Source organism: Myodes glareolus, chromosome 11 (assembly GCF_982192425.1).
Source record: "Myodes glareolus chromosome 11, mMyoGla1.1, whole genome shotgun sequence".
NCBI lineage: Eukaryota > Metazoa > Chordata > Mammalia > Rodentia > Cricetidae > Myodes > Myodes glareolus.
In genome coordinates, this window is record NC_142036.1 from 19,059,932 (window position 1) to 19,329,305 (window position 269,374).

Sequence of the window (269,374 nt, forward strand, 5' to 3'; positions counted from 1 at the left end):
ATCATGATCCACTGTTGCTATTTCAAACTGGAGGGGCCGGGAGGGCTGGGCCTAGAGCCAGCACAAGTCACATTAACAATTAAGGTCTTTGCCACTCTCATTCCACCCTCACTGCATGAAATATTCAGACACCGGAGGAGCTGGGTCTCCGATCTCTGCCGTGTGTGTGCGCATGTGTGAGGTCGCTAGTTGTAGAGCTGGGGCTTGAGGTAGCACCCGAGGCTTGGCATGCAGAGCATCTGGAAGCTGCAGGACTAGGTGTTAGGAGCAGCTGCCAGCTGTCACAGACATACATAGCAGGACTCAAAGGCTGCATCTGGAGCCTAGAACTTAACACCCAAGCAAACCCTGCAGTGGGACATTGCCCTCTGAGCCTGACAGTCACTGCTACAATACTTAAGGCTGGGCCAGTTGACGTTCCCTCAGAGGAGGAGGGGTAGGGAGGGTAATTAGATACCCCACCCCACCTGAGATTCCAGCCACTCCCTCCTGTACCTCCTTCCCATTGGTAACTGTCCAAGTTACTCCTGGCTTGGTTGGTTAGTACTAGAGTACCTACGGCGTTGGCTTCCTGAAGGGGCCGGTAATCTATGTAGCTATTCCTGCTGATTATTATTGCTGTTATGGTTGCTTCTCAGAGCCCCCAGGAAAGCATGGTGCTAACAAACTCACCATCTCCTCCACTCAGGTCCACTGCCTGTGCCTCCTTCCACCGCTCCACACCCAGGCATGTGCCTCTACCTTTAAACTGCTCTTCCGTGACCCACCCTGACCCTTGCTTCTGCTGCTTCATCCACTCGATGTGTCCCTCCCATCTTGGCCAATCACCCCTCAGCTTTCAGGGTTCAGCTTCCCCAGGAAAGCTTTTCTCAGGGCCCAGGAAGCTATGAGTGGTGTTTTTGCTTCGCTCGTTGGTGGTACTTATGTATTAGAGCACATGCATGTGTCTGGTAAACCACTGAATGAAAATGACCCTGGACAAAGTGTTTCCTTTCTGGGACTCAATTTTCTCCTTTTAAAACAAGGGCCTCAAACTCAATGGGACATGCACTGAGGAGTCAATCATTTGCTTAGAAAAGAGCTAGGGCTATCAGAGCTGGAGTCTGAGCTTAGAGCTGTAGGCCTGGTGAGGAATAAGAGCCCCTTACACTAGCAGTGTGCGTGGGACTGACAGCATCTCATTGTGTAGCCCTGGCTGATCTCAAACTTGCTATGTGGCTATACTGGATTCTGAGTGTTCTAGGGGACACAGCACATTTGTCCTGGAGATCTCCTCTTGCTTTGGGATGCTAATTCAGTCCTGGGATCCTCTTCCCACCAAGCATGTGGAGCAAAGGAGAGCAGCAAGTCTCTTTGAAACCACCCAGCAACACCAACACTAGCACCATCCCCAAGCTTTCCAGGGAGGTTGTCAAGGTCCTGGAGGAAGGCTTCCCAGCCAGTAGGGTAGAGATGCTCTGAACCACTGCTTGGATAAAGGTTTCGTTTTTCTCAGCTGAAACTGTCATCCTGGAGAAACAGAAGACAGAGGAACATAGGAACACCACAAGGAGACAAATGGCTTCCACAAAGCCCAGGACAAATTGAAATGTCTCAGCAAGTTCCCTGGTGAGCTGAAGCGTCCCCCTGGGTGTGTGCTCTGCTCATTCCCCCACTCTCTCCCTGGAGCAACTTCCCAACCTAGTCTTTGCTCTGTGGGGAGCCTCCAGGGAGCCTACTAAATCTTGCTACAGATCTGCAGCTTCCCCAGGCACAAGCTGTTTTAAGTCCCTTCCTTTCTAAAGTCAAACTGTACTGGGCTGGACCTGCAGAACACTCAGCTGACTCACCCACACTGAGTGTGTGAGTGCGGCTGGCCTCAGCACCCCTGGGGCTCATTGTCTCCCCATACTTTCTTCAGCTCATCTCCAAGTGCCATGGTGTGTGTGTGTGTGTGTGTGTGTGTGTGTGTGTGTGTATGCGTGCATGTGTGCATGTGTGCAAGAAGACGGGATCTAGCTCAACCTGTGTGGTTCCCAACGCTGACACAAGAGCCACTGTCTCTTAAGGTGATCCAAGACAGTCAAGACAGCTCTCCTGCTTCAGGTCACACCTGGGTTTGCCCTTTGACCTCAGACCTCATGTTTCACCCTTCTTTTTCTTCGATTGAGACAGAATCTCATTCTGTAGCCCAGACTTGCCTGGAATTCCCAGAGATTACCCCAGCCTCTGCCTTCAAATTCTAGGATTGGTGACCTGCACCACCCATGGCTCTTTCTCTCTTCCTTCCTTCCTTCCTTTCTCTCTCCCTCTCTCTCTCTCTTTCTTTCTTTCTTCCTTTTCCTCTCTCTCTCCTTTCTTCCTTTCTCTCTCTCTCTCTCTTTCTTCCTTTCTTTCTCTCTCTCTCTTCCTTCCTTCCTTCCTTCCTTCCTTTCTCTCTCTCTCTTCCTTCCTTCCTTCCTTTCTCTCTCTCCTTTCTTCCTTCCTTCCTTCTTTCCTTCCTTCCTTCCTTTTCCTCTCTCTTTCTTCAAATACTATTACATTTATTTATTTGTGTGTGAGGGTTTATGCATGCTATGGCCCACGTATGGGGGTCAGAGGACAACTTGAGGGAGTAAGGTCTTCCCTGCCGTCACGTGGGTCCTGGGAGTCAATTCAGGTTGTCAGACTGGGTATCAGGTTCTTTTACCTACTGAGTCACCTCGCGGATCCCTCCTCTCTTTTGAACCGTCCGCTAACAGGCCAAGCCCTAAGGCCACTCCACTAGCTGTTCCTTCCACCTGAACAGCCTACGCCCCTTACCTTTGTCCTCGTTGCTCAGGCTCAGATCCAAGCTCCCACATCCTAGTCCCTCCCAGAGACTACGGGAACTGATTTCCCTGCATTGCGCTGCAGACAGCCTCACAGTATCTTCTCATGTTCTACTGTCCCTTCTCCCAAGAACGCTAAGTACCCTCAGAGGGCAGTGGTCTCTGTAGTCTTGTCCGGGTAGAATTCCCCCACGCTGGGGAAGGTGTGAGAGGATACACGCAGTGGTTCAGTAAACGGCTGAGTAACTGTAAAATGGGACGTCAGCTGCTGCGCGGGCACGCGCTCCAGGCCCTGGGTAGCTTACCCCGGTGTGCGGACGCCCGGGGTGGGTTATCTCCTGGCAGGTCCACGGAAAACGCACCCTTCCCTCGGTCTGCCGACTGCAGAAGCGCCGTAAATGCGCTTTGGGGACTGGACTTACAGGCTGTAGGAAGATCTGAATTCCCTGCAATGATGCGGGCGGGGGAAGGTCCTCCAGTTGCTGTGCGCCTCTGGACCCCAGCTTTATGGCCGGGGTGGAAGACCTTCCCCTCGGCTTTCACAAGGGTTTCCACCTAGCGAACCAAAGACGTTCCTCCAATCCCAGGGATTTAGTGGTTGAGTGTGCGAAGGGGCAGGGTTCTGAGAGCCGCTCCAGGAAATGGGCAGGTCCCCTGCCCCCTTGCCTTATCAGACCTGGGGAAGAGGGGAGAGCTCTGGCCCTGAGAAAAGACTGGCAAGACCCTACAGTCCTTAGCTAGGAGCGGAAAGACAGTTCCGCTGAGAGTTTAGGCAGGGGAACCCAGGTAGAGATTGGAGCGGAGGAGGTCGGTGGCCCTGAAAGGGACAAAGAGCAGCTCTGTCCGACCCCCTACATCAGGGTCCTATTGTTCCTCCTCTCTTGGACTATACCGAAGTCTGGTGCTCCCGAGAAAAATTAAAGAAGCTGCGCCCACCCGGTGGACATTTGTTTATTAAGAATGAGAAAAGGAGGGTAGGGGTTGCGGGTCTGATGGGGGGGGACCTCTCATTTTCGCGCGTCTCCTTTAAGGGAAGCCCTGCCCTACCTTTCCCACCGGTCCCCGCCACCCCCCAGCCCTACCTGCATTTTAAAACCGCCTTGTAGTCCTGGGATTGGCCCAGGCCGCGTCCTCCGGGCGCAGAAACTTGAACCGGGGGTGGGGTGGGGGGGGGAGGAGGGGGCTTGGCCTCACGGTTGGACGAAACCATCTTTGCGGCATCCCCCGCGCGCGCCCCGCCCCTCCCGCACACCCCCGGACCGGTCCAATCAAACCGGTGGGAGGGCGGGACCACGGCTCGAACGCGCCTCTGGCAGGGCGCCCGGCGGGCCGTCGCACCGCGTAGGGGAACCTCGGGGGCCGGCCGTGCCACTGCTCACCTCCCTCTCGGAGGCGGGGTCCGATTGCGGCGCCCCGCCCCCTCTCCGCCCGAGGTGGGCGGGGCGGCTGGGGCTCCGGGAGCGGGGCCGGGGGCGGGCCTCCGCCTGCTGCGCCCGAGCCCGGAGAGCCCGGGCACCGCGGCCGCCGACGCAGCCACCCTCCCCGTTCCCGAGCCCTGAGGCACGCGCAGGCTCCCGGGTGACCCGAGCGGGGGTTGCGGGAGGGAACGCGAGGCGGCGCGGGGCGGGCCGCACGCGTCCCCGGCCGCCCCCCGCGCGCGCGTGGCCGGGCCCAGAGAAGCCCCGGCGCGGGGAGCGCCGGCCCGGCGCGGGCGAGGGCGATGTCGCGGTGACGGCCCCGCCATGGCGAAGCCCCCGGCGGTGGCGGCGGCGGCGGCTGCAGCGGCGGCGTCGGAGGAGCTGAGCCAGGTGCCGGACGAAGAACTGCTGCGCTGGAGCAAGGAGGAGCTGGCGCGGCGGCTGCGGCGCGCCGAGGGCGAGAAGGTGGGCCTCATGCTGGAGCACGGCGGCCTGATGCGGGATGTGAACCGGCGGCTGCAGCAGCACCTGCTGGAGATCCGCGGCCTCAAGGACGTGAACCAGCGGCTGCAGGACGACAATCAGGAGCTGCGCGAGCTCTGCTGTTTCCTGGACGACGACCGGCAGAAGGGGCGCAAGCTGGCGCGCGAGTGGCAGCGCTTTGGGCGCCACGCGGCCGGCGCTGTGTGGCACGAGGTGGCCCGCTCGCAGCAGAAGCTGCGGGAGCTCGAGGCGCGCCAGGAGGCCCTGCTTCGCGAGAACCTGGAGCTGAAGGAGCTGGTGCTGTTGCTGGACGAGGAGCGCGCGGCTCTGGCGGCGGGGGGCGCTGGCGGCGGCGGCGGCGGCGGCGGCGCGGGCTCCCGCAGCTCCATAGATAGCCAGGCTAGCCTGAGCGGGCCGCTGGCGGGCAGCGCGGCGGGCTCAGGGGCCCGCGACGTTGGCGATGGCAGCAGTACGTCCAGTGCGGGCAGCGGCGGCAGTCCGGACCACCACCACCACGTCCCACCCGCACTGCTGCCCCCCGGGCCGCACAAGGGTCCAGACGGCAAGGCCGGAGCCACGCGCCGGTCTCTGGATGACCTGTCGGCCCCGCCGCACCACCGAAGCATCCCTAACGGCCTGCACGGTAAGCACAGCGCCCGGATCGGAAGCGTAGGGGTATTGTGAAACGATAGTTCCTGAACACCTCACAGGTTCGGGATTGTGGGGACCCGCCTCCAGACCCCTCCGCAACGGGCATAGCAAATGGAGCATCCGGCGTGGTGGTGCCCCTGTCTAGCTGATACCGCAGGAAAGTTTCTTATCTACAGCTTTTTGTATTAGTGTCTGGCACTCCTGTTCTGTCTAAGGGTGTCTCTCATCCCACCCTGAAAACGCTTGTGGGCAGAGGGAAGTTTTTCTTGGAAGGCTATGAAAGACTCCTGAGCTGAAGCAAGTAAAATTTCCCTTCTGCTTGCAACCACAGATGTTACTCAAACCCAGTCAGCTCCCACAACTGCCTGTAGGTTTGTGTGCTTTCTTCCAGCCCAGTTTCCTCCCCTGCTTCCGTGTAGTCCTATCTCATCCTGGACTGGGCTGGGCCGGCCCACTGGCACTGGTGTTAAGACCTTGAGGCAGCTGGGCCAGAGCGCCCTGGGCTTAGAGAGGCTTCCTGGCTTCCCATAAATCCTGCACTACTGGTTGGGACACCCTTTTCAACTTGGTCTCTACAATGTTCCCCAGAGGATATAGTTGGAGTGGATTGACTTCTTCGTGTGCCTCAGTTTCCTTGCTTCCTTTCTTCTAAGCCAGAGAGGCTGATTCCTGCCTCTCCCGGGTGGGTGTGAGGTGGAGATAGATAATGCCCCTGAAGAGATTTATAAGCTTGATCGTCTTACAGGAAGTGCCCGGGTCATATGTGGCTGGAGTGTGGGGGGAGCTCAGCTCTGCCGGTGCCGAGGGTGTGTCCACCATAGGCCACTGTGTCCTAGCCTACCCTGAAGCTTCCCTCCTCTCCCGACTGCCAGATACTGCCCTTCCCTGGTTCCCCACAGTGTTTGAAAGCTTAGTTCCCAGTGTTGGTGGCACCTGCTTCTGCCTGAACTGTTTGTCTGGTGGCAGAGATAACCCGCCCTTTCTGTTCTCCTTAAAACCTTTCTCTCTCCAGGCTCTATCAAAGCTTCGAAGAATTCTTCCCCCAAACTGACAGCTAGAGCTGAGGACCAGGCCTTTTCTTAGTTTCCTGGCCAAGCCCTCTGCAGGCATATTGGGGTGGGAACAGGTCGCAGTTGCATTCCGGATGCAGGACGGGGGAGGTTTCCTCCTTATTTACTATCTAGAACATTTCGAGTTCAGGAAAGGATTGGGTCTAGATGGATACTTTGTTACTGATTAGCAATCTACCCCTGCAACTCTGTTTCTTTTTGTAACTCTGCATCCACAGGTCCTCACCTACAGCTGCTCTGTCTACTCCACCTGCAGAGTTCCAGCTTAATTTGTTGGTACCTCTCTTTACAGTGCTTGTATCTCTTTCGTTTCCCCCTTTCTAGGACTCTGGGAGGGCCAGTGTTCTGGGTCTTGATTTTCCCAAGTGCATCATAAAGGAGGGGAGTCTTTGCAGTAGCACTTGACCAGAGCGATTCTCTGCAGGACACTGCCTTGCTTGTGTCTCCACCTCTTTGCAGATGATCTAGGAGATGTGGGGCTGGCCCAGAGTTCCAGTTGCAGTAGTGAATAATGCAGCCACACCGAAGGACCTGGCCAGCCTGCAGGTTTTCCACCCCTCTAGGGATGGGTAGGGGCTGAAGTGTCCAGTTTCCTCCAGACCTCATCCTCCCTGCCCCCCAGTCTCCTTGCAACAAAACTGCTGCAGGTTTTTGTAGTAGCCAAGGTTTGCTTTGACACGGAAATGAAAACTCAGCATTGTTGTTACAAATTTCAGTCACACAGCGGATTGTTCTTTTTCGTTTTGTCTCTTGAAGTCAGTGGGTGGCCATGAGCTATCCTCCCTCTAATGTGTGCAGAATTCCAGGAAACAAGGAAAGCTGGGCTTCTCTGTGCTGGGACCTGAAGCCTTGCGTTGGCTTTGAAGAACAGGACTGAGCTGAGAGAGAGAGAGAGAGAGAGAGAGAGAGAGAGAGAGAGAGAGAGTTAGTTCAGGTGGTGGCCAGAGTAGAGTCACACTGGGCTTAGTGCCTGATCTTGACATGCAGTCACAGGAATCCGGGGCAGCTTGCATCAGCCCTATTTTACAGATATGTGGGGTGACACACAGAGAGGACCCCAGTCCTGTCTTGCTGGGATCTCTACCAGGGCCATCGAAGTTTCTGCCAAGAATGACTTGAGGCCCTTGTGGTTGTCATTTTTGCTTTCCTGTTAGTTAGGTAACAGGGCTGCCTCCCTGTTTGGGATTCCTGACCTTGCTGTGCCTCTTCTCTCCCATCCTGGGAAGTGTTACTTCCTTATCAATGACCACAGAGTGGCTCATTGATAACTCAGTTATCCACAAGGTCTAGACATCTTGACTCCCTCGTGTATCTTGGCAGCTTGGTTAATTTTGTCTCTCTGTCCTTCTAGAAGGTTAGAGAAGCCCACAGAACCCTTGACTCTATGAAAGCCAGTGAGGTTGACACCTGCCCACAGTGGTCCCAGCATTGGTTGGAGGACTCCGCCGTGGAAGTCTTGCCAGCACAGTTTGGCGTCTCTTCCAAACTCTGCTTGCCTTTGAAACTGCTTATGGGCTTATTCGCCTCCGAGCTCCGTGTGTGGTGTGTAAACTGCACCTGCTGCTGAGCAGGAGAACCGAGGCCCTGCAGTCTTCTCTGGGAGACCAGTATTGCTGTACCCACAGCCCTGTAGGGTGTCCTGGAAGGCTTCGAGTGGCAGTGGTGGAGGTGATCATCTGTATTCACGGCAGTTCTGGCTGAGGTGGGCTTGGCCAGTCTCTGAATGCATATGCAAATAGGTCTCTCAGACAGGCAGTGGCTGACGCTGGGCGCTGGGTGGACACTGGGCAGGCAGGCGCTAGGCTGCTTTAGGGAGGCTGGTTCTTGTCTGGCTGAAGTCAGGTGTAGGGTGCCTTGCTGGCATTCTAAGTCCTGTAGGTGAGACGGTTTAAACGTCAGAAACTCAGCCCCCTTTTCTTTCCCCAAGTGAGGTGGTTTCAGACAAAACCATTTTCCCTCTGGGAGTACAGCTCAGGGGTAGAGCATTTGCTCAACATGAGGAAGACAACAACAACAACAACAACAACAACACACACACACATGCACACACACACACAGCAGAAAAGAGCCTTTTCAGTCAGTTTCCCCCTCTTATTCCCCTCACATCCTTCTAGCCTAACTGCCCATTCCCTGCCTTTGGGTGTGTCCCCCCCCAAGCCCTGCTCCCCTGCAGCTAACTCAGAACCCCCAGCACACCGGTGAGCGAGTGAGTGCCATTTATCTTTTCATGTTTGGGTTGAAATTTTGAATCCCTCAAAATGAGCAGGGTTTGTTCTTCCATTTGTGCTTTTGTTGGTTTTGGGAGGGTGGAGTAGGGGGTGGTCTGGGTCTTTAAAAAAAGACAGAGCAAGCTGGTGGTGAATAGGTCTTTTTTTCAGGGAGGCCTCTGAGCGCTACTAATAAGGCTGCCTTTCCTGAGCCTGCCAGCCGGGAGCAAAGGTCAGAGGAGATAATGGGCGGGTTATGCAAGCTTTCCCTTTTCTCCCAGCCTGACTCTGGTGGAGGGGTTTGTGAGACTGATTGTCCGTGGACTTGGGTGCTATACCCTCCTGGCCCCAGGCGTTCACAGGCAGGTGACCCACTCAGCAGGGCACAGGACCACAAAGAAGAACTCACTAGTTATTGAGGGCTACCATGTGCTTCCAGGAGGCTTTTTTTTTTTGGGCAAACTGAGGCCTGAAGAGGTGTTGGGCATTGCTTTGGGTCCCTCAGGGTGGCTAGAGTGAGTCCCAGGTCTTCTGTGTTAGCTGGTGCAGCCCATGTGTGAGCTCCATGTTGAGGGAGGCACAAGCAGTAAAAGATCAGCTCTCCAGGGTGCTTTCTGCCCTCCCTTTTGGAGAGAAGGCTCCTCTGCATGGTTTTCCTCCATCTGTCTTCCTCTTTCATTCCCACTCCCTACATCAGTCCGGCTCCCATCGCAGAGGTTAGCCTACCGCAGCGATGGCCCATGTTAGGTCTCTGAGCTCCTGGGATATGAACTTTGTGGAATATTGCTCCATGACCAGAGTATTTTTTGAGGAAGCCAGCTCCTGCACATACCTGCTTTCTTTTCTTTTTTCCAAGACAGGGTTTCTCTGTGTAGCTCTGGCTGTCCTGGAACTCACTCTGTAGCCTCTACCTCCCAAATGCTAGGATTAAAGGCACGTGCCTCTTCCCAGGCTCATATACCTGTTTTCTGCTCTGCATACACCTTACTTGTGGTGGCAGTCATTTCTACAGTTGCTTGAAACCCTTAGGCAAGTCCCTGAACCATTCATCTGCAAAATGGGAAACATGACTGACCTTTGAGAGGAGGGAAAGTGTCTTTGTGTGGCAGCCGGAAAGCACGTTTCTGAGCTGGAACACCCAGGGCTGACCTTAAGGCATCGCTGTGCAACCTGCTGCCTAGGGCTCCAGCTCCAGGGTCAAGAGAGCGCCAATGAGCTCTATCCTACCTGATCGGAGACCTTGGTGACTTACTGACCCTCTCGGTCTCAGTCTCCTCATTTGTGATATCCTGCTCCTATAACTGGGCCTCTAAAGGAGGAGTCTCTGGCTTCTGTTTTTATTTGGATCCCAGTCTCATGCTAGGAAGTGCTACTTGGGGTGTGTGTAGGGAACCCCTTAATCCACGCTTGTGAGTGGAGCCTCTGTGGCCAGTCCTGTTGGCCAGTCCTGTCTCAGAGGCAGGAAGCTCTTGTCCAGTCGAGCAGAAGAAAAATGGCTTATAGTCAAGAAGGAGCAGAACGGCTAAGTTCTGAAGGTGGCAACTAGAGCATCATGGGAAAATCACCTCAGAGGGACTGGGACTGGTGCTGTATGCAGCCCTGCAGGTGAAGCCCTAAAGTTCCGGTGATTCCAAGGTCAATCAGGAAAATGAATACATCCTGTGGCCTCTAGAGCTAGGAGCCCTCTGTTATCGGAGGTGTGTGATCACCTGCCTGGACACTGGTGACGAGCTTTCCTGTTGGTGGCAGTTGTAGATGCCCACGCCTTGGGTTGTCCCACAGAAGGGCTGTGAGGGGTGGGAGGGCAACCGAGAGTGGGAGCTGACCTCATAGCTGGCCCTTTAAGCAGGAAGGGAGACATTAGCATACGTTTAATGAGCATCTATACTCTGAAGTTCTCGGTGCCCCCACAGTGATTCATGTCATCTGGCCTGGGACTAGTAGTTAAGTAGCGTCTCTCTGGTGATGTCCTGTCGGCTAGGCTAAGGGCAGGAGCAAGAAGCTAGGGATCCCCAGGATGGCCATGACTCTAGCAGTGGCCATAGGAAAGAACCTCTGCTTTAGGCTGTCTGCTCCAAGACCCGCCCCCTGCCTCCTTGGACCTCTGACATATAGTGTCAGGTGGTCCTAGGCTCTAGGGACATTGGGTCAGACACTTGTGGGAGATGCTATATCTGTATCTCAACCGGAACTCTCCCCATTACAGAATAATTAAGATGCATGACCGAACTTATGCTAGGATCAAGGTCTGTGACCTATGCAGGGACTGTCCTGGGGGGTGGGGAAGACGTTTCAGAAATATAGGTAGCTCGTTCTCATTTTCCTGAAGCTTGGGGACAAGGTGACCTTAATGGAAGTCACAAGGCTTGGAGAGAGGAATAAAATTCTCTCCTAAAGGGATGGGATTTTTTTTATTAAAGCTTTTCAACGGATGTAGTGACAAAGGCTGCCATCTTGGTAGTCTGGAGGCTGATACAGGCAGATCTCTGGGGGCTCAGGCTGGCCAGGGCTACATAGTGTCTAAGTGTACCACGTGTGTGCTCTGTGTTAGTGCAAGTCAAAAAAGTGTGTTGGACCCCCGGGAACTGAAGTTAGAGTTGGTCCTAAGCCACCATGCGGGTGCTGAGAACTAAACCAGAGCCCCCTGCAAGAGCAACAGATGCTCTTAAACACTAAGCCATCTCTCCAGCCCCTGTTCTAGTGATCTTAAAGTCAGGGATAGCCCCATTACTTCCTCTAAACTGTCCCCCAAACTGGTCCCTATTACATTCTCGCTCCCTGTAGGCATATAGTTCTGGACAGGCAGGGAGCTGGGCCACCCAGGGGCAGGTACCCAGTCTTAGCGTCCCCACTGGTCTCCAGCTCTCTGGGCAGGAAGACCTGGCGTGGTGCCCATTCATCAGCTGATTCTCTGGAAATGCTGCGTAGCCCTGTTTCTCTAACTTACAGGCCCCACCCTGGAGGCCGGCACCCTACCTCCTGGTCCTTCATTCTGGGTCTCAGATGGCCAGTCAGGCTGGCATTACTGTCTTCTCAGCTCCTTCCCTTCTCCCTAGCACTGTGGGTGCAGGTTGGGTGCCCTCTGTGCCTTGCTGCTGGGTCCTTCCTCCCTTGCCCCTCCCTGTCCATCAGTGCTGCCCTAGAGCAGATATCACTCAGCGTGCTGGTGTCTCGGAGTGGAGGAAATGCCTCAGCAGCAAGAGCCGGAAACCCTGAGCAAGCTGTGTGGAATCCTCTGGCTCTAAGGAGGAAGCTGGGAGGGAAGGGGACCCACCCTTGGGCCTGTCATTCCTGTCTTTCTATTTGGGAGCCTGGGGTCCTGGTCATCTTGACTCAGACTTAGCACTGAGGATATGGGGCTGGCTCTCAAGCTGTCTTTTGGCTACAAATTAGTGCCCGTGTGATGCGAAGAGCGGATGCTTTACTTGCCCCTACAGCAGCTGGGCCCTAGGGGTCCTCAGTTTGGGGGAGGACTCTGGGTCACCACTCCTCCTGAGGGCCTGATGGAATTTCTGACCTCAGCTCTCTGACACACTCTGCTTAAAGGCTTTAAGGTGCCGAGTTTAGGGCAACACTGAACTTCCATCCTGGTGCAGGTGTGTTTGCTGGGGCCGAGATGCCTGCTTCTGCTCTTGCACCCCCTCCCCACAGTCTGCAGCCCTCCTGAGAGTCGAGTGCAGCCGTGGGCACTGTCTAGTCCTTGGGAGTACAAACAGGTGAACACTCAGTTCTGAAGCCAGGGATCAGGGGCCAGGTAGAAAGGCTGGCGAGCACCCTCTCATATTCTAAATTGGATAGAGGCCAAGCCACTTTGGTCACCTACCTTTTTTCCCCTTGCATTTACTGTTCTTGGCACCAAATGGTCTTTATCTACTTCCAAAAAATGAAACCTGCCAAGGTGGTTGTGTGTGTCCAAGCACACCTTCGCGGTCTTTGTAATGTTGCACTCTTTGCTTTCGTCTGTGGTTCCTCACCCACCTCTCTCTCTCTTTATTTTTTTTGAAGACAGGGTCGCACTATGTATCTCTGGCTGGCCTGGAGCTCACTGTGTAGACCAGGCTACCTTGAATTTGCAGGGATCTGCTTGCCTCTGCTGGGATTAAAGGCATGCACCAGCCACCTTACCTGTCTGAATAGCAAACAAACAAACAGACAAACAGAACCTTTTATTTGGGTCTGGTCTCAGAGCAGGTACCACTGCTTTGGTAGTTGCTGCAGCTTCTGAGTCCTGTGGGCAGTGAGGGCCAGTCCTTATGGGAGACTCTGGAGAGTCCTGCAGGACCCACAGGGGCCACTGAGCTGGGTTCTGTCTGTTGGTCAGTCAGTGGAGGGTACTGGCCCATGGTGAGGCATCCCAGGCTGGGACATGGTGGGTGGGGGTGGGTGGGGCAGAGGCCAGTGTTAGTTCAAGGTGGAGGCAAGCTGGTTTGTGTTGCCCCCTCACTGACCTGTGCTGTGTGGGTCCCCAAGGACACAGCTCTGGTCGCCTAACTGAGGGCTTGAAAGCAGCTGCAGAAAGCCAGGGCCATTTCTCACTCTATACATAGGTCAGCTTGTAACCCTCCCCCCACAAACATCTCTAAGTTATAGCTGGGCACAGATGCTTCTGCCTCTTGAATGCTCGGGACAGGCCTGCCCTGAAGGGAGTGGTAATGGCTTCTAGGCTATATTCAAGGGGACAGATGCAGGCAGGGCCGGTGGCACAGAGATGGCAGCTATTGAGAAGAGTCGACCCATTTCCAGAAATAGAACATTCACTGTCAGGGGATTCATCTCTTTCTTTGTCTCCCCAAATCTGTCTTCCCGTCAGCTTCCACGTTGTAAGGCAAGAAGGAGGCTTGCTCTTGTCTAAGAACCAGAGGCTCCAGCAAGCACCCTGCTCCCCTCCCCATCACAAGGGCTCAATTGTGTCCGGGCCCTGAATGCACCCGCCTGTCACCATGTGCGGCACCGGCTGGCCTCCCTAATGAGCCCTCTCTGGGAGTGGCCCTTTGTGGCAGGTTCCGGCCACACTGCCTGGGCCAAGGCTCCATTTTCCAGCCGCTTGGCTGCTTTAATGCCGCTCTGTAGCTGGTGGGACAATGGGAAGCTCCCCGTATGCCTACCCGCTTCTGTGTCCCGTATTTCCAGCAATGTGCCTGCTGCCTCAGCTTTGTGCACATTCAGGAGTAAGGAGGTCTTACTTTTCCAGCCCCTTCTGTCTTAGCTGGCACAGCAAGCCTCCCTTCCTCTGCCCTTAGGTCAGCTCCTCCTGTGGGGACACCCCTTCCACCCCCAATGTCTCCTTTCTTTTGTTCCTTTTGGGTCTCTCCCAGATCCATTTCTGCAAACAGGCTAGTGTTTCCTTGTCCAAAGCAATAAAACAAAACCCGTCCTTCTACTGCCCTGCTCTCCTCTCTAGGGTGGGGGGAAAGCTCAGTTCACCATGGACTGGAATTTCTGCTGCTCCCTGTAGCCGACCCTAGGAAAGGTGGCTCGAGTCAGTAGCCTCCATCCTGTAGCGTTTGATGCCCGTCTGGCCGTTATCCCCAGGGTGTGCCAGTTACCCCTTCCCCGACTTCCTGGCAGCATTAGCGGTGCTCTCTGTCCAGTCTGAGTTTTTACCTCTGGTTGTCCATTCTGGGGTGGCTGGCCACCATCCTGGCCACCTGTATCCTGTGGATTTGGGCCCCTGCCTCTGACCTGTGTCCCCAAACTCCCTGCCGGAACCTTGGCCAGCTTCACTTCAAGGTCTCTCTCAGCTGTGGCCCTGAGCTGTTCATTGCCCCAGGTGGCAGCTTCAATCTAGTGAGCAGCGCACCTGTGTGCTCAGAGCCCTGTTTACATGGAGATAAGGAACAGCCTGCCCTGGACAGCTCTGCAGGACTGTGCTGGTGTAGATCGCTCTTCCTGGGTTCTGTGACTCCCACTTGCCACACAAATTGGGACATCTGAGCTTGGACTTGGGGACTTCAGTGACTTATCCTCCTGGGTCCTGGAGTTCTGGTCTTAAGCTTGCTCACGGTTCAGGTACACCTTAGACCCTTCTATGATGTCTCTTCTACTCTTGCACGTGTTTCATAGGGGCTTAGGTTGGTCCTTGAGGTGGCCGGGCACAGGATGTGTGACATGTGGCCCTCCTCTATTCTGTGCTCATGGGAAACCTTTGTGTCCTGAGCCAGGGTCAGAGCAGGCACCATGTGGTAGTGGGTGCCAGGTTTGCCCATGTGTAGGACGTGGCTGGGGGCCATATGTCTGCAGGAAGCTCAAACACTGAGAGGGTCCCCTGGCTCCCGGGGTCCCCTCCAGAACTCAGCCAACTGATTCCCAGCTGCCAACTTTTTATTTTTCAAAGGAGGCCAAGAAGGGTGTAGTATCAGAAAATAAAGAAAATGGTTTGTAAACCGACGAGGTAAGGGGTGGACACAGGCCAGTGGCATGCCGCCTGCCCAGTTTTCCCTTTTAGAAGAGAGTCCGAAGACACACTGTCGCTGGCTTTCACTGCCGTTGATTGATTACCTGTGGTGGCCAAGGCTGTGACTGGCAAGTGGGCATACCCCTCTTGGGGTTAAATGAGCTTCCAGGGTCCAGCTGTGGGCCATTTCTCTATCTGTCTCTGGTGATGAGTCCATTAGACACCACACCTGGGGCTCTGCTGAGCCTGCTCTGTGTGTGTGTGCGCGCGCGTGCACACACTGTGTTTCAGGGTGACATTGATCTGATCTCAGTGATGTAGCCTAGAGAGAGACTGGACACAGTGTCCTACAGACCATAGGGGTGAGCGGGACACTGGGGTGCCCCCAACCCTGTGGGAGGTCGCGGGAAAGTTCCTTCCTAACTTTGGTCTTATTTGTGTAGATAGTTGCACTGTGGAAGTGGAGGGAACCTGATGGGAGCAGGGGGATGGCTCCTTGGTGTTGGTGGCCCTGGAGGCCTCTCGTACTTTCTGCTGCACACCCTCCCTCATGATTCTCCTTCTCCCTGAGGGCATTGTCCTGCTCAGCTGGTCCCCTCTGCAGAGTTTCCTGAGAATGACCAGTGCTGCTGGCTTTAAGTGTGGGGATTTCTCATGGACAGTCCGGGGGAGCCTCCCCAGGAATGTGGTCAGATGCCCCATCCGTCCACCAGTATTTTCACCTTGGGAGGTAGTCTCCAAAGCTGATGACCTCTGGTCCGCAGACCCCCTTACCCCTTCCCACCGCGTTAGGAACTTGTCTCTTGGGTGCTGGCCTGGCTGTGGGCATTGTGAGAGAAGCTGAGTGCTGTCAGACTCCTGTATGAAAAAGAGCCCCTCAGTTTTTGTGAACAGGAAGAGGCAGAGGTGGGATTGGGAGTGGGGAAGGGGAAGGCTGACCTCCTGTTGGTTGCCAGTGGTCCTTGGATTCCTGGCACTCCTTTGGTAGTCAGGGATACTGGAATCTTCCTTAACTTTTGGAGTTACCCTGCTGCTCCTTGTCTTCCTTGTCTAAATCTGTGTGCATTGACCAAATGCTCAGTGGCCCCTGTAGCTTGTCAGCTGGGGCAACCTCAGCGACCTTTTGTTGGGGGAATGGCAGGCTTCAGGGACACCTGCCCCCCACACACCTCAAGCTCCTGAAAAGACTGTGCACTCCTTCCTTATCCCAGGGATGCAACCAACAGCTTTCATCATGGCCTGTGGCTCAGAACAGATGAAGACCCAGGTGTGGGTTAGTGAGCCCAAGGCCTGGGAGAAACAGAAATCAGCTCACACTCAGGAAACCCCACAGAACACAGGGTGGGAAGAGGGCGGTAGAGTGGAGCCTCCAGGTGTCCTGAGCTGGCTGAGCATCCTGGACATCCCAGCAGGCCTCATGTATGCCTGTTACTGACAAGCTCTGCATGCCGCTCACCACTTCTGTCTTTGGAGGCTACCCTGGTGACATCGTGTGCCTCTTTCTTGGTGTGTGTGTGTGTGTGTGTGTGTGTGTGTATGTAGTGGTATGTGAATGTGTGTGAGTGAATGTGTGTGTAGTGGTGTGTGAGTGAGTGTGTAGTGGTTTGTGCGTGTTTAGTGGTATGTGGGTGTATTTGAGTGAGTGTGTGTGTATGGGTGTGTATAGTGGTGTGTGAATGACTGTGTGTGCATGTAGGGGTGTGTCACTGAGTGTGTGTATAGGAGGGCTTTAGCATTAGGCTGTTTTCACCCCAGTTTCCCCATGAGTTTCTTTTTCATGATGGGTTTATTTTTCCCTTGGTCTCCCCAATTTCCCTGGTCTTGCTTTACTAATCTGTGGGCTGAGGTAGCTGCATCAGGTCTCTGGTGCCCAGAAACCATTGAGGAACTAGAGAACGATCTAGAATTCCAAGCCTTTCTTGGTTTGAGCCTCACTTAGGTGGCAGCTCCCAGATTAGCCACATTCCCTGTCCAGACAAACCAGTAGTACTGTAGGATCTCCCCACTCCCCCCCTCCCCCCCACTGTCCCAATCCTGATGTTTTGGGGCTTTCCAGGCCTACAGTAGCTATGGCTGACTTTCTGGCCTCAGGCTGTCACTTTCCAAGTGCTTAGCCAGGTGGGAACCTGGCCTGACCCAGAATCAGAAGTTGCAACCACAGGATCATTTGCTCGTGCACCCACACCCATGGAGGATTTGATTTCCTCTGCCCTCCCCGCCACAGCATCATCTGCCAATACCCCGTCACTGCCCCCAAGCAGCCATGGATGGCAAGGGGAGAATAAAAACAGGGGAAACTCACTGCTTCTTTTTAAGAAACATTTATTTTTTGTGCACATCATTTGTGTGTGTGTATGTCATATTTGTACCATGGCACACCTGTGGCTGCTGAGGACAACTTTCAGGAGTTTCCTTCTGCCACTGTGGGATTTCAGGATTGAACTCAGGTCGTCAGGCTTTCCGGGGCCAGGACCTCCACCTGCTGAGACATCTTATTGGCCCTTTCTTTTGGATGTTGACCTTGCTCCTGTGCTCCTGGCCTCTGGTAACTTTTTATAGTTTATAGGCTCTCTTTCTCTGGTTATATGACCCTGCCCTGGCTGTTGTTTAACTCAGTGAAAAAGACAAGTTCAGGAGCATCAGTGCTGGCCACTGGGCAGAAAGAAAATGATTTGTGCATCCCATAGACACTTTTGACTCCAAATGGTGAGATGTACACCGATCTCCTCTGGGGCTTGCAGGACCCCTAGCAGGTTCCTAAAGCCTCAGCTAGTACTGAACTAAGCGTATCATACTGAAGAGGGAGACAAGATGGTGGGTAATATATCCAACGTGGATTCTTAGGTGTGATTCGAATCCCAGGAGAGAACATGGCGGCGTGAGAGTTTATCACACTGCTCAGAACCAAGTACAGTTTAAAACTTGCTAATTATTTTGGGGATTTTCCATGTCATGTCCTTAGGCCCCGGTCAACTGTGAATGACTAAAACTGGGGAAAGTGCTACCGTGAATAAGTGGGACAATCATACCCAGGGGCCATATGCATTTTTGGCCTCCTCTTGCAGGAGGAAGGCTGTCTTGGCCTGCCTGCCTCGCTCTCCCCTCCTCTGCTCCTGTGTTCAGCATAGTCACTCTTGCCCCTGTTTGCCCTTTAGGGACTGCCGATTGACAACCAGAGCCATACAGTGACAAGGTCTTGCCTTGGGAAGGTGGGTGCGGCCTGTAGCCTTGCAGGCAGAGGCAGCTGGGAGGGCCTCTTAGGGAGGCTGATGCATTGTTACTCAAGTAGCTGCCATCTCTGAGACTGCCGAGTGTAAGGGACTCTAGGCTAGAGTGGCCGCCTGCCTGCTACACTGTCCTGCTTCTGTGTGTTTGGAGGAGCCCATGGGAGAGCTTGAAGCAGACCCTCTGTCATTCTGGGGAAGCTGGAACAGACATACAGATCCTCAGACCCTGCGGGCCTCTGTTTGCCTCTGACCTTGTTCTGAGAAGCGGGGCTGCCTGGAGGTGTCTGTCCAGGTCTCCGGAGTCTGTGGTCTTCTTCACCCCAAGCCTGTCCTCTGGAACCTCCAATGTAACATGTGGGCCGGCTTGTTGGGGTTTCTGTCCCGCCCAGTACCCCACAACCGGCATACCCCAAAGAAAAATCACACACAGGACTCCATAAGGTTATAAACTGATTGGCCCATTAGGTCAGGCTTCTTGTTAATTCTTATAACTTATGTTACCCCATTATCCTTATCTACATTAGCCACATAGCTCCGTACCTTTCTCAGCTGGGCAAGTTACATGCTGCCTCTTCGGTGGTCTGCGCAGGAGTGTGTAGGGAGCTTCCTGCTTCCCAGAATTCTCCCAGTCTCTTTGCTCCACCCCTACTTCCTGTCTGGCTTTCCCGCCTATACTGCCTGCCTGGCCAATCAGCGTTTTATTAAAATATGATTGACAGAATACAGACAATTCTCCCACACCACTCCAAGGCAGTATTTCACAAGGAAACTGGGAATCTGTAAGGCGGCGTGGCAGTGTTGAGCTGGGAGCTCTCTTCCTGTCCCTGGCTCATTTCTGTCGCCCTTGGTGGACTCATTTTTTTCCCTTAAGATTTGTTTTTATTATTTTTGTATATATGTATGTGTCTGTGTGAGTAGGAGCCTGTGGAGGTCAGAAAAGGTCGTAGGATCCCTTGAAGCTGGAGTTACAGGGAGTTGTGAGCCACTTGACAGCTCAATGTGGGTGCTGGGACCCGAACACAGGTCCTCTGGAAGAGCAGTCATTGCTCTTAAAACTTTTAAGTCCTCGTTCCATCTCTGATGTGTACTGTTTTTTTTCTGTTGTTTGTTTATTTGTTCTTTTTTGAGACAGGGTCTCCTTATTGTCCTGGAACTCACTATGTAGACCAGGCTGGTCTTGAACTCATAGATCCTCCTGACTAAAGGCGAACGAGCACCACCACTCCTGGGTTGAAGTGAACTCTTAAGAGATTTCCTTTCTTTTTCTTCTTTCTATCTATCTATTTATCTATCTATCTATCTATCTATCTATCTATCTATCTATCTATCTGTTGGTTTTTCGAGACAGGGTTTCTTGAGACAGGGTTTCTCTGTATAACAGCCTTGGCTGTCCTGGAACTAGCTCTTGTAGATCAGGCTGGCCTTGAACTCACAGAGATCTGTCTGCCTCTGCCTTCTGTGTGCTGGGATTAAAGGCGTGCGCCACCACTGCCTGGTTGAGATTTCTGAGGGTCTGGGTCATGGAGTACAGTATGCAGTTTCTTGATCCCCCCCCTTTAAAAACTAATAAAGGAATTGACAAGCAAGAGCTCCATCTGAGGCACTGGAGGAGACTTCATTCTGACCATTAGCCTTGGGTGTAGAAGCGGGTTCTGTGGACTGTTGCAGATGCTTTCTTGATTTCCAGAGGGTGGGGGGCTGGGGCCCTTGACAGGGAGACTTGTGGAGAATTTGGGTGTCACCCAGGGAGTCCTGCCTGGAACCCGGCTGTCCTGACGCAGGGCTGTGTAAGGTACCCATCCCAGTACCCATTGCTTCTCCATGTTGGTTTAACCCATTTAGAGCCCTAGGAGTCAAACAGCCCGTAGCAGGCCTGGTGGCGAATTTGTGGGGCAGTGGGAGTGGATATTGGTTCTTGCTCTGCCTATTTCTCCACTGTTGGCATCACCCCACCCTACCTTTGTCTATGGGAACAGGCAGAACCCCTGGTTTAAAAGGGTAGGGACCCTCTGCAGGCCCAAGGCTACCGCTGCACTTAGTCACAGGGTCTTGATGGCTGCCGCATGGGTGATGGAAGGAGCAGCTGGTGGCAGCCTTGCCAATCTGTCCTCCTCAGTGCTAGTTGTGCCTCGGTGGCACAGGCGGCAGGGACCATGTGTGCGAGGGCATGTGCCTCAGTGTCCCCACTATGAGCAAGAGCTTTAGAGGCTCAATACCCTGACTTTCCAGATTCTGGGTCAAGCTTGCTCCAGTGGCCATGCCACCTGCTATGAAGGCCATTAGTGGCAGATGGGACCTGTGTGCCCCGGGCGTTTGCTGTGGTCTGGTTCTCTAGTCCCTAAGCTGCATCTCACTTGGCTGTGTGTGGGAGACAGATGGAAGGCTGTCTCCACTGCAGGAAGAGCAGGGCACAGTTCTCTGTTGGAGCCCTGGAGGAGTTGGGGACCTGGTCTAATCAAGTAGGCTGTGGACTCACCACGAGTCTGTTGTCTTTGAGGTTTATTTTGTAGGCTCCTGACATTGCCTGCAGACCAGTGTGTTCCCTTCCTGGGTTTCAAAACCGCGGGAGTCAGCGTTGACACATGGTGTGGGTATCATTCAAGGCGTGGAAGAGTGAGCTGGAAACACGATCCCTGAGAACCCTGTGTCCTGAGCGTCTCTACCTCCCACTTGAGTCTGTGGTCCAGGGAAGAAGGGACCCCAGGTCTGTGACTCTGCTGCCTTCTCTTGGCTTTGTTTTGTCATGCTGAGTTGCTGGGCAGGTCCCAGGGAGAAGTGGTGACGTGGTTGACAGTCTGAGGCTGCCCACCCGTAGAGAGAACCCTTGCACCCAAGCTCTGGCTGTGGGTCCACTGGTGTGACCCCAGGCAAGCCACAAAGCTGCGTGCCTCAGTTTCCATCTCTGCACATTGTTCTGTTGGGCTGATGAGGGCCATGAATAAGATGTGTGTGTGGTGCCATCAACCTTTCAAAGCTGAGAAACTTTGATTGTCCCTTCCCTAGCCCCACCCATTCCGCTTCCGTGCATGGCTAAGCTCCTTTTTCACAACCCCGACTTAGCTTATTCTTAAACCATAACTGTCTTTGGAGAAAACTTAATCAGTAGCTGTTTTCTGCATCAGCACCCGGCAGCCCCTGTGCTCCTGTGGTGTGGTTGTGGTAACCCTGTGATGGTCAGTTAGCCTGGATCTCTATTTAGCCCAGGAAGACCCGAGAAAACTCAGAAGTTTCTTGACTCTAAAACCCATATGGCCAATTTCTCCTGGTACATCATATACCTCAGCTGTTGGCTTTGCTTTCGTTTGGCTCTGTGAAGGGCAGTGCCCTTCTCTTCACAAAAAGGAGCACATGTCTTGCTTATCCAGTAGGTACTTCAGGGTTGCTAGAACCTCTGCTGGCGTGGTGGGCCACAGTCTGGGCTATGGGGTGACAAGCGTCGTGCCTCCATGGCTGAGCTCTGTGTGAAGTGGTGCGCACAGGATGGTTGGTCTGATGATCAGGTGCTCAGGGCATTATGCTGGACAAACCTCCCAGGTGGGATGGACTCGCCAGCTCCCCCTTTACCTGGTCTTATCAGGCCTCAGACTCTCGCCTACCCCCCACATCTGTGTTTTATCACCTGTGGGGTCATCTTCCCCTCCGTAGCTCATTGCTCACAGTAGAAAAGCTTGGAAGATGTGAAAATGTTTGTAAATGGAAATTAGAAGTCATTGATAATCCTTCCTGTCCTTAAAAGTGACCACCTTGTGATCCCCTCCATCCCCCCAGCCCTATCCAACCAATGGCAACATCTCATGCTAGCATAGTGTTTGTTTGTTTTTTGGTTTGTTTTTTTTCAAGATAAGGTTTCTCTGTAGCCTCGCAACATGTCCTAGAACTAGCTCTTGTAGACTGGGCTGGTCTCAAACTCACAGAGATCCATCTACCTCTGCCTCCCAAGTGCTGGGATTAAAGGCGTGGGCCACCATCACTGGGGACATAGTATATCATCAAAGTCAGAATTATGGATTCTTAGCACAGTGCAGAGAACCTGACCTTGTACCGCCCTCCATGTTGTATGAGATTTTATCATATGTAATAGATTTGTTATACATATTATTTTACTTTAATTTTGAATCTGTGTGTTTGCATGGGCACAGAGGTCATTCTCCGCCTTATTCCCTTGAGATAGGGTTTTCTACTGAACCTGGAGCAAGTTGGATGGTCAGCAAGTCCACCCAGCCGTCTTCCCATCCTCCCCTGGTGCTGGAGTGACAGGCATGCTCAGCCGCACCCATCTTTTTATGTGGGCTCTGGAGATTTGAACTCAGCCCTCATGCTTGTCCAGCAAGCACTCTTAGCCACTGAGCCATCTCTCCAGCTTTCATTATATGTATTTCTTAAAAATAAACTTTATTTCTCAGAGCGGTTTTTAGACCTGTAGAACTGAGAGGGTAGTGTACCAAGTGTCCCTAGTGTCTCTCCTCCCAGATTCTATTATTAGCTTTCACATCAGAGTGGTCCGTTTGCTTCGGGGAACAAGCCCACACTGATGAGGTATCAGCTGGGGTACCTGCTCTGGTTAGATTTCCTTAGTTTTTACTTCATGCTCTTTTTTAAAGGTACAGATTTTGCCACATGGGCTGGTTATGGTTTTCACCCCGTTAGTTTTCACATGAGCATGTCAGGGGAATTGTTTTTGTTTGTTTGATTTTTCTGAGACAGTTTCTCTGTGTAACTTTGGCTGTCCTGGAACTCACTCTGTAGACTAGGTTGGCCTTGAACTCATAGAGATCTGCCTAACCCTGTCTCTCAAGTGCTGGGATTAATCACCTGGCTAGGATGACTGCTTTTTCACACCATGCTGAGTGACCTTCTTGTCCTGTTCAGTGAATGGACCACGTCCTGAACACCTTGGGGCAATCAGAAGGGAAGCTGCACCTAGGATGTAGTGAGAAGTACCTGGGCTTGCTAAGTCGCAGCTAGGCAGCTTGATACAGCGGGTTTCCGGCAGGCCTGGTGCCTGTTGTTATGTATGGTCACTACCTTGTGGTGCACCAGCCTCCTGGGCATTCTCTAGGCACTGGCTGTGCTTACCTGACTGAGCTGCCTAAACTGGAGCGCACATGAGGTTCTGTGTCTGAAGCAGCCTGACCCAGTGGACAGAGCCCGACCTCCGGTAGAGCAGCAGGCCATCTGTGTGTGTGTGTGTATGTGTGCACGCGTGCACGCGCGCGTGTGCCCATGTGCCCGCGTGCATGCGTGCACATACGCGCTGGCCCTGTAATCTGAATCTAGGTCCACCATTTCTGTGAGCCTCAGTTTCTCTCTGGAGAAGTTGGGTACCCTCATATCCTCGAACTTGTTGGGAGAAGCCAGCAAGAATTTTCAGGATATCAATGATTTGTGACCATTTTTGAATCTTCACTGATTGATAATGATGAAGAAAGCCAGGTGAGGATTGAACAACCTTTGGGATGAATTTTTGGTGCCAGCGTTGAGCTCCAGGGCCTGGTGCCTGCTAAGTGTGCCCTTTACCACTTACCTGCAACCCAGGCTCCACGTGTCACTCAGGTCAAAGATTGCTGTGTTTAAAATAGCTGCTCCTATCTGGGGCCATTTCCAGAGGGTCCTGGCTCCCCTCACCCCTCTCCCCTCGTGGCCTTTCTAGGGAAGGCCACGAGCAGGAGGCCCTAATGACAGGATGTTTCTCTGTGTGTCCATTGAGAAATCCTGCCTGGAAATCCTCCTTTGGCCCTGGCGCAGGCGGGTGAGAGAATTGGAGACAATGGGAAACATGGAACAAAAGGCACCATTGTTCCGGCTGCCTAGGCTGGGGTCAGTGGGTGCCTACCCAGGACAGTCAGACCCACGCCTAGGCCATGGATTTCTGCTTCCCAGGGCTTGGCCACGAGCCCTATGGGGGAGGGGAAGAGCTGACCTAGATCCAAGGCTCCACTCTGTCCCCCTGTGTCCCCCTTCCCCCATCTTCTCAGGAAGATTCAGCATTTATATTGAGGAGCTGCATCCACGTGGGAAGGTACAGACATCAAAGACATTGCCAGTGTGTAGTTGGAGGTCTGCCCCTGGGCTGCAGGGTGACTGGGCTCTACTACCCTGCCTCCCCTCCCCTCTCTTCAAGCCAGGTAGCTCATGGATAACCCATGCCAGTTTTGTCCTCTGTGAACTTGTGTGACTGCATCCCTCTTTCTAGACTGGCAGTGGGTTTTCACCCTTCACGCCTACCCTCTACGTGGGTCACTGTTTTTCTGGGATGGCTGACTACCCGTAGCCCTCATTTCACGCTTCCAGAGTATTCTTTCTGAAACAGAGGCCCACACTGCACCTGACCCTTCCAGGATCCCTCAGCATCAGTTCAGAGACCCAGGAACAAAGTTGGAGGCCATCTTCCATCTGCCTCAAACTCTACTCTCCCTCAGAGGCTTCTCTGACCCCATGCCAGTACAACTAAGAACTGTCTAGCCCTGTTCTCCTTTCCCCTCTGTCTGGTCTGGCCTTTCCCATCTCTTCTACCTCTAGGTCTCTCCCCTTGCTAGAGAGTATCACTTTTTTCTTTTTTGAAAGACTGGATCTTGGGGCTGGAGAGATGGCTCAGCGGTTAAGAGGACTGGCTGTTCATGCAGAGGACCTGGGTTCAATTCCCAGCACCCACATGGCAGCTCATTCCTGCCTGTAATTCCAGTTTCAGAGTATCCCACATTCTCACACAGATATACATGCAAGCAAAACTCTAATGTACATGAAATAATAAAAATATTAAAGAAAAAAGACTGGATCTTGCTATGTATCCCTGGCCGTCCTGGCCCTCACTGTGTAGACCAGGCTGGCCTCACTCACAGAGCTCTGCCTGCGTCTGCCTCCCATGTGTCGAGCACCACCGTGTTCAAATTCTCATTTGGTTTTAAGCTTTGACCAACACGGTCACCTCTTGTCACTTTTCCAGCCACCCTCTTCTACCAGTGTCTCCAAAGTCCTCATTTTCCCTCAATGCCTGCCACAGACTTCTTTGAGACAAGTGTCTGTTGTGCTGCGTTTTTATAAGCCCCTGTCCTGAACTCCCAGGGTGGCAATGTAGCTTGTAATTGGTCTGTCACCCTGTCCTCAGGGGTGACCCTGAGAATGGCTGGGCTGCTGAGCTTTGGTGCTGAATCCAAGCTGTCCCTGCCCTCCTCCCTTCTGGGTCCCTAGGACAGGCTAGGTACTTCCTGTTCCAGGGCTGTGGCCACTTTGCTGACTGAGTTCCTGGAAGTTCTCTGCTCTCCAGCAGGAATGTGCAATTGAGACTAAAGGACCAAGCCCTGCCTAAATGGCTCACTCTTGTGTGTGTGTGTGTGTGTGTGTGTGTGTGTGTGTGTGTGTGTATGTGTGTGTATCTGTCTGTCTGTCTGCCTGCCTGCCTGTCTTGGCATAGGGGCTCCAGGCTAGGGTGAGTCCAAGGCTAGGGTCAGTAAATGATCTTCCCTTCTGAGTCTCCAGTGTAGAGCGACTGAGTCAGATGGACCATGGGTGTGGGCAGGGCAAGTGGTGTGTTGGTTGTGGTGTCTAGCATCAGACCAGCCCAAGTCAGTAGCCAAACTGGTCTGTGTACCTCCGTTTCCTCCTTTGTCAGAGAAACAAGGTATGGGGTTGGCAGGAGCCAGTATGTGGGGTCTCTCTCCAGTCACTCTGGACTCAGCTGTGGGAGTCTCCAGACCTGTGAAGACCCACAAGCATGCTGGACAACTGGCTGGACCATCCCATGCCTTCCTAGGCAGCCTGTTCTCGCTTGCCTACAAGAGTCCTCAAATCAGCCTTCCCTTTCCACCCAGCCTTTCTTTCTGCGTCCCTTGTCTACGTGCATTGAGGCTGGGTTCTGAGGGCAAAGGGGTGGGCTCTGGGCTGAGGTAGGGCTGAGTTGAGGCTTGGGATTCCCTTTGCCCTGTCCCCACCCAGTTTCTCCTAACTGTGGGGTCAGGATTGGTGTGCTCGCTGAAGATGTAGACATGGCAAGTATGCGCATTGCCTTAGCCGGTCCTTTTGGCTAGGGACCTGGGACTTCGCTTGGCTCAGTCCGAGGCAAAAACAGGAATGAAGAGTATGGCTGCGGACTGCCAGGATGCTGTGGGGCTTGATTTTAGGGAGCTGTGGGACAGTAAAGGAGAGGCAGGTTGTGTGTGTGTGTTGCAGTTCTGACACCTACACAGCACAGCTATGCCTGGCTGCTGTGTGGATTGGAGTCTTGATATCCACGTAGTTTACACCTCCGCCCACCTTGATATCTGTGTGAGTGTGCACAGGAATCCCCTGATCTACATGTCTGTAGCTCCACCTGCCTCTGTTGCTGCATGAGTGTCTATGAAGTCTACTCACATTTGTGCCTTCACCCACCCTGTTCATAGTGTATGTGTGCATGTGTGCCCCACGGCCTATGCACACATACACACGCACACCTCTTTGTCATGTGCAGTGGCTAAAATCATCCCTCCCCATTGCTTCTATTTTTTTGTTGACCTTTTGATAAATGCTTGTGACTGCTGGGCTATTGGCACGGCTGGGAGTTTACCTCGTGTAATTGGGAGAGAAGACAACTATATTTCCTTGAGGATGAATGACTTCTCCAAGCGTTTCTCAGGATGAGCATTTACTAATAGGCTAGGAGGTGTGTCTGGGCCACGGGTTTGAGGTAGCAGGTGCTGCAGTGTGACCCTGTGGGTACTTATTAGCTCCCTAAGTGAGCTCTCCCATCAGCCCATAGCTCCTGAGTATGTGGAGGAGGTGCTTTCTGACCATGTGCTCTAACAGTGCATCCCATAAGGGTCCGTGCTTAGAACCCACAGCCCTTCTCCATTACTTATGAATCTCTTATTGCAGATGAAGATGAGGCATAGCCTCCCCCTCCGAGGGAATGGCCCTGTGTCAGCCCAGAGGTGCCTCCCTGTGGTAGACAGTCCCCTAAGCCTCCAGAGCATGCATTTGTGAAGGCATCTGTAAGTACTGAAGTTCTTCCCTGTCCTTGGTACCCAGCCATGTAGAGTGTTGGAGAGGCTGTCACCTTCCTCATGGTAGTAGTATCCACGACATGGTATGTCTGTTGAATCTGCTGAGCCGGTACAGGAGGAAGTGTAGTTTTGGAGAAGTCCCAGGGAGACTCAGTTTGCCCCTGGGCCTCAGCTTCTTCCCCTCACCCTCCCTCAGAGCTGTGCGCTGTGCACCAAGGGCTGCAGTCAGCGCTTTAGTCTTGGTGGTGAGTTGTGTCAGGGGAGAGGCACAGACTCAAGACCAAAGGACAGCAGAACCGGACAGGCCTCTCTCACTCTGGCCTTCAAGTCCTCTCGCCTGCTGCAGGGCCGGGCAGGAAGGGGAGAATGTGTGTTGGGGGGCCAGTCTCTGTCCATGGGTGCTCACTGGTGTCTACCGTAAACTCAGTAGTGAGGCTCATGAGAAGCTCATGGATGACAGGTCAGTGTGTCACTGCTTATGTGGTTCTGAACGTCACAGCAGGAAGCCTTGAGCTGGGTGGCCGGCTTCCTTTTGTAGTTCCCGTTGTGGTCCTGAGGTTATTCTGTGAGGACAGAGGGAGATCCGAAGTCAATGTGGAGCACTCTATTGCAGATGTGGGATCAGGGTGGGCTGATCAGGGTGCAGCTGAGCTCTGGCAAGGAGAGAGGAGTCACTTCCTGCAGGCACCTGCTGTGGTCTGGGAGGTGATTCAGAGTTCTGCTGTCCCCTTCCTAGCCAGCATTCCTGAAAGAGACTATGTCGTTATTCTGTCAGCGCCTCTTCCATGAAAGGAGATGTAAACAAATGCTTACCCTCCCTCTATAGTGCTCCAACTACAAACCAAAGTACATTCTACCAAAGTCCAGCTTGGGGAACCTGTGAGTTTATTGGGCCAATTTGCAGAATGCGAATGAGGTCTACGCTGTGAGTTCCAGGCCAGCCAGAGTTACATGGTAAGACCCTATCTTGAACAAAAAGTAATAATAAAAGTTTTTTTGGCTAAAACAAATCAAAGACAGATGGCACCTGAGGAATCACACACACACTCATTTGCATATGTGCATGGTGTAGTGCCAACTCTAGAGGAAATGGTTCAGACTTTTGTAGACAGAACTTTACACATCACCAAACCAACCACAGTGAGACAGGCCCCCTTCTCCACACCTGCTGCAGGGCCTTTGACGTCCTTCCCCTTCATGGCAAGCCTTTGTACATTGGGCCCTGCCACTGACTACTAGGGACCCTGGGTCTTGTGGTCGCACAATTCCAGGGTTCTCCACCTTGCTCTGAGTCCCTGGGCAGTCACCGATTGTCAGAGGCCGAATAAGACAAATGGGAGCCTGTTGCAGAATGCTGTCCTCTGAGCCTAACAGATGTCATCTTCACTGGAACAGCCATGGCAGACAGTTTGCAGGAGCCCCTCAGGATGATCTGACTGGCTGTTGGTGCTCCCTCACAGAAGGAGGGGATGAGAGGTATCACTGGACCCTCCTCTGAGATTCCGGCTGCTCCCTCCTACACTTCCCAGCTATGTATATATAATTCTGCCCTAACTGCACATGGCTGCATGGTTTCAGGAGCTGCTAGAGCCTCTAGACTGTGGAAGAGCCGTGGAGGGGGAGACTTCATCTGCGCAGCTATAGACAAGTCATGATCCGTGATGCTGGGGTGAGACTTCCCAGTGCTCCAGTGCACAGGGGTCACCTGTGCGCGGGTGTGTAGCTGTCCTCGAGGCCAAAGGTGTTGGGTCTTCTTAAAGCTGGACTGACAGGCAGTTGTTGGCTGCCCAGTGTAGTTTTTGGGAATTGAACTCAGGTCCTCTGCAATAGCAGCAGGGGTTCTCAGCCACTGAGCTGTACATCTCTCCAGTCTCCCTTCTTGGTTTTGGGGGGAGAGTATCTCTCGTAGGCCTGGAGCTTGGTGGGTAAGCGAGGCTGTCTCCCCATGCTGGTGTGCCACCAGGCTAACTTTTTATGTGGGTCCTGGGGAATCAAACTTAGGTCCTGAAGCTTGCAAGGCAAGCTTTACTGACTGAGACATCCCACCAGCCCTGGAAGCTTATGTCCATTCTATAGAGCTTTGAGCTCGAAGTCTCTGTGTCACCCTTGGAAGCATGTGACCGGAGAGGATAAGGCTCACTAGATAGTCTGGGTGTGGGTGACAGCTGAGCCCTGACTGTCACGCGAAGGCTGCTGGCCCTTCAGGGAGAGTTTGTGCTGTAGATGACTGAGGGACACAGGGCCTGGTGCTTCTTCAAGTCTCTGGTGGCCTCCACATGCCCCTGTGGCATTCCCCGCTGCTGGAGGACAACCGCTATGGCTGTGGGTGGGAAGTGGTCAGTGGAAAGGACCCCGGAGTGGAACTGGTTAAACAGGAGGGGACAGCACTGGCGTCCACAGAAGAGGCTGGCAAGGCCACCTTCTGGCGGCAGTGTTGCCTTTCCACGATGGCACCCGTGCAATGGCCTCTGTGAGTCACTTCTCAGAATCCCTGCTTGTGAACATGAGGATGACCACGAGAATGGCCAGCGCCCCTCCCGATGCTTTTCCAGGCCCATCCCTGGGATGAGAACTTCAGGTAGTCCCATTTTGCAGATGTGGAAATTTCAGTTGACCCTGGGCTGGGTCTTTCACAGGGCAGATGGCAGCTCAGTCTCATGATTACAGAGGCGAGGAAGCAGGAGGACAGGGTACAGACCCTCAGGTCTTAACATTGCCCTCCTGCATGTACCTGGTGCCCTTCTGTCACCAAGGATGTCTGGCTAAGAGTTCCACATTGCTTCCAGCTGTCCTACCCCAGGATGGCATAGAGGAGAGTTCTATGAAGGGGACCTGGACACTGTCCTCAGCACTTCCCCTTGTTGAAGCTGGGCTGTTGAACTTGGAGAGACTCTGGGTCACACTGCAGGGTTGCAGTCAGCTTTCACGTTTCCAGAATCTAAGCGCTTGACAGGGCCGCCCAGCAGTGTACTGTCCAAGAGCTTTCCAAGGTTTCCTGCAAATGACGACTGTGCTGGGGGTGCTCTGGACAGCGCCGGGCTGCCTGGGGATTCCATGACCGCAGGAGAAGTCAGTGGTGTGAACTGTGGTGTCTTTCCTGGGTCCTCAGATGCTTCCAGGTGTGCTGACCGCTTTACTTACCGCTCCCCGTGCTGGGCACCAAGCTCTGTCCTGGGCCTTGACTTGTGGTGTCTCTCATGGTCATCAGGATGCCCCTGCCATCGCTGTCATCTCATCGTGTGTTTGTTGAGTGCCTGTTGCATTCCAGGCCCTGCTTCTGGGCTCCAGGGATCTGGTAAGCAGGACAGAGAGAGGCGTCCTTGAGAAGACTAGGGAGTAAATCAACCAGCCACCCAACCAACTCTGGATAAGATTCCTGATGTTCAGAAGAACAAAACAGGCGACAGTGGGTGTGGTCTTGGAAGAGGAGCCAGGCGGACGGGGCTGAGGAGACTTGAAGCTGCCCTTGGAGTATTCTAGTGGAGTGTGGGATGTCCCGCGCTACCGTCTCGCCAGCAAGAACCACGCGGGACACATAGGATACTTCTGCAGTAAAGCTTTAATGCCCCTTGGGAGAGCGGGCATCAGCCAACATGGCGGAGACCCAGATAAGATGGAACCCATCCCTTATATAGGAAACAGACCCTGCTTTGGACGTGTCACTCTTGGATAGGTCCATTGTTCCCAGTCCCAGGTGATGCCTCGGGAGTAGGCAGGGACGCAGCGGTAGAGTTACCAAGCACGTGCGCTGGGATTAAAGGCGTGTGCTACATCACCTTGAACTCACAGAGATCTGCTTGTCTCTGCCTCCCAGGCATCAGGGCTAAAGGCGTGTGCCGCCACACCTTGGGGTCACAGAGGTCAATCTCTACCTTTGTTCCTAGAAGCAATGGAGAATGTGGTCCGGCCCTCCACATATCCCCCTTTTTTTACTTCTTTGCAGAAAGGCAACTCCCTAGGAAGGTAAAGATAGAGGTCGCACTTCCCAAAATGAAAACATAAAAATGGGCTTACACGGAATCTGTCCCTAGGCTCATGACACCTGGAACCTATCCGGCCTGCCCTCTGCCATTTTTCTGGGAAAGGGAATATATGGCAGGAAACCCTTAAGCAGAGCGACTTATCTCTCAGAGAGGGTCATTCTCTGTGCGATGCTTTTAAGCTCGACAACCTTCAGGGCTAGCTAAGCCAAGCACTCCACCCTGTGCAATGGACCACAGTCCTAGGGGTGCAGGAGCTGGTTGGCTTAAACCTTACTGCTTTAACATAGATAACCACACATCAGTAGAGGCCCCCTGTTCTAGGGCAGCCAGCGCTGAGCAAAAACCACTTTATCCCTATGGCTTTGGGATTAGAGTCAGCAGACCATCCAGAGGAGAAACACTAATCCATAGCATAGGACTGTTCCAAAACATTTCCACCCCCACCCACTCTTTGAAGTAGGGGATGAAGGACACGATCCAGGACTGGAATTCTTCGGCCAAGCTTATGTCCACTCGCGTGGAGTTGATTGTCACGATGGACCATCTCAAGGAGGACAGCAAATCATCAAAATTCTCCTGCAAGATACAAAGACAATTCTCGGGACAAGTTAGCCACTTTTATAAAGTTCTCATATGGTACACTGGTCACACATAAGGCTGGAGTTTTCCATTTACAGCCCAACTGGGCAAGCTGCCATAAGATATCCACCTGTTCTTTATTCTACCTCTAATAGATGTATCTATGGTAGCCTGTTGATCCAGGGCTGTAGCCACTGTGGTAGATAACTGATTGAGGGTCTTTGCTTTCCATGGTATAGGCTGTGCTGCCCCAGTGGCGCCTAGGAAAAACCCAGGCCCTGTTTGTTGATATAAGGTTTAAGATCTATTGGCTCCTGTATTTCTTGCTGGTACAGTGGCCTCGGGTTCCAGAGCCCGCCCGCCATCCAAGGGCTGTGTGCGGCTGCACGGCTCCGCGTGTCCCAGGCCAGGAAGTGGCGGCTCCACCCCCAGGCGCCCCTGCCTTCCTTGCGAGGCTAGCCTAGTTCTCTGAGGCTGTGTTGGTGGCGGAGTGTGGCGGGAGCCGACACTCAGACCGAGGCAGCACAGGCGGCAACATCTCAAGGTCCGCGCCAGAGCCGCTGCGGCTCAAGGGGCCAATGGGAGAGGCGGCGAACAGGGCCGCTTTCCTACTAGCCAACTCTCAACACCTGTGCCACAGCAAAAGCAGCTGTAAACAAACTCTCACAGACCCAGCCAACGACCCAATCACTTTAAAAATCTAAGGGCTTTTTGCATCTACCTCCCTGTGGATCCTGAAACATTAGATTTAAAACCAAATAGTTGTAAACTGCCATGTGGTCACTGGGGAATTGAACTCACAACCCTTGGAAGACCAGGCAGCATTCTTAACCCCTATGCTATCTCTTCAGTTCCTTATTCAGATGGAAAATCTCTCGGGCTAGTAGCCAGCATTGTTCGCCCCGCCCGTTGCCCCAGGCTATGCCTTTGTTACCTAGGATCAGCACAGCTTAGCTCAGCCAAGCTGAACAGAAGCCACTCCAGCCTCAGAGCCCCTCACAGTTTCAGGCACATTGCAAGCCTTCTGACCTGGCAGCTTGTGGCACCGTTCTCATTCTCGGTACTGCTGTGATACCCTCCAGGCCAGGCACCAACTGAGCCTGCGCAATATGCCTCCCACCATAGCCACAGAGCAAAGCTCCGCTCCAGCCGCCCTCCAGCCCCAGCTGCACCCACTCCGAGCCCAAACCGGTGTACAGAGCAAAGCGGAACTCAGAGAAGCAGGCTTGCTGCTCTGCAAGGACCTCATTTAATCTTTTAGGGAATTTGGGCGTCGTTAGTCTCTGGCTGCTTCCTGCTGTTATTGGGCCATTGCATTCTTAGGGGTATACACTACAACATTTCAGGAGGTCTCGGTGATTCAAACCACATAAATCCCAAGTACACCCTTAGGCTCTCCTTTTCTGTGGAGACGAAAACAGAACCTCTTTCCCAAAACATCATATCCTTAGCAGTTTCTAAGTTTAAATATCTTTCTCCTATCCAGTACACAAAAGACAACACATATAACATAACATAAAGCTTTTGACCTTGTAAATCAGCCTTCTCCCCCATTTTTACTTTTTTTAAAATCACGGGGGGTCCTTTTTAACTTATTTTCTTTTCTGTCTCCCCCATTCTTTACCGGAGGGTCCTTTTTAAATTATCTGGGTGCGCGCACAACCTCCCACTGCTGCTCAGTTTCTGATATGCTCTCTGGACTTTAGAGCGTACCTCTCTAAGCTTGCATGCCTGCAGTTCTGAATCCTCCTTGTGTCCAAGGGGTCTCCGGCGGTGCAAAGTTCTTCTTTTTCTTCTTCTTCCCGGGTTTCGGCACCAGATGTCCCGCGCTACCGTCTCGCCAGCAAGAACCACGCGGGACACATAGGATACTTCTGCAGTAAAGCTTTAATGCCCCTTGGGAGAGCGGGCATCAGCCAACATGGCGGAGACCCAGATAAGATGGAACCCATCCCTTATATAGGAAACAGACCCTGCTTTGGACGTGTCACTCTTGGATAGGTCCATTGTTCCCAGTCCCAGGTGATGCCTCGGGAGTAGGCAGGGACGCAGCGGTAGAGTTACCAAGCACGTGCGCTGGGATTAAAGGCATGTGCTACATCACCTTGAACTCACAGAGATCTGCTTGTCTCTGCCTCCCAGGCATCAGGGCTAAAGGCGTGTGCCGCCACACCTTGGGGTCACAGAGGTCAATCTCTACCTTTGTTCCTAGAAGCAATGGAGAATGTGGTCCGGCCCTCCACAGTGGGAGGGTGAGGTTGAGGAATGGGACACAGGTCCTCCTAGCCCGTGGGCAAGAGCGTCCCCAAAGCTGCTCGGAGTGGAATTATCCCACTGTGTGTCTCATATTAAGCCCTCTGGTTTCTTGTGGAGGATGTGGTTAGCACGTGACTACTGCTGGCCTGCGGGCTGAGTCAGGAGCCTTGTGCCCTGGTGCCTGGGATACTGTGAGCAGGACAGAAAAGTGTCCTTGGGAAGACTAGGGCTAGTCTCCTTCCAGTCAAGAGGAGATGACTATGATGGACAGGCATCACCTCACTTCCTGGCCCTAGGACTCATGTGCTATTGGGAAAAACAGGCCATTGAATCTTACTTTCTGCTTACTCTTTGTCATTTGCGCATGTGCAGACTGGGGGACAATTCCTTCTACCCTGTCGGTCGCAGGAGTTGAGCTCTGGTTTGTCAGCCTAGGCAGCACATGTCTTTTACCCTTGAAGCCATCTTACTAGCCCTTAACAGTTCATTTTTGAAGGTGCTTCAGCTGTCTGCTGGGCATAAAGGAGTTTATAAGAGGACCACAGCTTGGTCAGTCACAAACCTCAGAGGTGCTCCCGCTCCATGAATGTGAGACCTTGTGGTTACGAGGGTATGGGGGGACTCTGAGCTCTGCCAGTGACCTCTCAGTGCTGTCCTGGAGTGAGGGTTAGGGTTGGTTACAGCAGCCAGGGCACTTGCGTCGTATGCTCTGGAGGTGATCGTATGACTTTAAATTGCATCTGCTTGCTTGAAATACTCATATCATCAGTCACCAGACCCAGTTAGCTTGTGTGTGATTCAATTTCCATCCAGTTTTTCCTCCGGGGACTTTCCGGCACCGTAAATCATCGTTCAAGGGGTTGGAAGGCCAGAACCGGAGGTGCCTCAGAGCTCACTTAATCCCCATGGCCACAGGTGATCTTCTTGCCAGTGGAGGCCTGGCATGCACCCCTACCTGCTGGTGGCATCTCAGCGTCCTGGTCACAGCACCTTTGTCACTGCTGTCTCTGCCCGAGAGCCTTTCCGGTGGAGCCCATGGGACACCTCTGCAGTTTTGGCACTCAGCCATCATAGCAGTTGGAGCGGGGCGTTTACTGGCATTGTTGCTGTTGTTATCATATGACTGTCCTTCTGGCAGGCCTGGGTGAGGTGGCCCAGGAAGAGATCTACCAGCTCTTAGCTCTGATCAGGAAGTCTAGAGGTCACTGGTGGGCTTCTTTTGTCTTCCCTCTGTCTTTGGTCGTTCCTGCTTCCTGGTTGGCTGTTTGGATTGTCTAGAGGTAGAGGCCTGGCAGGTGGGCCCCATGGGCACAAGTGGGGGTTGGCAAGTCCCTGTACACAGTGGGTGGGGCCTAGCTTTGCGCTGGCCCCAGTTGAAGCAACACCTAGTGGGACTGGGAGTGGAGAGGTAGCTGACTCACTCCCGGGAAGGTAAGGAACCTTTAGTGTCCTCTGGGCCTGCCCATCTGGGGCTCAGCTGCCCTGGTGTTTGTAGTAGGCTCTGGGGCTTTCTGCCCGTTCCCCCAAATCTCAGGACTGAGTGTTCTATTTTGGCTAGCAATCGAAAAATTTAGCATCTCGATAGGGTGACCTTGGCAACTGGAGGATGCTGCTACTGGAAGTCCATTGGCAGTCTCCTGGGTTCTGTGATATTGTCACTTCTTCTGTCTGGTTTGGTCGATTACAGCCTTGGTCACATGACTGACTCTGTCCTGTTGGCTGTTACCTCCCCAGAAACCTCAGTCTTACAAAGCATTTTCGGGGACTTAACAACAAGGAGCTCCTAGGCCTGACTGTGCTCTCTGCTTCTCATGACTTCTGCTGTAGTTCTGCATCTCGACTGCTGTCCCGAGGGAGTGATTTGGTCTCAGGAAGATCCTGTTATGAGTCCTAAATCAAAAACGCCCACTTCGGGGCTGTTGAGATGATTCAGCAGGTAAAGGCAGCTTCTGCCAAGTCCGATGACCAGAGTTTGCTTCTGGGACCTGCATGGTGGAAGGAGAGAATTGACTCTTGTAGGTTGCCCTCTCACCGCCACATGTACATTGCATGCACACATGCACGTACACACATGCGCATGCACAACACATACCCAGGTCCCATGTTGTAGCTGGCCTGAGTGCAGGTGCTCTCTGAGCTGACTCCTGGGGGCCCAGCCATACTCCCCGCACCCACCCGCATCCACCCTCACCACATCACAGCACACTCTGCCCGCCTCACCTCAGGCTTATCAAAGTGAGGTGGAGAGTGAACACATACCCCACACTCTGTGACAGGGTTTCCACCTTGAGCTGGGTCACTTCTTAGCTTTGGAGTGTCCCAGCTGTGTGTCTGTCTCAGGGCTGTTGAATCACTGTCTCATATCTTCCTGGAGCCTCCCTGGGTGGGTAGGGGTTGATTTTCATGGCTGTGGGTTTTGACCCAGTGCCAGGGTCAGACTGTAACTGCTTAGACCCTCTGGCAGTATGACAGGGCTATCCTTATGGCATTTGGGGACGCAGGCCCAGGTGTTCTGGGAACCATTTCCAGTGCAGCTGAGCAAACACCTGCTGGCTCCTTGGCTAATGTCAGGGACATCAGGGCTTTTAGGTTCTGGGTTTCCTGATCCCCAATTTTCACCATCCTGTGAGTAGCGCCATCTCCAGAAATGACTTATAGTTGGTGCCTCCCAGGAACAAAAACTTGGATCTTTAGGAATAAAGATGAAGAACTGATAGGAGCCTCATTCCTTGATTCTTTCCTAAAGGGTGTTGCTGGGGGTCCTGGTGCACATCTGGAGTGAGTTCCAGCTGCTGGACGTCCTGGTGCACATCTGGAATGAGTTCCAGCTGCTTGGCGTCCTGGTGCACATCTGGAGTTCCAGCTGCTGGGCATCCTGGTGCACATCTGGAGTGAGTTCCAGCTACTTGGAATGGCAGAGGTTGGGAAGGCTCCGGTGTAAAGACTGGACAGACAGTGAGGACAGAATCAGGGTGAAGTTGGAATCTAACCTCTCCTCTTTGGTACCTGACTGATTGTAGTACCTTCTTTCTGTACAGACAACCCCAACCCTGTCCAGCCCTAGGGACCTTCTGTTAGCCCCCTTGCATTTCTGAGGTCCGTGAATCTAGGGTTATGCAGGGTGGTGGTAGCAGGTTCTGGGAAAGAGGCCTTCCCTGCCTCTAGGACCCGTGTTCCAGGTGAGGTGAGGATGTAGATCCTGCAGAGAGGGCTGTTGTGGTCCCTGCCCCCACCGTTTGAGTTCTGCTGAGATCAGAGGGCTGGCTGGCAGCCTGTCGGGAGTCACATTTTATCTGCCCTTTTCTCCCAGTCTGTGTCTGGCTTCCGGCCAAACCACTAATAATAACGCAACACAGAGTAATGCTTACATTGTGGGATATGTGGCCTGGTCTGCCCTATGCTTCTGCCTTGAGGAAGGGCCCCACTGCAGTGTTCCCAGAGGGATCCCCCTCCCCACCCCCGTGTCCTTTGTAAGCTCCTCTGCAAACCTTAGCATTGGCACAAGGTACAGTGAGCATTTCCTTCCAATCACGCTCCTTAGGTCTTACCCAGGTTCTTCTGTCAGGAGCACTCAAGGGGTTCATAGACAAGGGACCCAAGGCTTGCCCCAGTCTTCTAAGGCCGAGCCCAGCTTCTCTGGGCTTTCAGAAACATGCCACCCTGTCTGTCACCTGCCACACTTAAGGGTAGGGATCCAAATCCGAAGGCTGACACAGCCCCGCAAAGAAGCTAGAGCCCCTTTTCTGTGGTGTGTTGAGCACAGGGGGTTGCCTCCAAGTTTATAAACCTCGCCTCTAGTGGAAGATAGTGGATTCTAGTCTCAGGCAGAGTCCCAGTCTGAGGCAGCAAAGGGGAGGGGATGAGACTGGCTCAGTTGTCCAAGTTTGAACTGGCCTAGTCCCGTGGTCCTTGTTCAGCAAAGACCCAGATGTTGGGGAGCACGGGAGCCCTCCCTTACCTGCCATACACACTCCCATCTTTCCTTCCAGTCTCCTCACCCTCTGCACTTCTGGAGATCCATCTGCACGTGACTGTCTTAGAAATTACCTCATGGACTTGTCACCACGAACAGGGTGTGTCCCAGTGCTGGGCAGGACAGGCTGTGAGGGGCCCTGTAGGTACATTCACCTGATCCACCTCACTTCTAGACCCAGATGGGAAAAGCAGGGTGGGCTGAGCTAGAGAGAAACCAGCTTGGGGAACGCAGGGCAGCTCTCAGGCTGGCCCCCCGAAGGACTGAAAGGCTCAAGGTCTCTGGGTGCCCTTCGTATCCTCGGTGTGTTGATCTTGTGACCACTGACCTTTGAGGCTGCCGATCTTGAAAGTGCTTGGTGTCGCAGATCGTCCTGGGGTTGTCTCTGCCCGTCTGCTTCTCTGTCAGCTCACGGGTCGGAGCTGTCTGGGTGTGCGCTTCGTGTTCTGGTGGAGGCCGAGGGAAGGGAACAGGGTTTGATCTCCCTGAGAAACTACTACTGTATTCAGGAGCCACCTCCCATCTGCGAGTGGGGGAGCGAGGCAGTGCTGGGCTAGGTGCCTGTCCCGTTGGCCGGGTTTGAACCAGCACCTTTAGGAACAGGAGGTACCCGGCAGGCCGTAAGCCTCAGGTCACACCCTGAGTTTGTTTGGTTCCTCAGCTTGTCTGCAGCTGACCCAGAACCAGGTGGAGAGAAGGGACATTGAAGCACCAAGACCGGGTCATTTGTCCCCTCTCCATGCCAAGCAGAACAAGAAGGCCTGTCTCCCAGCAGCGGGTGGGGACAGGAGGTGGGTGTAAACTGCTGTGTCTTGGATCAGCCTTGTTTTAAAAAAAATCTTAGGCTGCCAGGGACCATTCTGTCCAGAGCCTTGGCTTCCCCATCTATAAAATGGGTCCATAATGGCATTTATTCCTTAGGTTTAAGATGATGCAGGTGGCATGCTTTGCACATCTCCTGGCACAAGGTAAATTCTAAGTAGATCCCAGCGGGAGGCGTCTGTGGAGTCAGCACTCAGAAGGACCTGTTTCCCTTTAAAGTGGCTTTCAGGATGAGAGCAAGTATGGAACCCCTTTAGCTCCTTTGGGACACTTGCCTGTCCAGCCTCACAGTCATCAACACTCAGGACACTGCATTTCCACAGTGCATCGTTCTTCTGGGTAGAGGCCCAAGAGGCCAGCACAGTAGCCATATGATCTGATTGTAGACCCCTTTGCTGACAGAAGTAAGTGCCAGGCAAGGTTAGTTGCCCGGGGCCTGTCCTGTGGGCACATCTCAGGGAACAGTGTGCTGCTCTGGGGCCGATGCGCTTCGTGGTGTCACCAGCCCCATCTGGAGTCCTCCTTTTATTCTAGAATTCACTTTTGTCTCATGCCGGCCACTCAGGTAGGTGAAATTGAAACCCCTTCTCCAGGCTCCTCTTTCTGGGTATAGTGCTGGGGCATCCACCACCAGGCCTGATGTCCTTCCACTCCACCCCAGTGCCACATCTCTGTGACCTGGGCAGCCGCGCTTTTGAGTGAAGAAAACGATCCACTGGGAATGGTGAGAAGATAGTGTGCCCAGTGGACTGTGGTGTGTGCGTGCGTGTGTGCGTGCGTGTGTGCGTGTATTAGCTGGAGTTAGTGTAGGGATATGAGGACCAGGGAACCCCAAGGACAGGATTAGACCCCATTGTTCCAGATGCCTGTGCTTTACTTCTAACTGGCTGTCGTTGGCAGAATCGGTTGTGAACAGTGTGCTCGGTGGCCTGTGACTAAATCCTAAACGCAACCGGTTGACTGGTGATGTGAGGCTAGAGGCCACCCAGAGAGGGGCAGTCTCCCCAGCTCCCTGGAAGTCAAGGTGCCTCTTCACCACTCCGTGGTCCTTCCTACTGTGCCCTACGCCTTTCCCCAGGCCTGTCCAGTGTCTTAAGTTCAAATCAGTCTGTGTTCTGTAAGGAAAATCTAATTTGCATGGGCACCAAGGGGGCTTCATAGATCAGACTTTGTTCTTAGGGTTCAAAGATGGACCCTGGAATATCTGCTACACCTCACTTGTTCCTCCCGTCTAACTTGACCCTTTCTGCCACCAAGACCCTGTGCTAGACCCTTAAAGATGCGCACAGGCCACATGGTCTCTGGGAGTACATAGGTTTCGAGGTGAGATAGTTGAAGCATGCTGGGGTGGAGGGAAGTCTTGCTGTGCCATGCAGCACGCAGGGCTCTGCAGAACAGATTCCTGCAGAAAAGTGCAGTGCAAGCCATGCACATGTGTGCCCAGCTGTCAAAATCCTGGAGAGTCATCTGTAGGGAGTCCTGGCTCTTCTGTGTCTCGCTGGCTTCTCTGGTTTTCCACAGAAGTATCCTATGGGAAGACAGATGCTGTCTTCCATGGCCAATAGAAACAGTGTCTGCCAAGGGCGTTTTGGTAATTTCTAGAACAAATGCATAGGTGTGGACCCTCTAGTATAGCATGATCACTGCCGGGGACTTTATCCTGCAAGCAAACTGGAAACGCTGCAGGATGGTTGCCCATATAGGCTGCACCTGTGAAGCAGGGCTTGGATGGACCAAACTTGGAGGCAGCCCTGAAGGCCACCGCCAGATGACTGGTGTCTACCCTGCCTGGGTTTGGGAGCCCAGGACGAGCTCAGTGCACCTGCTTGGAGTGTGCCATTTCACAGTCTCCCTTGTTCGTGGAGAAGCCTCCTGGTGTTGCTGGCACATAGAGACGAGCGCGGCCCACGGGTGGGGGTGATGTTTGTCTGCCGGCTGGTGAGTTCTGTACTGCTGCCTTCTGCCAGCTTTGTGGGAAGTGCGGTGCCTGGCGTCTTCCTACCCACTCTCTCACCCTCCCCCTTCCTCCTGGAGTCTCACAGATGCATTGATCATGCAGTCACCCCGTAGTTCCACCTGCTCCCCTTTCGGGGCTGTAGCTGCCCCAGGTATTCCATTTGGCCAACCATGCCTAAAGCTGCCTGTGCTCATGAGTTCGAGGAAGCAGAGGCCACAGGGCAGGGGCAGGATGTGTGTGTGGTTTGGGCCAGTTCCCAGGCCTCCTGCCCAAAGCCCTGCAGGGGCCGACAGCATGAGCGATTGGTTTGAAGGGGTTGCCCACCACGCCACGCCATCTGGCAGGGCTATTGTTGACCACACAAAGGACGGGTCTCAGCAGGGCAGGGGCAGGGGCCCAGGCCAAAGGAGTGGACAGAGGAGTGGGCGGAGGGATGCTTGGTGCTCCAGTGCACTCTCTGCCTCCAGAGCCACACATTGTCCCTGTCACAGTTGAGGCTTGGCGTGTGTTCATGGGTAAGGGGTGACTCCATCCCCAGAGTGTCCAGCTAGAATTCCTGATTCATTACTCTGCTAAGATTCAAGGGCAGTTTTATGTACTAGGTAATTAAGTGGCATTATAGAAGGCTCAGAGAGTAAGTGGCTGCTATTTTAATAATTGAAATAAATGACCCCTTGACAGCTTCCCAACTCGATACTGTTTTCCCTCAGTGCTAAGACCCTGATGAAGCAGTGTCTACATACCTGCGTGTGCATATGTGTATATACATGATCGTGCATACCTGAATGTTCAGGCACACATGTGCATATGCCTTGTATGTGTACATATGTGTGTATATGCATATGGATGTATATATGGATGCATGTATGTGCATAGAGATGTCTGTGGGAACATGTCTGCCCATATAGATATATACACATATGTATTAGTGTGTACATTTATATGCACATGTGTGTGTAAGGGGGAAAGAGACTGAGCTGGCTCTGCTGTGACTTCTTGCTTGTAGTAGAACTCCAGGACACATGTCTCTCAAGTGGAGGGGCTTGCTCTGCACGAACTTACCTTCCATTTGTGAGGCCAGGTTGATTTCCAGGAGGTTAAGGATATTGATTGTTTGTCCCTGGGGCAGTCCTGATTCAAACCACTCTGGTCCTGTGGACTGTGCATGGTACCTGGAGGTAGCCATTCAGTTTGAGTGGCTGCTGCCTGGGCTAGCTCAGGGTTGCAGTGTTGGGTGTACAGCCTGTGTGACCAGCCAAGCACCTACCCCATCCTGGGCCATGGTGATTTCTTCAGAAAATTGGGGAGGTCTGAGGCAATCTTGTCAGCCTTTGCTGTGCCTAGCCACATTGTTCTGTGAGTTGGAGAGCATGGCCAAGCAAGTGGCGAGGCTGAGTGTCTTGTCCAGGCTGGCACAGCAGTTTCCCAGAAGGTGTGTCACCCCTTGTGGGGCCTTGGTGCCTCCTGGCTGCTGGACCACCGAGGCAGCTCTTTGTCCTGGTGTCTGTGACTATGAGGCCAAGCCCAGAGGCTCCTAAGGATGTGGGTACCTGGGCCCACTTGTGTAGGATGGGTGTGGGTCTCTGGGCTCTATGATTTGAAGTCCCTCTTTGCTGTCTCTGCCAGCACGGCATGTCTGCGTATTTTTAAGCCGCCTAAATGGAGTACTGCCAGAGTTATTTGGTTGCCAGGGTAACTTGCCCAAGCTTGCACTATTCCAGCTCTTAGATCCAGACATACTTAATTCTGCCCATCACAACAACAATGACCGTGGGAAGATTACCCTTGGGCAATCTTGTTTTTTGAATGATTTCAGCATTTGGAGTTGGTCACTGGGCAGGTCTGGGACACAGCCTGCATCTTGATCCATGTGCACTCCTTGTCTGTCTAGCACTACACCTCAACTGCCCCGTGGCAGTCCGGGAGAGAGGAGGGCCCAAGGCTGACCTAGCTAGGATCTGCCCCATCCTGTGGGATCCCATGGCTATCCTGAGGTGGGGGTGGCAGTAGGGGCTTGGTGTAGCACATCTTTCTGAAGATACAGGCCAGTGCCTGACCCTGGCAGGGAGTCATGAGGTTTGTCTTCCTTTCAAGCTGCCTTTGGACTGGTCCTGCCTTGGCTGCTCTCTTGTTCTAATGGGGGAGAAGGGCACAGATTGGGATGGAATTGAGAGTCTCCTAGAGCCTCTGACTGGGTCTGGTATGGTGAGGGTGGGCTCTCAGGAGCCTGTGGATTATAGGACAGGGGAGACTGGGCTGCCCATAGGGCTATAGGTCGTGGTTTTGTGCCCTTTCTCCAGTCGCTTTCTCTGTGAGCTTTCCTGGCTCCAGAGTTCAGTCATGTGCCACTCAGTATCAAAGAGGAGCTACAGGAACCAAGCCATTGCGTATAGTGCCCGCTGGCTTCTGTGCAGCGTGAGATAGACCGAGTCTTACAGTGACCAATTGAGAAAGACATAATGGGGTCAGACTTTGTAGTCTTCAGGAGGGGCTGAGTAAGCCCCAGAGGCCCCCCTGTAGCTGAGAAGATAGGCCCTGAGGTCGGGTTATGCTTATGTGCTGTTGACCAGGGTGGCCGGCTGAGCCCAAGGGATTTGGGGCTGTGTCTGACTCCTGGGCTTCTGGGGGCCGTGCCCATAGCTGCAAACTGGGAAGCCGGGGATGTTTATGAGGAGCTTCAGGAATGTCACATGGGAGCTGCCTATGGTGTCCTGCCTCACTGCCCTACACCCTGATTTCCCCAGCAGAGCAAGGGGCTGCCCAGCCAGTGTACTGTGAAGGGGAATGAGGTGTGGGCCGAGTACCCTGTGCCCACTGCAGATGGTTGGGTGGTGGCACAGTCCTGTCTGCTGCCCTAACATACGAGAAGCACCAGACTGTCATGGGTCTACCTACTCGTAATAACAACAGGACCAGTCTTGCAGGCAGGAGGGATGAAGTGGCAGCTGGTCCCCTTGGAGATTGTGTCTGCCCATCCAACTTAGGGTCTTTACACTGCTCTTCCCGAGACTCTTCAGCCTCAGGTGTCTACTGGGGGTCCCAGAGGAGTTTCCTGACGACTGCTTGTCTCTAGCCCCTTGTATCAGGGGTCTGGACTGAGGTTCGCATTGTCATTTGGTACATCGGGTAGAGATCTTGGCCTCCTGTGACTTTTGGGCCATTGGAAACAGGAGTAGAGCCAGGCGGTGGTGACTAATGCCTTTGATCTCAGTAAACGCAGAGGCAGGCAGATCTGAATTTGAGGCCAGTCTGATCTATAGAGTGAGTTCCAGGACAGCCAGGGCTATGCAGAGAAACCCTGTCTCAGACACCCACCTCCTACCAAAAAAAAAAAAAAAAAAAAGAGGCTACCCACCCACCTTTGTAAATGCTCCCCCTCCTCCAGAGTCACAGGGGAGGGGCAGAAATACTGTCCCATGTTCTGGCCTAGGCTTCTGGCCCATAGTCAGCCCCACTCTGGTAAGGCTTTGTTCCAGTCTCAATGTGGGAGGAAGTCCTTGCAACCAAGATGGGAAGTTGTTGATTCCACTCACTGTATAGGTTGAAGTCTCACAGCCAGGGCCAGTGGACCAGAATCACCTGGTCTAGTGTAGAAGGTCTGCACATGCCTGGTGTGCCAGCTGATGTGAAGAGCTGTCCTTGGCAGGATAGGCTCTGGTCAAGTAGAGAGAGGGACTAGTGCCGGACACGTTCCCTCTGCCCGTAAGTGCATTGGCCCCAGGCCCAGGAGAGCTGTTGGCCTGCGCAGCACAGCTGGCTTCCCAGTGCACTGTATTAGGCTGTAGGTGTCCCTGGAAGAAGGCCTGGCTTCTCCCCTTGGTCAGGGGTTTCCTGTGTCACCCTGTGTCTCCAGACTTAGGTTTCTGTCCCAGGATTCCATGCGTTTGGTGTCCCATCAGAGCTGCTTTGAGGTTGCTTACTCAGGAGGGTTTTGTGGTTGGCATCCGGAAACTTTCTCAGCTCAGTTCCCTGTCCTTGAGACCTTTCTTCAGGACACAGGGGCCATTTTGAGTGTACTGAGTTCCACGGGTGCCCCCTGAGAGTACAACTCCCCTCTTGGTCCTCACTGATGGCATTGAAATCCCGCATGGAAGGTGCCTGGAGTCACCTGCCAAGCTTCTCTGAAACTCAACTCCCTGGGGGTTGGAGGGTGTGGCATTCCCGTCATCCAGATGTGCAGTGCAGAGCCATGCCTGTCTCCTGGCACTGAGGAGTCATGTGAGGTGGCGGCTGATCATCCTTCCCACCCTGTGGCTTTGTTCTAGTTGGTCTTGCCTCTACTTTTCATCTTTTTTTGTTTTATTCTGTTTTGTTTGATCAGGTTGGCATGGAACTTGAGGCAATCCTCCTGCCTCAGCCTCCTTAAACCTGACATCCTCCTGGCTGTCTTGCCATGAGACTAGTTATGACTCTTACAGATAGGGAAACTGAAACCAGAAACTTCCCAGGCTTGGGGACTAGAGAGAATGGCTCAGTGGGTAAAGTGCTCGCTGTGTCAGTGTGAGGACCAGAGTTCAAATCCCCAGCACCCACAGAAATGCCATGTGGCTGTGGTGGCCCAGTGCTCCAGAGGGAGAGACAGATTCCCTGGAGACCAAATCCCTGGGGCAAGCTGGCTGACTGGCTAGACTAGCCGAATCTACAAACTCTGGATTCAGATGAGAGACTCTGTTTCATCTGGAGAGTGAGCAGGGAAGACGTCTAACATGAACCTGTGGCCTCCATGTGCCCATGTGCATGTACACTTGCCTGGACAAAACAAGTTACTACCTCCCCTATGTGTGGCTCTTCAGATGAGTCTCTTGACCACAAGGCAAGAGGGCAGACCTTGGTGCGTCCCTTTTTAGTACCTGCTTTAGGCTGAGAAGCCTTGGGCGCGTGTGCCTAGAGTTTGGCGCTCATGAGCCCAGGCAGCAGCTGGCTAAGTGAGTGAAGTACCTGGCAGGTGGAGGGGTGCCAGGCAGAGAGTTTCTCAGTGGGTGGTTTGTTCACAAGAGAAACTTGGGAAAAGTTAAAAAAAAAAAAAAGGAAGGAAGGAAGGAAGGAAGGAAGGAAGGAAGGAAAGAAAGAAAGCAAGCACAACTTACACAGCCCGGGCTTTTTGGAAAGAGTTCTCAGGATTGTTGTTTGCTTCTAGTGCAAGGGTGTGTCTGCTGCTAGGGACTGGTGTGTGGTCAGCATGGACATGAACGCCTGGCTGGGCCAGCACCTCCTAGCTCGGCCCTACTTGTCTGCTGAGCCCCAGAGGGACATGGTGGTGAGCTTGGCACAGCCACTTTTTGGGAGGGGGGGATACTGATTTTATTTTGCTTCCTTCAGAGCAGATGCCAGCAAGCACCCTGCCTCGGAGCCCCAGCTGACCTCTGTACATTATCTCAGCCTCCACCAGACACTCATGCACGCTTTGATGTCTACTGACGGATGGGTGCTGCTGGCGGCGGTGATGATTTTCTAATCTCACACTTAATTGTTGGCATTCTCTTAGGAGACAGCGGCCTGTTCCCAGATTAGTAAGCCTGCCATTGCTGTGGCAGAGTAGCTGACAGGTTCAGGGAGCAAGGGGTGGTTTTGGCCATGTAGGTCTGAAGCAGGAGGTGCATCATGGCGGGAGGATTGTGTGGTAGGGGAGGCTGCGTATAGCATGGCATCGGGGAACAGAGAGAGTCAGAGGGGAAGAGGTTCAGGACAGGACATATCTCCAGTGATGTGCCTCCACCTAGACGCTTTCTGTCCAAAAGATTCTCCACTCTCCCAAGAGTGTCAACAAGTCCGTTAATGGATTCATCTATTGATTATGACAGAACCTCACAGTCCAGTTACATTTTAGTGACTGGAGATTCCAGTGGGAAGCCAGGCCTTCAACATGTGATCCTTTAGAGGGGGACGCCTACATGCACACTGTAAATGGAGTCGTCCCCCCCCTGTCTCCTCCCCTCCCCTCCTTTCGTTTCTCCCTCCCTCCCTTCCTCCCTCCTTCCTCAGTGTAGACTCTTATGAAATAAGGATTTTATTTTTCTCGGTGAGATTGTAATTTTTGTCCCTCGTTATCAATATCATTGTCCCTTTGGTGGGGACAAATGACTGGTCTTGTGCCAGGGAGAAAAAGGAACTTAAGGCCTAGGTGTGTGTTCTCATAGGCTGCTGTGGGGTCTGGGTGCTGGGGTGCTTGCTCTTGTCCTGGCCATACTGTTCCCTTCCCCCGTGACCTTGGACAAGTTGGTGACTGCCTTTGGCAGGGGCCAGCTGCCAATCAGGCCCTTTGTTCTGTGCTCCCAGGCTCTGAGGGTTCCCTTTCAGGGCCTTGTGCCATTCTCCCTCTGGGACTAGGAGGTGGTTGTCACTTGTCACTTGAGTGGTGACACAGAGGGTGGATCCCTCGTACCCTGCCCCTCCTGCTAGGTCCTCCTCGAGGACCAAGGCCTATTTACTCTCCATAGTAACCAAATATTGACCTCACCCTGCACTGGCTCTTGTCTAACCTTTGGGTCTGTTCTGGTTCATATCTCCCTTAAAGAAGCACAGCACTGTTGGCAGGTGCTGTGGCATACTGCCAGGCTGAGCCATACCCACCTGTACCCACCCACAGATAGCCACCTGTGCTGGAGGGTTTTCAGAAGCTGTCAGCTCCCTTGCTGACAGAGGGCTGTCCCGGGGCGCAGAGAAGGGTCCAGAAGCACATAGTAAGGTGGTGGCAGGGCCTGACCTTGAACACAGCCCTCAGCACAGGGACTGTGACTGCAGGCACTTGGGCGCTCCCTTAGAGTGGACCTTAGGGACACCCCTCACCTTGCTGAGAGACTGAGGTGGAGGATGTCTGATCCCGGGAAAGGCTGAAATCCTCTGAGACCAGGAGCTCTGAGTCTGGGGGTGGTGCCTTCTGTTGGTGGGGGTCCTCACTGAGTAGCCGGGTACTTACTCCTTGCTCCCGCTCTGTTCCTGTGTGGGCCTCATGGGGTGAGAGAAGCTTGCAGCACAGAAAAATGAGGGTGGCCAGCTGTCCCCACTGCCACAGATGCCAGGATTTGGTCGTGGACACAGCCTGGGGAGCCTGACACGAGGCATGTTCATTCCCTGGTCAGAACTGGTCCATGCTAGCCCAGGCCAGCAGCAGAAGGTTGTCAGCCTCAGGGCAGGCAGGGGATAGTGGAAGGGCTCCTCGGAAGCTGCTGCGGTGGCTCCGGGTGGGCGGCTCTGCTGGAGCCCATGTGCTGAGATGAGCAGTCCTCTCTGGTAACAGAAGCGGTGGCTGAGGGGCAAGTGCCTCTGGGAGTGAAGGTCTGGCATCTGGGGCCCGAGCTGCTGGGGAAGCGGTGAGCAGATAACCGTCCTACAGGAGCCGAGGATAGGGGTGCCATCTGCAGCAGACCTGGTGCATTCGTGCCATAGCTCTGAAGTACCTGCCCCGACCCTTATCCAGAGTGCCAAACTGTGGTCGAAGAGGCCAGAACTATGGTCCCCCTGTCCCACAAGCCTGGCCAGCCTCTAGGATGATGGACTGAAGGACACCATCCAGGGAAACTGCTCCGGCCTGGGTAAACCCTGACCCCTTATACTACGACCTTGCCCTGTTGGCAGGGACCCAGCCCGGCCTGCCCCTTCCTGCCCATACCCATAGGGCTGGTATACCCATAGGCCTGGGCAGAAGTGAAGGTTCAGATTTACTTTGCTCATCTCCTCTGCAAAGGGCCCCCTCTCTGTGGAGACCATGCTGAGGTCAGCGCCACGTGGGGATTCAAACCCATAGCTTGTGCTGGTGGAGACTTGGAAGAGCTGGGAAGAGATTATAAGGAGGTGGGAGGAGATTATAACCCCTCCCTTCCCACAGGGCTCTTGCCCCCACATTCAAGTCTGTCCAGCACCCCTCCAGCAGCTGCAGGTGGGGACACCGCCTTCTTGCTTACAGATGATGACCCTGAGGGATTCAGAAATGACTAGTCACTGGTACAGGGCCATTTACCCATAAAGTAGGACAAGCTTTTCTGTGACTAGAGAGTACCAGAAGCCACTCAGGAAGTTGAGGGTTTCCAGGTCCTGCTCAAAGCCAGAAGGTGACCTTTGAGGCCTGGGAACTTATGACTCTCCCTCCATGTTGTGGGGAGAACTTTGGGTACAAAGGTTTTGACGACATTTCTGGATGAAGGAGGCCTCTGGCCAAAGGGTCGCTGAGTGAGTTGGTTGGCAGCCCTATGCTGTGCCAACACATGCTGTGGCTAGTACCCTTCCCCGAAAGGCCCTTATGCAGGTGTTCCCCCATGTCTCGGGGAGGCTGCGGAGCCTGCTGCAGGTCCCCACTGTGCTGAGAGGCCCTGGAGACATGTCCCCGCCTCGCACACGTAATGCATGCAGACTCACCTTCAGACTGGCGGGTGCCACCCTTTTTCTGGGGTCTAGCTCCTCGCTTCCCCGCGTCTGTAGCACCGTTCAGCAGGCACTCACAGTGCCCTGGTGGAGGGAGGCAGATGTTCAGCTGAGTTCAGGTTAGCCCTGCACAGCCTTCCCACAGCGGAACATTGTGCTAGGGAATTCAGAGACTTCTCAGTCCCCACAGCATCTTTCAGTTGTAAGTGAAATGGAGGGTGTGTGTGTGGGACTCAGAGGCTGCGTGAGAGTAACTCAAAGACACACAGCCTTGGCTCTGAGTTTCTGTGTCGGTTTCCCATGGCTTCCTCCACTAACTACAAATTTGGAGGCCCAAACAGTCGTTGACTCTCTTGAGGTCAGAAATGTTGAGCAAGTCAGCTGGATGATTTGAAGGAGCCCCTTTTCCCACCTTCCCTGGCTTTCAGAAGTTTCGGTTGTGTGACACTCATGCCAGAGTGTTGGATTCCTTGACTCTGACAGGCTCATCTCCCATTGTCACCTTAATCTCAGCTGGAGTCCCCTTGCCATGCAAGGGCATTCACGTATTCTCAGACTGGGATGTGAGCCCCTTTGGGGGTAATGCTGTTCTGCTGACGTCTGTTCGCCATGCAAGCCGAGGTCCTTATTCAGAACAAGACCCTCCTGTTGTCACCAGGGAAACTGAAGTACGAGGGCACCTGAGGGCTAGTGCTGGGATTCTTGGCCTCTTCCTTTTCGGTGTACCTGTATTGTATGTGTGGCCATATGTGCTTGTGTGTACACATGTGTGCACTTGATCACTCTCTTTAGTTTGTTTAGTTTTTGAGGCAGGGACTCTCCCGAACTTGAGGCTTATGGATTCAGCTTTCCTGGCTGGCTGGGGAGTTTTCCTGTGGGCCTCTGCACCCATGCCAGGTTACGAGGCACGCACCACTGTGAATGACTTTTCTCATGGGTTCTGGGATCCGAGTTCAGGTTCTCCTGCTTGCCTTTACCAATTGAGTCTTCTCCTCAGCCCCCCCCCCCCCGCACCCCGCACTGCTCCTTCTGCCACGACTCCCTACTGTTACCCACCCCAGTAGCAGGAGAATGCCTCCCCAACAGGAACCTTGGCCAGGGCGGCTCCATCAGGCTGGGCTTGTCCCTAATCTTTTCCACCACCCTCCTGTTGTTTAGACGCTACTTATAGCGCTTGCCTCTGTCCTCCCTGGGCAGATCTTCGCTGTCTTGCTTAATTAATTATAGGGATGCTGTCTCCAGGGAGACCGAGTCATAGCCCAATCATGCCCTCTGGATTGTCTTGGCCTTCTGCCCTCATTTCTTGCAGGGAGGTAGAGAATTGGGACTAGGAAGGGGCTTGTTCAAGTTCTCAAAGCAGGTGGAACCACCTGGTGGCAGATGGTTTCCTACTGTCAGGAAGACTTCCTGCCCCCCAGGCCCATTCTCACCTGCAGACTTGCTTCCCTGCTTCTGCAAGCTCCCTGCAGGACCAGAGGCACCTACAGGAGGCCTTTGTTAGGGACTTCCTCAGGGCTGCCTGGGGGCAGGCTAGGAATGTGCCCTGAGAACATGATCAAGTGCACCAGGGCTTCCCTGTGTCGGGTGCCAAGACTCTTTCCCTTTGCATAGACTGTCAACACATGTATGAAACAGTGAGCTTGGAGAACAAGATGGGCATTTACCCCATGGCACCCCCAGCCCGTTTTGTTGTCAGCCGCAAGACATGCTGGCCTCAGGCCTTTTCTTCTTAAGAAGCAGGCTGTGCAGGCAGAGCGGAGGATGGCCCGTATGTTCTGCCCCATCCTCTGCCTCTTCCACCTTCTCTTCCCCCAAAGAACCACCGTCTGGCACTCTTCCTTCTTGTGTATGGTTTTTCATTCTTCCTGTCTGGCAGCTTGTCTGTAAACAGTATGTGGCTGTGCTCACAGGGTTCCAGGGCCTGACGTAAATGGTGTTCTTCAGGGACCTGCTCCCCACCATCTTGTTTCTGAAATGTGTCCCTTGTTAGATGTGTGACTCAAATGCATTTATTTTTATCATTGTTTGACCACTGTTTGTTTGGCCCTCCTGGGGAGGCCATGCTGGTAGATGTTCTTTACCTGCGATTTTGTCCGCCTGTGCCTCAGTTTCTGGAAGGGCTGAGCCTTTCAGCCACAGAAAGCCAGCCAGGTACTCTGCCCTGCTGGGCAGTCAGTAGCCCTTCTGCCGCCCCCTGTGGCTCATGGCTGGCATCGTCCTTTCCACCTCTGTCCGTGACTGACAGGCCACCTCTCTCTAGCGTGGGCTGTCTCCGGATGGGTAGCTGGGTGCCTTCTCAGTTTCCTCTGAGAGGTGACCCTCTGTTCTGTTTTTGTGGAGTTGAGGGAATCTGTATATTGGTCATTCTGAAGTGAGGTTATACCTAGCGTTACCATGAGGCCACTTGGCTCTGACTTTGGTGAAGTATGTTTCTTTTTCTTCTTTTTTTAAATTGTTTTTATTGAGCTATATATTTTTCTCCACTTCCCTCCCTTCCTCCCCCCCCATCCTTCTACCCTCTTCCATGGTCCCCATGCTCCCAATTTACTCAGGAGATCTTATCTTTTTCTACTTCCCATGTAGATTAGATTCCTATATGTCTCTCTTAGGGTCCTCTTTGTTGTCTAGGTTCTCTGGGATTGTGAATTATAGACTGGTTTTTCTTTGCTTTATGTCTAAAAGCCTTTTATGAGTGAGTAGATATTATATTTGTCTTTCTGGGTCTGGGTTACCTCACTCAATATGATGTTTTCTAGATCCACCTATTTGCCCGCAAATTTCAATGTCGTTATGTTTTTCTGCTGTGTAGTACTCTATTGTGTAAATGTACCACATTTTCCTTATCCGTTCTTCGGTCGAGGGGCATTTAGGTTGTTTCTAGGTTCTGGCTATATCAAACAATTCTGCTATGAACATCTTGTGGTATGATTGAACATCCTTTGGGTGTATACCCAAAGTTGTATTACTGGGTCCTGAGGTAGGTTGTTTTCCTAATTTTCTGAGAACTGGCCATACTGATATCCAAAGCACCTATACCAGTTTGCACTCCCACCAGCAATGGAGGAGTTTTCTCTTTACCTCACATCCCCTCCAGCATAAGCTGTCATCAGTGTTTTGATCTTGACCATTCTCACAGGTATAAGATAGAATCTCAGAGTTGTTTTGATTTGCATTTCTCTGATGGCTAAGGATGTTGAGCATTTCCTTAAGTGTCTTTCAGCCATTGTAGATTTCATCTGTTGAGAGTTCTCTGTTTAGGTCTATACCCCATTTTAAAATTAGATTATTTGTTCTTTTGATGACCAATTTCTTGAGTTCTTTGTATATTTTGGAGATTAGCCCTCTGTACAATATGGGGTTGGTGAAGATCTTTTCCCATTCTGTAGACTGCTGTTTTGTCTTGTTGACCATGTCCTTTGCTTTGCAGAAGCTTCTCCATTTCAGGAGGTCCCATTTATTAATTATTTCTCTCAGTGTCTGTGTTACTGGGGTTATATTTAGGAAGTGGTCTCCTGTGCCAATGTGTTCAAGTGTAATGAAATGTGTTTTTAATTTTCATACAGTTTGTTGGGCAATCTGTGACTTTTTGTTGTTTTCTTAGTTAAGAAATACTTTTCCCTCTGAAACTGTAAAAAGGCTCAGAAAAGAAAACCCGAGGTTTGCTGGCTGAACAGCACGGGGGAGGCGAGGGGCAGCTGGAACCTCATACCTTGAGACAACAGAAGTGGTGGGGATCAGAAGCCCTGAAACAAGATCAAGAGGGGACTCCAGGCAGATCCTGATGGACAGGGCTTCACTGAGGCAGCAAAAACCAGAACATGCCCAGTTGGGCGGTAAGACGGGGCAGTGAGACTCTGGGGTCTGCTGAGGGTCTCTGTGTGGGCCACGCTGCAGGAGGAAGTCACAGAGCTGTGGGGGACAGGCTGGACCCACTAAAAGCTTGCACCCCTCAGAGCATGTTCCCTGGTGTTCTGTGCAGGTGGAGGGAGGAACCAAGGCTAATCCAGAATAGGGCCCCCAGAGCCCGGGGTTCCATAAGAGTTGAAAGTCTCCTTGTATTGTGAAGATAATGTTGCTGTGAGACAGTGGGGAGGAGAGGCCAGGAAAGAGGAGTGGCTTCTGAAACCCCCTGTCACGCCCTAGGTGGCTCAGAAGAACCTCAAGCTTGGGACACAGTGGGCACACTGAAACTTGTGGGTGTGAGTAGGGAAAAATGATTCTCTTCTCAGCACCCTTCTGGACACCAGAACTTTGTAGCAGCCATGGTGGCCTGTACCATCCCACACACTCAGTGGCAGACTGAGGACAGTGAGGTGAGGGTGCCCAGGACTCCTGACTGCCTGGCGGGTGCTTCCTGATACACCTCTCCCAGACTTGCTTTACCCGTAAATGATGCCTGAACCTCTTAGGACTGCAGTGGCAGCCAGAAAGCAATAGGGACTGACAGAGCTTCGATGCTCATGGGCACTGGCGCAGGTGCTCCCGCAGGTGCTCCCAGACCTGTCAGGTGCTCCCCGATCTGTCAGGCCGCACCTCCCTGCATTTGCTCAAGCTGTGGTGTCAGTACCAGCCTCCTGTACCCTCCACTTTTGGCTGGCTGTCAGGGTCCTGTTTAGCTCAGGGCTCGCCTTCTTCAGGAAGGAGTCTCTGGTTTCAAGTAGGTACACTCTGTTTTGCCTCCTCCCAATGCTGTGTCTTCCTGGTCCTGTGGGTATCTGGCTCTGCACTTTTCAACAGTCAGTCTGCTCTGCCACCTTCCTGGCATGTCGCTGCGGAACAGAGGGGCCAAAAAGAACCCATCTAGCATTAAGGAAGGGAGGCTCCTTCCTGTGCCATCTGAATGGCTGTACCCTCACCACAGGCTTGCTAGGAATCTTTTGTGTTCCAGAGCCTTCTACCCTGCAGAGACTCTTCAGCATTTGGTTGCTCTCCCCTAGTGATGGGGAGTGGGGAACTCATGCCCTCTCTGGTAGCCTGAGTTGTTGTGAGACTTGGTAGTTCTTCTCAGTGGTCTTGTATAAGCAGAGCACCCTGGGGCTTGCCAGGGAGATGTACAGGGGCTCTGGCAGCGAAAGAGCAGGACACTCAAGATCCTGTAGCTTCCCAGACTTCTCTGACCTGGCATGTGGGCATCAGCTACCCGGAAGGCCAGCCCAGGACCATCTGCTGTTGAACAGGGCGGGCACTGCAGGAAGCGTGGTCAGGGTGGCCTTTGCTGCCATATGGAGCCCAGGATGAGGAAGGTTGCCCAGGGAAAAGGAGGCCACAGCTGTGCCCTGGTGTCTGTAGGAAGATCCCTGCTGCTCCCAGGGCCTGTAGTTACCTTTCTACCTCCCTGAGCCTCAGTTCCTTTATCTGTAGGTTGGGGGATGTATACCAATGAGAAGTGGAGACAGGTGTCTGGGAGATACGCAGCTGGCACTCCATAAGTAGATGTGGTCATTGTTGGTGCTTGCTTGAAAGGTCATGTCTGATGGTGACCCTGGTGCTTGGAACTTCTGGAGCTGGGCTTTCAGGAGCTGGAAGGAGAGTCTGTGCCTGTCCTCACGGGCCCTGTCCTGCCTTGGTGACCCTGGCTATCTCGGCTTTGTTTCTGTACTCTGTGAAGGGGACGACACCACCCTATGCAGTGTAAGATCTGGGGGAACCTGTGAGAAGAGTGGACTTGCACACGCTGGGAAGGGTGCATCCAGGAGAGGAAGTGGACAACACGGGCAGAGGCTGTGGTTGCTCTGTGGTAATGGGATAGGGATGTTCACCCCCTAGACCTGCCCTGGTTACCCACCATGGCTGTGTGTTGGGCTTTGTCCCAGCACCAGATATGTCAGGCTGCTGCAGGCTCTTCATTTGCACACTTGTTGTATGCCAGATATGTGTGGAGACTGTGTCTTCTCCTACACAGGCAAGTCCAGGGCTGGGAGGAAGGAAGGAAGGAAGGAAGGAAGGATGAGCGAGCTGCTTTGGAGCAGCCTTCATCCTGCCAGGCCAGGGAGGAGCGGAACCTGTGAATGAATGACATAGGCCTTTTTTTTTTTTTTTTTTTTTTTTGGTTTTAAGTTTTCAAGACAGGGTTTGTCTGTGTAGCCCTGACTGTCCTGGAACTCACTCTGTAGACCAGGATGGTCTCGAGCTCACAGAGATTTTTCTGCTTCTGCCTCCCAAGTGCTGGGATTAAAGGCGTGTGCCACCACCACCAGGCATGACATAGGTCCTTCTTTAAAGTCACCCTTTCTACCTATGCAACTGCCAGCCCCAGGCTGCCGCTGACACTTGCTGACTCCTCCTAGTGGAAGGAGACAGTTAAGTCAACTGAACTGGTGGCTTAGCGGCACCGTGAACCGACTTCTGCAGTCCCCTATAGCTGCTGGACACAAGTCCCCACGGAGGGGGCTAGGGGCCAGCGGCACCGTGAGGCCTGGTTGTCAGGGAGGCAGTGAAGTTGGGGGACCTTTGCTTAGGAGGAAGGATTGGAAGAAAGGCAACACCTGTGGGGAACCCAGGGAGGAGGCAGCCACTGAACATCCACCTCCTTCCCACTTTCTCCTTCAGCTGCAGCAGACCCTGGTGGCTTCCTGCCCATCTCCTCAGACCCTCACAGCTTCTAAGCATCCTCCCCACTTCCCCTGACCCTCCTGAGGCTTTCTGCCACCCCCCCCACTCCCCATCCACACTCTAAGTGGACAGTACTTGGTGCTCCTTCCCTGCCCATCAGAGCCCTTGGTGCATGGCTAGCTGATGTGGCTGCCCTTTAACTGACTTCTTCTATCTCCGGAGTCTCTACTCCCTCCCCAAGCTTCTGGGATGAGATAACTTAGATAACCCTCTGGACTCCATTCCTTGACTTGAATACTTTGGAGACTCAGCTGGGTAAGCAGACACAGGAAATGCCTTCTGAAACCCAAGGGCAGTGCCTGCGGTGGGTCCTCCTTCCTTAGGATGCTGGCTGCTGGGTCCTATGAGAGCCACTGCTTCAGAAAAGTTCACTATAGCCGCCACTGCTGCAGATGCCAGCGGGAGTTCATGGCCCCAGAGCCAGGAGGAGAAGGCAGTAGAGGAAGAGAAAACCATAAGGGCCACGTGATCTAGCCTCTCCTGTGGCCTAAAGGTCATCAGCAGGACAAACTCAGGGCTCTTCAGACAGAGCCAGAACAGAGGTCTATCCGCAGGCTCCCTAGGGATCAGAAGATGCCTGAGGAGGGAGAAGCAGGGGCTGGAGTCTGCTTCCAGGAAGTGAGCTGTACAGGAGCTGGACCAGGACCCTCCCAGGAGTGGACAGATGGGTGCCAAGAGGATTAGGTGGGTCCCAGAGCACACCTCAGCCAGCTCATCACAAGCCTCTCCCGTGATCACTTCCTTCGTTTTGCCTACAAGCGGCTTAGCTGGGAAGTGGTGTATCTCTCCCTTGTGGCCTAGCCCTCATTACTGCAGGCCTTGGGATTAATTTAATTACCTGCTCATCTCCTGGAGCCTGGGAGGCACCTGATGAGCTCATGAGTGACTTTTAGGGCCAATGAGAAAGGGGAGCCTCTTCTCAGGGACCTAGTGTCCAGCCCTCCGGCCCCAGCCTGGACGGACCCCTTTTCTCTCTTCCTTCCTTTCTGCCCTGACCCATGGTGGGAGTCTAGTTTGGGGAACAGGGTGGGGACAGGGTCACACATGGAGAACTCAAAGTTGAGTGACTGGTATGTGTGTGTGTGGGGGAAGGCACTATAATTTAACCCACTCTTCTAATTTAAAAGAAAGATCTCTTCTTGCTCTAGAATTACTTGGAAATTGACTAGAAATAGCATAAGTAAAAAAAAAAAAATCACATGTTCCTCATGTGAGCCACACCACTGACTGAAAGGGTAGATGCTAAATGCTGGAGGCTTCTTGCCCACCCACCAGCAATCCACAGAGGGAGATGGATGGGTGACATGCTCACTTTCTGAACGATTCTGTGGCTGTAAAGGACGGTGCCAGTTACCCCCACCACTTGGTACTATTTGCTGGATCTTCGTCTGAATTCGGAACCATGCCTAGGAATCCCGTGTGTGTGTGTGTGTGTGTGTGTGTGTGTGTGTGTGTGTGTGTGTGTGTGTGAGAGAGAGAGAGAGAGAGAGAGAGAGAGAGAGAGAGAGAGAGAGAGAGAGAGAGCCGCCAGGGTATTTTATGTAGCAGGGAATCCAGGAGAGAGATAGGTAGGAATTCTTGTGCCTCTACCTGAGTAAGCTGCTCCTCTCCAAAGCTCTGCCCAGGGTGGTCCCAAAAGCTAGTCTTTTTGAGTTACATCTCCTGTGTGTGAGGACCTATCCCTCAAATTCTTGGAAATTCAGAGCTCTAGTTTTTGTGTGGGGCTGTGTAATGCGGCTGGGCCCCAAGGCAGCATCCCTCCAGTGGAGCCACCCTGTGCCCGGTACTGTTGCCATTCCTGAGGGTGGGCTGGGCAGGCCTTACCAGGGAGCTGCCCTCCTCCCCTCCTCTGTAAAAGGCTCCACATTCCTAAGAGGTGACTATTGGGGATGAGGAGGAGTGCGTGTGTTCTCTAGCTCCAAGTGGGCTGGGCCTTGCTCCCTGCACCCTGTTCCCATCTCTCTTCCTAGGCTAGACTGTACCAGATGCTCTGCTGGGCCCTGTGGACCCAGGCTGAGTGGGTGGGGACTCCTGAGGGTTCTTTAGGCCCTGCTGGGGAAGAAAAAGTGTCCCTTAGCAGGCAGGCCAGGGTCCACCTGTGTTGGCCTATGGGGACCTAAGTTCCTGAATGGCAGCAGTGGCCACCACATCTGTTCCTTATTAGAGCCTGTGGGTGGAGGAGAGGGGCAAGATACCAGTGTGAGACATGAGGACATCAGGGGTGGGCTCCCCTGAGGTCATGCTAGCCTTGTGCTAGAGTGGACTGATGCCTCGTTGATCCCATGGTTGACTTGGTATGCCTGTCCTGTCCACAGCAGCTCCTAAGCCCTTTCTGTCCACCTTGGAATTATAGAAGCCCATGGAGCTTATGCCCCAGCCCCAAGTCCCCTGAGGTGGATTCAGTAGCTGGCTTTGGTTAGAGAGCCTGCTACCCTGTGCCTTCTGAGGTTAAGGGTTAAAGTATGACGTACCTGGGGATCCCCCATCTTTTGGGAGTAGGGATACAGGTGGTGACTCACTAAGCAGATGGACAGAGCCCCAGCTGGTCACTTAGCCTTGTGACCTCTACCAAGAGGTACAAAGTCTGTGCTGTGAGTGGCTATGTGGCAGTGAGGGGTCATATCCTGTCAGCCCCACAGGGTGCTTGGGACAGGCCCTGCAGCCCCCCCATTTTCTGCTTGACTCTTTCCTAATTCTGTTCCCTGACTCCACCAAGCCAGCTGCCCTCCACTGCAGACTAGGCTGCATGATGAGGGTTTGCCACTGCCAGGGGAGCAGATCCGGGGCTGTGGGGTAGTCAGAGACAGGCACAGCAGAACGGGGGCCGTGTGTCGTGAGATTTTTTTTTTTTTTCGGCCTGTTTTTTTCTGGGATGAAAAAGCAGGGGCAGTGTGGGTAGACTTCATTTCTTGGGATGTGTTGGAAGTGGACTCAATGACGGATGGTTGAGGAGGTCCTCACAAGTGGACAAGTCCTCCTTGTCTAACGTTATGCCTGCTGCTTTGGAGCCTGAAACTTCCTGGAAACAGAAGGAATTACCCCCGGGACATGTAGACCGGGGGACGCACCATCATCTTTCTGGAAAGCAGATTTGAGGGACTACCTGGAGGGAGTCCCAGGTTAGGGTGGGGTCTGCCCATGGGATAGTCCACTGGTGGCTAACACACCCTCTTTTTCCTCTCTGCCTTTCAGATCCCTCCTCCACCTACATCAGGCCGCTGGAGACCAAGGTGAAGCTGTTGGAGGGTGACAAGCTCCCCCCACAGGTAAGTGGACTACAGGGTTACTGGTTACTGTACCCCAATGGCCACTGCTTTGGAGGCCAGCTTCTCTGGAGCTCCCATAGCTTCCTCCCTACCCCTGTGGTCTTTCCAGCTGTCTCTGGAAAGCCTGGTCACAGGCCTAATCCTCACTCTAATCCAGGCTCAAGGTGGCCAAGGCTTGCCAGCCATGTTGACTGCTTACTTCCCCAGTGTGGGCAGGCATCACATGGTCGGCACTGGGCCCAGCCAGAGAGGCTGGTCACATAATTGGTGAAGAGAATGGTCCACTTTATCCCTCTGACAGACCCGTGTAAAACCCCCATCCCCTGCTAGCCCATTCCTCCTTAGGTCTACTGTCCTGCCTACCAGACCTAACCCTGCTCACACAGACAGTTGGGGTTGTGGGCCTGTGAGAAAGAGCAGCATTAGGATGGCGGGTGAGGGACTTGGCAATCATGACTGCTGGTGGAGAGGTGTCTGAGGAAAGGGTGTCGCGCTTCTGTGGATTGCGACTAACATTCCTGCTGGTGGTGAGGATGGCAGGCGATTTGAGGTTATGCTCTGATTAGGTAGAGTTCCTGGGCCCAGCCAGCTTGACCAGTCCCTCCAGCCCCCACCCCAGCTTAATCTTAGCCTCTCCCTCCTCTGTTGTACCTGCTGGTCTCTAAGTGACCATGTAGCATGAATAATAAGAACACAGAAACAGATATTTGGGTTCAAGCTGAAGATCAGAAAAGAAAAGCAACCAATCGCTAGAGAGACCTTTTACCAAATCTTCAGACCAAAGGGGCAAGATCCTGTCTCCATGAATCCTCAGACTCGACATACTACTGAGTTCCTGTCTCTTCCCCTTTATATTCCTCTTTCCAGCCAGCCATATCTGTAGCCATGCTATAGAGAAAGTAAACTTCATGTGGAATTTCTTAATGCCCATTATCTTCTCTGAAGTAGATTGATGCTGCCAGGAGCAGACATGTCTCATTGTCATAAAAAAACAAAACAAAACAAAAAAAAGATGTTTTTAAAACATCTTAAACTACCATATTCTGTAGATCTCTGAAGTGTTTAAAGATGACCTGTCTATCTAAAATATATCTTTGTTTGACCTAATGTGACTATAAGTTCAATTGTAGTAGGTGATTAACTACCAACCTTCATTTCCTTATTATCCTAAATAGTAATAATAATTTTCAAGGACTAGAAATTTGCATTACATTGTTAAATGAGTTATGCTGGGCGGTGTTGGTGAATGCCTTTAATCCCAGCACTTGGAAGGCAGAGGCAGGCAGATCTCTGTGAGTTCGAGACCAGCCTGGTCTACAAGAGCTAGTTCCAGGACAGACTCCAAAGCTACAGAGAAACACTGTCTCGAAACCGCCCCCCCCCACCAAAAAAAAGAATTGTATAGGTACAATACCTTGAATAAGAGTAGAAATGTATATACACTATGAGATTAACACAATTAATCTCATGTATCAATATATAAAATTTGTATACAATATATAAATCCAATGTAAAACATTTAAAACTAGTAATTGCTTTTTAAAAGTGGATTCAATAATCCACCTTTTTCTCTCATCAGTGACTATCCTTGAATGAAACAGCCTTAGAAATAGCTCAGATGCCTGGCCCTGCTGCCATGTGACCTGCTGGGCTTGATGTTCATTGCCCTGCGTAGGAAAACCGTAGCCTCCTCTGTCCACTGGTGTCTATTGGGAGACTGATATCCTAACAGTGAATTTAGTCCCACTGTGTAATCGCTATAGGCTGCCCTGCTGGGACTAGTCTCGGGGCAGATCTCCCTGAACCCCAGTGCTCCCCAGGAACTCAGACTGCAGGGAGCAGGGGTGCCAGCAGTATTAGGACCTCTGAAGGGTCCACATCCAGCCTGGAGGGAAGGGAGTTGCTCTCCTGTGCTCTCTCCCGTGGGCTGGGCCCCTGCTTTGCTGAGGGAAGACTGACATCGTGTTCCAGGGCCCCAACTCAGGGCCTGTGGTTTCTGCGCCGTGTGAGCCTCAGTCTGGCTTTTGTCCCTGTGGAGAGACAGGCTAGGAGCCCTTTTTCTTCTTTCTTTCTTTCCTTTTCTTTTTAACGTGGAGGGGGTTTTTATTAGGGAAAAGGGAACATAAAAAGGGGGAAGGGGAGGGAGAAGGAGCCCCAGAAAAGAAGAGAGAGGCAGAGAGGAGGGGAGAGACAGAGAGACAGCAGAGAAGCAGAGAGGGGTGGGGAGAGAGAGAGAGAGAGGAGCCCTTTTCAAGTTGAGGATGCTGCTCCCACCGTCATTTCCACAGGAAGTGTGCTCCACTGTCTAACAGGGAACAGCTCATGCTCCTGTTTCTGCAGGGATTAGGGTTGTTCTTGAACTTTTGTCTCTGCTATTAGGGCCACTTTGTCCCCGGGAACCTGTATCCCAGTTTCAAGTGTTGAACCAGGCCATGGAGTTGTACTACAGATGAATGTGAAAGCCATGGAATAGCAGCCCACCCCTCTCTTCCTCCTTCCCTCCTTCCCTCCCTCCCTTCTTTCCTTCCTTCCTAGGGCAGCCATAGTCCCACAAGGAGGCTGTGTCTACTTCCCTTAGGTCCCCTGTGCAGGAGGCTGAGCCTCGAGGCCTGCGCAGTGTCCAGCACTGTCCAGGTCCCATCTCTCCACAGGGATGTGTTCTACGTTCTGACACTACCGTCTAAACACTTTTTGGTGTGTCTGCACTTGCTCCGAGTATTCTTGGCCCTGGGCTGTCATCTGTCTTTGGCAAATGCTGTCCCGTCATGTTCTTTGCTGTGAATTCCCATCCCCACCCTCACACGACTGCCAACTGCTTGAGGAACGGGTTGCTGAGCCTCCAGTGGCCCCAACCTCGTCTCTAACACCTGGCATGGTTGAGCTGGGTGCCTGAACCAGGGACACCCCAGCTGCTCTCCGCCCAGTCTCCTAGGCCCTGAAGGGAGCTGACTCTCATCCAGGCGCAGGAAGGTCTCCTTAATAAGGATGGTTGCTCTGTCAGGTAGCAAGAAGCCATGCTGTGGCTTTGGACCGTGTTTGGGCATCTTGAGGAAGGAGGCAAGGAGCCGGTGAGGACAGGAGAGTATCCGCCATCCTCACTCCTCGGCCTCTGGTGTGTGAATTTCATTTTCATGTTTCTGGCATGAAATCATATCCAACGGAAACCCCCAGCTCCTCGCAAAGCAGAGCAATTGCCCACTGTTGAGAAGCAGGAGTGAGGAATATTCTCAACGATTATTGTAAGGTGATGTGTCCTTGGGGTTGGAGTGGGAGGCCAGAGAGTCTCGTGACTCCTACCCCCACTTCTCTCACCCCTCCCCCACAGCCTCTGTTTAACTCCGAAATAGCTTTAATTAAAAATGTGCCAGGGTGTTCACGGGCTAAATTACCGTAGTGCAGTTCATATTTTCTTTCTCGTGTCGGCTTCAAAATTTCATCAACACAGCTGCTTCCTCTGAGATGATTCATCCCAGGACACCACGCACATTATTCCTGCTGCAGATCCTCTGTACCCAGCCGGGACCTGGGGTGGGGGCAGCTGTAATTGAAGCCGGGGCCTCCGGTTAGCCCCCTGCTGGGCTGATAAATGAAGCCTCCAGACCCGCCAAGAAGCCAGGCTCACAAAAGAGCAAGCGACCCTGGTGTTCTCTCACTGAGGCCAGAGGGCCCACTGTGGCTGCAGCTGCCACTGGGGCGGTGGAGGGAGGCTGTGGTTCAGCCATATGGCTGGGAAGCACCCTTGCCCTCCTCTATTCCAAAAGCTCCACACTCTCCCACACGGTGCCAGGTACCGCAGGGCTGCTAAATGCAGCCCGTGATTTATACCAGACACAGGTGAAGTGAAGCCTGGATGAGGGAGTGTTCCTGGCATGGAGGCCCTACGAAGTGTCTCGGACTGCTGAGTTCCACGTACAAGGGCTGGAGTTGGGGGAACGCACAGGCTACCAAACCGTTGAAGATCAGGGTGCTCACAGGGCTGGTTCTCCTGAGCCCTCCCCTGGCTTGTTGCTGTCACTTCTTCCTATGTTCCTCATACTTTTCTGTCTTTGACTTAATTGTTCTTTCACAAGGACACCACTCAACGTTGGACGAAGGCTCACCCTAATGACCTTACTTTAACCTGTTCCCCCCTATGAAGACCTCCACCTCAAAAGGGGTGTCATCCTAAGGTTAGGGCAGGGGGTTAGGACTTAACCACGTGAGTGGAGGGGCAGTCTGACACATTGTGTGGCCTTTGCCTCGTGTGAACCATCAGGAAGTAGGTTTGAGCACTGGGTGGATCTGAGCTCAAGCCATTTCTGTCCCGTTGTTAACCTGTGGCTTCTGGCAAAACTCTTTGTCTTTTGTGCCTTAGTTTCCTCCCTGTGAGTCAGGAATGATGGTGACATCAAGCAGTGCCTGGGGTGGCCCTGGAAGCACTCCTGGGTGGGCAGTCCTTATCTGTCCTTTTCGTCATCCCAAGTGTCCCCAGCTGTGCTGTCTTGACTGATAACTTCTGCCTGTCCCTGCATGACATGTGACGTGTTGCCCTTTTCTGGGTTTGGAAGAGGTGGTTAGGAACCATCTACCACCATCCGAAACCCTTGTTGAAGCCTCACGATTTTTGTTTCTCACATTCCTGAGGAGAGTCGGGGGTTGCCCCATCCACATGTCCCTCTAAAGTCATTGTTTTTTTTTTTTTTTTTTTTTTGTTTTGGTTTTTCAAGACAGGGTTTCTATGTGTAACAATCCTAGATGTCCTGGAAATCTCTCTGTAGACCAGGCTGGCCTTGAACTCACAGAGATTTGTCTGCCTCTGCCTCCCAAGTGCTGGGCTAAAAGCATGCAGTTTAGTTGGCTGGTGTCTGCTGTGGTGCACTAACTTCTCACGTAATTTGGGGTACTTCTGGTGTGCCCCCGTGATGTCTGGGCTGGCATTTTGCCTCCTGCCTGAGCAGTGCAGTGCCATGACCCTGGAGGACTTGAGAGGCTATTTAGCAAGGACCCAAGTCTTTCTTGCTGCTCCTTGTCAGGGACCCTGTTGTCCAGCCTCAGCAGAAGGGCAGGGCATCCTGGTGGCCCCGTGAGGGTCCAAGCATTTTGCTCTGTGCTTTAGCAGTGAAGACTTAGGGAGCATCTACCTGGAGTCATGCTGATTAGAACCTAAAGATGGCTAACTAGTGCTACCTATCTGCCAGAGGGCACTGGGCCGCTGGTGTAACCTCTCTGCCTCAGTTTCCTTATCTGTAAAACAAGACCACGAATTTACCTGCCATCTGTGTCACTCAGAGAGTTAAAAGGCAGTTGTGGAAAACACAGATGTGGGCCAGCTGGTAGTGAGAGCCATGTTGGGAGCCACTCTACAGCCTTGTGAGCCCCTGTCTGACTGCAGGGTATGTATAGCAAGCAGTGGCCAGGGAGTTGGTTTACCAACTATGGTGGGCTTTTTGCACTCAAAGTCTGCATTCTTCCAGATGGCTCCCCTTCAGCCCATCTCTTTCTCATCTCAGTGAACCAACAGAGGACCTGGAAGGGTGTGATATTCCCTGTAGGTGGGGGAGTGGTCTGGCTGTCCCGTGGGTGAGCCACTGTGTCATAGGCCCCATGGTTTGGCTGGTCCCTCTGCCAGGTCTGACAGTGGGATATGGAGTATGAAATTGACTGGGGGGTAGGGGAGGTGGAGCCAGCTGGGTGAAGGGACTTTTCTACCTGATCTAGTGCTGATGAAAAGAAGCCTCAGGGCCCCCAGCCAAAGCCACTGCTCAAAGAAAGCTGGTCCAGTTGGCATTTCTGGGTGTCTCCCACTGGCCTCTCAGAACTGGCTGGGGCTTTGGGGGTGCCCTTAGGCCCTTCAAGAGGTTGCTTTCCCTCGTTAGGATATTTGAGCTTTAGGCTGGGACTGCGCTCAGTTGACCCTTGTCTCAAACATGGAGTGGCTTTTTAGCATCCTCTATTTTGGCCCTGCGTGTGGTAAGACTACCTGGCACAGCTAAGAGCTCACGGCTTTAGCCAGTCCCTGTCCCAGGAAAGGGACTGGGCAGATGGCATAGACTGGCAGGGTGATGCTGTTTTCTTTCCTTCCAGCTGCCCCGCCCCTACGGCCGCCAGAGAAGCCGGCTCCAGGTAGAGCTGCTGGGGGAGTGGGGTTTGCAGTGGCTCTGAGGGGCAGGAGGGCTGCTAAGTGCTGTGTGGTGTGTCTGCTGTGTCTCCTCTCCACATTCATCCTTTTCCTGGACGCCGACCGCCTCCAGGATGTCCTAGTCCTCCCTTGAGATTCTTTTTACACCTGCCCCTTCTGAGCTGGCGTCAGCTCCTGCTTTGCCGTGTAACAGTGAGTCCTGCGGTGGTTCCCTTGGCCAGCCTTTCTCACTGGCCTATCATTGACTGTCCCGAGGCAGGAGCCTGTGTGCTGGTGGGAATATCATATCCTTCTCCTGACCTCACCCCGCCCCCCACCTCTGTCTTCTGACACCGCCCCATCACCATATCACCATCCCAGTTCTGCAGCAGGACAGGACGCTTGAAGTGCAGGGCTGGAGGAAGCTATGCCAGTGAATGGTGGAGCAAAGGTCTGGTCAGCACAGTGGTGGCTCCCCCAGAGGTAAAGGTTACGGGTCAAATCTTAGCCCATCGACACTGGGCTGGGACTGTACATGTTTGGTCCTTTGAGCCTTTGTGAGCAGCTTTGTGGGAGACTCCCTGGAAGACATCTTTCCCAAGCTTTTAGGCCTTCAGTGACTTTGCTCCTGTCTCCTTCCCTCAGTTCTGAGCTGCCTGCCCCCACAGTTCCTGTCCTGTAGGCCTTGTACTATTCTGGTCCAAGTTCCGGTTCTGTGGACACACGGGCCTGGTGGCTCTTTGTTATAGAGATGGTCCTGCTCATTGTTGGAGGTTTGGAAGCCGCCCTGGCTTGTACTCGCCACAATAGTTGTGGCAACCAAAGATATCTTAGACTTCTCCAGATGTCCCCAGGGGCAGTCATACCAGTTGAGAACCACTGATCAGTAGCAACATGACTGCACGCCAGGCCCTGGGCCTGGGGCTGCCTGGCCGTGCCAGCCAGGCCATTACAAAGTGTCCAGGTTCTACATCAACTGACATGTGCAATGGAGTGCCGTTTGTATCGGCCCCCCAAATACTCCTGCTCTCCTCTGTGGGGTTTGAGTGACCGAACTGGTACAATGCATGCCCTGAAGTGCCCGTAGGCTCTGGCAGAGGCCAGTTGTCCTTGGAGACTGCTCTTATTTCCTTCCTCTGCCTGTGAGCTCCCACATTGGGAATTCTACCCAACACAAGTGACAACCTGGATTCGGTAGGCTTTGCTGTGGATTAGGCCACTGAGCCCAGATCAGTCTGTGGCCCTGGCTGCCCTGGTAGGATAACAGCTTCCTCGAGGCCCATGTTCTGCCTGCCCTGCAATCCTCCCTCTGCCGCTTGTGGTCCTCCCTCTGCCACCTGCAGTTAGTCCTCCCTCTGCCTGCCCTGCAGTCCTCCCTCTGCCGCCTGCAGTTAGTCCTCCCTCTGTTTCCAGCCAGGCCAGTGAGATGGTAAGCTGTTTGTTTCTCTGGGTGGAGTGACACTTGCAGGCTGCTGAGGCTCCAAGTGTGTTATTCAGATTACCCAGGTCACTAATTACGCTTTGGTGGCCAATCCCATAACCTTCCTCCTTACGCCAAAGACAATAGAGGAAGGTCATCAGACCTGGGAGGCAGGCCCACGGGTGGGACTAGGAGAGGCACAGAAGTGGTGCCTGAGCTCCGTGGAAGCCCCACCCATAGCCTGGAGGACCTGGGTAGGTCTCCTGTCCAGTCCTGCACACATCCCTGGCAGGGAGAGTGATAATGTCTGGAGCAGTGGCCTTCTCCCACCTCCAAGATAGAAGCAGGGTCTTTCTCAGCTGCAGTGAAAAGTGGCCCCTTGAAGGGAGCCACCCTGGCCTCTGGCTGTGTTTCACTGTGTGCTCAGTTCTCCAGGACGTGTTCAGTGTCCTGGGGGCTGCTAGGGAATGAGGCGTCTGCAGGGGACCCCATGTCCTATGAAAAGCCCTCCTCGCTCCTAGTTCAGAATTCTCATGCTGCCCCTCAGAAGTCCTAGGAGTAGGGCAAAAGGGGGCATGCTGGCCTTGTATGCTCAGAAAAGAGGGAGGGGCACCGAGTTAGCTGCTCCAACTGCAGGGGACTTGTGAGTCTTCCTGCAGTCCTGAGAAGGCTCAGGGAGATTCAGCCTCCCCTCTACCCTCTAGGATGTCAGGGGAGGCGACTTTCTAGAAGGCCTTTAGCTCAACCATGGCAAATGCTGTGCACCTCAAGGCATCTGCAGCCCCTGCCTCCCCTCTGAGATGAAAACAGGAATTTCGTTCTGCCCAGGGATCTAGGCGGCAACTAGCAGTGTTTTTAATTTGGAGTTAAGTGCGGCCGTGGTTACTCATTTGATGCGTCATTAGTCACATTGCCCCTTAATGAGAGATTGTGTGTGAGTTTTCCTGCCTGGCTCTGTGGCTTGCTAATAAAGTCTTGCGCACATGCAAATATTTATAGATGCTCACCCAAAGTAGGGGTGGGGAGTTGTGTGCTGCTAATTGGAAACCCCCACCCCACCCAAGGAAATTACCCAGGAAGCTGTGGGGAATGGGGGGTCGGAGGGGAGGAAACCTTAGTACTTTCCAGTGTTTGACTGCCAGTGATAGCGCTTGACTGCCTAGGAGCCTCTGATTGAGGGCCAGAGAAGCTGTGGGCAGGAAGACCCAGCCGAAACATAACCCTGTGTGTGGGTCAGAACAGGACAGGACAGGTCCTGCCATCCTGATCCTGGGCTGGCGGGAAAGAACCCAGGCTACAATCGGTTGCCGTTCCTGGGTCTGTGGCCAAGTGGGATGTCATTGTGTGTTCTCTACTGGGCTGGCAACCTGCCTTTGTCTTTATTTTGTCCAGCAGTCATGGCAAGGTGGCAGGGCTGTTTTCATGTCTCCACAGAACAGCCTCAGCAGGCAGATCCCACGAGGACCCATGGGTGTTTTTTATGTGCGGGCATTTAGAGCTCATAAGAACTTCGAAGGTATTCTCTGCTGGAGAGTGTTTTGTGGTCATAGAGAGCTGGCTGTGGTTTAGTTTATGGTTTTGACTGGAGCTGGGGTAACCCCACAGGAAGGCATGATGACTGTGGAAGGGGATCACTCGTGGTGGGGTTAAGGAGTGGTGGGGTTAAGGAGTTAAGTACTTTGGGTTCAGCCTCTTTTCTTGAGACCTAGTCTCAGGGCACTGCACTAGATCTGGCCCTTGTGTCAGGGATTGACTTTCTGTGGTCTCTAATGCCTTGGGGTGGTCTCCGCAAGTCTACGGCCAGGGTACCACAATTCTGCTTGACCTTTTACAAGGTCTTTTGGGAGACCTCTTTGCAGATGCTGCTGCTGGGGCCACGCCTATGTTACCAGAGGAGCCATGTGTTAGCTCAGGAGGCTTTCTGGGTACCCTCATGAGTTTGGGTCATACCCAAGGCTGAGGAAACAGCCCCAACCCTCTGCCCCTGCTCCCTGGCCCAACAGATCCCCGTATACCCTCTGTTGCCCGGTTGACAGACTTCTTTTGACCGGACTCTTGGCTCTCCAGGTTGGGAGTAATACAGTGGGGGAGTGATTATCCCAAGGTTTTGTCTGGTGGTCAGGACACTTCTGTCTTTTGTCTGAGCGTTCCTTGTCTCCACCTGCAGGTGGCAAAGGCTAGCAGCTCTGGCAGGCGGGTGGTGGGAGGTCTGAGAAATGGGGGCTAGGCCCTGTGACTGGCAGGAGGCCAGCAGTGGAATGTGGGGATCCCTCCCAGGCTGGATGAGCAGGCTGCTGGGTGGGAGGAGGGACCCTCTTTATAGGGCTGCTGCCCCTTCTGTCAGCCAGCCTGGCTTCCTCCCTTTCTGGTTTGTTTGGGGAACTCAGCAGCCTGCTGATTTATGGACATTCCTCTGCAGTTTTTAATCTGCTCCCTCCTCTCCTTTGAAGTCTTGGTGGTTTAGGAAGGAAGGAAGGAAGGCTGTCTTCTGTGGGGCTGGACCTAGAAGGTGGACAGTCTGGACCAAACCTTGTCAGCTATGAGGTTTCCCTGACCCTTGGGGACTCTGGCTCCTGGTCTTGGGTCACTAGCCTGACTTGTGGGGAGCTACCTTAGGGCAGCACACGTGTGTGCCCATCCTCCCTCCTTGCCATCACCCTTTCAGGCACTGGCTTGCATTGGTTCCTGTGGATTCAGAGGACCAATACCCAGGCCTACTTTGGGATGAGTGGGGAGGGGGGTTGTCTAAGTGATGGCAGAGGCAGCCTGTGAGCTGTGTTAAGGTATCCAGGAGGGGGTGCTTGAGCGGACAGGTCACTGTACAGAGGACAGCATGCTTACTAAGAGCAGGGCCTGGGTCAGGACAAGGTTTGGCATGAAGAGCCTTGACCCCTCCACCATCCCTGGATCTGACTCTGCCTCCCCTTCCTTTGCAGCAGGCAGGCTCTGGAGAGTTCCGGACTCTGCGGAAAGGCTTCTCTCCATACCACTCAGAATCCCAGCTTTCATCCCTGCCGCCCTCCTACCAGGAAGTCCTGCAGAATGTAAGTGTCCCTGATCCAGAGCTGAGTTGCTCTGAGCTCCAGAAGAGACAGAGCCGACACAGGTGGTCTTTGTGTGGCTAAGCCCCTGTCATGTCTAGGACTGCCAGCCCCCGAGTGAACTTTCTTACTCTCCACCCTCCTGGGGCAGGGACTCTGGGCTCCTGCATCCTTAGAACCTTATGGGGACCCAGTGAGGGGGTGAGAAGTGAAGCCTGGGGTAGGTGATATCGCTAGATTTTAAGGGCAGTATCTGCTGGCCATGATAGGCGCTGTCTGGCTGAACACTGTGTGAATCTGTAGCAGAGAGAGGAGCCTGCTGGCCTGAGATTTAGGGTTGGGATCCATACCTTGGCTTTGTAGCTGAGAGATGAAGCCTCTTAAGTTGAGGGGCTCTGCCCTGAGACCACCACAGGCCTACAGGATTATCTGCTGCATGCTTACCTGGGCTCTGCCCTGCCTTGGATGCCAGCACTCAGTGACCAACCATTTCTGGGTCACACTGTGGGCAGGCATGTCTGTCGCCCCTGTGTGACTACAGAGAGGGTTATGGGATGCTTTGTGGTTGCCATTCTCACCTGCTCCATGGGACAGTGAGGGCCCCCACCTTGCTGAGCCACTGTGGCTGGTCACACACTGCATGCCTGCGTGCTAGGCTCTTCCAGTATGGGCATCTAGAGGGACTCCGGGGCAGTGTGTGGATCCCGTCCCTGCCCTGTCGTCCCCCATGATGACCAGCAAGGTTGGCCTTGGCTTCTCTGTGGCCTTGGTGGGTCACAGCGCTGGCACAGGAGGGCTCATGCTACCACCGGCAACCATCCTCTGTAGTTTCTCTGTCGAAGCCTGGCTGCCTTCTCCACCAGTTGACACTGTGCGGGCTGCCAAGCCCACTGACAGCAGATAATCCAAATATTTGTCCAGGAGCCCATGACCAAACGATGCTCTAATTGCTTCACGATGAGGGACTCAGCGCACTAAGTGATGCTGAACCGTCTTCAAATCGCCTGCACCTGTGAAGTGCAGCGCTGGCTCTGGTGACGGGCCAGCCTCCCAGGTGCCAGCCTACTTCTCACAGCCTCTAGAGGACACAGACGCCCCAAACTTCAGCAGCGCTGACCGAAGTCTAGTGGAGTGAGGGAAGGTTCTGGAAGGCTTCATGGTGGAGGCCGTGGGTGGGGGGATTCTGTATCTCACTCCACAAGAGGGGCTATCATGCAGCCCTGGGGAGGAGGGAGTGGGCCTTCTGGGGTGCTCGTGGATTACAGGACCTCACAGTCAAAGGCATACTGATGTCCAAATGGGCCTGGAGGTCAGGGGTCAGTGTGATCTTGTGGGTCAGCAGATATCTCTGTTCCATGGGCGCTATGAACGGAAGACCTTCAGATCATCTCTGTTTAGGATAGTGGTCCAAGGGGCAGAGGGCAGGGAGGGCTGAGGTGACAGGCAGGCCTTTGGGGTGGAATGCCCTGTGGATGCCAGCCATAGCAGTTATTGGAGCTACTGAAGGCAAGGGGTAAAGGCTCAGAGGTCAAGGCTGTGGGCCTGACTGGCCACCTTGACCCTCAGTGCTGGCACTGCTGGGTCGCTGCCTCCTCCGTCCTAGGGTCAGTCTCCTTAAAGTGCATAGGGCTCAACAGGGCAACAAGGGCAAACCCTGAAAGTCCCCAGGTAAGAAGACTGCCAGCCTAGGGAGGAGGTGGTTTGTAATCCCAGCTTCCTGACAGGAGCAGCCAGGCTTGGACAGGCATCTTGGGAAAAGCTGGTCTCTGCACTTTCGGTACCAACTCTGGGGTGGCAGAGAGCCATGTGCCAGGTTCACGTACACCAACTGACTCTGGCTAGCTCACGTCACTGTCCTCATCTGTGAGAGGGGTTTGTTTTATCACTCGGGATTGATCTGCCCAGTGCAGGTGCTTGGTGATGGGTAGGCCTTGGAGAGCCCGCATGATGCTAACTAACCCCAATGCATCAATCACTCTTAATCAGTCTTTAAATGCAGAGCAATGGCCATTACCCGTTTCAGAGCCCCATGTCCTGCCCTCCCCGATACCCGCTGCTTGGGTGAGTTGAGCCAGGAGGGCTGGACTGCGCAGGAGGGCTGGACTGCGCAGCAATCAGTCCCCCTGCCTCCTGCATTTCTTTTGCGGCTGTTTCCTGGAGGGACCCACAGCAGTCAGTTAGAAACAGGCACAGATGAGGATGGAGGCTGGTGGCATCAGCGTGAACTAGGATTTCCGGTCTTCCCTGGGACAGGGTGACAGTATCTACCTAGGACGAGGTGCTGGGGCCAGACCTCTTTTTATTCATTTGGCTGGCACCCTCTGCTGGCCAGTGGGGGAAGTGTGGACTCTGCTCTAGTCCAGCCTGTCTTGGGCTGCAGTCCCGTGGGTAATACATCCCCAACCCACTTACTCCCTTTCCCTGTTTGTTTTCCTATTTACCAGTCAGGCAGCCTGGACTAGAGTTCGAGACACACCTACTGGGCATTTTCCAGGGTTTTGTATGCTTCCTGGGACATAGGACCCTTTCTCTTATCCAAGGGAGGAAACTGAGGCTCAGAGCAGGCTAAGGCATGAATCAAGTGTCAGTTAAAGGGACCATGTCCAATGCTGACTTTCCTAGATCCTGAGCCCTGTTGGGGCAGAGCCCCCATGCCTGTTCTGGAACCAGTTGGTGAAACAGGAGCAGATCAGCCTGTGAGGCCCTGGGGATCATCCATGCCAGGTGGCCCGAGGGAAATGGACTCGATAGACAGGCTGTCAGTGGAAGACTCTGGGCATAAGGACAACCTCAAGGCCCCTACTGGGCTTGTATGATAGCCATGGCTGGACAGGATTCAGCCCTCTTTTCTCAGCTTCTCTGATTGTTGGGAGGAGTCTTTAGGGTCCATGTCTTACAGAATGAGTAGCTCTGTTTTCAGGCTGATCCCCAGGGCCCAGGGTACAGCCGTCTAGTGCTCTGGATCCCCAGGGGTCAGGGTACAGCCGTCTAGTGCTCTGGATCCCCAGGGGTCAGGGTACAGCCGTCTAGTGCTCTGGATCCCCAGGGGTCAGGGTACAGCCGTCTAGTGCTCTGGATCCCCAGGGCCCAGGGTACAGCCGTCTAGTGCTCTGGATCCCCAGGGGCCAGGGTACAGCCGTCTAGTGCTCTGGTTGTAGAACATTCCCTCCCCACTTGCTCCTGGGGCACCTCTTGGAGTTTTCTTATTGCCCAAGGCAAAAGCCCTCACCTTGCTCAGGACCAGCAGGAGGGAGGGAAGCTGGAGGGAGGCTGGGCGAAGTACTTTCTGAGCTTTCTGAGGTCCCTCCTGGCCCAGACTGATCTGTCTTCTATTCCTACCTTTGAACATGTGGCCAGTGACCAATTCACCACCCAAGGGGCAAGGACTGGGCCAAGGGCAAGGACTGGGAGCAGGACTTGAGGGGAATGGGTGGGCTTTGAACTTGGACAGGGAGGTTTGAGCCTGGCCTTTCCTCAACTGGCTGAGTAACGTGAATCTTTGTCTGACTCTCTTGAGATGGCCATGCCTCATCTGAAGAACAGCATGCGTGGTCTCCCCACCGCCCGCCTCTACATACAGGGTCTCCCCCCTCCCCACACACACATTCAGGGTTCCCCCACAGACAGGGCCTCCCCCCCCCACATACAGGTTCTTTTCTCCCCTATATAGAGGGTCTTCTCCTTCCACATACAGGGCCTTCCCCCCACATACAGGGTCTATCCCCACATACAGGGTCTTCTCCCATATACAGGTTCCTTTCTCCCCTATATACAGGGTCTTCTCCTTCCACATACAGGGTCTTCCTCCCACATACAGGGTCTACCCCCCACATACAGGGTCTCCCCCTCACATAGAGGGTCTTCCCCCCACATAGAGGATCTACCCCCACATAGAGGGTCTTCTCCCCACATACAGGGTCTCCCCCCCACATACAGGGTCTTCTCTCCACATCCAGGGTCTTCCCCCCAATACAGGGTCTTCTACCCATATACAGGGTCTTTTCTCCCCTATATACAGGGTCTTCTCTCCCCTATATACAGGGTCTTCTCCCTCCACATACAGGGTCTCCCCCCCACATACAGGGTCTTTTCTACCCCCACATACAGAGTTTCCCCCACACACTTTTGACTCTGTAAGCCACCATGCAATCTGCAGAAGAGGTGTGTCTAGGAAGCATGGGGAGTAGCCAGGCAAAGGTCAGCTCCAGGATGCTCAGCTCTCACCCTTGCCTCTTCTCCACCCTCATCCTTCCAGCCCCCAGACTGGCATTTACCCCAGTGACAGGCATCTGGGACCCAGCCAGGGGGCTCACATGTGTCATTCTTTCCACAGGGCCCAGCCTGCCCTGTATCTGAGCTGCCCTCGCCCCCTTCCACTGTCTACAGTTCTGCAGGACAGAAGCCCGAGGCTGTTGTGCATGCCATGAAGGTAAAATGCACTGTTTGCCCCTCCCAAGCACACAGTAGGACTGCGGGATCATGGGGGCCTTTCTCTACAAGTGCTTCATCTCCAAGCTCAGGGCACTTGAATAGTGGGGCTGGGACACCGTTGCCTGGAGTGCCATGAGACTTAGGCTGAATGTGGTCATGAGTGTGTCAGTTGTCTGCTCAGCCTGAGATGCTGCAGCTGGGGAGATTGACAAGTGTCCTCCTGAGGCCAGAGAGAGGCCTGGGGTGGGAGTGAGGCTAGAATCGGAGGTCCAGGCTAGCCTTGTGCCTCTAGGTACAAGCAGACAGGTTTCAGGAGACTCTAGTGTCTGGAGTGGACTTGCATACCTGAACACAGCAGCACTTCAGGGTTCTCCTGCCTTCCTTTGTATGTATATCATGGTTATCACCCACACATGTGCATGAGTGCTCAGTCTTAGTGGCTGCTAGCAGAAACTGCCATGTCCCGCAAGACTGGGTACAGGCTGTCACATCCTTTTGTGGCTCATGAAGCAAGAGCACCTGAAGTCCCTGTCCAGCCTCCCTGGTTTCCTTAGTGGCTCTTTGCTGGCGTCCACCTGTCTCTTGAGGCTGTGACACTTGTTTCTTCAGGTTCTAGAAGTGCACGAGAACCTCGACCGGCAGCTTCAGGACAGCTGTGAGGAGGACCTGAGCGAGAAGGAGAAGGCCATCGTTCGAGAGATGTGCAACGTGAGGCGCTTCCCGGGGCTGGGGCTGGGCACTGGGGCGTGGCCACCTGCTTCTTATTTGCTCCGCTATGGCTGGGGAAAGATGACCGGCTTTGGGAATCCTGGTTCATTACCGCTTACCATACTTCCCCTTCAGAGAGGCTCCTGACCCCTCACCAGATCTTTCCCTTCCCAGTAGTGCCGTGCCTGGGGTTCTAGACAGAGCCTGGGCTCCAGTCTTCATCCCAGTGTAGGACCATGGTTTTTTGTTTTTTTTTTCTTTCCCTCACTGGTGCCCGTTGGTGGCCTCTGGCCTTGCAGTTAGTGCTCAGACCTGGCCATGCGAGTGAACACTCTGTTCTGGGGAGAGAGCCTTGTCTTCAACTCCCAGCTACCACTTGTCGTCTTCATTGGATGATGAAGTGGCCCTCACAGAAGCCACTAGGACAGGCTCTGAGCCTGGAGTCCAGGCGGGGTGAGATACCCTGAGGTGTACCTCATATTGTTTCCCGAGTCTACGGCCCCCACTGAACATCTGAAAAGATGAGCTCACACCTAGCAGTGGCCTGCTTGGGGGGCCAGGCTTCACAGTGATGGTGGGCATCTCTACCTTCCTGCGTCCTCAGCTTTGTGGCTCTGGAGACATGGGCGATTTTGCAGGGTGGTAAGGCAGTCGGTATGTGAGACCCGAGAGTAGGATTGGGGTGAGCCCTCCAATTAACACAGTGTGCCTCCTCACAGGTGGTCTGGAGGAAACTGGGAGATGCCGCCAGCACCAAGCCCTCCATCCGGCAGCACCTGTCTGGTAACCAGTTCAAGGGGCCTTTGTAGGACCGTTTCTCCATGGATGTGGACTGGCCCTGCCTGGAGTCTGAGGCCCTAGACCTGGTAGAAACTCTGGCCCAGCCACTGTCTTTCTCTGTGGTGAATTGTACATAGGACATGGCCCACCCTGGCTACCCTGGTGTGACACTGACAGCCAGGCCTCCACCTCCTGCCTCCCTCACCAGCAAACCTTGGGAAGACGAGAAGCCACAGGCTGTTTGCTGCAGCAGAGTGGTCAGGCAGCCTGGCTCCCTGTTTAAGCTCTGTGTTCCACTCGCAAGAAGCTTCTGAGACTCCAGGCCCGGGACTGTCTGGGGCTGTCCTGCTCTTGGTGGATGCCCCTCATCAAGCCTTCCACCCTGACTGTCCCTCACACTGGACAGAAGCCACCAGAGCTTGGACTGTGACAGAGGTGGCACTTTTCTGCTACCCTGCCATAGCCAGGACCCTGGGTTGTGGAGCACTGGCTCCCATGTGTCCATGGCTGGCTGGGAGCTCAGGGTTCCATGCTACTTGGGGGTCAGTACCTCGCCACCCCCCGGTGCCAGCTGCTGCTTATTAGCATTCACCCCCTCGGCAATGTCTCCCTGCCCATGCCAAGAGTAGCCATCTCTTAGGTCTCTCCTTCAAGTTTCGTTTTCTGGTTTACAGCAACATAGGAAGTCCTGGAGAGTGTCTGGGATGAGCTCAGCGTTCTCTCTGGCTAAGAAGAATTGGGCCATGGCACTGTCGGTGGAGCCTCCCCCGGGTGCACCCTGGGTCACTATGGCTGGAGTTGCAGGAGCTGCCCCTGATGAGTTTTCCTTGGGAAGGAAGGGGCATGACCTGGTTCTGGCTTTAATTTACTGTGTGGCCTTCAGAAAGTCACTCAGCTTCTCCAGGCCCCTAGTGAAAAGATGGGCCAGAAGCCACCCTACTCCGATGAGCTTCAGTCTTTTCCTCACAGCTGATGAGCTCATGCATGACCTACTGGGAACATGTTAGGTGGGCAGAACTGTGGCTAGCTGTCTCTGCACAGGTCACCTCTCTGAGCCTCAGTCTCTCCCTACAGGGACCTGGGGGTTCAAATAAGTGCTTCAGTTACACGATCATGCCTCAAACGGCGAGGCATGACAGATAGGGATGGTTTCTACCTTGGTGTGAGGAAAATGAGGAAGTGGGTGCTTTTGTGAAATATATAGATGGTATCTCAAGACCTGCAGGAAGGCCAGGCCCTGCTGCTGGCATCACCCGTGCCGTGTATTTACTTCCTCATTCAATGGTACTTCCGAGCCCCATGCAGCAAGCACTTGAGCCCAAAGAGCTTGTCCTCGCCTCAGGCAGGTCTCCTTCAGGCCCCACCCACACCCCGTGTGCTAAGAAGGTGGTAGCATCTTGCTTCCCTCCCAACCAAGGCCTCATGACCCCTTGGGCTGTTCCCACCACCTCTGCTGCCCGCACCCTTGGGTCCCACACTCTCAGGGGAAAGGCCCATGGCCCTCAGTGTGCCCAGGGAGTGTTGTGCAAGGGCAGTAGGGAACAGGTCTACCGCTCTGGCTGTGGGGCACTGGGAAGCTCTTTCTAGAGAAATGCTGATGTCTGGTCAAGTGTTTAACTTGTTGGTACCCATCTGCTGGCCCTGGTACTGGGTGATTCCTGCTAAGTAGGTTGCTGGACAGGCCAAGACCCTTATGGGCCAAGAAATCCCAGAATAATGCAGAGGTGTATGGGTCCACACAAGGTGGGAGCCTCATCCGGGAGTCCCAGGAAATCACATTTGTATCAGGATGGTTTAGCTACCACTGACATAAGCAATAAGTAAGGACTCCTGGAATCTGAAGACTGGCCAAGAAAGAAAAGCCTAGAAGCTACCCATCCCTTCTGGAGAGGTGTGACCCCATCCCTAATGCTGCAGAGACATCATGGGAACTCAAAGAACATAAATCTTTGAGTATCTTTCCTTCCATAGGGTGGCAAGCTAGGCCCTTTCAGCAGTGGGCTAGCTCTCTAAGGACAGTCTGTGTCATCTCAAACCTAACAGCCAGGAGGGGCTAGTAGCAACCCGGTGAGCCCTGGGCTGGGGAGGGCAGGTGGTCTTCTGGAGCTTTAGCTTTTGCAATGCCGACTCTCCATCTCAAGCTCACAAGATGCTTGCACTGGCTCCACCTCCCACTGTGACAGAGGTCACCGCCTCCTTCCAGGTGGCCTCGCCTACCCTGGAGTCAGAATCTGCTGAGCACATTTTCATTTGCATTAAACAGCCACAAACCAGTGTTTTAAAGACAAAGTGACCTTTCATTTTTCTTTCTTGAAACTTGAGAGGATGTGAGATACATACTACTGATTTTTTTTTTTTTTTTTTTAGAAACAAACTAAATGCATGGCTGCAGAGTGGCAGAGGTGTATATTTTCATACTGTGGGGGAAAGTGTGCTGCTTTTGGGAGGGGCTGGGAACGCCTGGTTCCTGCCCTGGGCCAGTCTTCTATAGTTGATGGTGGTGAGACCTGCAGCTGCCCCCTCCTGCCCTGGCTGTGTACAGAGCTGGAGCCTGTGGACTTTGGCTGTTTCTACCTTCTATTGAACCACTTTGATTTGTGGAGAGAAAAAAAGAAATAGAACTTTTGATAGTGTGGTAAAAGCATTGATCTGAACTATTTTAGTAAAAGGAGTAACAAATAAGATTGTGACAGTGTCTATTTGAACTAGATAATAAAGGCCTCTTTGTGAGCCTGCAAACTGGGTGTGTGCTGCTTGTCTCTGTGTGGGCTGACCGCTGGCCTACAGCGGACATTGAAGACCACTCTTGGTTACTTCCAGGCCAGGAATGGGAGGGTTTCCAAGCCTGATCCCTCTAGAAGCTTGTATAGGCAGAACACCTGATTCTGCAGTGGACTGCATGTCCTTCAGTCAGGTCCCACATAGACAAACAGTAGTTTCAGAACTGGTTTTATTTGTGTAACTGACTCTCATTTGTAACCAAGATGGAATTCACAGTATGTTGTTACATTCACACTTAAAAAATATATCTCTATGTACAAGACTTTGCAAAGAGATGTAAACATACATTATTTTCCAAGTACACACCTCCTTTCCCCCAGAGGAAAGGAGACAGCCATCCAGCAAGGCAGCCCCCTCCAGACGATAAGTGGGGCCCACCTCATCTACTAGGGCCACAGAGAGAAGCACTGAATGGAAGGGTGACAGTAGACAGGAGGGCACAGCTGCGAAAAGTTGAGTTCCCAGGAAAAATAGGCACTGATTGCTAGAGGGGAAGTCACTCCTTACTGAAGCTATGTACTGAGCCAATGTGGCTACTTACTGTCTTCACTAGTTTAACTCCGTGCAGGACAGATGGCAGCTAAGACTGGATGTGGTCACACCACATCAGGTACTACCCAGGGTACACTGTTCTCATTCCAGGCCTGGCCCTCCCATACTGTAACTGTCTGGTATATACAAGGTACCCTGCTGCTACCCACCCAATCTACTCTTCAAGCTGGTTGGAAAACTCTTGTTTTAAAACAAACAAACAAACAAACAAACAAACAAAACACCAACAAAAAAACCCAAGGGAAAAAGGCGTCACGTTATCTCATCCAGGCTGCCCGCCCTAGCCCCCCAACAGGTGGCATGCCAGGTGGGGGGATGGGTGGGGGGACAGGCGGCTGCCCACCAGGGGGCACAGCTGGAGGTGGGTAGCTGGCTGGTGGCAAACCCAAACCTGGAGGAGGGTGAGGAGGGACTGCATGAGCAGGAGGCAGGCGTGGAGGTGGGGGTGGGAAATTGGGGTTATAGGTTGGGGGAGGTGGAGGGTAGCCTGGGGTAGGGGGAGGAATAGCGGGTGGGGGAAAGGAAGCTGGGGGTGGAGGAACAGGAGGTGGAGGTGGATTGGGGGGGTAGACATGGGGGGTGGTAGGGAAGGTGAGCAGGTGGGCCATAGGCTGGGGGGAGGGCACCATAAGAGGGACCCTCGGTCTTCATCATGGATTGCAGGCTCTGATAGCCTTCTCCTGACATGTAGGAACTGGTGGTAGACATCCCAGTCATGTAGCTGGAGGGTGGCGGGGGTGGAGGGCGATGCGGCAATGGTGGGGGCTGATGCACAGGGGCCGGGTGGGCTGGAGGAGGAATCTGGACTTTGGGGAGGTCACTTGCTTCCACTGGGCCAGTTGCTTCAGCCTCACCTAAGGCAGGAGCGAGAGGAGGCTTCCGGTCTGTAGAAGAGAGACATGTCAGTAGGAAGGCCCCGGGGACAAGAGGGTCAAGCAGATTTTAGGGACCCCTGGCAGCCTAATTATTCATGGGCATAGGTAAGGTGCTGCCATCCCCCAGGACCATGTTACAGAAGAGCGAGGGGTGGTAACATGTCTGTGGCTCAACAAGTCTAGAGGTCCTGCACCTGACCCTTACCACAGGCCTTCTACAACATCCCCAATGATGCTGGGTCCCCTCCCTGCTTATGCACACAAAGCATAAGCAGGCTCAGCCCAGTTCACCTCCCCTAGCACAGACAGGTGGGGGCTTTCTGCCTGTCTTTGTTCCCAAAGCCCGAGCTCTGTCAAATGACAGAGACACATAAAAGTCAAACAAGAACCAGCACTCCACAAAAGTGGCATTTCTGTCTCTATTTTACTGAAAGAAAAACCAATCTCATTGACGTTTCAGATGCAAAGGATGACCAGAACAGACCACACACCTGTCCACAGCTGACAGCTATAGGCTCTATTTCCCCAAAGCCTCCCAGGAGGCTCTGGCTTGACCTGTAGTCCTGAGTCATGGCTGAACCTCTGGAAAACGATACCAGAATGCCCCCCACCCCCATCACCACGGCATATGCACTCAAAAACCGTGTTCTGGGGATGCACAAATATGGTTCAGGGGTTAAAAGCACTTGCTGCTCTTGCAGAGGATCGAGGTTCAGTTCCCAGTACCTACACAGCAGCTCACAACTGTCTGTAACTCCAGTTCTAGTGAATCCAATGCCCTCTTCTAACCCCAATGGGAACCAGGCATGAACATGCTGCACAGACATACATGCAAGCAAAATACCACACACATAAAATCAAGTGTCCCTTTACAGGGCCGTTCAGAAGGACAATCACAGGAGCAAACCTACTGGCTGCGGAGACCACCTGAAGGAAAAGTGAGGGAAGAGCATTTCCAGCTCCTCAAGAAGCCGTGTGAAAGACACTGCCCCAACTGGGCAGGCAGGCGGACATGAGATAGTGAAGGTGCCTGCCCCACGCACCAGGGCACAGCCACACCATTGCTTTTCCCATGGCCCAGATCTGGGACCTGCTTTACCCTGTTCCCACCAAGGTGAAGGCAAATAGAAGTTTGGCTTGGCAACAGATATGTCAGAGGGCCTCAGCTGGGATGATCAGTAGCCACCCTCTTCCCCCAGCAGATGGCCAGATGTATCTGCTTAAAGTCTGGGGCAGACAAATGCCCTTTGGTTCCAGAAGCTAAGTGATTGTGTACATTCAAACTATACCCTCTTTAAAAAAAAAAAAAAATCCAGGTGGTGGTAGCATTTGCTCTTATTCCCAGCAAACTCAGGAGGCAGAGGCAGGCAGATCTCTGTGAGTTCAAGGCCAGCCTGGTCTATAGAGTGAGTTCTAGGACAGCCAGAGGTATTATACAGAGAAACCCTATCTCAAAAAAACCAAACCCCCACAATGAAAAAAGAAACTGACTACTGCAATCCTTAACTCTGGCTTGTATCTGCCCGCTGTGCTCTGCTGAGGTAGAGGTCTCACCTCTGTGTCACAAACTGCTTCCATATAAGCAGTCCTCTATGCCTGGCTATTGCCCTTGGCGTTTCTCAGTTCCTAGAGCTCTGCCTTTCTCTACCACTGATTCCTCCTCCGATCCTTCTTCATAGACAGCTACCACAGGATCCCAGGGACCTTCTATGAGGGAGTGACAGTAGCCTAGCTCATGCATCCATCTTTGCTGCCACATCTCCCAGCAGAAGAGCAAGGGTTGCCAGGTTCTCCAACCAGGGCCTTCTGAAGATGACCTGGTTCTAAGGTACTATCCTGGGCTGGTCTGTAGCCAACTGAGTGGGAATTCCTGTGCTCTGAAGGGAAGGAGTAGGATTTGAGGCATCTATAGTAGCTGCTTTCTTTGCCTTGAGTGCAGGCAGTAACAACCTGCTGACTACCTTGGGCCCCCTATGTGTATCACATCCCACCCAAGCTAAGCACAGCGCTACAGACCACTCATGAGATGCTATGGCTTTTAAGATGGGGACTTGGGATTGTGTTCCACACAGAACACATCACTTCCATTCTCATAGCATGTGGACACAGAGAAAGTTACTTGGCAGCTGTTTGCTGCAGGCATGAGCTCCACAGCTGGGCTAGTCATGCACACCACTGCCCCTCAGTATAGCTAATTGTCAGAAGTACAGGGCCCCGGAATACACGAGCTCTCCTGCGCCCATTTCTGAAAAGGAATACAAGTAAAGAAAGCTATCTGGGATCAGGGAACTCTATATCCTTACGTTACACTGCAGTGACTCTCAACAATTGCTCATTATTCACAACCCACCAGGAAGACATCCTGCCAACAGGAAGCAGGTGCGAGACTGCAGCCTGAGAACTCTGTTCAGCTGGGGATAAATGTTTCTCAGATGGTAGGGCTTTCTGGAGAATTCATTTACTCATGTAGTTCAGTACTTCTGGGTGTAGCTGCTCAGTGACACACCATCTATAAATACCTATTTGTGACTCTAGCAGTTTTGAAGGCTCCTAGTCACAGCTATCTTTGCAGGACCCTCCAGGTCATCCCTCCAGTGGGTGGTCCCAAAGATGCTGGGCAAGTGGTCAGCAAGCACATACCTGGAGGCGGGTGTGCTGGAGGCAATGGTGGGTGGGTGGTCTCAAGTTTAGGAATTTTAGGTGGTGGTGGTGGTTCTAGAAAGAAAAAAAGCGGATTAAAAAAGTCACTTACACCCTCTCAGGTAACTAAACCACACAAGCAGAGAGTTCTTTGGAGAAAAAAAAACAGGCGTGAGCAAAGGCATCCTAGGAGCAGGAAGAACAGCAGAGCCACAATGATCCCATCAACCCTGTTCAGAGTACAGCACAGCTCAGACACCTCCTCAACATCAGGACCGGCTGACAGCTTCCTGTCAGCACACTGGCCTCTCTGTCACAACTAGAGGGGCAGTGAGCACTCAGAATGCAACAGCCCTGCATAGCAGTATCATGTCACCAAACCCCCTGGGTGCTTACAAGAGAATCCTTCAAGTCTACTTTCTCACTCTCAAATATTGATTTCCAGTTGGCAATCTGTCAGCTGTGCATTAATAGTGGACAGCGCAGATCTGGAAGCAGATGAGTAGATGGAACAGCACCAATCCAGGTGGATGGAGGCAGCTGGAGAGCCTTAGGGCAGGTGTCGCACCACCAGTCCCCAAAGTATATGCTAGCTCACCAGAACACGCTACAGAAGCCTAAGCCGGCAGGAAGCTCATGGCTGACCCTGAGCTCTATCCTGCTTGTTTCTGTGGAGGCTTCTGTCCTGGAACTCAAGAGCAGCTTAGTTCTAGCCTCTCTACTGGTTTCTTTCCTACACTGCTGATCACTTTCTCATGGTTTCAGGTCACTGTCACTGGCTGGATTTAGGCCCAGATACCCTTTTGCCCCATCCTCTTCTTCAGGCCAGGGACTCTCTCTTTGGTAAAGGTGCATTCCCTCCCTTTACTTGGCTTTAGATGTGGTAAGCACCAAGCAGTCCCAACGTGGCCTTGAGCTCAGAGTCCTTCAGCCTACACCTCCAGAGCACTGGGATAACAGGCTCAGCACACACAACTGACCTTCCAGGTCCCGCCTCTCTAGAATCACAGCCCTGACTCCACACTGCATCCCTGACTCCCAGTAAGTGCCTGTCTTGACCTCCTCTCCCACCCGGCATCACTCCCATTGTCCTCTTCCCACAGCCAGGACAATTTCAGCTGTCTCCATGATAGTTGCCGCACAGCTGTGTGAAAGCCACACACCTTTCTAACAGCCAAGTGAAAAAGTACAGGCTGTTTTACTTCACTTAACCTAACACACCAACTCTTTATTTCAACATGTACTCAATATAAAATCCTAGACATAACTTTTATGTTCTCTCTTTTTTAAACACTTTGAAATAATAACACTGCACTTGGGAGGCAGAGGCAAGTGGATCTCTGTGAGATCTAGGCGAGCCTGGTCTATATAATGAGTTCCAGGACAGTCAAAGCTACCTAGTAAGACCCTGTCTCAAAACAAAACTAGAAGTAACAAACAAAAGCCTTGGAAGTTTGATTTTGTGCTGACAGTCCCCAGGATGTGGCCATGTGGCTGATGTGACATGCTGTACAGCATGGGCACTCCCATGTCAACAGTGCATCCCAGATCTCCCCTTCCTGGCCTCATGGCCAGTGCCAAGGTGTTTCCATTATCTTTCCACACCTAACTATTTATTCTATTCATCACCCCACTAATGCTGTCAGGAACCTGACCTTGCCATTCTGCATCAAAAACTTCAACAGCTCCCAACAACTCTACAGAGTCTGGTTCTCCATGTGGTCTCTGACCCAACCTGGGAATGAAAACCCATGCTTTCCATCCTATACACTAAGAGACTCCTTGTGTCTGGCTCTACTCTCTCAATTCTTTGCTTCCTGCATCCTTTCATCTCAGTGCTCTGGCTGCTCAGAGGCAGGTCTTCCTTCCAGGGTCATGGTGGGCCAGCTTCCCTGTCTAACAGAGCCACATTTGCTTATCTTGACTGTACACCTCATGTGTCACGGATCACAGCCCATACTCTTTCTTACCCTCAATGCCTATCATTGGAGCTAAAATTCATTCACCTATACTGAACTCATCTTTCTCCCAGAGGGGAGAAAATACAGTTTTGACTTGAAGACCTCACAACACAGACTTTCTGCAGCGCTGTGACATTGACACAGGCAAATGACTCTAATTTCCTGTTCGTGAATCCTTCAGATTCTGTTTATTCTCATATTATAGCATATTAAGTAACTTGTGAAAAAGAAAACAAAAACAGTGTCACAAAGGGCTTTGGCTTTCCTAAGCAGCTAGGGTATATCCACGGAGCACCTGTGTCCTCTGGCTGCTCACAGACTCTCTGGCCCCTCACTGTTTTCCAGGATGGCTCAACTCATCTCTCACAATAAACACCACCGCAAAAGCCTCTCATTCAGGACTACACCTTTATATGCATTTCTAAGCACATTTTTTTTTTTTTTTTAACTGCCAGTAATGTCTCCATTTTAATCAAAGTACAATCTAAAAATAGATAGTCTGGTGATGAGCACCCCTGCTGGCAGCTGGCAGACAAAGGTAGTCATGGGCGCTAAGGTTAAAGCTGCTCTACACCTGCAGACAAAGGTGAAACTGGAAGCCTGCTTACCTGCGGCTTTGTTCTCTTCCTTGGGAGAAACCACCTGTTATGAAAGGAAGCACAACTGTGAACTGAGCCTAGTTTGGGTGATGAAGAGAACACTAAGAGCAGCAAAACATGGCCTCTGGCAAGGAATTATTTGTGACCTGAAGTTGCAGGGTACATTATTGGCCCCTAGGAGGTCACCTCTACTTCTTCCCTTCCCCACAGTCTTCAGGCCCTTGGTGCATGCGAAGCCTACGGGCTTCTGGTGGAAGCTCTGGAACAAATGGCTTCCTCCCTTGGTAGACTGCTGACATGGGGAAGACAGTGCTCCGCCACCAGCAAACTTTATAAACACTGCATGCCACACCACAACCAGGTGCCAACAGGTTTCAGAGCCTACTGGAGTAAGAGAAGCAATGCAGCTGCAGCAGGACAATGTCTCCCAGCTCTTTAAGGTCATTCATTAACTTCTGGATGCACAATCTGACTAAATTTTGGTGGGTTCACTTCATGCCTTGGGTGTTGATGGGAGCCCTTAAACAAACAACTAGCGCTGGGCTGTGGTGGCACATGCCTTTAATTCCAGCACTTGGGAGGCAGAGGCAGGCAGATCTCTGTGAGTTTGAGGTCAGCCTGATCTACAGAGTGAGATTCAGGACAGCCAGAGCTGTTACACAGAGAAACCCTGTCTCAAAAAAACCAACCAACCAACCAACCAACCAACCAACCAACCAACCAAACGAAACCAAAACAAAACCCATGGACAAGCATCAAAGTGTGATGCTGCTGGCCCACTCACCACGGCCCGCTTTGCCTGTCGGGGAGGACTAGGCTGTGGGGATGGTTTCTTGGGCGGCTGTGCTTGCTGCTGCTGCTGCTGGGCCGACTGCTGGGAGTCCTTCTGCTGCGGTTGAGCTGCTTCAGAGCCTTGAGATGGCTGTGACTGTGGTACTTGTGGCACTTGTGGTGTAGGCTGAAGAGATGGGGGCTGCTGCAGCTGATGAGGGGTGTGATGAGGCATCTGTTGTTTCCCTTGTGAGTAAAGATCCAGGATTTGGTGGCAGATGTCTAAATGACAGCAACAATTACATTTACCACAAACCAACATTTTAAAACAAATTTTACCTAGAAAAAAAAAATCACCTCTAATTCTTACAAGAACTAATAAGCAGCAATCATATTTCGAACTGTCTTTGCTGTGCACAAAACTGGGTTTTAGTTTTAGTTCATTAAGCTCTGTGCACCGACAAAGGAATATATTAGACAACCTACCTAAAGATGCTACTGAAAAACCAGGATAGCTACTGATCTGGGAAAGTCCATTCTTAGGACTTGGGGCCCACAGGAAAGTATCAACATTCCTAAAAGGAAGCTAGGCATGCCCGGTACCTTCCAGAACATCAACAGGGACATCTTGAACAAACTGTTCCCACCATCTTCTGTACATGGGCTTGGAAGTCCACTCTTGTATTTCAAATTTGCACAAACGTCCCGCAAGATACATTACTGCTACAGCTATGATCTCTGGCTCCCACTGCAGTGACAGGGTGGTGCAAAGACTGGATCAACAGGGAAAGAAAGCCATGGTTTGCATTGTGATATCTAACATTGATGACCAAATCAACACATAGAAATTATATGTCATGTTTAGCAACTAGACAGTTTGCTTAATTATCTACAAGAGCCAAAAGTATTATACATTTAAGTCCCAAAATAAGCTGCTGTAAACCATGGTGACTGACTTGCTTATTAAAGGCACGAACTGCAGCACATTTCAGAGACTGCTGTGCAATGTGACAGATGAGATCGGGCTGGGTCTTCTTTCTAGCTGCTGAGAACCCAGACAGTGTACTGTCTGCAAATGAAGTCTCATGGTTGCTCAAGCAATCTGTAAGTCAGTCTCCAGATGCTTCTTTGCAGGCCAGAAGTACACTTGCCAGCAACTACAGTCATTGGCTCATTAGGGGCATTTAAAGTTCAGAAATCATCACAAGAAACGAAACGGGCCCTAAGCAGTCCAGCATTCCCTGTTATTACATATTCTTCATTTCGTCCTCCCATCACACTAATGCAACAGGGTCAAAGAAAGCTGTGTGGAGAAGTAGATGACCTGAAGTCAGCTCTGGGCAAGTCAACTTTCTTCTACTTGGAGATGAGAGGTTTGCCCATACACCTCTGCATCCTTTAAAACATGAATTCAACCAGCATCTGAACATGCATACCTGTCATTTACAAATGTCCATGCCATCTGAACCAACTTTTGAATTTTGTTTTTATCACCTAGAAATGGAAAAAAAGAAGAAAATTAATAGAAATAGTAGAAAAGATAATTCACAGGAAGTAACAAGTATTCACTTATCTACTGTGTGTCAGCACAGCAAAGAGCTGTTGTTTAGAAAATGATGACAATGACATGGGCTCACATCCTACCTCTTGATATTCTCTCCATGACCTACGCTGAACCACCATTTATGGGAAATGTGGCTCCAAGGCTAATTTTATTAGTCTATTTAAAATCCTGACTCATTTCTCTGTCTCCTATCACTTGGCAACAGGATGACAGAACCTGTTTCTGCATAAAGGAAAAGCATTAACAGCTCCATTATTGCACTGTCTGAGTGAGCCATGGCCTGGTACATTATACAGGGAACTTTCTGTTTTCTTTCCTCTTTTGAGAAACATAGTCTGAGTACTGTCAAATTAAAATGATTTGATTTCAGAATGAAAAGTTTTCAAAAGAAAAAAAAATAATTGGGGATGTGGTTTCAAGGTAGAGCACTTGTCTAACATGCAAGTCCTGAGTTCCATCTGAAGCCCTAGAAAAACCCAACAACAATCCAACAGAAACCCTCTGTCTCCTTACCTTTGAGCTGTTTTGCGTATTTGAGTAGGAACTGGTATGGATGTTCCACTTGTAAATCAAACTTTATGGTCTGCAGTAAGATCCTTTCCAGCACCATGACTTCTTCCTACACGGAGCAAATGTTGAAAGGGTTGATAACTACCACAGGTTCTACCTTAGTAGATGGTATTTGCTCCTTCCTACCTCCACTCAGCCTTTTAACATGGTGCATTGAAAAATCTAAAAACTGAGAAACAGGTGAACAAACTAGTCAGAGACAACCTAAAAAAAAAAAGCCAGAAGCTTTTAGAGGCTTTATTATGGCAAATACACAAGGCACCTCTGAAAAACAGGCCTATAAAACCTGATTTTTAAAGTTTGAGTAAATGTATGTGCATACAAGGTGTGAGTGTGTGCTCAAGATTGTGTGTATGCCATAGCGTATGCCTGGATCAGAAAACAACTATGTAGCTCTGGTTTGCTCCACCCATCTTTATGTAGGTTTTGGGGTTGAATTTAGGTCCCTAGGGTTGCACAGTTCTAACTGAGCCATCTCAGTGATTCCACTTTCGTTAGGGATTTTTGAGGCAGGGTCTCACTCCAGCTCAGGCTGTCCTGGAACTCACTCTGTAGCCCAGGTTGGGCTCACACTCACAGTAATCTCTGTCAGTTTCCCACGTGCATGAATTACAGGTGTGATCCATCCCCTCTGTCAGTTTGACCTTTTCTTCATAGATCACTAAAAAAATGTATCCCTCGGAACCTTCCACTGGATACTAACACGAGAGAGGACACTAGTGGCTTCACAATTCAGAAGCTGTGTGCACAGGGAGATCCTGTCTGCACAGGCTTTATCATCTCCGAGCTTCACTCAGTTATAAAATAGGCTGAATCAAGATCATCCTGTCTGAAATGCTGCCTCAAGTCTTAGCCACTTGACACTCATTCTTTGTTCACCACTCTTTCTCTCCTGGTATCATGATCTGAGGAAGAGGTCCAGGACTCACACCTGCTCTTTACAAACTGTATGACTCTTGGCATGCACACCTCTGCTACTGTGACTGGGAACTTACTGAGTTTGTAGACTGACTCTCTGTTCTTCATACTCTACCTACCAAGCCGCCCACCACACAGTCTGATGACACCTAGCACTTACAGACACCGTGGTATTAGAGAGGAAGCTTGTTTGCCAAAAGAAAGGGCTTTGCAGAGGGTATAAAATCTCTCATCACTAACTTGCACAAATGCATGAGTTCTGGGAAGAGGAGATAGTTAAGTGGTTCTCACCTGCAGCATTACATCATGGAATGCAGAAGATTCTTTAACATTTAGTATTCCCCATCACATGGCGAGTCTGAAGTTTTCTACCCTAGCTCCCAATGATCTCTCATGAAAGCTTTCTAAAATTTTAGCAACTTGCACATTGCAGTAAAACCTCCTTTTCTTGCCTATTATTATCATCAGTGCCGGCTTCCCAGAGGCACCAGCATTTCCTCTAAATGTAGAAACCATCTTTACTGAGTATGTCAATGACTTCCAGACTGTGCCCCTTTAGTCTAACAAAGACAGCCCCACGTCTACTCTTCCTGTGTCTCTCAGATATTCAGTTAATGGGGTAATTACAGGTCTCCATGCAAACACCATTCTCCAGGGAAGTTTTATTCAGCCTCTGCTTGTCTGTGCCTCTGGGTAGATTACTCTCACAGCATCTTCAAATGATCTTTTATAGCATGTACCATAGCTAACAATCAGGTAAATGATTATGGGATTAAAATCTATCCTGCCAGTCCACTGTAAAAGCTACTATAGCAAAGACAACACCCTGTTTTGCAAAGTGTTTTATGTCTAGTCTTAAGATAGACTTAAGAGGTTGAAAAAAGTATCCTACTAAATATGTAAAAAATTAGTATTGCTGGGAAAAACCAGTTAAAGCAAAGCTAGTACAGAAAGTCCCCCAGCTAACCACTTTATCTTTCTTGAATACTTACACTGCCAAAACAATTGTTTCATCTCTGCCTAAGGAAAATGTCTTCCCTGACTTTTTTGTCCTCTGATCTGGGTGCTTCCCTGTGCCTTTTATTTCCCATATCATGTCTGGGAGACTGCTTGACAGATAGGAAGGGGCAGCACTGATTACTTGGTTCTTTTAATATTTTTATATTAATTTTAATATTTTTGATTCTTTTAATATTTATGTTGTTGAAGGTTAAGGGGGGCGGCGGGAATGGGCCCCTCCAAAGCACCACACAATAGTGCACAGTTGCTACTATCAGGTGCCTTTGCCCCACAATTGGTCCCAGATCTGTGACATCTTACCCTAACCCATCTTAGCTACAAAGATCACTTGTCCTACAGCCAAGGCGCGCCTGAAGCACATGATTAGCATGACTAGTCAAATCAAGGATGTAAGATCTCACTGCTCTGTAGAAATCAGATACCCATGGACATAGAACACATTCTTCACAGGCACATTTTTAAAAAACTAAATTTGCATTTCTGGTTATTGTTAATGTAAGTTTCGAGAAGGTTCAAATATTTATAAACAGGGTAACACATATAATTAAATTTGGGTCAGAATGATCCACAGTGACAACCCTTACAAAGCGTTAGTCATAACCACAATATGTAGATGAGTAATCTGACTCTTGTTAGTTCTGCAAAGCTATACAGAAAATAGCTACATGTTTTATACACACATATAAATGTTGCTTTGGTAAAAGAGAAGACAGTTGTTATGAGATACTATAAGGTAGTTAAGAAAGACAAGATCTGGCAGACTTGATAGCTCATTAGGTTGCCATCAAGCTAACAACCCAAGTTCAACTGACCTTCAATCATGCACCATGGCACATGCATACCCCTTGCATCCACCCCCAATAATTAAATATAACTTGGGGGGAAAAAGACCATTAATGATGTCAAGCATCAACACTCCAGCCTCGTTTGAACTAGGATTTTGAGTTTCTTCTAAAACATTAATTTGTCCTTCAGTCAACAAGTATCTTGAATGTCTTTGATCAGACAGACACAGTCTTTGCTTGCATAGTTCACAGCTGAGACAGGAAAAAGAGTATCTGCATGGTTATTTGGTGAAAATCTATATAATGGACAGAAAATTAAACTCAAGGTGGTAAGTGAAAGAAAACAATCTAAAATGGCTACTTGTATGATTCCTACTCTGTCATTACAGAAGATGGGGAAAAACAGTAAAGTCAGTAGCTGTTAGTCATTAAAAGGGGCGGCAGGCCAAAAGGCAGAGCACAGAGGATCTGCAGGCCCCAGCAAGTATACAGTATAATATCTATCCCATTTATCCAAATCCACAGAGTGTATAAAACCAATGCCGGAACCTTGAATATTAGAGTTGGTTGGTAAGGATGTGTCACCTCTAACAAACGTTCCATACTGCTGACAAGAGGCTGTGTGTTGTGTTGAAGGAGTACATGATAACTCTTGGTTTGGCTCTGAGGCTAAAACTGATCTAAAATCCAGTAAACTGTTTGAATGGCCACTGTGGTCCATGCCTTTGGACCTGGCAGGTAGGCTGAAGCAGGAGAATGAGGAGTTTAATATCCATGGCTAGACCCTGGTTCTAATTTAAGAAAAAAAAAAAAAAGCAACAGAACAAAACAACTTTGGAAAAAACTCCAAGTTATGACAGTATTATAAAGGTGATTAGCAAGTGCTGTGAGGGTCAGATGGGGCACTAGGTGGAAGGAGAGGTAGAGGAAAACTGCTACTGGTCCCCAAAGTACCACTGCTATATAATAAAAACATATACAATTGTTTTAACACCACTTACTAATACCAGCAGGGGCTGGGAGAGAACAAGACAGAGAGTTTGAGCACTATCAGACTCTGGAAATCTAAAAGTGCTACAAATATGGCACCTTCCACATTCTTAAGAAGCAAAGACATAGGGCAGTCAGAACACTCAGCAGGTAAAGGTGCCTGCTTCCAAGGCTGACCACCTGGGTCTGATGCCCAGTACTCCAGTTTGGACGGAGAGAACCAACTCCCTCAAGTTGTCTTCTGACTTTGAGAGGCATGTGCACGTACCATGTATGTGCCAGATATTTGATTACTGTGACTGAAAGTTAAATGGTCAATAGCTAGGCAGGAGGTATAGGAGGGTCTTCAGGACAGAGAGAGCTCTGGGAAGAAGAAAGGGGGAGCCACTAGCCAGACAGAGGAAGCAGGGCATGCAGGAAGAGAGGTAAAAGTCATAAGCAATGTGGCAACACATAGATGAATAAAAATGGGCTAATTTAAGTTATAAGAGCTAGTTAGAAACAAGCCTAAGCTAAGGCTGAGCTTTCATAATTAAATCTCTGTATTGTTATTTGGGAGCTGGCTGGTAGAACAGAGAAAGACTCATTACATACATACATACACAGGCATTCACACAAAACAAGTATAATAAAGAAGCAAACACAACAGTGCCTGTCTTCCTGAGTCAGAATCAAGCCAGCTGGGAATGGGAGTCTGCTGAGTCCACTAGACATGCTGCCATTTTCAGAGCTCTCAAGTGCTGTTCTCCTGCATATCAAGAGTACTTGGGCAAATCTAGGACATATGACCTCCCTTTACAAAGCCAGGCAGGCTTTTCCATAAGGTCTTCTTAGGAACCCAAGAACTGGCAGGCACAGTAGTTAGAGCCCTTGCCAACAATCCAGGTGGTAAGATCTGAAGGCAGGAAGTTCGGATTCTTACCTTTGGGTCATCTCCAAACTGGCCAAACTGGACATCATTTAATAAACTACGAGCCGTTTTGATGATATCTTTACATTTTTTTGGCGTTTCCTCTACTTTCCCAGCCAGAAAGAGACAACAAGCTCCTGTTACCTAAAAAAGGAAGAAGAGTAAACACTCTTGACTGGTTAGCAGAGATCCCATGGGACAACATGAGAACATTCTGACTTTACAGTTAGTCAGTCCTCAATCTCCTACCCACAGCTCATTGCAAATCCCAACACTGAAAGCTGGAAGGACATGCAAGAATCCTAAAAATAAGTGGCTTGTAAACCAATTAAAATTTACAATCTCCAGATTGTGTGTGTGTGTGTGTGTGTGTGTGTGTGTATGTGTGTGTGTTTGCCTAGGATGTGTGTGTTTGCAAGGATGGCACCTTGGGTATGAGCCTCTAGCCTGCAACAAAAAGAAGAAACATGATTTTTTGACGGTAACTGTCATGATACAAAGAAAATAACCGGAGGAACAAACTTCTGGGTCATTCCTTTCCCACTTCTAGATGGAAGGCCAACAGCTCAGTGAGCAGAGTCTGCTCTGGAAACAAGTTCAGCCTGTCAAGGCACACTTGGTTTCCTCCCTGCTGTGAGCTAACGTGTGTACCTGTTCTGCTCCCCAACTTACGTGGTGAAACTAATCCCCAGAGTGCAGCTCTTAGGACTACTGCCCCCTGAAAGAGGCCTGAAGCAGTCTGCTTCTCTCTACCACTATCCAAGGACACAACAAGAAGGCAGACTTTCTGTGAAGAATGGCCTCTCAGCAAACACTCCATCTGTCAGCACCTTGGTCTTGAACTCACAACTTCAGGACTGAGAGGAATTATATGCTTGCTATAAGTCACTTAGTCTAATGTATTCTGTTACATCAACCGAGAGGACCAAGCCAGAGACCCTCCAGTTGTTTCCGGGCCTCTTCAATTCCACATAACATGCAATTCTGATTGCACTGAACGTTAGACACTCTGCCCTGGATAAAGCTGACACTGACACTACCTCCTTCAAGAACCACACAAGCCAACAAGGAAAATAGGTACTAAAGGTTTATTATGGTCTGACTCAGCTTACTTTCCCATCAAGGGTCCCTTTTTTTAATTTTTAAATGATTTTTATTTCATGTATACCAGTATTTTGCCTGCATGTCTGTATGTGCTAACAGATGCATGTCGGTGCCCTTGAAGGTCAGAAGAGGGAGTCATATCCCCTGAAGCTGGAATTACAGGTGCTCAGGATTGAAATGGGGTCTTGTCTAAGAGCAGCATGTACTCCTAGCCAGCCAAATGAAGTTCTTGACTGATGACTGGTCATCGTACTGTGTGCTTCCTTCTGCACCTTCTCAAGCCGTTTCTTTTAGACTCTGTCCTAGCCTATACCAGCCCTTGTACATTTAAAACTTGGCTTTCTCCTGGCACTCTCTCACTTTCATGGTTCACTTCTTAGGTATAATTAATATCCCCTTGAATAATACTGTTGTTTATACACCTAACCTATGGTTTTACTTAAACCCAAGTTTATCTCATAAAGGATAACAAATAAGTAAACTGTTAATATAAACTATAATTAAGACTGTAGTCCAAACTGACCAAAACAAAAAAGATTTCAACAAGGTTAATAGGAAAAAAACAAAATTAAAAATGGAATTTGTTTATGTTTATCATGTACCACATAAAAATAAACACTTTTCTGAAAATAAAATGGAAAGACCCATTAGCCAGTAAGTAGAGATAGTAGCACGTGAGAGTTACACTTACATATCGTGGGAATTGCTTGAAGGAATGAAACATATAGAATCGATGAAAATAAATGATTCCAGTTGCCAGGGTGTCATAGTGCCTGTTGTTCTGGTTAAGGATTTGTCTAGGAATGGCTACGCGTTATGTTCTTAGCTAATTCAGAGATGCAATAAAGACAGACAACACCAACAAAATCAGCCATCAAGTAAATGGTTAGGAATCACAGGGTATCAGAATTCTAGTGTCAGACTGAGTATTGACAAGATTTGTAATTTAGCAGGCCATAAGAAATATTTGAGATGTGATTTTACTGGGGTTGCTTTTCTTACTCAGTAACCATTTGCTCAACAGCTGAGTCAAACACATTTAAATGATAAGACAGAGACAGAATCTCTAATAGCCAATCAGACAACTTTGACGTCAAAGGTACTGAAGACCCATGCTAGTCTCGCCGACAAAGACGCATTTGTCTATAGTAGCTAATCTAATTGAGAGCTTATTCACAACAAATCCTACAGAGACTCAGGATACAACCCCAAACGTGTGCCCACATCAAAGATGAAGCGAGCCCCCTCTCGGCGGTACCGGGCCTCAGTGGCTGGATCAAGTCCTTCAAGTTGTGAGGGTGTATGTGCCAAGTCCTTCTTATCCCAGTACCAACATGGTTTTGTGTGGTCCAGGTTTGCTGATGTAACTAAAGGGCTTGAATTTTCTTTGTTCTCCTTCATTTATCGAAGTAGTTTTGTTCTTCCCAAAAGGGCCTCTGGAATGTTACAATCCTAAGAGAAAGAAGAAAAGATGCAAAAAGGATGTCACACTATTAATAATTCCAATCATAAATAATCCATAACCATACAACACGGCTGATGCAGGACTCTTTACCCCCAACATGCTACTGATTACTAGTTAAAGTTCAGGGTATCCTTTCCAAAGCCAATTTGACACATATCCTAATCAACTCCAGTACTGATAAATCTGAGTTAATGGTGGTTTAGGACAGCATTCCATACCTTGAATTCTAAAGGGTTAAAGTTAAACACAATTTTAGAGAAACTAAGTACACCCTGCTTCTTTCCTTCCTGCCTCTCTTTTTTTTTTTTTTCTTTTTGACACATGGCCTTTGTTGCTGGTTTAGATTCTATTCTTCAGTACAACCTGGGCCTGTCTGACATGCTATGCTCATATTCCCATTATTACCCATCTCCACATTTAGCACCTACTGGTCAGATTTCACAGTTTTTCTTGACTTCACTTATGAATGTCATAGGATTGGTTTAACTCACACCTACACACCTCTCAGGCATGCAGTTGTACAGTACTGTGGAGAATGGGCAGAAGGCTCTCCATGAGGAAGCATTTACTTTAGATCCTTCTAGGAGCTTACCCAAGGCTACCACAAGTCAATGCCTTGTAAAGTGGCTGAAAAACAACGTTTTAACCCTGGCAGCAGCAGAACTCTAAACGAGGTGGAATAAGGCAGTCAAGTGAGCAAAAATCCAGTTTCTGACTCAGACCAGAGGCCCACCATTGCATCTAGAGGCCGACCTCCAGGGCCTGTATCATTTCTGGTGGGAAAGCTGACAATGGTAGGGCAGAGCATTCTGCTTTTGGTACCTGGGCTGTTCTAAAGGGAATCTAACCTTTTCTCCAGCTGGAAGAATTAAGCAGATAGATGGAGAATGTATCTGTTTGAGCTTGTAATTCACATGCTTGTGTGGGGACTGACTGGTGACTCAGGGACACAGCTAAGAAAGCCTCAGAAACCATTATACTGAAATACCCTTCTTACCTTCCAACTGGCAAAACCCTGAAAGTTTAACAATTTACTGCTGGCAAGGCAGGGAGAAGCTGGTGGTCTCCTAAGTTGCTGGTGTGAGAATAAAATGGTACAACTATCGCAGAGAGAAAACCAACAATATCTAACAAAGACACATGTATTTGCTCTTTGACCTAGTAATCCCACTGCTAGGACACCACCCCACACCACTCCAAACATGCAAACATATGCACAAAAGGACAACTCAAACAGTCAAAAGAAAAACAGGGCCCGAAGAGATGGTTAATGCTGACTGCTCTTCCAGAATACTGGGATTCAAGTCGTCCCAGCACTCACATGATGGCTCACAACTGTCTATAATTCCAGTTTCAGGGGATCCAAAACCCTCTTCTGGCCTCTTTGGACACTGCATGCATGTGCTGCACAGATACACATACAGGCAAACACTCATATACATAAAATCTATAAATAAAATAAACCATCTGCTAGCACTGGTAATAGCTACCATTAAAAAAGTAACTGCATCTTAACATGTTCAAACTTAGCACTGCTGAGAACTTTGCCACTGTGCACTTTGTCATGGGATGCAAGACTGAATAACCACACCTGTCTACCTACCCAGTATCCTTGCCTCCACAAGTATCACCTACACCTGACCATGCCTTTAGACCCAATTTCCAGCTCAAAATAAGTGGTGCTGGTGGTGGTGGGAGCAAGTTAAGTGGCACAAGGGAGCTAGTAGTCACATCCCAAGGTGGGCTGTGAAGAAACACAATTTGGAGGCTGGGCATGCTGGTGGAGGATCTGGCCTGGTCTACACAATGAGTTCCAGGACTACATAGAGAGACACTGTCTTAAAAAATAAGTAAATAAAAAAATAAACATGATTTGGGCTCCAGGAGGGAGATATAGTAAACAAATGCAATGTGTAAGCCTAGATTAAATGCTGTTTATATTAAGCTATAAAAAATTTAAGAAATCTAAAATATGAATCATGTATAGAGAATAATAATTACTGTTATTTCTTAGGGACAAGAAATGTTTACTAGATTGTAATCGGGGACAAAAAGCTAAAGCACTTCAGGGGAAGTGCCATGCAAGGTACTTTAAGTACAAACACACAGCAAACATGGCAAAACTCCCACGTGGTCATAGATAATCAAGTAGTCACATGCTAGTCTCTGACACAATAGTGAGTTAGGGAGGGAATCATCTGAGTGCTTAGGGGGCCAGGAGGAGTCCTTATACTAGCCTGGAATCCTTCAGTATCCAAGAAACACCTGCATATGTGTGTGCAGTGGTTTACAAACCAAACCACTCAAACAGAATTACAGCATACAAAGGACAAGTGCAGTTCTGGTGACTGCCAGTCAGAAAGTGCCTAGCTCCAGCTCTTCACATTCCCCCCTAGTCATCACCCACAGGCCTGTCCTCCACCCTTTAGTTTTGCCCTCAGGACTGTACAGATGTTCAGCAACATGGTTATACTTGCTTTCTTTCACTCAATAGTACTTGTGGGCTGATCCCCATCACATGATACAACTATAATTACTGTATTACAGTGGTTCAGAGAGTTGTGGGGGGCATTACTGCATGGGGGGCACTACTGCAGCTAAGAATGCTGCTCAATGACTTACAGTGCACAGAACCACCACCAATGAGGAAGTGTTTTTTTTTTCCCACTCTCTCCCCCGAGATGGGGTTCCTCTGTGTAGGAACTTATTCTGTGTTCTGGAACTTGCTCTGTAGTCCAGATGTGCCTGTCTCTGCCTACAAAATGCTAGGATTAAAGTCAGCTACCACACCGACTTTCTTTTCTTTTTTTAAAGATTTATTAGATATACAGTATTCTGTACTGCCTGTATGCTTGCAAGCCAGAAGGGGGCACTAGATTTCATTATGGATGGTTGTGAGCCACCAAGTGATTACTGGGAATAGAACTCAGGACTTCTGGAAAAGCAACCAGTGCTTCTAACCTCTGAGCCATCTCTCCAGGAAGTGTTGTTTGACATGCCAGTGCTGACACTGAGGAAGGTGTTGCATGGTATTTTTTTCAAAAGATTTTTATTATTTTAAATTATTATTTGTCATTGTGTGTATTCATGAATAAAATACCTGTAAAGACCAGAGGCGTCAAATTCCCTGGAACTGGAGTTATGATTCACTATGTAGGTGTTAGGAACTGAATTCATGTCCTCTGCAAGAGCATAATGCTCTTTACCACTGAGTATCTTTCCAGTCCCACTGTGCAACAATTTATTCTATAGCTTTAACACACTTGCCTTCTGCTGTAGATGAACATTAGAATGTTTCTAGGTCCTGATATTGATCAATTTTCACATCCATCCTCGTAGAACAAGAGGCACCTGGCCAGCTGGCTGAGGGACTCAATGTCTTAGCACTCTTTCATTTACTCAGGCGCACTTCTTTACCTGACAGGTTTACATGCCTGTATCCATTTACACATTTGCTGAGCATTTCCTTTGAGCCAACCTCAACAACACAGCAGGAACACAGACAAGCTTTATTCTTCCACATGTTTACATTAGTGGGAGAGACAGAAACAAAACACATGAAGGGCAAGAGAGAAAGCTGGTTTTGCTGGGAGGCAAGAGAAATCTGGCTTTAATCCCAGCACTCAGGAGGCAGAGGCAGGCGGATCTCTGTGAGTTCGAGGCCAGCCTGGTCTACAGAGCTAGTTCCAGGACAGGCTCCAAAGCTACAGAGAAACCCTGTCTCGAAAAACAAAACAAACAAAAAAGATTTGAGGGAAGACTGAGCCTGGACTTGAGGGTATCCTTCATGGGGACGTTTGCTCTCAGAGCATCTGTCTAGGGTTTCTCACTTACATATGAATTAGCTGTAAAGCTGTGTTGACAGACAGAGGAGTGGGGAGAACTCTGATGGGCTTTAGGAAGAGTCACCAAAAGCAAGAAAGGGAAGGGATGGTGCAGAATTAAAATAATTTTCATCTTTAATCCCACAAGAAATGAAGGGGAAACAGACTGAAAACAGAGGTAGCAATCAAGAGTCGCAGACACTGGATGAAAATTAAAGGGTAAGAGTCAAGGTATTCAAGGGGCTAGAGAAACGGCTCAGCAGTTAAGAACACTGGTTGTTCTTTCAGAGGTCCTGAGTTCAATTCCCAGCAAATACATGGTAGGTCACAACCATATAATGGGATATGGTGCCCTCTTTTCTCTCTCTGCAGGCGTCTATGCAGACAGAGCACTCATATACATTAAAAAAATAAAAGTCAAGGTATTCAAATTGGCAGTGAGTTAAGAACACTAAAAACGGACTCTGTAGTGATGGTCACACATCTTTGAATATAGTAAGAACTACTGAATTGTATCCCTTAAATATTTAATCTGTTTGACATGAATTAGACCTCAATAAGGTAGATTCAAACACACAAAAGAACATTCTTAGAAATGGAAAGATGGAGAAAGAAACCTAAAAAGGGCACTACGGAATGAACAAACTATGAAATAGCTAGAAATTTTTGTTGTTGCTGTTTTCTCTTCCAGCATAGAGAAGAATATTTGCAGCCTGAAGAAAATCCCTACATGATGATGAAAGAGAGAGAGAGAGAGAGAGAGAGAGAGAGAGAGAGAGAGAGAAGAAGCCCTTTTCCGGAGGAGGGAAGAAAAGTTAAAAGTTAAAAGATGTGACAGGTGATACATTAGGGGGAGGAAGTAGCTCCCCAAAAGAGGACTTCAGGGCAGCAGCACAACTATGAGAAGCCACACAGAGTTGGGTGGGGGAAATAACCCCATGGGGAGATGAGGCTGGAAAGATCTCACAATACATGTGGAAAAAACATACTTGTTCAGGTCTATAGTACCTTGATGTCGTTGGTCACACTTTATACCAACAGTGCACCTAACAGCACTGAGTATTCACTACCCTTTATTCATTAATCAAACTTTAGTTTAGAAAGCAGCTTATACACCACCAAACATCAGAAACTGGTGTTCACATAATTCTTACAGTCTTCTGACTTGAAGCTAGCTAGCTATGTAGCCCAGGCTGGCCCAGAACTCACAATCTGGGGTTACGCCATACCTTGTACACTCTGTCTTTTCTTTCTCTTCTTTGAAACAGGGTCTCTGTCTACAAACCCCTGGTTGTCCTGGAACTCACAATGTGGACTAACTAGGCTGGCCTCCAACTCAGAGAGCTACTTGCCTCTGCCTAAGAACTGAGATTAAAGGGGTGTGCCTCTACTCCATTTATGCTGTTGTTTGTTTTTAATCTCTTATGTTACTTTATTGTACATTTAATTTCAAAATTTACTTGTGTGAGAGAGAGAAAGAGAGAAAGAGAGAAAGAGAGAGAGAGAGAGAGAATTTGAGTTGGTTGGTTATAAAGCTATGATCCAGAAACTTTGTAGGTCACAGCTCAAAGTTTTCAGTAACCATGTCATACAAGGCTTTCTTTTTCTTAAAAAAAAAAAAAAGATTTACTTATTTATTATGTATACAGTGTTCTGTCTGGGTGTATGCCTGCAGGCCAGAAGAGGATACCAGCTCTGATTACAGATGGTTGTGAGTCACCATGTAGTTGCTGGGAATGGAACTCAGGACTTCTGACAGAGCTCTGATTAAGAGCACTGGTTCTTAACCTCTGAGCCATCTCTCCAGCCCCACACAATGTTTTCTTAGTCTCAGAATTTATCACTGAGAATTTGAAATTAATGGAGCCAAAGACAGAGCACAGAGCATGTAGAGTTAGCAAGTAAATTAGGCAAAGGCCTGATTTGCTGATTCTATCTAAGATGCTACACTTAATCTGCACACTACTTTGTCTCTACAAATGCACCACTGCATCATCATAGAATAATTTTATCAAGACAGCTCTTCCTCTTACAACAGCTGAGATTCTGTAAATTTAACCATTTTTAGTAAGTTACACTTGCCAGTTTGGGTCTATTATTTGCTTTTACAAACTCTGTAGAGCTAAAGATTTAGCTTATTGGTGGAATGTTTTGTCTAGCATGCCAAGGACTTAGACTCAACTCTTAGCCCTGCAAAGAAAAATAAAAATAACATCTGAGTCATTTATCATGCTACTTACATTTACTACATTGTCTGCGTGCATTTGTTAACTTGAGAAGCACAATTATTTTAAAAGTTTTTAAATCATGTGCATGCATACGTGTTTGTGTGTGATTATGTGCAGGTGCCAGCACAGGCCAGAGGCTGAAGTTAACAGGAGGTTGTGAGTCATCTAACTTGGGTGCTGGGAACCAAACTTGAAACCTCTGCAAGAGCAGCATGCATTTTTTTCTTCTTTTCTTTTAAAACACCTACATTCCACAGGGAAAAGTTTTGTTTTTTAAAATTTTATGTGTGTTTTATCTGCATATTTGTTTGTGCACCAAGTGCATGCTTGGTACCTTTGGAGGTCAGAAGTGGGTGTCAGATCCCCTGGCATTAAGAGTTACAGATATTTGTGAGACACAATATGTATGCTCAAAATTTAACCTGGGTCCTCTGAAAGAGCAGTCAGTACTCTTAACCACTGAGCAATCTTCAGCTCCCAGTTGCAGTCTTTACTTCTGAGCCACTTCTCCAGAAGGGAGAATTGTGGTTCTTAGATACTTTGTTTGTGATTCAAATATTTATCTGAGTTAGAACAAGAGTAGAGTCCCATAGCTTACCTCTGAGAATCTTTCTTCAGGCCAACATCAACCTGCCAATCAACAAGTCTGGTTTAGTAATATGAACACAAATCAACCTAACTGTATCTTATTAAAGATATATGTACTTCTTGTACTTAGTAGGCTATAGACTATTTTACTTTTAGACGAAACCTAAATGCACTTATGTTCAGCAACTCACTATTTACTACAGCAGAACAAATTCCATGGATGTGTGCGTGGGGGACATGTAGAGGCCAGCTGATGACATAAGGATGTCTTCCTCAATCTAATCTCTGAGATCCGCCCGTCTCGTAACACTGGAGTTACAGGTATACCATGAAGCCTAACTTTTTATATAGGTACTAGGAGTATGAACTCTGGTTTTAGTGCATGTACAGAAAGTGCTTTACCCTAGAGTCATCTCTCCAGTCCCATTTTTTAATATGTATTTTTGAAAGATTTATATATATTTTTCATTTATGTGTATATGTATGCTTGTGTATGCCATATGTTTGTAGGTTCCAGTAGAAGGTACTGGATTCCCTGTGGCTGAGATTATAAACTGCCAGGAACTGCCAGTCATGTTTAAGAACTAAACTCAAGTGCTCTAAAAGAACAGTAAGTACTCTGAGCTGCTAAGCCATCTCTTTAGTCCTAGCTCCACCCTTTAACAAAAAAGAAATGTAATCTGCATCACTTCCCCTTTTTCTTTCTGAAGTCCGTTCATTCATCAGTTCGTACATCAAAGAGATAGCTGATCTTTATTCTAAGAAAATTTCAGAAGTGTACCAGCTTCTCCTGTAGTTCTCCATCATGAACTGTATTTGGAGATATTCTCCAAAGCTCTGAACAATGTTACAACATTGATATTACTACATAATGTAAAAGCTATTTAATTTATCTGACTTAAGTACTATGAATCAGGGTCGGTGGTGATGACAGCACTTGGGAGGCAGAGGCAGGTGAACCTCACTGAGTTCAAGGCCAGCCTGTCCAGGACAGGCTCCAGAGCTACACAGAGAACCCTGTCTTGAAAAACAAAAGAGAAAAAAACCCAAAACAAAACAAACAAACAAATAGCAAACAAATAAATGAATTAGATTTAACTCAACTGGGGTAACGTTTAAAAATTCTTCAATTTAATTCCTTATCCAAGTTTAAAGAACACAGCAGAGAACTTTCTTCTTTTTTTAAATATACTTAGTGAGCTCACTGCATTCAAGCTAAACAAAACAAACAAGCTCACTTACTTTATGTCAAAATCATGATCAACTAATAATATGCCTAAATAATGTAATAAAATACGCAAAAACCAGATAAAAGGAGAAAACCCCTAAAACCAATTCTACTCACCACAGGTGATTCCTTAGCAAACAAGGATCTTGGCAACACAAACAACTTTAAGTGTCACATAACTGTCTAGGTACTGGGGCTTGAAACCTCTACACTTTCATGGAATCATTCATTGAAATGTGTTATGCATGTCCACAATAACAAGGTGCTGCCCAGTTATTCTTTAAAAAATAATATATATCAAGATATCACCAGGATCAAGTTTGTCTTAAAAACATAAAAAGCCAGTCTTTTTAGCCCATACTCGTGGCACATGCCTTTTTAATCCCAGCACTCTGAAGGCAGATGCTGGAGGAGCTCTTTGAGCTGGAGGCCAGCCTGGTTTACAGAGAGGGCTTTACACCAGCCAGGATTACATAGGGAGACCTTGTTTAAACAAACAAACAAACAAAAACAAAAACAAAAAAATCAAAGTGAGTCTGTAGTAACTGATCTTAGAATCAGTCTGTTTCTTACATCGGATCACTTATGACAAAGTCCGTTTTATTGGCAGTCCAAAGTTAAGAACACTACCAAGTATACGTTATGCATGTAAACTGTTTAAAAATTTCAGATAACAATAAAGCTGCATCTCGCAACTTACTAAGGATCAATTCCCCTATCAACAAGCCAAACCAATCACCCAGGAGAGGATGATGCTGGATAAGAACGAGACTATCTGAGGAAGTCTCTTTATCTTCATTCTTAGTCCTCCTCTTGTTCCACGCTCCAAGGACCATGAAACGATCTCCAAAATCTCAATCCTAAATAACAAAGGGATCTTCACACCGCGAGAAAGTAGAGATGACTGGGTCAGTCACCGGCAGGGTCTGGGAGTGTAAGCCCCCTCCCCCTTTTCTCACCTGCTAAAACCCACCCCACAAATCGCAAACACCTTCTCCTCTGGGAGGTCGGCTAACAGTTCCTGGAATTCGTGGTGCACCCCAAGCCGCAGACCCTCTCCCGAAGCTCCCTCGCCTCGCCTCCACCCAGAGTCGCACGCTAATTTCAACGTGCATCAGGGATTAGAGGAAGGAGGGCGGCGGAATCCAGGAAGTGGGACGTTTCCACACAACCCAGGAAGTTGGACTTACCCTACTCGGACCACCAGGCGCGCGGAAGGTGAGCGGCGCCGCCCGCGGTCAGCTAGATACTCACCTTTCGCCTCAGGCAAACCCCTTAGCGACGTCTATCCTTCCTGATAGCAGCCATATTGGATGTAGAATGTCGTCGATCTACGTCATCACCCTGCGTCTCGTGACGCTAGAAGCGGCTGGAGGGGTGGCGAAAGTCAGGTGCCCATTAACCAATTAAAAGCAAGTAAAGATCAAGAAAAAAAAAGAGTAACAAGTCTTTCTTTACCTCCCTGCCTAGCCTGTAGCTCTGCGGACGGCCTCCTGGAGGGGGAAGGGAGCCACTCGAATTGGCCCTCCCATGTGCCCCGCCCTCATGGAGAGAGGGAGTTCGGGAGCAACCGAACCTGTTAACGGAACTTGGGCCTGAAGGCGGAGCCTGGGCGCCGGTCGCTCAATCACAGCGCCATCATGGGCGATATCTAACCAATTGCGTTCTTGAATCTGGCTCCGCCCCCGTCACTGCTGCCCAATGGCTGAGCAGTACCCGGGCAGCAGGGCGGCTTGGCAGCAGGGCGGGGCTGTGCCGAGGCGTGTGAGGTGCGGACCAATGAGGAGTGGCGGTGGCGGCCTGTGGGCGGGACCGAAGGGCGGGGCGGAGCCGGGTAGGGCCTGGGCGGCGGGGCTGTCTCTGGCCGCCGTCCCGCCCCTCCCGTCCGGCCGCCGCCGCCGCCGCCGCCGCCGCCACCGCCGCCGCCTGGGGGGTTGGTTGAGGCGGACGGTGGGGTCCCGGCCGGAGTGTGGCGCCGCTGCTGCGCGCAGGCGAAGCGGGCAGGTGAGTGCGAGCGACAGACTCCCGCGTGCGGCCCGCGGGCTGAGGGGACAGGGTTCTGCCGCTCCCGAAGCCGGGCGGGCGGGCGCCGAGGTCCGGCGGACCGCTGCGGCCGAGCTCTTTGGGCCCGGGCGGCTGCGGTCGCCGAGGCCAGACCGGCCTGTTCCCTGAGGGGACTCGTGCGCTCCCGCCGCTCCCCTCCGCTGCTGGGACGTGGGCAGGCGGCAGGTGCAGGGCGCGGCCTGGGCGCCGCCCTCGGGTGCGGCCGGGGCCCGGAACGCGCGCGGGGCGCTGGGACTGCGTGCGGCGGCTGCAGCCTTGGTTTTCCTTCCTCCGGTGGCGGCGGGCGCACGCGGCGTGGGGCCGAGGCGCCTCTCCCTGCAGCCCTCTGTTGCCCACCGGGAGCCCGGCCCCCGCGCCTTGTCCTCCACTGCCCGCTTGCAAAGGCAGGCGTAGAAAATAGGTCATGTTTCTTCCCACGCGCCCCTGGCCGAGGTCCACACGCGACGAGCGCGCTGCGAGGGAGAAGCATTCAGTGCTCTCGGAGTTTGCTATTCCGGTTTCCAACTCTTCCTTCTTGCGGCTCTAGCCTGGAGATGCGACTCTGCCTCTTCTCCCTGGTTGCCACTCTTGGAGAAGGAGCTGATTAGTGACGTGCGCCACTGGCTGCGGTGTGGGGGGGGCTCATCTCTCCCCTCCCGCCAGCCCATCGAGTCGGGAGAGGACGTTGGAGCGTTTTAGAAGTGTGCACACGTTGAGAATGATTTGGGGCATGCTGTATTACATTTCTAAACGAGCATGGTGGTGTTTCCAAAAGCAAAACCACTCGAACAGGATGTTGACAGTAATTTTGCCTTGCAGACCCTCAGAAGAGTTAGTTGACTCTTGAGTGTTGGATCCGTTGTAGCTCAACTGCAGCCGGGAAGGCTGAGGCAGGGGAACATGAGTTCCAGGCCTACCAGAGCTACATAGGGAGATCCTTTGGAAAACACAAAAACCAAAACCCAGAATTGGACACTGCAAAGTGTGGATTTCCATATGTAAAATTCCTTTCAAAAGTAATGCTGAGGATATTTTAGAGATGAGCTTTCAACAGTGACAGTCAGTTCTTAGTGAGTGAACCCTAAGAATACAGCAGTATAAAAGGACATTGCCTCTCTGAGTTAGTCTGTCCAGACTGTCTGGAGGCATTACTATAGTGTGTATCTGGGCTACCACCTGTAGAGGCCCACATTTTAGATTGGATTCTGCGGTGCTGTGATTGATATTTTGGTGCAATTCCAGACATTTGTGAATGAGTTTTTCTTTGTCGTAAGCCAGAAACAGTTTGCAAAGCCAAGTTCTGAAAAAGCTACAAAAAAGCCTTTCTGGGACTCTAAATAACCTTGGTCCTTATCCTTTATCTCTTCTCTTTGTACTCCTTTCTCTTGCTTGAGATCTTCCTACTATCTGGATCTGGAACTCTAGTCCAGTTAGAAGTGATTGCCCCCACCCCCAATCACTGTATGAACACACCTCAGTAGAGTGATTCTTGACTTGGAGATTTAGAAGTTTGTGCTGATGTGAGCGCCAGCAGTGAGAGTGTCTGTTCCTTTTCTATATTATACAGTGAGAGTCTCACTAAGAAAGAAACTGCTGTTAGTTGGGCCTTGTTGCATAGCTAACAGTAGCCCCAGCTACACAGGGGCCCGAGGCAGGAGGATCTTAGGTTCAAAGCCAGCTTGGATTCAGTGAGACCTTGTTTGGTTAGGGATATAGCTCAGTTGTAGAATGCTTACTGTGTGAGAAGACTTGGCTTTCATCTTCAGTACTACACACATTTAAAATAATGTTACTGACTATCTTTTCTATGTAATACATATTTAGACCAATTTTAAAACAATTCCTTTAGGAGCCACCTGGTAATGAGACAATGAGAAGGTTCTGCAGGCCAACCACTACAAAACTGTTTTTGTGTTTAGCTCTGTGATGAACAGTCAGCAGCCTCCTGAAATCTTGATCACGCTCAAAAGAAAATGGCAAAGATGACAGTGCTTAGCAAAATAGCAACAGAAACGGGAGGTTTGCTTGTGGGAAAACCTAGTGGGGTTCCCAGTGTCCCCAGAGGTTTGCCTTCATCCCATTTTCAACTGCTCCAACACCTTATATACAATGGGGTAGTGTTTCCTCTTAGTTTGAGTTGCTTGTGCATTACTTCCAATGACAATTACAATGTCCTTTGTATGTCAGTAGCCGCTACACTGTATCCTTCAGGGAGTAGTCACCAAACAAGGTTTGTACATGTTCAGTAAGGGTCATCTCCCCTCCCTTTGCATATTTCCATCTGTAGTTGAATTTGCGATGGAACATGAGATAAGGGAGAGTAGCTAAATGACGTATGGAATTTTGGTAAAAATGTGAGTGAAATGTACTATGGCTTCTGCAAGCTGTATGAGGCTTTTCAAGTTTCTGAACGTGTTAGTTACGAAGTCTGGTTCACTTTGACTCATGGAAGTGGCTGCTAGAAATGTAACTGTGTCTTTGTTGTGTGTAGTTTGATGGAAGGCTCTTCTTTAGAAAGTGGTTGCCTGCTCTTGGCTACAGAGCATGATGATTCTCCGGGAACAGACAGTTTTTTAGTGTGTTTCTTCCTGTTGGACCAAAGTCCTGGGAATGGAGGCAAGCTGTGTTGCTCTAAAGAAGCCGAGTAGTCGTTTATTACAATTCGATTACTCCAATGTAACAGTGACTGTATTATTCTGATGTTCTATAGAGTTGCTCTGGTCAGTTATTTGCTTTCTCTATTAGCTTATAATTTTCACTATTCTATTTGAACTCTCTGTTAATGAAGGATGTTTGGAATTGCTGTGTGTCTTTTCCTTCTACAGTGAAACCAGTTCATACTGGTTTGTATTTAGCCTCTTGAGATTATTAATTATAGTAAAGATCTCTTGCTTTTCAGGTTTTCTAGTTTGTACCTTTTTTTTGGCCATATTTGGCAAAATTTATTTCCGTACATTGGTTCCATTTTTGTTCTAAAAATTGGAGTTATTAATTATTTTGAATGAAAATGTCACTAATTCTGTAGTAGTTTCTCTCCTGGTTAAACCCTTCTAACAACTTTTTGATTCTTAAAATTTATTTTTAAGCTGGCCATGGGAGCCAGCACTTGGGAGGCAGAGGCAGGTGGATCTCTGTGAGTTTGAGGCCAGCATGGCCTACAGAGCGAGTTCCAGTACATCCAGGAGTGTTACAGAGACACCCTGTCTAAAAACCAAAACCAAAAACAAAAAAACTTACTAAAAAACTTACTGGTTTTGTGTGTGTGTGTGTGTGCGCGCGCGCACGCGCGCGCGCGCACGCATGTGCCAGAATGTGTTATGTATGTATACATGCCTGCGCCCATGAAGGTCAGAAAAGGATTGCCTAGAATTAGATTACGAGGCTTTGAGCTGCTAGATGTGGATGTTAGGGACCAAATGCAGCTCCTCTGAAAGAGCATAAAGTACTCTTAAATAAGTAGCCATCTCTCCGCCCCCCCCATTGATACATTTAATATGTTTATCTTTTAGAAAGAAGTTGAGACTTTAAAAAAATGTTAAGTATATTAATAGCTTTATGAAAAAAGAATCTTCAATTAGAAGACTATGCAATAATAAAAGTCTATTTTTAAAATATATGTGTGTGGTGTGTATGTGAAGTTTGTCTGGTAGCTTAAACCTGGGATGAACCTTGTAGACCTCATTTCCACTTGGGATGTTTTCGAAATAAGCACATCATAAGACTAGGGGCACAAACATAGTTTTCAACAAGTTTCAAGTGAAAAAAGTGGAATATAATAGTTATGCATAAAGTTCAATGTAACGACTTGGAAATTCTTTCTCTTCTCATTTAAAATACTTTCCCAGTAGTCTCCTGTCAGTGGAGACAAGATTTTTGCTGAAGTTAGGCCTTTGAAAGGAAACTGAGTGATTTCTGATTACCAGGCCAAAGTGAATGTTTAATGTTTAATGAGGCAAGTCTCACCTCAGTAATGGGGTGGGGGTGGGGGAAGAAGAGGGCAGATGAACAGAGCCAGGAGAAATGTTTTAACAGTCTTTAAGGAGGCCTAAAGGTTGTCTAGAGAACACAAATGATTGGGTGTCTACAATAATGCTTTCCTACTTTTATTGACAGGTAAAAATTTCACATACCTAATATGCAGTAATACTTGGTGTTCTAGGCTTATCACTGTGTGTGAGTCTGAGTTTCACTTCCTCTTTCAAATACTTGGGTTGAGCCCAGTGCCTCCCAGGCAAATGGTGTACATCTCTAGGCCTTAATAAAAAATTTTAAATTTTGAGGTAAGGTCTTCATAGGTTGACTAGTGTTGTCCTCGAACTTGTTATTTGTTTTTTGAAACAGTCCTGGCTGTCTTTGATTTCTCTGTAGATCAGGTAGGCTTTAAACTCAGAGATCTGCCTGCCCCTGCTTCCCAAGTCCTGGAATTAAAGGTGCGTGCCACCACTGCCTGGCTGTTCTTAAAACTTTTGATCCTTTTACTTCAGTTTTCCAAGGAGCTGGATGACAGATATATGCCAACCACATAGATTTCTCCACCACACCATATAATCTCCTTCAAACTTCTAGTCTTCTCGCCTCAGTCTCCCAATTTCACTTTCCATTTTTTAAAATTAGAATTTATTAAGACATGTTGTCATATTACAAGTCTATACAACTGTGAGACTTTAACAGTTTGAATTTTAGAAAATAGGCCTGACTTTAATGTTAGCAGTTCTTTATTAAGTAAAACTAAGAAAAAGTAAAAATTGGGCATTAAAAAGTTCTTATTAAAGTTGCTTTTACTGTGAAGTATTTGCTAGTGACTAAAGAAGTTCTTTGTTAATTAGCATTGTCATGTCATCTAATTGACTTCTGCAATTTTTTGACCTATAACAAGACTGTGAAATGCAGAGATGTAGGTAGAATTTGTCTAGTGGAGGTAGGTGTTATGGGGGGAAGTACTTTTACAAGTTTTGTTCATGTCCTGCATACTTGGACAAAGCAAGCAAAATAGCCTTATCCTTGAAAAAAGCCTGAGAGAAAACCCATATAACCGCATATTTTGCTACTGCAAGAATATGTTTTCATTTTGAACATCGGAGATAGCAGTGAACCATAGTTGGTTTTGAGCCAGATCCTCAATATATGATTGGCTATCAATAACTCCATGGTTGAGATGTACTCATGAGGCTCTGGCACCAGCTGAACTTAACATCTTGTATAAACTAACTTTTCTAAGTAGCAGTAGCTTTCTCCTCTGCTTTACAGAGGCATATGACATTTGTCTCATTACTTGTGGAAGATGCTCACCTGAGTCCATGACAGTGTATGCTCATACCATGCACTTAGGATGAGGACAGTCATGTTGGAAACTGCCACAGTACATAGCAGGAATAGTATGGTTTCAGCAGCCTGAAATGTTACCCTGAAACCACGTAACAGTAGAATTATTGCTTTCACTTGAACACTCATTGTTTAGTTATGTAGCACATCTATCTTGTAGACCAGTTTTCATAATGAATAGCTTTATTTGATCTCTCATCTTAAAGGCCATAGAGCTGTATCCCACTTATCTTTGCCTTTCAGATGAGATACAAGAATTGTACATGGGACAAGCGAATGAATTCTCTTGGCTTAAAAACAACCTGGAACAACCTTACAAAATTAATAAGATCTTGAGTTGAATCCAGGAAGGCAGGAGTCCCATTGAAGTGTGACTCCCTCAGAGTGTATCAGAAGGATTTTGCTGCCTTGCTTTCTGGAGGGCAGTGTACAAAGTTGTTCACGTCTGGAAAGTGTGTGGGGGCATGCTATGAACCTGGAAAAGAGAGTTTGAGGAAGACATGGAAACCACCGTCTTCACAGAATTTGGACAGGTTACAGAGAAGTGACTCATAAGTAGGAGACTGCTTCAGAAGTGATCAGGCAGGACTGCTGGTGGCCTGTCACTGAGCAGAGGACCCCAAGACTGAGTGGAATGCTTTCAGTCTGATCCTCAGAATTAACTTCAGGTTGTGCGTTTGTTAGCCAAGCACAACTCACCTGCCTGTTCCACGTGTTTTCAGACTAGAATCAGATGGTGGCTAGTGATGCATTGACATTCAATGGTGACACAATGTTATCCCTGAGGGTTTACATAATCATCTCAATGGTATCTTCCAATCCTGATGCTCTATAATTTTAGAATCCAGAATCCCATGTTTGGAGTGTAAGTGGCTTGAAGGTGATTTAGCAGGTTACAGCTGTCCTGTCACCATTCAACACTGCTATCTTTGTTTTAGAGAGAGACAATAGAAGCGATTGTTCATGATGCCTGACTCCTTACTTTATTATTATTATTTTTAGATAATTGTTTTACATACGGGCGTCATGGGTATTGACTAGATTTCTTTATTTGAAGGAGCGATATAGATAACAGAACGTAGGTGTTTGATGCAGTTTATAGAAAAGGTAAAGCTAATCTCAGCACACAGGTACTGTTCCTGTGGCAGGGACGCAGAGTGGAAGTCAGCTAAAGGCTTAGCTTTGATTGCTGCTTCTGAGGACATGAACGGTTATCAAAGAGATATGCTGCCAGACTGGGTTCAGGGGCTTCCACTTTACACAAATTGGTCACCCAGTTGCCTAATTTTTCATAGATGTCACCTGCTCGCTCAGATAATGGATGTCAGTGAAGTCTTACCAGTGAGGGTCGTTTTGTCAGTGACCAGTTGATACAATTTTGACAGAGACAGACTCAGTCTTTTCCCCAAGTATAACACAGTCCATTGTAATCAGCCTCCTTTCCCAGTTGTCAGGAAGTTGTGGATACCTTGCTGCTTCTTCAGGCGCCTCAGTTTCTCAGCATGCTCCTCATTGAAATTAAAGTAGTTAGACCAGGACAGGCAGTCTGGTTTGTCCCCTCCTGATGACCATTCTGACATGCCTCTGATACTTGCTTTAGGGATGCACTAATCACTGATGGTGACTGATGGTGGCCATGAGGCGTTAATTTCAGTGTGCTTAAATTTAACAACAGCTTAAAACTGTTTGTGCTGAAAAACAACCAGAATGGTTTAAAAATATCTAGAATTACTTTAGATTTATGAAAAATACTCAATATTTTTTTGGAAAGCAACTTTTTTGAGTTCCCAAGTTCACGTGCATACATATGATAGTCCAAATTATTCTGTAGAGATTAAAATTTAAATCTGTGTTTGTATTGGTACTTAAGTAGCTACTAGGTCAAAATCAGTTCTCTCAAATCTTTGCTTTGGCTTCTTGATTCCTTTGAGTCTATGGCATACAGCACCTCCATTGTTTCAAGAGTTCTGTGCCAGTTGGTGGGTACAGAACTGTACCACAGTGGTGTAAGTTATTGTGGCATGGCATGCTGGGCCAAGCCAGTGTGCTTCTGATAACTGTCAGTTCCACTTCACCTGGCAGTGGTGAAGCCAAGACCATATGCACCTTGTCAGTGCTGTGTTCAGGACAGAGCATGTTTTCCAGCCTGTTTCCCAACCCATCTTGCAGTCTGTATACTTGCATTGTGATGTTTGATTCTCATGACCTACAGAGTGTTGGAGAAGATGGGGAAAGGCTTGCTTGCTCTTCTTCCTACTCATTGGGCAGGCTTCACCCGCTCAGGTGCATTTTACAGCTGGGAGCTTGGAGCAGGAGGAAGCACATGATCAGAACCTCCCTCCTTCAGAAGGCCCAGCTGTGAAGTTGGGTCATTGCAAACTAAATTGAAAAGCAAATGATGCTGAGCTAGGTTCCTGGGAAAACTGCCAAATAAGTACCATCAAAAATGTTTATTCTAGTTGTATTTACTTCAAAGCATCATTTTCAGGAAGAACTTATTAAAGTACAAATTTATATCCTTTCCATTTCCATTATGAATGGAAACCTTAAGTTTTTGCAACTGAATGCCATCCATCACTATATATGAGCTGTACTTTGTAAAAATGAGTTAATTGTTTAGCCCCCCCCATTACCTCTTCCTTTTTAGCCATAGTCCCCAAAATGTGGTCTATTTATTTCCCTGTACAGACTAGAATGGTACATAATTCAGTGGTGAAAATGGTCTGAACTTGTTATAGTTGCCCCTGCTTGCCAGTCAGCCATTTAACAGTTATGACATTTGTTTCTGTCTGTAAGGTAGGGAGACTGCTGATGGGCTTGCAAGTAGTTTGTACTGCTTTTAAGGGCCAGGCTTGAGGATCTTGTACCTTTTAAACTTCTGGGTGGTAAGTGGACACAGCTGGGGAGCACTTGCCAAGCTTTGCTTCTGCAGGTGCCTCTGGAGAGTGATGTTCTGCCAGTTAGCCCAGCAGCATTTTCTTCCTTCCTTCTTTCCTTCCTTCCTTCATCTGAAGTATTACTTACTGTTGTGGTTGCAGTTTGGTCTTACTTCTGCTTCTCCTGAGATAGTGCATACCCAATTTCAGTCTAAACTTCAGGGCTGAGTATCTTTCACTTAGCTGTGTGCCATACAGCTAACATTTCTAGTGAGCATGAGGGGTGAGGGATAGAGAAAGCATGAGAGCATAGATATTTAATTTAGCATGTATTTACATGAACATGTAGAGTGAATATTGGCAGTAAATATTTGGTCTTTATAGGAAACTGGTGACTGAATAGTACCCCCTTCCCCATACTCAGAGTGTTAAAGATATGCATGGTACCTCTTTGACATCTTTGTTAAAAGCTTGAAATTGGCACCCAGGTCAGCCGAATCACAAAGAAAATTATACATTATGTGTAGAAAAGTTTTGAATCATAAGCATAAAGGGTGGTAGTCATTTCAAATCCACGGGGTTAGGGAAGTCACACAGCATAGATCATTTTTGTTAGTGAAAACTGGCAAGGGAGGATTGGATTTAGGAAACCACATTTCCAACTGATTTAGTCATCCTTCTTAAACTGTACACTTCCCTTCTTGCCCTTCTGTCATTAGTTACTTGGACATTTGGAGAATTATCCATGCAGCTTTCTTTGGCTGTGTCTTAGTTTCTGGCCTCAACTCGGAGACCTACAGGCCTGGCTTTTCTTAGTTTTGTTGTCCTTTACATTGGTCAGTGTCGCCTAAACAGGGAGACAGGAGAGCTTGTTTACTCAAGTGCCCTTATGTTTATAGAGTCAACCCGGACGCTGTAACTGGTCGATGGCTTCAAGCTTGAGTCTGCTGCTTGGTGGCTCTGGTCTCTTGGCCAAGTCACTGCCCTTCCTAAGCTTCCTTGCAACTGGAATCTTCAGCACTGGCTTTATTGGGCTGTACTGGCCACATGGACAGATGCATGTGGTGTTTGTAGCAAGTGCCCACTGAGCTTCCAGCTGTGTTTGGCCATAGCTCTTCCTTTGATATCAGAAGCAATTTCCTAATTTCCTGCTTTTGATGCCTTCGAAGAGACTAAACACACGTACAGAAAATGTGAATTTATTTCTAGTTGTTCTGTTATTTAATGTCCTAAAGTCTTTTTGTAGATGAAGTAATGATTTTCTGAAAAAACTCTTAAATCTGACTCTTGTACTATGGTCAAGCTCTCCTCCACCCTGAGTAAATGTATATTTTTACATGAGAGTTGTCCTCATTCTTCAGTGGAGCTCATTAAACTTGCAGTCTTTGTTTCATTTTGACTGCTTGTATGATTGGGTATGAAGTGCAAACTACACTTTGTGTTGAAGGTATGTCAAGAGGTGATGGATCCTAAGAGCTCTGGTCTCAGCAGTAGATTTGGTGTGCAGGCTGAGAACACTAAGAGCCCCATGGCTGAGAGCTCTGGAAGCTATATTTCGGGTGGAACAGATTATGAGATGGACCAACTTAGAATTCTGTGCTTTAGGGAGGTGTGCTCTGTGGCGACTCCAACAGTTACTCTCCTTCTGTAAGTGGATATTGTGTGTATACTAGGGCTGACTGCTTCCTCTCTCTTAGAGTCTATAGGACTACAGTCCAAAGAGACTTACAAGAGACCAGATTCTAAGACAAACGAAGCCTTTATCATCTGTTAATGACCTTGCCTTTGAACCTTCCTCACTGACTTTCAAAGGAGTGACAACTGCAAGGAAGAGCTTAGAATTCCTCTAACATCAGTGAGGACAATTTTTCAGGGTCTCAAAGTATGTGGGAAACTATACCAGAAGACAGAGGCCTAGGTAAGGCATTACTGTGTTCCAGAACACAAACAAACCCCTGGAGGTAAGTAGTGTAAAGGATATATAGAATGAAGCCAAGCAGGTAGAGTGGGGTGAGGCAGTTCATTCTTCCAAGACCTTACTGGGGAGGTCAGGTGTTAACTTTGAGCTGTGGATAGACATTAAGTTGAGCAAAAGAAGCCCATATGAAATAAAAGTCTGTGTATCTGAAGTTCAAAGAAGAAGAAACTGATCAAGAGTAATAGAAGTCAAGATGTTAGCTGGGCGATGGTGGCGCATGCCTTTAATCCCAGCACTGGGGGGCAGAGACAGGTGGATCTCTGTGAGTTCAAGGCCAGCCTGGTCTACAAGAGCTAGTTCCAGGACATTTGCCAAAGCTACACAGAGAAACCCTGTCTCAAGAAACAAAACGAAACAAAAACAAAAAGAAGTAAAAAGTAGTTGATTCTCAAGATATCTCTAGACTGAAAGTGCCTGGTGGGTGGTTGGGGTACATTGGATGTTCTTGTGACTTTACTGGAGGTGATGACTGTGGCGTATGGATAAGCCAGTGAAGCTGTGCACTGTGCTTCAGTTTATCCGCTGTGAATAATGGTGGAGGTGACTGGAGTCAGAGAGAGAAGGGTCGATTGAACCTGGCCTAGGAGGCTTGAAAGGCTGAACAGCCAGGGGACTTTGAAGATGACATAGGCACGCACGCACACACAGGCTCTTCCAGTGGCTAAATTACTGGTGAGACAAGTTTTGTCTTTTATACATCTGTACCTATTACTGTTTCTAAAAGCTAGTTATTTTTGAACATAACTGTTTGTATTGTTGTACTTAGCTGTACAGCAGTTACTGCCAAAGAACTCTATGGGGCTTTCACATCACTGTGACATGGTCTCACACATGGAACAGGCTTTGACATTTTCTGTATATCACCAGGGAATAGACACTTGGCCAACAGCTTTAGGAACACAGGTTTTGCCCCATTAGAACTGTAGGGAGGATTTTCCTTGAGAGCTCATTGTAGTGTTCTCTGTGGAACAACTGCTATGTGTTGAGGTCTGAGCTGTGGGCTTGGGGTTAGGAATATAAGATATAGAGTGTTTCCTCAAGGAGCCTCGTGTCTGGGGCGAGACAGAAAGGAGTGGGGGTTGCATTAGCCTTGTACCACAGTAATTGAGGGACATTCAAGAAATGGCAGGACTGTGAAGGACAGAAAACTGTGACTGGAACACTGGAAAGGCTTTCAGGGATGCCTGGATAGTAGTTTGAAAAGAGCAACTAATGAACAAGTGACTGAGGTGTTGTTGGGTGAGGACTGAAAGGAAGCAGGTGAAGAGACGTACTTGGGTACAGGTCATCCGCACTAGCACTGGGGGCCTCTGGCTGGCCTGTAAGGTACTGTGGAATGAGGTAATAATAAGGTTGGTTTTGTAGCTGTACTGGCTAGTTTCTTGTGTCAAGGAACCTCCATTGAGGAAATGCCGCTATGAAATTCAGCTGTAAAGGCATTTTCTCAATTAGTGATTGATGTGTAAAGGCCCAACCCATTGTGGGTGGTACCACTCCTGGGCAATAGTAGTCCAGGGTTCTATAAGAAAGCAGTCTGAGCAAGTCATGTGAAGCAAGCCAGTGAACACCTCCCTTCTATGACCTTTACATCAGTTCCTGCCTCCACGTTCCTGTCCTGACTTCCTTTGGTGATGAACAGCAACATGGAAATGTAAACTGTATAAACCCTTTCTTCCCTAACTTGCTTTTTGGTTATAGTATTTCTTTGCAGCAGTAGAAACTCTAATTAAGACAGTAGCAAAAGAGGAACTTGGTCAGGGAGAGAGACATAATGTTGTCAGAGCCTAAACAGGAAATTTGTAGGATCAGGTTGCTGCAGACACTCAAGTGTGAGCCATTTGGTCACTGACAGGGGATGTGGTCTGATGCATTCAGTATTTAACCCTATTAGTCTGGAAAAGACTTTTTAAGCTCTTTGACCCTGAAATACCATGTGCTTCCTGTCTGTATAAATGGAGGCAGTGTGGGAGTGGTGCTCAGTTCAGATTCTAACTTAAGCCTCTTACCTGATAGCTGATCTTGGACAGAGAAAGGATGTGAGCACCCAAGGAGCTGATCTTAATCTGGTGCCTGTTAGAGGGCAGACTGAATATAGGGAGGTTGTTGTGGCTGCTTGAAGAATCCTTTGGAGGTAGGCTAACACCAGGGACAACTGGAGAGTTTAGGGATAGAGGACCTAGTAAGTAAGGCCTCTTTATAGTCCTGACATCACCACACTACTTGGGAAGGAGCAGCATGTCTTTGTAGACATTTCCTGTTAAGAGCAGGTGAAGGGTCTAATAGCTCTTTCTCAGTGGTGCTGATCTTGAGTCACTTAGAGAGTCACAGGATAGCAAGTCTTGACAAAAGGACTGGAGGTAGAACCCAGTTGCATGTCACCAAAAGCTTGCTTCTGCAATTCTTGCCAGCCAGCAGGCCTGCTATATTTGGAAGTATGATTAAAACGTTATTATTACCAGACACTTCACTGACTTTCATTTGTTGCAGACTGAGTTCTGTGGCTCTCTGCAGAGGTACTTCCATGGACCTGGGTGGGCTTGATTCCCAGAGAAATGCTTGATGCTCTGTTCAACCTATGTCCTTTTTCTTAGTTGGTTGTCAGTGATAATGGGGAGGGAGCATCTGCCTTCATTTTGTCACTCATAGGAAGAGGTGCTTAAGCTGTTCCTCTTCCTGCACCCCATCTAGCTTTTGATGTTAAAGTAACTATTTACTTTTAGTTTCCTAACTATTTTACATGTTTGTATTGGTGTCCTTATATCCCAGGGTGACTGGCACCTAGTATTTCACACTCTTTTACAAAATTTAAGATAAGTCACATGTAATTTGATACATTACATGTGAAAGAGAAGATGGTCTTCTTTGTGAAGAATGCTTTTTTCCTATTTTAGCACCTGTCTTATTTGTATGGGTTTGGTGACAGTGATGTTAGTAGGGGAATCACATTCTAAACCTTGTCCTAACACAGTTCTCCCTATCAGGCAGTCATTTCTTTTTTTGATGTTGCATATTGAACCCAGGTTGTATCCTCCACCACTGAACTCATGCCCATTTCTATCCCAATCCATTCATTTCTTTAGTGTAATAAATGACCATAGTAGGCCTTTATCTCTCCCTTGAGATGGTATAAGTTGTCATCCAGGGGCTCCATGAATGGGGCACATCACTGGGGTGGTTCATGCTACTATAATGAGCTTCTTTCCAGAGGATTGGGTCCATACTTCCTTTAGAAGTTCCAACACTCTCAGTGGGTAGCTTTCCAGGCCTCCTCTCTTTGCTGTCTTGCTTCACCTGGCCCCATCTCTGAATGACCTGAGCCCTGCTTTCTTGAGACATAATGTCAGCTCCTTGAGGTCTTTACCCAGAATGTCATTGTTATGTCCTTTGTCGCAGTATGTAATTGGTCCATGGAATATCCTAGTCATTTCTCATGTGTCTGCTGGCACAAGGTTCATGTGGCTGAAGTGCAAGGCTAGACAGAGACAGGAAACCTGCAAATGGAGACTGCTTGTTCGTTTCCCGGCTGCCCAGACCCAAATAATCACACAGAAACTATAGTAATTACAATGATATTTGGCCAATGATTCAAGCGTATTCCTAGGTAGCTCTTACATATTAATCCATTTATATTAATCTGTGTATCACCACCAGATTGTGGCCTACCGGTAAGTTCTGGCATTCCAGCGTCTTTCTACTTTGGCAGCTACATGGCGTCTCTTTGGCTCTGCATAGTCTTTCTATATATCTCTGTTTGGATTTTCCACTTGGCTTTAATCTGCCGTGCCATAGGCAGTGAAGCAGCTTCTTTATTAACCAGTGGTAATAAAACATATTCACAGCATATAGAAGGGAATCCCACATCAGAAATCCATCCAAGGCCAGGGTCTGCATAGCCTGTGAAGCTTATCTTCAGTGCCTGCACCTGCTTTCTGAAGCATCTTGGATTTTCTGTGGAACAAAATGTGGATATTAGACTAGCTGTCTGAAATGTTTATTTTCAGTGTTTGTCTGGAAAGACTAAACTGTCACTGTGGAAAGGGGTTGTGTTAAGGGGGAAATGAACAAGAATCTAGTATTTCTCACCCTATCATACTCTGTGTGTGTATGTGTGTATGTGTATGTGGGGTGATGTGGTGTTTGCATCAACATTATCCCCTTGGTGTCCTGCAGTAATGCTCTAGTGTACAGCGTGAAGCTTTGGATAGCTAAAACTTGCAGAGTAGAAGCTGCCTCTGCTCTGGTGTCATCAGTGAGAAGGAGTGCACTTCGACTCCTGAGACTGCCTTGTATGATTCTCTTTTCTGTTTGAGAGGCTTCAGGTTACTTAGATATATTTTTACCCTTAAGAAAATTCAAGATGTGTAATTGAGGTAAGATCTTAGCATTGAAAGATGAAGATGCCCCGTGCCACATCTAATTTCTTGATTTTCTTCTTTGATGATATAACTTTCATTTCTTTGTCTTTTCTCTCTTTTTATAGTCAGAAAATGGGTAAAAAGAGTCGAGTGAAAACTCAGAAATCAGGTACTGGGGCCACAGCCACCGTGTCACCAAAGGAAATCTTGAATCTGACAAGTGAACTGTTGCAGAGTAAGTGTCCTGTTCTCCACTCCATCCTCACATTCACCAGCTGTGCTTGCCACAGGTGACAATGCCTTTCACTCATCTGCCTGTAGCAGGGTTATGGAGCTCTCTGAGACAAGGTTGTTTCATCTTGTGGTCTGCCCTTTTTAGTTTCCGGGGACCTGGGCATTGTAGAGCTTTCCTCACCTCAGTCCCCTCTGCAAAGGCTGAGATGTGGTTGCCTGTTAGGACATGGAACTGTCGGTTGTGAAGCTTCTATATCCCAGCCATGGACATGGTCCTCTCCAGAGACTCATGGGCAAGAACAGGTTCCATTGCTCTTCAGCAGAGAGATCCTGTACAAACTGCTGAGGCTCAGTGCTATGAGCAAACACAGATCACTGTATTCAGCCACCTGACAAGGAGCGCAGGAGATTTGATTTGTGAAGATGTCTCTCAGCCCTAGGCAAGCCCAGCATGCCTCCCGGGAGCCAACCTTCTATAATGGCTCACCTTTTTTTCAGTGTGTTTATGTAAGTGTATTTCTGGTTTTCACATGAAACCCAAGGCTTTGTAGTTTGAGATGAAGTGTCAGTACCTACACTTGTTTTTTATGATAAAATACTTTGATAATTCTTGAATTGTAAGTTAAAACTGGTGCTGCTGATGCTTTAGACATAACCATGATCTTTTGCCCCTCTATTTGGGTTGACCTTTGCCCCTTAATGTTTATGTTATGTGACAACTCAATCTCAAGTAAAAATGGAACTTTTCCTCAAAAATAGAAAGCAACCAGTAGCCAGGCCACTGTCAAGTCTCTCCCTGGGTGCTTTGAGCTCCACTGCCCATGCATCTTGTCATTGTTCTCCCTCTCTCCCATTAGAACACAGGTGGCTCTCAGCTTTCACTCCTGCTTTGCTGTTACACTTCAGGGCCTCAGTCAGCACTTGGTGGGGGAAGAATGAAGTCAGACTGGTTAACCTGAAAAGTTAGGCGTCAGCACATAACCAGATCATGTTAATTATTTGCCACATGTTATTTCCCTTAGTGAGATGGGGGCAGTGGGTTTGTCAGGAGCATGGGAAGGAGACTGTCTTTAAGTTGGTATAATGTTTAATAAGGCGATGCTGCCAGGAGGCTGGCTGTCAGTGTGTTCGAGGACTGGTTGGTGTTGGCACTGCAGTTCAGCTTCTTCAGAAGGCTCTTAACTTCTTTTTACATGACCGTGTAGCTCTTTTGTAGCTCCTCCAGAGTACTTGATGCAGCACATACACATGGATGTGAATGGAATGTTTGTCAACTAATTGTCCTTACATCCAATTTAGCTGGTGTCCTTAGAGAGCCATTGTTCTGAGACTCAGCCAGAAAGGCGTCTTGAGCACCTAGAAGAGATCAGGGGTAATGGTTTTACATTTTAGCTTTGCTTTCAGATTTTACAGATATATTTTGAGGAGAGTTATTAACAGAGGTGGAAATTCACATGAAGCCACTGGGCTGAAGTTAAGTGAGGGGCATCCTTGGTGATATAGCCATTTTATGCTTTGAAAAATGTACAGAGTATACTCACCCACTCTCTATGTCATGCGTATATTACCCTGACTGCAGTAGGTCTGTCCTTGAACATAAGCCAAGAACAAGATGGAAACCTTCCTTCATCTGTAGACTAGTTCGTTAAATTGGAGGAGTGTCTTACTCAGTGGCTTTCACATTACAGAATGTAGCAGTCCTGCACCAGGCCCAGGAAAAGAATGGGAAGAGTACACACAGATCCGGTCTCTGGTTGAGAAGATAAGAAAGAAGCAAAAAGGTAAAATTGTTGGAATGATGCTGTTGAGGGGAAGCTGGGCATAGGTTAGTTGCTTCTGAGTGGTAAAGCCTCAGGTCATTGCGCTTATCTATAGGAAGGTGAGACAGCCACCCAGAGAGACCCCCAGAGACTGTTGTCCACTTGAGAGTGAAAGGCACTGGTGCTGAGTTATATAGGGGGAAGCATTTGTGCCTAGGAGCTAAAATGGCACGACTTTTATTCAGTTTTATTTTATGATATGTGTATGAGCCTTGTATTAACTCTTTTTCTTTTGACATGTCAAGTGGTGTTGATTTGGTTGATATCTTACCAAGTGCTTATGATTGACTCTAGCCCATCTTTTGTTTCTTAGAGACAGGGTCTTGTTATGTGGCCCTGGCCAGCCTTGCACTAATGGCAGTCCTTTTATATCAGCCTTTCTAGTTGCTGGGATTATAGGCATGAACCACCACATCCAGCCCCAGTCCTCTTGACTAAGAGATAGTTAAATTTCTTAAGCTGTGTGAGTTTGTGTTGTTTCGGGGGGGAGGGGAGACTGTGCTGCTGAGGACTGAACCCAGGATGCATTCTAAGCACACCCTCTACCACTGAACTACACCTACTCCTCTGTTTTTTCTTTTAAGGTTTGCTTTTATTTTATGTGTGTTAATATTTTGCCTGCATGTACGTGTACTAGTGCAATGCCTGTGGAAGGCAGAAGAGGGTGTCAGATCCTCAGGAACTGGAGTTACAAAGGTTGTGCTTTACCATGTGGGTGCTGGGAATTAATTGAATCTGAGTTCTCTGGGAGAGCAGCCAGTCCTCTTAACTGCAGAGTCACTGAGTCGTCTCTCTAGCCTCTGCACCCCACCTCTTAACTATTCTTAGCTAAGTTGGCAAAGGGACTGTCAGTTTGAAAAGCTTTTTCAATATAACTGTTGTTTTTGTCCTGTAAAGCATAAGAAGATTGGTATGCACAGCTACATGGAAGAAAATAATAAGGAGTGCACATTGCAAAATATGAGAACCTTCTTTGGAGTCTGAAAATAAAATGGTTGCTTTTCATTTATCTGAAGTAACCAACCTGTTGTTCTGTCTGCACACTTGTCTCTACAGCTCAGATGACACGGCATAGAATTGTGTCAGGGCTGGGCAGTGATGGCACATGCTTTTAATCCCAGCACTCAGGAGGCAGAGACAGGCGGATTTCTGTGAGTTTGAGACCAGACTGGTATACAAGAGCTAGTTCCAGGACAGCCTCCAAAGCTACAGAGAAACCCTGTCTCAATCCCCACCCCCCAAAAAGAGAAGAAATGTGTCAGGAAACTTTACAGGGAGGTGAAGTGGGTCTGTGCCTGTCCCCATGCTAATAGCATGCCTCTTTTTCCTCACTCTACCAGAGTGTGACGGTTATTCAAGTACATGACTTCTCACCTTCCCGATTATTTTAAACTTGATGGCAAGTCCAGAAAAGAAGGGGGCTGAGATTCTCCTGCCCAGATGGAACACTTGCTGAACTTTATTGTGTCAGGTCTTCCCTTCTTTCTTCCCACTTGCTCATCTTTACCCTCCTCCTTTCTTTTAATTTTTGTGTTTGGTTTAGAAAATAAAATATTCCAGGTAGAGCTGTAGTTCCATACTGCTCTTACTTTCAAGGTATTTGTTTTTACTAGGAATGTTTCTATTCCCCATAAGCCCATATAACTATAAATACAAGCACAGTTATATATAAATTTACATAAATACTGTTGTACTTGAGTTTAACTTTTTTCTTTAGTTATGCTTTGTTATTTTGTGTGTATGAGTGTTTTGCTTTACATATATGTAAGTGCATCATGTGCATGTCTGGTGCCCATAGAGTCCAGAAGAAGGTATCAGATCCTCTGGGATTGGAGTTATGAGCCACCATGTGGGTGCTGGAAATCGAACCTGGATGCTTTTTGAGAGCAGCCAATGCTCTTAATTGCTGAGCCATCTCTGCAGCCACATGCCTGGCTTTTAAACACACAGTGTCACTCATGGTGTTTATCTGTGGATACTTTCAGATCACACTCATCTAGACTCCTCTAGTTGCTGGTGTTAGCCCTGTATCTCTATGTCCTTAGTTTCAGGCCTGCAAAGCATCCTCATTTCTCCCCAAGCACCAGTGCACAGACTAGCTACTGATTTTATTGATTGAGTTTTGTGTTAAGGACATTGTGACAAACAAGATGACATATCAGACTTAAGAGGAAAGCCGCTATGTAGCAGATCTCAGCCACAGTTGTAGTAACTAAGTCTTCTCTGCCTTTGCCATTAATACTATCTAGTAGAGGCACCTTGTGTTCAATGTTCTTGTCACATAGTGTCAGGATGTCCTTCTCTGTGACTGGCAGAGAGTTTGGGATTTTAATTCACCTTTCCTGGAGCTTGCTCAGGTATGTACCATGACTACCTGGTGATTAATTTTGATTATTTCAAGGTATGAGTGTTAAGACAGGAGCCAGTGTGAGTTGTGCTCTGCCTGTATGCTCTAGAGCTGTGTGATGATAACATGTGACCTAAAGTAGCTCTTGTTTCCAACATGGATGATATAGGTCTGTCTGTTACTTTTGATGGGAAAAGAGAAGATTACTTCCCTGATCTAATGAAATGGGCCTCTGAAAACGGGGCTTCTGTCGAGGGGTTTGAAATGGTTAACTTCAAAGAAGAGGGCTTTGGTTTGAGAGCAACAAGAGACATCAAGGTGAGTTTATTATCTGTTGGTCTAAGGGGGTTTAAGTGTGTTTGACTTAAACACATACAATCTCAATACATTGTATGGTATTGAGATTGAGCTCAACATATGGAACAGAGACACCCAAGGTTTGTCTAAAACTTTGTGGGAACATAGGCAACATTCCCTTTCCTTGTAGGCTGCAGTCCCTTTAGTGACCACATAGCCTGTGAAGAGCCTCAGTTTGACAGCATGCTAGGAGTCCTGCCAGCTCATCCTCTTGGGGAGATGTGTCATTAGCCCAGCCTTAGGGTCTCTACAAGACCATAGAACATGCCTGATAGGATTTTGAGAGTCAACTAAGAAAAAGGATTTGGACTTAACTGTGGGAGGAGAGCACATGGGATCCTGTGATGAATGGAGGTAAGGGAGGCAGTGTGGAAGTTGACCCTTGTTCTGGATAACTGAAAGTGCCACTCATGGAAATGGCAGCATCATAAACAGTAGGGAGAGGAGAGGAGAGCTAGACATGTGGAGAGATACTTTTGAGACAGTCTCTCTGCTCCTCAGTCCTGCTGTCCTGAAGAGGTGGGGCATAACTTAGTCTCTTTTTGCCAGTTGGGGATAAGGAACTGGGCTTAGTCTGTGGGTGCTGGTTGCTCAGGGTGTTCATCTGCTTTGTGCTCTCCACCCCGTGCCTTACAGGGCAAGCTCACATAAGGGGTCTGTGGGGAGCCAGTGTACCTGTGACTTGGTGTGAGCATCTGCCTGCTTCTCAAACTCAGCAGGTTATATTTTGAGTGACCTTTTATTATAGTGTTGTATCTTTCAGTTGGTGAAGTTGGGTAGAGGAAATGGGTATTATTATTTTGGTCCGCTCATGCCTCCAACAGCTTTTTGGCCAAGCTCTCTCCATTTGTCCTCACAACTCTGGCATATTAGATACCTGTTGAGTACCTACTGTGTGAGGGATATTCATTTATTATGCCAGATTTGCCGAAAAACAATGATTTTTTTTCCTGTATGATACTTACAATCTACAGCAGGGAACAAAACAGAAAAGCTTTGAAATATTAGACACTGTCAGAGGCAAGATGCCACAGGCTTTTTTTATGTAACAGGTAAGAAGCCTCATTCATGCCAGTACTGCCCAATATCTTAGCTGTGGTCTGTCTTGCGCTTTCCTTGGGAACATTTATCCTCATATTCTGGAGGCTGGAAGGTGCAGGTTTATAAGGTGCTGTGTATTGGGTTCTGTGGAGGCCCTTCTTTCTAGTTCTCACCTGACCCTGTCCTGGTCCTGTCCCCGTGACAGAGCTCTAGGCTGGGTTATGCAGTAGCGTAAGCACAGACATACACAGTCATATATCCCATATGAACAGAATAGTGAGGTCAAGGATATTTGTGGGCTGGTACTTTAGCCAGTGTTGTGATTTGAACCCCTGTGCAGCAGGGGTTCTGCTCTGGTTCATGACCTCAGCAGAAGAAGCACTTTACTTGTAAAATATGAGGGCAAGGATTATTTCATTTTTATAACTTGAAAGTATAGCAAGCAGTAAAACATACCTTGTGTTCTACTCCAGATGTTTTACTTGCTTCAGATTAACTCTGGAAGTCTTGTTTTGTTTCAGCAGCATAAGGACTATGTAGTGCCAGTTTTCCTCCCAGAAATAGGATTTTATGTTATTCTTCTACTCATTTAACTACAGTACACATGTGAATATTTAAAACATACCTAATTTCTAGAAGTGATGATATATAGCTGTGTTGTATTTCTTGTAGTTGGCTTTCTGACAGTAGATGTGGTTGAGATCATTGTAGCATGTTGTGAGAGTCTACTGTTTTCTTATTTTTTCTCTAGGCGGAAGAATTGTTTTTATGGGTTCCACGAAAGTTACTGATGACTGTTGAGTCTGCTAAGAATTCAATATTGGGTAAGAATAATTTGTTTAAGGCAATGTACAAGCTGTATAAACATAAAATTTTATTCCTAATGATAAAAGATAATGCTTGGTTGTTTTTCAGCTGATGATATAGGTCCCCAAATCCATATTAAATGTTTTCCATTTTATGTTCAGAGAAGGATGCATGTGACCTTGGAATTTTGCGCTGTGGTTTTTGCATGTTTAAGTGGTGACTTTTTAAAGGAGTCCATGACATTTACATTGCTAACTTCTGGATTGATTCAGGGCCCCTATATTCTCAAGACCGAATTCTCCAAGCCATGGGAAACATTGCACTGGCCTTTCATCTGCTGTGTGAGCGAGCCAGCCCCAACTCTTTCTGGCAGCCGTACATTCAGACTCTCCCCAGTGAATATGACACCCCTCTCTACTTTGAAGAAGAGGAAGTGCGATGTCTTCAGTCGACACAAGCCATCCATGATGTTTTCAGCCAGTATAAAAACACAGCACGCCAGTATGCCTATTTCTATAAAGTCATCCAGGTGAGCAGGGTGGGGCAGAAAGGACCTGTGCGTGTTCGCCCGTCTTCTTACAGGTCCCTAAGCATTTGGCTTTTAAGCTAACGGGTATTCAGGTACCTTTCTTTCATTGTTCCATATTTGCAGAAGTACTACCACATAGGTTTAAGTGTGTCTGGCTTCATCAGCATCCAGGATCAATACAAGCAGCACTTTGTCACTGACTAAAGTCACTGAGCTTTTTGAAAGTGAGATTATCAAGAGATTTTACAGACTGTAAACTTCATGGGATATAAAAAAGGTTCCCTGTGTGTTGCATTTCTAGGAAAATTAAAATTGATTTCTAGGGGCTGGAGAAATTTCTAGCTCAGGTTAAGAGCTGTTGTTGCTTTTGCAGAAGAGCAGGGTTCAGTTCTCAGCACTTACATGATGGGTTACAGCCATCTGTAATTCCACTTACAGGGAATCTGACATCCTTTTCTGACTTCCATGGGCAGAAGGTACTCATACAGTACACGGACACACATTTAGGCAAAACATTCGTAGATAAAATGGATAGATTTAATAAAAACTAAAAACTTAAAAAATTAGGAAATAAATTGATAAAAGTTAAAAAATTAATTTCTACTCTATTCATTAATTGAAAAAATTGACAGTTATGTAAACTGCTGGTGATTTGCTTATGTTTCTCAAAGTGTATGAGGTATTATGTTTTAGGGAGTTCTAAGTGGAAGTGTCATACACAAATCTCTGGAGGGTTTGTTTTGGCTTTCTGTGTTTGGGGTCCCATCACTGCTTCAGGAAAGGATGGAGCCAGTGCTGCAGTGCCCGCCCTGAACTGAGCAGGTGTCTCCTCTGGACTCCTTTGCAGTACTCAGGTCCATGTCTGTCCTGCTTCACCTGACTGCAGGACAGGAATGGTAGCCTGAATTGGGCTGGTGTGGCTCTTTTAGAAATCATCTGTCCATGTGTTTTGTTATGCTTTCTAGATGTGGTAATTGCATTTTATTGCGGGAATAGTTTTATGTATTACTTTATTTTACTTAATTTATTTACCTATTTTAAAGATGACTCTGTGTGTGTGTGTCTGTGTGTGTTTATGTACACACACTGTAGATGGAACCTAGGACCTTGTGCTTGCTAGGTAAGCATTCTTCCACCAACGTCCATTCATTGTTTTAGTTTTACAGTGTGCTTGCTTTATAGAAATATTCCTCTCAGAAATACATCTTCCCTCCTGCCAAATATTTCAACTATTTCAAGTCACATGATCCTTGCCTCATAGAAATATGCCTTTTTAAACCTCAAGGTTAGGACATTATGAAGAATGATAATACAGCTTTTCTTTCAGGTTTGTCTAATTTAAAAAACTGTTGATGGAGCCAGATTAAAACTTGGCCTCTTTATTTACAATGTCCTGGAGTCCTACATTTGACATTTGGTCTTGCTTTTTGTCATTTGCAAGTGTTATGCCCTTATTCTTAATTTTCATTTGAGCACCTTGGCATTGTGTATGCCTCTGAGATGGCATTGTGTATGCCCCTGAGTGTCTCTCTCTCTCTCTCTCTCTCTCTCTCTCTCTCTCTCTGTGCGTGTGTGTGTGTGTGTGTGTGTGTGTGTGTGTGTGCGCGCGCGCACATGTGTATGAACTTTAGGTTTGGAGTGTAGTCACTTATGTAGTTTAGCTGGGAGGCCTCATTAGCAAGGGTCCCAAACTGGAGGATCCTGACTGTGGTATAGGCAGAACAAAGCTGTAGAGGGTAATCTGTGTGGTAAAAGCCCAGTGGCCATGTGGGAAGAGCACAGGCTTTGACATAAGTCACGTCTCTGGTCCATCTCACTTGCGGTTGAAATGGAATTTGGAATGGGCTGCTTTACTCAGCTGGTGCCATGTAGTAACCAGGGTGCAGACTGGTGCTGATTTAGGAGGGCTTACTTACTTTGCCACTACTTACCACTGTACTGTGCCACAGTGGGCAGTGCTATGCTTTCCTTGACTGTAAGGTGGGAAGATACAGCCCCAGCTTCTAGGGGAAAGTGGACAGAAGGAGCTGACCTGTGTGAAGCTGTAATTGCTGTGATTGTCACTATCTGTATCCTTCAGCCCAGGTTACTTGGTTGTTACAGTTTTTTTTTTCTGTTTTTTGTTTTTGTTTTTTTCTGATTTTCTTCTTCCTGGTGTTGGGATACATCAGTCTTTTTAACCTTTTCTCCTGCACTCTCTCGGTGGGCAAGGATAATGAAGAGAGCCTCCTGAAAGCCTAGAGACCAGAGCTACAGGATAGGCACAAACTCAGAACTGTCCAGTCCTCACAGTTCTGTGTGTCTGGGAACTTGTGTTTTTAGTCTTGAAAGTTCATACAGGTTTTAATGTTTTCTGTAATCTAAAATAGTGTTAAATGGCTTATTTCAAAGTGAGGTTGGCATGATGGAAAAGCAACTCTCCTCTCTAGAACCCAGGGTGCCACACTGTTAACCTGTCAGTGCAGTCTGACACCATGGTTATTCCCTTCCTCCTCCTTATCCTCCTTCTCATTCTTTGTTATTTTATTTGTTTGTTTTGTTTTTTTGAGGACAGGATTTCATTTTATTGCCCTGGGTTGGCATGGAATTTGTTATGTAGCCTAGGATGGCCTTGAGTGTATGATCACCTTTCTGCCTCTTTGCTGGGATTACAAGCATGCTGTACACCATACCTAGCTAACTGCTGTAATTCTTTTTTCCATGGAAAACATAACTATCACTAAATGATGAAAAAAAGGAACAGAAGGGACCATTCAAGTTGAAAATGCCTAATGAACTTTTGTAGAAAGTTTTGTTTTCTTTTCTGTGAGTTTTCTGTGTTTGTTTGATTTTCAAGATAGGGTTTCTCTGTGTAGCCCTGACTGTCCTGTTGACCAGGCTGGCCTTGAACTCAGAACTGCTTGCCTCTGTCTCTGAAGTGCTGATTAAAGGCGTGTACCACCACCACCACTACTTCCTTCCTTTCTCCCTCCCTCCTTCCCTCCTCTCTTCTTCCCTTCCTCCCTTCTTCTCTCCTTCCTTTCCTTAAAAAATAAAAAAAAACCAACAAAACAAACATTAACAAACCAAGGTCTCATTATGTAATTCCAGCTGACTTGGAATTTGCTGTATAGACCAAGTTGGTCTCAAAGTCACAGAGATTTGATTGCCCTCACCTCCTAAATGCTAGGAGTAAGGATGTGCTCCACCATGTCGGACCTGTAGAAAGTTTCTTAACCAGGATTTCCAATTAAGTGCCTGTTGGAATAAGCACTCTAGGCAGCTTAGAATGGGGTATAACCTGAGACCCAACTCATCAGCTCAGGTGTGCATCAGGAATATGGTAGCAGATTTAAGGAGCAGCTGTTCTGTAGACACACAACTGGTAGAATGAACAGTCTGTGATCCTAGGAGTTCAACATTTGTCTCACTACAGAAAAGTAAATAATCTGGTAGTTATTTGGTCCATAAGACTGTAAGTCTCTGCAGTCGCAATCTGATGCTGAAGTTCTAAAAGTTTAGAATTTTAAAGATTTAATACTGACTGCAACAACAGGATTGTGAATTTGCCGGAAAGAGTGAAGGCAAGCAGGAAAAAAAAGTTTCCTTCTTCTATGTCTTTTCATGTGGACCACCAACCTCCAGAAGGTGCTACCCAGGTTAGGGTAGGTCTTCTAATCTAATTAAGAGAAGTTTCTTATAGGAGTGCCCAGCAGCATGGGTCCTTGTCAATTCCAGATGCAGTCAAGTTGACAACCAAGATTAGCCATATCACTCATTGAAAACCATCTTTTGAGTCTAGCTGTTTTTCTTGTTTTAGAATAGTCTCATCACTTCCGAAAGTGTTGAGTCATAAATCAGTAAATACAGATGTTACTGTTGTTTGCTGTCCTTGTCTTCCCTCTCCTGGGGTGGTGAAGGGCTCTTTCTCATGCTTTTCCAGGATCAGTGCAATGTCTGTGTCTTAGCACTCAGAAAGAGGGCGGAGAGCACCCACTGTGTTGTATTTACACCCTGATTGACATTTTCATCACAGGATCTGCCTTCTAGGTTTTGTTTGTATCTAGGTTTTGTTTGTTTGTTTTGTTTTTACATTGAGAATCTTCATCTTTACCAGGAACATGAGAACCATCCCCCAGAGAAATATCTGTGAGCTCTGTCACAGCCCTCTCCAGGCCACAGGGAACCGGTGTCTGTATTCCATTTCTAGTTTGTGATTTCCTCTTAGAGTCATCTTCCTGAGTGTCTGTATCTAGCTCTTCAGAACTGAAGACTCTTCTCTTCTGACTGCCAGCTTGAGAGTTCCTTTGTTAAGGCTCAGAGTAAGTACTCCACACCTCCGTGTGTCTGTGGTGTGACCCTGGTCCTAGACAGATCTGTGCCCATTAGTAGAGAGCATCACACTGTTCCCTAGTGTTTGGAGTTTTATTCTAAATGCATCATGACTAACTTCTAGTAGTCAGAAACTTCTTTAAGATTTAGATTTCTTTGTATTGCTTTTTATTTTAATGTTTTTTGGAAACTTAGACAAAGTTATTTCCTGTGTCCTCTTTTTCCAGAATATTTCTTTGGTCAAGGGCTTCTTGGTGTGGGCACTTTTGTTAGTTCAAGTGAACTGATTTTAGCTTGCTTTATAGTGTTTGTTTTAAAATGGAGTCTTGCCAGGCCTTTGCTCCTCTTCCCTTGTGTACTGGAGGCTTGGGTGTCTGGTCTTCCAGGCGTCCTTCCAGATCCTGCACTGTAGTCTTTTCTTCCTTTTTTTTTTTCTTCAGTGAAGAGCAGGCAAGCAAGGCTTTGTTGAGAAGTAGAATAACAGCTCCTGCAACAGGGAGAACCTGAGAATAGGTTGTCTGAGATTGCATTCTTTGGTGCTTAGCAATCATTGTATCCTTCTACAAGATTGTAAGCCTATGACAGGAGCCTCAGACAAGCACTGAAAGCCCACCTGGTGTTGATGCAGCACCTGCTGGTTGAGCCTTGTACTGCAGCTTGATTTTAACACTCCAAGTCCGAGTGCTAAGTTTAGAAACTGACTAAGCCACATGCTAGAAAAGGCTTCTAAGGGTTGAGAGCCCCCAATAGGGGTAAAATTTTCATCAGTTTGTGAACAGGGAGCCAGAGAAGAAAGAACTGGTAGGGAAAGGCAGAACCTGGCTTTTCCAACTTGCAGTTTTATAGCTAAGAAAATGCTCCTAGTAAATGAGAACATAACTGTAAGCTTCCGCACTTTTCTGTGGACACCCGAACCTCGAAACAGGCGCGCGCTTTTCCTGACTTGAGCCCACGAGAACGGATGCATGTCCTAGGGGTTTGAACACATGACACACACACAAAGAGACCGGCTCATCTGCCAAGGAGCAAGTGGCAAATGGCAGCTTTATTAAGCATCAGTCGGATATCTATACTGTGGGGCAAAAGGACACCAGCCCCCCAACAGGATCAAGGAAAGAGAAAAGTCAGAGGGCCGCACCCAAGGTCGGAGAGCAGCTGAACAGAGAAAAGAGGAAGCCAGGTGGGCGTGCTCAGGCTCAGAGAAAAGCTGACCCGGGAACCTTGCCTGCGGCGAGAACCTTGCTTGCAGGTGGAATTACCATAACAGTAAAGGGAGAGTTCTCTCTAAGCTACACCCTTGGGCCGTAGGTGAAATTAACATAACAAGAGAGGGCAGTTCTATGCTACACCCTCAAGCTGATGCAGTGGAACCAGGAAGCAGAACAGCCCTGCAAAGCACCTCGGGAAAAATGGGGACCTGTGTACCTACACATAACCACAGGTCAGCTCCATGTGAGACTTCCACATGGCAACATTGTAACCCGTTTTGTGATAGAAATCAGTGGAAAAATAGGATTTGGCTTAAACTCAGATTAGAAACTACATATTTGTGTGAAAGTGGAATCAACTCCAATTAGATTTTACTCTCCTTACTATGCTGAATGATCAAGTGAAAAAGATTCAGGTCTGAGAATAAGCTGTCTGCTTAACTGGCAATTATTGTATAACATGTCAGTTGATGACATGGGGCATCAGCTTATGTTGAGGACAAGAATTTTCACAAAGACACACATTTTCCTGTGTTGAAACTTTAAAATCAAGTATGGATTTAGCAGGGTTTAAAATTTATTCATTTCCCGGTTTAGGTGACTTGTTGCATGTTTACCTGGATTTCCTCTTGTGGAGAAAATGATTTGTGTATTAGTTGTGTATCTTGTTTCAGTGTGAGAGAATTCGTTCATAGTGAGTTTTGCTTCAGAGTGTAGTATGGCAGTCTTGAATTGGATATCTTTGCTGGGCAGGCAACCTCCAGCTGATCAGGGTTGTGGTGACAGAAGAGATGAACAACCATAGTTACAGTTACTGCTGCACCTGCTACAGCCTGTTCTGAACTTGGGACCCTGGCAAGAAACAGAAAGAGATGCCACTTTTGGTTCTCAGTGTGCTGTGACAGTTGTGGTTAAATACAGACAGTTGTTTGTCCTGGTTGCTGTGGCTTTACTTGTATCTGTCTTAGAGCAGCACAAGACATGCACCTGCTGTCATGCAAAAGTCCTGTAACAAACAAGCCTTTTAGGAATATGCACCAAATTATGTGGAAGACTCTGAGCACCAGCTTGTAGTGTTCCCTGTCATTAGATGCTTTCTAGGATGAGAAGTCAGAAACTCATGGTAGAATCCAACTCTGTGTGTGTGTGTGTGTGTGTGTGTGTGTGTGTGTGTGTGTGTGTGTTGCTAGGGATTGAATTTAGTGCCGTTGGGCCATACCCCCAACTTCACAAAGGTTTTCTGTGACCCTGGCACTCTTTTGGAGAGTACTTGTGGAAGTCACTCATTTGTACTTACCTGATTTCTCAAGTTAGGTTGAAATTATGCATTTTTGGCCATAATGCATATTCTACCTGGCTCAGTTGTTTAGCTTTTAGTTTGAAAAACTTTTGTGCTTATAGACAAGTTATAAAATAGAGCTCACACTCATGTTGCCTAGTCTGACTTAGTAATGCCTTATGCAACTGCAGTGTAAGACATGATCCAGGAGGTCAGTGGTGGCACAGAGCTCCCCCTAGCTGCTCTCCTTTTTGCTCTCAATTTCTCTATCTTCTCCGTTCCTTTCAGACCCTGGCATTGTTTTGAAGAATACTCTGGCAGCCACTTTATAGACATCTTTCATTTAATATTTATCTGAAGTTTTTCACATTAAACTGAGATCATGTTTTTGGCAAGAGTATCATAGAAGTCAAGTTGTGTCCTCCTCAGGGAACACATAAATTAATGTGCTTTATTAATGTTTGTTCCAGTAAAGTGGATGCTTTGACAGCAAGTAAATACCCTATCCTCATGTACTAGTAAATGCCCTATCCTCATGTACTAGTAAATGCCCTATCCTCATGTACTAGTAAATGCCCTATCCTCATGTACTAGTAAATACCCTATCCTCATGTACTAGTAAATGCCCTATCCTCATGTACTAGTAAATGCCCTATCCTCATGTACTAGTAAATACCCTATCCTCATGTACTAGTAAATACCCTATCCTCATGTACTAGTAAATGCCCTATCCTCATGTACTAGTAAATACCCTATCCTCATGTACTAGTAAATGCCCTATCCTCATGTACTAGTAAATACCCTATCCTCATGTACTAGTAAATACCCTATCCTCATGTACTAGTAAATGCCCTATCCTCATGTACTAGTAAATACCCTATCCTCATGTACTAGTAAATGCCCTATCCTCATGTACTAGTAAATGCCCTATCCTCATGTACTAGTAAATGCCCTATCCTCATGTACTAGTAAATACCCTATCCTCATGTACTAGTAAATGCCCTATCCTCATGTACTAGTAAATACCCTATCCTCATGTACTAGTAAATGCCCTATCCTCATGTACTAGTAAATACCCTATCCTCATGTACTAGTAAATACCCTATCCTCATGTACTAGTAAATACCCTATCCTCATGTACTAGTAAATACCCTATCCTCATGTACTAGTAAATACCCTATCCTCATGTACTAGTAAATACCCTATCCTCATGTACTAGTAAATGCCCTATCCTCATGTACTAGTAAATGCCCTATCCTCATGTACTAGTAAATGCCCTATCCTCATGTACTAGTAAATACCCTATCCTCATGTACTAGTAAATGCCCTATCCTCATGTACTAGTAAATACCCTATCCTCATGTACTAGTAAATGCCCTATCCTCATGTACTAGTAAATACCCTATCCTCATGTACTAGTAAATACCCTATCCTCATGTACTAGTAAATACCCTATCCTCATGTACTAGTAAATGCCCTATCCTCATGTACTAGTAAATACCCTATCCTCATGTACTAGTAAATGCCCTATCCTCATGTACTAGTAAATACCCTATCCTCATGTACTAGTAAATGCCCTATCCTCATGTACTAGTAAATGCCCTATCCTCATGTACTAGTAAATGCCCTATCCTCATGTACTAGTAAATACCCTATCCTCATGTACTAGTAAATACCCTATCCTCATGTACTAGTAAATACCCTATCCTCATGTACTAGTAAATACCCTATCCTCATGTACTAGTAAATACCCTATCCTCATGTACTAGTAAATACCCTATCCTCATGTACTAGTAAATGCCCTATCCTCATGTACTAGTAAATACCCTATCCTCATGTACTAGTAAATACCCTATCCTCATGTACTAGTAAATACCCTATCCTCATGTACTAGTAAATACCCTATCCTCAGGTACTAGTAAATACCCTATCCTCATGTACTAGTAAATGCCCTATCCTCATGTACTAGTAAATACCCTATCCTCATGTACTAGTAAATGCCCTATCCTCATGTACTAGTAAATACCCTATCCTCATGTACTAGTAAATGCCCTATCCTCATGTACTAGTAAATACCCTATCCTCATGTACTAGTAAATACCCTATCCTCATGTACTAGTAAATGCCCTATCCTCATGTACTAGTAAATACCCTATCCTCATGTACTAGTAAATACCCTATCCTCATGTACTAGTAAATACCCTATCCTCATGTACTAGTAAATGCCCTATCCTCATGTACTAGTAAATACCCTATCCTCATGTACTAGTAAATACCCTATCCTCATGTACTAGTGAATGCCCTATCCTCATGTACTAGTAAATGCCCTATCCTCATGTACTAGTAAATACCCTATCCTCATGTACTAGTAAATACCCTATCCTCATGTACTAGTAAATGCCCTATCCTCATGTACTAGTAAATGCCCTATCCTCATGTACTAGTAAATGCCCTATCCTCATGTACTAGTAAATACCCTATCCTCATGTACTAGTAAATACCCTATCCTCATGTACTAGTAAATGCCCTATCCTCATGTACTAGTAAATGCCCTATCCTCATGTACTAGTAAATACCCTATCCTCATGTACTAGTAAATACCCTATCCTCATGTACTAGTAAATACCCTATCCTCATGTACTAGTAAATACCCTATCCTCATGTACTAGTAAATACCCTATCCTCATGTACTAGTAAATGCCCTATCCTCATGTACTAGTAAATACCCTATCCTCATGTACTAGTAAATGCCCTATCCTCATGTACTAGTAAATGCCCTATCCTCATGTACTAGTAAATGCCCTATCCTCATGTACTAGTAAATGCCCTATCCTCATGTACTAGTAAATGCCCTATCCTCATGTACTAGTAAATACCCTATCCTCATGTACTAGTAAATACCCTATCCTCATGTACTAGTAAATACCCTATCCTCATGTACTAGTAAATGCCCTATCCTCATGTACTAGTAAATGCCCTATCCTCATGTACTAGTAAATACCCTATCCTCATGTACTAGTAAATACCCTATCCTCATGTACTAGTAAATACCCTATCCTCATGTACTAGTAAATACCCTATCCTCATGTACTAGTAAATACCCTATCCTCATGTACTAGTAAATGCCCTATCCTCATGTACTAGTAAATACCCTATCCTCATGTACTAGTAAATGCCCTATCCTCATGTACTAGTAAATGCCCTATCCTCATGTACTAGTAAATGCCCTATCCTCATGTACTAGTAAATGCCCTATCCTCATGTACTAGTAAATGCCCTATCCTCATGTACTAGTAAATACCCTATCCTCATGTACTAGTAAATACCCTATCCTCATGTACTAGTAAATGCCCTATCCTCATGTACTAGTAAATGCCCTATCCTCATGTACTAGTCTTCGTGCTGCCACTGCCCTCTGCACTGGGTGTGTGTGACTGTGATGTGTGCCAACTGGAAACTTCCTGTTCTGTTTTTCTTCTACAGGTATTAGAATTTTACTTTGAGGAATAGCTGCCCCTACTTCCCTATTTATTGATTTATTCAGTGGTTCATGTCAACAAAGATTCCTGGATCCTTGTTTGATTTGATGGGTTATATGATCCATTGCTCTCACTGTTGATTTGATACACGCTATTGTAAATGACTTTGCATGTGACAGTTGATTTCTTTTTCAATTTGAACTATTTAGAGAACATCCTATGCAGCATTTTTCATAAGATAAATTCATGGAAGTGTGTCAGGTAAAAATCTGTTACTCTTGCATCACACATCACGGACTTCCTTTGGCATCAGAGTAGAAAGTAGCTGTGGGTAGTGCTTTCTAGTGCCACTCTCTAGCCTATCCTTACTTAAGCATTTCTCTGGAGACAAAGGTTCCATTAGGAATGCTTTGTTCTTAGCTCACGTCACAGTGGTGTCACAGCTACTAAATGAGGGCTGTGAGCAACAGAAGTGAGGGTGAAGGAACAGAGTCAGAGGTAATGATGGCATGACACACCAGGTTAGTGGACCAAAGGTGCTGAGATGAGTGAGCATTGGGTTCTTGTGTTCAGTAGCTATCGGAATCACAGTGGAAATTAGGAGGTGTAGAAGGGCAATAACAATTCTGCTTTCATGGTGTCCCTGTGACTTTGCTGGGTACCTTTTCTCTTCAGGTCAGCAACATCCATTTATGGAATGCTTGTGGGGCTGTCCTGAGGAAGTACAGGGGTGAGGGTGGTGGGTAGGAAGAGCTTTTGTGGATATCACCAGGAATTCATGGCTGCAAATGGCAGTCCCTGTGGGACAGAGCTGTGACCATGCCTTTGTGACTGCCAAGAGGAAGAGAAGCTCAATAAGAGGAATCCTTGTCTATTAGTTGTTTTTTTCAGGAGTGCACTGAGGATGGAGCTTAGTGCCTCGTGCTATGGGAGAAGCACTCTACACCAACTACAGCCTTAGACCTCCTTGGCTCCCTTCCAAGTGCTTTGATCTTTCCAATGATCCAGAAGGAGGGATGTGTGCACATGTGCACATGAGGAATAGACAATTTGGGAGCTGCTTCCTGGGTTCTGTGTTTTCTGTATTTTTTGAATTGGGTTTAGAACAGTTCTGTTCAAGTTCAAGAGCAGACCTTGAACTTCTAATCACAGCTCAGTGGCCTATTCTTTGTTTTTAAACTTACTTGGCGTTTTAATTTTGGTATCAAGAAGTTATAGTTTAAGGGCACACCAGTCTGGTATAAAATCCTTTAGGGTATTATATGTACAGGAAGTTGTGTGTGCCCTATTGACTGGAAGGGTGATGTCCTTACAGAGACATTCTGTGAGCTTGCTGGACATTTCTTTTAACACCTTAATGAATGGTCCAGCCCCTTAGACCACCTTTCTGCCAGAGTTGGAAGATAATGTCCTTGGAGGGCATAAGTTCTTCACATTTATCCCCGGGTTCTGAGAAGCTGGCAGGGTGCCATTCTTTCTTCGTTGTTATCCTTACCTACCCAACTTTTCATGGTACAAAACAATGCAAATAAACCAAAAGTTAAGACAGCCTAGGCTGGTGTATCCTCTGGAGAGCTGTCAGTTCCCATTGCTGTCTTGGTTGGAGCTGCTGGCTATCTTGAAATGTCTTGAACTATGTGTGTCCTTGCGTGTCCCTGATAGGCATTCTCATCATTTCTAATGTGAGTTCAGTGTATAAGAGTGCCTTTGTTCTTTGTGGGGTTCCCACATTTGTGTATTACTCATTTAAACATTGTAGACATTTCTGTCCTGCCTTGTCCCGCAGCTGTTCTTTCCCAAAGAAACACACAGAGGCTTGTATTAATTACAAACTGTTTGGCCTATTGCTCAGGCTTATTGCTAACTACCTTTTGTAACTTAAAATAACCCATAATTCTTGTCTATGTATAGCCATGTGGTTTGGTACCTTTTATCAGTGAGTCATTCTCATCTTACATCCTCTGCATCTGACTGGTGACTTACTCTCTGCCATTCTTCTTCCCAGAATTCTTAGTCTGGTCACCCCACCTATACATTTGCCTGTCTACTGGCCATTCAGCATTTTATTAAACCAATATGAGTGACAAATCTTTACAGTATACAAGACCATTTTCCTACAGCAAAACATGTATCTGATGTTCACCTTTTTATAAATAAAAGACTGTGGAGGTGTCATTTTAAAATCTAATTTGAATTTCTCACTGTGAATGCCATTGCAATTTAGATAGAATCTTCATTAGAATCTTTGGGGAATTCAGTGCCCTTTGTTTCCTATTTTTTTCTGCCTTTACTTTCAGTGGTCTCTGGGAGACTTCTCCTGTGTCCATGGTTCTATCTGTGATAAAGCTATACCTCATATCATGTTGGTGCTGAGAGTGGGCAGGGAACAACACTTAGTGGTTGAGCCTGGAGCACTGTAGCCTGTTCTCGTGTCCTATGGAGGCTCCTCAGGTTTAACTCCCGCAGTGCAGCCTGCTTTGTTCACTGTAGCGTCCTACCCTCTGCTTTCTAATTCCTCTCCTCCTTAGGACGGTCCCAGCCTTCTTCCCTTTCCTTAGTCCTTGCCTGCCAGGTCTGTTAGAATTCAAACTTGTGACTTTTATCACTCAGTTTATGAGTAGACATTCAACAAACAAAGTAATACACATATATTGTCCCCTAGTACCAGATGTTCGCCTATTAGAGCAGCACCTGTGTGGATGCAGTACATATGCAAATCCCTGGTAATAGGACTCAGGCCTGATACCTCTCCAATAAAGAAGAGGGAAGAAAATGGTATAATGCTTATTGGTATTTCAGTTTTAGCTGCTGCCCCAGTGTCCTGGAGGTATGTCTCAATATTCCATGCCCTCTGACCTTGGTTTCTGTCCTAAAGCAGGTCAGTATCTGATAGCACATCATGTTTCCTTACTTTCTATCTCCTCAACTAGAATGCTACCCATTGAAGTCAGGGAACTACTTTCATTCTCGATTAGAAGGATAGCTAGAGATGACACAGAGCTAGTGCTTGGTAATTATTTATTGAGTAAAGTCATAGCCGAAATAGCAAACAACTGTCGTTCAAAGTAAAACATAACTCTGGTGGATACCACATTCTGCAGCCCACTGGAGCTGTAATTACATCAACATCATTGAAGAACTGAGTATTTGCATGGATCTAGGGATGCTGGACAAGCATTGTCCAGTGAGCTGCAGCCCTAGACAAACCCTGCTCTGACTGTAAGTTGAGTTTGGAAGGTCCCAGAGCTGGCATTCTAGTCATCTGCCGGCCTTCCAGTTCAGGTCAGGACTGTTCACCTTATCTGCTCTTTCACAGACTGCAAAGGGTCAGGGGCAGACTGGTGTTCCTGCCAATCCCGTGTTCTGATGAGCTACACTCTCAGCCCCCTCCTTCCTTTTCTGAGACAGGGTATTGTTATATATAGTGCAAGCTGGCCCAAACTTTCCATTATAGCCTTTACTAGCTTCAAATTTGTTATTTTCTTGCCTCGGCCACCTAACTGCTGGGATTACAGGTATGTTGTCAACATGCCTGGTTAATTCTATTCTTCTGAATGGGGATGTTTGCCTGTATCTTGTGTTTACATTTTGGAGTTTCCAGGATCTGTAGAATATCCTGAGCAATGATTCCATGATGATCTGGATTCATCTCTCAAGATTCAAGGTCAGTCTTTTTTATGTAGATTGTGAAGTGCTGTCATTTTTTTAGATTCACTTTTCCATCATCCAGAGTTGACTTTTGACCCTTCGGTGACTACACAGCTAACAGGGATCTTTCTGGAATATAAATGACATCTTTTTGTTCCTCTGCCTCTGCTTACGCTTGGAGTAAACTGGAATGTCAAGACTGCTCAGTGGTGCTTGTTGGTCCCTTCGCTCTTACCACTCCCTGTCTTCTGGCCTTTCCTCAGAGATCGTAGGACTTGATGAGCCTTTGCTATCTGCAAGAGCCCTCCCCCAATTTCCAAAGCAACTCCTTCACATTATGGTTTAAGTTTAGAGTCTTTCTGAGTGTGTATTTTCTTGACATGATTCCCTGTCATGTGTGCTGTGTGCTACTTATTTCTTTATAGTCCCACCACTATCTAGAGTTGCTTTTGTCTTTATACCTGTGTCTTCTCTCATGTGAGCACCATGGACAGGGGCCAGTCCCTCTTGAGAAGTCATTGCCCTCTGATTCTGCAGGTCTCCTTGACAAGGGCCTGTTGGATAACAAGCTTCTGCATGGTTAGAGAGTGAGTGAAGCCCAGCCCAGATAGGAGACCAGTTTGCCTGGAAAAGCTTAGAGTTTGGAAAAATAAGAGAGGGTCTTAAGGCTTCTGGAATGTACTGTTTTCAAGTTTATCTTCTTGTTGTTTCTAGACCTGGAGTGAAAATTGTTGGTATTAAATTCCCAACTTACTCTAATTTGTCAAAGCTTAAGATGTAGTAGCCACAATTAGCCTGTTGGGTTTTGCCCGTGGATTTCATTTCTATTTAGAATGCATTGTTTCAAGTAGATGACTTTTGCATGCAAAAATCAAGTCTGGAGCAAATTTTCAGTTTTAAATTGTAAGTTTGTGCAAGTGAGGGTTTAATAGAAGTGCTCACCCAGCCTTTACCATGGTGACACATGGGCGTGTCTGAAGGAAAAACTGTCAGAATGAACAGATTTCACTTTCTATATGCCAGTGATTTCAGGACCAACTTTAATGAGTTCTGAAAATTTTGTGTCAGTCTCTTGGTTTTTTCTTAAATGCTGTGAAGGAGTTTAAAATTAATATGCCATTTTTTATTTGCTAGTATTTACATCAGACATGATATTGTCAGCCTTGAAATTCTTGCTCTTATGTTGTCTTTTTTTAAGTTTCAAGTGAGTTAGAGGCCCTGACCCCTGAACCAAAAGGACACTGGCTTTATCTTAATAGCCGCGTCTCCTATGACCTGTATGATGTGATTACTGGTACCTGAAGGTGGACCCTTGATCAGTTATGGCATGTCGGTTCATTCTACAGTGACAGAGTATTGAAATATTAGTAGTGGTGCTCAAAAACTGAAAAAGATCTACAGAGAAGGACTATGTCTGTCTGCTCATGCAAGTGCCTCATTACGTAAAAGTTCTGTATGTCTAGTGACTCTGACCCCTCTGGCTTTCTTTTTATGAAGGGAAGGCAAACAAGATTTTATTGAGGAGAGTGACAGTGCTTCCTGTGGCAGAGAGGGATCTGCAGAATGGGCTGCCCTCTAGTGGCCTTTCTGATTTGGCCCTTCCCACCTAGCTACACTGCAAGTTGTCACTCATGCATGAGGAACTTTGCCAGGTGCTAGCTCTGCAGAGAGGCCGAGTGCTTCTGTCCTCAAGGAGCTGTCTGTTAAATCCAGTCTGGCGATACAAAGCAGGAGTCAGGGAGAGGAGCAGCAGATGTAGAGAATGAGATACAGAGATAGGGTTTCTCACTATAGGTCAGCCTGGTGTGTCACGAGATAGCAAGTAGGCAGAAGAGGTGGAGGAGGGATTTAGAAACAGGGAACAGCATTAGCAAGGTCATATACTTTCCTAGATGTCAAGATCCGCCTTGTGTATAGCTGCGAGAACTCATCAGACTTCCCATTTGGCAAGTGAGGAACTTGCAGCGAAAGTGTCCTCTGTTTTGAGTACTTTGATTCCTACTAATTAGTGATTTGTCTGTATTTAATGGCATTTTAAACTACCTTGTCTGTTCAAAGTGCCAAGCTCACTTTGTCTTGAATTGTGGTGTGCTGGTTTATTATTTTTTCTTTTTAATATTCCACTGTGTTCAGATAGTGCTGCCCGTTTGCACGTGGGTGTGCTATCCCAAGAGCATAGGCTACCAGTTGCTACAATCCCAAAGAAAATGACTCTTCGTCCTCTAGCTGTCGTCAGCTGTCAGTAGCTTTTCAACTGGGACGGGGCCTAAGTCATGGCCTATCCTGAGGCAGCCTTCACAGTACCCCTTCCCATCTACCAGCTTGTCCATTCTTTCTGTCCCTCTTCTGCTTGTTGTCCCAGATAGAGCTGAGTACTCACAGTCTAAAGTGTAAACTTTTTGAAGAATTGTTTACAGTTTACTCAGGCAGTGTAGGTGGCAAATAACAAAAAAAGAGGAAGGCATGATAGCTAATAAATGGCTGTCAATAGTGAGCAGACTCCATTGACTTTCAAAATAGCCAATGTTAATATAATGTAACTTAAAAAGAGGTAGGGAATAGTTAATAACCCCTATAGCAAAGGTTAACCTTTTGGGGAAATTTCCTCTTGGCTTTTAGTTTTTTTGTTTTAAATGAAATTTAAGCTACACCATGTAGAGTTGCCAAGAATTTCATACAGTACCCACGATCAAGGTTAGGATATGACAGCTCTTCAGGTGTCCTTTCTCAGACAGTAGACACCCATCCTTTTCAAGGTGTCTTAACTGTCACCACACCTCCTGTAAGTGGAGGTGAGCTCATGAGCTTTTTTGCATCTGTTGCTCTTGCCCCGTGTAATGTTTGTGAAATTTGTCCATGTTGTTGGGTATGGCAATAGGTCAGCCCCTTTTCATTGTTCAATAAACTTTCTTGTATAAAATTTACATTTTTTCTTTTTCTCCTTCCTTTCTTCCTCCCTCCCTCCCTCCCTCCCTCCCTACCTCCTTCCCTCCCTCCCTCCCTTCCGAGATTGGGTCTTACTCTGTAGCGTAGGCTAACATGTAACTCTCAGTGCAGTCCTATTATAAGTAGCCTTATTAGCTGTCTTCCTTGAGTATAGTGTCAGTTCTCTTACCTCAGTCTCCAAGATGCTGGTATTACATGATACCTGGCTGCTTCTGCTCATGGAGACTGGTTGTTTGCTGGGCTTGGGCAGTGTGCTAGTTTCTTTTATTATTGCTGTGCCAGATTTAACAGTCATAAAGCAACGTAAAGGAAGAAGCTCCCTTGCAGACTGTACCCTGTGGCTGGTCACATCGCATTTGCAGTCAAGATACACAGAGGACCCTTGATGTTCAGTTTCCTCTCTTTTGATTGAGTCCAGGGCTCTAGCCCATATTCAGTGTGGGTCTTCCCCCCTTAGTAAACTCTAGAAACACCCTCATGGGTACTCTCTGAGGCATGTCTTCTGAGGGATTCTAAATTTAGTCAAACTGACAAATAAAGCATCATGGGCAGGTATGGGAGAGAGGGAGACAGAGAGAATGTGAATGAATGTGTACATGTATACATGTGTACCTGTGCATATGCACATGTGCTACAATGGGCATGTGGAGGTTAGAGGACAACTTTGTGGAATCAGTTCTTCCCTTCTACCTTTCCATGGGTCCTAATGATTGAACTCAGATCATCACACATGCACAGAAGCACCTTTGCCCACTGGACCATCTTGCTGGCACAGTTATTAATAGCCTTATATGTGTCTTTCTTTGGACATACACACTCTTTTCTTCTGGGCATCTCTTGGGAGAAGGATTACTGGAGTATTGAATGTTTGCTCATTTAGTTTCAGTAGACATTGCTAAACAATCCTGTGCTTGAACCAATTTGCACTCTCACCAGCAATCATTTCTAGTTGTTCTACTTCTTCACCAACACATGGTGTTGGTGTGCATTTTAGGTTTTTGTGGTTCTGATTTCCACTGGTGACTTAAAGTTTTAAGCATGCTTCTGCTTGCTTACCAGCTCCATGGACATCCTCTGTTAAAAGAGCTATGCAAGTCTTCTGCTCATTTAAAATATGTTCTATTCAGCCCTGTAGACCTCAAGTTTATCCTGTAGACACGCAATCAGTATAAAATTAATTAAATACTTAACATAATTTTAAAAAATTGAGATCCTGTGTCTGTTTTTTGGAGGGTTATTTAACATTACTATTTTTTTATTTTAGTAAAATACATGTAATCACTAAATATTTACTTTAATAGTGTTGTGTAATCTTCTTTACTAAGTATTTTTCAAGCTTTTCCACCACTCAGTACAGAAAGTCTCAGCATGAAGTAGTAAGTTCCCCCTTGCCATTGGCTGCTTTTAGTTTGGCCCTCTCTTCTGGATATGTGTTCTTCATTAGATTTGGGTTTTGTGACTGTCTTTCAATTTGTGACTTATGGAGTCACTTTCCAAAGGATTTTTTCTTTTTTGAGTAGACATTCTTATCTTACCAATCTTATATTCAAGGTAGTGCTTTTTGTAGTCATCTCAGGAATGTTTTATCCAGCCCAGAAGTTTTCATCTGAGGGTTTGTTCCTTGGGAGGAGAAGACATTTTTAGCTGTCACAGCTGGATCATGGGTGCTATAAAGATCTTACGATGTAACAAGGAATGATTTGGCCCCAGATATCAATAGACGAAAGTTGGGACTCAGGCTTACTGTGAGATGTGTTACCGTGTTTATGTATTTGTTTCTGGAAGTGTTACAGTCTCTGGAAAGAAATCTTGATCTTTCTAACATGTGTGCTCCAGAGCTTTATATGGGTCATATTGACAGATGAAACTAAGGTGTTGTTTGGTGGTTTAAAGGTAGTATCTGAACATAAGGGTAAATGACCTGACTTTTGCAGAAGCTAGAGACTTTATGCTTTCCAGTCTGACCACTGAGCAGATTTCATGCAGGCAAAGCACTCACACATTTAAAGAATAAATCTTTGAGAGCTCAGGATTTCTCATTGTTGCTTAACTTTAATATTGCAACTGTAATGAAAACTGAAATTCCCATTGCTTTCCTGAACAAAAGAGTGAATTCAGGAAACAACTTGTCTATGAAGTGTGCTCTTATCAGAATTGCCATCTGGTTCTTGGCACACAAGTGTGATAAGTAGCTGGATGCTTGCTGAATGGGGAGGAAGTTGTTTTTTCCTTTTTATGTGTAGTTCAGTTGTGTTTCCACCTGTCAGGTATGTCATAAAATTGACTAGGTATACAGATTGTGGTAACCTATCCACGTGATCACTTAGGAGAGCTGGGAGAAGTACACTGAACCTTGTGGCAGCTGGTGCTCAGCAGGCAGTGGTGGGAGAGTGGTGTAGAGACACTTCCTTCAATTCACAGCCTGAATTCTTAACATTAAAATCTACTTACTTTAAAACCAGAATCAATACTGTAGGGTGGTCAGATGAGGAGAATCATTGTGTCCAGTGTATATTATGGGATGGTAACTGTTCTGCTTGTAGTGATCCCTGGGAGATTGATTTAATAATTAATAAACCAGTTGATGTGGGCTTATTAGAGTCAGGGTTTTGTTTTAAAGCTTGCAAATACAAGCTACTTTTTGGGGTACTGTTGCTGTCTCTAGTACTCTTCTGATATAGATAGGTTGTGTGCCTATAGATAGATACGTGCATGCACGTGTACATGCTGGAACAAGTATGCACACACAGGTAATTAGCCTGACATGGATGTAGAGGTCATAGGACAACTTGTGGGAGATGGTTCTCCACTCCCTTCCACTCTCTTCCACTGTGTGGGTTCTTGGGGGTTAAATTCAGGTTGTCAGGCTTGTCAGCAAGCAATTTTATCCACTGAGACATCTTGCCATCCCCCCACCACTCCCCCTCCCCGCACCTTTTTAAATGAAACTTTTTGTAGGGAGGGTCTGCTCAAGGTCAAATCCAGAGTCTTGCCTCAGGTACTATAAGCAAGTGCTTTATCACTAAGCTACAACTCCATCTCTAAATTGAACTTTATTAAAAAGATTAAGTAATAAAAAAATTAGTAAAGTAGAAGGTGTTTTGTTCTATTTGACAGAGTTTTGGTGAGCCAGAATCTCAAGAGAGCGGATCACAGAACCTTAGCATGGGGTTTATTCCTTTAGCCTTGGTTCAGAATGTGCTCATGGACTATAGTGAAAGGGGTCAGCAAGGCAGCCATAGTCTTAACATTCTCCATGGCACAACTAGCACACCCCCTGGAGTCTATACAATCAAGTATAGGTGGCTTGGGTTCCCTTCCTGCATCTGAGGTGTGTACGCAGAAAGGCTGACCCAAAGGCCAGTGTCCTGGGCTACAGACCTGGAAAGCTGCTGCAGCCGTTGGAACTGCTCTCAGACTTCATGCTGTTTCACAGCCTTCATCTGTCTCACAGAATGAAAGCAGGTGTATGATGTCGGTAAGATCAAAATAAACCATTAGTATACATGGTAGACCTTATGGGGTCTTCAGATTACTTGATTTTCACATACAGCTTTGAAGATGGAAGCAGTTCAGATGGGTTCCTATATTGGATTTGGTTTTGATTAAGATCCAACAAAGACATATCAGTGTGATGCATTGTAACTGCTAGAGTACATAGCGTGTGTTTGAAAAGACTTGCATGTGCCTAAGGGTCATATATTTGGAACTAAAATAGAGTATTTGTTCTGAGGTGAATCAAAGTGGAGCATAAATTGGGACAGAAGGGGCAAGGAGGTGTCCCTATACTAACAGCAATTCTAATAGACCAAGTTCTCTAGCTTCACTGATTGAACTCTTGCCTCTAGTTGAAGAGAAGCAGGGTCTCTGCCTTCACTGGTACCTCACCCTACCAGTCATCACCTTTCTCCTTTTACCTTGCTGCTGGTAGCAGAACACACCTTGTCTTTTCATCTTCTTCTTCCTCTTCTTCCTCCTCCTCCTTCTTTTATTTTTTCTTTTCTCTCTCTCTCTCTCTCTCTCTCTCTCTCTTTCTTTCTTTTATTTTGAACATGTTCCGTCTTATTTCTTAGAGGCAGAAAGACTACCGAGTACCTTGTTGGAATGAGGGAGCCAAGGCATCACCAGCCTTCAGCAGACACACAAGGAGTGAAAAAAATTGTGTGGTTGTTGGGCAGCCCTGAGATTTCACTTTACTGTGGCAAATCCTAAACCATCTTTACTGAGAACGTGTGATGTGCTTGTGCGAATTTGCTTTGATATGTGTACTTGGAAGATAACAATTTTTAAAAATTTGTTTTCTAGAGGCTTCAAACAACACATTTATTATCTCATGTTTTCTAGAGGCTTAAATCAACATTATCTTGTATTTTCTAGGCAGGAGTGCAGGTCTGGCCCGACTGGGTGCCTGCTTCCATGGCTCTCACAGGAGCATAGTCATGTGTAGTTCTGTCTGAAGGTTCAACTGCTAAGCTCACTTCCATGCCTGGCTGTAGGGAATACCTCCTTAGGGCTTTGGCTTCTTGTTGGCTGGAGGCCACTCTCAGTTCTTTGCCATATTTGGCCCTTATTTTTTGGTGTTGGTGGTGTGTTGTAAGGAGAGCTGCTTGGTCGTTCTGGCTGCTCGGCAGCTCAGACCCAAAATAATCACACAGAAACTATATTATTTAAATCACTGCTTGGCCCATTAGCTCTAGCTTATTATTGGCTAACTTTTACATCTTAATTTAACCCATTTCTATTAATCTGTGTATCGTCACAAGGCTGTGGCTTACCAGGTAAAGTTCTGGCATCTGTCTCTGGCGGGGCTATATGGCTTCTCTCTGACTCTGCCTCCTTTCTCCCAGCATTCAGCATTCGCCTACCTAAGTTCTGCCCTATTAACAGGCCAAGGCAATTTCTTTATTCACCAGTGGTATTCACAGCATACAGAAGGAAATCCCATACCATTGGTATTGGGTTTGAACACAAGGTCTTGCACACTTTAGGTCTTACACTCCATCATTGAGTTATGCCCACAGCCTTTTCCCTTTCTTTTTGAGATAAAATCTTACTAAGTTGTCCAGCCTGGCTTTGAAATCAATCTGTAACCTAAAAAGGCTTTGAACTTTGGTCTTTTCTGCATCAGCCTCCTTGGACGCTGGGACTATATGTCTATGCCTCTGTGCCACTGGGCTGGTTTTTTTTTTTTTTTTTAAACACTTTCAAACCTTGTCGCCCTCTGTGGTGGTTTGAATGAGATAGTCCCCAAAGTTTCAAGCATTTGAATACTTGGGCCCCAGTTGTTTTCATGCCTTGCACCATTTCCAGTTCACTTTCTACTTCCTTTTTTGTGGTTTAAGGTGAAAGCTCTCAGATGGGCATGGTGGTGCACACCTTCAATCCCAACACTCAGGAAGCAGAGGCAGGTGGATCTCTGTGAGTTCAAGGCTGGCCTGGTTTACAGAGTGAGTTCCAGAATAGCCAGAACTGTTAGGCGAAGAAACTCTGGCTCTATGCCCTCTCAAAAAAAAAAAAAAAAAAAAAAAAAAAAAAAAAGATGTAAGCTCTCATCTTGCTGCTCCAGCCACCAGCCACCAGCCACCATACCTGCTGCTTCCCTGCCATGAAAACTTTGACCCTTCTGGACCATAAGCCAAATAACTCCCTGTCTTCTATAAGTTGCCTTAGTCTTGGTGTTTTATTTTTGTCACAGCAATAGAAAAATAATTAATGCAGTCTTTCTCCTCTCATTCTGTTAGATTCATCCTTTAGTATATCGCCTTCCTCAGAGGAGAGCTTCTTCATTTCCATTTTACTTACCAGTGTTTTTACTAAATCCTTTTTGTTTTTTTCTTGGAAAGATGAAATTATTTGATGTCTCTCAGATACCAGAACAAGTGGGTGATTGGCGTTGTCTTTTTTTTATATACGGAGAAACTAAGATCAGACAGTTGGAGCTGCTCAGGGCTCCACAGATAAGAGTTGTCCCCAGAGCCCCTCCCCTGGGCTATTCTCCACTCTGGGACCTTGTGTGTTTGGATGCCACCAGCTTTGCCCCTATTACCTTCCACTCTCCTGCATATAGTTCTTTTAATATATATAGAAGCAAACACTTCTACTCTTGCTGTGCCTTATGCTCTCTGTCCCAGATGTCAGAGCTTGTCCATCTCCAGAGCCCCACCCCTTGCCACCTGCAAGATCAGCTTCTGCTGACAGTGCCTGTGGCCTCTGCTTAGTAATTCCAGCATGTGCCTAGTATCTATCTTAGTGTTGATATTTTTAGCATTTGGCCTCCAACCTTGGTGTCAGTTCCTGGGGTGGGCAGAGGGCCTCTTCTGCTATTTCATCTCCTATGAAGACTGGTGCCGATAGCACCACTTTGTTGAGTTGATGAAATAGGCTTCTGCTTCAGAGGGTTTTGGTAGAATAGAGGGGATATGGAATATCTCAGGTGAAGTTGTGTGCCACTATTGTGGCCTGCTTCAGCTATTACTATTTTCTGTGCAGCAGTATTTAGTTAGTTTAACTTGATTATTTTTCTGAGGTTGATAAAAACCTTTTTAAGGATTTTATACCTGTTCTTTTTCCTCCTTTTTTTTGTTGCTGATGTAGTTCATCCAACAGTCCTCACACCTATTTGTTTATGAGAATATCACAGAAAATATTACATTTGTTTCATTAGTGCTTGCTTTAAAAAAAAAGAAAAGGAAAAACAAAGGAAATTATCTCATGTAACCCAGGCTACCTAAACTTGATATATAGCCAGGAATGACCAAAAAAAAAAAAATCAAGAGATCTATGCTGTTATTTGGGTGTACATCACACCCAGTAGCATAAGTTCTGCTTTTTTTTTTTTTAATGGGCATATACTTTAGGCAGATAGAAGATTGAAAGATATGGTTATTCTCATGATTAGTAAATGTCTTTACTAAAAGTTTCCTCTGAAACAAATGGAGAAGCTATCTGGTCTATACTCAGGGGTTTGCTGATGTAGATTGTAATAAGGGCCTGACAAGAAACACTCCAGACATCCCTGCCACCACTAGGTTCCCTCAGAACCATATGGGCCTAGTCTAGCTGACATCACTATCACAGCTTCTGCCTGCTCTTCCTGTGGAAGTCAGTTTTGGAGGCAGATCGTATCTTGTTTTGAAGAGAGGAGTCTGAGTGCAGAAACAGGTAAGGAAAGCCTCTGCCCACCTTTATGAACAGGGCTTTGAGCAGACACAGGAGGTGCTCTGGGTCTCTCTCCTGTCCTACCCTAGTCTCCTGGTGTTCACTGAAATTGCCCCAAACCTTTGAGGATGTCCTTTTCTTTTCTTTTCTTTTCTTTTCTTTTCTTTTTTTTCTTTTTTTTTTTTTGGTCCCAAAGATAATGTCTTTAAAAGATTGAAAAGGAATCCATACACTGGCTGTGTGCATGACAAGATGAGTAGACATTTACTTTTGTTCAAAATGTGTTATGACTTCTGGGGAAGCCAGATAGTGGCAGCTATGACCAAGGGGTATGTCTGTAGTACCAGCACCTGAATTGTTTACAGTCTAGCAGCAGATCACAGGTGCTCCTCCCACCCTTCCTTGGCCTTTAGGCTTCAGCCTTCCCTGCTAGCCTACCTGTCCTGCTCTGTTCCTCTTTGAAGCCCTCACCCTATGTGTGTCTTGATCAGTGTCTGCCTTCTACAGATAGGAAGCTCAGTGAGGGTAGGAAACCAGATCTGTCTTGCGCCCTTATTTTCTCTCTTATTCTGGATAGACTCCATGAATATTCCCAGGTGAAAGAATGATTGAATGAATGCCACACAGCAACCAAATAGTAGTTCACTATGGTGTGAGGTCAGAGACCAGTAGTGTTCTGCAGGCTGCATGTGCTAAGAATTCAGAGGTCACAGGAGGTCACGTGAAAGTTTAAAGGAAGACAAATCTTAAACTTTGTTGTAGGATTTGGCTAAATGAATCAGTGGGAGGGGAAAATTATTCCAATCTGGAAAGTGTGAAAATGGGCAGGAAGACTGTTTCCCACATCAAATTTTTTGAGGGATAAATGATAAATGGCTTAAGATGACTTCCAGACTGTGCAACTTTTTCAGGGGTTAAAAGGTGAATAGAAAGAATAATGGTCATTTTGCCGAGTACAGTCTAAATGACACAGCCAATGATCTAAAAGCCTGTGTTGGAAAATGTCACTTATTATATGTGTCTGGAAGTGCAGATGGGGAAACAGATTTTTTTCTTTTTGCAGTAGATTCATTAAGTGTTTAGGAAGAGATTCTCTTCTGCACCATCTTCAACAGCCTGAGTAGTTTGAGGCTGAGACTAAACTCCAATTGTGCTGGATTGCTTTATGCCACTGAGACGTAGGTCCATCGCCAGGTGCAGGCACAGTCCCTGCCACACAGCCTGTTCTGGGTTGATGATGATGCACTGCCATGCACAGAGCATGTGTGGCAGTGATTGAGGAATTGAGCAGCTCGCACTTACTGAGCTCTCACTCTTGGCTATGGATCCTCCTCTGAGTGCAGCAGGCCTAGATACCACTTGTGTGTGGAGCTGGTACCCCCAACCCCATGTACTGAGGGTGATTGGATGTGTAGGGGGGCACTTCAATCACCAGGATTTGCTGGGCTGGACAGGAGCTCCCTCCATGTGCATTCTTTTTATCCTTGAGTGCACCAGCCCCCGTGGCTCCTCCCCCAACAGAGCTAAACACCAAGGTGTTCACACCACTTGCTGGTTATCCTGGAAAGGCAGTCTGCTGATCTTTCGTTTTGTAGCAGACTCGTAAGCCCCACAAACCTGGTGCAGTGTGGTATTGCAGAAATCATCTACATGGAAATAGTTTCCAGTCTTGTTGTTTGGAGCTATATAATTAAAAAGAATAGGGAGTTTTTAAAGTAAGACCATGCTTACTGGGATGGGGTCCCTGAGCTACCCATGGGCTGGTGTGTACCTCCGTGTCCCTGGGAACACCACAGGCAACCCAGGTACCTCCCATTAGACTTTGATGCATATATAACCATTGGCAGATCCATATATTCCTCACTCTTCCCCTCCTTCTGTTCTTGTAGAAGTCTACTGTTATTTTAGATTGGCATAGTCACGTGTCCCTGTCTCTGACTTTCTTCATTCATGTTCTGTGGAGAAAGAGAAGGCCATGTGATAAGAAGTCCCGCCTTCCTCTCAAGTGTCCTTGTATTTTCCTCCTGCTGAGGCAGAGTTCTCCCTTGGAAACTAAAGTGTAGCCCATGGTCTAAGTAAGGGACCTGGTCATTGTTCTTGTTGCTGTCTCTTCATTTTTCTTCATTTTGTTCTCTGTCCTTACTTTGTTGTCTTAGTTTATGGGCAGTCCCTGATGCCTCTGAAATAACGAGCTTTAATCATAGCATTTATTCTTCATCTCCTGCACCCTAGTCTGTTCCTGCTCGAAGCCAGAGAAACCCCCCAGAAGGTCTCTAAGAGCCACCTGTTCACTACCTAGTATCTTTATACTGATGCCACCATTGCTACACTGCAATACTGTTCCTGCAACACTCTGGGTTAGGAATCAGCTGGACCACTATTCAAAACTCAGTTCTGAAATCTTTACTTGTCTGTGACTATGGTCAAATATCATGTTCATTTGAAAGATAGCTCAAATCAGTATATTGGCTTCCTAGCATTCTGTTCCAAGTGAACAATTGACAATTATCCATCTCCTACATCATACTTAAAAGATAGGCACTAATTAAACTATTCTTTCATGGAAAAATTGTTTCAAGAAATTGACTTTCCCAACAAGATTGGATTACTCTTCAAATGTGAGATAGTATTTCCTCTGAAGGGGGAGCAAGAGTAAAATCCATTTCAAAGCTGTTGACCAGTGAAGCATTTGATTAGGAAAATATGAAGTAAAGTGAACTTTTTATGGAAAAAGAAGTAGTCAACCTTTCATATTCCCACAGCTTGGTGTGCCCCCTGCAGTTTGGCTCCCTGCTCCTTTTTTTCTTTTGGATCTTGTGCCCTGATCAGTTTATAGGTGAAGGTCTCATGTTTCAGAATTTTTCTTCATGACTTTTTCCCCTCAAGAATTTTTTTTATTTAAAAATTTAAAAATTTTACTTACTAGCCCCAGTTCCCCCTCCTTCCCCTTTTCTTGCTCCCCCCCAGCTCCCCCTATCCACTGTACCATCCACTCCTCAGAGGAGGTAAGGCCTCCCTTTCCCCAAGAAATTCTAATGTTAACAGAGTAATAGCCAGTGAGTACCAGAGACATACATTCTGGTGCCTACCTCCCTTCCCTCTCTTCATAGACAATGGCAGAGCTGCTTCCTATTTTGTATTCATACTGAATTGAGAATTTTTTTCTTCTAGTTCTGGCAATTGAAGCTAGGGCATCATATACATCCAAGGCAAGTGTGTTACTACTGAGCTACAGCCCTATCCTAAGAGAGGGAATTTCTATCCAGTGTGTGTTGAGGTGGCTTTCTTCTTTGAAATGTATGTGTGTTTATGTGCATGGGAGTTGGGGCAGTGGCAGATAGCCACAGCTATTGCTTCGTAGAAATTATTCACCTTGTTTTTTAAAACAGGGTTTTTCACTGGCCTCAAACTCACCATGTTGTCTAGTTTGGCTGCCAGTGTTCTCCTAGGGATTCACCTGTCTCTGTCTCCCAGCCCCTAGATTATAAGCAGGCACATGTCCTGCTTTTCTAATGTAGGTTCTAGGGATCAAACTCAAAGTCCTCGTACTTGCCTGGCAAGCATTATTGTCATACCCTGTACCCTAACTCTTCGTCATGGTTTGTGTCAACATAATGAAACACCTCAGTTAATTAACTGAGAAAGATTTATTTTGGCTCATAGTTTTAACATTTCCAGTCCAAGATCAGGGTCCCTATTGTTTTGGGCCCCTGTGAGGTTTCTAATGAGGTAGCACACTGTTAGGAGCATGACTGGAGAAGACTTCTCACTTTGTGATCAGAAAGCAAAATGATAAGGCTGGGTTCCCAAATCCTTCTTATGGGAGGTTATATCCCCAGTAATTTAAGGATTTTCCATAAGACTTATCTTCCTGAAAGCTCATGACACTTCTTGGGGCCAATTGTTTAACACATGAACATTTGAAAGACGTTTATCCAACCCACAGTAACAGAGTAAATATAAAATAAATCTTGCTTAATTAATAAAAGGCTTTTAGCCACCACCCCTAGAGGTATGAATATTTGAGATGATGTGTGGTTATTCAGGCAAGTGTCTCAATTGTGGTAACATTCTGTTCTGACGCGAATGAACTAACTTGATTGTTCAGTTCTTTTTGACTTTAAGAGCACGTTCACCACCAGTGTTAAAGTGTGTCACTTGTCATACCTCAGGGCAGTATGTTACAGAAGATGCAAAGGCAGTAGCTTAGATTTCCACAGCACAGTTCACGCCACAAGGGAAAGTTCTGTGGTCTTGTTGAGAGACCTGTGTAGCTCTCAGAGTGAAAATGTTTGTCATGTTGTCCTGCCTTGACTGGCCTGTAGAAATCATGTTGGGGATTTTTTCTTTGGTACCTTCCGTGCCCTTTAGGTATGGGAAGAAATACAGATACTCTGAAACTGCCCTCTTCAAAATTTGAAGCTTCATGAGAAATGAGGTCAGTTGTGTTTTACTTTTTGTTGTCTACAGACTTCTCTGAGCCCAGGCTAACACCCAGAGGGCCGAGCACTGAGCTCTCACCCAACAGCCACAGGCAGGATGTGGTACAGCAGGAGCCTTGACTTTGTATCTTTGTTATCACTGGGTCTTTCCACCATCTGGTGGTGTGTTTGTATGTATGGGTTCACATAGAGGATGGAGGATGCGGATGTCCTGAAGACCTTCTCAGTGTGGCAGCCCTCCTAGCTGTTTATAAGGGCTTAAAGTATTATACCAAAGTGACTTGTGCTCTTCAGAGTCCTAATGAGCTGATATCTGTGAGTTCTTGGTTTCTTTACCCCTAAAGTTTATTTCTTATTTACTATTCATAGACTTATTTGATTTCCATTTGTTTGTTTGTTTTGTTTTGTTTTTTGAAAATGCCTCATGTAGCCTAGTCTGGCCTTGAACTCCTGATCTTCATACCACCACCTCCAAAGTACTGGATTTACAAGTGTGGGCAGGCCATTAATTCCAGCTTCTTAATTTCCTTTAGGCTTTAAAGGCTGTGTCTCAGTTACTTTTTTGCTGCTGTGAAAACACCATGACCAAAGGCTCTTACAGAAGAGTTTATTTGAGCTTATGGTTTCAGAGGGTTCATATCCATGCCCAGCATGGCAGGAAGCATGATGCTGGAACAGTAACTGACAACTTACATCCTTATCTGCAAGTAGGAGGCAGAGAAAGCTAACTGGGAATTGTTGTGGGCCTTTGAAACCTCAAAGTCTGCCTTAAGTGACACACCTTCTCTAACAAGGCCACATCTCCTAATCCTTCCCAAACAGTTCCACCAACTGGGAAATAAGCATTCAAATATATGAGCCTATGAGGGCCATTATTTAAACCACTACAGGCTGAGTAACATTTAAGGGTCCAAAGTCCATTTTGCTATCCACATGGCTAGGAGGGTTGAAAGTAGCCAAAAGATGCCATCAATGTAAAACTTGGAAGTAGACAGGTTCAATGACTAATAAAAGTGGGGTGTCTATGGAGCTGTTGAAATCTATCATGAAGTTAATAGGAGTTTCAGATAATGGAATATTAGAAGAGGTTGGAATGCCAGTGTGGCACAATTCTGTAAGAAAGTATATCAGAAAATGAATTGTGTATATGGCTTCTATGTTTTATAAATGTAAAAAAGAAGTGGGCCATATGTGTGTAAATGTATGTGTGTGTCTACACTTATGTTTTCTGGGCCAGGGTGGGGGTAGTGGTGGTGGTAGGTGGTGGTGGTGGTGGTGGATGCTTGTGTCTATGCTAAGCATCAAGGCCAAGGCCTCTTTCATGCTTCTGAGCTGTAGCCAGAACCAGTGTTTTTTCTTACTATGTTGTGAGGGGAACTAGGCCCCATGATAGCTAGAGACCCTCCAGGTCTGAGGTGTATTACATGTGTGCCTTTCCTTCCAGTCTGAGTAGTTATACTGTTAGTCTTTTCATTACTGCTGGACACTTGGCCATGCACATCATTTTGTAGCTCACAGTGGGGAAGCAAGTGTCCATTTACTGTCAGACAGAGCTCAGCACTTCACTGACAGGAGTAGGACAGCTAGCCTTTTCCTTAAACTTCCAAATAGGGACATCTGGGTTGTTATTCCAGCCTCATCATTATTAGCCTGGGCCATCCTATTAAGTTCTCTGTTCCTCAGTTTCCTCAACAGTAGAATGAGGGTGATCTTGATACCTTTTGGAAGAATTTTAGTGATTAGATATACACAGGTTAAGATCTTGTTATCACTTGCACAGAATACAGAGCTGGCAGTCATTGTTTGTACTCCTGTTCCTCTGGAGGCAGGTGCTTCCTATATCTGATTAGGCCGTTCTTTTTCCAGAGCAAGAGTTAGAGGTGCACTCTGGATGTCAGCCACCCTGTAAAGGAAGTGGCTCAAAGTACACACTCCTGACCCTGGTCATACACTGTTCCACCAGCATAGACAATGAAAAATAAAACAATATGTTGTGAAGCTGAAATATTTCTAGTATGTGTTTTTGTTGTTGTTAAATTGTTTGTTTTGTTTTGTTTTGTTTGAGGCAGAATCTCACTTAGTAGCCTTGGCTTGTCTGAAACTCACTCTATGAACCAGGTTGGCATTGAACTTGTAGAGATCCACCTGTCTCTCCTGCCTGAGTGCTGGGATTAAAGAAATGTGCTACCATATGCTGCTAAACTGCTTTTTGATGAAAATATCCTTATATAAAGCAATTGATTTGGCCAGGTGTTGGTGATGCTCGTCTTTAATCCCAGCACTCATGAGGCAGAGGCAGGCAGGTCTCTGAGTTTGACACCAGCCTGGTCTACACAGCTAGTTCCAGGATGGCCAGGGCTACACAGAGAAACCCTGTCTCAAGAAACCAAAAAAAAAAAAAAAAAAAACAACAACTTTGTTATTCTGTCAATTTCTTCTTTTGTGTGTGTGTGTGTTGTTGTTGTTGTTGTTGTTGTTGTTGAGAGTGGGGAATTGGAAATGTATGCTGCTTCTGAGTAAACACTGATCCATTGATGGGTCAAGAATTATCACTTGATTGTACTTAAGTCCTCTTGTCAGTCAGCAGAAATGTCTGAGACTAGGGTGTAAAAGTAAACTTGAAAAGGTAGATTTTAGATGAGTGAATGGAGGCTCTGAGATGCACAGCAGTTTCCTCAGCCAATCTTCCCAGGGTGAGCACTGCTTGATTGGAGTGAGCAGTTATGTGTACACAGGGTGGTGGGGTGAGAGCTTGTCTTGTCTTGTCCCTTGCAGGATTCTTAAGATAAAGATGTGTTTAGAGACATTTGAAAAAGATTGACAAGGTTCTCTGCTGCTCAGGAACAGACTCTACTGAGAAATGAAAGGAAGAAAGGAGGAGGGAGGGAAAGGGGTGTTTCCAGAAGCTTCAGTCCATTCAACTAGGCTCTGCTGTGTATGTGTATGTGTATTTCTGTGTGTCTTTGTGTGTGTATGTGTTTGTGTGTATATGTATGTGTGTCTCTGTGTGTGTGTATAAAGTAGGCTCTAGGTCCTTGAAGCGGTATTGTTTTGGAAAGTTGTCACTTGGCATGTTCTTACCTACTGTCCAGGCCTGTGCAGGTTGACATTCTTCAGGTGCCATGTCACAGCTGTCCTCCCATGGCAGAAGGCTTTCCTTGGAGGAAAGTTGTCTTTGAGGCTCTATGAAGGCCCTGGGGACACACTGCTGGTGGCTAGAGACGTATTTCTGCCTTATCAATTGGGAAAGGAAATACCTTAGCGTGACAGGGCTCTGGGAACCTGGGAGGTTGTAAAGGTGGTCCTGCAGTGGGGATGCACTGTGGCCTCTCGTACTTAGGTTGTCTTATTTGACCTTCCTCTGGCTTTGCTGGGTACTAACCCTCTGAGGATGTTAATTTTGTGTCTTCCTCTGCCATCAGAGGCATTCAGAATTTGTTGATGGATCAATTTCTTTCTTTTTTAAGATCCCCCCCCCCAGTTAATAATTGTCTACTGTTTACTTACCTTCAAGTTTTTTCTTTCAGAGTCAGTAAATATTTGAGTTAATAAGTGATTGACAGTCCGTATGTGGTTTACTTTGGTCCGGTTTGGTGTAGGTTGATTGTCCTTTGGTATATATTAACTAATATATACTGCAGAGATCTAGTTTTTATAATGTTTTAGCCAATGGCAATTAAATTTAAATTTCCTGTAGATTATAGATTCAGTCATCTAAAAAGTATTTTTAAATGTAGTGAACAATAGTGTTATTCTAATTTCATTTTAAGATGATATATATTTGCTAGAAAAAACTATATAGGAGTGAAAAGCAGGAGGTTTTGATTAGATGTGTATCGATGTAGTTAAATTTTTATTTGATTATATTGAGTGAGTTTGAAGAACTGTATGATGAAAAAAATTCCCAAAAGAGTTGAATGTAATCTGTGTTAAAAATAAAGGTCTTAAAAATTGATTTTTCCTTCAAGAGCTGAATATATGAACCATGCTTTGATTCTGATTTATGGCCATCAAAACTAAGTTGTAGATTCAATAGATATTTTATAATTTGTCCCTCTGTTAAACTGTACTGTAGCCACTTAGAAAATAAAGTACAAGAAGGTCCATTGACTCCTAGAAACATGCTGTCCTGAATGTGTGCTGTTTCTAGCTTGCCTTGATGACTTAATGTCATGTCCAGTGTCTGGCCTCCCTTTTGTTAAAAATTTCATGGATGCCTGAAGGCCAGAAGAGGACACCAGATCTCATTACAGATGGTTGTGAGCCACCACATGGGTGCTGGGAATTGAACTCAGGATCTCTGGAAAAGCAGCCACTGCTCTTAACCATTGAGCCATCTCTCCTGCCCTGGCCTCCCTTTTATTCCCATCTTGCATCTCTCCTTTATTCTGCCTCCTTCCAGGGAAATTGCTCTTCCTTCTTTGATATTTCTTGAAAAGGGCTCCATCCAGGCCCTCAGGCCCCGGCCCACAGGGGCTATCTGTTTCTTCTCTTTTTTCTTGCTTGATTTGCTGAGGTACTTATCAGTGTTACATCAGATGATGTTCTATCAAAAGCCCTACAGGACATCCAGTTGTGAAGCATACATGACTGTGTCCACCCCAAGATCAGATGTAAAGTTCTGTGTCTAGTTTCATCCTTGTAGCTATAAGAGAAATGGGACCATCTTGGGAATTGATTGTGTTTGTCTTTGGCAGATGAATCCAACTGTCCCTTTTAATATATGTTTAAGTCATGCGAAATATATGTATTTTAATCATATCAATTTGATTACACAGTACTATGGCTTTTCATCTGAACAAACTTAGGTGTAACTTACAAAATACATTCCCGTAGCTGTTTAGAAGAACAGTTGCTGGACTGCCATGTGTATTTTAGGACTGATTATACATTGCAACAGTTGTAAATTCTTTAAAATATGGTATTTAGGAGTCATTTTTATAGACTGACCAACTTCCCTTTTAGCATATTGAATGTCTCTCTGATGACTGTGTTCAGGTTGGCCTCCTGAATCATAGCAGCTCAGACATACGAGGGACTCCAGTGAAGGTTTGGTGGATTTGGGGAAGATTATGCTCTAGTCCCTTTAATGCTGGAATCTTTCTTTTCTTCTCCGTGTTTTTCAGCCTTTCTTTAGGTTAAATTTGTTTCATTTGAGAATTGTTTTAGAAAATACATAGCCATATTCATCCAAGTATATACAACTTCTTATTTTCCAGTGTTAAACACAAAACCACCCTTAATTCAAATGCATTTTGTTCCTGTCCACAACTATTAATGTTTCGAAGCTGCTTCGCATACTAAATGTTTCTGGGTTAGGGAGCCACATAATAATGGAGTATGCTTGTTTTGGTTCTTCACAGAGGTTTGTAGTAAGAGCTTAAAATAAGACTGCAGCTGATTTGTGTGACACACAGTAACTGTTTATTTAATGTAAGTGCACCCTATATCTCTCCTCTCTGATCAGCTCGAGGAATTTGCATGCTGCATAGCAACCATCTTCTTTTATACTTTATTAAATATCTGTCAATTATAAATATCAAGGTTTTACATTAATGTCAAGATAGTACATCAAAAATTCATGGAATATGTGACTTTTTCCAAGGGTATTTAATACTTAATGCATTTGTGTCATTTTTCTTTTCAGAGATATTGACAGGTTTTATTAAGTATTTGTTAGGGAGATTTCATTTTTATCAAGGGACTATAAAGAGAAGCTGCATGCTAAATCAATTTTAAAAGCCAGAATATCATTCATTTTTCCATCTTCAAACACTTATAATCCATAGATTTTATTTAAATTTCTTCATGGTTTATTTTTGTTTTATGTGAGTGATAGTTCACGACAGAACTTTAATAAGGATCAACTATGCTGACTGTAGTGGTTTTTAATTTCCTTAAGCATCACTACCAGACCCATGCAATATGGTAAATTCTTCAAAATGTCATACTTACATATTTAGCAATATTGCTTCTTTTTATTGAAGCCAAACAAACAATTTTAGATATTAATCTTTCCCAAACGTAGTGATTATTTTGTACTAGGCACAATATTGCTGTTTCTCAAGGAGAATGCTTCCTTTGGATGGAAAAGGGAGTGAGAGAGTGCTTTAGCGGGTCACCTACCTGACTTTGTATACAGATTCTAGATTCCTTTTTGTTTTCACTTATTTGTGAGGCAGAGTTCCATCCATGTAGCCCAGGTTGGCCTCTACTTCCCAAATAACTGGGATGACAGGTATGTATCAACAGCCCTGGCTTTCGAGAGTAAGCCTGGCATGCTCCCTGTCTGATAAGAATGGTGTCAGTTGTTTATTTCCCCAACCTCACATATTTATTTTGCTCAAGAACTAAAAACCATTTGCTACAGAGGGTTCGTAAGAAAACCTGTCTCGTTTCAGATTCTGTTTCCTAGGGTTTCGGGTAGAGCAGTGAGTGAGTGAATCATCACTCACTTCTGACTGGCTCCTGTGGAGCCCCTGCCTTGGCGGCCTGGTCCTCGTATATTATTTGAGGATATTCTGGACCCCATTCCACATGGATCTTTGTCTAGGAAACTGTAGCTACTAAAATCAGCTAGCCGCCAAGAATGAGGTTCCTGTTGAAGGATGGGCTTGTAGTGGTTTACTCCCAGAAGGGAGCAGAGTACTAGGAGTTTGAATATTTTCATGTGAGGACATTTCAAAAGCTTTCGGTTCACTTCAAATTAATTTTAGGCAACAGTGAAAGTGATTGATTAAAATAATCCTGTCTGTCTAAGTATTAAATGAAAATTGTAATAAACATTTATCATTTTTCATTTTTTCAAAATAAGGGAAGCCTTTTATTTCTAACATTAAATTAAAAAATATAGCTAAATTATTTTTGATATTGAATACCTCCAGGTCCTTGAAGAGCAGAATGTAAACATGACTAGATGAAAGGTGTAGGTTTTGGTTTTGGTGTTTTTAGAAGCATGATTTTATTCAAGTGAAGCTGAAAGCCCCCTGTTGCTGTAATGTTGCTGGTAGGGATTGCATGTACTCTTTCATGTCGCCAATAGATGGTGCTAGCGTCACAGTAGTGAGAGCCCTGCCGAGGAGGAAGCCACTGGCCACCTCAGCATCCCATTTTGCTTCAATCTAACTGTTAAGTTCATGTGTCAGTACAAACTGGCTTTTATACTAGGATCTTGTGTACTAGACACACCCTGTTTTTTGAGAACAATTTTCTAATGGCTTCTGAAATTACTATATAACCATAGAGAAAAAGAATAGTCAACCTCTATCTGAAAATGTATTTTCTTATTGAAGTTTTACTTGATGATTTTTGTCAGGACTGTCAGGTAATGTAGGAAGTATGTAAGCTGTTGGAAGGAGCACTTGGCCTGGAGTGGTCACCCATGCTCCCGAGGAATCCAAGGCTGTCTGAAGATCCTCAACTGTTGGTAGAGTCTTTAAGTTCTTTTGAAAACTGAAAATTGTCATGTTTTTCCTAGTTAATATCAAACTTTTGAGGGTGAGGGCGTTAAAATTTGAGTAGGCTGTAGTAAATGCCACAGTTGAAGTGAATTAAAATATTTTTTAAAAAATAACATTTTTCTCATCTTTTATACTTTGAAAAGAGACATCTTGGGTGTGCAAAATTCTCAATAATATGATACTGTGAGATTTCATTTTATTATAAGAGAAAGAAAAATTTATGAATAGGATCCATTTTCTTTACTATTTTGAAGTTTTTCCGGTTAATTCTTACCAGGTTAGTTTTGGGAGGAGAGAGGGTCTCATGCTGATTTGTTATTTAAAGGAAAACCTGGGCTCTGTCTTTGCTAAATTTAATGATTAAGAGGAAAATCTACTTTGTAGCCTCAGAGCACATCATACTCTTACTTGTCAGTCTGCAGGCTCTGGAACAGACCTTCCCAGGCATGGCATTTTCTGTGTCAGACTGGAAATGCCTTGTGGTGTACTATTGTGTATATTGCTTAAAGTCTCTCATTTCATTTCACATTGTTAGTACAAATATTCATTGTATCTCTCTCTTTTTTTTAAATGCTAAATTCTAGCTGCAGCATAGGAGGCTCTTAAATTCTTGATCCCCCTACTTAGCCTCTCAGGTGCTGGTATTTACAAGTGTGTACCTTTACACCTGTCCCAATGTACATCTTAAAGGTTATATGAATATATTTTTACATTTTGAATTTTCTTCCAAAGGGTTAAAATGAGGCTAAGAAGAGGAGAAAAGCCGGCACCTGGGAGCTAACACCCAATTGGCTGCCTTTTGTAATATATAATTTGCCTAAGATTGTGCACTGAGCACAAGCTTTTGTTTTCTAATTGATTTACGGTTTGAGCCACTTGTACCTCATCCCCTACTGCCCTGCACACAGTGCCAGCAAGCACATTACAGGGAGCGATGATGAATTACAGTGCACTTGTGGTGCCAGTACCTGGAGTCAAAGCTGCATGCTGCACGGAGCCACATTAACAGGCGCAGGATCAGCTCTGGCAGAATCTTGTCTCAAGCTCAGAAGCAACCATTTGTTCATCTGATCACTTGCTGCAATCTGTCTATCAGACTGTAATTGAAAGTAAAGATTAAAATCACACTGTTACAGCTTTTAATTTCTTAATTGAGACAAAGTTTTAAGTGCTCAAAGGTCGAAAGAGAAGGGACTTGTGACGAGGGAATGTGAAATTATAAGATTTTCTATTGTGTATGGAGTTTTGGGTATTTTATTAAGTGTTCTTTTGTCTAGAAAAAAAGAATAATTTAAAATAATGCTGGTCTGTTTTATCTTTATCTTACTTGTAAGATTCACTTCGTTCTCGTGAGACTTTGCTATATTTCCTGTGTTTGATCCACATTTACCGTGTAAATAATTCATTTGCACATAAGTCGATTGTCATCAAGTGATATAAGTTAGAGAGTGTGAAAAAATTCCCTCCACACTATAGGACCTATAAGTGTTGCCATTTGTGATATAAAGAGATTAAAAATCCAGTAATACGGCATGAGACCCCCAAGATAGGCAAGCCCTCTCGCTTAGCAGGCTTTGGTGTTTCCTTCAGAGCTGGTGCTCAAAACAGTGAGTGTGCCTGCTTTGTGAAGGCCGTCCACCTTAAACTGTTTTGTGTGGTGTCTGTGGGTTCTGGGATCGAACTATGAAGGAGCAGATTTATGGCGGCCACTAGGCACAACAAATTAAGTTGACAGTGATGTATGAGGGCACAATAGCATGCTGATCCCTCAGTCTCGCGGCTGGACGCCTCCTGCTTCATTTGGCTCTTGTTAGTTCTGTTAGCAACTAAATAATGAAATTCTGCTGACTGATCTCTGTTTTCCATTTTTCTCTTTTCACCTCTGCTTCCTAAAACCACTCATTCCCAGACCCATCCTCATGCCAACAAACTGCCCTTGAAGGATTCTTTCACTTACGAGGACTACAGGTTGGTGTAAGGGGCACTGTGTTGAGGGTGGTTTCTGAGGAAATGCAGGATCTGGTGAGGGAAGCTCATGAGCAAATGACCTGCTGTGACCACTTATGGTGCTGAAATTGGGCCGTCCCAGGAGCCACTGTGAGCAGCTTTGATAAGCACTGGCGTGTTGACAGCCACTTAAGAACTGCTGTGAACCTGTAGTGCTGGTGACTTGAGCTTAACATTAATGTTAAGTATTGCTAAAGAAGCCTTTTCTCTTTTGACCAGATCATATTAGTGTGAAGTGGGGATTTGTTTTGAACAAAAAGTTAATGCACTACACAATGTAATATAAGTGTCATGTCCTACACCTCATATACACTTAGAGAAGGAGAGACAGCAACCACTTGTCAGTGGAGGCTTAGAACAGGGCAGGGTCAGCATTTGGGTGAGAAGGGAGCTGAGGCCCCTGCTGCTCCTGTCTCCTGTTTGCACTCTTCTTTGCATTGCCTTCATTTCCTGCCCCTCCTTTCCCTCAGTCCTGGATTTAGTTCTAAATGGCATGAAAACACCTGAAAACTGGGAGCCCTTCAGTAATCCCAGCTGTTTGTTGTGTGCGTTCTCATGCAGGTGGCTTTAGATAGTTCACTCTTAATTCTCTTATTTTCTTTTTGTCACAGGTGGGCAGTCTCTTCAGTTATGACACGACAAAACCAAATTCCCACAGAGGATGGCTCCCGGGTGACCTTGGCCCTGATTCCTTTATGGGACATGTGCAATCATACCAATGGCCTGGTAAAGATTTTCTCCGGGGTTTGAGTTTGGAGGTTGCTGAGCTTCTGGGTAGATGTTCGACTTGGCTTCTGTTCCCCTTGCCAGCTCCCACCAGGAGGACAAGCAGAAGCAAACCTTGCTGCTTCTTGTCTCCCTGTAGTAGAAGCTGTGTATCTTCTTCATACTGAAAACCAAGAATGCCAGTCTTACGCCACTTTGAGAAACTACAGCGACTGCACTGTGTTTTCAAAGATCACAGCCCTGGCTATCACATTCATTTTCTTGTATTACTGGATCGTAGACTGAACAAACCACTTTCCTTTCTTATTCTCTACAAGTATGGGTTTATTGAAGAAAACTTTTCATCTTTTTGACTTTCTCTCTTATAGCCGCTTTTCCCCCCTCTGCTGACTCTTTTACCCCTTGTCCCATTCTGTTCCTCGCCTTCTTTGATTACCTACTTTGCTCAGGAGCCCATGTGTGCGAGGGAGGATTGTGTGTTAGGTTTTGGGCACAAGCACAGGGCTGGGAGAGTGAAGACAGGAAGCATCTTCCTGTGGCTGATTCTGTGAAGGAGGAGGGCAGGTCCTGTTCCTCCACATTCTTGGATTCCAGGCAGTGTGGGGCTGAAGCTTTCTCTGTGCTGAGGACTTCCTGGTCCTCACAGGTAGGGGGATAACAAAAACCAGATCATTCTAAAGTCCTCAGCACTGCTAGTCTGCAGGGTGAGTTGGGTTTGATTCCTGCTTCTCAGTGCCAGCTTGCTTTGTTATTATTAGTCATATTATAAATAGATTAAAGAAATGCTGAAAATGATTATTTTGCATCTATACAGCGGCCAGAGCACATGCGCTGTGTGCCGAGCACTCATAGCAGACTGTCCTGCTAATTCTGGTAGTCTTTCAGATCTTAACAATATTAAATTGTACAAGGAAGAAGAATTACACTTTTATAATTACATTTTTGTCTTAATTTAGATATGCTTAATTTAATTAGTAGGACTGAAAAATAGTAGCATGCTTTACATTTTCATTAATGAATATACTTTTACATTCTTTGTCCTTTTTCTCCTTTAGAGATATTTTAAAACTGATGATAGGCTTGAAATTAAAAAAAAAAATTTACGTAGCCTTAAATATCTGATCTGCGGGTTTCCTTTTTCCCTCTTTATGTGAACTAGATCACTGTTTCCCAAACTCAGTCAGTCATTAAAGTTAATTTTCATTTCCATTGTTTAAAAAATCAAAAAGAATTAAACAACACAGAAGTCTCTAGCAATGTAAGCTGTTCTTCTGCAGTCCCAGTCTTCTCTGGTTTACTAGCTACATGGAAGGCTGCTACAGGGCTCTGCTCTCCTGTCCTGTGACTGTTTGTGCCACCCTAACATGTTCGTAGGCATGCTGAGTCTGGGCATTGGTGTTCCTTCCCTGCCAGTATGAGAAAGCTATTCACTCTTGAGTTTCAAATTAAGAATAACAGGCAGCTCTTGGCATATCTTCTCTAATGTAATTTGTGTGGTTTGTGATCTGCCATGGTTCTCTGCTGACCCTCAGGAGATTTGTTCAAGAAGCCCATGTGTCTTCTTGACCCACACACTTAACTTGACACCTTTGTTGTTTGTTTCTATTGTCATAAGGTTTCATGGGACATTGAGTGGGGCAGGATTTAAGTAATGAAGTTTTCAAACTATAAAATTGTGTATCATATGTGTGACTGTTAGCTTCTTTTAAAAGTGAAGTGCTTAAACTCAAGGCTTGACTTTTCAAGCAAAGTTTTTTAAAAAATCTTTTTATTTAAATAACATTTTCTTCATTTATTTTATATACCATCCAGTTTCTCCTCCCTCCTCTCCTCCTGACCCTTCCCTTTTCCCATCTACTCCCACCCCCATCCACTCCTCCTCCATCTCCATCCAGAAAGGGACAGGCCTTCCATGGGCTTGAGCAAAGCATGGCACAGCAAGTTGAGGCAGGACTGAGTTCCTCCCCTTAAATTGAGGCGGAGCCAGGTAATCCAGTACAGGGAAAAGCCACCTAAGTGTCAGGGAGAGGTCCTGCTCTCACTGTTAGAAGCCCTACTAAGAGACCAAGCTCCAGGATTGTCACACATCTACAGAGGTCCTAGGTCAGTCCTATTCAGGCTGCCTGACTGTTGGTCCAGCATCCATGAGCTCCTGTGAGCTCAGGTCAGTTCTCTCTGTGGGTTCCCCCATGATGACCCCCCCCTCCGGCTATTACAGTCCCTCCTCCCTTTCTTACTTAAGACTCTCAGACCTCAGCGCACTGTCAGACAAAGGCTTTTAGTCTCCCTGTGTCTGTGCTGACTCTCCTTGTATTGTTAGGCTACTAGACTCTCATGGGGGAAATCAGGAGAAAGGTTCATCCACCAGTGCTGTCTGCTTTTAACAGTAGTCCCGAGCCCTTCGGACACTGCAGCAGCAACAAGGAAGAAGGCAGGAACAGTGCTGCTTAGGATTTTGGAGAATGGGAGTGAAGTCCTGGAGAAGCAGGTTTTAAGAGGTCACCAGGCCCAGTCCTAAGCTGTAGAAAGTGTGTCCTTGTGTGTCTGTGCTTTCCTACATGCACATGTTTGCAGGGTTGTCAGTGTGTGGGAGTGAAGGCCGGAAGTCAAGGTTGCATGGTTTCCTCTGCTCTTTCCCACCTTGTATTTTTGAGACAAGGTCTCCCACATTAAACAAACCTGGAGCTTGCTGCTTTGGCTAGGCTGTTTAGGAGTTTTGCCTAACTTTGCCACTCCCTGCACCACCACCATGATGATATGATGTTAAAGGTACATACCATTATGCTTGGGTTTGTTTGTTTATTTAATGTGGATGCTGGAGATCCAAACTCAGATTTTTATCCTTGCACAGCAAGGATACCCATTGAGCCATTTCCCTCATTTTGGAAATGCGTATCTTTAGATCTTGCTTGATTTGACTAAAAGTAGCAGAATTGACAGAATTCCTTTCTTCAAGTTACTCATTTTACCTGAGAAGGATTCTACTAAGTGGTTTACAGGGCATGGTGTGTGTTGTGGTGAGTATACATAATATGTATACTCAGTCAGTGTGGTATAAATCTTCCAGGGCCCTTCCATTGAGCTGTTGAAAGAAGTTTAGATTCAGCTTAGAGCAGAATCCCAGTTTTCATAAACACATATAGATGTCACCTACCTTTGGCTTCTTGCTGTTTCTAGCCAGTACAACCCACCTCAGGACCTCTGTGTTTGCTGCTGCTCTTGTCCAGAACATGTGTTCCCCAGATCTGATTAGACTCAAAGTTACTGTCAAGTGAGGCCACCCTTAGTATTCTTTGTAAACCAAGCATCACTTCTGTCACATAAGCCCTCTTCTTGTCCTAGTTGTATTTCCTACATTACCTATGCATTATAGTCTCAAAAAAAAAAAAACCAAGTCTTTTGTAGCCTGGACTAGTCTTGACCTTGCTATGTAGCCATGACCTTGCACTCCTTTGTCTCTGAGTGCTAGGATTACAGGTGGTACTTGTCCACAGCCAGCCTCTACCTATTATTTTGGCAGGTCTATTAAAGCAGGTGATTTTTCTTTTCTTTTTTCATTTCTTCTTTTTTTGCTGGAGGTCAAATCTGTCATATCCTCTTGTTTGGTGCTTTAAATTCACCAGTATACACACTCTGGCTTAGGACAAAACAGCAGGACACACAGACACAGCTGTGATCAGTTTCTTCCGTTTTTCCACTGTCTTTTCCAAGTTGAATCAACAAGTGTGCATTACTTCATTCCTTCTTCATATACAATGCAAGTAATAGATATGCACTAGGAGGAAATTGAAAAAAGATTGAAATAATCATGTCCTCTGTATGTCAGAGGGAGTAATCATGTCATACCCTTCCTCCTATAGTGCTACTTAATAGATGAGTCTTTGATTCCCCAGGACGGAGTGAATGTGACCAAAAGGAGCCAGACAAGTTTACACAATTTAGGAGGTTGGCAGTGTTCAGGGGTGGGGCATCAAGACAGACTGCTTATGCACTGGGGGGCCCTTGTTCCTCCCCTGGGAGTTTGTGCCTCAAGGCACAAAGGCAGTGTCAGGAGTTAGGGACTGTCCACGAAGCACTGGGTACTCTGATTTGAAGAACACTCCTGGTCTCCTTGAGGATGGGGCAGGCACATATGCAGATTTATGTGGCTAGAGAGGGGAGGATGAGAGGAGGTAAAATGGGGAAAGGTGCCCCGGAAAGAAGACAGGTTTCACAGTCTCAAAGCAGAACAGGAGTTACATAAAGGTAGTCCCATGCAAAAGGGAATGGGACAGTGGCCTGTATGACAGAGAACACCGTGTTTTGAGGCCTCCTGGGAACTTGGTGTTGTCCAGGGCCACTGTGTGATCAGCAGAACAACTATGGTACAGGAGCTTGCACTGCTCAGAAGGGCTTTGCAGATGCTGATAGAGGAAGGGTAAGAATTGTAGTCACAGGGTAAACAATAAAAAGATTAAAAACGTGTGTAAGAGTTCCTGGGCAGTTAAGAGTGGTCACTTCTGTGCATTGCATGCAGAGGCCCTTGCCAAGACAGGTTGGCTAGAGAAGATGTGGATGGGGGCAGGAGACTTTTCTGTACTGTCTGTACCATATAGGCTTAGAAACACTCACATTTATATCTCTTAGCAGAAAGAGAGGAAGTAATAATCATTTACTTTGCCTTTAGTTACCTGAAAATTTTAGATTACTGTAATTACAGAGGAAAATGTGTCTGTAATGTAGGAGTGGCCCCTTTTCTTGTCCTCTTGATTCTTATGCAGTAGAAGCCCCTCCCCCCCCTTTTCATTTTGCTGGTGAGAGGCCAGGGCCTTATGTATTGCTCTACCACTGAACTAGACTCTGCTCCCATGTTGTTTTCTCACTATAAAAGTTATATAAAAGTAACACTTCTAAGTAAATACAGGTACCCCAGAGCCTCCTGTGTGGGCATGTGACTTTTGTCATTTGTGGAGCCCCTACTCAGGGCTCAAAGGCAGCAATTTTCTAGTAATGTGTTTGGTGGAGGCCTAGAAGTGATGCACAATGTCTTTTCCCAAGAGAGATTTACTTCAGATCTGCAGTTTCCTGTACAATCTATGTTGTACATAGAAATGACTGAAGTCCTCACCAGGCCTTTGCTGGAGTCTTGGAAGTCTTTGCTGTCCCTGTAAGCACCCCTAGACACCTTTGTCCTGAGGCACACTTGCCTCATCACCCTGTTTTTCTCTCCTGCCTAGATCACGACTGGTTATAACCTGGAAGATGACCGCTGTGAGTGCGTAGCCCTGCAGGACTTTCAGGCTGGAGATCAGGTAGGTTTCAGTGCTCTGTCCCTAACTGGGAGCCAACCTGGGAGCACTGAGTCATGGCTTTGGTCATCCTAAGAATTATTGGGCATAGAGAGGAGCAGGAACACAGATCTTTAGGATTGTTTCTGATAAAATCTTGAGACAGAAAATACTTTCTTTGAATGACACTTTGCATGCACAAAGAAAGCAGTGCAGCTCTTTGTACAGTGAGCCACTGTATGTGATATCACTAGCCCAAATAGACTCTGTTTACAACACTGAAACAAGTGTTTTGTTTCATAAGCTGTATTTCTTTAGAAAGAGGGGATATTTAAAAGAGATCAGATTTAGGTAGTTAAAACCTAAGGAAATTAGAACACACATCCCTATCCTCATATACTTTCGCTGGGAGATGTCCATTTTTTTTAAATCTAATAATTTGGATGGAGGCACAGGTAAGTTTTCCAATAATTTTGTAATATACATCTATAAATCTCTGCATTTATCAGTTTCACAACCCAGTATACAATAGAAAGCCAATATAGGGATAGACACTGCCTTCCACTTGATCTGTTCTTCAGAAATGTTCCCAACACTCTGACAGTGTGGAAGAGCACAAGCTATGGAAGTGGTCTCTGACAGGAGCTAAGTCAAATGTCCATTCTAGAATGTTCCCCTGTTTAGAAAGGAAGGAAGATGCGGCACATTCTAACAGTTTAAGAGGGGGCTGGCTGTCTGGGGTTGGATGAGAGGCTTGGCAGTCCTGGGTCCGTTTACCCATGTGCTCCCTCTCCCCCATCTAGCAGCAGATATACATGTTTGACTTTCCTCTCTTAGAAGGATTGTCTACCTTTACCTTCCACGCATCGTGCTATACCAAGTGGGTGTGTAGTTAAAAGTCTGTCTGCTGATGTAAAGTAGCATTAATGCAGGAGGATTAAGCCTCTGTGCTGCTGTTTTAAGAATACATACTAAGTTTGGTTTATGTCCTTCTATTTTTTTCTTTACTGCATCTCAGATTTACATTTTTTATGGCACTCGGTCAAATGCAGAGTTTGTGATCCACAGTGGTTTTTTCTTTGACAATAATTCACACGACAGAGTAAAAATAAAGCTTGGAGTAAGTAAAAGTGACAGGCTCTACGCCATGAAGGCCGAGGTCTTGGCTCGCGCTGGCATCCCAACGTAAGTAGAAAAAGCACGGGTTGACTTTCCAGTGGTGTGTGCAGTATTTCCATGGCGTAGAGTTTAATTGGTGTGTAATAAAGCTTCTCCACAGTGCTGTGTCTTAATCCCTTTATCCCTGTTACACAGCAAATTTAGACCTTGGAGATGTGTGGTGATTTACCAGCGCTTCCAGATAGACATAATTGTGTCGCTAGCAGTGTTCACAGCTAGTTCCAGGGGATATGGCCTGCAGTCCTCGTTAAGTTAAATAAGTGCTCTGGTATCATTCGTGTCTTTCACCTTGAAAAGGCTATAATGACCTGGATCAATTTGTTTTGTTTAACTCTTCGGCACCATTAATTTCTGTAATGAAGTCATGATCCTCAGTGATTCCATAAATTTCTGGTTAGATTCTTCAAATTTTTCTTGCATTTGAGGTGTGAAGTGGTAAAGAAGATGAGAATTATGATTTATTAGTCCTCCAGGGACTAGAGGAACTATTCTTAATGAAAATGGATTATCTGGACTTTTTTATTGTACTTGTCAATATTTGATTAATGATAAAGTGTGAACTCAACATGAATTATTGTTACTGTGTCTTAAGGACTATGAGTGTGTTTACTTCTCTCACCATGAGCATGTGGCACCGAGAGTAAGGCCATTAGGCAGCAGGCATGCTGGGAGGGGTGGCCAGTGCCTGACAAGGCCTTCTTACCCACAGCTTCATGCTTTCCTAGTGCATGTCTTCGTTTAGTGAAGCTCAGCTATGCTTTCCTTGAGGACCACTGCTTGTGTGTAAATCTGGGCACCTTCCTCTGGACAAGCTGTGGGGCTGACCTCAGGTGGTGTTTTTTTCAGATCCAGTGTTTTTGCATTGCATTTTACTGAGCCGCCCATCTCTGCCCAGCTTCTGGCTTTTCTCCGAGTATTCTGCATGACTGAAGGTAAAAATCATTTCTGATGAAAAAAAATACTTTTTTCTTTTTAAATTGTGAAAGTGTAAAACATGGGGGCTCAGATTAGAGATAAAATTCTTGAAATGGGAAGCACTTTTTGGTAGAGGGAAGTTGGCAATATTGGAGAAAGAACTAATCTGTTGTGTACTTAACTGGCAGAGTCCAGATATCCTGAGAGGGTTAGTAATAATGCAGGCAGCTGTATTAGACAAAATGTGCCTGGCCACATCTTCTTATTTCAGGTCCAGGAAGGATTAAATCCACGTATTGCTCACCCATTTATATATTAGCTTAGAACAAGTCATCAGAGCTTACTCTGCTTTTGTTCTCCTTCCTAAACTCTGCTCCAAATCACTGACCCTGGGGTTCATTTGTAAGGGATGGGGCCTGTTGTTATCAGCTACCTTCAGTCCTATGCAAAATGACTAGAGAATAAGTGAATGATTGACTGAACAGATAAATGTTTTTCTAGAACAATGCCGCCTGAGCATTAGGGAGAGTGCAGCTGGCTAGAGCAGTCCGCTAAGTGGCTGTTCCTTACTGTTTCGCCCCCATCTCTTCTGTGTTCAGGGCTTGACAGGAAGCTGGATGTGTAAGAACTTGGTCCTAGAATGCAGGTAGGCAATATAGACGCTGTTGCAGAACTAGAGTGAGACAGGCTAACCATCCCTGGAGAGCAAGAACTTTCCAGAGATTCACCACCACTCACCAGGACCTTTTGTGAGCACAGGGTAGGATGAACTGTGGGATTTTCTTCCATATTTAGCAAGAGAGAGAAAGAGATATTCTGGTAATGGCTGTCCCTGTAGCTTGTGCAATGCATCATGCCCAACATGGTGCTTCCTGTATTTTCATCTCTTCTGCCCTGTTGGCTGTTTCCTGTTGCACTGATGGAGTCTCCAGTTCAAAAAAACTTAGGAAGGGGCTACTCAGCCAGTAATGAATGACCTTGACTCAGAACCGACCGCATTATTTCCAGAGTCCATGCCACAGACATCCCCAGGTCCCTGCTGATGTGCAGATAATAAAATTCATGGAACAATTCTTGTTGGAGACAGTGTATTTGCATGTGGGAGGAGGGAAGAAAGGCAGAGCAGTGTGATCCTCTCTGCAGAGGGAGAAACTCAGGCTGAGTGTGAGTGTCCTCAGGATAGCCAGTCCTAGGCTACCTTGGGAAGGGGAGTGACTTGGGAACCTCTGAGGAAGGGATGCCTGGTTTGTTGTCTAGGTCAGGCTAGCAGCGCTTTGTATGTTTTCATGTGAGCTGTGTCCAGCTTCTCTGCACATCTGTTGGAGAGGAAGAGCACAGTCTCTGCCTTCCACACTGCAGTGTGAGCTAGGGGTGAGGAAGAGTGACGCAGTGACTTAACATAGGAGATTTCTGGAAAGAATTTTCTATTTCTAAGGAATTGGTTTTTTTTTTAAGGATCTTTATCTCTAAACAAAGGTTATAAACTGATGAGTAAAGTATCTAAAACCCCGAATTTTACCATAGAACTGGATAGTTGTTTCTTAAATGTCAGATAACATGCTTTTTTTTTTAAAAAAAAAAATCATTTTATGTCTATTGCTGTTCTTTAGTTTCTTTTCAGTCATCAGAAGACAATTTGTCATGTCAAGACAATTGATGTATTCTTTGAATTACTCCAACTAATACTAATAAAAGTTTGGTTTGCTGGCAGCACAACTCCTCAATTTGAATTGTAAATAGTGACAGCTGTAGGGCATTTTGCTCTGAAAGAGATACTGTCTCACAGTTACATAAGAAGCTTGGGTGTATTTGTTGAACTGAATAGGATGGGCAGGAGATAAGTGCTCAGAGCCATTGCTGAATTCTTTCTTCTTACATATATTTTTGAAGGTGGTTGTGTTCATGTGTAATTTAAATTCCTGATGAGTGAGAGAGCGTAGTTTTTCCTTGACTAAGATTTCTATAGTCCATGTATTTATTCCTTCCCATCTTTGGCTTACTTGTAACAAGATGGGGTATATAATTACCAAATGGAGGGTCCCAGGGTGATAGTGACTCTTCTCAGTGTCTTTAAGACATTTTCTTTTCATCTTAATTTCTTTATTTATATGAACTGTTTACCTGCATGTGTTACTGTATACTGTGTATGTGCAGTGCCCCCAAAGACCAGAAGAGAGCATTGAATATCCTGGGACTGTTGCTATAGACGGTTGTAGGCTGCTATGTGGGTGCTGGGAATTGAACCTGGGATCACTGGAAGGGCAGCCAGTGATATTAACCCTGGACCATTCCTTCAGCTCTACTTTTTGGTGCAGTTGGTAGAACTGAGGTCATCACTCAGGGTCTAGAAAAAACAGCTCTGTGATAGTGAGGGGTGTGGCCATAGAATGTCTTCAGAAAGATTGAGCCTATCTGAAGGCTCTCAGTGTGTCTCTTTGAGAGAGTGGTGAATCTACACTACCTTTCAGGGAGGTCTCATGTGACCTCCTGGTGTGGAGTTCAGCTCTGCCTCTGCCTAGAGAGTCTGAAAGAGGCTGGAATATGACTGGTGCTGTGGGGGACCTTAGGTGGCCCCTTAAAGTGAGGGCTGTGCTGTTCCTTCCTGATTGACTGCTATGTGTCTTTCTTGTAGAGGAATTGAAAGAGCATTTGCTAGGGGACAGTGCCATTGACAGGATCTTCACTCTGGGGAACTCTGAGTTTCCTGTCAGCTGGGACAATGAAGTCAAACTGTGGACATTTCTAGAAGATAGAGCCTCACTTCTTTTAAAAACATATAAAACAACAATTGAGGTAATTAGCCCAATGAATGAAGATCCTGCTTTGATGTGTTTCTAGTCCTTAATGTATTCTGATTCTTAGCAGAATGTATATTTGACATTCTTTATTCATAATCAGTATTTTTCTGTTTTTCATATTTATACTTAATAGCATTGCTGATTTGTTGATAAATTTTATAAATGTAGTACGTTTTACAAAGTCAGTGTTTTTTTGTTTTGTTTTTTTGATTTTTTTTTTTATTATTATTGTTGTTGTTTGAAATAGGGTTTCTCTGTGTAGCCTGGCTGTCCTGGAACTCACTTTGGCTTCAAACTCAGAGATCCACCTGCCTCTTCCTCTTGGGTGCTGGGATTAAAGGTGCACCTGTCTGACTTAAATTTAGTACTTTTAAAAACTATTTTTAATTCATCTGATACCACAAACATGAATTTGTATTTAGCTTCAAAACTTTTATTACCCTTTTACCCTCACCCCTCTCTCACTTTCTCATTTTTTATACCAACAACATGTGGTACATTACTGGGGATTAAACCTAGAGCCTTGCGTGTGTCACAAAAGCCCATGTCCCCTTTAGTTTCAAGACAGAGCCTCACTAAGACTGGCCACCCAGGCCTCAGTCTTAGAACCATCCTGTCTCAGCTTCCTGACCAGCTAGGCTTACAGGCTGTGCACCTGGCTTGGCTAAAAATATTTTTTTGTCTCTGATTCTTTAGTTCATGTCCTTCATCCTGGGCCCAACATGAGGGCTCCAGTCAAGGTGATTAAAGTAAATATCGCCCTCCATTTTGTGTTGGCTCCATTTGACTTGGCCTTTGTTTTGAGAGATATAACTTACTGTACAAGATTCAGAAGTCAAACTGGTTTTGTTGGACATATCGAGTTACCGGGTGGTCTGAATGGCTTCCAGCACCCTTCACCCCTCAGGCTGACCACTGCCCTTTGCAGCTTTGCTGACCTATTGTTCTTTTCTTTAATTTGGTGTCACACCTTCCTCCCCCAGGAAGATAAGATCGTCTTGAAAAACCCTGACCTGTCTGTTCGTGCCACAATGGCCATCAAATTGCGCTTGGGTGAAAAGGAAATTTTGGAAAAAGCGGTGAAGAGCGCAGCTATGAACCGGGAGTACTACCGCAAACACATGGAGGAGAGGGCTCCGCTGCCCAGATATGAGGAGAGTGACCTGGGACTCTTGGAGGGCAGTGTGGGGGACTCTAGGCTCCCTCTGGTCCTGAGAAAGCTGGAGGAGGAGGCAGGGGTGCAGGAGTCTCTGAGCCTCACGGAGACTGTCAGCAAAGCCAAGGCTGCTGAGAATGGGCTCATCAATGGGGAAAACGTGATCCCTAATGGGACCAAAGAGTCTTCGGGCAGCATGGATGAAGCGAAGGAGCAACTCTGAGATGCACTCATTGGGAATCCAGTTTAGCAGAAGTTGTGGACAGCCCACTACATCGCCGTGTTCCTTGTTGACATTTTTCTTTTCGCAGAGAGGAAAATACGTTTTTGCTGCTTTATATAAAAGTGATTTTTAAGTTATTTTAAAGATCTAGCTTCCCTTTTTGATTAAGATTGCCATCTTGCTTCTGGGCTGAACAAACTAGTCAACAGTGACAGAGGGAGGAGGTGCCTTTGGGGACTGTGCAGACCTTCTGTGCTCACTTGCATCTCTTTCTGGGGAAGAGTTGAGGTCCTTGCTCAACTGTGCTCTGCAGGCCTACCATCCTTCTTCCAGAATGCTCTGCCTCTGCTGAGGAGCCGAGGTTGAACTCTAGGTGTTCAGTGGACAGTGGTAATGAGGCACAGTGCAAAGAAAGCCAAGTGAGGTCTGGGCAAATCAGTTTTTTGTTTGTTTGTTTTTTGGTTTTTTTTCCCCAGATAATATTCCCAATACCAAAAGAAAAGGTAAGGTGGCAACCTAATTTTTAATGGCTTAAAATATTGATGATCTTAATTATATAAATATGCACATCTATCTAGTGATTTCTAAGGATTTATTTTCTTTTTGTGTTGTTTTACTGTATTAAAAACTTATCCTTTTCCATAAATCAAAGTAGGACTTGAGTCCTCTTCCTTAGTTTTAAATGCTGACTCTGAGTTCATCGGAGTGGTGCACTGACTTCCAGTGATTGCAGTGGGCTGTTGCAGATGCAGCTGCAGCTTCATGCAGTGGATTCAGGAGGCGGTGGCCCCCTGGTTTTTCCAGTTTTCACAGGCTAGAGATTTTCAAAGCTACCCTTTTGAGTAAAACCCCTTATTAAAAGAAAAACATGACTGTTGTTGTTGTTGTTTGTTCTGTTGAAGTAGAGCAGGCCCTTTGAGTCAAGCTTTTATGCAGATCCCACGTATTCCCTAACCATTGGGGACTTTGCCCTGCTACAGGCTGTGTTCATCACAGACATAGAGACTTGATGGGAGCGTGCCTGGGTGCCCAGAGGCCTGCATAGCCCCATCCCATCTTAAGCTGCCAGCAATGCTCCAGTGGGATTGCAGGCCTCAAGGGATCCCAGGCCACAGGATGGCTTTTCAGGGGATGTGGAGTGTGGGGCAGTGTCCCTCTGGAGGAAAGGATGGATCTGCCACCAAGAAGAATCTAGTTTTCAGGCTGCTGATTCATGTCCAGTTTTCCTTGACCACACATTTTTATGACATCTGGACTGTCACAGACAGGGCTCATTTTGAAAACTGCTGTGTAAATGATTCACTGTGGTTTGATAAGAGCTGTAGAGATACGGGGAGTTGTGTAGCATCCATAGTCCTGCTCAGACTATTTGCTTGGCTGTCTGCTCTGGGTTTAGATGTCCTGGATAGCCTCACCTGCTGCATTGGATGCTGGTATGTACTTGTGTGAGGCAGGGCCATCTGAAACCACCTGCTGCTGTTGTGAGAAGACACATGATGCCAAGTCTCCTGTCAGCCTTAGACTGGAGATACTTTACCATCCATGTGGAGCTTACATAGTCATCTCTGTGTCCTTGGATTTTCTAGTTAATGCTGCTGAAACAATGTTTTGCATTAATTTGCCTGTAAATACAGTTTTTCACTAGACTAAAAGTTTTCAAGCCTAACGCAAAAAATTCCTTGTGAATACATGTGTACAGTCCTGGGATAAAATAGCATCATAGCATGGGGGTACGTTGTAAACTCTTTGCTGGGGAAGTTTGAATTAGATAGAGCTGAGAGAGCCAGGATTCCAGTCCTAGTCTCCAAAACACCTTTGACAGACATGGTGACAGCCATTCCTGGGGCCCCGCAGTCTGTTCTGTCAGTTACCTTTCCATCACAAGGTTTGTGAGCCATTGGAGCACCAGGTCACTTGAGTGTGATGTCAGAGGCAGAGTGGCTGTGGAGCAGCGCTGCTTTCCAGGCAGAGGGAACCACAGTCTCCTACCTATTCACAGGCAGAGTGCTACTTACCTGGGACCTCAGGAGCCACACTCCCTGTTAAGAAATGGAGGGAAAGTGATTCAGTGGTATTGAAGAACCCTCATTGCCATATGTCATGAAAATGGATCTTCCTCTCAGGTCATGTTGAAGTTTTCTTTCTTTCCTAGAGCTGTTGAACAAGAGGTTCTAGTCTTGGAAGTGCCACCACCTCCTGGCCTGTAAACATCATGAGATTCACTGCCTTTAAAAAAAAAAAAAGCCTAGTTTTTCCTACACACTGGCAATTTATTGTTTTCTCCCAGTAGTTTCTAAAACAGGTCCACTAAGGTACACTTCATGTTTTAAAGAGAGATGGGGTAATATGTTAATATCTCCAGGTCCCCATTATATACAGTGTTGCTGAATTAAATATTCACTTAAAATGAGAAAATTGGGCTGGGAATGTAGCTCAGTAGGCAGAGTGTTTGTCTAGTGCGTACAAAACCCTGAGTCCAATCCTTTGTACTGCATAACAGGTTTGGTAGCACACATCTGTAATCCCAGCACTGAGGGGGTGGAGAAAGGAAGGTCTCTGGACTGCATAAGACTCTGTCTCCATTTAAAAATAAATATAAACACTGGTGGGGGTTGCTAAAGAGATGGCTGGATGCATAGTATTTGTTGTAAAAGCATGTGGACCTGAATTTGGATCCCCAGAACCAATGTGAAAAGGTTGGGATAGATAGGTGGTTCTTGAGGTATGCTTAAAATCTCCACAAAAGCACCCGAAGGACATCCCAGAGTGGCTGCCTCTCTGATGACCCTGTCCGCTTTGGCATGCGACGGCATTCTTTCTTCCCTTGGGTCCTCTCCACCTTTCACTCATGCCAAGTCCCTTCTCCAGGATGCTACTGAACAAACGTTTACTGCAGTCAGTGTCTGCCAGACCTTTCCAGACTGTCTGCATTTGAGTCTGTAAGCAGGACCATAGTCTAGGAAGTCAGGTAAAGTCCTGACCCACTACATTCACCCCTGCCTGTGACGCAGAACAAGTGTATTAATGCCCAGGGTGGGATTTATCATCATTCTTCCCTTCTTCTTCTTCCTCTTCCTCCTTCCCCTCTCTCTTTGTGAAAAGGTTTTGTTCAGGCTGGCCTGAAACTCCTGATGCCCCTGCCTCAGCCTCCTTATTGCTAAGATTACAGGCATGCACCTACTCCTTGGTAAGAGGCTTGGATTTCTTGACTACAAAGTGGAGTAGACATAGGAGGTTGTTGGGAGAATGCCAGGGATATAGTAAGATTTAGTAGCCAGCTCCGTGGACTGTTGAAGGAATCATGCCATAATCTGAAGACACTAATCCCATCCTGGGATAGGGCAGGGCTCAGGTTGGGAGAGAATTCCCATCAGCCCCAGGATTTTAACACATGGCCTTGGCTCTGGAGACTGCTGTCACATCCCCCGTGTACACTGAAAACATTATTTTATACATATTAATGTCACTGTGAACTCAGCTTTCACATCTTACAGATAGCTCAAAATAAGCCCCAAAGGTTGATGGAAATGACAGCCGACTCAAGTCACAGCAAGAGATGGCAGTTAGAGCCGTATGCACCTCAGTTGGACAATTCTAGAAATAATACCACAGCTGGCACCAGAGCGTCCTGTCAAGCAAGTCCTAAAAGGCAAATGATGGAAACTTCCTGTTAATCCCCCCCCAAAAAAATATCATGAAGTTTGTTCCTTTCTGGTTATTGGTATTTGTTGAAATAGCCAGTGTGGGGCACATGTTACCCAGTGATCCCAGTGCTGATACCAGAAAGACTCGGGTAATTACAGCCAGGAATTTGGTCCTAACACTTCTTGGACTTTAAAGGGACCAGAGCTGGTGTCTTAGAAAGGTTCAGGAGAAAAGGGAAATGGGACTTTATCTCCTGATCTGTTCGTGTATCAAATTGATGCCACCATTATCATTTTCACCATTGTCCGTCCTTCCTCCCTCTCCCCCTTCCTCCCTCCCTTCCCCCACTCTACACACACACACACACACACACACACACACACACACACACACACACACATTTTTAAAGCAAATGCTGAAATAGAAGCCCCTGAAGCTATCAGCCCCCTGCTAGTGAAGGTGGATGGAGCTTTACCTAAAAGTCACAACAGCGTTGTTTGTGCAAGGTTGGGCTCCAAGTGGGAAGGAGCATGGAGTACAGCCTGCGCCCGTGAGTCTCCACACGTGTTGGGTGCTGTGGGAGCTGGTGACTCAAATACTGACAGCATTAGCAACTTGGAACAGTACGCTCTCTGCAGCCGTTACCTAAGTCAAGTTCTCAATTCCCAAAGCCAGGGAACCCTGAGCTTTCCACTTAGATTTTGTGGCAGACAACAGGATGCTTCCTTTGGCGACTCCATGCCTTTAACCTGAAGTTGGCAGTCATGAAGGCATCAGATTTTGGGGCCAAGGAGTAACAAGGGGCATCCAAAACAAACATTCTTCTGGCTACAAGTTAGACTTTGGAGGACACGATCCCCAGGGGTTTCTCCCTCAGGATCCCAATGAGCTTCTGGTGGCTACAGCCCCTACTGCTCTCGGGACCTGCCAAAAACAAACATTCTTCTGGCTACAGGATAGACATTGGAAGACATGATTCCCAGGGGTTTCTCCCTCAGGATCCCAATGAGCTTCTGGTGGCTACAGCCCCTACTGCTCTCGGGACCTGTCACTCACTGGTGTTAGAGCAGGTGATCAAGGCATTGCCTCACAGGTAGCAAGTATAGGCTCAGTCACTGCTGGTCAGTGGGAAGATGACCAGCTGTGCATATGGTCTCATTCCAGGTTTTCTTCATACACTTTCAGTCAGTGATGTTGGCATCATCTTGCACTCCCTGGGGTGTCTACTATGTGCTGGGCCAACCAGGCAGTACGTGGCCTTCTTGTAGCCAAGGAAGATGATAGAGAAGGATGCCACTCCACCCATTCCACAGACTAGAGACAATCACATAGGGGACATTCCACCTGCACTAGGCTTTAAAGGCTCCCCCAGTCTTCAGGCACTAATGGGAAGCTCACTGGACCACACTCGGGATTCTGTGTATTCTTTCTCAGCCTAACTTTACCCTTCTCTATACAAACAGTTTGTCTACAACTTTCAAAATATGCTTGTGGGACAGGGGGGCAGGTCTCACTATTCAACCCTGCATAGCCTGTAACTCTTCTTTATAGACAAGGCTGACCTCAAACTCATGGAGATCCACCTGAGCTTGCCTCCCAACTGCTGGATTAAAGGCATGCATCTCTACACCTAGCTATTTTTATGTGGATAAATGTATGTCTGGGTGAATTTATGTGTACTGTGTGTGTGCAGATGCCCTCAGAGGCCAGATGAGGGTATCCAGTTCCCCTGGAAGTAGAGTTACAGACAATTGTGAGCTGTCTGATGTGACCTAATAAGCATTTTTCCTTTGCCCACACTGAAGCAACCAATGCCCCTGACCTGTGGGACCGAGCTTGTTCCCTGGCAGCAGCTCACAGATATGCATCTCCAAATGGGACATGTGAAAAACCACCTCTCAGCCCAACTCAGGGCTCAGCACATGGTCAAACCATAGCCCACACCAGCGCACACCTTGAATGGGCAATTCAGGAAGTGGAAAGTTCCATGTGAGTGAGTGACCCTCTCTGAGCCTTTGGTCTTGACTTCCTTCCTGGTTTCTGTGACCAGTTTTCTTTATTGCCCAGGCTGTCCATGTCAATTTGCTCAAATTTGTCAGCGACTGTTTCCCAGTCTAGAAATGCAATTGAACAAAGAAGTATTCCTCCCCCGCAACAAACTTAAAAAGCAATTCCCACAGGCATCCGATGGCTCTGCAGGCTGTCTTGGAGGAAGTCGGGGGTTCCTACAGCAATTAAGTGGCCCGATTGGATACTGGGGGAGCTTTATAATTGCTCACAGGTAGCAATTTATTAGGATGGCTGTTGCTCATGACATGTGTCAAAAAGGTCAAAGTTTATACTTCCTTGGACATTAACCTAATCTTTGAAACTCTAAAAGTTACACTTTTTGGTCATTAAATTTTTTTTACAAGCAGAGATTTTGACAATTAACCCAGTTAATAAAGGTCAAATTTCAATTTTTTCCAATTTCTGGAGCATTTAACTTATTCCCTTTTGAAAGTGGGAAGATAGCGGATGATAAATAGTTATTAAGTGAACAAGGATGTAGCCTGCTGTCAGGGTGATGATTATGAAGCAGCTGACCCTGGAAGAATAGAATTGCTGTGTATCTGATGGGAGGGAAAGTAGATTACAAGGCTGGGAAATAGAAAAATTAAGCCCAAATAATGTGTGCTGTGAATAGGATAATGTATGTGCGCTTGTTAACTCATCTCGGGGTTCTAGCCATTCAATTACGCAGACTTCAGCCTTCAGCTATCGAATCTGTACATTTTAAAAGAAGTCATTTCTGCAAACTAGCAGTGAAGTACAAGTTGGGTTAAGAATCAAAATGTCACCACCAGGCTGCAGCCCTCACACAGAACCACAGATGGGCTGATAGCAATGCAGCCAAGTTGTGTGAGCTTTTGCTGGGGAGATGAGCCAAAGTACATCCACCCCACATAGGGCGCCAACTAGAGACCAAAGAAACTGTTCAATTCAGGTCTAGCCTGGTTTAACCAATGAGTTTAGTTGGAATTACAGGAACGTGGGCAGCTTATGGATAGCTATGTCATTATCTCTCCTAGCAACCATGAGCAGAATATTTATCCTTGGGGAGGGGTCTGGACTTGTGAGTCCCACCATCAGCAACCATTAATTGCTGATAAATCCAGAGGAGGGTGGGACTCCTGGAGCCTCTCCCATCTGAGGCAGAAAGTTAACTAGCCCAATCTTATTCAGGTCCCCTTTGGGTAGTCACAGCCGCTAACAGTTCAAGAGGACAACAGTCATGTCAGTCCTGGCGGACAGTGGTCTACAACACCAAACCACAGCGACCAAAGGCTAAAGACAAAGGCTGAACAGTGGGCACCCCACAGTTCTGGCCAGCTATCCTGTCATACACCCACGATGTTGGACCTTGGAAGGAACGAGGAAAGAGGTCTAATGGTATGGGAAAAGGGAGTTCATGGAACCCTCATCTGCCACCTGAGCAATATCAACCTCCCTGATCCAGTCCCTAGCCACCTTCCCTTTGGACTTGTGGGAGGCCCGTCTTGGACAGTGTTTCCCCCTCTCCATTTGCGCCCCCTAGTGGCACTGCTGGCTGAGAGGAGAACAGCTGTGAGAACCCAGGAGAAACCTTGCCTCCTACCTCCTGAGACCAGGTACCTTCCTCACCCATCCAGACTCCCGAGGAGAGGGCTTTTCGCCCCTGGGAGATTGGAGGCCATAGGTGCTGCTGCTTTGGGAAAATCCTCCTCTCCATGTTGTGTTCTGTGCTGAGTAGACAGTTGAGAGGCAGGTTTGTGCCCCAGCTGTTACCCACACAGTACCAAAGGTAGGCCAGGAGCCTGCACATGTGCCCCCTGGCCCTCTCGGCCCCACCCAGCTTCGCTAGGTCTCTGCTTGCTGTGGTGCAAGCACCCATTTCGTTTTGCAGTTGTCATCTTAGGTCTGCCTCTCTGCTAGGCTGTGGCTAGCCTAGCCCAGTCCCCACTATTCTGTCCACACAATAGATGACCAGAAAACGCTGAGCAAGACATCCAGCTCATTTAACTCAGCCAAAAGAGCTTGAGCGTACTGAATTTTAAAAAATAGCCTATAAAAATGTGCAATTTGGGAAATTGTTAGAATGGTGACTTTGACTATAATGCTTAATTTCTAACAATTCTGCCAACTTCTGCCTGGGATTGAGTGTGGATGCTGTGGTGGATGGGAAGAGAATGACGACATACTTTTAAGAAGTACGGAGCTGGAAGGTGGCTTGGTGTGTAAAGTGCTGGCTGTGCAAGCAGCTGGACCTGAGTTTGATACCCAGAACCCAGGTTAAAAAGCCAGGCATGAAGCTGGCAAGTCGGGTTAGCGGGTAAAGGCTGTTACTGCCAAGCCTAACAATCTGAGTTCAGTCCTCTGCCCTGAAAGCTGTCCTCTGACCTCCACATGTCTGCCTTGGCATATGCCCCTGATTCCATATAATTAAAGTAAAAGACTTTTTTAAAGGTGGAAAATCCAGGCATGCTTGTTACCCCAGCGCTGGTGGAGGCCTGGGGCTCACTGGCCAGCCTAGCCTATTTGGTAAGCTCAGCGCACTGAGAGACCCTGTCTCAAAATAAAACAATAATAATAATAATAATAAAATAATAACAATAATAATATAATAATAAAATATTCCTGGCTTTGAGTAATAACATTTAAGGCTGTCCTCTGGTCTCCACATTGTGCCATACATTTGGACGCATGCATATACATATGTACACATACACAAAGTGAAGGATAAAAAAGATATGAAATCAGGTGACTCCAACATGTTCACTTTGCAGAAGTCCTGTTAGAAAGTCCCCAATAACCTGTGCCACGTGCTGTGAAAGCCACTTGCACAGGACTCTTGGGAGAGAGAGCAAGAGTGAAAGGGTGTCAGCAGCATCTGCTGGGCCAGAAATAGCCGCCACAGGCTGCAGACAGTGTTAACTCTGAGTACACCTGATGCTTGGAACCCACTGCAGGCTACGCTGTCACACAGGCTGTCTGGCCAGGGAACAGTGAGAAAAGTGACTCTGATCTTGTGTTTCTATTCACCACCAGCCTGGGATCTGTCCCATAGGATGCAAGCTCTATGTGCCCCCTAGTGCCCACCTCTCTTCCCTAGTCCAGCTGCCCTCCTCTCCTCATCTTCACTGGTGCTGTTCTGCATTGGCCCAGCCCCAGCTCCCTTCTCCTCAATAGATACATCTTCCATGTTTGTCCTGAACCCATGTGGAGCCAAACTCCCTGTCGTTAATAGGATTAGGACTAGCCTGGGCATCTAAGAAGAAGCTACCAGAGCCAGAGGCAGGGGAGCTGGTTTACATGAGTGGTTTTCCAAGCAGGCTAGGTGACACTCAGATACCCTGGAGTTGAGCTGTGGACAGAACACTGGCCATCAATCAGACCTGACAGCAAGCCCCTTTGCCTGCTGCATCATCCCGACAGACGGTTTTTACCTCTGTGATAGATAAACACAGAAGTGACTCCTGGTACCTCCATCCCACCTGTGCTTCCTGACGGTGGGTCAGGAACACCGAGAGCACTGAGTGCCCTTTGTCCTCTAGACGTCACCCTCCAGCAAAGGTTGTTCTGAGCTGAGGAGACCATCTCAAGACACAGGAGGTGACACTATACACTGTCCCTCTGGGGGTGAGTGATGATGCGGGATATTGGGGCGCGCTGTTGGAAGGACTCTGGGGCCAGAGTGAAGGCAGTCATAATGACCAAACTAGGACACTTGTGTGTGCAAGAAGATAACTACAGTTTGGGTTATGGTGCCCAGGAGAAAATAAATGCAGGTCGCCACCAGGACAAGTCAAAGATCGGCTTGCTAAATGAGGAGGAGAGATGCTTGTCTCGCGCGATTCTAGCTGTTACATCAAAGGGAAAAGAAAGAAGGAAAGTCACTGAGGAAATAATCACAGTGGCAACGGCGGGCATTAAGATCCACTGAGGGGTTTCAGTATTTGTGAGAAAATGTCTAAAGACACAGGATTCATAAGGTCTCAGGCCCCCTGAAAGAATTACAAAAGAGAGACTGTCACTTCACAGTGGGGAAGGCAGGCAGACACCAAATCAAGGTCAATGTCTTCAGTAACTGGGTATCGACACCCTTGATGTGGCATGAGGTGTTAAGGACATAGCATTGCCCCTGGGGTTCCTGGCCCAAAATGGCCAACCTGGGTTCGGTCTTGAGGATCCGTCAGACCAACCGAGCACAGGGACGCTGGACATAATAACACTTGAATGTCACCACCTTGAAGCCAAAAGCAGCGACTGAGAAACTGCCAGATGGGAGGGGACCAATGAGATAGGACATCAAAGCAAGCAAGATAAAGTCCTAGATGGGACCCTGAATGGGGAAAGGTGTTAATGGACAATCTGGCATAATCTGATTGGGAATGGGGTCTGTGGCTCGGTGAACAGTCCCACCTCCTGCCTCCTGCCCCCTTGTGTACTGATGGCCTGGGGACACAGAGGGACGAATCGGGGTCAGGAGCCAGACACCATTGTGTTTCTATGGCTCTGTTAAGTTTGCTCAACACCTTGCATCCTGGACAGGCCAGACTGGGATTGAGTTCTTTTCCTGCCATCCCCCTGTCACTTGCTGGACATGGCAGGGCTAATGCCAGGGCTCCAGACATAGCCCAGGACCGAGGAGCTGCCTGCACGGAGCAGGGGGAGCCAGTTGCCAGGCTGCACAGGGAGGTTTGAAATTTCCTTTTGAAAAGTGCAGGGAGAACTGAAGACCAACTGTAGCAGCACAGAAGGGTCCAAAAACCTGCTTTTGATTTTCAGATGAAACCCTGAGAGACTGGTAGATCACACAGGAGAAAAAGGACAGGGCTTCTCAGGCAAGTGACAAAACTCAGCCAATAGCAACACAGGCTGCTGCTGCCTCTCTGACGGGTGTGTGTGGGGGGGGGGAAGGGACGGGATGGTACGGGATGGATGACTCCCTACCTGAACACAGCTTTGTGCATGGCTTGACTTCCCCACTGCTGGCCACTGTTGACCACCCCAGCCCACTAACCCAGCAGGCCTTGCTCATTCTACTATCCTTTCCTGCCTCTGCTTGCTGCCTCCCCCTGAGGAAATTTCTCCTCCATCACACTATCTCCACACTGTGGGCCTACGATGCTTCCACTCGAATCTCAATCTGACACAGATGCTGTCTCCCTGGGATGCTGCCCTTGTGGGTGGGCGGAGACAGGAGGAAGGAACGATGAGATGGATTTCTCAGAGCTGTTCCATGTGTTGTTGGGTCCTTACCACATGTTGAGCGCCTCTAGGACTCTGGGGGGTAGGTGAAGAAACTGAGGCCCAGGAAGGTCAGTATGTGAATGTGCAAGTATTTGTGTGTGACATGTGTGTAAAAACATGAACATGACTGTGTGCTTACGTGTACAGGTGTGTCTACAAAAGCAAGTGAGAGTGAGCTCTTGTATGTTAAGGTACAACGGGGCCTTCAAGGTGTCCCTTACAGAGACACTGGGAGGGTCCGTGATTTCCCATTGCTAGAAGAGGGATAAGCCTGTGATCAGCCAAAACCACACAGCCTCAGAGGCCACGTTCCTTCCTCTAGGCCCTGCTACATCTTGCAAGGCTCTGAGCAACGTTTATTCCTTCAACTGATCGTCGAAAGCAGCAGCTTCCAGAAAGTGGGGATCTCCGTGGTGTGACTTACTGGCACATCCTTCCTCTGTCTCTTCTGGTGACCTTTCCAGTGGCTCTTAAATTGTTTTGTTCCCATGTTTGCTTCCACTCAAAACTGCCTCAAAGGCAGACACGTTTATACCCATGCCCCTACCCAGGGAGACAGGGACACAGTGCATATCCAGCACACACCGGACACTGCTGAGGTCCCACCCATCTGCTCACACCCCCAGCTTTTCTTATTTTTCTACCAGATTACAAGGCTCCCTTCACTTGAGGCCCTCCAAAGGCAATGCTACACCCAACTCTCTGGCGGAGGAAAATGGCAGCCCACAGGGGCCATATTGTTCCTTCCGTATGGGTCACCTTTGTTATGTTCAAACTTGTCAGTTGATGATATCAGTACCCCCTTGGAATGGTCAGGGGTATGGACTCCAAAAGCATCGACCTACCTCTGGCTTGAGTAAATAAAGTACTAGGTTGTGCTGCGACTGGAACCCAGCCTATACCTCCCCAAATCTTCCCCTTGGCACTCACCAGTCAGGAGAATCCTATGCCTGGACTCATCGCTAAGACAACCCCTTCAAATTCACACCTAGTGGGAAGGTTTGAATAAAAATGGCCTGTATAGGTTCATAGTGAGTGACCTTATTAGGGTATGTGGCCTTGCTGGAGTAGATGTGGCCTTGCTGGAGTAGATGTGGCCTTGCTGGAGTAGGTGTGGCTTTGCTGAAGTGGGTGTGGCCTTGCTGGACTAGGTGTGGCCTTGCTGGAGTAGGTGTGGCCTTGCTGGAGTAGGTGTGGCCTTGCTGGAGTAGATGTGGCCTTGCTGGAGTAGGTGTGGCCTTGCTGGAGTAGGTGTGGCCTTTCTGGAGTAGGTGTGGCCTTGCTGGAGTAGGTGTGGCCTTGCTGGAGTAGGTGTGGCCTTGCTGGACTAGGTGTGGCCTTGCTGGAGTAGGTGTGGCCTTGCTGGAGTAGGTGTGGCCTTGCTGGAGTAAGTGTGGCCTTTCTGGAGTAGGTGTGGCCTTGCTGGAGTAGGTGTGGCCTTGCTGGAGTGGGTGTGGCCTTGCTGGAGTAGGTGTGGCCTTGCTGGAGTAGGTGTGGCCTTGCTGGAGTAGGTGTGGCCTTGCTGGACTAGGTGTGGCCTTGCTGGAGTAGGTGTGGCCTTGCTGGAGTAGGTGTGGCCTTGCTGGAGTAGGTGTGGCCTTGCTGGAGTAGGTGTGGCCTTGCTGGAGTGGGTGTGGCCTTGCTGGAGTAGGTGTGGCCTTGCTGGAGTAGGTGTGGCCTTGCTGAAGTAGGTGTGGCCTTGCTGGAGTAGGTGTGGCCTTGCTGGAGTAGGTGTGGCCTTGCTGGACTAGGTGTGGCCTTGCTGGAGTAGGTGTAGCCTTGCTGGAATAAAGATGGCCTTGCTGAACTAGGTGTGGCCTTGGTGGAGTAGGTATGGTCTTGTTGAGGAAGAGCTTTGAGGTTTCAAATGCTCATCAGGTCCAGCGTGTCTCTCTCTTTCTCTCTCTCTCTCTCTCTCTCTCTCTCTCTCTCTCTCTCTCTCTCTCCCTGCTGCCTGCCGAGATGTAGAACTCTCAGCTACCTCTCTGGCACCATGCTTACCTGCATGCCTCTATGCTTCCTGCCATGACAATAAGGGCTAAACCTCTGAACTGTAAGCCATCTCCAATTAAATGTTTTCCTTTATAAGAGTTGCCATGGTCATGGTGTCTCTTCACAGCAATAGAACTCTGCCTAAAACACTCAGCATCTGGCTGTTAAAACACCCCCCTTCCCTTTACTAGTGTGTGGCCTCCCTTTTCTACTGGCTGCTTATCCTGCAAAAGGGCGGGGTAACCCTGGAAAGGATAGAAAGGATGCTCAACCTATTGTTTGGATTGCGTCCGTGGTGTGCCCATAAAACCCAGGGTCAGAGAAGGAGCCTCAGACAGCAGGAGGAATGAGCTTAGGGAAGAAACAGACCCCCACATAACCCAGAAGAGGCACAGAGTCTTTGTTTGGATCTTCCCTGCACATGGTCTCTGAGTATTAGTTTCCTTATCCACATGAACACTTGGGCCTCATGGCATGTGCTAAGACGCCCAACCATGACATGATGGTCTTTCTTTCTCTCTGCCACCTTTTTTTTTTTTTTTTTTTGAAAAAGTTTTATTTTAGCCCAGACTGGCCTTGAACTCATGGCATTTCTCCTGCCTCAGACTCCAAGTTCTGGGGTTATAAAGTTGACCCACCATGCCTGACTTGACCTTATTTCTTGAGGCAGCTGGGCGAAAGGCAGGAGAGTGGGAGTCAGTAGCCATCCTACTGCCCATGGATATAGAGCTTGATACCCGACTGGCTCTGTAGCTAGGGAACCTTTGAGCTCCTTGAAAGTCTGCTCTGACACCCTTCCCCCACTGTGTCAATGCAGTAGTTGGAATTCCAAGTAGCAATGTCCTTGCTGCTTGTAGGGTCAGTTCTGTCCCTCTTGCTACTCAGGATCCTTTGATAGAGTCAAAACCGGTCCACCCCTCAACCCAAACCCAAGGCTGACACTGAGGCGTACAGAGTCAGGCACCGCAGCACAGGAGGGACCATGGGGTCACCCTCCTGCAGGGGTTGATGGAGATGGCTGGGAACGCTGGAGATCTGCTTGTCGTTAAGGGATGAGTGGGGAGGAATCCCAGGAAGGGGCATGACTGGCAGGGATGGGGAGACTAGACATTACAGGGGTTGTGGTGACCATTCCATAGAGGGTGGTATGGGATTTCCTTGCAGGACCCTCTGAGGAGGAAGAACGGTAGCAATTCCCTGGAGGTAGATGTGCTTGGCGAGGGGAGCAAAGGAACTCCCGTCCCTTTCAGGACCAACACCATGAACTCATTATGTGGTGAGGAACAGGAAGGACCTGTAAAGGGGAGTGGGTGCTGCTTGCTGAGACAGCACCAACAGGGAGGGTCTGCAGGTGTGTGTGGTCACAAGGCAGCACGTGACCATGAATGTATAGTGACTCCAGATGACCACTGTAAGCTGCTGGCCTTGAACTCATGGCAATCCCCCTGCCTCAGCCTCCAAGGGTTGTGTTTGCAGTGTGGAGGGTATCCACATCAGTGAGGTGCCAGCATGTTGCCACCACACTTTTAAGGTTTTTACAAGGGGGGGCCTGGGCATAGCAGAGCCAGGCAGCTCACCAGAGAAGCCTTGGTCCTGAGAGTGCAGGCATCCCTTGACTCCTCCAGCAGCTGTGCGCTCCGGGAGTGCTCACAATCTAGACCAGCCCTCGCCCAACAAGAACAAAGCCAACAGACTCCATGGTCTGCCAGAGCTTAGCTGTCTGAGTCAGTCCCTGCAACCCTGCCCTGAACCCTTGCTCACACCCTTTCCTTCTGGAGAGTTACCAGCCCCAACTCTGCCTCCTCATTCCCAGAGCCCTGTGCTGTGGACGGACATTTAACAGTCACACATAGTGACAGATAGGGCTCAGGAGTCCAGGAAAGAAGTGGGGGTGAGGAGAAGGCAAGCAGGCGAGCTTTGCTGGGTTTGAGGACCCCAAACCACGAAGCTGTCTCCATGACGCTCCTTGTGCTTAGCCCCCAGCCGGGCACACAGGCAATTCTCATGAGGATGGACTGCTCTGGCCACAGGTACCCCAGTCTCTCCTCTCTGTCAGCGACACCACAAAACTATTTGATGTAGCTCAGAAAATTACGTTATGAAGCAGGCTTTATCCCCACCTTGTTTTCTGGATAAAGACCTCAGGATACAGGGCTGCTCCTTCCCTTGCTCAGGTAATTATAATTGCTTGGGATTTGGATTCTGGGGTGGGGGGGCTGTTTGTCAGGGTTCTCAGATGGAGGGGAGGCACTGAGGATCTGTGAGCTGGGAGAGGAACTGCTAGAGAGGCAAGGTCTCACTCAGTCTTGCCACAAGGCCTCAGATCTTAGGTGAGGATGCTCACCTTAGGTGAAGTGACCAGTGAGAGCCATGCTAGTTCACTGGAGGGACAGAGACACCGTCAGGTTTTGTCAGAGGCCAGAGATGGGGAGCAAGATCCAGGGAGGGAGGAGTCAGTGCTGAGGGATGGCTTGTCCTAGGGGAGGCTGTGGGGAGCAGAGCTCAATACATGCAAAAAGTTCTTCTGGACGGGGCCTCCGACGGGACTCCCGTCACTGCCAAAGACATCACTGTGGGCTTGCCTGGAGACACCCAAGTGAGAGGTCCCGGGAATGAAGTCCTCACCCTTCCTGAGAGGCAGCAAGCTGGGAGCAGAGCTGGCAAGCCCCACCTCCCAGAAACACTCTGATTTCTGGTAATGACCAGGCAAAGCTGTGGAGCGGAGTCTGCCGAAAGGTCATTTATCCAAGAGAAGAGAATTACTCCTTTTCCTGGGGGCTGTCATCTTTCTCTTTAATTAATATCAAACGTGTACACTCTTGGCAGTGGCTTCATGTGCTCCTAGTGGACTTCCTGTGACATTTTTAATAAAAAAAATGTAAATTCTCAGAGGCTAACATGAGTCTCTGGGTACCAGCAACACCGTCTTGGATGCATAGGAAGCTGTGGGTTGGCAGATGCTGGCCAGGTACAGAAGGATTTAGGACAGGCTGGGGTGAAACTTCCATGGCTTGTATGCTGGCTTGCTCATTCATTCATTCATTCATTCGCTCAGAAAACAACACAGAAGACTGAGAAATGCCACCTGCTGTGTTTGCTTTCTTACTCTTGTGCCCTGAGTGACACAACCTGAGCAAAGATGCATTTGGGTTCATGTTCTTCTAGGGGTCCCAGTGTCCACTTGAGCAGCCAGCATGGTGTCAGGAGCCTGTGGAGGAGGCTTTTCCTTACTTCTTGATATACAGGAAGCAGAGAGAGGGAGAAAGGGGCCAGGCCATGGGATCCCTGCAATTACTTTCCCACGGTGACCCACTGCCTCCACACAGACTTCAGCTTCTTAAGATCCAGCATCTGCCCCCAGACAGCACCTTCGGGGGCCAGTGAGGAGGCTCAGCAAGTTAAGATGATTGCTGCCAACCCTAGTGACTTGAGTTCAATCCCCAGAGCTGACAGAAAGGTGGAAGAGGAGAGCCAGCCCCACAGAGATGTCCTCTGACCTCCATATTGACTTCTATGTGTGCACACTAAAAAATAAACCAGCAGAACATAGCATCGGTGGCTGGAAGTCTCAGTGTTACTCTGTGAGACTGTGGGGAAATCGCCGTTACCATTAGCTGAGCAAGGGAAGGAGCAGCCCTGTATCCTGAGGTCTTTATCCAGAAAACAGGGTGGGGATAAAGCCTGCTTCATAACGTAGTTTTCTGATCTATATCAAATAGTTTTGTGGTGTCGCTGACAGAGAGGAGACACTGGAGCACCTGTGGCCAGAGCAATCCATCCTCACGAGAATTGCCTGTGTGCCCGGCTGGGGGCTAAGCACAAGGAGCGTCATGGAGACAGCTTCGTGGTTTGGGGTCCTCAAACCCAGCAAAGCTCGCCTGCTTGCCTTCTCCTCACCCCCACTTCTTTCCTGGACTCCTGAGCCTTATCTGTCACTATGTGTGACTGTTAAATGTCCGTCCACAGCACAGGGCTCTGGGAATGAGGAGGCAGAGTTGGGGCTGGTAACTCTCCAGAAGGAAAGGGTGTGAGCAAGGGTTCAGGGCAGGGCTACAGGGACTGACTCAGACAGCTAAGCTCTGGCAGACCATGGAGTCTGCTGGCTTTGTTCTTGTGGAGCGTGGGCTGGTCTAGATTGTGAGCACTCCCGGAGCGCACAGTTGCTGGAGGAGTCAAGGGATTCACGCACTCAGGACCAAGGCTTCTCTGGTGAGCTGCCTGGCTCTGCTATGCCCAGGCCCCCCTTGTAAAAACCTTAAAGGCGTCATGGCAACATGCCGGCACCTCACTGATGTGGATAAACCACCACAGTGGAGGGGAGAACCCGTTTCCCTGTATGCTTTCCAATACTTGATGTTGGCACATTTAAATTTTTTGCCAATCTGATGGAAAGAAATGTCAAATTAATTTGCATTTCCTTTCTTTTCTGCTAATAAATTGAGTATCTTTTAGTATGTGAATTAACCCTTCATAATTCCCTTCAGTGCCTTTTCTTATTTTCTTGTTGAAGAAATTGTATACTGTGATTATTAATTCTTCATTGTGGATGCTGTTTGTGTGTATTTATTATATTGTAAATGTCTATTACACATACACGTGTAATGTGTGTGTGCTAATTTTTTTTCTGTATCTTCCACTTCTCTTTTACCTTTCTTCAGACAGTGGTTTGTTTCCCTTTTTTCCCCTTACATTATTTTTAGACAAAGTTTCACTAAGGCCCAGGCTGGCCTTGAACTCATGACCCCTTTGCCTTCCATAACTTAGCCTTCCAAAGGCTGGGGTGCCAGGTGTATGCTAACACATCTGGCTCCATACAGACTTGTCCATTCTGGAGCTAAATTTATGAATTTTGCCGCTCAGGAAATCTATTTCAACCTTTTCAAGGTCACGGACGTATTTGTCTATGTCTGTCTTCTGTTCCTTCAGTTAAAAAAATTCCTTCATTAATTTTTGTTAATGATGTGAAAGAGGGAATTTTAATTTATTGTTTTTTCAGGTGAAAAATTGTTCCAGTTCTTGTTGAATAATCCTCTTTCCTTCTTACGGCTTTGAAACGCTATCTCTTGTCACATACTGAATTCTGGTATATACATGTGTCTGTTTTTTTAAATCATCTGTTTTTCTTCTGAGATATATTTATCTATTCGTGTGCTAATATCACATTATATTTATTAAAATTACTTTATAATATGCTTTGACATCTGGTCGGGCAAATTCTCCCCCTTTGGTGTTTCTCTTGTTCCAAGCTGTCTTGGCCAGCCTTGGAAGTTTACTCTCCTTCTGGATGTTGCAAGAAGCTTGTCAAATCCGCTTAAATCCCCTTCGGGTTTCTATCTGGCCTGTGTGGAAGTTACAGGCTTCTTGGGGGTTAAAATATTACTCTTAGTGTGGTGACATGGCCCAGGGAATGTAGAAGGAAACCCTGCTGAACCACTAGCTGGCTTTCTGGAGAGAAGAGCATCTATGCCCTCTGCGTGGTGGGAGCTGCCTCTGGCCCTGGGTGTTCAGTGCATGGCACCATTTAAAAAAAAACCAAAAAAACAAAAAAACCACAAATTCTCATCAGCATTGGACAGAATGATGGCTCATGGTGGGCATAAGAAATTAGACAGGGAAAACACACAGAAAACAGGATGTGAAGTGCTTTTTGCTCCTCAGTTCTGGGGACTGAAGACTTCATGACAGCAGCATAGTGGGACCGGGGGAGAGGGGCTGGAGAAAGAGGGGGGGAAGGAGATGGCAGGTAGGAGCCAGGTCGGTTCGTGTTGACGTTTGCAGTCTGTGTATCTCCTCCTTCTCGGTCTCTGATAATACTGACAGAGGATACTTTCAGTTTACAGGTTTGAGAACTTGGGCTCCGTCAGCTTGGGTGGGGCCACAGTCATCAGACTGGTACCTGGATTTCCCTGCGTCCCACCCTGCCTTTTCCCCTCCAGGACAGAGGAGTCCGATGTCACAGAGGCTGTGTGCGTGTGGTGACCGGCTGTCTTACTGTGCTTTCTGTTGCTGAGATAACACTGTGAGCCAAAGCAGCCTGGGGAGGAGAGGGCTTATTTCAGCCTACACATCCCAATCACAGTCCATCACTGAGTCAGCGCAGGGACTCAATGCCGAAACAGAAGCCATGGAATAATGCTGCTTCCTGGTTTGCTCCTTGTGGCTTGCTCAGTCTAATGTAACCCAGGACCGCCTGCCCAGGAATGGTGCTGTCCACAGTGGGCTGGTCCCCCCACCCCTGCATCACACATCAATAAGAGAACACTCTACAGATGTGTCCTCATGCCACTCTGATGGAGACTTGTTCTCCATTGAGGTTTCCTTTTCTCAGAAGGTCCTAGTTGGTATCAGGTTAACACAAACTAGCCAGTGCGCCATCTCTCTACCCTGCTAGGTCCATGTCACCAAGGCCGGATGGAGTAACCATCCTTGCCATCAACCGTCTTCCTGACTTGGCTGGATAGACTCTGCCTCTCTTGCTCAGAGCAGCCACGGGCCTAGAAAGCCGTGGAGCCGGCCACCCTTTCTCTGTGGTTCTTCTGCGGCCTCAGTTGGTTCGGATCAATAGGAAGCCATTGGGTTTGCATTATTCAAACCCATGGAATATTCAGGCGGCTGGGCAGAGGAACAGGCCTGTCAGCACTGGTGAGCTGTTCTCTCCCAAAACGGCCCCATGGGCTGGGGAAGCCACAGGCTCCGAAAGGCAGCCGGTGCCTCAGGCTGGGCCAGATGTGGTATCCTGCCCTGACCCAGGAGGGGGCTCTCCTGTCTCCACCCCCTGATGGATGTCTTCATTTAGGGAATGCATTATTGAGCACAAAGCCTCTTTCCAACTAGACTCTTGGACAAAACAGCCCAGCTGTGTCCCCACTGGTAGGGGCCCCACGTGCCAGCAAACCAACTCTGAGCACACTAGGCCTGTGAAAATGTTTTACAGTCGTGGATAGCCCCTGTGGGGACCTCACTTCCAGGAGGGAAGCCTGGGATTTAGGACACCCTGGTGTTGGCACTCTTGCTGCCCAGGTGACTGCAAACAAGCCAGACCCCTCAGGTTGACAGCCCCAGCTCTCAGTGGTTGTGACTGCCATCCGATCCTCTGCAAGATGCCAAGTACTAGAGTCCACAATTCCAGAAACAGGGCATGGGTCTCCCTTGAAGTTTCCCTAGGGACTGTCTCTCAGGGGACAGAATGCTGGAGAGTAATCTAGAATTCCAGGATCATCAGCCGGAGGATCCTGCTGGATACAGGGAGAAGGTTTTAGAACATGGCACTCCCAGTCTGGAAAGTGGACATACCTCCTACAGAACCCACTTGGACCCTTCTGGGATGCATCCCATGATGGCTCATTTCTTGGCCAGCTTGACTGGAATCACCATGGAAACACACCTCTAGGCAGGACCTGGGAGAACCAGACAGGTCTAACTGAAGAGGGGAGGCTTGTCTTGAATATGTGGAACTATCCCATGGGGTGAAGCCAGAGTGGATGAAAAGGCAAAAGGAGAGAGCGAGGTGAACACCAGTGTTCACCTCTCTGCCTCCAGAGTACGGCTGTGCTGTGTGACCAGACACTGCACACTCCTGCTCTTAGGACTTCTTCACCAGGGAGGACTGTGTCCCCTTAAACCACAAGCCTATGTAAAGCTTTCTGTCCTGACGCTGGCCTTTGTCACAGAGTGAGAAATGTCACTAATACAGAGCCCATTCAGGAAAACACAGTTTACAGACTGTACAGTTCCTGCTACTACGTGTACTACGGTCCTGTAGCACCTGTACTACGCCCGTTCGCGAGTCTCAGGAAAGGGCCTGGAGATTCACACACAGAGAGACAGAGAGACAGGGATACAGGTCATCCTTGAAACAAGAATGCTCCCTTTATTGTGTTCCAGGGCAGCTTATAGAGGGATCCTTAACTGATAGCCACGCCCCAGTCAAACCCACCAGAAACCACTCCCCTGCCATCAGGAACTCCTGAGGGTCTCGTGCTCAGAGCAGCTGCAAGGCTCAGGAAACCAAGTTGTTTTGCTCAGAGCAGCTGCAAGCATAACAAGTCGTTTACAAGAAATTCAGGGTCTGGGGGTCCACGGCCCCCAACAACAGACAAAGTGCCTGGCGTGCGAAGAGTGAGGCAGGGCCTCGCTTTGTCCTTGAAGGTTCAGATCAAGAAGAAAAGGTGAGAGATTCTTGGAGCCATGGGACCAATTGAGTTGCACTCAGGGGCCAGCACTGCTCCTGCCTTTCTGCAGGGGTGCAGATAAGGCTCTCTGTCCCCTCCTTTGGTATCACCTGCTGCCCATGGAACTCAGGAGAACACCTTATGCCCAGGAAAGCTGCTGTTTGTTCTTCTGCTCCTCGTCCGTCTCCTGGGCTCTGGGTGGTTTGGGGCACGGCAGTTGTGGTTTGCATTTAAATCTGCCTGTGTGTGACCTCCCCATGGTCCTTCCTCTTCACCGATGGGATAGCTGAGGCCAGGGTGCTCTCCCTGGTCCAGGCCAAGGTTTGTCCACACTAGGCCCGTTTACATTTAGAACTGAGCAGTCCTTTACTGAGGCCTGTCCTGTGTCCTACACATACTCAGGAGTATCCCTGGCTTCGCTTCAAGGTCTCTGCATCCTGCTATATGCTCCCTGGGTAGAGGGGACAAACTTTTCCTCCATGTATGAGCTACGAGTATGTGAAATGAACTTCAGGGTCTCGTGTTGGTTCCCAAGATGGGCGTGTGGCAGTTGTGAGTCTGGTTCCTTTTCTCCATCTATCAAGCAATGCCTCTACTATGGTCTCTGAAGAATAACCCAAGTTCGGAGAAGGGAGCATTCATGAAAGAGTGTGGTTTTTAGCAGTCACATTGCTAGTCAGCGAGAGAATTAGGATTCAAATCTCTCTCAACTCTCCCACACCGTGTCTGCTAAGCTCCCGAGTTCTAACTACCAATCAACAAATAGCAGAGTTTATTTAGCAACTTCTGCAGACCTGACCCTGTTTCTAGATGTTGAGCAAACAGCGGTCACCGAACACCTGGGCAGCTGGGAAGTTGAATCGATGGAGAAAACACCTGCCACAGAGACTTGAGGACGGAAGTTCTGACCCCCAGGGCCCATGTGAAGCTGAGCGTGGTGTATCTGTTTCCCCAGTGTTCCCTCAGAAAGACGGGAGGTGGGAACAGCAAAGACCTCAAAGTTTGTGTGTCAGGTAGGCAGTGGTGAATAAGCAAGAGATGCTGCCTCAAACGTGATGAAATCTGAGGAGCCAGCATGAGGTTATATTTGTTCTCCGCTCGGGAGCTTAGCATATGGCTCGCCCCTCCTGACCCCATGCGTAGGCATGCATATATGCCACTTTCAGATCTTACATTTCCGTGTACAAATTAATAACGAAACACCCAAGGATCTCTGTTCTCACAGAACTGAGGTTCCAGGAGTGAGGGAGTCGTGTGTGTGTGTGTAACCAACCACGCAGGTAGGAATCCGGATTGGAGGCAATGAGAGGATTCCAGGGCTGTCCCAGATACCCTGCCTAACTGGGCTGATGACTCAATTCTCAAAACCAAAACTAATAAATAGATTTGTCTCTGTCCACCTTGTCACCTGAAGCAAATGCAGTCCCAAGCAACGTTAGCTCCCGGTCCCTCCTCCAGCCTGTGATGCTGAATTTCCAGAAGAACAGAGCTGCAACTCTGGGCAGGCCACCCCCGGGCACTTTCCCATCATCTCACACACATCTAGCTGCTGGTGGGTGCCCAGCTGCACAGACCCGGACCTCCATAAATGATGCATCGCCCATCCCTGCTTCATGGAGTCGCTGGAGGAGTTACAGCTACCATTATCTGACACTATGCAGGCCCTCCAGCTGTTTCTTCTGCTCTGGCCTCTCCTGGGGCAGGCAGGAAGGGACAGGCTCAGCCAAGGGAGGACTGGGAAACATTCCACTCCTCTGGGCCCTAATGCGTAGTGCTTGCTTGCCACTCTCTGCCACAGAGAAGTTATCTGTCCTCAGCAGGTACGGCTGCGAGGCCTTGCTAGCTAGTCCAGCACTTGAAAACACAGATGGAGAACAAACAGGCCTGCGGGAGAGTGGAGCAGGTGTGAGAAGGGCCGTTCTTTGCCCTATGCTGTGGACGCAGGGCTGGGTGCTCTAGGCTCCCTCCCTGGGTCCTCTTTCGTGCTCTCCCCTCTGCTGGTGTCTTTGAGTCCCGTGAGTGTGGCAGCTGGCTATCCTTTCCTGGTTTGCTGGCCCTTTCTTCCTTCCTCATTTGTCTCCCCCCCCCCCCCCGAATGTGAGGTCGACTGCAGGTGGGACTTCGAGTTCATCCATGGTGTTGGGCCTTAAGGAGTGTTGGCTGCATGCTGATTGAATTATAGATCAGGCATGATGATATTGTGAATTGCTGAAAGAAAAGTGGAAGAGATCAAGGCTGAGGGAAGTTGGAGACTCTCGCCCCATCCGTGAGGGGAGTGTGGGGATCACTGCTGTCTTCATGGTCAGGAGGCAGTCATGAGGGTTGCCACACATCTCCCAGCTTCCTTTGGAACTCGGCTGCTATCCCTGAAGAAAGTATGGCCAAGTGACTTCTTTGTTTAGTGAAGCATGGATGTATATGATGAGTATCTTTTCTAGGTGAGAACTTTAATGGGCAGCAAGAGAGTCAGTGTCACGGTGCCCTTTATGACCGAGGTGGAGGCATGAATCAACGTGGACTCTATGGCTACTTGTGTGATGTAGGGTTTCCTAGAAGAACAGAACAGTGTGTGTGTGTGTGTGTGTGTGTGTGTGTTGGCATATACTGTAGGTGCTGGGTAATCAGTCCAACAGTGACTTATACACACTTCAGAGGCAATGAATTTAGGCCCTGGCTCAGCCCAGGAGCCCCAGCAGTCCTGATCTGGCACAAGAGTATGACAACTCTTTGAAGAGCTGCTAGTGATGAAAGGTGTCCTGCAGAACACCCCAAGAAGCTGGAAGCATCAGGAGAAGGATCAAGGCAACAGCAATAGACGCTTGCTCAGAGAAGAAAAGAGGAGGCCGGTACACACACCCTGCTTTCCCTAGGCTGCCTTTTTCTTCTTCTGGGTGCCTTGCCCCTACCATGCCTTCCCTCCCCTGCATCACTGGCCCAGTGTCAATCCTCTCTGGACACTCCCCTGCAAGCGTCAGTCTTCTCTTATTTCAGTCAAGGTGACAACCCAAACCAGCCATCCCACCATCCCAGGCCCCTGAAGGACAGGGATGAGCTGAACTGTTGTCAACACGCAGTGTGGGTGAGACGCCCTCTGAGGGTCTGAGTGCGTTACTGCACCATGATGCGGCCCATCCTGACTGATGCGATCTGCCTGTCATCTGGGAGGAAGAGCAGCAGTCCAGGCTCCTCACAGTTACAGGGGACTTCTCTTCCCAGACGCCAGGGATACTGTCTAGGGACAATGGAGACATTTTTCTCCAGCTCTTTCCCAGTTGGCTCTGCCACAGGGAAGCAAAGAAACCCAGACATGAAGTCATCACTTGTTTGCGGCGAGAGAGCAAGAAAGAAAGCCACGGCAGTATTGTGTTTGCCCTATTAAGGATCATTTTCTCATTACAATTTCCCCTCCTAATTGCTAATTTTTCCAGCTTCTCCAAAAGCCATTCTACTTCCGCTTTGTCCCCCTCCCCCACGAGAGCTGGTGCTTCGAGAAACTGCCACAGATGGGCCAAAGAGAAACACACATGCTTGTTTTTGATTTACTTGGAATCCTCTTCTTTCTTGGTGCTACTGGGATGGGCAGCTGCCAGGCTCTTCTGGCCACGTGGCTGGGGTCTCAGCCCTGAGGACTGGCCCTGAAGGGGAGACGCTCTGTCTCAGTCCAAGCCACTGTGTTGTTCCCGAGGGACTGACTTTCTGGTCGCAGAGTGACTCTGTGATGACAGGTACTTATGAGACTCTGGGGTATGTGATCTTGAGTCTAGACCCACTGAAGGTCTTTGTGCACTCCGTGTGGTACCTGGGGCTGACCAGCCAGGCCTCTGCAGCCCCCTGGATAGGGAGAGAGCAATCGTCACCCCTATTTTCAGGAGGAAAATAGATTCAGAGAGCTGAGGCAAGTCTGCCTCCATAGGTACAACAGCAGAATCTGTGTGTCCATGTGCCCTCCGTGTGTCTCTGTGTCCATGTGTTGATGTATCTGGTTCAGAGGTTCCTTCTACCTAGACTAGTGTGGAGTCCATTAGAAGTGACAGAGTGTCCTGCACTCTGACCTTGTTTCTTTGTGTGTGTGCACAGGTGCGAACCCACATGTGGAGGACAGAGGATGACTTGTGTCTTCCTCAGTCATTCCCTACAGCAGAGACCCTTTAATGCAGTTCCTCATGTTGTGGTGACCCCAACCATAAAATTATTTTCATTGCTACATCGTAACTGTAATTTTGTTACTGTTATGAATCATAATGTAAATAACTGATGTGCAGGATATCTGATCTGTGACCCCTGTGAAATGGTCATTTAACCCCCAGGTTGAGAATTGCTGTTCTACCCTGTTTGTTCAATGTATGTGTGTGCACACGTGCATGTGTGCGTGTGTCTGTGTGCACATGCATGCATGTGTGCACGCATGCACATATATGTGTTTCTCTGTGTGCACGTGTGTATGCATGTGTACATGTGTCTGTGTGCATGTGTGTCTGTGCGCATGCACATGTATATATATGCGCATGTGCATGTGTATGTGTGCACACATGCATGTGTATGTGTGCATGCATGTGCAAGAAGAGTGTGTTCCACAGTTGTCAGAGGCCAGAGAGCAACTTTTGGGAGCTTGCTCTTTCCCACCATGTGGGACCCAGGGATCAAATTCAGGTTGTCAGATATGATGGCATGTGTCTTTACCCATTGAGCCATCTTGCCAGCTCTCCATTTTATTTTTTGTGGCAGGATTTCTCACTGAACTTGAAGCTTACAGACTCAGCGAGAACAACAGGCCAGGAATCCCCACAAATCTCCAGTCCCTGCCTCCCCGGTGTTGGGATTACAGGTGGGTGATAGTGGCTGAAATCTGGTCTGTGTATTTGCAAGGCAAACACTTCACAGCCCTTCTCTGATCAAGTCTGTCTCAGGTGTGTCGATCCTCACTGACCACAAGCCAGTGTGTGCTTCCTGAAACCCACATTGCAGATTAGTCCCTGTCACGAAGCTGATGTGTCTTTACAGGCATTCAGTTGTGAGGCCTTTGGGAGATGAAAAGGGTTAAAGCCATCCAGGTTGCCCTGTGATTGGATCTGAAGCTTCATGAGGACAGGGTGAAAAGAAATCATACTTGGTGTCTCACACCAGCAAACCCAGCATCTGGGAAGCTGGGGCAGGAGGATTGTTCAAGTTCTAGGTCAGCCTAGACTACAGGCTCAAACGTAACAACAAGAAACAAGGGAAAGTCCTGAGGACATCTGAGCATCCCCATTTCTTGCCCTGTGCAGCCGTGTGGTCACACACTGAACTGGAAAACCTACATGGCTCACCTCTGTGATTGGCTAGGACTTTGGTAAACTTGACCCAGGCTTGGATCATCCGGAAAGAGGAAACAACAACTGAGAAAATGCCTCCAGCACCCTGGCATGTAGAGCATTTTCTGTAGAGCATTTTCTGTAGAGCGTTTTCTTGATCAATGATTAATGTGGGAGGGCCCAGCCCACTGTGGGCAGGGCCACCCTAGGCAGATGGTCCTAGGGTGTGTAAGAAATCAGACTGAGCAAGTCATGAAGAGCAAGCCAGTAAGACGTGTTCCCCCACACCACGACTTCTGCTTCAGTCCCTGCCTCTAAGTTCCTACTGTGAATTCTTGCCCGTGACTTCCCTTCATGGTGGACTGTAAGCTGTAAGGTGAAATAAGCCCTTTCCTCCCCAAGCTGCTTTTGGTCATAGTGTCTCATTACAGCAATAGAAAACAAAGGAGAACACCCTAGACAGACAGCTCCTTCTCAGAGCTGAGGCTGGGGGCTCGCATCTTCCCCTCCCTCCATCCTGTGCCCTACAGATCTTACGTAGCCCAAGATGACCTTGAACTCACTGAGGATGACCTTGAATTCCAGAACTTCCCAACTCAGACCTCCAAGTGCTGGGTTATTGGTGCTACAGGCCTGCAGTACCATGTTGCTCTCCCCGTTCCTCCCCACCCCGTTCTGTTCCCTTCCCCTTTCTGTCCCTTTTCCTCTTTCTAGAGTCTTGCTCTGTAGTGCAGACTTCTGCCTCTAAAGGACTAAGGTTATAGACATGCCTCACTATGCCCTGCTAGTACCTTTTTCTTAAAGAATTTTTCTGTCATGTAGTGGTGCATGCCTTTAATCCCAGCACTCAGGAGGCAGAGGCAGGTAGATCTCTGAGTTTTGAGGTGAACCTGGTCTAAAAAAGCTAGTTCCGGGACAGCCAGAGCTGCAAAGAGAAACCATGCCTCAAAGAACCCAAAACAAAACAAAACAAAAAAACCAAAGCAGCAACAAACCAAAAACAAAAACAAAAAAGAATATTTTAGAGAGCTTCATGTATTGGCCTTCCATTTTTATCACTCTTCTCCTTCCAAATTCATAAACTCTTCTACACACATGTATGCAACACATGCACATGCACACAATGCATGCATGCACATGCATGCACACATGTATACATTCATATATGCACACATATGTATACATAAACATGTATGCACAACCATGTACATGCAACCTACTGAGTTGTTTTAACTTTGTTCTTATGTTTATATGTTCAAGGCTGACTTGGGATTAGAAACCTATGTGGGAGCTCAGCCCTAGAGGAAATGGATCCCCCCTCTCTCAGCAGGGGTTTGCCAGGTACCTACTGTTCTTCATCGGGGGTAGAACCATTAAAATTTTTCTTGTCCACATTGATGTCAACTTCTGTTGCCTTTATGCTGGTCTTGCTCAGGCAACCATATTGTTTTGAGTTCATAGAGTGTCTATGTTCTTCACAGACAGCTTCAGAGCCTGTCTGGATAGACAGCTCTGTTTAAGAAAGGATTCATGAGGCGCAGGTGTGCTAAGTCATGGCTTGTCCTCGGAGTCTTCTGTCTACCTAGTCTGGCTACCTGGCTGGTCTGGAGTAGGGGCTCCCAAAGTTGGCTTCTAGAAGTTCCACATGTAGGAGGCTCTCGGCTAGAGTTAATATTGTGGGCAAGAGAAGGTTTGGACCACCAACTCCATCTCGGGTGGCATTGCCTTTCACTTTGCTGGCTGTCCTTCTGTTCATTGAGTTAATGGTGGCAGTCATTTTATGGGGCGACCAAGCCCTTAGTGGACTCCTTGAACATGAGACCTGCTCCTTCCTGTTCTGTGCCTGACGACCGGGACTTCCTGTGGGTCTGACCCAGTGAAAGAAATGAACAAAAGATGACTCTCTGGAGTCCTCAGCGTTTCTTGACTGGCCTTTATTTCATGATGTTCCTTTATGGCCAATGATTATCATCACCATTCTTTAGTTATTATGATCCATCAACTCTCTGAGTGGTCAGGATTCCTGGTTTATAGATTGGAAAAAAGGAAGCTCTCAGTCTGAAGCTGTGCAGTCAGCATGGAAGCTATTAGCCACACGGAGTTATTTCAATGAAAGCTAATTTAAATGAAATAAAATGTGAGTATGGGCTTTTTCCAGTCCCTCTCTTGTACCAGCTACAGTTTCAAGAGTTCTGTGGGCAGTGGTGACCAGTGGCTTCTGTTTTAGCCGGCAGTGGTGTGAGATGTTTTTGATCACACAGCCAGATGTGACAGGGAACGCTGTGGACAGTAAGGCTTCCCTACCTTTTCTGACTGTTGGCCCAGGGTGCTTTCCTAGGTTCCCTGGGACGTCCCAGGTGCCGTAAGGGAGGAGGGAGGCCTGCGCTCCTTTTCACTGGGCCAAGTTTGGTTGGTGGTGAACTTTTCTCTGGTTGCTGGACCCCAGGTCTGTGTTTCAGCTCTTCGGTTCTGCCCTGGTCTCCATCCCAGGAACCTGCTGCCCTGGCTGGTTACTTAGGGCTGCTGGTCTCGTGGCCTTTGGTGCTACTTCACCTTCAGGACTCCTCCTCCCCTGGGGATCAGCAGTCCTGACGTAACTATGTGCCCACTCTGAGGGCTGCTGAGATCAAAAGCGAGGTGAGGAAGGAGTCGTTCATCCTCCTCACAGCTCGAGGTGGCTGCTTGCACAGCCCTCAGCGACAGGATGCGGAGAGGGAGATGGACTACTTGGCTCACTTTTTCTTGTTTTAGTTTTAATTACTTATTTACTTATATTTTTGGAGACAGGGTCCTCATCCGACCTGGAACTCTCTATGTAGACCAGGCTGGCCTCAAACTCATGTTGACAGAGTTTTCTGTCCCACCCAGTCCTGCAGTTGTTCAGTCCCAAAGAGACACACAGAGGTTTACATTAATTATAAACTGATTGGCCTATTAGCTCAGGCTTCTTATTAACTCTTATAACTTATATTAGCCCATAATTCTTGTCTGTGCTAGCCACGTGGCTTGGTACCTTTGATGGCGAGGCAGTCACATCTTGCTTCCTCTGTGTCCAGACAATGACTGCAGAATGAGCTTTTCTCTTCCCAGGATTCTCCTGTTCTCGGTGCCCCAACTATACTTCCTGCCTGGCTACTGGCCAATCAGCATTTTATTAAAAACAATACAAGTGACAGGATACAAGACCATTGTCCCACAGCACCCACAGAGGTGCACCTACTTCTGCCTCATAGGTTCTGGAATGAGAGCTGTGCTCCACTACACCAAGGATAGCTTTCTCTTTACGCAGCTTAGGAGCCTGGCTTATCAAATGATACCACCAACCTTTAGGGCGGACCGCTCTACCTCAGCTAATATGATCAAGAAAGTTCCTTACAGACAAGCCTAGAGCTTTGCTTCTGGGCGATTCTTGAGGCCTCCAGGCTGACAGTGTTCACCGTGGCTTTGCCTAGATGGGGGAGGAGGGCCAGACTCAGCTCCGCCCCCTCGGTAGAGGGAGTTCTGGATCCTCTCACAGGAGCAGGACGGACTGTCATTTCCACACACGTAGTGGGTGTAGTAGACTTGCAGCGAGGCCCAGCTGCTTCTGAAATAAACCGGAATCTATGGCTCCTATCCATGTAATTCGTTTTTATGGATGTTGCCTTAGACGGAATGTCCATGTTCCCCCACCCCTCAGCCTGAATGCTGACCTCTTTCTTCCCAGGGGTGCTATTTTCAGCAGGTGACCCATTCTGAGAGCAGAGTCTGAATGTGTGGATTAACACCCTTGTGTGTGTGTGGGGTCCATTGACTTCCTTTGTTCCTCCCTCTCTCCTTTTTCCTTCCCACCCTTCCTTCTTTCTTTCTAATATTAAATTTATTATTAATGCTATTATGTCTTGTGGTATTAATAAAGAAAACCAGGAGCTTAAAGAAAAACATTGGAAGGCTGTAAGCATAGACCCTGTCTTAGAAAAGATAGACTTATAAATCTAAAGGTTAAAATGGCTGGGTGTTTCCAGACTAGAACACAGCTCCTCACCGGGCTCTGACTTTGCAGGCTCCTGGCTCCTGGACTCCTAGTTTTTGCCACCAAGGCAGGTCAGCGCTTGCTGTTAGTAAGTCCCTCAATCTGAGGTGTTTTGATAGCATCCTGAGCCACCCGGAGGCCCACTGATGGCAGGGCCCTTGTCCAAGGTCAGAGAAGTGTTCTGCTCCCACCCCAGGTCTTAGGAAGATGTTTTTAGGAAATCCTCTTTCCCTGTCAACCCTTAATACCCTCTGTGAGCTAGCCTATCCTCCTCAGGGCTGTACTGGGCCCCTCTGGATGAGAAGGGTGTCAGAATATGTCCCTGACAGGCTTGGGGCTCCATCTGGCTAGTATAGATAGATTAACTGTCCAGAACCAACTCCTCTCGCAACCTTGGATGTCAAATTTCTCTCCTGCCTCCACCCTCCATCTTGGCTTTTACATCCCTAGGTTGCCTTTGGCTTGTTGCTGTGGTATCCTGTCTGGTCTGCCTGCCACTTTCCCTGTCCTCTTCCCGGAAGTCAGAAATGTCTCTGCTATAACCTACGCAGGACCTCCGCTCTCTTGGGGCAGTGGGACTGATGCTGAGCAGGGGGAGGCCTAAGTATTCATCCTCAGGACGCCTTGTGGGTTGATGGCCTGTGCCGGGGCTACAGGTGGACGAGCATGCGTGTGACTGCTCTGGCTACTACTGATCACAGGGGAGCCTTTAGTCCTCATGGTACCCTTGGGCTTCCACTGTCTGGTTTGCTGCCTCCAGGGCTTTTCCCTTTGCTGCCCCCGTCCCCCTCGACATGCTTGATCAGTTTCCCCACCTCTCTCCTTTTTCCACACCCGTATGGAGCCCCTCCCCCTCCTCACATCCCCAGGCACCCAGTCTTCCTGCCACTTCTCTCAGGCAATTCAGGGTGTGCGTCCCCCGTTCTCAGCGTGCTACTGTGTAATGCAGTGATGCTGTCTCCCTGGATGGTCAGCTAGCAACTTACAGAACAATCTGGTCACAGCGGCAGGCAGTGGGTGGGGCTGGCGTGGGCAGAAGGGAAGGGTGCAGCCCGGGTAGGGGGAGGGGGGACGGACAGCTGGACTGTGGGAAGAGTTGTAGGTGCCTGGGGGCATTTCTCCCACCTCTACTGCCCCTCCCCCCTGCCTGGCTACATTGTCTCTTTCCAGACCACTTTCCTCAGGAGTCAGCAAACGTGGCACGCGCCCGCTCCTAAGGGGCTTTGATTCGCCACCGGGGCTAAATGCTCTCTGTAAGACTCTTGTTACCAGGGGCAGGAGGCAGTGTGTTCTAGAATGGGTGGCTCCAGGCCTGGCCGTGGAGAGGAGAAAGGAGTTTCTAGGGACCGAGGATGAATGAGAACTGCAGTTACAGGACTGCCAGTGAATACCAGGCCAACTCCCCACTTCCCCTCCCTGCAAATGCTGGATTTCTGTCCGGGGTGCTGCAGGTGGAAGGGAGGCTCGGAGAGGCAGAGGGGACTGTGGATGAGCAAGGACTGGTTTCGGGGAGTGGGTTCTGAGAGTCTTCTGGATACCAGGTGGGCACAGGGGGTGTCTTTCCATGCACCCCATGGTGATGCTTCCGTATGTAAAGATGCCATGTTTGCTTACAGTTTCCAAGGTACTGACAACCCGCGCTGAGAGCATGAAACACTAGGAACCAGGCGCAATTCTCTACTCCTTACCCCAAGGGGCCATTATTCTTATCTCCTTCAGGGGACAGTAAAGGAAATAGAGAAGCTGAAGGACTTGCCCAGGCTCACAGGGCTGGTGCGCAGCCCCCTCCAGATTGACACCAGGCGTCTGTGGCCTACCAGCCGGCACAGTTACCTCTCCGGCCTTTGAGGACGCCAAGGAGGTGGCTGTGCAAGGGAGGGATGAGCCTCCCCTTCGTGTTTCCAGTGCCCTGGAGTTTTCTCTGCCTCCGTATGTTAAAGAGAAAGAAAACAATCTAACGACAGCAACACAGAGAAACTTAGATCATTTTGAAAAAATACAAAAAAAAAGTCTGACTTATGTGAAATTTAATTTAATTTATTTTTATACCAGCAGCTGCCAGTTCAAAGAACAACAACAAAGTAACCATCTGTGCTTAATTTCATCAATCCACTGTCGATGGTCATGTGAGTAGGGCTTTTGGACTGAGGCAGAGCACGTGGCCATGTCTCAGCCCCTCCTGCCCCCCAGGTCCTCTGTCCAGGCAGGAAGGAGAGCTGGTGGCCAGATTTAGGGGTGAAGAGACTTGACACCAAGGAGGACAAAGGCTAGGTTCTCAGACAGTAGCCCCCAACCCTTCCATTTGTTCGGGCTCACTGTGCCATTGTGGGTTAACATTTGAGCCCCGTTGATCCGGGGGGGAAACTGAGACTCCTTGTCCTTTTGTTGCTGTTGTTCCTTGTTTTTCAAGACAAGGCTTCTCTGTGTAGCCCTGGCCATTCTGGAACTCACTCTGCAGACTAGGCCGACCTTGAACTCATAGAGATCCACCTGCCTCTGAAACTGAATTTTAAAGGGGTTCCTTCATTCACGTAGAATGAAACCCTGGTTTGTTTAATTTCTAAATAAACGTTCTATTTATGGATGCACTGTGTGGCTCCCTGAGCTAGAAGCTATGATAAAAAAAAAAATTTGTGGGGCTAGAGTTCCTGTATACTGCGAGCCCGGAAGGACCAAGGGGGACCCAGTTGAGGTACACAGTGTTACACAACTGTAATCCCAGCATTAGGGGGGCTTCAACAGGACCTTTAGGAGTTCAGTCCATCTTTGTCTACACAGTGAGCTTGAGATCAATCTGCATAAGACCCCATTTCAAACACAGCAAGATAGATGATAGATAGATAGATAGATAGATAGATAGATAGATAGATAGATAGAGAACACGCTAACTCCAGAGGATAGAGAGTGGACTCTTCTAGCAATAGGAACATTACATGTTCTATAGCAAAGCTGCATACGACTTACTGCTGACCTCTGAGTAGGAAGAGGTGGCCGTCACCACTCATGGCTGGCAATTTTGGGGCTTCCTTTCCAGATGCTTCTCTCTGGTAGATAGTTCTTACACCTGGTGGCTGCCCCCTTCCTCTCTAAGACACATGCCTAGACCCAAGACTTACTCAACAAGAGGTATATGGATCTCTGCCAGACCTCGGAAACCTTGTCCCAAAGGAAGGACCTCAGCTTTAGAGCTAACTTCAGAACACTGGGGCTTAGCCATGCCTCTCTGCAGACGGAGGCCCAGACTTCCAAAGGCACACCCAGGGTCAACTATGGGACTAGCTTGGAGTGAACTTCTTCCCACCTTCTGTCCTAACCCAAGGTGCAGCCTCCGACCTTGCCTGTCCTGTATAACCAGTTTGTCATCAACCACAGCAGCCTATCCTCTCTGAAGTGGGGTTGTGGTTTTGGACTGGCGCTGACCCAGTCCCCTGGCAGTGCTAGGGAGGGTGTGACTTGGGCAGGACCTGCCTCACCTTTAGCAAAAGACAATGCTCAGCACCAAGGAGTCTCCAGAGGGTCCCCTGGCAAATCCTGTCCCTGTTTACTGTGGAACGAGAAGAAGTAAGAGGGAGCGAGTCAGAAATACAGATCAAGAGAGTCACATTTTTCGATTTGCCATATTAAAGAGAAGGGGGGATGCTCGCCAATTGGCTTGTCATCTTCTCGTTAAATAACAGATGGCGGCTGAGTCACTGCTCCCGGCAGCCGGGACGCTGCTGGTCTGCTGGCTCCCTCGCTGGGACCCAGCCACTCAGGACGAGGAGGCCTGTGGGGGGCAGAGGAGGAGGAGGAAGCCTCAGTTCTACTCCCTCCACCCAGCCTCAGCCCCCACTCCCCAACATGCCAGCTCTGAAATCCTGAATAGCCTACCCGTTCCTTTAATTTTTCGCTCAACAAATGGTCACCCAAGAGTCCCCGTGTGCCCTGGGATGGGGACAAAACTTACACCACAGAGACCAGGCCCGATCAGGGAGTCTGCAAATTAGCAGGAAGGTAGTGAGTGCTGTGGGAGTCAGTGTTACAGATGAGGGGGTCCCAGGCCTAAAGAGAGCAAGGCCAGGCTCAATACAGAATTGGGGCTTGGACTTCTTCCCTCTAGGGACCCCTAAGACAAGCCACCCTGGAAGATGACTGAGTGGTTTACTGTGAGCTCTCTTTCTCTCGTCCTTCTCCACGCTCTGCTTCCAACAATCCTTCCCCACACCCGTCAGCATACACCTATCAGGCCCCTAAGTGGCAAGCAAGCTCTGAAGACTGAGTCCGTCCTTCCAGGAACTGGGATCCAACAGTGCTGACCTTGCGGCTGGTAGGGAGTCAGTCTCTTGTGCCCTGCCTGGCTCTCTTATTGCCCCTTTGGGGTCCTATAATATAGAGCCAGGACTGCGGTCTGTCCTGTGGACCCTGTACTTTTCGTTCTGTCTTGTTGGCCTTGTGACTGGCAACTGCCTACCCTAAGGTACTGGCTATGCCTGAGTTTTCCCTGGGCACGCAGTTGGTGAGGGAAGGCTCAATATGATGAGCTGGCGACTTCAAATGAGTCCCTTTATTTCTGTGTGTGTTTGTAGTGAGTGTACTGGATATATATATATATGTATATATACATATACATACATATACATACACACACACACACACACACACACACACACACACACACACACACATATATATATATATATATATATATATATATACTTGTGTGGAGGCCAGAAGACAACCTTGGATATTGCTTTAGAAACATTATCTCTCGCGGGTCTTAAAGATCACTATTTATGTTAGAGTGGTTGGCCAATGAGATCCAGAAATCCCCCGGTCTCAGTTTCCCCAGTATATGTCACTGCTAGAGACATTTTCCTGTGGGTTTTGCGCGTCAAGCTGGGCTCCTCCTGTTCGTGAGAGAGGTGTTTTATGCACCGAGCCATCTCCCGAATGACATCCTTTTTTAAGGAGTAGCGACGGTTATCTTGATTCTCAACCCTTCCTTACCAGTCTCCCTTCACACATGTCCCAGGCTCAGTTTGAACTCATGCCTGATACGCTGACAGGTCCCATCTTTTCAGGACACAAGGCTCTGCTGGAACTATAAAAGCCCCAGCCCTGCTTCTGGCTGATTGGGATAAAGTACTGCACTGTGATTCTGTCAGTCAGGCAGCCTCTCATCAACCGCGGCTCAGACTCCAGGGTTAGTCAGCCTGAGGGGATCGATGTGAGCTTCTGAGGACCCACCTGGGCTCTCCTTTGTCAGAGTTTTGCTCTCGATGGAAGTGTGGAAGCTGATGGTTGACTTACTTGCCAGCTTGGCACGATCTAGAATCACCCAGGGAAGAGAGTCTCTTTCGGGCCTGGAGATCAGGTTGGCCTGTGGGTACGTCTGTGGGGGATGATCTCGTTTATGTTAATTGATGTCTACAATTGGGCAGTACCATTCCTTCGGTTTGGGTGCCGGATTACATAGGAATGGAGGAAGTGAACTGAGTCCAGGGTGCAAGCGTTTCTCTCTCTGCCCTTGACTGTGGCTGTGTTGTGACCTCTTTCAAGTGCCTGCCTTCACTTCCTTGTGCCTGTGGATGACAGCCTGGAACTGTGAGCGGATATAAGCCTTTCTCTCCAAGCTGCCTTTTGTTTTATTACAGCAAAAGAGATGGGCCTGAGACAGAAACCAGGGCTTTTATCTACTTATTTCACGTTTGAAAAATTATTTCCTGGGGGCTGGAGAGATAGTTGAGCTGTTAAGAGCATGCACTATTCTTACGAAAGACTCAGATTTGATCCCCAGCACCCACGTTGGGACCTCACAACTGCCTATAACTCCAGTTCCAGGTGATCCGTGCATGTGCGTGTGCACACACACACCACATATACACATACACACCCATGCCATACCCCCACCACACACACAATTAAAAATTTTAAAAAATTGATTAAAACATGTAGTGTCATTGTGCATGTGTGTGGTGTGGGGGCCAGACGTGTGCCGCGGTTGTCGCAGTGTGTGTGGTGGTTAGAGGACAATTTCATGGAGTCAGTTCTCTCTGTCCACCTTTGTATAGGTTCTGGGGGTTGAACTTGGGCCATCAGACTTGTGTAGCAAATGTCTTTATTTGCTTAGCCATCTCACTGGCCAGATACCCTGGGTTTTTAAATCTCAGTTCTTCAGTCAATGCTTGGGTTGAGATGCCCTTCTGGGTTCTGTTGTATACAGCATGGGATCTGGCACACTGCTCACCTCTTCCCAGGCTTTTCTACCTGAGCTTGGGAGAGTGAGACCACATGGCCAGGGCCACAGGAGGCTTGCGGGGCTGGCTGGAGAGTATGGGATAGCCAGAGAGCGTGGGCTGGCCAGAGAGCGTGGGCTGGCCAGAGAAAGAGCGTGGGCTGGCCAGAGAAAGAGCGTGGGCTGGCCAGAGAGCGTGGGCTGGCCAGAGATTGTGGGTTAGCCAGAGAGCGTGGGTTGACCAGAGAGCGTGGGTTAGCCAGAGAGCGTGGGTTAGCCAGAGAGTGTGGGTTAGCCGGAGAGCGTGGGCTGGTCAGAGAGCGTGGGCTGGCCAGAGAGCGTGGGTTAGCCAGAGAGCGTGGGCTGGCCAGAGAGTGTGGGTTAGCCAGAGAGCGTGGGCTGGACAGAGGGTGTGAGCTGGCCCATTTTGGCCTACAGTTTCATAGTCATAAGCACCCTAGAGGGAATGGTGAATGTCTGGATCATCAGGTTCCCCCCTGAGGATGGATGGAAGGACCTCGGATACAGGTGTTATTGCTTTTCCATGGCAGTCTTGTTCCTGTCCTCCAAGAAGGCCTGGTGGGCTGTGTCTGGCATTGCTTGTCCTCACCTGGAAATGGGAAGTAGCATTCAGTGCCCTCTTGCCCCAGAATTCCTGTCTGACCTGAAACTCCAGGCCGCCTGCCCCGACCTTCTCCACTTCTTGTCTGCGGGATAAATTATGAAATTCTTTGCATTTTTTTCAGAACATCTGGTCTGGCCGATCTGAACCCCTGATGAATGGGCGCCCAGGTCTCTTCCTGTCTACTCCCCGTGGCCTGTATTTCCCACCTGTTTGAAATTAATATTCCTGGGTAGAAACTATGATGTGTCCCGTTGCTGTGCCATGACCTGGCTTCCCTCCAGATGGCCTCCCCGTGCATGCAGGCCAGTGGGTGGGGTGGATGCAAGTTCCCGGTGGCTCTGGATGCAGAGTGGGACCTGTGACCTGAGCTGCCCATGCCCTCACTTCCCAGCATCCTCCTGCCTCCTGGCTGTTTTCATAGACACCGCAGGCTCCCCACATCAGAAAAGTCATTCCCATTCGTAGGCCTGCTTCTCTGGGCTTTCTAAGATGGTCTCATATCCACCGAAGTCATTCAGCTCAGAGCCTATGCATCTCCAACCACCCTTAACCGCCTGCTTTTTACCTCTTAGAGAAATCCAGAATCTTCCCTCTGGGGTCTCCCCCACCCCCACTACTGCCTGCCAAGATGCTGACAGGACGCTTTGATTCCCTTGTCTCTGACGCTTCTCTCACCCGTGCTACAGATGGTCAAGAGTCTCATCTTCCCGTGGCACACACTGAATAACGTCTCCCTCTGGCTGTCCTCAGTCCCAGAGACAAGCCTTTGCCGGAAGACTGCTCACGGAGTGCTCCCAGCTGGGAGAGTCCTCCACCCTGCCTGCTTCCTGCTTAACCTAGGGAGCCACACTCCTCTTTTCTCTTAGGAATGCCCTTCCTTCCCTCTAGGGTCCCAGCAGCCTCAGCGACCCCTCCCAGGGGGGAGTATTTCTTTCCAAGCCTTATCAGCGTGTCTGGCGCCGTAGACTCCCCTACTCCAAGCTTTGATTTATGAGATTTCAGATACCCAACAAAAATAGATGGTGGAAAACTGAAGGAATAAGCAATGTACATTGTGTGTTGTTCTGAGGACCCGCCAGAGGTCCTTAGACTTATTTGTACACACTCTTGGGTGGACCTGTTCCAGCCCTACTAGGACATAAAAGATCCTTGGACTCAGTGTATCCACCGTGTATGCTACCCACCCAGTGGCTTCACTCTTGGATGATCCAGACTGGCAGGGAGCAGTCTGTGCCTCCTGCCGATGTCTCTTCAGGTTGTCCGTGGCAGTCCATGCTTGTTCCTAAGGCCTGCATCATTCATGTCAACTCAGCTCATGGAGCACACACAGGTCCATGACGTCATGACGTCCATGACGTCACGGCAGGAATGATGGTACGGTTAGTGAAAGGCCACATGCTCCTAACTTATTATAGTCTGTTATTATAGTTAGCTATTTTATTAGTAGCTACTGTTTTAATGTATTATTGTGCCTGATTTAGGAGTTCAGCTTTACCATAGTTATTGGAATGACTGGTGTTTATGGTGTTCGGTACCTCTGTCTCCCTTGGAGGGGGGTGTCTTGGTATTTGTCACCTACAGATAAGGGGAGGGAACTACGATGTCCCTTCCCCTTGTCAGTCAGGTGTCCACCCAAGCTATGGTGGGAAGATGTCCTCCTGACTCTCTCTGCGTTTGTTAGCCATGACTGTTCTTCTCAGGGACATCTCGGAAGCAATCCAGGACATCGCCAAGTAAAGAAGCAAAGGGTGACCCCCTTTCTTGGACTGGATATCAACACATGCAATCTCCCTCTGTAGTAATGGGGCCTAAGGTGACAGAGGTCTTGGGTCTGAATTCAAACTTTGGGGAGAGCTTCCGCTGGCCAGAAACACCTGTTTAGGGATGTGTGTATGTGGCGGGGGGGGGGAATGGTTCAGTAGGGCAAGGGTTTGCTGTGCAGTCTGAGGATCTGAGTTTGGATCCCCAGTACATACATCAATGTGCATCTGCAACCACATGCTCTGGAGGCCAAGATAGACAGTTCCTGGCGCTTGCAGCCAGCAGGACTAGCTGAGTTGTTGAGCTCCAGGTTAGGTGAGAGTCTGTCTCAACAAACAAACAAATGGAGAGTTGAAGACAGTTGACATCAACTTCTGGCCTCCATATCTGCATGCTCGTGTGTGTATGTGTGCGTGCGCGCGCACACACACACACACACACACACACACACACACACAGAGGCACACAAGGTTCTCTCATCAAGCTGTACAGACTCCTTGATGGTAGCAGCAGCTGGCGTCACCCTGAACCAAGGGTCAGGGAGCCACACCCAGCCCACCCCTGCCTCTACAGATCAAGTTCTACGGGAATGAACTTACGTGGTCCCTGGCTTCTGTGACACCGCCATGGCAAACTTGTGTAGCTGTGACCCACAAAGCTGAAAACGTTGACTTGATAAGAAATGCTGCTCAGCTGAAGCTTTGAGTGCGGCGCCGCTTTCTATAGCTACGGTGGGCTCTGTCCCTCTGTCTGAGTGAACTAACATAAGTCTGTCTTTCTCATTTGCATAAGAACCCTTGGTCAAAAGAGAATTGTTCCCAGACATCCTGCTACAGACTGTTGTGCTGGCTGATGAGCTGTTGTTGGGTGACACAGGGGTCTAGGTAAATGTCCATTGCCAGCTGGATCAGATGACGAACCACCTAGAGCGTTAATGAGGCACACCTTTGGGTGTATCTTTGTGGAAAGAATTAACTGGTCCACCCTGAATGTGGCCGGTACCATCCCATGGGCTGGGGTCCTGGACTGAACAGAAAGGAAAGGGAACGATTCAGTTGAGGGCCAGCATCCCTTTTGCTCTGCTCACAGTTCTGCTGATATGTGAGCAAGTGGCCTCACACTCGCCCAGCTCCAGAGCCACCCTGGGCACATGGAATGTTTTATGGATGAGGAAACCATGGAGGTCCCCACTGAGAGTCGCACGACCGTAACAAACATCCCAAGACCCTGCAAAACCCCATTGTGTTCTACACAGCTTTGCCCCATCTTGCACCCCAGAAAACAGTGCTCAGGATGAAGTATAATGCATTGGTTAAATGGGGTGATGGAGTCGTAAGTGGGCAGAAGGCTTCTCACATACCTAATGGTTTGCAATGCAGGCAAGCTGAGCTGTATCCACAAAGGTACTAAAGTTGCCTGCCTGGGGATATTTCTCCATTAGACTCAGGGTTAGACCAAACGCACATGCAGTCACTAACCTGTAGTAATTACTTTTACTCCAGATATCACAAGGCCACAATCTCCTTCTCTCCACAGTCCCAGGGTCACCATGGAGTTAGAGAGGAAGTGTTGGAGACTTCTGTGTCTCCGTGCCCAGGGCAGGTGCCACAACCAGGGTATGCAGGAATACCTGGTTGCACCAACCTTTGTGATTTCACATCTGGCTCATCGGGATGAAAATGTCTGAGCTGCAAGAAGCATTTTTCAGTGGGTTACCCCAGATCCCTGGAGTCTGCTACACAGTTACCTAAAAATACAATGCAACAAAATGCTCACTTGTGCCCAGGATTCAGGGTCCAGCACTTTGCAGGGAGTCATAGTTAGAAGCCTAAGATCATGCCACGGGAAGTCACAGGTAGCTTCCATGCCTTCACTTTGTTGACGAGGAAACACAGGCCCGGGGTAGACAGTTGCTTGGAGGCTAGGACACAGCTTAGACACCATAACACACCCCGCATGGTTTTTTCATCCCTGTACATGTTTCCATCAGCTTGTCAAAGCAGGGCATTCCCACGGGGCTGCTCCAGGAACCAGCTAGCCCACAGGTAGATGGGGACAGACTCTCCAGGCATTAGATGAACCAAGACTCCCCTGGTGTCCAGGGTCCGGTCCTTGAGCACCGTTGTTGGACCATTTCCATGGATCCACTCATGCCCAGCTCCATCACTGGCCTCTGGGGCAGTCATGGAGGACTTCAGAATACTCTACCTGGCATGTTTCTTCTGAGAAATGGGATTATTTCATGCCAGGTCAGACTTTATCCCATCCCTGTGCCCAGGAAATGGCTGGTCCTACTTGTATTCCTGCAACTTCTCCCTTGGCTGAACTGAGGTGCTCCAGGTTTAGGTAGGCCTGGCGTGAGAGTCACTGGAATTCTCTTTGTGGGTCCTGGCTCCTTGGGAATGGGCCTTCCAGGTTCAAACACAGTGGGAGTCTGTCTTCCACCTGCCACCCAGGGTGGAATTGTCTTTATGGAGGCTCTGTGGCTTCACCTCTCCTCTGCAAAGAAAGGTGGCCCTGGGTATGTGCCTTGTGCACACATTGGGCCTCTAAGTGTCGCAGGCTCCATACTGTAAACCAGTTTCTCTGCCCCGCCCTGTTCAGCAGCCGCTCCCAGATAATCACTCAGAGGCTTATATTAAGTATTAACGCTCAACCAATAGCTCAGGCTTATTTTTAAATTAGCTCACATTTCTAGCTAGGTTTTGCCATGTGGCTCAAGGCTTGTTACCTCATTCTCTCCATGTCCTGCTTGTTGGGTGGCTGGCTGGCATCTCTCTGACTACCCCCATCCCGAGTGTTCCCCCCCCTAACCTTATCCTGCCTGGCTATTGGTCAAACAGCTTTTATTATTGACCAACGAGGGGGTACATATCCACAGTGTCCAGAAAGATCATTCCACAGCACCACACCTCAGGGCTCTGTCTCTTTGTGTCTCATATAAGGCCAGAGAGGAAGATTTCATACCCCGGCATGCTGTAGTTCCTGTTCTGATTGGTCTACTCAGGATTCCCCAGTGGAAAGGAGTTCAGGCCACAGAGACCGAGCCCAGCTCTTACATATACAGCGCTTGCATTCTTTCCCAGCTGATCAGAACATATTCTAGACACACATCTCTTTGAGTGTTTAAATCAATCAGGCTCAAAGTTCCTCTTTTCCAGGGGTCCCAGAGTAACATGTTCTTCCATTCCCAAAGTTTCTGGTCATGAGCCACGAGCTTCAAGAGGGGACTCTGCCAAGACCCAGGGTTCTCATCCCCACCAGAGGGCCTCAGACATGCTCCCTGAGGTTGGAGGTCTGTGTGGCAGTCATTCCAGAAAGATGGTCCTACAGTCCAATCATGGTACTTACAAGGACATCTTTTTAGATTTTTCTTTTTTCAATATTTTATTTTCAAAATTATTTTTAGTTATGGGTATGTGTGTATCTGTGCACATATGTGCCGTGCCTGCAGAGGCCAGAGGCATTAGATCCCCCTGGAACTGGAGTCACAGGTGATTGTGAGCTACCTGATGTGGGTGTTGGGAATTGAACTCAGATCCTTTGGAAGAGCAGTACATGCTCTTAACCACTGAGCCATCTCTCCAGCCATAGATTTCTCTTTTTGTATCAGCGTGGTTGAATCAGGCAATGCCACAGCAACCCAAGAGTGCCAATCATGTTCCCCCATTAGAAGTCCCTGGGAGAATCTCTTGTCAGCTAACCTTATGTGGGGCTGTCACACATATTTCCCTTGCAGCCAATGAAATATAAGCAGAAATGTCCTGTGGTACTTCCGGGAAGTCCTTTGTAAAGAGCAGGAATATTTTTACACACACCCCCCACCCGCTTCTTGGAGTGTGGATGTGATGGCTGGGATTTTTTTTTTTTTTAGACAGGGTTTCTCTTTAGCTTTGGAGCCTGTCCTGGAACTAGCTCTTAGCTCTTGTAGACAAAGCTGGCCTCGAACTCACAGATGTCCACCTATCTCTGCCTTCCTAGTGCTGGAATTAAAGGCGCGTGCCACCACCTGGCGAGCCCACATTCTTGATGACCTCATATCATTCATATTGAAGTCCTGGGTTTGATCCTCCCCTGTGTATGTCATGTGCAGGAGTAAAGGGTTTCCTTCATTTCTGAGATGTTCATTTCTGAGGTGAGGTGTGTTACATTGGGAAATTAGTCATGTGTACTTGGACACACACTCCACCCTGTCTTGATATGTCGAGCAAGCTGATTGATTAAAGACTTTTTAAACATTTATTTATTTATTGTACATGTGTGTGTGTGTGTGTGTGTGTGTGTGTGTGAGAGAGAGAGAGAGAGAGAGAGAGAGAGAGAGAGAGAGAGAGAGAGAGAGCATGCAGAAGTCAACAACCTGTGGGAGCTTTTTTCTTTTCTCCTCTTCTTTTATTTTGGGGGCTCTGGTTACTGAACTCTGGCCATCAGACTTGACAGCAAGCGTCTTTACCCACTGACCCAAGCGAGATGACTTCTGAACAAGGAGGGCATTGCAGGCTCCCAGTTCCCTCCCCGGGGCAGCTGGAGAACCTGTCTGCTCCGAGGCACATGCAGATCTCTGGTGGCTGCAATCTGCTAATCCCATCTGCTTTTCCTCCAAGAGAGGGGTGGTTACATGGCAGAGACAGAAACTCAAAAACTGGATTAAGGGGACTTTCCAGAGTGACAGGGGTTTGGGGTTCTGAGAGGACACAGCAGGCCCTCATCCAACGGTATGTGGGAGACTCTAAGGCCACGAGCATGAGGATCTGGACGGGGCATGACATGCTCAGGGAACCAACGACGAAGGTTTGTCTAGCTCTGCCTTGTTACTTTTAGTGAATGAAGAACCATTTAGAATCACGTAGCCAAGACTCCCCGCACCCTGAAGTGCCCAAGGTCATCACACCCTTTCTCTCTTCTAAAGGACATTTGCTGTGGGCAGAGCCATATGCTGAGATGAAATCTGGAAACTGTATTAGCTCTGGGGAAAACAACTGTAAAAACAAACAAACAAACAAAAAACCCCAAGAAAATCACAAAACCTTTTCTCCGAAGAACTTATGCCATAGAGGGGGCAAGGAGTGCCATGAAACTTGGGAGGGCTTCCTGGAGGAGGTGACCCTTCACCAACAATGAGCTGAGTGGAGCAACTGTCCCTGGGGACAAGGGTGCGACTTGTGGTGAGAGGTGTGGTGGCAAGGAATGGCAGGTGAGGACAGTCTTAGGAGAGTAGGACACAATGAGAAGAGACAGCGGCTCAGGTTCCCGTGTGTGTGTGTGTGTGTGTGTGTGTGTGTGTGTGAGAGAGAGAGAGAGAGAGAGAGAGAGAGAGAGAGACAGACAGACAGACAGACAGACAGACAGACAGAAAGAAAGAAAGAAAGAAAGAAAGAAAGAAAGAAAGAAAGAAAGAAAGAAAGAGAAAGAAAGAAAGGTGTACTGAGGCCTGGAGAGATAGCTCATTGGTTAATAGCACTTGCTGCTCTTATGGAAGACCCAAGTTTAGTTCCCAGCACCCACATTGATGGGGTAGCTCATAAAACCTGTAACTTCTGCTTCAGGGGGAAGATGGTGCCTTCTTCTGGCCTCTCTGGGCACTGCACCCACATGCACATACCCACTCAGACACACATAATGACAGATAAGGAATTTAAAGAAATCATATTGGGCAAGTTCAAGTGAAAAATATGTTGAGTTCACTTTAAGTAGATTCCAATACAAGACAGAAAAGACTGATATAACACAAACTCAGACTTTCTAAGGCAAAAACCATTAGGCATAGTTGGAGTGACAGCAATTCTTGGTGAGTGGATACATTGTTTCAAGTGAAATGAAGCTAGCTGGCAAGAAAGCAGCAGCCGTTGCAATAACTATCAATATGGCAACCTTGTGTTTAAGTATCAATGATACTGACCAGGACCAAGAACATATTAGGTCTTAAAAATCCTACTGAAATATATTTCACAGATCACACTTTCTCACTAGAGTAAACCACAAGTAACCAAATTACAGAACTTCCCTTAATGACTGCTGGAACCTGGGACAGAGTGCAGTTTGCTGATAATTTGTTAAATAAATAAAAACACTAAATACTACAAGATGAAAGTTATCCTTCCAGACAGTCTTAGTATCAGATACATTGTGTATCAGAAAAGAACTCTAAGACACACATTAAGTATTTGACTCAGTAATTTAGAGGGGGAGAAAGCGCCCTGATAAAATGGCAGAACCTAAGGACTTGACGGACGACAGCTAAAGAATGCGAACTGATTCTAACACTAGAGAAAAAACCGACTCCAGAGAACTCTGAGTGTTTTCGTTTTTCCAAGAGTGGGTATCATATAACCTGTGCTGGATTTGAACTCCTGACTCTTGTGCCTCCTGAGTGTTAGGGTCATGGGCCTATGCCATCACATCGGGCTTGTGCCACTCTAGTTAAATAAAATATCAGGAGGCAGAGGCAGGTGGATCTCTATGAGGCCAGCCAGGTCTACCCAGTGAGTTCCAGGACAGCCAGGGCTACACAGAGAAGCCCCATCTCAGAAAAAAAACCCAACCAAACAAACAAAAACAAAACCAAACAACAACAACAGCAAAACAAAAAGCCAACAATACTGACAGTGCCACTAAGGCATGGAGGGAATATGATTGCAGGGAACTTGTATGCAGAAGAATTACACATGGGTCCATATGAAACTGTGCTGTTACTTTGATAATTCAAATGAAAGCGGACAACGGTAAGGACACCACAGACTAGCAAAAGTCATGATTTCTATTCATTTTTGTTATGTTTTGTTTGGGGTTTTGAGACCATATCTGACTCTGTAGACCAGACTGGCCTTGAACTCACCGTGGAGATCCTCCTGCCTCTGCCTCCTGAGTGCTGGTGTGCCCTACCATGCCCAACCCATTGTTTTCTAATAATTTTTAGGTTAGTGTACAAAGTGTTGCGTTTCCTCATGACATCTTTACACACACGTGATATTATACTTTGTTTTCATTCATTCCATTCTCCCACTATCCTCTCCCATAGCCCTTCCCATCTTCCAGCTGGTAGGACCATTGACAAAATTACAGAAACATTGAAATTTTCATTTAAAAGTTCGCAAACTTTCACAAGGCCTGGTGAGATGATTTAATGTGCAAAGGTACTTGCCACCAAAGTTGAAGACCCAGAATCCACAAATCCACATTGTGGATTGAAACTGATTCCCAAAAGTTGACCTCTGACCTCCTCTACACTGTACCCACATACATGCACACACACACACACACACACACACACACACACACACACACACACAGAGAGAAAGAGAGAGAGAGAGAGAGAGAGAGAGAGAGAGAGAGAACTTTCAGCTCTGTGTAGTTGCGCAAATTATAACTCTTTCAAGGCACTGAAAAGACCTAAACAAAAACAAAAAATGCATAAATAAATAAAAGAAAGGAAAAAAAAGGAAGAAAAGAAAGCAGGATCCCAGCTGGGTGGTGCACACCTTTAATCCCAGCACTCAGGAGGCAGAGGCAGGCAGATCTCTGTGAGTTTGAGGCCAGCCTGGACTATAGAGCTAAGTTCCAGGACAGCTAAGACTGCCACACAGACAAACTCTGTCTCAATGCCCCCCCCAAAGACAACCAAAAAGCAAAGAAAGGACCTAAAGCTACTTAATCACAGGCTATGCAGATGGCTAAGGCACTCGTTTCACAAGCGTGTGACCTGAGTTCAGATCTCCAACACCCACGTAAAAGCTGGGCACAGCAGCACCTGTCTGCAAACCTGGGGCTGGTGTGCTGGTGTGTTGGTGTGTGTGTGTGTGTGTGTGTGTGTGTGTGTGTGAGAGAGAGAGAGAGAGAGAGAGAGAGAGAGAGAGAGATGCGAGAGAGAGTGTGCGCGAGAGAGCCCCAAACATGGGTCTTCCAGTTGCATACCCTCATACATGTCCACACATCAGATACATGTATTTGTGCCCGCACACATCCATCCACAAAGCTATCATGTGAGAACAGCCCTGTGAGAAGTGTCTTCTACACTGGGTTGGTTCCTTCACCATACATAGCTTCCTAGGTCCTTAGGACCTTACATAAGGCATCAATTACCTTCCTCCTTCACTTTCTCCTGACTCCTTCCATCTGACTCCTTACCACTAAATATTTAAATATCTTAGGAACTAAGCTCTCCTTGGTTCCCATGTCTCCCATCCCAAGCCTCCATCTTTCTCCCGCCCTTTACACCTGACTTGAGTTGTTATCCTTCTTCAGGCTCCAAAAGCTGACCTGCTTCTTGTCCAACCCACTTGTCACTTTTGAGTCCCAACCCACACTAAGTGATGTCCCCTCCTCCCGGGGCCAAAGCTCTGTCCTGTGAGCTTGCAGAACACAGACTTGTGTGTGAGTTCTAAATAGCTTGGCTTTTGCTCTCGCAGCCACAGAGTCAGTGAAGGTGGCCAGTGTAGGTCCCTGCCTAGGTCCTCAGTCAGGGAACTGTCCCATTCAGTGGGCAGTGGGGACTTGGGGACTCAGGTTTTTCTTTACACTGTGTCTGGTCCTAATGACAACACTAATCCCTCCTGTCCCGGTGGCATTTTCCTAGCCTACTGAAAGTGTCTTTGACAAAGCCAAGAGCCTTGTGACCTGTTTCTAACTACCTCACTTCGGGAGGGGGACCTGTTTCTAACTACCTCACTTCAGGAGGGGACAAGATGGGAGCTCAGAGGCACTCAGCATCAGACATGCATCTCGCAGAGATGGAAACAGTAGAGGTGCCACCAGGGCTTGGCTCCTCTCGAGCCGGGTCCTGCCACTTCCTTCTGATCGTACAGCTTCCGTGGGTTGGTTGTCTTTGCAGGTCTGTTCCACTGCCTGTATGCACCTGGCGGTGGTGGAGGCTGCCAGCAGGTGGTCTCCCTTAGATCGGAGGCGCTCGGGAGAGTCTCCGTGTTTTCTGCAGCTCTCTTCCTTCCCCCTCTGGAGTGTTTCCAGCTTTGTATTCGGGGTCCTGCCAAGAACCTTTCAAATGTTCCCCAAGAAAAGGCCAGACCTGCTCAGTGGGCTCTGTGGCTGGCCAGATACCACCCTCTAACATGCTGCGTAGAAATAAAACATGGAGGTGACAAGCAGCTTGGAGAAGTTGAAATGTCAGCACGACACCCCGAGTCTCCTGTGAGCATGGAACTCGCAGCTGGTAAAGGTTGCCCAGAAAGCAAACTGTGAGCTGGGAGCGAGGGAGGTTCCTCGTCTGGGTGCTCTGAGCCAGGGGCGCCAGTAGAGAGGGTTTCCTTGCCAGGAGCCCACCTGACTCAAGCAAGCCTGCACCAAGTGCCAGGCGACTCGCTCCGCCTCCCCGCAGAGCTCTGGCCTGCCCAAGTTACTTAGGTCCTGGAAGTTCTTTCTGCCTCACTTCCAAAACTGTACTGGTAGTCTCCTGCCCTTCTTCTTCGGTGACCCTGTCATCCCTTGGCTGCTGACCACCAGCTCTCCAAGCATGAAGATGGCCTGTCTCATCCTCTGCCCTGGGCCTTGGGTGGGGTGGCAAGGAGTGGTCCTTTACTACTTGCCCAGGGAGCAAATCCCACTTCCAGGAGTCCTGTGTTCCTGATGGAGCCGAGGCCATGCCTGTATCCTTCCCTGCTGCTCTCTGGCGATCACCTCTGTCTTGGCACATGGATGGCCACCAGGGCCCACCCCAAAGGTGGAGTCACTCAGATCCCCCCTTGCCTTTTAGGGTGCTGTGGAAACCTTGTAATGCCATCTGCTCTCAGAGTCTCTCTCTCTCTCTGTCTCTCTCTCTCTCTCTGTCTCTCTCTCTCTCTCTCTCTCTCTGTGTGTGTGTGTGTTTGTGTGTGTGTCTGTCTCTCTGTCTCTGTCTCTGTCTCTCTCTGTGCGTGTGTGTGTGTGTGTGTGTGTATACATACCCACATGTCATTCACACAGGCCACCTGCAGATGTTTGCATCAAAAGGTGTCCTGAGGAAGGAGAAAGCTTTGCCACTTTGACATCAGCTGGCACCACCCTTTACCTGCCCTATTTAATGAATTTGAGGCCAACAACTGGCGAGGTAGCCTCACCTCAGGGTTAAAGTGCCCTGTGAACTTCGAAAGCAGTGCACCAGCTTGGAAGGAGACACGCCTTCTACGTTTACCTTCTTGGTGACCTTGCTTGTGAGTTGTACAGGGCAGACCTCAGGTCTGTGTGCCTGCCCTTCCCTAGCTCCCAACAGTCTCTCTGCAATGGCAGGTACTTGACACCTTGTTCAAGCACCTCGGTGGCTTTGTGGCAAGCTGTTCACAGGTTGCTCTCTTTCTGAGTATAGTTTCCAAGTTATGAGGAACTTTCTTTAGGGTTCCATAGTCCCTGAACTTCCCTTCCTGTGGAGAGGTGGGGAAATGAATGACCAGTGACCCAGTGCGGCATGCCCAAAATTTGATGGCATATAGTTTAAACCCAGGTATGTTCAGGTCCAAGGAGAGGTGGGGCCTAGTGAGTACCAGGTAAACCTGCAGGAGATGGGGTCTCCTCACAGGCAGTGGGAGCCAGGGATGGGTTTTGCTCAAGAGGGTTCTGGGGCTAGAAGATGAGACAGTGAGAGAGGCTGGGGTGGCCCCTCTGCAGGATATAGAGAAACCTCCCCAGTCCTTCACCTTCCCCATTTCTTCTTGAGGAAGGCGACAACAGTTCCGGTCTTCATATGGGGAAACTGAGGTCCAGAGAAGTGGGATATCTGCATAAATGTTATTATTGATAAGGGGCGGAGCTGGGGTCTTTGCAGTTCACAAGCACAGGCTCTGGACCTGGGCTCAGGTCACACGCCACGCCAGCCAGCTTTCTGGTCCCACTGTGTCTCCCACTGTCAATCAAGTGCATAAGTCTAGATGACTTCCAACGTCCTGTAAGTGCGGCTGCTGTCACGTGTGTTTGATACCAGAGCCCTCCTCCTGCGGGTCAAGCTGCCTGTGTCCCCTGCCATGCACATGCTCCACAATCACCGATCCCTACCAGCGTCTTAGCTCAGAGTCATTTGATAAGATTGCTGCATCACCACGCCACACGTCAGGCAGCTTAGCAGAGACGCTCTCACAGTTCTGGGGTCAGGAGCTGAGGGTCAGTTTGGTTCCCAGGCCTCTCAGGAAGGATCTGTTTGGGCCTCCATCTGGTGCTAGGTAGACTTCTGGCCCTCTTCCTCAGAGCTTGGCTTGCCTCACTCCATCCCAATTTCATCTCGACCTGGCACGCTCCCTGTAGGCTGCCTCTGTGTCTAGATGTCCCCATCTGGAAGGACAGTGTCCTGTTAGATGAGACCCACCTTCAGGAGACCTGATGACCTCATCTTAACTTGTTTACGGTCGAGATCCTAGTCTGGCTGGCTTGTTCTCTGCTGTAAGCACTCAGCAGATGGTGTGTGTGTGTGTGTGTGTGTGTGTGTGTGTGTAGGGGAGTAGGGGAGATACAGCAAAGACAGGTGTCTCTGAGGGGGGGTCCCCAGCAGAGACAGGGATACATGCATGATTGTGTCCGTCCAGTCCTGTGCGCCCATGGCTGCTGGCCTGCCCACGATAGGTGTCCATAGCCTCTTGGATGCCTGATGAGTGAGAACAAAAGTATTAAGATGGCCTGTTTAGCTCTGCTAAAGAAATGTAGCCACTTAAAGAAACAGGAAGGAATTTCCCTCCCACCTCCCTAGGCTCCATCTCTTAAATGTTGAAAGATAAAATTTCTGGAATCCACCTCCTCTGTCTCCTTGGACCAGCCCTTGATCAGCCGGAAGACCCAGGAGACGCCAGCAGCATGTTGCATCTTGTTGGAGGGCTTAACCGGGCAGCCTGGATTCCAGACACTACCCAGGCCAGCGTGTCTTCAGCTTCCATGTAGAATTGTCCCTTCACCGCCCCCTCCCTGTTCTTGTCTCAGTAACAGAAGGGTGGTCCCCTTGAAACCCGGGTCTGTTTTCCTGGGGCCGTTCAGTGAACAGTGTGGTGTCACCGCCCTGGATGGCTAGACCTCCAACATGATCCAGAGTAGGGTGAATGTGACTTTGGGGCTGCAGACATGGAGTCATGTCCCTTTGCCCGGACCAACCCATCTCACACGTGGTCGTAAGCTGAGTGTCGGGAGCTTCCCAAGGCTTGTGGCAGGGTGGGGGGATCCCATGGCAGGCCCACAGAGTTCTCCAGCTGATTTCACTGATCAAGCAAGATTCTGCCTCTGACAAGTCATTTTCCTTGATGGGCCTCAGTTTCCCCAAATGTAAACATGGACAAAGTTATCAAGCTTAGATGATCTGTCACAGTGATTCCTGACTTGGAAGTTTAGGGCTTGGTTTAACTTGATTGCTACTGGGGAGTGCCTGCGGAATTTATATCGTCTTTGCGCAGAGAATCTGTCACAATCTGGGGGACCCTAAGCAATGAGATGACATTGGATCTCAGAGCTGATGCAAAGACCTGATCACACACGCTTCCTCTGCTGGCCTGGCAAGGGTCGCTCGACATTCTGTACAGTACAGGCAATCGGTCGGTTGTTTGTCTCCATCTAGTATTTGTCTGTTTGCTTTTTGAAGACCAAATCTCTCTTTCCAGCCTGCTCACTACTAAATTGGCATCCCTGAAAGACCAGCTTTTGTGCGAGCTTCAAGTGTGTGGGTGATGTTGTTCTCAGCTCCCTCAATAAGCAAACCTTGGCTGTTGTTGAACAAAAGGACAAATGCTTCTTCTGGGGCGGATTGGATCCTAGCTGAGCCTCTTCTGCTCACGACAGCACCAGCCAGCTTACTTGCTTAGTCCTGGGAGGAGACTAAATCTCAGATTGACAGGTAGGGCCCTGGCCGTCGTGGGAAGAAGCCCTGAAGGTGAAGTGGATGTTTGAGTCTCATGGTAATCTTTGCAGATGGGCAATAGCCCAGAATTCCCTGCTTTGTGTTCAGGATGCTTGCCTCTCACATCTAGCTGGGTCACAGGTTAGGCTGGTGTAGCTTCGGGTGGTTTAGGGGCTTATCAGCTCCCAACCAGAACTATATTTCCTATTGGGTGCTTATGACGTTGGCATATCCTCTGAAGGTTCATGTGCTCCTGGCTCAAGATATCTTGCGTTGGGAGCTACATGGAAACACAAAGGAGAAAAGCAGGGTCGCCCAGACTTGTCGGGAAACATGCCACTGGATCCACATAAGCTGGATCATGCTCAGTTAACACGGCCTGTCTGAAGAGCAGGAAGAACAGCAGAGGGAGTGGGTCCAGGGAGGAGGATGGAGTCGAGGCATTCTGCCTTGGGGAGGTTCTGGTGGGAAGCCCCCTAAGGCTGGCACACACAGCCGAACACATGCAAGGAATTTGTGCCGAGAGGAAGTGTGTCAGGAAGCCAGACCCCGTTCCTAGTCTCTTCTCGTCCCTCCAGATCTGGAGGAATCCAGGGAATCGAAGGGAAAGCAGTGGTAAGAAGATGAAGCGAAACCACCAGTGGGGGACGTCAGACGTCTGCAAGGGCTACACAGACGGCCTTGAACTGAGATGACCTTGAAATGGAATCTTGTTTACTGTTCATGTGGAAGTGAACAATTGAGTTGGATGCTTGCTACACATGGCACCTTACATACAGAGGGTGGAAGTGTGTGATGTCAGCATCCCCCATACACAGAGCACACCAAGAACTCCGTGCAGGCTTAGCACAATGCAATTCAGAAAGAAAAAGTTGTCAGCAGGTCAAGGTCAGACTGCTTGGATGCTGGGCTGTCCCTGGGTGCCCAAGCGTCTCTGGGTGAGGAGTAGACTAGGAATAGGCAGGTGGTTCTCCACACATAGGTGAATCCATCAAGAACCTGAATAGGTGAAGAAGACTCCGTGGAAAAAAAGAGTCAAGGATGTTTCCCCGATGACCTTTGAACTGCATTTTGGCGTTTTGTTGGCTCTGGAGCTGTCTGGAAGCCCAGATTGCTGGCAGCAGGGTATTTGGCTTAATCTCTCAGCTGAGGCTCTTGGGATTTGCCCATCTCTTCCTGCTGAGAGCACTGGTGACCCATGGCCTCTGTTTTCACCTGAGATCCTGACTGACTCTGTGGCTACAGCCACAGACTTGAAGCTCCCATCTCTAACACCTCTGCAACAGTACGGACAGTGGAAGGTTCTGGGGGGCGGGCCCAGCTCAGGCCTCGCTCAGGAGTTGATCACTAACATGTGCTGATTCTGAGGGGTCCTGCCCTTAGAGTGGGGGGCTCGATGGAAGCAGATGAGGTTTCTGGAGGGAGGTACATTCATTGCTTCAGGACTGAAGAGATGGCCGAGAGGTTAAGAACATGTATTGTTCTGGTAGAGGACCAGGAGTTGGTTCCTAGCACCCACATGGTGACTCACAGCCACCCAGGATCCAGCGCTCTCTCTGGCCTCCTTGGGTACTGCACACACAAAGTATATATACACACATACAGGCAAACACATAAAATAAAAAGAAATAAATCTGGCAAAAAAGAAGTATTTTTTGTTTCTTCTTGGGTGGCACAAATGCCATTTTTAAAAGCAAGTGATGTGCTATTGGTGAGGGAGGCAGGGAAGCCGTTGATCCAACTCCAGAGAGTCCTCTTCTGTGCCCCTTTGCTTTGCTCTTGAGTTCGCATAAGATTGTCTTTACATACAGTTCTCTCTTACCCACAGGGAAATGCATAGCCTGCAGGAAAATATATTTCAAGGGATTCCTCAGATGCCTAAAACCAGTGAGAGTCACTGGCCTTGTGTATACAGTGTTTTCTTGTCCGTGCATGCTGATAACACTGTTTACTTTATGTATCAGGGCCCAGTAAGAGATGAACAGTAACTAACGAAATACGAGAGTTATAATAATGTGATAGAACAAAAAAAAAAAAAAACAGTTTTAAAGCTTTCGAGTTGTTTTTGGAATTTTCCAATTAACATTTAAGGCCAGGGGTAACCTTGTGTATTCAGTACTTTCTCATAGATGTGACGAAATATTTGAGTGTTCAGTTCAATTTCCGCAATGTCGTAGTGCGGTGGTGGGGCGGAACATCCCGGCTTCAGGAGTGCGTGAAGGAAGAGCATCTTTGCTCCGTAGTTCAGTCCTTGGGCCTGCGTGGTGGAAGGGGAGAACTGAGTCCTGAACAAAACAAACGAGTGAAGAAAAAAAATCTTTACTACTGTCCCCATTTTGCCGATGTCAGAGCTGAGACTCAGGGTTAAAAGCACTTCTCACAGACAATATGAGCGGAGTTTGGACTCAAATTAAGGTTTCGCCGAGTCTGGGTTCTTAAACGTGAGCCCTGGAAACGTGTTAGTTTGGAGACAGTGTTGAATGCAGCGGGGAGGTGGACGCCCTGGGACCTCCAATGCAGCACTGTAGGTAGCCTGTCGCTTCCCAGCTCAAGCTGGGCCGCCGGAGTGTGTGGTCTCTGAGTTAACTGAGTCTTTGCTGGGTAGGGGCTACCAATCCTTTCTGCCAATAAGGACAATGGATCCCAGCTGCAACCTCTACATCCATATGAGGTTCCCAAGGGTTGGAGAACGGGCTCTGCTTAGATGGTTTTACAGACGCATGCGCATGCCAGTTTTGGTGGACAGGAATGTGTGCAGTGTAACACGTGTACCAGGTATGCTGGGTCTGGGCCAGAGTGAGGCCAGCCCACACAGTGGATTCTAGGAATGTTCACGGGTACCTGGGAGGGGTCAGAGCCTCAGCAGGTAGAAGCTTGGAGGGTTGTAGGTACTGTAAGAGTCATGGGAGGAGTCAGGAGGACCGGGTCAAGAGCAGAGTAAGGACAGGAAGTGAACTGGGGATGCCAGCCAGTCAGATGAAGCTGGGACAGCTATGCCACTTAATGAGCCAGCTCACTGGGCAAGAACAAGGCAGCAGGCCCTTGGCTCAGGGTGATTGGTTCTCACAGACCTGCTTGCAAATGCTGTCTTCTCTCCCCCACCCAGCCCCTCAGGGGACTGGAGCCAGGAAAAGGTGTGTCTGGAGGGAGGGTCTGTGTGGGGAGGAGGCTATCCCTTCACAAGAGTCTCCAGTTCCAGCTCCCTCCCCCAAATCAGGATGCAAACTCCCCCAAGCAAGAAGACACCGCCGCCTGGAGCCTTGGAAGGATCACAGAAGCACGGAGTCCTGGGGTCGCTGCCAAACCCCAAGTTTGCTCCTTAGGCTAAGGCTGGGGAGAAGAGGAGAACGGTAAACATATGGGGAAGTCAGCATCCTCCTCCCGTTGCCGGGAGATGCAGCTCTTGTCGCGGAAGCCCAGAGGCAGCTTGCCCTTCCAGCATCCTTCCCCTTCCATCCACGCCCGCCTATCTCTAGGCTGCAGCTCTGGGTAGGCTCCGATGATGGACAGCCGGTCCGCACCAGCCCCTGCCCTCAGGGAGGCGTGCAGATGAAAGGTAGATAGATGAGAGGGTGACAAGGGGAAGTGGTCAGACAGAGAGAGTGTTGGCTTCCTGCAATGATCCAGGCAGGACTCCCAGGAGGCAGTGGCAAATGACTGGAGTCTGGTTGGCTTGGTGGAGTTGGTAGAGGTGGGTTTCCACTCATATGTGCGTCTAAGATGTGGACACACAAGAGCTTGGGGATCAGCGCTACAAGCTGTGCTTTGCTGAACTCGCTCAGGTTCGGTAGTCAGGTGAGGCTAGACACTGGGTCCAGGCCTATGGCTCATAAGGCTACTTTGGTTCCTGAAGGGGCTTCCTTGGTCACCAGGCCAGGCTGACAAAAGGGACATGCTTGGAAAAAGTGTAGTTGACTCAGCCTGGGTTTCAACTTGGGGAGGAGGTCCTGGACTGAGGAGGTTCTGGACTGAGGAGGAAGGCATCACTGTGGCCAGGGTCTGGCTAGAGAGAGACAGACAGGAATGCTCCAGACATCTCCACAGCAGCAGCACGGACCATCTTCCGGGGCCTCTCGGCATGCTTGGAAGGTGTGTGTGAGCATGTGTGCACACACAGGTGTGCGTGCCTGTGTATCTGTCCAGCCCCAGCAAACCGCTGGTAGCAAGCCCAACCTGTCTTGGAGACTAAACACCAACGTTGTTTGGCATCAAAGCAGCAGGTGCTAATCTGGCTCCAGCCCTGTTCCCAGGACTCCGTGGTGGGCTTGAGCCTGGCCACCCTACTGACCACCCACAGGCAGGCAAGATTGTCAGGAGGACATCAAAGCTACACTGCCTGAGCAGGCCAGGTGTCCTTGACCTGCTAACAGAAGTGTCCACTGTCTCTTTTCTCTGTAGACCAGGCTGGCCTTGGACTCACAGAGATCCTCCTGCCTCTGCTTCCCAAATGCTGGTACTAACAGAGTTTGTTCACCACTATGCCTGGCTTGGCTCTTTTCTCTAGAAGAGAAGGCCAGGCCAGGCCAGTGCACCTTCTGAGCGAGTGAGCTGGATGGGATCCTGACATCTGGCAGGGGAGGGTACCAGGGAGTCCAAGGTCCTTCCCTGAGGGCAGGCTAGGGGCTTGCTTGCACCTCTGCACTTTGACCTCTGGATGAACCCTGGCAGGGTCGAACCCTCGCAAAGTCACCAGGAAATCTCTGGAAGGGATCATCTCTCAGCTACCTGGCTGTCAGAGGCCAAGGCTGTCCTCCTTTGGACATGACAGGTCAGGGTTTGGAGGACTTAGGCCAGAGCAGGCCCGGAAACAGAGGCACTTTGGTGGGAGGAGGTGAGAACTCAGATGTGCTTAGCTCACGGGTGTTTTCTCACTTCTACAAAGATCTGTCCCTGACCATGGTCTGTGTGGTCAGCTAGCTGGCCCAGGCTCTGACCTCTCTGCAGCTTCTAGGCCTGGAGGGGCGGAGGAAGGGTGCTCCTCTGTGCACAGCTCTGCAGACCACATTGCAACTGTCCTGAGGGCTCACCGTTGACCTCCCTGTGTCCCTAAAAAGCCACCCAAACACCAAGGTAACTGATTGCCATCTTAGTCATTTCCATTCAGCTGATCAGGTGAGCCCCCCAGAGTCCTTCCCAGGGCCTACATGCCCACCCGAGTCCTCTTGTGTCAACCACTAACTCTTTTCACCATAACTCTGCCAGGGGAAACCAGACGCTACTATGTCACCAAGCCACAGGACCAATTTATAAGCTTTAGTGGCGCCCCCTTGTGGCAAGAGCTAACTTGCGCACCATGGTCTCTGCCTCACCCACACGTGGATAAAGGAAGGTCTCTGGACTTTACAATGGGGTGCTGGAGGGTAGCTTGCCTTATCTGATTTCAGACTTCCGGGGTTCACCCGGGGCTGCTTCACTTCCACTGGCATGCGGTACCACAATAAATCCCCATCGACTGGCTTTCTACAAAATGAGACTTGCTAGCCTACTGCTTTTGTTAAAAGGAAAAAAACAAACAAAAAAACAAAAAAACAACACAGTGTCCCCACCACCACCATAAAATCAGACCCAAATGACTTTATTTCCAAGGAAATGTTTTCCAGGGATTCCTCTTTCCAAGCTTGGTCCGCGAAGCCTGGAGGGACTCAGGCCCACCGCGTGTGGGTGGGACACGGGGTTGTTGCTGCTGCTGTTTGTTTTCCGAGGACAGGGTTTCTCTGTGTAGCCCTGGTGGTCCTGGAACTCTCTTTGTAGGCCAGGGTGGCCTTAAACTCAGAAATCTTCCCTCCCCTACTTCTTAAGTGCTGGGATCAAAGGTGTGTGCTTCTACACCCATCTTTCAGACACACAGTTTACGACACATTCTATTCTGAATACTGATTCGCTCTGTCCTCAGTCTGGAGATTTTTAGGAGAAACCCAGGATTCAGAGGAACGCAGAGTTATTTTGTGGGAGATGAGTTCAAGATGAGGATTAGAATAGACAGTGTCTGGGAAGTTCTGTTAGGGACTTGGCGCACAGTAGGTGCACATTTAATGTTTAAGTGGGGGTTCAGTCCCCGTCTTTAGGCTTCCAAGGCACATATGCCTGGCATCCTGTTCGCTTTGTCTTGGTGGCTCGGCTATGCTCCTCTTCTAGTTGCCCTGGTAATAACTGCAGTTCTCTAGAATCTGCATATTAATTAATTAGCACAGGACAATGGATGCAAATGTGTCTCCAAAGAGGGCACGGAAGGAGGTGGTGCGGGTCACCGCAGTGCGTCTAGGTCGCTTGTTTGCGTTCCCTCAGTTTTTCAAACCTCGCTGTAGACAGTTGGACCTGAGCTCTGACCCTGCATGTCTGGCCTGGGCTCAAAACCAAATGACTTTGCCTCTACCTTCTCAGGGTCACATATCTCCTTTCGTCTTCCGATCCCTTGGGCAAAATCCAGGGCAGCTAAACCACCTGCCCTCATGTTCAGATCCCGGCTCACCGAGGACTCCATGAACTCGGAGCTGCAGGCATCCCCCACAGCCCTCACGGGGAGTGGTGTGAGTACAGGAGCCACAGAGCTTCCTGTTGGGACGGAGGGCTCCTGCCTGCCTCCCCTCCTCTCCCAGGCTGCTGTGTCAGGTAGAGTCTAGCGCCCAGAGTCTAGCGCCTGGCTCTGTTGCCACTCCCTGCAGCCTTGCTCACTCTCTTGCCTCTCTCTAGAGAGACCCGATTGGGGCAGATCTGAAAACCCACAGAGATGACTCGCCAGAGAGGACAACTTAGCTTCTGTGAGCTCGCTTGGGACAGGATGGAGGGAGGACGCTGGCCTCTTCCTGCAACCCCACTGTTCCTGTCATTGCTGGCAGAGAGGGTGGGGCTGGGGGGGGCTGGGCTCTCAGCCTCCCCACCTCCCTCAGGGGTCTCTGGCTGTCATGGCTACTCAGTAAAGCAATATTCCAAGCAAGCAAGGAGTACAGGAACTTAACTTAAAAATACATTGATTAAGAGCCGGGCTGCAGTGGCACACACCTTTAATTCAGCATTTAGGAGGTAGAGGCAGGTGGATCTCTGTGAGTTCGAAACCAGCCTGGTCTACAAAGCAAGTTCCAGGACAGCCAGGGCTACACAGAGAAACCCTGTCTTGGAACACACACACACACACACACACACACACACACACACACACACACACACACGAGAGAGAGAGAGAGAGAGAGAGAGAGAGAGAGAGAGAGAGAGATTTCATTATCACATCTCTTCTTGTTTTGTTTTTAATTATGTATCTATATTGCATCGTTCTGTCTCCGCCTCTCTCTCTCTCTCTCTCTCTCTCTCTCTCTCTGTGTGTGTGTGTGTGTGCACATTCTCTCTCTCTCTCTCTCTCTCTCTCTCTCTCTCTCTCTCTCTCTCTCTCTGTGTGTGTGTGCACATGCGCGAGCGCACACATGAGTTCAGGTACTCCAAGAGGCCAAAAGAGGGCTTTCGATCCCCGAGATCTGAAGTTAGATGACAGGCAGTTACGAGCTGTCCAATGTGGGTGTTGGGAGCAGAACTCAAGTTCTCTGCAAAGGCAGTGTGAGCTCTTAATAGCCGCACCACCTTCCAGCCCTGCAGAGCAGCGTTTCAAGCATGCATCTGTCACACAAAGATGAGATAAAGGTCATTCATCACCTCAACCACTTATTTCTTTGTGTTGGGAATATGTTTTAAAATCTCTGTAGAAGCTACTTAGGAACAAGAAACTAATTTACCTTACTGTGCTACAGATGCAGAGATGTTCTGCACCCTCTAGCATCTTCTCCCTGTCCTCTTCTGTCTCCTTGCTCCCCCTGGCCTCTGGTAATCACCGTATGGTTCTCTGCTTCCATGGGGTCAGTTTTCCCTTCCGCTTATGGGTGAGAGCATGCAATGTCTGCATTTCTCTATATGGCTTAGTTCTCTTAACACAGTGTCCTCCAGTTCCATCTACATAGCTGCAAGACAGGCTTCCATTCTTTTTTCTGGTTGAGTAATATTCCATTGCATACAGGTACCACATTTTTTTTTTCCATGCATCTATCAGTGGGTGCCTAGGCTGCTTCTCTCTTAGGAACACTGAATAGTGCTGCTGTGCTGAGTTTGGATGCAGACGTCCTTTTTTTTATTTTTTAATTTTGTTTCCTTTGGATGTATCCCCCGAAGAGGAATGACAAGATCATACGACCATTCTATTCTATGGTTAGCTCTATTTTTTTTTTTTGAGGACCTTTCACATCGTTTTCCATAATAGCCATGCTAATTTATTTCCACCACCGATGTGGACATTCCCTCAGAGTGTTCTTACAGAGGTGTGAGTGGGATCGAAGGAGCCACCAGGAAAGCTTCTGTCGTCAGAAACCACGGGTGCTGAGTGACTGGAGCGATGGGTCCTTCCTCAGTGGAGGAGCGTGAGGTGGGGTCAAGGAAGTCTCCTGGTGGAAGCTGTTGCTACAGGAGGGCACAGCTCTTACCAGCTCCTCGAGGTCCCTGAAGATGAGAGCAGAGAAGAAATGCCAGGCTCTTCCCCAGTTCCCATCTGCAGGGACCCACCAGTGGGCTAGTGATAAGGCCAAGCTGCATCCTGAATTCCAGAGTCACACCGAGGGGAGTAGATTCCGAGGCAGACAGGGCTATAGAAGCTGCCCCAGGGAGCTCTGGTCCAGACTGCTGATCCTAGGATGTCAGAGAGGCTCCACTTTGTAGAGGGTGGAGGGATGGTTTGGCATGAGGATCTTCAGAACCCACTTAAAAGCCAGGTGCAGGGGTGTATGCATGTAATCCCAATGCTGGGGAGGCAGGAAAGAGGAAGCTTGCTGACCAGCCAGTCCAGCCGAATCAATAAGAGACCTTGCCTCAAAAACTAAGGTGGAGAGTGATGGAGGAAGAGACCGGATGTGGCTCTCTTGCCTCGACATGTGTATACACGCATGAGCACATGCAGCCTTCCGCCCTTGCTGCCACATGCAAACACACAAGAACACATGCACACAAAAGAGAGGCCTGTCTTCATATCTTTGACATTGCCACACATTTCAAGAAGACTCTGGAGAGGGCATCAAGGTGGCTGGCTGCAAGGCCCCTGTCCTGCTCAGCTCCTGAGGAGTTCTGAGTAGGCTTCAGAGCACAGCAGGGGTCAGGCAGTATAGGTCCACTCTGAGAATTGGAGGTGCGTTCCCATGGCGCTCAGACACGGGACATACCTCACAGGCCTGTTGCTGGGATCACTACGGATCATTCACCATGATGTTGCCTCTTCTCCATGCTTTGTACTAGTTTGGATGCTGCCAAGACCATGAAGATGTCCAGAGCCTGGTCCAACCATGGTTAACCCTATAAAAAATGACTATAAAGAACAGCAGTGTGATATTCCTGGATCCCCATCTGGCGTGAGTCATGGATTCCTTCAACCCTGGGCTTTCTAGAGACTCTTTAGTGACCTGCCGCCCAGCAGCTGCAGGCATTGCAGCCTCCCAGCCTGTGAGCAGAGCCCAGGGTAGTTGGCAGAGAGAGCCAGGCTCTCTGCCTTTCTGACCCGGGAGTTCCAGTGCCCTATGGCTCCGTTCCATTGTGTGGCCAGTGCAGCTGTCGTCCTGGAGGCCGCTGGTGGGCTCTGGGTGATCATTTACAGATCAGAACGGGGAGATAAGGCTAGTGTGGCTGGCTGTTAGCGTGTCCCTCATGGTCATAAAGCGATGGCACCGCATGGCCGCACTCTCTGCCCGCCCCCCTTTCCTGACTGTCTTTTATTGTCCACTCTTATCTCTCCCTCCCCATGCCTCACCCTGTACAGATCCCCAGGACCATAACCCTTCTTCAACTGCTGCTGGATTCTTTTTTGTGACCTTCTGCCCCAGGTGTGGAAGGAGACCTTATCAGTAGGGGTGGGAAGGTTTGGCAGGCCCAGCCCTGGGTGGTCAGAGAGGGGACGTTGTGTGAGCAAGGCTGAGGCATGAGAAACTCAGTGCTACAACAAGGGGATTCATATTCTAGGCTAAAAGTGTCCCTGGCAGCCTTTGGTGCCCCTCACCCCTCTCAGCAAGCTCTTGCTCCTTGGAGAGTGGGATGGGCTTGGATTAGTTCTTTTTGTCTTTCTCGTGCATGGTGGCTATTCTTGTTAGATGGGAAGGGACCCCGAGAGACTCTTGAATTTCCATCTCTGTGTCTTAAAATGGATTCAGATCCTGGTGCTGTGTTCAAGTCTTCTAATGACGGGGCGAAAAGAGTCACTGCAGGCTGGAGAGGTGGCTCCATGGGTGAAGGGCTTGCTCTGAAAGCGTGGGCACCTGAGTTCAGATAGATCCCCAGCATCCATGAAAAAGTGACATGCCCCTGTGATCTCAGAGGGGCGGCGGTGGAGATGGGAGGGTCTCTGGGGCTCCATGGACAGCCACTCTGACCGAATCAATGATTTCAGGTTCAGTGAGAGAGCCTGTCTCAAAAAATATGACGGCGAGTGATTGAAGATTGAGGAAGTATATGATGCTGACCTCTGGCCCTCCACTGAATAATCCCCGCGGATGGGCGACGATCTCCCGCAGTTTCGGAGGACATGACCGCATAGCTACCGAGTAAGGGATTTGAGTCATCTTGGCCAAGCTTTGTACTTCCATATGTAATGGAGAGGAAAGAGGGCAGTTTGGGCTTCATGGAGACTTGGCTGCAGAACTTGGTATCACCATCAGGCAAATTCGTCTCTCTGTGTTTCCTGTTTGTAAAATACGGCCTGTGAAGCCCCCTACCCAGGCACTAAGAGAACTCAAGCAAGGGATGTCCTTGCTAATAACAAATGTTCCCCGAGAGGCAGCTGCTGGCCATGATGCTGGGAGGAATGGTGTACCCATTGTTCAGGGGAGGAAATTGAGGCTGCCTGGTGGGCCGAACCAGCCCTAGGCCGGGGCATATCTGATGACTCATTTATCTGTTTTCACTGTTTGATGGAATACTTCCACAGAGCCTCAACCCCAGACCAGGCCTGGCTATGGTCAGTGTGGCATCAGCTCTCCCAGTTTGCAACTGCAGCACAAAGCTAGCTGCCATTGCCCAGGTATCCTGTATCTCACCACCCCCAAAGAGAGATGCTGATGGCATCCTGACAGTGGGGCTTCAGACCTTGCTGCAAGTGTTCAGACCCTTTTTGTGGACTTTGGGGCATCATTAGGACTTGGGGAAGATGGGGTGCCTACTGGCTCCTGCAGCCCGGCTTTCTTGAGTCACCCTCCTCTGGGCCCAACCCATGTTTGTTTAGTCTTTCTGGGTTTCAGCCCTTTGGCCAGCGAAGGTTAAAGATTATTGAAGCAGCTGACAATAAAGTGCCCGGCACGCTGGCCTTTGCACCCCCATTAGCAGCAGCGGGATCACCTTCCACACAACGGCCAGAAAGGCGAAAGTGCCAGGGTGTGGGCAGGCACGCCTTGGGCATTAATATCGAAGGACAGTCGCTTTTTCTTGGCAGTTGGGCCAAGTTTTCTCTTTTATCTGTAGCTGGGCCACAATGTGTCATTGTTCTCAGTCTCAAAGGCCACCGTGCAGCCCCAGAGTGGACCTGGTGTGGACTCCACCTGGCAGAGTAAACATGCACTTGAGGTGGCCATGGGCCAGGGGGACATGAGCACTTCCTTCTCCCGATAGAGCTCCCTTCCTTCCAAGTGGGCTGGGATTTAGAGGCCTCATGGTCTCGCCAACCCCCTGTCCGGACCTCAGCTCCTCACCCAAGCAGGTGGCTCACAGACTATCTGGGCCCCAGGGCAGTGTCAAAGGCTTTGCGCCCTGGACCTGGGGCAGCTGGGAGCCTCTTGCCAGAAATGTGCTCTCTGGAGGCCCCAAGACAAAGCTGGAGGATTGAAAGGAAGCTAATGATACTGAAATATAGTTATCAACACATTTCAAAACGAATTTTAGTTAATCCAGGTGGGTCTTTATGGATGCAATAAACAATCTGGCCGCAGGTCTGTTGGCAAGTGCAGTCTCTCAAGAGTGAATAGTGGAAGCCATTTTACAAGGCATCTGCGCCAGCCACAGGGACCTCTGTATTTCTGAAGGATTTTTGTGTATGGGTGCTTACGTTTAAAAAATTATTTTTGGAAACAACTATTGATACAGAAGTTGCAAAAGTAGCAGAAGAGCCCCCTCCTTCCCCTCTACCATATTTCCTCATAGCCAAATACGTTGTCAAAAGCAAGCTTGCCCATGGCCACAACCCTTTTTTCATTCTCATAGTGCCTGGGTAGGGGCTTCACAGCTCCCATTTTACCAACAGAAACAGCAACACAAAGAGGTGGACTTGCTCAATATTTTTTCTACTAGTGATCCTTTTCATCCAAGAAATGCAGAAATACATGTATTTGTTTTATTGGGGGATGAGGAGAATACAGGTTATGGTACATGTACAGAGGTCAGAGACACCTTGAAGGACACCTTCCATCATGTGGGTTCCTGGGATTGAACTCAGGTCCTCAGGCTTGGTGGCAAGCTTCTTTATCCCTGAGCCATCTCATTGGCCCTCACCCAAGAATTCTTTTTAAAATGTGAGCCCTATGTATAGGTGTTTAAAATAGGTATACCAGTCAAACATTTATCAATAATAAACCACCAAAAAGTTAATTTAAATCAGTCCTATAGTACACATATTATTTTATCATTTGTTAAAAATCAAGACAAAGTTGCATATTAATTAGAAGGGTGTGCTTGCTCGTTTTAACATGAAGAATTAAACCTTGAGTGAATGTTTTGAAATTTGCAGGATGCAGAGAATATCCAGTATCTTCAGTTGGTTAATAGTTTGATTTAATAATTGTTAATGTTAAGAATGCTGCTTTGAATAAATATTTAGCATATGTGGTGGTTTGAATGAGAAATGTTCCCCATAGTCTTGGGCATTTGAACACTCTGGCCCCAGTAGGTGGCGCTGTTTTCTGGAGGAAGTATGCCACAGGGGATGGGTTTTGAGAGTTAAAAAGAGATCTTTGCCTCTTTCCAGTTTGCTCCCTGCTCCTGTTCCTGCCCCCATGGCTGATGATTGTTGCTATACTTCCTTCCATGATGGATTCTCATCTTCTTGGAATCACAAGCCCAAATAAGCTTTCTCATCTAAGCTGCTTTGGTCATGGCATTTTATCAAACAACAGAAAGGTGACCAATACAGTGTACAACAGAAATAAGCTTAGGACCATTTCAGAAGCTGCTAGAAATTCTTAGCCAAAATTTATTTAACAGTAGGTTTTTGAATGAAACTCAAATCAACAACGCAAACAGCAATTTTCGTTTTGTTTTGTTTTTGTTTTTTTGAGACAAGCTCTTTCGACACAGCACTGTCTGCCCCGGAACTCCCTTAAATAGAGTAGGCTGGCCTCGAACTCACAGAGATCCACCTACCTCTGCCTCCTAATTGCTGGTACCAAAGGTGTGAATCATCATGCCTAAGCAGCAAATAGCAAATTTTTAAAAATTTATTTATTTTTATTTTGTGTGCATTGGTGTTTTGCTTGCATGTATGCCTGTGTGAGGATGTCAGATCCCATGGAACTGGAGCTAAAGGCAATTGTGAGCTGCCATGTGGGAGCTGGGCATTGAACCTGGGTCCTTTGGAAAAATAGCCAATGTTCTTAACCACTGAGCCATCTCTCCAGCCCCTCAAATGGTAATTTTTAAAACCAAACATTATAACATATATAATAAATGGATACCTACATGTTGAGGAATGACAGTAGAGAAACATTGTTCTCTGTAATTAACCATTATGTTATGTGCTGAAAAGTATATAAGAAGCAAAAGCACTGCAATTCTTCAAATACAATAGGACTGCAGCTGCAGCTTGGTGGTAGAATACTTGCTTCATATGCATGAGGTCCTAGGTCGAGCCGCAGTATTGCAAGAAAAGCAAACAAGCAAACAGGGAACTAACAGTAGTCTTTAATCTGATCTTAAGTTGTCTCCAGCATGATCGGTTGGTGTTGTATGGTGTGACAATGTGTGGGTGTCATGTGAGCATGCCGTGTGTTCAGAGCAAGGTTGCAGCGAGGCCACGCAATACCACACAGGCAAGCATGGCCAGCAACTCCATGGGTTTCTGATGCATTTGATTTTTAATTAATTTTTGTTTATTGACACATTTAGAAGCCCTTTACTGTTGCCAGGTTTTTTGTGACCTCCTCATACCCACTGGGGTGGCCTGAATAATAATGGGCCCCACAGGCTCATATATTAGAATTCTTAGCCAACCGGGAGTGGCATTGTTTAAAAGAATGAGAAGGTGTGACCTTGTTGGAGGAAGTGTGCCACTTTGGGTGGGCTTTGAGGGCTTAGAAGCCCAAGCCAGGCCCAGTGGCTCTCTCTCTTTCTGCTGCCTTCAGGTCTGGATGTAGAGCTCTCATCTACCTCGTCGGCACTGTGTCTGCCCTCATGCTGCCGTGCTCACTGTCAGGGTGTGTGTGGTCTAAATCTCTGAAACTGCAAACAAGCCCCAATCAAATGCTTTTCTTTGTGAGCTGCCGTGATCATGGTGTCGCTTCACAGCAACAGAACAGTGACTAAGACACCCATTCTCTGGAATGTGACCCCAGATGGGGGTCATGACCTACAGGTTGAGATGCTAGGAACTAGACAAAAAGAGGCTAACTGGGATTTCCTGCGGTTTGCATATGACCCATTTTTACGTATCCCTGTGGATAGTTCTATGCCGGTGTGGCACCCGTGCCAATTCACAGACCCCTTTATCCTACCAAAGAGCAGGTCTTCTCCCTCAGTCCCAGGCCCTTGCTGACTGCTTCAGGTCTCCCTGCGGCGGAATCTGCCTTCTTGTCTCAGCCTGCTCATCCCGTTCATCTGTTTTCCATCTGCCCGAGTACTAAGCTAATAAGTACCACATGCACTGACCAAATACGTTCTCACGTTCATAGAGGCCGGATAATGCCCTCCAGTGCCCCACCAGTCAATGACAGAGACAGGCCACTCACATCTGAGTCTTCTGCTTACCCCGCCCGGGAATAGTAATCTTGGGTTCAATGGCACACTTCACTGTTTCTGCACCGTGGCCGGTGGCAGCGTGATTTGGGGTAGGCCCTGAAACTGAGTTTGGATGTCATTTCCTGAGGGGAGGAAGCGATGGTCCCATTCTACATACTTAGAGACAGTGGCCAGTGGCTATAATGGAGCAGGCCAGGGAAACCTTCAGAAAGCCCAGTGCTCCTTGTTCATACTAAGGCGACGCATGACTGTGAGTCAATCCTCACCTTTTTCCCATGTCACTTGGGAGCCAGAGCATCTGGCCAGAAGTCATGACAATGACCAACTAAGAGAAAGGTGGGTGAAGATGAGGCACGGAGACATCCTGTACTGCTAGGTGCCTGAAGAGGAATAGGTAGAAGAGGTCATTCCTTAGTCTCACTCCCAATGCCACTGTGCAGCGCTTCCTGGGTTAGCTAGGATCTGTCTGACTTCGAATAACGAAGGGTAAGTTCCAGAGAGCACGTTAGTGTGTATAGACCAGGGAACTGAATGACATAGCATCAGTTTTCTCTTTCTTTCAGTCCATCTTTGGTTTTGTCTTGAGACAATGTCCCAGAATGGCCTAGACTTTGTCACATGGCCCACACTGGCTCCAAACTCCTGGTCTTCCTGCTGCGGATCCTGGAGGTCTGGGATTATCGGTGCGCATCACCATGTCTGGCCTAGCTGCATCACTGTGTCTGGCCTAGCTGCATCACCATGTCTGGCCTAGCTGCATCACCATGTCTGGCCTAGCTGCATCACCATGTCTGGCCTAGCTGCATCACCATGTCTGGCATAGCTGCATCACCATGTCTGGCCTAGCTGCATCACTGTGTCTGGTCTTGATGCATCACCATGTCTGGCCTAACTGCATCACTGTGTCTGGTCTTGATGCATCGCTGTGTCTGGTCTTGATGCATCACCGTGTCTGGCCTAGTTGCATCACCATGTCTGGCCTAGCTGCATCACCGTGTCTGGCCTAGTTGCATCACCATGTCTGGCCTAGCTGCATCACTGTGTCTGGTCTAGCTGCATCACTGTGTCTGGTCTTGATGCATCACCATGTCTGGCCTAGCTGCATCACCGTGTCTGGCCTAGCTGCATCACCATGTCTGGCCTAGCTGCATCACTGTGTCTGGTCTTGATGCATCACCATGTCTGGCCTAGCTGCATCACTGTGTCTGGTCTTGATGCATCACCGTTTCTGGCCTAGTTGCATCACCATGTCTGGCCTAGCTGCATCACTGTGTCTGGTCTTGATGCATCACTGTGTCTGGCCTAGTTGCATCACCATGTCTGGCCTAGCTGCATCACTGTGTCTGGTCTTGATGCATCACCATGTCTGGCCTAGCTGCATCACTGTGTCTGGTCTTGATGCATCACCGTGTCTGGCCTAGCTGCATCACTGTGTCTGGTCTTGATGTATCACCGTGTCTGGCCTAGTTGCATCACCATGTCTGGCCTAGCTGCATCACTGTGTCTGGTCTTGATGCATCACCATGTCTGGCCTAGCTGCATCACTGTGTCTGGTCTTGATGCATCACTGTGTCTGGCCTAGCTGCATCACCGTGTCTGGTCTTGATGCATCACTGTGTCTGGTCTTGATGCATCACCGTGTCTGGCCTAGCTGCATCACTGTGTCTGGTCTTGATGCATCACCGTGTCTGGCCTAGCTGCATCACTGTGTCTGGTCTTGATGCATCACCGTGTCTGGCCTAGCTGCATCACTGTGTCTGGTCTTGATGCATCACTGTGTCTGGTCTTGATGCATCACCATATCTGGCCTAGCTGCATCACTGTGTCTGGTCTTGATGCATCACCGTGTCTGGCCTAGCTGCATCACTGTGTCTGGTCTTGATGCATCACCCTATCTGGCCTAGCTGCATCACTGTGTCTGGTCTTGATGCATCACTGTGTCTGGTCTTGATGCATCACCATGTCTGGCCTAGTTGCATCACCATGTCTGGCCTAGCTGCATCACTGTGTCTGGTCTTGATGCATCACCATGTCTGGCCTAGCTGCATCACCGTGTCTGGCCTAGCTGCATCACTGTGTCTGGTCTAGCTGCATCACTGTGTCTGGTCTTGATGCATCACTGTATCTGGTCTTGATGCATCACCGTGTCTGGCCTAGCTGCATCACTGTGTCTGGTCTTGATGCATCACTGTATCTGGTCTTGATGCATCACCGTGTCTGGCCTAGTTGCATCACCATGTCTGGCCTAGCTGCATCACTGTGTTTGGTCTTGATGCAATACCGTGTCTGGCCTAGCTGCATTACTGTGTCTGGTCTTGGTGCATCACCGTGTCTGGCCTAGCTGCATCTTTTGTCTCTGATCATCTCTTCACTTGTCGTCTTCATGGCTAAGGGCCTAGAGGGGAACGTGTTTCCAGAAGCAGCTAAAGAACCAGACACTTGGGCATAGTCATACATGTCTTTGGTTGGGCATGGTAGTACAAGTCTTTAATCCTAGCACTTGCGAGGCAGAGGCAGGAGGATCTCTGAGTTCAAGGCCAGCCTGGTCTACAGAGTGTGTTCCAGGACAGCCAGGCCTACACAGAGAAACTGTCTTGAATAAACAAAAACAATCAGATACTTCTGTCCCCATTACCTATAGGAATGATAAATCTTCCACACTGTGAGGTCAAGAAGCAACTGACATCAGGCCTCCTTCAGTTACTAGTCACACTGGGAAGCTGTGTTTGGGTTTTCAGGTGGTGAAGTGGGGTTCGTCAGGACAGTGGCTGGGTGCTCAGAGAATATCAAGATAGCCTTAAAAGACAAGAATGGAGTCCTGTGAGTGAGGGAGTAGCCAACAGCAACCCAGGGGACTCAGTCACCATGTTGTCTGGATTCCTGAGTTTAAAGTGACTTTGACAATAGGCTTCATCCATCCATCTATCTTCTACCCATCCATTAACCCATTAATTCATCTATCCATGGAGCCATGCATTCATCCTCTACCCACCCACCCATCCATCCACCCATCCATCCTTCCATCCTCTACCAATTCATAACCCATCCATGCATTCATCCATCCATCCATCCATCCATCCATCCATCCATCTGTCCTCTACACATTTATCCATACATTCTCCACCCATCCACTAACTCACCTACCTACCTATCCCCACATCATCTACCTACTAATTTATATTCAACTATCCACCCATCAACCCAACGACCCACTCATCCATCATCTGTCCATCCACCTATTTACCTACCCACCCATCTATCAATCATCTGTTCATCTACCCATCCATTCTCTATTTATACCCTAATCCATCCATCCATCCATCCATCCATCCATCCATCCATCCATCCATCCATCTATCCATCCGTTTGCCAAGTGTCTGGTAGTATACTAGAATTGGACCTACAGTGATGAGTATAAGCATAGTTAACATGGTCTCTGCCTGTGGCATCTGGGTTGTGTTACCAATTTCTTAAGAGAATGAAGAGCCTCTCTTAAGGAATTCTAATGAATATATTTCAAGCAGGTGGAAAATGACCCCAGATGCAAGAAGGTTTGAGAAGAACAAGAAAGTGTTCAACGTGCGTTTCTAAGTCATTTTGTGTAGACCATATGAAAGCCGGGGTGAAGGTCCCTGGTGCACGCATGTACATCGGGTGTGCCTGCTAGCGATAGTGCTGAAGATGATGACAATATTGACAATGGCGGACACAGTGACATGTAGGATGGCTCCAAGGAGAAACGTAATATCAGTGCAATTAGGTTTGATCGCAAGACCTCTGGTTATCAGCTACGGGGTCTGAGGCAACAGGGATGAAGAGAGTCTTTGCAGTGTTTGAATTAGATAATGCATATTAAACACCAGGGGGTGCCAATCTGGGCAAACCCTTGGGACTTTGAATCTCAATGTTAAGTTCAATTTATCAAATAAAATCTGTAGCTAGAGGGACAAATGCTGAGGAAGGTGGGTATGGATGCCAATAGCAAAACTCACCATGCATTGAGCACCAGCTGTATACATGACACTGAGCCCGGGAGTTCATATATGCCTCCTTATTTAATTGGCATAGCAGTTTGTGAGTTAGACAGTGGCACATCTCCTGTTTGAGTTTCTTTTCCTGCTGCTGTGATAAATACTCTGACAAAAGGGAGAAATGATTTATTACGACTGTTCAAGTGCACAGTCCATCCTGGTGAGGGAGACAAGGCAGCAGGAACTTGCAGGAGTTGGCCGTATTGTGTCCTCCTATCAAGAAGTGGAAAGTGGCTGACGCCTGCCCCTGCTCAGCTCCTCTTCTCCACTAACACAGTCCAGGATCCCAGCCAGGGAATGATGCTGCCCACAGTGGGCATGTCTGCCTGCTTAATGAACACAACTAAGATACTCTCCCAATGATGCTGAGACTCCTGTCTCCCGGGGGTTTCTGGAGTCTGCCACACTGACAGCTAACCTAACCATCACACCTAACATGTTCAACACCCGAGGCAAACCAGCTTAACGGTGTCTCTTGATGCAATGAAGTTATTTCTGTAATAATCGGACAACAGTTGTAAAAGGAAAATTAACGCTAAAGCTATTTACATTCAGTAACATATTTAATAAACTAAAACTTACACTTTTCAAACAAATATACTATATAAACCCCTCAAGTTGCCAATCTGAACATACTTTCTCAATAGATGCACAAACCCAATTTTATTCTGAGGTGTTGGTTACAGACTTTGTCTGGAACTTTCATCTAGGATACAATATTTGTCAAATAATAGATAATAAAATATGCTATTGTGATGGTGATGGCCAGGTTATGCTATCTCAACCGTAACAGACACAATTATTTATAACCAAACTAGCAAATTTGTCTTTTTTAAAAAATAAACTTTTTATTATGTAAAAAAAGTTCTTGTGAATAAGTGAAAATATCACATACACACATTAATTAGACCCGAAGTCTATAACTCAGTGAAAAAAATGCTGTGGGATTTTTTTTTTCTGAGAGGAGAGTAAGCCACTGGCATTATAACTGGTGATGCATGGTATTAAGAAAAACCATGCCAACTTTCATATGGTCTTAACTGTCTTGAATAAGCTATAGACAAGTACTTGGGGAGCCCTCTCCTTACAACCCACCCAGAAACAACGTGACCTGTCACTAGATAACAAAATTCTATTGGAGATTTCCATCCTGGTCAAAACTACTGTTTTTTTTTAAAAAATCTTTTATGTATTCATTGACAATCTCATATGTAATAAACAATGTATGTTGATCGTATCCACCACAATTCTCCCCTTCCACTCACACAGGCACCCCAACATGCCCACCTCTCCCTTGCTCCCCATCCCTTCTTTTGTCTGGTAACCCATGGAGTTCAGTTAGCTGGAATGTTGACTGGTCTTGTCCTGGTGGTGTGCAGGTGACCACAGCTGCAGTGAGTTCCAGCAGAAGACAGGCACAGCACCCCTCCCCATCCTCTGGCTCTCCAGTTCTTTCTGTACCACCTTTCACCATCTTCTCTGCGTCTTGGGCAGGGGTGGGGTTTGATAAAGATGGTCCACTTAGGGCTGAGCACTTAGGCAGTCACTTATTCTCAACCCTTGGGCCAGTTTAGAGTCAGCCTCTGCATTAACTGCCGTTCCTGCCCTGCAGAGAGCAGCTTCTCTGCCAGGACAACCCCTACTTTTGATGTCAAATTTGTTATAGCTTGGTCCTTCATTCCAAACTATTAACCTAATAATCATTTTTTTTTACCTACCACTATCTACCTATCTATAATCTGTCTGTTCATTTTCCATCCATCCATCCATCCATCCATTCATCCATCCATCTATCCATCCATCCATCCATCCATCCATCCATCCATCCATCCATCCATCTATCACATATTCATCAATCATCAATCATGTGGTTATTTATCAAAATAACATTTATCATCTATCTTTTTATTTACCTATCATCAGTGTAACAATCATCTATCATTTATCTGTTATTCCATAATCGATCTGCCTATTATTTATCTGCCTGCCTGTCTGTCTGTCTATCCATCTATTTATCATCTATTATTTAATCTATCTGTCTAACATTATCAGTCATGTGTTGGTTTGTCTAAATGTCATATATCATCTATTATCTTTCCATCTATTTGTATAGCTATTATTTATCAATTTATCAAACATCTACCACTTATCTATTTAGCTAGCTATCATATATGCTATCTGTATATCTATCTATCTATCTATCTATCTACATCATCATCATCTTCATCTTAGATGTCTGTCTTAGAATTTTTTGATTTGAAGAAATACCATGACCACGGCAACTCTTATAAAGGAAAACATTTAATTCGGGGTAGCTTACAGTTTCAGAGGTTTAGTTCATTATCCTCATCATGAGACATGGCTGCATGCCAGCCGACATGGTGCTACAGAAGGAACTTAGAGATCTCCTCTTGATCTGCAGGCAACAGGAAGTGAACTGTGACACTTGGTGTAGTTTGAGCTTAGGAGACCTCAAAGTCTGCCCCAACAGCAAGACACGTCCACCAACAAGGCTATACCTACTCCAACAAGGTCATACCTCCTAATGGTGTCACTCACTATAGGCCAAGAATTTAAACACATGAGTTCATGGGGGGGGCATACATTTTCAAACTACCTCCCTCTCTCTCTCTCTCTCTCTCTCTCTCTCTCTCCCTCTCTCTCTCTCTCACCATCTATCCTCTATCCATCCATCCACCCATCCATCCATCCATCCATTATCTATCTATCTATCCATCTGCCATCTATCTATTTATCCATCCATCTATTTATCTGTCTGTCTGTCTGTATATCCATCCATCCATTTATCCATCTATCTATCTGTCTGTCTGTCTATCCATCCACCCATCCACCCACTCACTCATCCATCCATCCATCCATCCATCCATCCATCCATCCATCCATCCATCCATCCATCCATCTACCTATCCATCCATCATCTATCTATCTATCTATCTATCTATCTATCTATCTATCTATCTATCTATCTTCTATCTATCATCTGTTCTTCTTCTAGTGTCTTCTTCCCTTCCTTCTCCCCTCCCTTCCTCCCTCCATCCCTGCCTTCTCCCCTTTCCCTCCTCTGTATTGAAATATGTAACTTCACACTGATATCTCCAATCCTCGGAAACACCACACGGACATCTCTCTCTCCCTTTTCACATTTGCAGCTTTCTTTCCCCCAGCGACAGCACTGGCTTCTGTTCTCACAACATGTTCTCGTGTTTGTCTGATCTTAGATGAACACAGTAGTTTCAGAATTGCTAATCCCTTTCTCTGCAAAAAGGGAGCCAGCTAGCTAGCGTTTAGTATTTCTCTAGAGCTTTTAGTCCATTTTCTGAGGGTGTATAACCCAAATGTTGTGTCAAATGTTACTAGATTTCTCCTGTAGTGTGCTATGCTATTTGTTTGAAATTTAGCTTTGCACCACAGACAACTTCAGGCCCCTCTCTGATTCTTGTTGACTTCCTTTTCAGGCATGTGGAATGGGAACGTGGTCAGGATCACATGACGTACAACAGCAAGTATTAAGTGCACAGCCTTGCCTCCCTCTCTGCCTCCCACAAAGCTGGAGGGACTGTCTGCAGTCTCTTCCAATTCATGTGCTGAAATGCAGGTCTCCTCGGATAGTGGCTGTACTTGGAGACACAGCTTATGTGTCTTTGTTGTGAGTGTACATGTGTGTGACCCATGCTGTTGTTCCCCAAATGCTATGATGCTATGGATCTATCTATCTATCTATCTATCTATCTATCTATCTATCTATCTATCTATCTATCTTGAGGTAGGGTCTCTCACTGACCTGGAGCTCACTAACTAGTCTAGCCTGGTTAATCATTGAGTTTCAGGCATTCACCTGCCTCCACCTCCCCAATGCTGAGATTATAGACACATATCATTACACTTGGCTATCTTACACTAGATCATAAGGGTGAACCTTCATCCAAATTGTGGGTATCTGAATAAAGGAAGATGCTGTCTACGTTGAGGGACAAAACCTCAGAGAAACCAGCTGTGCTGACACCTTGATCTTGGGCTGAAACTGTAGGAAGGAACTGCCTGTGCATCTGTGGTTCCCTCTTAGGGTAGAGGAAATCAACTAGCCCAGAAACTGACTCACCTTCTGTCCCACTGTACCTTCCTGCTTCTGTTTGTTCAAGTACACAGATGTAAGTGGTGTGTTTGTGTGCTCACATGTGTGTGCCATGGTGAGTTGTGGCAGAGAATACCCTCAGATGTCAGTTCTTGCCTTCCATCTTGTTTGAGTCAGGATGTCTTGCTGATCAGTGCTGAATATAGCAGAAGAGCTGAACCAAAAGCTTCTAGACATTCCCCTGCCTCCATTTCCTCATCTCAGCACTGGGGCTACAGATGCCTGATTTACTAGGTCTAGGGATTCAAACTCAGGACTTCAAGCATGCACTGCAATGCTTTATTTATTGAGCCATGTCTCTAGCCTAATTATTTATTTTTCATTTCTTTCTTTTCCTCTTACCCTAAATGCAGTATTCTATGGACACTCATACCTTTCTCTTAATACTATATTCCAGAAACTTTTCTACATAAGGGCATCATACATTGAGTGATCAGTCAACACACCCCACTTACTCATGATGGTCCATCTTGGGACTTAATTTTTAATTCTTTGTTTGGACTCTGTCATCTAGGTGCATGAGGGTTAAAGTTCCTCAATTCTCTTTTCTGGTAGCATCCTTGTTAGGTTTTGATCATAGTTAATTCTCACAAAATGAGCGCAGTAGAGTTTCCTTTTTATTCCATTTTCTAGAAATGAGTGTAAAGTTGGTACCTCTTCCTTAAGTGTTTAAAGGAATTCACAAGTTAAACATTTGAGAATAGTTTTTTGGGGTCAGGTCAGACAGGGAAAGAGGGGGAGGGCCATAAACTCTCTCCAGTGCTAAATGACTCTAGTTTTTCTCTGTTTCTTCTTGTGTCAGTTTTGATAAATGACACTTTCCAAGGCGTCTCCACACTTAATCTAAGATGCTGGAATTTCAGTGAAAAGTAGTCTGACCAGGAAGATCTTGTTAGAGACCTGTGGAACTGGCTTGCAGAATTCTGAAAGAAAGGAGACCAGGGACAGGATATGGCAGGTGCAAAGGCCCTGAGGCACGACTTGAGTGATGATGGAAAAGCAGGGAGTGATGGTGAAGCCAGTAGAGTACGATGAGGGCACAATCTCCGACACAGATTATTGTCTGGGCTTTATTTCATACTCGAAGTGATATCGTTTCCACTAGAACAGCGTTGTACATGATCTGCATTTGTGCTGGCTGGTTTTATGTGTCAATCTGATGCAAGGTAGAATCATCAGAGAGGGAAGAGCCTCAGTTGAGGAAATGCCTCCATGAGATCCAGTTGTAGGGCATCTTCTCAATTAGAGACTGATGTGTGAGGGCCCAGTCCATCATGGGTGGTGCCATTCCAGGCTGTGTGGTCCTGGGTTCTATAAGAAAGCAGGTTGAACAAGCCATAGGAAGCAAGCCAGTAGGCAGCGCCCCTCCATGGCTTCTGCATCAGCTCCTACCTCTTTGTTCCTGCCCTGTTTAAGTTTGTGTCCTGAATTCCTTTGGTGATGAACAGCCTTGCTGAGGTATAAGCTGAATAAACCCTTTTCTCCCCAACTTGTTTTTTGGTCATGGCCTTTCATTGCAATAGAAACCCAAACTAAGACAAACTGGTACCCGCGTAGAGGGGTATTGCTGTGACAGACATGACAGTGTTTTGGGGAGGATTATGGAAGGAATTTGAAACTTTGGGCTAGAAGAATCACTGAGTGTTATGAGCTCTGTGGGACATTTTTTAGGCGCTTGGAAGACAAGAACGTTGAGAGCAGTGCATGAGATGGAGGCCTGGCTTGTGACACAGCCGAGGGAAGTTTAAAGACTCAATCAGGGCCATTTGTTATTTTGAATTAAGATTCTGTGGTTCTGGTTAGCCGAGGCTGAAGAATCAGCTGTGCTTAACAAGATAACCAGAATCACCAAAGAGGGACTTTGTTTTGATGGGCTACTTAATGCTGGTCATCTGGAGCTAAGAAATTAGTGGTGGGTAAGAAGAAACAAGAATAACTAAAATTAAATCTTCGGGGAAGTGTTTCCTGAGAGCACAGAGAAACTGTGTTCCAGAGGCAGCCAGGTTGTATGTCATGTGGGCAATCAGGCTTGGTAATGTGAAGGAGTCATCCAGGTGGTACTGGTTTTGAAGCCATAAAGGGTTATGGAGAACAGCCTGGCGTTGTGAGCGGCCAGGAGAGGCCATTGGTGAGGGTGCAGCCTTGGTAGCAGTTGAAAGCCCAGGACTGAAGGGGTCATGGAGAGAAGCGAGGCTTAGCACCGTGAGTAGAGCCTAGGAGAGGCTACTGGTGAAAGCACAGTTCAGTTGCAGCAGAAGAATCGGCATTTTGGAGATGCCAGCACCGTGGTGTGACCACCAAGAACAGCAGCAGCAGTGAGACCAGTCAGATCCCAGAAGACAAGGCCATGGTGTGCTGCACAGGGTGGAGCTGGAGAAGCGACCCAAGTCCCGTGGAGGAGCCCAGAGGATTGTGAGGTGAATCCCAGATAACTGGACATTCAGATAACTGGATTTTGGTTTTGCTTGGTTCAGATTTGGACGGTATCCTGCTTCTTCCCTCTTGAAGAAAGTATTTAATTTAATTTTGATTTTTAAAGAGCCCACAGATGAAACCTGAACTTTTAAAAGAGATTGGGTACTTTAAAGACTAAAATTGTAACATGTTTGGATTTGTAAAGACTGTGGGACTTTCAAAATTAGGACTTCAATGTGAGATCCTGGGGATGAATAAGAAAGGAAGGCCATGGCTTGATACTGATGTGTTTGAGGGCGAGTTGACAAAGGGAGAGTTGCACCGGCTGGCTTTGTGTGTCATGGATTAGTGGCCTTGCCAGAGGAGACACAACTGCCCTGCTGTCTCCTCACTGCTGAGGGCCCATCAGGAAAATGTCGGCAGGCTGGACCCTGGGTGCTTGCTAGACCCTGCATGGGCTGGAGCGGCCGTTCTCGACCTTCCCAAAGCCACGACCCTTCAGTACAGATCCTCATGCTGTGGTGAGCCCTGACCACGAAATGAGCTTGTTGCTACTTCATAACTGTAATTCTGCTACTGTTACGAATTATAATGTAAATATCTGATGTGCAAGCCCTGGGAAAGGGTCATTCGAATACCGGTGGGGTCGCGACCCGCAGGTGGAGAACCACTACACTAGCAGCTTCATCTTAGACTTCCTTGCATTCAGACTGTGAGGAATGAGTGACTCCTCCCCACTCTTTGGTGGCCAAAGAGTCTCTACAATGCTCCTACCCATTCCATCACCTAGTGTCATCCAGGGTAGCTGCACCCACCATCTCCAGCCCTTGTCAGGCTGACTGAGACTGATTTCTATGCTTCCCCAAACATGGTTCCCTTTCGTTCCTTGGCAGATTGAGATAGGTAAGGAAAAGAAGTTGGGGTACATGTGTGTATGTGTGTGGTGGGGGGTAGAGATATTGACACAGGTCTGGAAATCAGGGCATGAGGCCTGCCTCCAGGCTCACATTGCCCTGGGTACGTACCATCCCTGCCACCGCTTGGCCTCCGACTCCTCCTTTAGGTAGGTGGACTGCATTATATCCTGGCTCTTTCTAGCTTAGAATTTCTGTTCCAGATCTGTCCATCAAACACGTTTGGAGGGCTTTGAAGGGGAAGGCTGGGTGTCGTTACATTTTCTTTAACACCCACCTCACAAAACTTTTAAGACTCCTGATTGACAAGTCTAATGGACAAGTTTTGGGATTCGACGGGCCCTGTCTGTGAGCTACTTTTCATAAGGAGTGAACAGATCACCTTTAAATCTCTCATTGGTGTCCGCTCCTGGTGGCAGATAGCACCAGAAAGGAAGCAGCTTCTAGACCAAGACGTCTCTGCAGGCAGGAAGTCCCCAGCCTTCTCCTGTGGGGAGGGGCCAGCTCAGTGAGCGTGTGGTAAAGAAACCCCGCCACACTCCATAGAGGGTGCGAAGAGAAAACCCGAGTGGCCCAGAAAGCAAAATCTTAGACGTAGTTAGTGATAAAGCCTGGCCCTTCTTTTGTTCCTTCACCCATGACCTGGTCCCTAGTTGAGCTGTGAAGGCTTTTTTCCCTTCCATTTCCCTCTGGGCATCTCAGCACACTCCTAGAGCAATACATAGGCATTTTGATATGCACCTGCTTGCATACATTTCCCAGCTTCCTTTGCAGTTACATTGTGTCATGTGACTAGTTCTGGCCAATAGACTGTGAGCACGAGAGCAAGGTGCCACTTCTGAGTTTAAGAGCTGCTGTGACTTCCCCGACTCCTTCCCACGTGGGGGTGGTCCTGGAGCCCAGCAGAGCAAGAGGGCTGTAGAAAGCCCTCAAAGAAAGGCGTAAGCAAAGATCTGAATGTTCCTAGTGTGAGTCCAGTGGATGTAGGGGTTGATGAGCACAGCGTGGCTCATCCTGACCAAGGAGGTAGACAGGGTGAGGACTCGTGTCTGCCTCTGCTGGCTGGGCTTCCTTGGCAAAGCTGTCCAACGTGGCTCCCATACTGTGTGTGTGTGTGTGTGTGTGTGTGTGTGTGTGTGTGTGTGTGTGTGTTGAGCGGGACTCTGTTGAACCGGGGGGGACAGAAGTCACATGTGTGACCAGTGCCCAGTGCCCTGTAGAGTCACAGTCCCGGCCCTGCACTCCACTCCCTGTGAAGGTCACAGTCTGACCCCTAAGCTCTATCAGCCTGCTGTGTTTGATCAAAGCTGCTGCAGATGGTGGCCTAGTATGACCCCAGCACTTGTTAGAAGTGTGAATTCTCTATTGGTCTGCTAGGGAGGCAGAGTCAAGCAATGGCTCTTCTTGGGTGGGCACTGGGATAGGGCTGCTCAGCAACAGGACCAAGAGGTGTCCTTAGTCCTTCTCCCTGCGGGAACTAGGTTGGGGGGCTGTGAGTGCGAATGTTACCTCGAAACAGTTCTCAGGAGAAAGTAGGTCAGGTCTCAACCAAAGGCAGTGTGTGGGACTCCGTGCTGCAGTGAAGAGGCTCTTCCCGCCTTGGAGCCCTTGCCTTTTCGGTCTCTACACCAGTGGTTCCCAACCTATGGGTCGCGACCCCTCTGGGGTTGCGTATCCGATATTTACATTATGATTCATAGCAGTAGCAAAATTATAGTTTTGAAGTAGCAATGAAAATAGTTTTATGATTGGGGGGTCCCCACGACCTGAGGGAACTGCGTTAAAGGGTCACAGAGTTAGGAAGGTTAAGAACCACTGCTCTATACAATGAAAATGAAACCTGACCGCATACCCCAAAGCTGACACCTCAGGGCCTGCAAAGGTTCAGGGCTGAGAGTCTTGCTTTAGGATCGGCCTCATGTCGATGCTGGTTATGTGGTCACAGGGAGGGTGTGATTTGAGGACCACAGTGAATGTCCTTCAGCCCCAGTGTTTCCTGTACTGAGTTCTTATTTAAACCAAATCCTGTGGTAGTAACTGAAGCCTGAGCTAGGTGCAGGGGCCGTGTGGGGACTCTTTGGGGGTTCCGGATGGGGCATCAGGGTAAGTCTGAATGGCATGAGCCAGAATATCCGCTGTCTAGCTGATATTGCTCTTGGGCATCTGGCAGCTCTTGTTAATGTTCTCTTGTGAGGGCAAGCTTTATTTCTGTCAGCCTGCTTTCCAAAACCTTCGGCCTCAGCCTGCAATCCTGTGCGGATGAATTTCCATGTTGGGACGACAGTGTGGGGCAGTGAGCAGGTAGATGTCAAATGTCCTCGTAGGTGTTCCAGAGAGGATTAACAAATACAGAACTCAGGCTGGAGTCCTGGTAGAATAGAAGAGGAAGCTAAGAGCAAGCACGGGCATCCTTGCTCCCTGCTTCCAGGCTTCTGTGACGTGAGTGTCTCTGCTCACCGCACGTCCTGTTGTCCTTCATGACAGACCGAATGAAGCTGTGAAGCTGGACCACAGTGAACCCTTTAACTTTAAGGTCAGATGTTTTGCTACAGCACCACGAGAGTGACAAATATAAGGGCTTTAGGACCCTTGACACATGGGCGGGGGTACGATTGGGTTTGTGATGGAGAATGACACACAGTGAGTGACAAGATGCCTGGGAGCAGAGAGCATAGTGGGAAATGAATGGGAGATGTGGAGAAAAGAGAGCTTCATGTTCAAGATGTATTCGCTCCTTCAAAGCTGGTATGCCCTGTACCGTGTGGGAAGGGCGTGGCTCCCCTGCAACCAAACAGCTGCTTAGCTGAGGCCAGCTTGTGTGTTTTTCAGTGAGGATCACAAGGCACTTTTTACTGGCCCCTCTTCTTTCCACTCCCCTTCCTCCTTCCCTCCCTCCCTCCCTCCCTCCCTCCCTCCCTCCCTCCCTCCCTTTCTCTCCCTTCTTCCATGCCTGCTTGTTCATTGGCTTACTGAGGCCAAGCCAAAGTTCTGATGGGCTGGAGAAGGCAGCATAGATCCTGTCTCCTCAATGCTCTGGGTTTTGCAGACAAGTTGGTGAACAAGGATGGACCTCGGGGAGACGGACAGAAGAAGATCTCAGATTCCCTATTTGCCATTGTGCTGTTTCCTTTATTAAGTTGAGACCCAGGGTATAAGGGCATCGGGGCTCCTGGCTCTTGGTGGCATTGGGGTGGAGGAGGGCCTCAGGGTCCTCTGAAGAAGGTGAGAATTTGCTCCGCCGTCTTGTGGAAGTTGAGGATGTGAGGTCCTCCAGAGAAAGCTCAGAGATGGAAGCAAAGGCTTCTCGAAGGTTTGGTGCAAAGCTTCCAGGAGATTCAGGGGGACTGTCCTCTGCAGGAAGAACAGGAGCCACCCTGTAGCCGTCCCCATTCCAGAAGGCTCTGTAGAGAATGCATAATTAGGCCCTCTGTAATTACCAGTTTGAATCTGCCTAGGACACTCGGGCTCCCACCCCCTAATTTACCTTATAAATTTATTCTGCTAAAAAAGTTAAAAATGTCAGTCTTCTGTGAGCACTGCATAAATGAATTATCTCCCCGGATGACAGAAGGTGGGAAGGAGGAGGAGGCCCGGGAGGACATTCCTCACTTTGAATGTCTGCATGTCTGTACCCTGAGCTCGCCCGGCAGCGAGCCCAGCCAGGCTACTTTGTGTGCAGGAAGAGGGCAAGGCCACTAGGCTCTGCCACTGTCCCCAGGAGGGCATTCAAACCAGCCAACTTGGTGGTCAAGGGCCCTGTGTAGAAGCTAAGGACAGGAAGGGGGCTGTTTCTTACTCAAGGTCCCATCCAGCCAAGTCCTGCAGTCCCCTCTGCACCAGGATGGAGCTCAAGGTCACATTCCCTTGTTTCACACAACAGTCACCGTTGCCTGATTCTGGATGAAGAAGTGTTGCACAAGACTCCAACAATGTATGGTGAAGCCTAGACATGGGGGCACATGTCTGTGACTCCAACACTAGGGAGGCTGAGGCAGGAGGATTGAAAACTTGAGGCCAACCCAAGCTATATAGAAAGATCTTGTCTAAAAAAGAGAGAAAGAAAGAAAGAAAATGAAAGAAGAAAACATGCAAGATTTAAGACTTCAGTACCAGGGCAGGTGGCTTGAATAATAAAGTTGTTTAAAAGCCTCTTTAATCCCATAATCCTAACAAAATGGCGGTTGTCATTTCCAAATCTCTGTCTAGTCTTCCCCCCTCCAATAGTCGTAGTTCTCTCTCTCTCTCTCTCTCTCTCTCTCTCTCTCTCTCTGTGTGTGTGTGTGTGTGTGTGTGTGTATGTGTCTTCCCTCTCTGAAACAAATGGTTCAGCTGCTGTAAATTTAAATTTTTAATTTTGGGGTTTGGATCATAAAAACCACAAGTGCAGTCCTTTGCAAACTCAGTGACCAAGAGAAAAGGCACAATGGTGACCAGCCCTCCTCATTTCCGAGAGGATACCCGCTAGCCACAGAGACATTCTTTCTTGCCACTGTCCACGGGTATGGTTTTCCCAGTCTGCAGATGTATTTGATCTTTTATATTAAGACCTAGATAGCTGAGACTTTGATACACCAGAATGTGTCAGTCACAGACGGAGGCGAGTGGGTGGAGCCTGAACAGTCTGCTTTAAGAAGCTCAGCCCGGTTAGGCAGCTGGAGGTACTGACTTGAGTCATTTTTCCTCTGCATATCCTTGAACTTCAGCCTGGTTTATAGTACTGAGCAGATGTGGATGGCTTATACATGCGCCCTTCAAAATTCGTATTGATTCTTCTTCCTTATTACATGACATTAAGAGGTAGGAGGGGGTTGAATCAAGGGAGCTCCCTCATCACAAATGGTTAGCACCTTAAAGAGAAGGGACCCTTCTCTTTGCCTTTACCATATGAGATATAGTATTGGTTTTCTCTAGCAGACACAGCACCATCGTGGGAATCCTTGCTGACCTTTGACCTTTGACTTTTACCCTCCAGAGCTGTGAGAAATGTATTTTAATTCTGTGTCAGTTGCCAGCTCCGGGTATTTTGCTACAGTAACCCAGACGGGCCATTGCAAGCTGCTTTATCGATGCTAGCTGAATGTATTCACAGGATCTGGAGAAATTTGGCCTTTTGAATGAGAATGTTGAGGTGTGTGCCATGGATTGAGCTGAATGTGAATTCCTGTACAACTGAACATTGGGCATGGACCTCCATCGAATTATCCGTAATTTGTTAAATGCCTATACTGTGCTGTGTCCTGACCTGGGGCTTTCTGCGTGGTTACCTGCGGAACTCCTGACTGAGGCTGGAGCCTGACATGGGAGAACCTGGAGTGCTTAGAAGGCCAGCTGTTTGCCCCCAGGGCGCCGAGTTTATGGCAGATGCAACATGGACTCGAACACAGGTCCGTGACGATGCAGGCACCGTGTTGGTGCCCACCCTGCACACCATCTTTCTAGGAAGGACAAACCCAACCTAAGGGGAAAAGGATGTTGTTTGCTTCCAAACTCTATTCCAGCGGCAGGAGATTTCCTGTCTGAAAGTTCACCATCAGAAGCTTCTGCTGGGCCCCGTGGACTCCGAGTCCATTTATTTCCTTGGTTTGTTCTGTCTGAGATGATGCCTTAGGTACTTGCATCTTCCATCCCTCACCACTTCCTGTGGTTTGTTCTCCTGGCCATGACCTTGACTTTAGTACCCATAAGCCTGCTCAGTCTTTTCCTTTAAGCAGATATCCTTGCACAGTTCAGAACTGTTTTTTTAAAAATTTATTTAATTTCATTTTATATTAATTGGTGTTTTGCCTTCGTGCATATCTGTGTGAGGGTGTCAGATCCTCTGGATCTAGAGTTACAGACAGTTGTGAGCTGCCATGTGGTGCTGGGAATTGAACCCAGGTCCTCTGGAAGAGCAGTCAGTGCTCTTAACCTCTGAGCTATTTCTCCAGGCCCCAGAACTGGTTTACCTTTGAACTTTTCCTTTCTCTCCTTCATGTCCTGATCCACTGTAGACTTTTTGGTACCCCTATTCTAGTCCTAGGCCTAGTGATGTCTCTGGTACCCTCTTCTTGCTTGGAGGATGGTTGGAATTGGCTGGGTGGAGGACGGGGCTATGATTTTGTGGAGACAGGCCCGGGGGATTGGAGTTCTGTGTCTGGGAGCCTGGCTTTAGCATCCTCTGTCTAATGGGAATGGTGTCTTTCTTTCCAGAATGAGCTAATACAAACCCTTGACACACATATTTAGATAGTCTCTCTGTGATTCAGGAGGCCTGGAGAGGATTGCAGTGGTGAACTCAGTAAGAGGGACACACAGCCACAAGTATACATGTCGGGGGGCTGGAATGTCTCCAATCTAGACAGCTGTCATTGTCTTTTGTTTGATGTCACTGGAGTGATGGATTGAGTTTAGGTTTCTTTGAACTAGAATCCTGGGTATTAGCTAGTAAATAGAATTGCTATCTCAGCCACAGAGTGCTTCTTAAAGTGTGTCCAAGGAGAAGTCGCAGGGTGCCTATAATGGGGCTTCTGTGTGGCAGAGACTGGAACTGCCGGTTCGCAGGTGTGCTGAGGCTGTGCATCAAGGAGAACCTAGCTCAGAGACAATCATGTATTTCCCTACACTGCTCAGCAAGTGGGTACCTTTTCTGAGCCTGTGCCCATCTATCTGCCTCCTGGAAGCATAGGGGGAGGGCAGGGTTTGCAGGCTAGGAAGTAGCTCTCATCCCAGGCAGTAGGGAGCCCTCGGGGCTCATAGGAGAAGCCTGCCTACAGGTCTGCCCATCACTTCTGAAGTCCAGCTCTAGACCTAGCCTCCGTTTTCCACTTAGTAGAACTCTTGATGGACGCCGTGGTGGTGGCGGAGGCTAATTGCACGGAGCCTGGAGCTAATGCAGATGCTGTAATTCCTGTCACCCTCTAACAGCTCAGTGGGAGCTTCTGACGAATAACGTGTGGCGTTCAGAGGCTGTGCACATCAGTCGCATGTGTCACTGGCAGAGGTCTGGCAGGGCACCAGAGCAGCGGGGGGAGCACAACGCCACCTTGCCAAGTCTTTAATTAAAAGAGGAAATATGTCAGAACCTACTAGGCCACTGTCCAACCTAACAGGTCCTTCCTAGTGTCAGGGAACATTGCTGTTAGAGACTTGGTGCAGGCGCTGAAGAGATGGCTTGGTGGTTAAGGCTATTTGCTTCTCTTGAAGAGGACTCAGATTCCATTCCAAGCCCCAAACGAGGCTCACAACCACCCATAACTCTAGTTCTAGGGGATCGGATGCCATTTTCTGACCTCTGCAGGCGCCAGCTACATACATGGTATACAAACGCGCATGCAAGCAGAACAGCCATATGCACAAATAAGGAATAAGTAAATCTAACTTTTTTTTTCTTTTTTTGAAAGGGACAGTGATGGGAGTCAGCCATTCCTCTGAGCCTGCTCCCCAAGGCAGGAGAGACTATCGGAACATGCTCAGGCTGAGAAGTGGCCACCTGGGAGAGGTCTTTCAGTCTTGGAGGGTCTCCCTGCAGGTCCCCCATGACAGTCTAGGGTTCTTGCCTCTCTGCATCTCTTGCTTGGGAACAGTAACCTTCAGAGATCAGGAAGAGCCTGAGATTCAGACAACTCAATAAAGTCACAATAAAACATCCAAAGCCTCCCATTCTCTCTCACTTTCTTTAACTCAATTTATTTTTCATTTTGTGGACAGAGATTTAGTCTGGGTATTAGTTTATGATTTTTACTGAAGGAATTACTCAACACACACACATATAAAAAGGAAATATTATTTTTATCATTTATTTTGTGCCATGTATACCATAGGAGGAGAAAACAGAGTGAAATCACTTCAGTACTGCTGTTTTTCATTACAAAGTTATTACATATAGAAATTACTCCAAATTATCTGAAATGAATGGAAATTATGAGGTTTAAATTCCCCAGGTTACTGCAGGCACAGCTCTGGAAATTTATTTTGTCATCTTGCTGAACATAATTGCTACAACAAAATTTCTTCCATTTTACAACTGCGGTATAACTTATTTATACCGCTGTAGCAGTAATTTTACATCAATAAGTTGCATGGGAAGGAATACACAGGTGGTAATTGAAAACAATAATTTGTGCCGAGGTCCAGGTGGGATGGTTGGCTCAGAAAAAAAAAAAAAGGCTCCAGTTACTGTCGGCGACAGCTTTGTGTCACCACGGCCTCTTCTCATCTCTTTAGTCAACGAGGGTCGAGCCATCCAAACGCCTTCCATCAGCGTCCTTTCTCTGTGTTCTCTGGGGCGGGGGTGGTGAGTCACGTTTGTCCCCTTAGCCTGGTGGCTGATGCAGTCCATTCTGAACACGGGGGCCCTAAGCCCCCAGAGGCAGGTTCCGCATTGCCTCTTTGCCAACTCCTGCCCTCTTCCTCTGCTTTCCAACTTGCCTCTGGGTTGGGTGCATTTAGGTACCCGGAGCTAATTAAGGTGTGTGATAGATTTCAATTGGAGTGTGAGTTCTTGCCAGAAACATTGACAATTCGATCCCCCAAGCACGGCGCACAGTGTTAAATCCACTAACGCTTTATACATTACTGTCTTCCTTCCCAGCCGGAATGTGTGGTCTGGGTACAATACCGAACCAGTCCCTAAACAGGCGTCCCCACTCTTCTGTTCTCTAATTGTCCCTGTTAAGCAGAAAGAAATAACGAAGCTGCAGAAGCCTGTGCCGAATCCCAGCAGCTGACGAAGCCACCGTCTGCATCTGGGGTCTGAATGCAGATTTTAACAGTGGACCATAAATCTGCCCTGGTTAGACTCTAGATCCTCAGGGTGAGCTGGACACAGGCCGGAAATGGGCTCTTCAGCTCCTGGTAGTGCCCCCTGAGAGACTTGTGGGAGAAAGCAAGCACAAGGCGGGGGCTTTGCTGCAAGTTTAGATGGGGAATATTATCACCACATCTATATTTTAGAAGCCATTGTTGTTTCAAAGATCCCGAAGGCTTAAGATCACAGTGAAATCATTTTTTTTAAAGACCCAGATTAAACTAATATCAGAATGTACTGCAACTCAGAGTCTTAGTTCTCCCTTGGGTGGAATTCATCGTCTTTTGTTGTGGTAAATTGTCTGCCTTGTAAGTGGGACCCAAAATGCATCTTCAAACCAACGTACATTTTGCTTTATTTTATATTATATTTACTTTCTTTTTTTCTTCCTCCTCCCTTTCTTTTTCTCTTTTTTCTTTTCCTCTCTCCTTTTCCCTCTCTCTCTCTCTCTCTCTCTCTCTCTCTTTCTTTTTTTTTCTTTTTGATACAGAGTTTCAGGCAGTCCAGGCTGGTCTTGAACTTGCTATGTGCCTGAGGATGACCTTGAACACCTGATTCTCCTGCCTCCACCTCTTGAATATGGAACGCCTGAGGACTTCTACACACCATAGAGATGCTGCCGCCCCCGCCCCCGCCCCCGCCCCCGCCCCCAGGACCCGCGCTGTCCAGCCAGCATGGTTTGTTAGCGGGTCTGCAGTGCCAACCTTTCCCTCCTCAGCAGCGGGAAAACCGACGACACATTTCTAGGATGCAAGCTATCCTTGCTGCATTCACTCGAAAGCATGCGTGCGGCTGCTTCTGAACGACGAACGCCAGCTGAGCTCTCCTTTTGCTTTCCCAGCTCTGGAAGGCAACGCGGAAGCAAGGTGTTGGCTGGCTTTTCTTTCTCTTTTTCTTTTTTGATAAGCGCCCCCCTTGCAGAGTTCTCATTAGCTGCGCCTTGCGTCTTTTGGGAGGGATGCTAGCCTGACTCATGTTTCTCCTTTCTTCTCGAAGCCCTCCTTCCCCCTCACTTCCTTTGTAGTGCATTACAGAACAGATAGGAGTTTTCACATCCTGGGCCTTGGGGGTGGGGGCCGCTCTCAGTTGAATCAAACTTGTCTACAACTCAAGCTTAACATTTCCAGAAACTTCCTCCTTTTCATACTGCTTAAGGATACAAACTAATTAATCCTCACAGCCTCATCAAACCCTTGTTGGGAAGGTGATCCTTATACTGCCTCCATTTCCCTCCCTCCCCCCCCATCACCAGGCACCTCCTTGTCGCCCCAGTTCCCAGCTACAGCCTGACAGCCAGAGTCGGAACTGAAAATTCCCTTCTGAATCCTGGTGTTTCCCCCAAAGGAACCATTTTCACTCTTCTGAACCTCCTCACACCCTTGCCTCTGCTCTAAATAGGGCAGGTTGCTTGGTCACCAGACCACTGAACTCAGGCTCTGGGGTGGGCGCCATGTGTGTGTCTGAAACGGAAATCTTCAGGGCAACGGCCCCCCTCTGCATGCTAAGTCACACCAGACACACTGAGACCGAGGAAATTGGCAGAGAGATCCTTTGCGTGCTACACACATGGAGAAGTAAGTACACAGCCCTCTGACCTCGGTCTGCGAGAGAGGTGAGGGTACAGGCTTCTTCTGGGTCGCTCCCAACAGGGAGGCTTCCCTACCCAAATTGAATTGATGACTCAACTAAAGAATTAAAATTAGCAAGGCAAGAAAATTCCAAACGAGGTGAGAACGCTGTAGAAATAGTTCCAGATCCCCTAGCACTGAGCCATTCAATATCACTTCTGATGACAGGGGCAGAGTTAGAAACGTTCACTGTGGGTGTGAGGCTTTTTTCACATACAGGGAGCTTGGAACTGGGCAAGGTTTTTTTGTCTTTTTTTTTTATTAAAATGTTTTTAAAGGAAAATAAACCATGAATCAGGAGCAGCAAAACTGACTTAAGACTTCAGGGCTGCAGACGGAAGGAAAGCAGTCAGGAATGCCTCTGTTGTATAGTGTCCCCCCCCCCCCCCCGTGCCTGTTTAAGGTTATTTCAAGCAGTTGAATGATTGTTGAAAATCTACTGTGTACCAAGTCCAAGCCTTAGTTGAAAGAAAAGAAAGAAACAGAAAAGAAGATGCAGTGACATCTGGCTTAACAAAAGCCTGGATCTTTAATTGGACACACGGAAGAGCAGAGAAGGCCCAGAGGCGAGTTTTAGGGTCCTGTTTAGCCTTTAGGTGCTGAGGCCTAAACCTGCTGTGATCCAGCAAAGTCTTCCCCGCACCCAGGAAGGACAAGCGTGTGAAGGAAGGCTAATACGGCCTCTCTTGCCACCCGTGAGTCTGGGTTTGACCTCTGAACCGTCTAAACCTGCACTGGAGAGATGGTTCAGCCTGCACAGGTGTTTGCAGAGAAGCCTGAGACCCTGACTTGGACCCTAGAGGACCTCGCACAAAGGAAGGAGGGGAGGAGCAACTCTATAAACCACACGCACATCTTGTACCTGATAAATTAATTTGAAAAGATTCTAAATCACGAGGAAAGGCATCAAGACCATCTTGGGAGCCTTCCTAACGTGTATAGGGCTTGCTTAGAGTTTCCGCTGCCGGCTCTTCTCAAAAAGAAGGCGTGGGTGCTCTCATCAGAGTGCTTATTGAATTTTCTGAGTCCTCACAGTCGCTAAGGTTTAGAGCCTGGGAGAACAGAAAGAAGCAGCAGGCATAGCTTACTTCGGAGTTTGCCCCACACTTGTGAAAAATGAGAAGATTCGCCTTCTCTTTGCATGGATTTTTTTTTTTAAAGCACCAGAAATGAAACCCAAAGTAATTTGGTAAGCTGTGTTGTTGGGTCCTCAGGCAGCTCCAAAGTTATCTGCCTACATTTCAGAGGGAGGATCCCTGGGAAGTAGAAAATAGCAAAAACAAATGAAATGTCAGTTTCTTCCTGCAAGGACTCCAGGACTTCCCGTTTCCACTGACACTTCTAGATCTTTCCAAATTTTCATAAAGACATAAGATGAAATGTAACAGCTCAGAAGGCAAAGACAACATTGCAGACTCTTCCACGGGCCCCAGTCTGTGCCTAAGTATTGAGAATCCTTCAAGGAATTTTAAGCAGAACGTATTTTTTTGGGGGGGGTTGTAATGGGGGCTGGTCCGATCAGCCGGCCCCCACTGTGTGGCACGTTACACAAAGCACACACAGGGAGTTAGAACCCTACACAAGTTAATAAAAATGCACTTTGATTCGGCAAAATGAATTTTAATTTCTGAAGATTCCTCTGCTGAGAACGATTCCCCTACCCTTAAAGGGATGGAGGCTGTTGGGGAGTCGCTTTGGGAATGGGGTGTGAAGTCGAGGAAGAAACAGCAGGGAAATATTTGGGACTTCAAAAAGCGTTGTGACATTTCTATGTATATTCTTCCTCTCTCATTTGTTTCTAACTGATTAAGTTCTGTCTCAAGGGCAGAGCACACAGTAGGCCTAAGGTTATAGTCAAGGGGTCCAGGCCCACGTTTGTACCTTCCCTCTTTTGGTTAGTCACTTGCACTCTGTGTGTGTGCTTGTGCGTGTTTTGGGGAGTCGGAGCAATGGCCTTTATTCTAAACAAGGCTTTGTAGATGGCTAGATCGGTCTGAGGGAGTTTTGGATACACCTGCCTGACCCCGGGTCCTGAGTAAAGGCCGGGTCCGATCCTCTGATCTAGCAAGCGCTGAGAGAGCGAGAGTCGGTACCCTGGAGCCAGTAGCCTAAGCAGGGTGGGGTCGAGTGAGAGGTCAAGGTCGGCAGAGAGGCAGCTATTGATCTGGCTGGGAATGCGAGACACGGAGCGCAGCAAGACTAAAGGGGGAGCTGTGAGACCAGACATTAACAGCTTTCAGCGCAAATGATGCCGTGCCAGACGGGCAGAGGGAAAAGGAGGAGACTGGAGTGGCAGCTGGGATCGCTCGCTGCCTGCGCCCGGCCGCCTCCAGGGAGAGGAGGAGGCGCAGGCCCGGGCACTGAGGCCTCTTGTCGGCGGCCGCGAGGTGGAGCGCGCGGCCGCGGCGACAGCTCGGGTCCTGCACCCGGCCATCAGTGCGCGCGCCTTCCCGCCGTCGGGGTAGCGCGCAGTCCGGGAGGACGTGCTCGGGGTCAGTCCCGGCTGCGCAGCGGCTTCCCGCTGCCCCTTTCCAGGTCCCCATCCGTGCTCGAGTAGGCAGCTGACTCCGGGGCCCCTAAGCTCCCTGTTTCCTTAGCGAGCTCCTCCTCCTCCCTCGTCCTGGGCCTCTGGCCGGGTCCTGCTTCCTTGTAGCCATCTCCTCCAGAAGGTGAGGGCCACGTGTTTGAATTTCGCGCCCAAGGTGGCAGGCTGCAGCTGGCATGCCGCAGTTTTCAAGTCCAGACCTGCCCCTGATGTGCTGTGTGTCTTTGGGCAAAATCTTAACCCTCTCTGGCCTTCCTTCCCATCTGCGGGCCCACGAAACAGAAGGCTAATTGATCTTTAAAATTGAAGCGGGGGTGTGCGAGTAAGGCCAGTTTATTAATTTCTTGGGAGGTTTATTAAAAGGTGGGTGTGGGCTACTTTTTTTCCCTACTCTGGCCACTTTCCTGGAAATATTTTTTTTTCCGGTGGGGCGGGATGGTTTGAGAGGAGACGTTTCCAGACTTTGACCACGTGGAGGGGTGCATGTGTGTGTGGTGGGCAGCTGCACACGGCCTGCGGAAGGAGGTGCAAACCCGCCCCCATCCAGCATCTCCTTGGCTCATGCTCGCGTCCGTCCGTGGACCCTGCAGCCCACGGTGCTGGAAGCTGCAAGCTAGGGCACATTGTGCAGTGCTTATTTTGGGTGAAGTGGGAAGGGAAGAGAGATCCTTCTGTCCTTGCTCCTAGCACAGCTTCGGTGGTGTCATGGCCCCACCCATGGCTTTCAGGATGAACAAAAGCCCAGGTGCCCCCGGAGGAACAGGCCCCGAGAGAGGCGGCTCGCCTGGAGGCCTTCAGCCTAGCCAAGCCTTGGGCTGAAGCTGGGGCGCCGGGCCTGGGGCGGGGTGAGGCCGGTGCAGCCGGGCTCACAGCAAAGCCCAGCCCTAACCAGGCCCCGACCCGCCCTGGCCGCCGGGGAAGGGAGAGGGGGTCCAGCCTCCTGGCGCGCCGACCGCGGGAGGCCAGGTTATCCAGTAGACCCAGCTGGTCTCCTGGAGGAGAGCGCCGGGAGGGGGCGGTGCATTCGGGGACTGCAGCCTGGCCTTGTCCCCGGGCCACGGGCAGGCCCCCACAACTCCCCTTGTCCTCGCCGGCTGGAGATCAAACGGCTGACAAGGCGGCTCTGTCCTTCCCAGTCGGACAAGCAATTTCAAGTCCGATCCTGGGCGGTGGAGGAGGGGGGCGACTTCCAGGTTGCAGAGATTTCACGGGGGGTATTGGGGGGCTCCTCGCCGAGTCACCCTCCTGCAGATAGCTGGCCACGCCCACTTCTGGATCTCTGTGTCGGAGTCTTCTCCCACGTGGAGTGCCCCTGCCCCTCTAGCGCGTGCTTCCCAAGGAGACTAGGGTGTGGGGGCGGGGCAGTGCTTGACCCCTAGAAGTTAATGGGGCCCGGAAAG

The 269,374-nt window shown here is 48.1% G+C and overlaps 3 protein-coding genes and 1 long non-coding RNA gene across 4 annotated transcripts; 2 read left to right on the top strand and 2 right to left on the bottom strand.

Annotated features, from left to right (window-relative positions):
• Positions 1-986: 986 nt before the first annotated feature.
• On the bottom strand, positions 987-3,085 carry LOC125398472 (uncharacterized). Its single transcript, XR_015739199.1, has 2 exons — positions 2,782-3,085; positions 987-1,509 (listed from the first exon to the last, which is right to left on the bottom strand). It is a non-coding gene; the product is annotated as an uncharacterized LOC125398472 (long non-coding RNA).
• Positions 3,086-4,273: 1,188 nt separating this feature from the next.
• On the top strand, positions 4,274-78,239 carry Ccdc85c (coiled-coil domain containing 85C). Its single transcript, XM_048431485.3, has 6 exons — positions 4,274-5,333; positions 58,950-59,023; positions 69,477-69,584; positions 73,915-74,010; positions 74,622-74,720; positions 75,440-78,239. The coding sequence occupies exons 1-6, from the start codon at positions 4,532-4,534 to the stop codon at positions 75,527-75,529; spliced, it is 1,269 nt and encodes a 422-aa protein (XP_048287442.3). The 5' UTR covers positions 4,274-4,531; the 3' UTR covers positions 75,530-78,239.
• A 193-nt stretch (positions 78,240-78,432) lies between these two features.
• Positions 78,433-104,489, bottom strand: Ccnk (cyclin K). Its single transcript, XM_085697908.2, is given in 15 exon segments — positions 78,433-79,411; positions 79,413-79,717; positions 82,349-82,423; positions 84,918-84,951; positions 85,693-85,961; positions 86,283-86,452; positions 87,116-87,173; positions 87,757-87,862; positions 92,449-92,580; positions 94,232-94,313; positions 94,745-94,992; positions 101,656-101,687; positions 103,574-103,733; positions 104,128-104,242; positions 104,332-104,489. Coding segments are annotated over 11 exon segments (1,749 nt in total). The 5' UTR covers positions 94,942-94,992; positions 101,656-101,687; positions 103,574-103,733; positions 104,128-104,242; positions 104,332-104,489; the 3' UTR covers positions 78,433-79,090.
• A 233-nt stretch (positions 104,490-104,722) lies between these two features.
• On the top strand, positions 104,723-177,656 carry Setd3 (SET domain containing 3, actin N3(tau)-histidine methyltransferase). The gene is made up of 13 exons (XM_085697911.2): positions 104,723-104,877; positions 119,573-119,682; positions 121,370-121,462; positions 124,018-124,166; positions 125,998-126,070; positions 126,326-126,582; positions 164,423-164,481; positions 165,132-165,246; positions 170,463-170,537; positions 171,532-171,698; positions 172,539-172,624; positions 175,240-175,400; positions 176,389-177,656. Exons 2-13 carry the CDS (start codon positions 119,580-119,582, stop codon positions 176,782-176,784), a joined length of 1,734 nt encoding a protein of 577 aa, XP_085554037.1. The 5' UTR covers positions 104,723-104,877; positions 119,573-119,579; the 3' UTR covers positions 176,785-177,656.
• Positions 177,657-269,374: the final 91,718 nt, after the last annotated feature.

Bases quoted from the DNA above. Each gene is read 5' to 3' on its own strand.
- Setd3 (XM_085697911.2), top strand. From the start codon at position 119,580: ATGGGTAAAAAGAGTCGAGTGAAAACTCAGAAATCAGGTACTGGGGCC. The intron at 170,538-171,531 runs GTAGGTTTCAGT...ACTGCATCTCAG, and splicing joins ACTTTCAGGCTGGAGATCAG to ATTTACATTTTTTATGGCAC. The intron at 171,699-172,538 runs GTAAGTAGAAAA...TGTTTTTTTCAG, and splicing joins GCTCGCGCTGGCATCCCAAC to ATCCAGTGTTTTTGCATTGC.
- Ccdc85c (XM_048431485.3), top strand. From the start codon at position 4,532: ATGGCGAAGCCCCCGGCGGTGGCGGCGGCGGCGGCTGCAGCGGCGGCG. The intron at 5,334-58,949 runs GTAAGCACAGCG...TCTGCCTTTCAG, and splicing joins CATCCCTAACGGCCTGCACG to ATCCCTCCTCCACCTACATC. The intron at 59,024-69,476 runs GTAAGTGGACTA...CTTCCTTTGCAG, and splicing joins GTGACAAGCTCCCCCCACAG to CAGGCAGGCTCTGGAGAGTT.